At 39.7% G+C, this 282,636-nt stretch overlaps 6 protein-coding genes across 25 annotated transcripts; 4 read left to right on the top strand and 2 right to left on the bottom strand.

Moving 5' to 3' along the window:
* Positions 1-686: 686 nt before the first annotated feature.
* On the bottom strand, positions 687-19,632 carry LOC308383765 (cathepsin Z). Its single transcript, XM_080861874.1, has 6 exons — positions 19,493-19,632; positions 16,605-16,762; positions 16,274-16,453; positions 12,933-13,083; positions 7,412-7,577; positions 687-7,222 (listed from the first exon to the last, which is right to left on the bottom strand). Exons 1-6 carry the CDS (start codon positions 19,618-19,620, stop codon positions 7,109-7,111), a joined length of 897 nt encoding a protein of 298 aa, XP_080718000.1. The 5' UTR covers positions 19,621-19,632; the 3' UTR covers positions 687-7,108.
* Positions 19,633-30,861: 11,229 nt separating this feature from the next.
* On the top strand, positions 30,862-43,494 carry LOC308383849 (uncharacterized protein). Of its 2 annotated transcripts, XM_080862007.1 has the most exons (5): positions 30,862-31,396; positions 31,713-31,853; positions 34,749-34,906; positions 36,980-37,082; positions 43,419-43,494. In XM_080862007.1, the coding sequence occupies exons 2-5, from the start codon at positions 31,837-31,839 to the stop codon at positions 43,447-43,449; spliced, it is 309 nt and encodes a 102-aa protein (XP_080718133.1). In that variant the 5' UTR covers positions 30,862-31,396; positions 31,713-31,836; the 3' UTR covers positions 43,450-43,494. The 2 variants fall into 2 exon arrangements, 1 of the variants encoding a protein (XP_080718133.1); XR_013969232.1 differs by lacking the exon at positions 43,419-43,494 and having other exon boundaries at positions 34,769-37,072.
* Positions 43,495-65,286: 21,792 nt separating this feature from the next.
* Positions 65,287-158,282, top strand: piezo2b (piezo-type mechanosensitive ion channel component 2b; the record flags this gene model as incomplete). 11 transcript variants are annotated; one of them, XM_080861968.1, is made up of 56 exons in its annotated part: positions 65,287-65,873; positions 71,976-72,071; positions 77,308-77,433; positions 84,787-84,829; positions 88,181-88,343; positions 91,519-91,786; positions 93,261-93,474; positions 98,200-98,374; positions 103,253-103,366; positions 104,049-104,084; positions 105,827-105,944; positions 106,970-107,139; positions 109,676-109,912; positions 110,608-110,728; positions 111,095-111,288; positions 112,594-112,742; positions 113,933-114,106; positions 115,048-115,089; positions 115,650-115,682; positions 117,032-117,318; positions 119,331-119,491; positions 121,062-121,238; positions 121,986-122,108; positions 123,443-123,643; positions 124,041-124,245; positions 125,306-125,392; positions 125,849-126,014; positions 129,390-129,633; positions 129,832-129,934; positions 130,433-130,589; positions 130,766-130,855; positions 132,998-133,119; positions 133,344-133,412; positions 134,572-134,678; positions 136,862-136,960; positions 137,725-137,845; positions 137,932-138,009; positions 138,622-138,788; positions 138,915-139,108; positions 139,476-139,649; positions 141,731-142,393; positions 142,980-143,238; positions 143,553-143,729; positions 147,133-147,460; positions 147,719-147,851; positions 148,823-148,970; positions 149,091-149,302; positions 149,496-149,654; positions 151,038-151,185; positions 151,726-151,914; positions 152,223-152,315; positions 152,822-152,991; positions 154,223-154,351; positions 155,072-155,151; positions 155,482-155,683; positions 156,675-158,282. In XM_080861968.1, exons 1-56 carry the CDS (start codon positions 65,810-65,812, stop codon positions 156,925-156,927), a joined length of 9,012 nt encoding a protein of 3,003 aa, XP_080718094.1. In that variant the 5' UTR covers positions 65,287-65,809. The 11 variants fall into 11 exon arrangements, with proteins under 11 accessions (XP_080718094.1, XP_080718091.1, XP_080718096.1 ...); XM_080861965.1 differs by having other exon boundaries at positions 137,929-138,009; XM_080861970.1 differs by lacking the exon at positions 104,049-104,084 and having other exon boundaries at positions 137,929-138,009.
* A 3,107-nt stretch (positions 158,283-161,389) lies between these two features.
* Positions 161,390-168,271, bottom strand: napgb (N-ethylmaleimide-sensitive factor attachment protein, gamma b). Its single transcript, XM_080861789.1, has 12 exons — positions 168,112-168,271; positions 167,870-167,937; positions 167,678-167,762; positions 166,857-166,874; positions 166,741-166,771; positions 166,526-166,635; positions 165,335-165,401; positions 165,178-165,248; positions 164,889-164,967; positions 164,490-164,569; positions 164,123-164,252; positions 161,390-162,478 (listed from the first exon to the last, which is right to left on the bottom strand). The coding sequence occupies exons 1-12, from the start codon at positions 168,165-168,167 to the stop codon at positions 162,335-162,337; spliced, it is 939 nt and encodes a 312-aa protein (XP_080717915.1). The 5' UTR covers positions 168,168-168,271; the 3' UTR covers positions 161,390-162,334.
* Positions 168,272-171,319: 3,048 nt separating this feature from the next.
* Positions 171,320-181,967, top strand: rab12 (RAB12, member RAS oncogene family). 4 transcript variants are annotated; one of them, XM_080861462.1, is made up of 8 exons: positions 171,320-171,711; positions 172,782-172,842; positions 175,466-175,526; positions 175,636-175,682; positions 176,243-176,381; positions 176,787-176,876; positions 177,393-177,497; positions 178,881-181,967. In XM_080861462.1, the coding sequence occupies exons 1-8, from the start codon at positions 171,483-171,485 to the stop codon at positions 178,986-178,988; spliced, it is 840 nt and encodes a 279-aa protein (XP_080717588.1). In that variant the 5' UTR covers positions 171,320-171,482; the 3' UTR covers positions 178,989-181,967. The 4 variants fall into 4 exon arrangements, with proteins under 4 accessions (XP_080717588.1, XP_080717587.1, XP_080717589.1 ...); XM_080861461.1 differs by having other exon boundaries at positions 175,636-175,700; XM_080861464.1 differs by lacking the exon at positions 171,320-171,711 and adding an exon at positions 172,323-172,685 and having other exon boundaries at positions 175,636-175,700.
* Positions 181,968-182,259: 292 nt separating this feature from the next.
* On the top strand, positions 182,260-265,003 carry mtcl1 (microtubule crosslinking factor 1). Of its 6 annotated transcripts, none has more exons than XM_080861234.1 (16): positions 182,260-183,598; positions 188,316-188,540; positions 189,247-189,405; positions 225,298-225,357; positions 225,993-227,381; positions 233,056-233,196; positions 235,758-235,859; positions 236,811-237,035; positions 239,971-240,141; positions 243,918-244,085; positions 249,449-249,721; positions 252,593-252,934; positions 253,449-253,528; positions 253,965-255,540; positions 255,745-255,769; positions 264,139-264,276. In XM_080861234.1, the coding sequence occupies exons 1-15, from the start codon at positions 182,765-182,767 to the stop codon at positions 255,760-255,762; spliced, it is 5,763 nt and encodes a 1,920-aa protein (XP_080717360.1). In that variant the 5' UTR covers positions 182,260-182,764; the 3' UTR covers positions 255,763-255,769; positions 264,139-264,276. The 6 variants fall into 6 exon arrangements, with proteins under 6 accessions (XP_080717360.1, XP_080717359.1, XP_080717356.1 ...); XM_080861233.1 differs by lacking the exon at positions 255,745-255,769 and adding an exon at positions 258,568-258,625 and having other exon boundaries at positions 264,139-264,265; XM_080861230.1 differs by lacking the exon at positions 255,745-255,769 and having other exon boundaries at positions 236,814-237,035; positions 264,139-265,003.
* Positions 265,004-282,636: the final 17,633 nt, after the last annotated feature.

Genomic DNA, 282,636 nt, shown 5'->3' with positions numbered 1-282,636 from the left:
AGGATGCAGTTACAGTACTGTGACCAATCAGATTTGATTCATGTTAGTCTGGCTGGTCAGGCTCCAGACACTAATTAGAAGCCATTTATGCAGATGTTAGGTGGTGTATCAGAGGAAAAAATGTAATTGTAAACTAACCTCTCCACAGACCTGCCAATTCAGCTTCACTAAAAGTGAATTTAAATGCGAGTGACTCACCTCGCCTGCTGTTTGAGGGAATAAATAATTTCCTTAGAAATGTATGATAATATTTCTAAAGTGTAAAAAAAAAACCCCACCAGCTTTTTGCAGACTGAGATGTTTCAAGCTGACTTCGGGAGAAGGTCATCTGTCTAGGATAAAACTATTCAATTTATTTAATTGAAAAGGTCTGAATGCGGTTAAGCTCAAAGGTCACGATATGCAAACTGTACCACATATCGACTTAAATGTCTACAGTGAAAAGGTTTTACATTAAGCTTTCTCTAAAATGTGAAAAACGAATGAATAAAAGGAACAATAATGAGCTGAGTTAGATTAAAAGACTGATAGCATTGCATGGTAACAAAATCCAACAACCAGTGCGCGCGCACACACACACACACACACACACACACACACACACACACACACACACACACACACATGTAAGTACTCTCCAATATGACAATGCCAGCTCTCAGAAAGGAGACTGTGTAACATGTTAATAAAAACTGAATGCAAATCTCCTAAACCCACATTTTATTCATAATAGAACATGGAAAACATGTCAAATGTTTAAACACAGTCATTTTACAATTTCATGAAAAATGTCGGATCATTTTGAAACTGATGACAGAATCAATGTTTGGGTCAGGACAGCAAAAGGCTGGAAAAGTAAGTGGTACTAAACAGAAACAGCTGACTGAACATTTTGCAACTAGCAGGTCAGTAACATGATCGGGTGTAAAAAGGTTATCTTAGTGAGGCGGAGTTTCTCAGAAGTAAAGATGGGCAGAGGTTCACCAATCTGCAAAAATCTACCGTTGCAGAATAATGTTCCTGAACGTAAACTTGCAAAGACTTTGAATATCTATCATTAACAGTGCATAATATCAACAAATGATTCAGAGAATCTGGAGAAACCATCATGAGAACCACATGTGAACATGTGAATACTGCCATGTTCACTGAATCAAAGCTTTTTTTAAAAAGTGGACTGAGACAAGGTGGAAAACTGTTCTGTGGTCAGATGGATCAACTATTAGCAAGCACATTGTCATCAGTGGGGAGGAAGAGCCTCCTTTCAACAGGAAGTGATCTCCAGCAGAAGCAGGCTCAGTTTAGGGCAGCTTGGTGGCCCTATCAAGAGTGAAAGGAGGGGAGCTCCTTAAAGTAACACCAAAAGCTACACATTTAAATCACACACTGATCCTGCTCATGTCATAATGTAGCTCAGTAGTGTGTATAGTCCCCATGATCCTGTATGCTAACATCTGGGCATGCTCCTGATGCAGGTGGATGCTGTTTTGAAGGATCTCCTCCCAAACCTGGATCAGTGAACTTCTGGACAGTCTGTGGTGCTATTTGGTTGCATCAGATGTATAGATACTGTTAAGGTTCAAAATTGAGGAAGGAGAGTACACACCACCCATGGTCCAGAGGATCTTGGTCCAACAATGATTTTAATGAACACACGTGTGGGAAGACACTCTGTACGCAGACAGCCAGTAGTCCTCGACTTAATCAAAGCATGAACAGATATTTTATAGCATCAGGGTTTGATTTACTGACGCCCCTTCATGCGTCACAGATACATTTTATACATAGATCAGACTTTTAACCCAGAAGATCATCTTCTATTTTCATGGCTAGCCCTTCCTGTCTACCTTTCAGTTCTTGTCTTGTTCCTCTTTCTTTTGTTTCAAATATTTTTATTGAGAGCAAGTATCATGATTGTAGTTTTTACAAATTGACATAACATAGCTTATGCTCCTTTTTTTCTCTAAACTAACAAAGCAAATAATTAAACAACACCAACAACAACAACAACAAAAAAACAAAAAAAGAAAAAAAAAAACAAAAAAAAAAACAAAAACCCGCAGTCACCCATAAGGGGTCCCAATACCCCGGCTGTCGGCAAAAGGGAAGAGAAACAAGTAAACAAAGTTTTATATTTTCCCAAGGTAAATAAGTAAAGGGTGCCAGATTAATTCAAACTCTTTTACATTGTCATTCATACTATATCTTATTTTTTCAAGGTGAAGAGTGTTTATAAGTTCAGTAAGCCACATTTTTAATACAGGAGTCTCATTGCCTTTCCAAAGCTGCAGGATCAATTTCTTTGCAATAATCAAAGCATATGCCATAAACCTTTTTTGAGAGTGTTGTAAATTTTGTGTTTCGTTGGAAATCCCAAAGATGATTACTGTCGGATTTGGTTCAATCTTACTTTTAAAAATATTAGACATATAAGTAAAAATATCATACCAAAAACCCTGAAGCCTTGGACATAATGCAAAACAGTGTAACAGATTTCCATAGTGTATCTTGCATTTTTCACAGAGGGGGGAACACTCTGGATACATTTTATGAAGTTTTTCCCTTGAATAGTGTAGTCTGTGTATAATTTTGTACTGAATTAAACAGTGACGGGAATTAATAAAAAGCGTATTTATATTGTGTAAGGCCTCCTGCCAGAAATCTTCTGATAGGAGAGTCCCAAAATCTTTTTCCCACTCCTCTTTGATTGAAGTAGTTGAAGGTATACTCATCTCCTGTATTGAATTATAAAATAATGAAATTCTCTGTTCAAACCCCCTTCCATCACTAAGACATCTGTCCAAAGGATCGGACGATATGTTTTCAAATTGTGGCAGGTATGTACGGATATAGTCTCTTAGTTGAAGATATCTAAAAAAATGACTGTGAGGCAATCCAAATCTATCTTTTAAATGTTGGAATGACATAAAAGTATCATTTAGGTATAAATCTTTTAGTTTACAAATTCCCAATTCCTGCCATATATTGAAAGCTCCGTCTACACATGATGGAAGGAAAGAGGGGTTAGCTGTAATAGATGTACACATTGATAGTTTTTTCAATTTGAAGTGCTTAATTATTTGTCTCCAAATTTGTACGGTATTATAAATCCTTGTTTCTCTCTCTGGGTGCTCACTCGTCACCTTATATGGGCATGCAAACTTCCTGTCACCCACACCATTTCCTGTTACACACACACAGCACGCAGCTGCTCTGCTGTTTCTCCAGGCTAATCAAACTTATTTTGTATTTACAATCTACAAACCCTCTGTAATTCTACTAACTTTTGATCTAAAATGTAGCATCATTCACACAATGATTTCATAATCCTCTCACACACACACCTTTTAAATAAACTAAACTCTTATAACATCACTCATGCATCTCTTAAGTTAAAAACACTTTCAAACTTTAAAACATCCTACTTTACATCACCAAAGAAATACCTCTCACACCTTTATTCATCATTCAAAACCTTCTAGTCACCGCATTCACACAAGAAATTGAAAAAATAAAACACACCAGCAACTATTGCTGGAGAGAAGTTACTACTGAAAGTAATATGTTAATCTTAAGTATACACAGTGCACTCAATATATTTATATATCTACATCCAACTTCAGTCAATTACTATACATCCCCTACGGCAACTCAAAACTTTATTTATAGTCCTCTAATAAACATAAATGGCATTTTAAACACACACTCAACAATGTTTGCAGCAGTATTTGTAAAACCAACGGTGGCTTAAACAGTTCACTGCTTACTCATTTGCATTTTCACTCACACACACACCGTCTAAAAATAGCTCCAGCATTGCCTCAGACTCCTTTCACACAGAGATCTCTTATTTTATATTACAAAGACATCTTATATTTACAACCACTGTCAGATCTGTCAGCTTTAGCGCCTACACAATTTAGACAAATTTAAAATAACCGCCCAGCGGATAAACTCCCTGAGTTTTTTGCGACCAATTAACCAGTATCAAGACTTTAACTATTTCTGGCCTCATTTCTAAAATCCCTAACTCAATTTAAAAGCGTCAACCAACCCAAACTTTGCCTGAAGCTCTATTTTTGGCATTTCACAGCCAAGGCTTACCTCGAAGTGTTAAGTTAAAGTTACACGCCCGAAGTCCAACTTCTCCTGTCCAAAAAAAGCGCAGACTACCGTTCCAAACGGTAAGGAGACTCTAACTCCTAGCTATTTTGGAGGTTCCCAAGTTCTCCCCGGTTGCCAACCGTACTAACCCTATTCGCCGATAGGTCAGGGCCAAGCGTCCTTGGCCGGGAGGGAGCATTACCTCCGAGAACTGCGCTTCCTACCAGTCCAACTGGCGTTCTTGAGTAATTTATAATACTTTGAAACAACAGTCAACACCCGAAACAAGTGTATAACTGAGGCAGGTGCAACCTAGTGGTCAATGGAGACTCCAACTCACAAAATGACCGCTCAGGTCCACTCTTATGACCAAATTTGGACTCTAACCAACACAATAACCAATTCCCTACCAAACTACTTGAGACTCTAACTCAATTTCCTTGGGACTTCAACCCAGTATTTAAACTTTTCCTGGCAGACTCTAACTGCTTTAGCAGACTTTACTGCTTTCATTTCTTCTTAGCAGAACTCTAACTGCTTCAACTCATGAAATTTTCATCAAAATCAAAACAGACATCCACCAGTAACTTCAGTGAGTAGACTTAAATTTTATCATGTCCAATTTGGCACACTTTGGAAATAATTCAACAGGTAGTGCCTTACCTTTTGGATAAGCCGGCTTATGCCCACTCACTTCGACCACTGGAATTCATGTCTGCCCGTCAGACCACCTCAGAGACCACCAAATTTCTCCATCTAAACCTCCAATTCTCCCTCCTCAACCACCGGACGAAGCCCCCAAATGTTAAGGTTCAAAATTGAGGAAGGAGAGTACACACCACCCATGGTCCAGAGGATCTTGGTCCAACAATGATTTTAATGAACACACGTGTGGGAAGACACTCTGTACGCAGACAGCCAGTAGTCCTCGACTTAATCAAAGCATGAACAGATATTTTATAGCATCAGGGTTTGATTTACTGACGCCCCTTCATGCGTCACAGATACATTTTATACATAGATCAGACTTTTAACCCAGAAGATCATCTTCTATTTTCATGGCTAGCCCTTCCTGTCTACCTTTCAGTTCTTGTCTTGTTCCTCTTTCTTGCCGAGACAACAAGGAACGGTTCCTCTTTTACCGAGACACTTTTGCAGTTACAACCAGACATGAGTAATCTCTCCTCTAAATAAATTTAACTCTATGTGTGTGTGTGTCACGACCTCACATGCTCTTTGTGTCACCTCTTCACCTACTGTCTGTGTCTCGTCCTCAAATGCTCTTTCTCAATTCACCTGTTGCACTTCTGACCTTTTACCAGACCAGAAGCTCACTGAGACTATGTGTATGTCTTCTACTAAATAAATGTTTTAACCAAGAACCTCTACTAAAACCTTAATATAAAATGATCTGATATATAAGTGTTTTGTAAGCATGTATTGCAATTCCTTCTATGTTCTAGTTTTCCCTCAGCATGGATCATCTAGACACTCTCACTAGATGAAGCTTAAGACCTTTAAAGAACCTGAACATCAACTCAAATAAGCACAGATATGCAATATGTATAAAATAGTTATAACTGCACCTGGAATACAAAGTTAATTTAATACCTGTATGCATAAAACCTTAAAGCCTTCTTAAAGCTATCTGTTACATTGTTAAAGCCTCGTCTTAGCCTGCTGCTCAAAATAACTTCCTGCTTTCACTTCTGCATACAACTTCCTGTCAGCCTGCAACTCAGTCTTTCTGAAAGAGACACTGTTTAACCCCTGAATGCAATATAAACTCCAGATTATATTATTAATGCAATGGTAATGATGACAATTATTTAACAATAGCAGTAAAATAATTTCCCTGCTCCACAATACCTAACATCAGGTTCTCAACTGGATTTAGGTCTGGGGAAGGCAAGTCAACGGCATCAGTGCCTTTATCCGAGATCTGCATACTCTGACCACACAGACAGGGTACAGTTCTGCACCAGTGTAACGTCTGGACCTGGAACGCAACAGCACCTGCCTGGAAAGCACTTTGGCTCAACTTCTGTTGTTGTAAAATTTGCTGTACAAATAAAAGTGACTCGACTTGATAATGACTGATGGTACTGCTAGCAAAGACATTTTACAATTCAGTTGAGTTTTCCTATGCTATTATCAGCCCATTTGGGCATTTTAAGAAGTAGACCACAAATTTGGTTCTATAAGAAAGAGTCCATCTTTAACTTTGAACTTTCTTCCAATCCCCTCACAATTTAAATATGTTTGAGGAGGTCCGAAGCAATCAGCGTCGACCACTTTACCACTCAGATTTTTGGCCCATTTATTTGCAAAGATCTGTGAATCTTTGATCAAACAGCTTAAATAAAATGTGCCAATGTTTAATGATACACTTTGTCATTTTTTTAATGGAAACATGTTTAAGAGATTTTCAAGTCTCTCTAAGAGGGAAGCTTAGGGGTTAATATTCCTTTATATGTTTTTAGCTGTATCTAAACCATCGACAAATATCTTGTTGCTACCGACCGTGTCTGAGCTTGATCCTCAGACAACCTGTAAAGGCTGAAAATCCTAAATGGAAGAGTTTCTTTAAGCTGGTAGTGCTGATGACAGATAAGAGCTCAAAATGCGTTCTTCCTGCTCTTAAATAAACAATAAGAAGTATACTTAGTGAGAGCCGGTATTGTCTGTACATGTTTAAGATTCTGAGCTGAGTGCACTGCGACTTTGTAATACTGTTTATTTTATGCAGAAACCAAAGTACATAAATAACATGTTGTGATTGAGGTTTTTTTACAGGAAGATGTTACCAAACAATTTCTTGGATTGAACTAGCTTCAGGACATTACTGCTTTCAGCCAAGAAGCACTTTCAAAAAATAAACCCACATTAAACAGCAAATTGTTGTTTGCACATGTTGATTTTAGTACACAGAAGGAAAGCGTTCCCTAAAGTTTCCAAACTATCCACAGTTATTTCAGTAAGATTGATCACCTTAATTAAGCACCTATGTTACAATAGGGTCTCCATATGCACAGTTTTTCTCAATACCCAGGTTGAACCAGTTGCCTTTTCCTCCTTTAAATGCACTGGTGACAATTCTCGCCCAGCCGTGTTCTCCCTAAAAGGAAGAAAACAAAACAGCATTATTTACTCTGACTGCAAGTCTGAGAAATTAAAAAGTCTTGAAAAAATCAAACAAACATTTTCTGCTTCAGCTCAGCCAAAACAAAATTAATAAGAACTTGTGAATTTAGTTTACAGAGCTCATTAAGCTCGGAGTAAGCACAAGCTGTCGTGAAATACCAACCCAGAACTCTCCCCAGGAGTTCCTGACGATCCAGTACTCGATCCCATCTTCGCCCACGCCCCACCCAGCCACAGACACGATGTGATTTGGCAGAGAGAGAGGGTGAAACTCGGAGAAAATCCCTCCAGAGTATCGCTCCAGGCCTTCAGTCGCCATCAATGCACAGCTGAAAGACAAGAATTCATGCCTTTTATGTTGCCATTTTCTTTCATTACTGAAATGTAATGCTAAATCTTAGATGGAACCGTTACGTGGTCATTTTTAGCTATGCGTCGGCTTTTAAAGCGGGCTCAAAATTTGTACTTGCATCTTAAGTGTGTATTATGCATTGTGAGAACTTTAAGTGCAAAGTTTTGTTCGCAGTCTTCTGCTTTGAATCTGCAGTCAAATGTTAATAAATACAGTTTTTCTCGATGGACCTTTCCTTGCATAGATATTATTACATCCTTTGACACATTAAAGGTGAGACATTATGCTTATTTTCAGCTCCATATTTTTCCTTGTTGCAGCTCCCCAGGTCATGCACTGTTTGAAATAAACACTTTTTGCGGCATTTGAGTTTTGGATTTTTGTTTTCATTTCATTTCATTTGTTGTCATCTTGACCTTCAGCTCTTGGATTTTTGAATTTTAGCTCCTGTCTGGATTTCAATGCTTTTCTAGTTTTGACTCTTGTGTGTGTGTGTGTGAGTTTTTGGGTTCCTGTTTCGACTTTTTTCTGATACTACTGTATTTCAGTTCTTCCCCTTATTTTATTCTTATTCTGTGTTCCTCTAGTTTTATTTATGTGCTGTGCTTTCTGTGTATCCCTGACTTCGTGTTTATTGGCTATCATTCATGTCTGGTTGTTCGTTGCCTTCGATTATTGCCTGTTTTCCTGTGAAGTCTAGTTTTCCGTGGTGTATAGTTTTACTTCATGCCTTTTCTCTCCTTTGTGATGGTCTACTCTGCTCCGGTTACTTTCACCTGCAGTTAATTGGGCTTTATTTACTAATATGTGTTTGGGAACGTTCTCAGCCTCTGCAAAAAATCAAGAGTGTATGCAAAATTACAGCTGGATTAGTAAAACATGCACACTGACGTATTTTGTTGTTAACACCATGCATTCATTTTCAAATATATATATATATTTATATTTGCATATATTTACATTAATGTATATTTGCATATATAAAATTTAACTCGTCTTCTTCTACTTTTAGTTGCTGATTTGTAAGTTAAGTTTAAGTTATTCACGAAAATTTAAATCACACTGTATCTAATTCTGACATTACACATGAGCCTTAGTTTAACTGATTTATAATTTCCTTCTTTGTTTTCTAACCCTGGTTTCTGGAAAGCACTTTGTAAAGCTGGTTTTGAAAAGTGCTACACCTAATTGTTATTATATGAAAGATTTGCTTCTACTTGTTTGTACAGAGAAACATGTTTACTTCCAAGTGAAGCAGAAAATGTTGGTGATGTCAGAGCGTATCCTGCACCGCTAAAGCAAGAAAGCAGGAAAAAGCCTGAGTAATAATTAGGGCTGAATGATATATCGCATTTGCGATAATATCGCGACATGATCAAGTGCAATTTTCTAACCGCAAAGGCTGCGATTATACTCTGGACATGTCCAAATTCATGGGCTGCATCCTCCTGAGGCCGCATTTGTAGACCGATTACGTCACAGCGACGTGCCGAAGGCTGTCCAAATTACTACCATATCCCAGAATTCATAGCGCGGCCCAGCCAAACTCCAGTTTCCAGCAATGGCGGCCGCTACTAAGTTTTAAAATTACTCATACTAATCTTTCAGGGTCACAAAATAAACTTTTAATATATTTTCAGGCGAGAAAGTAGTTGTGTAAACATCAAATATCTGCTCGGTTTATCAAGATATCCCATATTTGCAAAAGTGCTTCGACGTTTTCAGAGGCGTCTGCTACCCACCAGCTCGACAGCTAGCCGGGAGCTCGAGGGTTACTGATGCGGCCGAGAACGGCACAACTCCCGGCACATCATTTTCAGATCACCGCGGAGTTTCGCTGCTCGGGTTAAACGTAATATATAAGTCACTTAGACAACCTAAAAATGTTATTGTTGGGCTTTTTTCAGTGTTTTGTTTGTTCGTGAGTAAATCGGTTTGGCTGAGATTAAAGTTATTAGATTAGATAAAATAAAACTTTATTAATCCCCCGGGTGGGTTCCTCCTTGGTTTTCACACAGCTGACTAAACGTCAAACAGAAAACTTATTAAACAGAAGTATGAGACAGTCGAGAATTTACGCCAGTGTCTGGTTATATTTTAGATAGCAAGAAGCAGACGGCCGAGTTTATTAAACTCCACCGAGACAGCGGTGACGCTAATCAGAACTAGCCTTCTGATTCAGAAGGCTAGACCGTCCAATTTCACGCCTTTAAATTTTAAAGGCGTGTTTGTGTGTGTGTTTATACAATTGCTATTATGTTTGCACTTTATGTGTAATGTTACTGACTGCAAAGATCAGTAAGATGTGTGTATTTTTTATTTATTAGTTTTATTTATTTAATATTATTTTTTAATTGAATGACTGTCTAGTAGTTCACAGATGTCGAAAAACTGAGTGTGGTAAAGCCACTGATTTTGTTTATGTATATTTCTGCAATCTGCACATTGTACTGACTTTCATTTTAATGTTTACACCAGGGTTCCTTGTCAGCACTTTATGCTCAGATGTTTGTAAGCTAAAAATAAACTATTGTGTATGTTCAAATATACTGTTGTGATTGAAGAAGTTAAATAAAAATGTCAGTCATCAATTCATGCATCACCTCATGTCATCATAACAGAGGTCTGTCTTCCAGGAAAGAACAGTTTAAAATTAATGTAATATAGTATTGGCCATGCTATATGATGTATTGCTTGTCTTTGTTTAATAATACAGAAGACAAAGACCTTAAAAAATAATCGCATATCGCATCGCAATCGCAATATTGGGGCAAAAAATCGCAATTAGATTATTTTCCATAATCGTTCAGCCCTAGTAATAATGTCTGAGTAGTTAGAAATGGCACAGCTTTCCAAAATGTTTCCACCAGAGTTATGACACTATAAAAAAATGCGAGGACTGTCCGAAATAACGGACGTTGAGAATATCATCTATATTCTCCAGAATTCTCTGGAATATGTGGGACAGTGCCAAGAAATTAGACTGTATTTTGGGGTTTACTGTGTTTAACTGTATATAATAATAAGTAATTATTTAAATAACTAAATAATGACCAAAAAATTGTAGTATTCAATTCAAATTATAGACATGTGTTACATTTTATAAGACAGCCAGGCCTTCATCATTTATTCATTTGCTTGGTCAGAGGGACTTTTAAATTTGCTCACGGAGTACGAACAAATTCAGGCCCTAAAATATTAATGACTAGCATCCACACACTGTGTGAATAAGGCACAATGTTTCCTCCTGCGTGCTGCACACACCTGTGTGCTATTGTTCAGTTATTTCTGTGCGCATATATAGACACTTAATGGTCACTTAATTAGGTACACTTTGCGAGTGCTGGCTTGGATCCCCTTTTGCCTTCAGGACTGCTTTAATTCTCTGAGGCACAGATTCAACAACATTTCTCAGTGATTTTGGTTCATATTGACGTATTGACAGTATTGACATATTGAATAGCATCACACTGTTATTGCAGATTTGTTGGCTCCACATTCATTACATAATCTCTTCTGGGATTAATAAAGTATTCTGATTCTGATGATGTGACTCTCTCTTTCCATCACATCCCAAATGTGCTCTTTTGCATTGAGATCTGGTGACTGTGGAGATCATTTGAATACAAATGTTACGTCATGTTCAAGAAACCAGTTTGAGATGATTTCATGGCTTGTTATCCTGCTGGACACAGTCATCTTCAGTGTTTCTAAATACCACAGCCTTCAGCAGGTCATCTTGACCATGTCAGTGTCCCTAAATGGATTGAGCGGCTGATTAGATATTGCGGCCTAAAGTAATCCTACTGTTGATCTGTATATTCTAGCTTTTAAAATTTTTGCTTCAGTTTGACTTTTTCCCCCAATGTTCCAACATGTCCTGTTCCTTTGGGTTGTATCCATATCACCACTCACAACAGTAAAAAGCACATTCATAATTTTAACAGTATATGCATGACATAAAATAAAGAAAGGCATAATAAGTCTCCTTTAATTAACTTGAAATTCTCTTGCAATGTTTTCACAGTTTTCCCAGCCCCTGTAGTTTAATCATTTGAGCCTTTTCATCATATGCAGATCCAACTGCGCCTGTGATTCGAGTACCAATCACCCTGCTGTCTTAATGGACAGGCGCCCAGTCTGGATGACCATTTAGCAAACGCACCTTGTTGCTGTCACCTTATTTAAATGCAGTATAGATGCTACTCAGTGCTTTTAATATGAGCAGTCTGCCTCTTGGATCACAGTTGTAAGCCAGTACTTTTAATTTGAAATTATTTTAACAGCCTTAAGCAAGTACTGTTTGTTCTGAGGCACTTGTTCTGGTTCCTGGAAACTTTGCCAGGCGTCGCTTACCCCGCTGCTCACTCACACCCCCACAGTTAGTTAAGTTATTCTGTTAAGACACAGGGTACTATTTGGACGGGGAGCACAGTTCGTTAGCTGTTAGCAGCAGTCAGCAGAGATACTCAGACCTCCAGTCATAGGCTCCAACTCATTCAGGGGAGACATAATCTCTCCAAATTATGCCTCAAGATCTCCTCCCAGTCCTGCTGTGACACTTGAACCAGAAGACATCCTAGCTAGATTTCCATGTTAGATTATTTGATGACTCTAAACTAAGTCCTGTACGTCTACATGAATGGGTAGATGGGTAAAAGACCTGTATGAATCCATTTACATATTAACTTGTTACTGTAACCATTTTGCTGGTTAATAAATACCTTTACTGAACTTCACACTCTTTGCCTTAGCTGAGCAGGGACGTGACAGTGATACACACCTACATGCCCAAAATCTTGTTTTAATTTTATTAAGGCTCTTAGGTATCAACTATTTAAAAAAAACGTTGAATAGTTCTTATCTGCAGATATTACAACAGCACAATGGAAACTCTTAAAGACCCTGTTAATACTGCATGATTTAATTTAAAGATAATGTAAAGCTGTCAGAGCCAAACCACTAAAAGACTAACAGCTGATGTAAGATGTAAACTCTAAAGGGACACAAAACGCTCAGCTGAGTTTATCAAAGTGGATTCAAGGTGAAATTTAATATACTGTATATATACACATACAGGTCTGATTTTTTTTCAATACTTAATGGCATTCAATTTGACTTTAAGATTTCTCTGAGTGTAAAAAAGAATGACACTCGTTGCTGTTATCTTTCTCCAAGGTTTTAAGAATCATTAAATAGTCATTCACTGAAAAAAAAAACTTCCCTAAGAGAACAGCTTCTCTGTGAAAATCTCAGGCAGTGTATCCTCCCTCATACAGGAGAAGTAGGTGGATGAAAAGTGAGAAATGACTTTGAGGATGACTTACTCTACCTGATGGGTCCGCCGGTGAAAATTTCAGCTTTCATCTCATCTCTTCCAGAAACTTCTCCGTAGTCTCCGACTTTCCACGCGGTGTAGTTCTTCACAACAGCGCACGACTCAAAGAAGGAGCACGTGCCGCACTGGTTAAACAGCTCGCACTCTACAACAAATGAAGAAGATGATTTAAAGTTCAGTGAGCGCTCAGTTTGCTCCTGATTCAACTGCTTGTTAATGCTACTGTCTAATCAGCCGGTCACATAGCAGCAACTCAATGCATTTAGGCGTGTAGACATGGTCAAAACGACCTGCTAAATGCCAAACTGAGCATTACAAAAAGGTGATTTAAGTGACTCTGAATGTGGCGTGGCTTCGATGCCAGACTGCTGATCTCTAATTTTACTAAGTTGAGAATTATGTCAGTTACATTTTTCCTCAAAACAGCGAACATGTCAAGACTTACCATGTTAAAACTAGTGATTTAAAATATGCTAGGACTTCACTAGAATTGCATCTCAAAACTAGACAGATAGCTACTCTAAAGGCCCAGAATTGTGGACACCAAGCCGTTGCATTCATATATGAAAGCAGAATATCTCCTTACAATAATCTGCTGCTTTAATCGCCTCCACTCTCTCTCTCTCCATATTTTGGAGTCTGGTTGTACAGATTTTTGTTCCTGTTCAGCTACAAGAGCATCAGTAAGATCGGCCACGCACAGTAAGCTGGCAGTAAGAATTGGCTCCCAGTCCGTATTACAGTGAAGAGCCCATCTCGCTTTCTTCATCACTGATTGCTTTCCATCTTTGTCACTTCTTGTCTTCCCGACCGAGTTCACCTGATCGTGCCGTCTGCTCCCCGCCATGTGGCAGCAGTTCCAGAAAGAGGAGTTTATGCTTCTTTTTCACAGGAACTTTACTCATCCTCATCGCTTTATGATGGAAAACTGAAACTAACATCACTTGTTGAGATGTAATCTTGCTTTTGCTGTTTCGCAGCGCTGTTTAAAATCTCTATTACAATACCACCACTAAAAAAAAATAGTGCACTGAAACTGTATACTACATCCACTGACTGAGAACACGGCGAACTGGCCTGTCAATGTATTATCATAAGGAGTCGTTAGACTTTGAGCTAATGTGAATTTCTTTAAGAGTTACGGTACTGCTGGTGAGCATAACGCCTCTGAGATGTCTCTCCATGCAGTGGCTGCTCAAGCTGCAGGACTTACCACCAGAATCACATACGTGTCTAACTATAGTATTACAGAGAATGGTCGCAATACCATGGCAGCAATACTCTAAGTAGCTCAATATTTTAAGATGAGCTTTTAACACAATGGGGCAGCTGTTTTAAAAACATTTGTATATGATATCATAGTTTCAGTGTAAAACAGAATATGTCCTGTGTGTACAATGCACAAAAATAGGCACTGAGGTTTCCAAACCCTCAAACTGGGATGATGTTCTGCTGTGCATTAAGACATAATTGTGAATACTGCTACATAATTATGTGCTGGGTAACACATCTATGCAGTGTCCAAAATGTACCAGCAGTTTGGGGGGATGGTACTAGTTTAATGGTTTCATTAATTCTCTGTGTTCCTGAATAAATGCCCAGCATGCCAGTCAACCTTTTCCTCTGAACCGTTTATTTAAGAGGCTTCATGTCAGAGCGCCGTGCAGGCGGGTCAGGACAAGCATTTCTTCAGAGGCACAGGTGCAGCACCATTGTGCTTGAACAACAAAGAGAGAGTGAGATCATTTCAACAGGCCCTTTTAGGACACAGAGGTGGGTCGAAGCTTTGCACTTTTTCCATTTGCCTCTTTTTTCCCAGTATTTTTGAACCCTCATAACGTCAAGAATAAAGACAATTTCAGGGCTGACACCTCATATTTAAGCTCTGTTATAAACTGCAACCAACTCAATTTTACACCCAATCCAAACGATCCAAACTCCAAACCATCAATATCATGATATATGTCACAGTCACAGTTTCTGGAGAAAGCTACCAAAGCTGAATTCTGGGTAAACTTTCAAAGTCACACTTACAAATCAACACGTGGGATATTTTGTGTCAGTCAGGTAAGCTGGCATGGTCACAGAGAAAAGAATTTACTTTGCTCAAGTACTTGCTTTATTCTGTGGCAGTGTGATGGGTCTCTTATCAACTGCTTCATATTTTGTAGAGCCACCTGCGAGCTAATTTTAGCCCAGCGATGGTGATGAGGCCAGTTGCTGGAGCTCAGAAAGGTTTTCTGCTGGTTTTGCAGTGCAGTGTTGAGCTTCTACTTTCTCCATTTCCTCCTGCCTCTGCCTCCTGTTGCTCTTTCTCTGCAGTCACGTTAGCATCACTCTTTACCTCTCAGAGATAGTTATTGTCTTTTGTTACTTTCAGCTTAACTTTGAAGTTTATTTTGGCATGTGTCTTGTTTTAGTTTTGCTTCCTGTTCCTTTGTGATTGTCTGCTCTGCCCTCATCACCTTCACCTGTGTCTAGCCACCACTCATCCCTCTGTGAATGCTGTCAACGCCCTCCTTTGTCAGCACTTCTTCAGTCTGTAGGTTTCTTTTTGTTTTTACAATAGCTTAACAACAGCTTTTTTTATTTATTTACCTGCTTCTGCATCATGAATTTGGAAGCTCCTCTCTAATGTGTTGCTGACAACAGAGAGCATGTAAATTGGACAAAGCCATCACTCAAAGGGGAATTTAACACGTTTGTTCCCGGTCATGTGGTGGAAAACATTTTATCACTGTCAACTAGCTATGCAAAAAATTCAGGGGACTCCTAATATACAGTAGGCTACAGACCAACATCATGAGGCTTTGTTGAGATGGGTCTGGAACCTACGCTCAGATTTTAGATATCACCCTGGGTCAACACACCTGAATCAAATGATTAGTTCATTACCAGGTTTCTGGAGAACTTCAAGACATGTTGATGAGGTCATTTAGTCATTTAAATCAGTTATGTTGGATCAAGAACACATCTAAAACCTGCAGGAAACCGGCCCTTGAGGCCTGGAGTTCGACACCTGTGCTCTAGCCCCACCCCCACAACCCTGAATTTAATAAGTTGATCAGATCTAGCTGACATTGAGTGAAAGGTGGGTTATGACCAGGTTAGATTGCCAGTCTATCACAGCGTAACACAGAGAGACAACTGCAGCCTCACCTAAAGTGTAATTTACAATCAGACCTCAGCAGTTAATGCAATAATAGATTACTTTTAAATGCCAGTAATCTTAAGTAACATCATCCAATTCTGATTGGAGCTAATCAAAAGGAAATATGGCCTTTGATGAAAAACAAACAAACAAACAAACAAAATATAACTCAGTATTTCTTTACTTTGGTTTTTGGCTTGGTAGTTGTTGCAGGTTTCATCAGGAATGCCACTTTCGTGCGCGTAGGCGTAGACTCTCAGGTGATCGCCTCCGTAACAGGAACCTGCCCTCCCGCAGTCTATCACGTTCTGCACGGAGAGGTACGCCGATGGCCACGCTCCTCCACGCTTGACGTTGATGCGGTCTTAGACAAAAAGAACGACACACATTAGCAGGAGCCGGTGGATGCTTCTCCACTTACCACTAAATTTAGTCATTTTCATTTCACATGACAATATGCCCTCTAGCCGTATCGCTATTATCATTTTCCTCCATCCCGCTGTTGTCATGGTTACCAGCTAGCGCACTGGTGGCTCCCATGGCCCAGCAGGAGCCACAGTACTGGGGGATGTGTTGGTTCCTCGTGACGCTCACATAATTCTTCCCATCGATGTTCCTCCAGTCCCATGACGGAGGAAGCTTCAACACCTCTACATGCGGCCGGGCCTGCGTCCTAAACAAAGGGGAGTGATGAGCAGCTGTAATTACTGTTATTAAAGCGAGCACAGATGTTTTCACTTGTCTGACTAATATCATCCCCTCTCGGGAGTGTGTGGGTAGTGTAACTGCTGTGACTGACTGACATTTCCTGTGGGTGCTAATAGCCGGACAGGACATTTGCATGTCTGTGCGGTGATATCCGTCCCTGCTGAGCACAAAGTTCAGCAAGCATGTTATCTCACTTCAGATGATTTTGCACCAGTTGTCAAATTTTGTGCAATTACAGATAATCAGACGTGGCTTTGTATTATCCATCCATCCATCCATTCGCTTCCGCTTATCCTTTTCAGGGTCGCGGGGGGCGCTGGAGCCTATCCCAGCTGTCATAGGGCGAGAGGCGGGGTACACCCTGGACAGGTCGCCAGTCTGTCGCAGGGCTAACACATAGGGACAGACAACCATTCACGCTGACATTCACTCGCACATTCACACCTAGTGACAATTTGGATTAATCAATTAACCTATCCCCACAAGCTGCATGTCTTTGGACGGTGGGAGGAAGCCGGAGTACCCGGAGAGAACCCACGCAAACACGGGGAGAACATGCAAACTCCACACAGAAAGACCCCGGCCTGATGGAGGAATTGAACTCAGGACCTTCTTGCTGTGCGGCAACAGTGCTAACCACCGTGCCACCGTGCTGCCCCTTTGTATTAATTTAATGGAATTTTATGTTTTTTTGACCAAAAAAATGTTAGTTTGTTCCCTCTGCATATCAAGAAATGTATTTGAACTCTCAATGATACTTCTCAGTTTGCAATGTTGTGGTTTTTTTTTTTTTTTTATCAAGCCCTGCTGTTTAATGGAGAACTTAATGGAAATGGGTATCTCACTGCTACTTTGTTTATTATAATAAAGCCTGTGGTGAAAAGTACTAAAGTGCAGTTTTAAGGTGCAATTTTAACTGTTTATACTGGCAAAGGAAGTATTGTACATCTCCTATTATGTCTCAAATTAAACCTTGACATAATACTCTAGTAAAACAAGAAATTGGTAAAGAGTAAACGTTCTATTCATTTTTGCTTGCACACTCCCTAAAAATTTGCTTCTGTTTTTTTAATAACTATGTGAAGTTAATTAAGTTACCATTTTTTCCATGTAACGACACACAAAGCTCCACATTTATCAGCTACAGCAGTAAAGTAAATCTCTAAATGATGCAACAACATTGTAAGAAATGTCTCATAACATTTCCAATCATAAGATTTCAATTCTTCTTCTTCTGCTGCTGTCTTTAGGAGTCAGCACAGCAGATCACCGGCCTCTGTCTCACCCTATCTGTAACACCCTCCTCTGTGGCACCAACCCTCTGTATGTCCTCCTTCACTACATTCATGAATCTTCTCTGCGGTCTTCTTGTCCACCTGCCTGGAAGATCCCTTTTCAACATCCTTTAAACAATTCATAACTCTTCTGCACACGTTCAAACCATCTCAGCCTTGTACTCATGTCTAATCCTGCCCATTCTGGTCACTCACAGTGAAACTCATAACATTTTCCATTCCTCCACCTTGAGATTTTTTGACAGTGACATGCGAATTGTGTATGTATTTTAAATTAAAAATTAAACACATGCAATCTGTGTAGATTACAGGTGTCGGACTGATCATGTGAGGACCAAACAGGACTTAGTTACACTTTCCCATCTCCCTCATTAGGTAAAGATTATTTCACAGTCTTGTAATAGTCACTATTCTTTGCATGTGTGTATTCCCTTTTTCTGCTGTAACAACTCTTCAAACCTTTAGCCTTTGTTCACCTGCTGTTCTGCATATTTGTAGTGATGAATCCTTCGATCATCTTTTTGAGGTTTCTTGTGAGCGTATGTTGAGTTAACCAGACACTGGTGGCCCAGTTTTAATTTCTGTGTGATTTGGTAATAAAAAAACACAGAAACTGGAACACAGGCCACCCCTGTTATGATTTATGATTTAACTACATTTAACTACAAATAGTTTTATATTTTCTAATTAGCTTTTTTATGACTGGGTTCAGAGTGTTTGTTTCAGTGTTGCAGTCTTTATTATGTGGAGTGTATTTGTTAGAAGAATAAATCCATAATAGGAACCACAACACTTTGTGGAAGCAGCCATTCAGACATCCTAGCTCTCGACACATTCACAGACGCCTCGTCAGGCAGGCTGTGCTGATAAATCCAACCAAATGAACAAAAAATACTAAATAATTTCCCCCAAAAAAACTACATTTAAAATGTTATGTTAGTTGTGAAATTTTTCCGAAGTCTACTCCTATTTCTACTTTAGTGACTAAAGTGGGTTTTTTTAAACATATACCTTTTAGTGTAGCTTTAGTGATAATATTGCTATATCTAAATATATAAGCTTAGTTTCAAGGAAAACCCTAGTACTGTACACGTAAAACAATACACGTCATTGGGAGAAAACATATTTTTGAGATTGCACCAAAGTACTGAAGTACAGAAAAGTATCCCGGAACTCACTTTGATACTCATGTTAATACGTTTTTATTTAATTAATACGTTAACGTTATATTACTACACTAAGGACACTAAGACGAGTAATTACCATATTATTAAGAGACGCTGCAGCCAACTTTTAGGATAAGGAAGGCTGCCAGAGTTCCTATTTCTGAGCTAGTTTAGCTCCTCTCTGAGCTCACGTGAGTACCTGTGTGACTGCTGGAGGTCGAAATCTTCACCTACCTGACAAAGTCCGGCCTGTGGTCTCTAATGGGTTTATAACACGGTTCGGTGAGAAGCCTGGAGGCGCTAAACTGCTGTGAAAAAGATGCTAAACAAAACAGCAGACATGCAAAATTTGTAGCCGCCATGTTGGCCCCGCCCCTTTCCTCTGACGCAGTGACGCGATCACAGACAGCCCCCTGTCGGCTCGAGAGAGCACTGTTCACTCCCTGTGAACACAATAGATGGATATATACATATAATATATATACATATACACATACACATATAATATATATATATATATATATATATATATATATATATATATATATATATATATATATATATATATATATATATATATATATATATATATACATATACACATATAATATAAAAATGTACATATATTGTGTCATTGTTGCATTTTAGAAGACATGTTTGTGTAACTGACTTTTAACTGTATGGTTATCAGTCAGTTCTTTTCTTAAGACATGTGACAACACACTGAAGCAGGCTTTTAAGTGGATCACTACCTAACAAAAATCACAAATGACTGCTCTCTTTTCAGGCAATAACAATAAACCAACAAGCATTTCTGCAGTGGCATAATTAGCATCATTAAGCTATTATAGGGACCTGTTCTGTTCATTTCAGCACCACTTCTTTATTCTTTGACACCACAGAGTAGCTTGTTTTAACAGTTCACTACTCTTTTTCAGGTTAAAGTGAGCCTTGGGTGCAGTCCTCTTAATCTGTCCTCCATCAAAAACAAAGCTGCTCTCCCTTCTTCTGATAGATTTCCAGCAGAAGTCTAAATCAAACTCAACAGTATAACAGAAAATAAAGGCAACAATAATGGGTTTAATACTGTTAATTTTTATACTATAATAAATAGAACCAAGTATTGGGGGACAGTGTGGATTTTTTATGATCAACTGGAAACTTTTAAATAACACACTCAGCTCCCACTTACACTTACATTACACCTAATGGAGTGCAGAGGACTGGTTGGGGAATATGAACCTCTTAACAAACATATTATGCTACAGGATGATGCTGAAATTCAGTGATGTCTCATTCTGTGAGATGTCAGCAGTTGTTTGCACGTGATTAAAGAATATATGTGCATTAGGCCATAATTCAGTCAAGAATTCAGTCTGTTTGCTGCATGATCCATTTTCGGCTCACGTGATAGGTGCTCAGGCTAACTTGCAGTGTTAAAAGTAGGAGATGGGCTCTAGAAATGAGTTACATAATTGCTGTTGGGTCCCAACCAAGGTTGGACTGATATAAAGGCAAACATCAAAGAGGGAAATCAGATTGGGAATATGCTTTCACATCTCTGTTTACAGAGCGGTTCCCTGCTACATGATTTAGGTTACATTTTCTGCTTTAATTTCATTTCTGGATGATGTGTTCCCTGATGTTTTATTTATTATCCAAATATTTGATTGAAAAAAGATAGAAGTGCACATTGACAGAATGACATATACAGTGTTCCCGTAATTGACACCAATCTGTCCAAAGTGTTGCGCGTCACTGCTGTCACAGAGCCCCATCTTGATTCTAAATCTAAAAACTCTTAAGAAAATGGAGGGATGGATGATGATGCTCATGGCAGCTGACCCATATAATATTGCCATGGAGACCGATAGGTCCTCCCTGTTTTTAAATACTGAAGAGTTAATGTCTTTAGCCCTATAACTTCTAACTTTTTGTCTGCTTAAAGTTATATGTCCTGGTACAAAACGTTAAATGGTTAAATGATATTACTCGTGATTATCAGGCAAGAATGACAAAAGGTGGAAAAAGAAAATTTCTTGGTGTTTCCTCAACACTGTGAAAAAATTCTCAACTATTTTGTTTATAAGACTGTAGAGCAAACATCTCGTCTCCTTCCTCCTTCAGTATTTTTCAGAGGAAGATGTGATTCTTAAGGTGTTCCAGTCTGGCTTTAAACCACTTCACAGCACAGAATCTGCTCTTTTAAGGTTTTTTAAGGATCTTTTATTACCTGGTGACTCTGGAGACTCAGTTATTTTAATGCTTTTAGATCTTACAGCAGTTTGCCAGCCATCAACAGTTTCAGAGTAATTTAGATCGTACTTGTCAGAGAGAAGTTTTAGGGACAGTTTTGGAGGCTCAACAGCTCCCTCTGGACCGCTCCTACGTGGAGTTCCGCAAGGTTCTGTTCTGGGGCCATTTTCTTTTGTATTCACTCCCTCTAACATCAATTATGAAAAGATATAACATCTCCTTCCACTTCTGTGCTGATTATTCCCAGATCTAGCTGTGGGTTTGACAGGAAACAATGGCAGCTTGTTATTAGAATGTTACAGCAACATCAAAACCTGGATGACCATAATATCTTTAAAAATCAGTGAGAGCAAGATTGAGGTCAAGATACTCAGACCCATGAGTTCAAGTGGAGCTCTAATATTAGACACGGAGTCACTAGATCCTTACATTAAGCCCTTTGTAAATAATCTTGGCATGAAAATGAAAATTGTGCCTTAAAATTGGATTACCAGATTCATTCTGTTTATCCAGCTAATTCATGTTTTCAATTTAAGGTTGCGGGACTGTAGCATTCACAGGGTGAGAAGCAGGGTCCCCCTTGGAAGTTTGCCAGTTTGTTACAGATGTGGATGTAAATTTCACATTCTGTCAGTTAAACTGCTTTTCTACTGCAGACACCTAGGCTTCACTTTAAATACTTTAACATAAATTATTCCTAAAAATAATGTGTTAGCTGGCGAGCCAGACTACGCTGTATTTTGGACCCAACTTGTCCAACATCAGTAGTTGTCCAATTGCTTCTGTTGTCACATACAGTAAAACTTACAGCTGTTTCGAGGGAAGCTGAGAACATTACTTTTTTGAATCCGATTGTAAACTTTGTTTAATTATAAATCCTAGAAAAAGGAAGAGAAAACTTTTTTATGTTTCTTCCTTCTTAGCAGCTGGATTTCAGTCACCAGGAAGTTTATTGACAACATTAAAATATGAACAAAATCCATATTGGAGTTACCATTCCTGAAGAGACTATCCACAGCTACCACAGAAATATGGTAAAAAGCCCACTTAAGCTGAGCCACCTTTAAAGTGCCTGCAAAGTGCCTTCGTGTAAATATTGAACTTGTTCACAGTTTGGATTTCACATATTGAAGCAATCTGGACTTTAATCTTATTTCCCTTTGTCTTGTCTTCTTGGCAAATGGTGCTATAAACTGGCAGTGGGGAATCTCCAGTGAAATCAAAAGATATGAGGATTTAGATGGATTTCCTCGTGAATATTTTTTTACTGTGTGGGATTTCTATGTAATTACATTTTAGAAAAGGTAATTGACTCTCTGTTTATCCACGCAATTCTCTATTTTCACACACATCCTTCTGAAATACTGAGCTAAATTGTATTGTTTTTGGATGTAAAATAGTTGCATTTGACCACTTTCATTTCATTTCCCTCATTTTGAAGACACAAAGTCAACATAAATACAAATTTGCTGACAGTTTCTGAACATTTAAACAGGAGACGTGGACAGCTGAAAACTGTCTTGAAATAAAGGACTCTAGTGATTGTATAGTGTTTCACATACTTCTGGCTTTATGTTTATGTATCCCAAAGCTTTCCCCTTAAAATGAACCCCTATACAATGCAATTTTGTCATATTTTACATTCAGACATTCATTGATGCTCCATCAGTCGGGGCCTTTGGTTTGAAAACAACAGCAACATTCTGTAATTGGCAAAACATTAATACACTGGGGTAAAAAATTCTAGTAGCAAAACATCAGCTGAAGAAGATTTGCCATCTGTGTCATCCTTTTCCCTCATCTGACGTTGAGTTGCAATTTTGAGTTGGACAACTTTAAAACTATTGGATGCATAAAACTGCCATAAAACTTTTAAACAGCAGTTTTTGGTTCCCAGAGGATGAACTAGTCCCTTTAATTTTACTTTGTAACACAAATGATTTAGTGTCAAGTTACTTGAAACTACTGGATGGATCAAATCCTGCTGATGTTAATGTCTCTCTTAAGCTAAATTATATTACCAAAACAACATTTTATTATAAGACTAACATTCGCCATTATAAGTTTTACTGTATACACTGCAAACTACATACAAAACTAAGATAGTGAATATGATAAACATTACAGCTGCTAAGCATTATATTCAAAGCATCAGCATGTTGAAGTGCAGCTTTGTAGAATTATTGGAATGGCTGGAAGTGTTTCATTTTTAGTCTAGCTGAAGAGAATTATCTCACATTCACTGCCTTTAAGCTAAATGGTGCCAATTTAGAGGTCTCAAAAGCTCAGGGCTTCTGTGTAAGGCAACAGAACAATCTTGACTTAAAAATTGAGGCGAGTGACTCAAGAACAACTTGACCCAGAGCGCCACAGCGTAAAACTGTTGAATCCATTTTAACCAAGAGTTTATCAATAAGTCCCTCTCAAGAATCCGGTAAATAATGGATCAAAGACAAATGTTGCTTAAGATTCACATCCATCTGAGGGATTAGATCAGCAGGACCAGACTTCAAACGGCAGAAAGAAATCAAGGGATCGCTGACATGTTTTGAGGTTGGTTATTGATTGTTGCTGGCTGCAGCTTAGGGGCATCGTGGGTCACTGTCTGCAGACCTTCCAGCCGCTCTGGATCTCCAGTGAAAAGTGGAGCTTCTGGGCAGCTTTTCCCTCAGCAGTGCTCAGCTGTTTGTTTTTCTTATTTTCATAAACCGAATTTATTTTGGTTATCAGGCCAAATGATGATTCATTACATCATAAGCAGAAAAGCTACTTTTTTTAAGTGCTCTGCTTTTTCCAGGTGGAGGGCCACTTGGTTCAGAAACGACTCCCATCATACCTTGCTCTTCTCCTGCATAATGCACTTCAGGGGGAACAGCAGCATTAAGCATTTGTCTTGTTAATAGTGGCATTAAATTTAAAGTCATAGTAAAAAGAAAACTTATTCGAGTGTAATATCAGAACCTATAAAAAAATTAGCAGGTTCTAAAATTATTTAAATACAACCTAATGCAAACAACAGCACAATGACATATTACGCCATGTTAATATTAATTTAAGAACAACTGAGGGAAAACGCAGAAGCAGACAAGTGAAAACTTCTAAAGGACATAAAGGGTAAGTAGCAGAACCTGGCTTCTTGATTAACTGACCATTAGTAATTATGAATGCCTCTAAAAAGTAGGTGTTTTTGCACTTAGCTGAGTTGGAGCATTTGGCTGTGTGTTGACACAATACCTAAAAGAAAGGACATCAGCAATGATCTTAGAGAAGCAACTGTAGCTGCCGGACGATCTGATATCCTCGTGTTGGTGTTGTTCCCTCGTCATCAAGGATATCAGATCATCCGTAGCGGCCCATCAATCTGGGGAAGGTTATAAGGCCATTTATGAACAATCCATCATTCTACAGTGAGAAAGATTATGTGAAAAACATCCAAGACAGCTGCCAATCTTCTGGCAGTGGATGTCCCAGCAAATTCATCTGGGACACTCCGAGCCCCACTCCTGCAGTTTGAGTTAACATGTGCTAGACTGCATGTTAATGTTTAACATGCAGTCTGAGCACAGCACAAGCCAGTCTATGCAGTGCTGAGAGAAACTGCAAAAAACCTTAGAGCTACTCCACAAGCTTCATTTAGCTTGTGTGGCGGGGCGTGGCCTGCGGTGCCGTGCAGAGGAGGCGGACGCACCTGCACGGCATCCGCAATCACGCCCCGCCGAATTAAATATTGTACTGGGTCCTGTGGTTGGGTTGTTGGTGTTATGTTGAGCTGGAAGCGGGAGAGCTGCAGCTCTGAGTGCGAATGTACAGCAACTGTGTAGGGATTAATAAAAGCAGCAAAATGCCACTGGGTCTGCCGTGGTCGTTTACAGTGGTGCCGAAACCCAGGACGGGAGGCACGGCAGATCCAGGAGTGGGCCAGCAGAGGGAGGAGCTGGCGAGAATGGTGGCCGAGCTGGCGGCCACGCAGCAGGAGCAGGCGGCGGTGTGGCGCCGCAGGCAGGAAGAGCTGCAGGACCAGACCGAACGCCACCTGCAGAGGATGGAGAATCTGGCGGCGCTGATCCGGTCCTGCCCGACACCACCGCCACCCCCACCGGCGCTTCCCAAAGGCGCTGGAGTGGAGGAGATCCAGTCCGTGCAGGCGCCCGTGCCGGCCCCCGGGTTGCGACCAACTAGCACGCAGCCTGCCACAGCGCCTGTCCCCACACCTCGCGTGGGAGCCGCTGGGGCTCTGCAGGGCCCGGTGCCCGTTCCTGCGCCCCGGAAGAAGGCGGCGGAGCTGGCAGCGGTGGAGGCGGCGCCCGAGGAGCCGCTCCAGCCGGGAGAGACAGCGGCGATGGCGGCGCCCGAGGAGCCGCTCCAGCCGGGAGAGACAGCGGCGATGGCGGCGCCCGAGGAGCCGCTCCAGCCGGGAGAGACAACAGTGGAGGCGGCGCCCGAGGAGCCGCTCCAGCCGGTAGAGGGAGCGCCGGAGGCGCAGCGAGGGGAGCTGCTCCCACCGGGAGGGGCGGAGAAGCCGCGGGATAAGTCGGTGGTGCCCGTGCTAGGGGAGTCCGCGCCACCGAAGCCCGAGGTTAGCGGGGTGAGCAGAGCGGCCTCACCTCCACCAGAGGCCGGTGCCTGCCGGACATCTGCCCAGCCGCCTGCGAGCTGGGGCGCACGACCGTACCAACAGCGCTGCGTCCACCTGCCACGCGGCCGACCTCCGGACCAGCTTCGCCGACGCTGCTGGGTTCGCAGGCGGCCACCTGAACTCACAACTCCCCGTCGCTTGGCCAGGGCCCGGGGGCGCCGACGGTCCGGGCTGATCCCCTCTCCCGCTCGCGGTGGGGGGGAGTACGTTCGGCCGGATGGTTCCCCGGCCTCAGTCGGGCGATGGGGGTATGTGGCGGGGCGTGGCCTGCGGTGCCGTGCAGAGGAGGCGGACGCACCTGCACGGCATCCGCAATCACGCCCCGCCGAATTAAATATTGTACTGGGTCCTGTGGTTGGGTTGTTGGTGTTATGTTGAGCTGGAAGCGGGAGAGCTGCAGCTCTGAGTGCGAATGTACAGCAACCGTGTAGGGATTAATAAAAGCAGCAAAATGCCACTGGGTCTGCCGTGGTCGTTTACAGCTTGTTAAATGTTGAAGTTCATAGCATTACAATTGAACATTTTTTTTTTGTCTTTAATCTCCAACGTGGAGATGTTTGGCACAGCACAATGTTTTGCAAAAAAAACCAAAAAAACAAGCAGCATATCAACACAAGTACCTCATACCAACTGTCAAACACAACAGTAGTGAGGTGGTGATTTGGGCTTGTTTTGCACCTTGCCGGACAGCTAAAGCTTGACTGAAACTGGGTATGCAACAGGACAGCGTATCAATGTTCCAGTTAAAGTCCAGACCTCAACCCAACTTAAATACTGTGGCAGGATCTTAAGAGAGCTGTGGATAAAGGAATGCCTGCAAATGTCAATGAACTGAAACATTTACAACACTGTTTTGTTGTAAGGATCAGTGGCCCAACATTCCTCCATGCAAGGGACTGATAAAGTCATAAAGAAAGTTATAATTCCAAGCTATTTTTATTATTGTTTCATTATTTTCAGTCTAAATTAGTACTTTTCACAGTATTCAGGGCTATCAAACCATTTCTCATTTGTATTTGGAATATATTTGTTCCACAGCTATAGCATTTTGGAAGCGAGAAGATTCATTTGTGTTTCAGTAGAAAAATTATTACACAAAATTTGTCTGTGGTGTCATGCTAACAAATAGCTCTAACATCAAAGATCAGAGTCTCAGAAATTTCCCAGTATGCTGGTGCAAAATTCTAGCTTTTATTTTAAAATTATGTTCAAGAAAATGAGTCAACACCAGCTTTCAGTACACCGTGCTCAGAGTGCTGGAGAAGCTCCAGGCAGCTTTCTTAATGACATTTTGCCATCCATGGAGATTTTATGACTCACTTAAAACCGAATAAATGAATGGAGAAACATGATGAATGCAGGTATCTCCATTAAAAACACATTAAATCGAATGAACATGTTTTCCATACATGATGACAACATTTAGGGAGCCGATAAAGGATTTCAGCCTGGATAGGAGTCCTCCATGACGACAGTGTCCACATCTACAGGATGGTTCACCAAGTGACTGCAGGAGTGGGGCTAGGAGTGTCCCAGATGAATTTGCTGGGACATCCACTGCCAGAAGATTGGCAGCTGTCTTGGATGTTTTTCACATAATCTTTCTCACTGTAGAATGATGGATTGTTCATAAATGGCCTTATAACCTTCCCCAAGTGAACTGTTGCCCTCAGGCAGACGGTACAGGGCAATCAGAGCAAGGACTAATAGACTCAAACACAGCTGTTATCCAACTGCAATAACACATCTGAATACTACAAAAAAATGTCCATCACGCCACTCTTGTGTTAATCTATGCACGGTCTGAAGCATGTGTGTGGGAATGTATGTGAATGTTTTACTGTTATATCTTATTAGTATTTTAAGTATTCTATCTATTTTATTTATTGAATTTTATTGTTTTATTTATATTTTGATATTGCTAGGGATGATGCAATGATCGGGGACCATTCTTAATTTCGTTGTTCTCATGACAATGACAATAAAGTTTCTGATTCTGATTCTGATTCTGATTTGACAACACAGACATATGGCCAACAGACTCCTGGAAAAGTAACATTTTGTTTCTTCTATGTCATTCCTGCTGACTGTTACTTTATCTGTGCAAAAATTGTGATTCTTAGCGACGACACTAAATGGCCTTGTACAGATCTTCTTGCAATATGTACATATGGCAGTAATCTTTTCATAAAAATTCATTTATAATCTGTGAAAAATGTTGTCATAATGATATCTGGTTACTATAAAGTGAACAGATGCAACTACAATGATTGTTAAATAAATAAATAACCAATATCTCTTGTCTTAGAAGACTGGTTTTCATCTTTTTCAGCACAGATTTTCCTCTAAACTGTTCTATTTTCTTTGTTAAATTTTTACCACTCTTGTGTCTGTGTGGTATAGATGAAGAAGGACCTTAAATATTGGAAACCAGCCAAATGTGTTAATTAGTTAGAATATTACAAAATCTCTTCAGTTGAATGGGATTCATGTTTTCAAAATGTTAATACTATGTATAAAGAAACAGGCAGTAGATTTATTCAACTTAAGATATTCCATAGGTGGCATCCAACACCGCAACAATAGTATAAATGGAACCTGGCCTCTACGGACGAATGTTGGAGATGTGATGGTCAAAATGCTTTGATTTTACATATCTTATGGAGCTGTTCGGCACTTTGGGATTGGTGGGAAAATATAATGGAGGTAATTTTCAGTGTTTTAAAAAGGAGATTTGGTATCTCACCAAAACTGTCCATACTTGGTATAACCACAGAACTTTCTGATGGAGATTTTTCCAGTTATACAAAAAGATGGATTATTTTGGCTCTCACTACGGCCAAACGGGTCCTGCTAAGACATTGGCGGAAAAAGAACCCCCCTCCCTATGAAGAGTGGCTAAAGACAATGGCTAAGTTGGCATCTTACGAAAAAGTGACTTATGGTTTATTAGACAAATTGCATCAATATGATTGTATTTGGTCCCCCTTTACAAGCTGGCTTTCTGTAACTTGAAGACCAGAGGAGTAATGACAGGGTGGTGGTGTGGGTGGTGTGCGAAGAAAGAATAGGATAACTTCTCTTTGTTTGGGTTTTTGTTTTTTTGTTGTTATTGTTGTGTTGTGTTTTTGTTTTTTTTGTTGTTTGTTTGTTTTTTAAACTATTTATTTATGTATTTATCCTTAAGTTCTGTTATTGAAGTTTAAAATGAAATAAATAAAAATTGTTGATGATAAAAAAGAATATTACAAAATCTGCTAACGAATTTGTAACGGTGGACCCAAGAAATACCAGCCGGAGCGACTTTGACAATGCAGAAACCTTTTATTAAACTCGGGGTAACGTGGACACATATACTCCGCGCTCTCTTTCTCTGCTGTCACCTCCGTCTCCGTCTGTCACTGCCAACACATAAAGAGACACAATCACTGTCAGATCCCAGCACACCTGTTCACCCCGCCCCTGCGCCGCCCCGGGAGCTCACTGCGTCACGCCTCCTCTGCAGCTGGCCAAGGACCACACCCACGCCACAGAATTACCACAGTTATTTATTCTGCACACAAACAGAAATGTTAAATGTCAGAGCATTTTTCCTGATGAACAACAGTTTATCCATCTGCGTATCCTCCCACACTGAATCACTGAGAGAAGTCTGACTTTCAACATTTCGGTTTCTGCACATATTTAAGAAATGAGATATAAAAAGTTAATTCCTGACCTTTGGAGATGCTGACAAATGGTGAATTTTAGGCTGAATGTTTCCCTGAAAATAAACAAGTGTTTCCACAAATGACAAAAGAAATAAAAAAATATAAAAGTAATTTTTATATGTCAAATTACTCAACATTCAGTTACAATTTAAATTTCAAACAGTGTATTAAAATAATAACTCTATGACCAAAAACAAAAATTTAAGTTGACCAGTTCGCCAGTGTAAAAATATAAAAAAGACTCCATGTGTTTTCCTCCTTTATAAAAAGGTAACATTTATTATGTTTTGACGGGGTAATTCTGACCCGTTGTAACAGTCCACTTCATGCACATTGACCAGTACGCTTTTCATCATCCTCTACTGAGCAACCTCTGAACCATGAAGAAACTTTCCTTAACTTTAATGAATGATCAGTGGCATTTTTGTTTGAATATTTGGAAATTTAAAAAAGCATCCTGGGGCTCTGAACTGAGCTGTAGATCATGTTTGTTTACCTGCTCAACAATTAAATTACGTGTTACTAGAGAAGATGTTTTCTTACATTGTTTAGAATTTGCCCGAGAACTGAAAACATTTTGGCAAAATTAATTTTCCTGCAAGCAGAAACAGCCAAGGCCTGTTTTTGTGGTCAACTGGATTAGACTGGAGTGGTTATACTGCACCGGTAGGCGTCGCTGTTTCTCTCTGATATAGCTGTACCAAAAGGTATCAGGTCATAAGGAAAAGTCTCCTCTTGAAATTCATAAAATCTTCGTCTTGGGGGTCCTGCTTGTTTGGTGTTTATAAATTTGATGATGGTGATTAAATAGCAAACTATACAATTATACAATTATAAGATTAAAGCAGCTGTTTATATTGCACGCCCCACGTTTTGCTTCCAATTATCGCAGGAAGCTGGCTCAGCAACCAGTCGCACTTCTGATTGGCTGAATCCGAAGTCAATCCCAGGCTTGTCCTGGAGCCTCCTGTTGGCGACCAGTCAGTCAAATGTAACCAAAAGAATAGAGGGACTTAAGGCCTCAACCCCCCTTGCTTGCTTTTAACGAAACTCAAAAACTGCAATGAGACCATGTAATAACCTAGTTATAGTTCCTCGTTAATGTGGTTTAGTATTGAAAGTGGGTTTAATTGGACTTGAGGACTTGTTGGCTCCTTTGTCCGGTTTTTTTACGCTCCGTGCCAGCGCAGCTGTTTGCGCATCTGAGTCGCGCTCAGCTTGTGCAGGGTCAACATGATTTTACAGCATCTGAGCCACTAAACTACCATGGTGATACTGTTTTCTGGCGATGGAGCTGGTGGGGCGAACCTTGGTGAATGCGCAGTGTCCCACTGTGGAATAATCGGAGTCCAGGTGTCACCAGCGGAGAGCCGATGTGTCTGTCTGGAGCAGCCAGCTGGGAGCGCATGAGTTTGGGATGCAACAGAACCCTTAGAGAGACAGTTCTCGGTGTCTTTTACCTGGATTCATCACGGCCTGCCCAGACCCATGGCCTCTGAAGTGGTGTGCGGGCTGGTCTTCTGGTTACTGCAGCTGGTGAGTTTTCCCTCTAATACCCACTTTTTTTTTTTTTTACATCTTTGTTGGCCTTTTGTGTTATTGACAGTGCGCAAAGTAAGAGTGGGTAATTAATATGTATAAATGTTTATACATATTATTATCAATCCCATCTTGTTCTGTCCTTGTACTTTAAATGTGATTTTAAATAATAACTGTACTCTCGTTTGTGTTTTCCCGCCTTCCTACACTGATAAATAAGCTGTGACATTAATTCAAAGCCTCATATATATTAGAGCGCAGTTCCAGTATATTTGTTCAGGACATTAAGAGCAGCTTTCATATTTATTAACAGAGCCGTCAGCGCTGTCCTCCACCTGTCAGCGTTTATTGGAGTTAATGAAGGAAACACAGCCGGCAGCAGTGACTGCAGAGTCACACCAAAGGCATGGTGTCTGTGTTTCAGGTACAAACGTCTGATGGTGAAAATGAACTGGTATGTACTTCTTATTTTTAGTTATTTGTAATTACAGACAGAACAACAAACTTAGAGTTTACTATTTTCCTAGTAATCCCTTTATTCTGAATTAAACATTTATGGCTTTCATTAACTGTGCTATAGCAGCTTTCACAGTATTGGTTGTTAGTTTTCATACTCAGTGGCTATTAATGAATCATCAGTGTTGTTATTGAACTGTTCGGCTTCTGACAGTGTGATTGTTATTCATTATCATTTACATTACAATGACATTGTTTGAGCTGCACGTCTTCAGCTGTTTCACTGCTCTGTGTTGCAGTCAGCTGTGTTTTGGTCTGTTTACTGAATTTGTTACTCTGTTAACAAAAGTCGTTCTGTGAGAAGGAAGAATCTGTTGGTCTCTTATTAGAAGTTAGTGCTTGATTTACTTCTTTCTCGTGCAGATTATAATTTAAAATACTAAATGAAAATCCTCTAGAACCTGTGGATTTCATCTGATGCTACATGCAGCTCCAGTTGCTTCTTGTTTGTTGGTCGCTTTGCCTTCAGCTTTGTCTCCTGTAACTAAAGTGCTTGCTCTGTTGAGCTGAAATCAATTGACTGATCTTGCTATTGAAGAATGACCAATTTCTTTGACTTCAGAAACTTGCTTTTCCAGCTTTGCTAAGAGCAGGCTTTTAATCAATAGGCCTCATTCAGTAATACTATAATGGATCATCTGACAGCACAGACCCCTTTAATTTCTCACAGCAGTTGTGAGTCTATGCATTTTGTCCATTAATTTGTGGGAAGACATTTTAACAGTATGAATTAATAATACAATTCAGAGGATAAAATTAAATGCTTCAAGGTTCAATGCGTTGCACATTGAGCATTTCTTTTTCAAAGTGCAGCTGAGCGTTCACTACAGCTGCACACACGAGTAACTGTCAAAATGGAAGAAATGTAACGTAGAAAGAAGGGAACATGCATTCAGTGGGCACGTTATTAGGTACACCTTGCTAGTAAAGGGTTGGAGTCTTCAGAGCTGCTTTAATCCTTAATTGCACAGATTCAACAAGGTGCTGGAAACATTTCTCAGAGATTTTGGTTAATATTGACATGATCGTGTCACACAGCTGCTGCACGTTTTGTTGGCTGCACATCCATGATGTGAGTCATGCTCATTGGCTGCATTGAGAACTGACTGTGGAGATCATTTGAGAACAGTGAATTAATTTCCATGTTCAAGAAACCAGTTTGAAATTATTCGATTTTGTGGCATGACGTATTATCCTGCTGAAGGCAACATTCTTAAGGTGTGTACACTGTGGTCATGATGGATGGACAGGATCAGCTTCAATTACCTTTTTAGAAAAGTTTATGAAATGATGACATCACACATTCCTTATAGCTGATAGCTGCAGGAAGGAAAAGAAAGGCTCTGTGTGGTATAGTCAATAAATAGACCTAGTAGACACAAGGTTGGTTCCAAAATTAATATGGTTTATCTTCGAAATTTGCTGTCAGGATCTGCGGCTGCATATCGTGTGTGGCAAGACAAGGACCCAAGCGCAGACGGCACAGGAAAACAGATACTTAATTACAAAAGGCGAGCCATTTATTTTGGCTGAACACAAATGTACAAAAAAAGGAGAAACCAACAAGTAACCTAAACTGGGAAAATACAAAATAACCATGAAACCTGGAAGACATAAGGAAAGGTGAGCAGAGACTGGGACAAGGGGCAACTGAGTGATAAGGAAACTGGAAACACACGGGAGCACAGCAGGCACAAATTAAACATGATGAGACAGGGGAAACAAACTGAACAGAATGCACATGAGACAAGGGATCATCAAAATGAAACAGGAAGTGGCACGCAGACTGAGACCCAAACAAGGACATGTAAACTTGTACAGTAGAACAGAAGAAAGACAGACAGAGAGCAAGGGACATGGCTGGGGAGACAGACTGACAAAACAACATGAAGACGAGACTGACTAAACTGGAAGACCCTGAGGAAAGTGCACAGAGATGAAAGAAGGACATAAAAGAAGACCATATAGCAAACAAGACAACCTAAACTAGAAATACCAGCAAATGACTCAACAAACAAGGCAGGATGGTAACAGGTCTCACACCAACAATGACACCGCCACGTTCATATTCACTTAAATCACCTTTCTTCCTCATTCTGATCCTCAGTTTAAACTTAGGCAGATCGCCTTGACCACGTCTCCATGTCTAAACGCAGTGACCCGCTGCAATGTGATTGGTTGATTTGCATTAGCAAAGCAATTGAACAAGTGTACCTAAAACGTGTAGAATCAGCATCACGGATGACACATGCAATGCATGTAATCAAATGCAAAATATCACGATGCTGTGCCGTATAGATTGTCACTTTTGTTGTGTTGTAGTAAAAGAGTTTTTCTGTTGTTTTAACTGGAAGAGGCAGAAGCTGGATTCAACCATGTATGTGCACTTTTGCAGTAACTGTATTAAAACAAGACCAGTTTATTTTTATTCCCTGTCTAAACTTCTTCAGATGGTGGGTCATACAGCAAAGACAAAGGATCAGGAAGACTAGCAGTATGAACATCACAGATCAATACATCAATTAATGGATTTTGGAAGTATATACATATATATAGCAGCTGCATAGTTTTGTAAAAAGTTCTACTTTTAAAAATGAGTCCATTAATTATCACTAGTTGTCCATTATTTACTGTTAAAACACTAAGTGAATTGAAACTAAGAAACTATTTTAAATGTCTTTATTTTACTGCCACACTGAACTGAAGAAAACTGAGTCCAATTCTTTCCTTTGACTCATTTAATTCTAGTAAAAGATGCATGAAACAAAATTGCAATTGCAACTGCAACAATGTCAGGAAGTTTTCTCTGTCTTTTCTCTTTCATCTCCTACAGTAACTTTCCTTTGCTCTCAGGTGGAGGTGGAGGTGGAGGTCCGAGGTCCCGCCTTGGACTGTTTGTCAGCGGAGCCACGTGTTCCTCATCGGTCCATTACCTGCAAATACTTAAGGACCAAGTTGGTCTGTTCCTGGGAAATGTGATTTTGCTTTCTTGTGAGTAAATTCAGTGGCGTTACCATCTTTGCTCCCTGCTTTGTAAGGAAATCCAAGTAAGAATCCTAAGATAACATTAACTCACAAATCTCCAATTTGACACTGGTAACATCGGCTAATCTATTTCTCCTCCTTCACAGAAGCCCATCGCAGCTCAGTGAACTGAAACTCATGTGTGGATCTCTCTGTTGCAAATTCCTTTGCTTAGACCGGTGCACTTGTACAAAATAAACATTGGAAAGTTGCATGTTTTGCATGCCTTAGAAAACTCAGAATTCATCGTCTTCTGTGGTTGTGATAATTAAACTTTATTTTAATGCTTATTTGAAATCAGACACTTCATGCTCCTGTATTTTAAGGGCATCTGGCTCTTGCACTGCTGCATTCAGTGATTTTTTTGTGGCATTTCATTCTAAAAATGATGATATTTTATAATCCCTGAAAATTTTTTAGGTTCTTGCAAAAATGAAATCTGCACTTGTGATCTAAAACTATGCTTAGTGAGGTATTTTACAGCATGCACGCAGATATAACCGCAGGCTGTCCCTTTTAACATCCGAGGACTATCAGGTCTTTACTGTTCTTCAAAACAAAAGCCGGTTCATTGAATGATTTTAGCACCGGCTGTTTTAGTGATGCGGGCCAGATGAACAGATAATGAGGTTTGTGAGTTTGAAGTTTAGTTAGAGTAATGTTTGATGTTTTACTACTATGAGCCAGCAGGAACATTTAAATGAAAGAAACTAGAAAGAGAGCAAATTATTTGCCCATACTGACTTCATTGGCTCACTGTTAAATCCATAATCAAGTTTAAAATCCTTTTAATCACATACAAGGTCTTGAATAATCAGGTCTCACCTTTTCATCCTACCTCATAGCCCTGTATCACTGTGTGGTAAGACTTGACCTAATCGGCCAAAGAATGGCAGGAGACAGATGCTGTCCAGTGTAGCGAGTGATTTAATCACCATCTTTGGTGAAACAATATTTACAAAAATAAATAAGAAACAACTCCATAGTTAACTCAGTTCAAATAAACATAACTGAATTTAAATCAACAGAAATTAAGGTCACATCGACACACCGCTACACTGACCTGGTCCTTTCTCTTCAAACACCTGCATCCTTCTGCTTAAATCGTCCACTTAACCAAACAATCTCACCCCTGGACTATTCCATTATGTAGGTAAAACAAACATTTCCCTACGCAATCCTATACTGTTACTCTTTCCTAGCAATAAAAACTCTAAACATACTCTAAAATCAACTTTATTCAATTACAAAGATTTTCCCCCTTCTTCAGCTGGTCTCTTGCTGTGACCTCAGACTAACCAGGTAACTATAAATACAGGAAGTGAAGCGACATTTTCCCTTTTTTTTATCCTGGAACACAGGTAGGTGAGGTGAGTTCAAACTACACAAATTAACATGTGAAATAAATAACATGTTAACTTAACAAACTTGTCAGAATTGATTTAAACCAAGATGTTACATTACATAGTCTGTGAAAGTGCAAAACATAAACAAACCTGGGATAGTACATGTTTGCCTATTACAGAATACATATGAGATATGGCTAAATCAAAACAAGAATGTTAACTAAGAATATGGACAAATGGTGTTCTCACCCACTTTGTCACACACTGCGTTAGAGCACTTTGAGCTAAGACTGCTGGTTTACTTGTGGTTCATAGGATATTTAAAAGAAGAAGCAGAGCCTGCAGCTCTGGCCCTTCTTCTTTGGAACCAGCCCCCAGTTTGGAGTCAGGAAACAGACACCCACTCTACTTTTAAGATTAGGTTTATGTATATATATATTTTACTCCTGCACAGTTGGCATGGAGCATATAATTCCATTGCACATGTACATTGACAATAAAGGGCTATTCTGTTCTATTCTAAAACTGCCCTTTTTGATCAAGCATATAGTAAGTGCTGGATCAGGTTAGGCTGCTGGGGGATTCCCATGATGCACTGAATGTTTCTTTTTCACTCACCTTTTTTCACCCTCTGTGTGTTTATACACCTCTCTCCATTTAATCATTAGTTAATAATCTCTGTCATTTTTCACAGCATGTCTTTGGTCCTGTCTTCCTCCCCTCCCTGCTTTTCTTCTACCTCATCCATCTCCTGCTGATCCCACTCTTCCCAGAGCCTACAAGCACAACAGTGCAAGGTAAACTCTACAATCCCATTCTGTTTGAAGCTGTGCACTTTCATTGGTTTTGTGCATTTCCTTGCAGATATTGACTGTTTCCCAAAAGCCTCCAGTTTGAACTGCATTGTTCTCTGTAAAACAAACCACCCCTTCTGCAGGAGAGCTGAGTTTCCTTGAGATTAACGTGGATTTGGAACATCTGTCTTTAGAAGATTTTTGTTTACTCCACTCATCTTCTGCTAGAAGCCTACAAGCTAAAACATAAACCTGATAAATCCCCCAGAATATAAAATATTTATGTGAACTTATGTAAGAAGGCTGAAAGACTCCCCTAAGGAACCGATTCAGTCAGTACTGATTTAAGAATGCAGCACGTACTGTTAGTATGCTTGTTGGTCTTATGAGAGCAACAGCTTAGATTTTGTTCACCTCCACTGATACTACAGTTACGACATCTGAAAGTAAAAAAAACAAGTTGTCTCTGAGCGCATGAATGCTCGGGTGCTGCTCTGCAGCTTTTTAAAGCAAAACACACCGAATGAATTATTCATGTCAAACATTTGTGTTAAATTAACATCACAGATTTAATGGAGCGCTGCAACAGACTGCGGCCTGTCCAGAGTCTTTTGCCCTGTTGTAGCTGAGATAAGGTTCATCCTTTCCCCTCGCCCTGGGATCCTGAATTAGACGAGTAGTAAAGCTAATGAATGGATTTAACTGCTGCAGAAAAAATGAGAAAGAAAGACAAAAAGATAAAAATGAAACAAACCATCACAACAAAGCAGGGGATTTATGTCGATTGCCTTCTAAATCTATCCCGAATAATTTTAAAAGAGTAGCATTTGTGAGTTTTATTCATAAAATACTTACAATGTGTTGTAAGTCTAATATCTACAGTAAGATTGAAAAAGAAATACTTTAGAGGAATGTTTTGCTGACTGCAGCGAATGACAAAGTATTCAGCTGGTTGTAAGAAAATGAATTATCAGTGTTTAAGTTCAATGAGGTGATGAGAGTCTGTAACCATAATTATAAAAAAGTATCCAAAAAAACAAAAACAGTTTTTACAATATGGTCATGTATCCATTATTGATAGAATATTAATGTATTCATTATAAATATTCTGTTCATCATTATACCTGATGTATGACTCTTGAAGTCAGCAGCTATCAGCTTCATGAGCGTTCAGCTTTACTAGAAGTCTCTTTAAGTATTGATGAGACTGTAAGTGGTCCACTTTCTCCTCTCTTTCTCTTCCTCCTTTACTTTGTTAATGCTATTTCAGCTGGAGACGAGCAGAGACGAATCTCGGACTGGACGTCGCTCCCTCAGACAAAATAGGTTTATGTATTATTAAACACTACATGTGGTCTCCTGCAGAAGCCTGTATTATTAGAGGTCTGGGAGGTGTGCTGTTTAGTGTTTTGTGGTGGATGAAGTGCATAAAAGCGAGGCTTAAATCCCACATTCATCACCCGTAAGGAGAACAGTCACCTCAGTCACTCCTCATAAACCGCAGAGGTCCACCGTGATTCATATTTCTTCAGAGGATGAATGGATTCTAAATAGCTGTCAAAAAATGATAGTTAAGCTCTTTTCTAAACCAAAACAGCAGAAAGGTTAAAGGTCACCTCCACCTTCAAATTGGATGGATTAATGAATAGCAAAGACGCACACAGATTGTTGTATTATGGCCTGGAAAGAGCAACTTTCTCACTTTCCCTTTCAGCAAGGTAATAGTTAGCTGTTATCAAAAATGGTCCTTTTTTCTCTCTTGTCTATGTGTTATGGTTTGACCGGGTTAGCTTTGGAGCCTGTATGGAGTGAAACCAGCTGCAATGTCCCACGCCGAGCCTCAGTACCAGTGTGGATCTAGAACTGGCTAAATTCATGCCATTCTGGGAAATCGGCACACATCATTTATACTTCAGCATTTATTAAGGCCATTGTGTTGTGGTGTTGCACACATTTGATACAATTAGCTCTCAGCGACCTGAGGCCAGGATATTACCCCACTGTAGTAAAACTGTTGTGATTAAATTTAATGAGATGGAGATGTTGCCCAGTGAAGAACCAAACTGTGCAGATAAGTAAAACTATTTGTTAAAACATTACAGTAAGACATTGCTGTTGTTTATTAATCAAAGAACCAGAGCCGGATCCCGCTTCATTCACCTTCCCTTGAGGATGAAAATTTTCATTTTCATAATTAGTGGGAAACCTGCTGCTGAGAATTTTGACCATAACAGCTCCTGAAATTATCCCAAATACCTGTAGGTGCACCATAAAGTGGCCATGTGTTGAACAGCTGTGGCAGCTCCCCTGCCCGATCTCTTCCATCCTCCCAGGATCAGTCATCCACTGACAGCTGTATTCTTCACAGTCAACGCCTTCATGTCCATGGCCTCCAACAGCCAAGTCCTTAACTGTGAACACCAACAGACACTGAAGCTGAAGAACAGAATCAGGTTCAGAAACTTAGACGATAAGTTAAAGACTTGGAGGTCTTGTGGTCCACCAGAATGTTTATTTGACCTGTCAGTGAAAATTTGCTTTGCTCAATAGAAATGTTACCAGCTCTTGGCCAGGATATGTATTGTGATCCACTGAAAATCGTCTTTAGGTGCTGTCCCAGTCACCCTCACTTTCTTTAATAATTACAATGGCAGAAAGAACTTGTAGGAATCCGTAAGCTGAATGATGTTGAAGTCACTGTAGCTCCTCTTCTGTTTGAGGCCACACAGGGTGTTTACTGCTGTCCTTCTTCCTGCTTCACAACACCTATCAGATTACTTCCACATCCACAGCTTTGTGGCCACGAACTTTAACTGTGAGCATGTTGTAGCCCTGATTATACTTTCTGTGTCTGTGAATCTGCTAGAGTCCATGTGATGTTAATTTTATCATCAGACACAGGGAGTGTGAGGATTTGTTAGGACATCTGCGTGCCTGCCTGTTTCATTGTGACCACCCTGAGTCATCCACTGAGAATTTACATCATGCACCAAAGACACATTTACACCAGCCCAGCAGACATGCCCTCTTGGGGCCCATGTGAGGTACACCCATACAGTCCAGACAACCTCCAAAAAATGTATGCCTTCTCCCAAGCTCGAACCAGGAATCTTTGTCTTAGTAATCAAACATGTAAACAAAACTACAAACTTAGTCATACTGAGAAAATGGAATATGTCCTTGCACATTTTGACTTCTCTTGCAGTGTATCAATAAAATCCAATTTAGTTTAGAATCAGTCGTCTTATTCCAGGCTCATATTTCAGACGATGTAATAAAACATTTTCTATGATTTCATCTTCTCTGTAATAGTTCACTGTACGGTGTGCCAACAAATATACCCATGCGTGCCCACAGCAGGTACGTGTGGGTGAATCGTGGAGTGGTTCTCTTCTGGCAAAGCAAACACACACCTATCCCATGTGAGCCCCAGGTGGGTGTGCTTGGGCAGGGATGGGCCCCATATCAGTTTTTGAGCCAATCAGATGTGGGCAGTGCTATTTGTTTAACCAGCTGCTGTTTGTTTTTTAAAGACTATGACACAATTATTATTATTGAAGGTCAATTTTGTTGCCAAATAATATCTGTTTCTGTACAGCTCTCTAATGGGAGAAATTAATAACAACTCTGCATATATATAAGATAAACAATAATGATACTGTGGGCCGTTATATTTTGACAACACGTTCAACGTTTGGCAACCTCAGTGATCTTCATGAGTCACAGTTCTCTGGTTGCTTCTAAATGACCTCTCCCCCAATGATCAAGTACGGATTTTATGTAACCCAGATTTTGCTTTCCAGTTTTGGTGAATCAGATGCTTTTGGCTGGTGAAATGAAGGTTTTTGAATATGAAAGCTTAGACATGTGCACATCGTCTAAAGTGCAAAAACACATTTAGATAGATGTTTACTTAAATTTTCAGTTAAACATAATAAAGTGGCTGGTATGTACAATGCTTATAACTGTATTTTACTGCCTTTATTGATCATAAGTCAGGTATACAGGAGTCAAAAGAGGTTTTGTAAGACTTTTCACTCAGACTGCTCCTTCACTTTAGTCAGGGCTGACCTTTGCAAGCTGTTTACAAATACCAAAGATTTATATGTGGGCATATTTGCTGTGGTCTGTATTCATGGTTTTTCACTGATTCTGCATGACTGAACCACAGAATGGCCAGTGTGTTGTGTTTGTTTTAAACTGTGTAATTACACATAGAGCCCAGCATGAAGTGTGCAACACTTTAGTGACTAAACTCATATAAAAAAGGTTGGATGATTTTTTTAAGAAGTTTTTTTTTAAGGTTTTAATGAAAAACAAAGGTTTGTAGACCACAAATGGACTAATGTGATGTGTTTATTAAATGTCAGGTGAATTTTTAACAGACCTCACAAAATCGGAACAATGTCTTCTTTTATTTGTTTACTTTTTAAACTAGATGGAAGAGGAGAAATGGGGCTAATTGTGCCACCTCGTTAGAAACAAAGGATGCAATTTTGAAGGAGTAAACATGTTTTTCAGAGTTTAGTTAAAAACAGAAAACAACACTGCCTCTCTTGTGGCCTTTATAGTGGAATATAATTTAACTCCCTTGCTATCAGCAATATGTTTAAAGCCTCAGTTTATTAGAGAGGGTGTTGCTGCTCATACAAGCTGAATACATAAACAAACTGGTTGCAATAATTACTGCCGTGATTTCTGTTCTCATACAGTTTCAGTCTTCTTGAACAAACATCAGACAATTTGTGTGTTTACCCACATTTTCTCTCCAAAAGTCAGAGATAATGAGGGACCTGTGAGCATCAACCACAGGACAGGACCTTCATTTACGGGCCAAAGTAACTCTAACAAGTCCCTCGATTCCTCAGAAAAAACTGTTTCCTATTAGACTTCATTGTTATTAGTCTCATCCCAATTTCAATCATTTGGTTGTGATACTACCCTCCAAGATTGCTCCAAATCACAGTTTTGGCATTTATTTCTATTTTGTGGAACCAGGCGTCTGCTTTCTATCAACATGTCGGTCCTCTTTTCTTTTTCTTTTTTCTCCTCCAGACTGAGTGAGTGCATATGCAGGAAATGGCATCCCAGAGATCTTCATGTTTGTTGTCTATTTGGCCATCTGTTGCGGTCTGGTCCAGAAGAGGGCGCCATTTATTTTTTGTTTGTGTGTTTGTTTGGGGTTTTTCCATCTTTAAATGCAGCCCCCCTTTTTCAGAGGCTCAAAACTTTACAATATGGTGATATATCCATTATTGACAGGATATATGTCAATATAACTTTAAATATAAGTTTTTAATACTTGGAAATCATTTCTAGTAAAAGACTAACTGAAATCTAAAAATCTTGGAAACATCACCAAATGCTGTGTTTATTCCCCTGAGATCTGAGCTCTGCTCGGCCTGGAGCCAAGATGTCTCTCGACTGTAAAGTTGGAAAATGATTCTCCTGTGTTGGTTTGATGTTCAGAAACAGTTTTTGTCAACCATGGAAATAATTCTGTCATCCACATTTTCGTTTGAGGTCTTTCAGGCCTTTAAGTGTTTGGACAAGACATCCTGTCCATCCTTGTCCTGAGTTGGACAAGACATTTATTCTTTTCAGGGATGAACCAGAGTGTTGATTCGGTCCCTCCTAATGTTCTTTGCTGCCTCTGTTAGGTTTATCTTGTTTTGCTCAGACTAGTGATGGCTTTCCTTATGCATAGATTTAAAGTAACACTAAAGTTAATATACGTCAGTTACTTTTCAGTAGCTCCATTAACTTATAATAACAATAATGCAGTTTTCCAGACCGATTGTGTAACACTGCAGAGCCCTTGGCGTTGGCCCCATCATTTGTGAGCTGTGAGTCAGGAGCGAGGCTGTTTACAGCCATGTAGCTGAAACTGCCTTGATCAAGCTCTGTGTTCTCTCGCATGTAAACTCCACACAGAAATGGCCCCAGACTGGATTCAAACCCAGAAAGCAGCATTGTTTGAATAGTTACTTTAAAATGAACTTAACGGCTCTTTTACATACAGACAACTTTAATGCGATTAAGTTGATGTGTTATTCCTTCAAATTTACACATTACTAACCCTACATCTCATCTGTTTCTTTGGGTGTGTTGTAGCCTTGAATGATAGAAACTGGCATATAAAAAGGCAGTCTGTTTCCATTTTGTCTTAAATCAATTTAATCTAAAATTTGGAAATAACTGTTTTATTATATTTTTTTACTTGTGCTATTCCTGCTGTCCAAACATTTTCCAGGCTATTGTTTATGTTTATTCTTCATTAGTCACTCATCCCCAGCAGAGCTGCAGCATTTTTTTTTTTAACATTTCCCATCTCTTCAGGCCTGGAGCGTCACATACATCAGTTGGCTAATGTTCATCTTACTCATCTGGTCCTGCCTGCTGTGCCTGAAGCTAGACCGGAGACCGGCTGCCTTGTGGCCTATGGCAGCACACTGATAGTTCTGGACTACATTCGGAGTTTGGACATGAACATGAACACGTTCATCTAATTTTTGGGAGCTAAAATTCATAGCCAAATACTTTGAAACTTTCCAACTAAATATCAAAGCAGTCACTAAACCTGATATTTAGCTTGGCAACCTGCAATCTGAAAACACAGCGTGGTTTAAATACGTGCAAGGCTATTTAATAAAATAAGACTGTAGTTATCCATTGTGCTCCTGAAGATGGTCAAGTTTTAGTGTTTTGACATGTGTTGGAATAACTCTGAGGCTTTCATGTTTCCAGTTTCTCAATTATGTCTCACAAACCTGAAACTGCCTGAAAATGGTTCTTTTTCTTTTGGTTCACCTAGATTTCTGCTTCCCCCCAAATGGTTTATATGTGTTTATTAATTTTAGGAATATAGATGCAACTGTATTTTACACCTTTGTTAAACTGTTTTATGTTTATTTGATGGCCAGATAAATGCAATACATGTACACAAGTATGGATAATTAGTTAAGCAATAATTTGACAAACTCAATTCTCATTTCCTACGTATAAAGAATATCTCCTCATATTATTCTGACCATCAGCATTTTGCTTCCACAGAGTTAAAGTAAACTATGTCTCATCTCTTTTTAAACATATTTATTGTGCGTAGGTCCTTTGCATGAGGGCCTTCTGGTTACTGCTGAGACAGACGCTTACAGAGAGACAGAAGAAAAACAAAAGGAGACAGCACTGGTCTCTCAGACGTTCATGTGAAGCCAGGCTGGACCACATACAGCCCGCTTTGATCTTGGGTGTGCCAGACCAGTGAAACTTCTCTTTCTGTCCATGTAAAGAAGTTTAACTACACATTTAATCTCTGAGGTATCTTTAAATGAGAAAAAAAGTGCATATTCAACAGTACGTCTCAGTTTTTCTACATGATAAAGAAAACGAGTAAATTAGAGAATTCTGTAGACACAGCTCTTTGGGTTTAAATTGTAAGAAATTAATGTGCAAAACAATAGAAAGATTCTGCTAGCTCACTGTCCAGACTGTCCTGTAATTATAAAACAGAAATCTTCTGTTTGTTTGTTTTAATAATGTGGATCTACTTAATCTACTTAAAAACAAAACAAAGCAATTTTTACAGAACAAAAAAATGTCATCTGATGTCTTTATTAGAAGAAAAAACTATAAAAGTCCAAAATGTATTTTCCAAAGCTGCCCAGTGGACCAGATTGTCATCTATGGTGTGCTGATTGTGGTCCCCGGGCCTTATATTTGTCACCCCTGATGTAGAGGATCAGAAGAAGGAGCAGGGTAAGCCCTGTGCTCTTTTTTTAAAACTTACAATAAGATATAAACTGTTCAATATGGGTTACAGGCAAAGTTAATAAACTAATTATGTTAAAGACAATGAAAGATATGGACAAATATTATATTACATGCAGGTATCAGAACTAGAACATAATGGGGCTGAAAGATTTACTCCATCTATTTATTTTATTTGTGTCTGATCATAACAGGACAGGCTGTGCTTTCCAAAACAAAAAGAAAAAGGGGATGAAAAAGAGATAAAAAGTAAATGAGTAAAAACGAATCCACTGAGATCTTCTACGTGATGATGTTCCTGTTTTGTGTGGTACCAGGTACCAAAAATACCGGACAATGATCAGACTTTCTTTGTTTTTTTGGATTTAGCATATGCACCAAAAACCCAGCAGACCTTGAATGTGACACAACTCATCCCATTTTTGTCACACCCTGTTAACTGCCTCTTTTGATCGTCTGTTCTCATCGGTGATTGCGTGCTGTATTGTTCAGCTGTGTGTCATAACATCCTCACTTCACAGTCTGTGGCATGGGCCTTTTAACTTTATTATTGTTTTTGTGGATTCCCCGTTGTTCTGCTGCCACTTGCCCAGCTCAACTTCCTGTTGCTTCTCACTGTGAGCTGTTGCCGTCTTTCCTCTATCATCTGTTTCATTCACGGTAAATTGATTCATGGGTTCTATTTAATCGTTGGGTATCTGCTCGCTTTCTGTGCCATGCACCATCCCAGTTCATCTCTGAATTTCAGCGTCTTCCTCCTTTACCTCCCACTCTGACTTGTTCCTGATGCTTTGTTTTTGGTGGTGCTTTACATTAAGAATTTAACTAACCTTGCTTCTAAAGTTCAGGTATTCTGCATGGCAAGTTCGTTTTGTCTTTCTTTTTGTTTTGCCCGTAGCCAAATTCTTACCCTCTTTTAATCCTTTTTCAAATAAAATCTCTCTACTTCTGACAGACAACCTCTTTCTCATGCATGTTTGGAATCTGCAAGAATTTCTTCAACCAGTGGCTTTCTGATGATCCACACCCTGATCTGTCCACTGAACCCCAGAAAATTACCCCCTTCCTGAAAAAGCTCCCTTCCCCCAAAACCACTGGAGTCCTGCAGCCAGTTTGTGTGGATCTTGACAAATCTCCATGGATCTATTCTAGTTTCTCTCCTCACTGTGTATAATGACTTCTGTGTAACTATACTGGCCTGAGAAGCATCAAAGGGAAAAAAAATTCCACTCAAATAAGTAAGTGTGACCACAAAATGGCAAAATGTTCGCCTTGACATGCAGCCAGTGCGTGCAGCCAAGCCTGAACTTTGACATGGCTCCATTATTGCCTGAGAACACATTAAAGTTTTAATGTCTTAATGCGATTATTTATCTGCTGCTCAAAGATCAGACACCATGAAATCAACACAGATTGTTTTAAGGAATGCAGCAGAAACGATTACAGCTTTTTGTTCAAAATGTTGGGTGAAACGCTGCTCTGCTGATGATTCCCACTCTGCATTGGAGTCATTGATACTACATATGAACGTGTGTAGCATTTATGTACTTATGAGGACAGAATACCTGTAGGAAATTTACTGAAAATATACATTAAACACAGTACGAAAAAGTTAAAAAGCCTGCCAAATGTTAGAAAGTTACTCAGAATTATATTGGCTTAAGTCAGGCTTACGTGATCCAGTGACTCCAGCCCTCGAGGGTCGGTGTCCACGTGTCCCTGCTGCTACTTTATATTTTCTAACATAAAGTCAGAAAGGCAAGAACCAAAATTAAACACAAAAAAAGAAAATCAGCATCTATCTATCCATCCATCTATCCATGTTATGTCTATCCAGATAGACATAACATTAGACAACAATATAATGTATTAAAGTATGAAACAACATGAATGCTAAAAGTGTCACTTTATTGAACCATTTTAGGTGAAATAAAGAGTACAGGGCTCTTTGGTCTTCAGTTTTTTGTGTGAATTGTTTTGCTTTTCCCTTCTTTTTTGTCTGTTTGTGTCTGGATTGCTTGGATTTGTGAAGTGTTCAACAATTTAGTAGACCACCTGTCATAAAACAAGAAAGCACAAACATTTCTAATTCTTTTACTTGTTTAAAACTAAAACAAATTATATTGTTGTTATTGTGTATTAGGCAAATAATAAACTGATTCACATTTTTATTCCCAAATTTGACTTCTGGAGAAGTCTGAAATTAATCAAGCACAACATTCAACCACTGAAACATCTTTTTTTCTGTTCAGGGATGTAACATGTAGTGTAATTTGAAATCTTAATCAAAAAATAATAACGGGCTCTACTCGTTTTTTCTGTTTTTCATAACAACAATAATAATAATATTTTAGCTTTAAAATTATAATTTTAGTGAAAGATCGCATACTGGTGGATTAACCACGACAGAAACAAAAACAATGACTTTGGTAATTACCAGTACTGTTAATTAAATGTTTCTTGAGTAATAATAAAAAAAATAATTATGGGGGAAAACGGAAAAAAGTTGCCAGCTCCAGTATATATATATTCTTAAATACTGTAATGACAAAGTTGCCAAAAGTTACAAAATTTCAGTGTGATAGTGGGTGAAAAACGCAACCACTACATAACATTTCATAAGCAACGCATAAACCAGAAGAAGAAGGACAAATTACATCAACACTCTGCTGATCAGCAGCACCGGGGGCGATTATTAACCGGGTCACAGAGCCTCGATCTTGATGATCTTCATGTTGGATTTGACGTCAGATCTTCGCTGTTGTAATTTGGGACGCGCTCTCCTTTAGTCTGCGTGACAAGAATAAAGGATTGACCCCGACGTGATTTGAACACGCAACCTTCTGATCTGGAGTCAGACGCGCTACCGTTGCGCCACGAGGTCGTCCGTTCTGACTGTCCCCCCACCAAACAACAACAACGGGAAATTTTTTTTTTTAAAAAGTGTGTGCGTGCGTGTGACGAACGTGATCATTTATAGAAGTTCACCACAGATCTGTCTGCTTTCCTGAGGAACGTTAGTCCTTAGCTCAACACAGAGCCCACGTGGAGCTCTGCAGCTGAAGCAACAAGAAGTGTCATAAAAACAACAATCGTGAAAGAGAACAGTCCAAAGACTGTCCGTGGTTCTAAATTGCTCATATTGTGAATGTGAGTATGAGTGGGTCTCTGTTAGTCCACTGGCCCTATTGAAGGTGGGATAACTGGGATCTGCTAAAGAACTGCAAGGTGCAGGTGGCCGCCACTCCCTGAGCCTGGCTCTGCTGGAAGTTTCTTCCTGTTAAAAGGGAGGGTTGTTTTCTTCCCACTGTCGCCAATTTGCTTGCTCATAGGGTGGTCATATGATTGTTGGAGTTTTTTCTGCTTTCTTTTTATTATTGTAGGACCTTGTGTCAGGGTCCTGGGACTGGGCGACCCAGGACCCCTGGGCAGTCATGGGTCCTCCTTTCCCACATTCCCCCACGGTCTGCCGTCGCAGCCCGTGACACCTTGACCTTATAATAGAAAGCATCTTGAGGCAACTGTTGTTATAATTTGGCATCAGAAAAATCAAATGGAATTGCACTGAATTGAAGCGTGTAGGTGAGTGGACTCGAAACTCTACTTTCCTTGTTTGTTTATTTACATTTCCTGTACAGCATGGTGAGATATTCTATTCAGTCTTATCAAAAACAATCTAAATTAAAAGCCCTGTTTGGATTTCATTGTTTGCTGCTTGTTGTTATATTGAACCCTAAAATGTTTGTTTTTTCCAGTGTAAATCAGCGTGGTCTTTATTTTCACCCCACAGACAAATCACAGTGAACTGAAAATGTAGAATTATTGTGCATACACAGAAATCAAAATTACTGAAAGACTTTACAATTTGCATTCACAGATTTCATCAGTTTCACCTGTAACTAGAATACCTTTCAAACTGACTCCTTAAAGTAACTTAATTTTAACAAAAAAATGACATCAGTTCCACACATATAACATAGTTACACTCTGGCATAAGGTAATATTTAAAAAAGCCAAAACATCTTCGTCTTACAAACTAACATTCCACAAAACTGGCCTAAAGATAACCTCAAGTGTTGACCATAAAACTGAAAAACTCCTCCGTGTAGAGAGCAATCTGTCAAAGTTGAATTTTTTGGGAATTTGGGAGGTCAGCAACTATCTTACTGATGACTGTAGTTTAATTTCAAGACCCAAAAAGAACTAAGAAAACGTCTTCTTTGTAATCTGGTGCCAGAACGATCGACTCAAGAACAGGACGGAGTCTGCTGTGTTGTTGCCACAGTTGTTCAGAACATCCTAAAGGACATTTTCTTACGTGTGACACACACAGACACACAAACTTAGACAAACATCCGAGTCATTACATTCCTTTCCCCCTGAAAACATCTCCTGAGGTCTCCAACCTTACACCTCCTTAATGGTCACACAATGCCAAGCATTTGCTGGAAAAACAAACAATGATGGTATCATCCTCACATCATATTAATGTGCTTTGTCAAAGAGTTGTGTTTCACTTTTAATTTTTAAAGAATGGTTATGTAATGCATCAAGTAAATGTGAAACTTGCTTTTCTATGTGTTCTTGAGCTTTTTTCCTATTTAAATGCTTCTCTATGTAAGCAGTGCTGGTCACTGATTTCATGCCGCAGCAAATAAAGTAACTCAACAGGCCCGTATGACTTCACCATGGTAACAATGGAGTATATAATCATACATTTCTCACTCACTGTCATGCTTCCCGCTTTGACTGGCAGTCCAATTATGAGCCGAGACAAGGTGCAGATGAGGACAGTAAAGTAGTGTCTAAGTGCATGAACACCTTGCTGATGGATTCAAGGACGATCAAAGACTCCCTCATCTTGACCTTGCACCTATAACTGCAGAGGCAGGCCTTAACGTCCCCCGCGCTCTAAGGAGAGTGGCCCAAAGACTGCCCCCAGCCTGAAGAAGAGAAATACCTTATTGCTGAGGTACTTGAAGGCCTCTGCTCTTAGATCCAAATCCAAGTGACAAACTAGAGGCCTCACCCTGCAGGAAAGACATTGTTCCCCCTTCTTGGGAGACCTGACAGGGGTTTGTGAGTAGAGTTGTGGGGATACGATAAACGCGGGTTAGACTAAATTCGGACGACACTACAGTGGTGGGTCTTATCACCAACGGTGATGAGACAGCTTACAGGGAGGAGGTCAGCGCCCTGACCCACTGGTGTCAAGACAACCATCTCACCCTCAACGTCGCAAAGACAAAGGAGTTGATAGTGGACTTCCGGAGGTGCAGAGAAGTACACACCCCCATCACCATCAACGGCGCTGCTGTGGAGAGAGTGAGCAGCTTCCGGTTCCTTGGAGTACATCTGGCTGAGGATCTTACGTGGTCAGTACACACAAACAAAACAGTGAAGAAGGCGCAGCAGCGCCTCTTCTTTCTCAGGAGACTGAAAAGATTCGGCATGAGCCCCCGCATCCTCAGGACCTTCACTGGATGCATCACCACCTGGTATGGCAACAGCACCGCCTACAACTGCAAAGCTCTCCAGCGAGTAGTGCGGTGCTCTGAACGGATAATTGGAGGTGAGCTTCCCTCCCTCCAAGACATCTACAGGAAGCGGTGCCTGAGGAAAGCGGGGAGGATCATCAAGGACTCCAGTCACCCCAGCCATAAACTGTTCAGACTGCTTCCATCAGGAAGGAGGTTCTGCAGCATCCGGTCCCGTACCAGCAGACTGAGAGACAGCTTCTTCCATCAGGCCATCAGACTGCTGAACACGTCATAGACACCTCAGCTTCACTACTGGAACTTCAACATTATGCACTCCATACTGTATATAAATGCCACTTGTTTTGCACATATTCAACTCTGTATATTTTATATATTTTATTATTATTATTATTATTATTTTATTTTATTTTTTTACTATTTAATTTGTAAAAATGTGTATACACACACACACACACACACACACACACACACACACACACACACACACACACACACACACACACACACACACACGTAGGAAAATATTTAGTATACACATCCAGAAATGCATACACTATTATATATTGTACATATATTTATTAGTTTCAGGTTGGCCATTCTTGTATTTTGCTCGTTTGTGTTGTTGTGTTTGCACATCTCTGTTGCTTGTGGGGCTCGCACACAAGAATTTCACTCGCATGTGCTGTGCCAGTGTGCCTGCACATGTGATGTGACAATAAAAAGTGATTTGATTTGATTTGATTTAAATTAATGGTTAAATTTACATTCAATAGCTGATTCATGTTCATTTATTGCATTTATAACTGTTGAGCTGATTTTCACTGACCTCTGCAACTTTTGCAAGCATCGGCATCCTCTCCTCAATAATATGAAAGATTTCAGATTAGAGAGACGCAATAATGAACCAAAGTGCTTTCATGTGGTTGGCTAATAGGAGTGCTTATGACAAGGTTGCAGGAGAAGCTTTGGGAAGAAGATTAATCTGAATATTTCACCCTTGATTAGACAGGAAAGCTAATGACACGGCTTTAATGTAAACGGGGGCCTCTGTACTGAGGTAACAACAGTCCCACCTGAGATCCTAAAATACAGTTATAATGAAAAAAATTATGCCATAACAAACATATTTAACTGGCATCACTTTAAAATGAGTCTGCAAATCAAGATGAAGGATCAAAAACTGAGAATGAACAATCTGGGAAATGAGAAAGTGCTTATGTGTTTTCCCTTGTTTCTGGTCCTCCTGGGTGCTCGCCAGCATTCCTGTGGATGACTTGCTTGTAGTTTGACTAATCTGTCCTTTCAAGGGAAACTGACAAGTTTGTCACTGGTTATCTGGTGGAAAACATGCTATCAGAAGGAACTAGCTATGCAATGAAATGAAGTCAGAACACTCAGCAGTAATTGTGCAACAGGCTACCTATCTTTGGATGAATAACCAACAGTAATCCATGTTTTTTGCTCTTACAAATGTCAACCATTCTTATGCTTCAATCACATTTTGTCTGTGTGCGGCGGTGTACAAAGCCTACAAAAACTCTGTTGCTCTCCAACAAATTATAGACCTTAGTGTAAATGCCAGTCATGACTATTAAACATTTCTATGGCTGGAGTTTGCTAAAGCTAACATTGATGAATGATACAGCCTGGATAGACAGTTACTCTGTCACACCAACACATACAGTCTAATTTAGAGAGAAGTAAAGAAAGCTGTTTGTGAATATAACTTAAAGACATAAAAACAACAATCAGCCCTCTTATAACAGTAGTCTCGTAGGAAGTACGAAAACATGTAAAGTTGTATGTCAGTGTCTTAAATTTAATTTTTATTTAAAGTTTTTTTCTTCTAAGCTCACATGTCGAAAAACACAAAGTAAGATAAAAGCACATTAGCTTATTTTAGCTGATTACGATCAACTATTAAATTTGGTTCAATTACAGATAACCAGACACGAGTCATTAAGGAGGCTTTTGCTCAGTTAAATGTTTCTCCACATTAAAGTTTTTCCTCAATCGATTTGGCTCACAGCAGAAAAATCATTCTCACCACTTTATTTGAAATTCTAAAAAACAGTTAAGACATTTTTCACAACACAGACTCACCTGTGTAAAAGACACCAAAACAATCAAAACCTTTTTCACATTTGTCAAAACATGACCCGTCACTAAATCACACAAAACCATTCACGACTGAGTCATCAATTTTGTTTCTCAAAACTTTACTGACTTTGGAAAGACTGCAGTAAAAATGTCAGTATTGTAAAATGAAATGTGAAGGATTTTTTTTTTGAAGCATTACAAAATTGTTGAAATTGAGAAAAAACAAAAATAGCATCAGAAAACAAAGAAAATATACAATCTGACCCAATGTGGGACATATCATTACAGCTTAATTTCAAAAACATCTTACCAGCATGAATGGAAGCTTAAGTTTTCTTTCGTACTTTTCTTGGCTGCGTAGTTTTTTGCACACATGTGTATTCACAGTTTTTCTGTCAAGACATCTGTCTCTTATTTGGGGTTTCAGAAAGCATGCTTGCAACCATTGTTCAGTTTTGATTTGAGACAGTTTCACTTTTCTTAACTGGAGCAAATCAAATTAGTATGTATAATAATTCAAATTATTTCAATTAAATTCAAAATGCTAAACTTTCATGTTTTAAATTTGTTTTTAACACACATTTCGTGTAAAGTGTAAAGAAAAAAAATGTCGAGCTTTTTTGTTTTATTTTGAAATTTTGAAAAGCGTCTTTGGGCAGACTAACACGCTCCTATCTCATAGCATATATATTTGGACTTGTCATTTTTAAACAACAACAACAACAACAACAACAACAACAACAACAACAATAATAATAATAATAATAATAAAGGCTGTTCTCTTTTCAATTGTCCCAGCAAGCACAGTACCACAAGAGCTTAATGGAGCTGAGGCACCATTAAAGGAGACTTATTCCACTCTTTTCAGCTCCATATTTTAGTATTAGTATTTAGTATTTAGTATTTATTTATTTATTGTCATTGTCAAGAACAATGAAATTGCATTTGGGGCTTCCATACAACCCCAAAAAAAGAAGAAAATAATAAATACCCCTTAAAACCCAAGTGTACATATTTAACCCAGTGTGACTCCAATGCAATAAGACAATCCTTAGCAATAATGTTCGTAGAAATTCAGACAAAGACCTGAGAAACATGACAAAATACAACAATGCAACCCATTCAATATTATTGTACTGTGAGATATGATATCAGATATGATAGTTATCTATTTAAGAAAGGGGGGGGGGGGGGGGGCAGGAGGGGGAAGAGAATAAAGATATGATGCACCAATGCAGACCAGTTCATTGCTATTAAGAAGTTGGATATGGTTATTGTCCGTGAGAGGGGGGCAGAGAGTTCAGGAGCCTCACAGCCTGTGGATACAGGCTGTTGGCCAGTCTGGATGTTCTGGCCTGTATAGACCTGTACCTTCTCCCTGAGGGCAGCAGATGGAAAAGGTGGCGCGCAGGGTGATGTTGGTCCCGCAGGATACTGTGCACCCTCCTCAGACAGCGAGTGGGGAAGATATTACTGATCTCTGGCAGACTTGTTCCAATAATTCTGCCAGCTTCTTTCACCACCCGCTGGAGTGCTTGCTGATCGGCCTTGGTGCAGCTGGGGAACCACACTAGAAATCCATACGTCAGAACGCTGCTGATGGCACAGTTGTAGAAGTTCAACATCAGAGATCTGGGAATGTGTGCGCTCCGCAGTCTCCTCAGGTAGTAGAGGCGCTGTTGGGCCTTCCGTACAACTGAGGTGATATGGTTGCCCCAGGACAGGTCCTCGGTCACAGTTACCCCCAAGAATTTAAAACTGCTCACCCTCTCCACCGCCTCACTGCCAATGAAGAGAGGCAGATGGTTGTTATGGCCCCTCTTCCGGAAATCTACAATGATCTCCTTGGTCTTTTTGGTGTTTAAGACCAAGTTATTGTCGTGGCACCATGACTCTAGTTGTTGCACCTCTGTCCTATAGTTTGTCTCATCATTGTTGGATATAAGTCCGAGCACTGTAGTGTCATCTGCAAACTTAACAATGAGATTGGACGCGCAGGAGGAAATACAGTCATGGGTGAAGAGAGTGTATAGCAGAGGGCTCAGAACACACCCCTGAGGGGCACCGGTGTTGACCACAAGGGTGGAAGAGGTGTTCTTACCCACTCTGACACTCTGTCTACGGTTAGTGAGGAAGTCCACAATCCAGTTGCACAGAGAGGAGTTAAGTCCCAGTTGGTGGAGTTTGGGACGGAGTTTGTATGGCTGGATGGTATTAAAAGCCGAGCTGTAGTCTACAAAGAGGAGCCGTGCATAGGTGTTCCTGTGTTCCAAGTGCTTCAGTAATGTGTGCAGCACTGTGGCGATCGCATCCTCGGTTGACCGGTTCTCCCTGTATGCAAACTGGTGCGAGTCCAGGGATGGTGGAAAAGCAGCTCTGATGTGTTTAATGACCAGTCTCTCCAGGCATTTGGCGGGAATGGGGGTGAGTGCCACAGGTCTGAAATCGTTCAGACATGTGACATTTGACTGTTTTGGGATGGGAACGATGGTTGCTGCTTTGAAACAGGATGGTACCAGTGAACAGGACAACGAGGTGTTATATATAGAGGTGAAGACGTCCGCCAGGTCCGCAGCACAGTCTTTTAGCACCCGGCCCAGCACTCCATCCGGCCCGGCCGCCTTCCTGGTGTTAATGCTCCGGAACACACGCCTCAGCTCATGAGTGCTCAGGACCGGAGCAGGGTCGGTTGAGGGGAGAGGGGACAGGACAGGGTCGGTGTTCTCCCTGTCAAAACGGGCATAAAAGAGATTTAGATCCTCAGCCAGAGTAGAACTGTCGGCTGAGGGTGATGGTGTTCTTCTTTTGTAGTCCGTGATAGCCCTGATGCCCTCCCAGACCTGCCTTGGGTTTGTGTTGTTCTCAAACCTGGCCTCGATACGCCTCCTGTGCTGCTGCTTGGCAGTCTTGATGCCTCTTCTCAGGTTGGCCCTGGCAGCACTGTATGCCTCCTGGTCCCCGGAGTTCTTGGATGCCAGTAGAGGAGCTTTCCATGTGTAAATAGTTCATAATTATCTTATTATTTTCATGTTATACTGAGCCTTTGTGCAAACCCCCATCATTTATTTTAGCTTGGCTGCCTTCAAGCCAGCTTTCTTCTGATTTTCTGCTTGTTTTAAAGAAATGATTTGAACAGCAGGTGGGCGGGGCTCGTGTGCTTGCAATGACTGCTTGAAGAAAATGTTCTTGAAGGGACGATAAACAGACGCAAGAGTAGAAAGAAAACTGTCTGAAACAGCGTTCAAAGCAGCCTGGTGAAACAGCTTTGTGGTCACAGGCATAATTTGGAGTTGCACTGTTAAAAAATGTGTCCATTCTAGCAGAAAAGAAGGAAAATCACAAGATCTTTCATTTAAGGACAGTTGTAAGAGAATCTATTTTGTGTTTTCATGTTGCATATTTGTAGGAATATGAAACAAGGCCAGCTCTGTCCAAATGCCACTGGGTAATTTGAGATAGTCCCAACTCTTTGAGTGTGCGATGAATACAGCTTTGCTTTATTGATATAAAAAGCACATAAAGTTGTGCCACCTTAAATCACAGGACAAGTAAAGTTGTTCAGCAGCATTTTGGAGGCCTTCTTTTCCAGAGTACAAATCTAATGTTGTGAGTTAAAATAATTTTATTATGTTAATATATAATGAAATATAGAAAAGGGGATTCCTATGTTGGTCAAGTATTAAAATCCTTTCATCAGTTTTCTGCTTTCATTATGAAATTCTTTGTTTTACTTTTAACTCAGTCGTCAACAATTGAACATCTTTGAAATAGAAACCAGTACTGGGGCCAGTGTGCATTTTGTATGCTCAGCAGGAAACTTTTAAATAACACACTCAGCTCCCAGTTACAATTACATTACACTTAATGGAGTGCAGATGATTGGTTGGGTTATATTGGAGAATATGAAGCTCTCAACAAGATTATTATGTTACAGGATGATGCTGAACTTCAGTGAGATCTATTTTTTTGTGTGGGGAATGGGTGTACACAATTGTTTGTACTTTAAATGATTAAAGATTGGATGTGCATTAGGCACCTGATAAACTCTGAACAGGAAGTCTATAATTCAGCATGCTATTTGCCACATGATCCATCTTTAGATTGTGGTTGTTCTGATTATGCTGAGCAGCTCATGTTCAGCAGTAAGAGTAGAAAGAGGCACTTGTGGTGTTAAATATAGGAGATGGGTTCTAGAAATTACTTTCATAATTGCTGCTGGATCCCAACCGTGGCTGGAGTGATATAAACGCAAACATCAAAGCGGAATATCAAAATGAGAATAAGACTCTGTTTACAGAAAAATTTACTTCTATGTGTTTCAAATGGCAATTTCCAAATTAAGTACGCATCTGGGTCAACTGTTATTTTTATTTTATTTTATTTTTTGAAAAAGATATAAATATACAGTGATAAGCTTTAATGTAGATTCTTCCTGCGCTGGACTGAGGACCTGTTCAGAATGAATCCTAATCAATCACAGAAATAAAGAATAAGTGAATAAAAATATATTAAAAGTAAAAAAAATAAAACGTGATCCCTAGAAAACATTTATATAATAAATAGGGGAAATGTGCACCGGGAGCTTCGTGGCGGGGGTCCAAAATCTCCTGTAGATGTTATATTTGTTTATGATAGCCATACCTATGACTTACATCACATGCAGTTTCATGGAACAATTAAGTTAGCCCTTTACCCTGATGCATGAGCCATTCTGATCCCAGAATTGAAAGACAAAAATGTTTTCAATCATTTCAGCAGCATCGCACTGATTAGCATGAACTCTTCTAATGGACCCAAATTTGACAGTAAACTGGCGACACATCGTGACACGGTCTGGGGTTATGATACACCTAGGAAACAGATTTAACAAGTATAAAACTACTGTATCTGTAGGGGTCAAGTTTCAGGGATCCCTGGTTTAACATACACAAATAAACAAATACGTTTGCTAAAAGAAAAAAAAAAATGTTCAAAAAAATGAATGACAGCCAAAGGAAAATATTCTACTTACACTCCACTAAATTGGTTTCAGAACTGGTCTATAGGTGTTTTTTAATGAAGTTTACATATTAAGATTTTACATGATCAGTTTAGAAAACACAGAGATGATGGTCACATGCATATCAATTAAAAATTTATGCTAAAAACAGTAATGTACAATCTGACTATGGGACAAATTAAAAAACTGTAATATTTATCAAATATAATGATTAATCATGAAAATGCCCATTAAGACATTAAGGAAGTGGGTGGTAGGACATCTGGGAACATATGGCAGACCTGCTATGGCTGCCAGATTATAAGATAAGGCCTTTTTAAATAAATACTTCTTACTTAGCAGATCTCAAGGATGCTCCACTGAACTGAGATCTGGTGACTTACTTACTTACTCGAATATTTAAGTAAATACGTAAATGTTTTTATTGATTCTTGGAAATGGGGGCAAACACTAAACGTCTTTGAGAGAGGCTAGGATAGAGCTGGTAACATACAACTGTAAACAGCACTTTATCACTAACTCCTGACTCTGTGTGCACACGTGACCGTCGGCACAGGAAGGTTGTGTGTTGCTAGAAGGAGTCACTGACCTCAAGTGAGTTACTGCTGCGGGTTTGAAGGTTGTGAAACATCCACCAAATCATTTAACTTTGGTCGTTAGACGCAAAGTAAACTAATCAAATCAGTCAGAACTACACATCTCCCACTTTTCCTAATACTATCGAGCATTGAAGGAGTAAAGCCAGCCACACACTCACAGTTGTAGTAGAGAAATTTCCCTTTATTTGAAGTAAATAGAAAGAGATGCTCTTGGCCTGGTATCACAGATGCACTGCTAATTACACACAAGCACTTTTATGTAGTGTGACTGTACTCTACCACACAGTGCTTGGTGCAAGGTTCTAATTTTATATTCTTTTGGTCTTTTTTTCTGATATATTTGTTGTCCGGAGTGATTTGTGACAGAAGGACAGCAGCAACTTCACTACCAATAATTCTAGATGCTTTGAGTTGCTGACATGTGAAAGGCTGATCAGATATTTGGATTAATAAGCAGTTGAACAGTGCACCTAATAAAGTGACCAGTGTATACAGTCATTGGTGCTATGTTCTCAGATTGTATACATGTTCTTTGCTTGTTTCTGACACATACTGCACAGTTTCAAAAGTATCATATTACTTTTCACCATTTCAGCTTTTGTAAAGTCTCAAATAAATCCATCACGTCACAAAGTTGCAGTGAGTGGAAAAAAACATTTTGATTGTTTTAGTGTCTTTTGCACAGGCGAGTCTGTATAGTGAAAAATGCCCTAGCTTTTTTGAGAACAGAATGACATTCCTGCTGTGAGAATTGCATCAAAGCAATTGAGAAAAACTGTAAAAGCAGGCACATTCAGCACTCCTCCTCCTCATGAAGCAACTTTCTCCATGTTTTTCAGACACTCCACCCTTCCAAAGAAGTCCATTGTGTTACGAAACACAGACACTGTTGTGTGCAGCAGGGCCAGAGGAATGAAGTCCCAGTGACCTTCGACCTCTTAGGTCATGGTTGTTAAAAGCTGAACTCTTCCCCGCTTTGGGATTCCTGTAAAAGCACACACAGTCCTCAATAATGCATAGCCTTACAGCATATCTTTCATCATGCCACTTGCTGTTTCAGTGTGAAGGATGTAAATATTTCAGGATGTAAAGTGATGTTCGGTCAACACGTAAGTTCTTTCCAATGACTCCGACATCCTGTGTATGTGCATTAACACGAGCATCTTCCTGCTTTCAAATGCTGAGGCCATAGAAGCTTTATTACACACAAAACAGGCCTGCAATCGCCCGTTAATGAATGCCATTACCCTGAGTCAATTCGCACTAATAACATGGATAAAGAGTCGGTCTCCTACACTACAGACAAATGGGAACATAGTCAGGGAGTTAAATAACGTTAGATCTTCCGATTTGCCTTGTCAGGTGCCGCATCTGTAATTAAGACAGTTTAATAATGAAATCAGAAGCTTGACTTTTCAGAAGGATGCTCTGCTGCTCTGTCCTTCAGTTAAATCAACTTGATTTCCAAGCTATCTATAGATACTTGCAGCTAAATTGGCAGATTACGACATATTTTAATATAAAATACTGCAAAAGGTATGAAATGTGATGCTTACTGTCGTAACCCCGAAGGTTTTGTGCATTAAAGCCTGCTCTGAGGGAGAACAACACCCCACCTATCCCTGAATCACTGGATGAGCTCAGATGGCCTCAGTCTGATACAAGGGCAACCAGTGACTCCTAACCAAAGATGGCGCCTCTTCTCAATCACTGGGGCTCCAGCTGATTTTCTCCAAGTCTTTGTCCCTTGTGCCAGTTCCTCCAGAGACTGTTTTCAGTGCCTACACCACCTCACAGAGTGCCTGTTTTATGTGCCAGATCGGACACCGAGGTACATGAGTCTACCTGTTTTTCCTTATCAGCCTCCAGACAAGTCAAGTGGCTCCTCCACTTCTGTCGTTGGCTTCCTGCACAGCTTCTAATGAGATTTTGTCTCCATGAGTGACCACATGTTCAATCTTCAGAGATCCCTCCGCTCTGTTTTGACTCTGTGCTGTTCCTCTCCACTCTTGGGTGACCCCCCCCAAACACACCACCTATATTTTATCTGACCTCAAATTGCAGTTTTTGTTCTGTGACTGTTCTAATCGTCTTTACCGGACATGCGTCCATGTGTTTATCCACCTTTGTCTTTGTCTCATTCCCCAGTCAGCCTTACTTGACAATCAAATCCATAGAAAAGTAAAGACCTTCCCAGCAGAATGAGTTATAGTTTGCTTTTACTTTCAGAATGGCTGTAAACTTGATTTTATTACATAACCACAGACAAAGAAAATCACATGTATTAAACATATTTTTCATCTTTAAATTTAGCAGCCTGATTACAATGATTGTCAAATCATCAGGAAATTAACTGACAGCATTAAAATATGGACAGAATCCAAACTGGACTTATCTGGTTTTCATATGAGTCTTAATTCCCGAAGAGACTATCTGCCCTCAGCCACCACAGAAAGACAGTGAAAAGCCCACTTAAGCTGGGGCACCTTTAAAGTGCATGGAAAGTGCATCCATGTAAATATTGAACATGCTCACAGTTTGAATTTCACTGGTGGATCAATACTGAAGCAATCTGGGCCCTAATTTCATTTTCACTTGTGTTTTCGTCTTGGCAAATGCTGCTGCAGACTGGCAATAAAATCCAAAGATATTCAGGATTTAGAACAGTGCGGTGGCTTTCTGTGTTCTTAGATTTTACTTCTGATAATCGATATTTGTCCATCTAATTCTATGCTCATGCAGGCATTTTTCTGAAAGGCTGACCTGAAAGGACCGTTTTTGGTTGTGAAACTGTTAAAATCTGCAAACTAAAATCTGCATATTCTCCTTTTTCTGGCTTAACCTACTTCAGAATTTAAAAAAGAATAATTTTTTTGGTTTGTTTCTTTTACTTAAACCTTGAAATTACAATGATTAAAATTAAAGTTATTTAAATAGAGGTGAAAATGTCATCAAGAATCTCATCTTTAATTTAACTACAAAAATCTTTCACTCCCTATGTTTCCCACCTGTTGTAGCCCCACGTCCCACCAGTCAGCACTGTTTTAGAGCAACATTTTGAAATCGACTATCTTCTCTATTTTATTCCTAGAAGTAGATCATCTCCTGGACATGTACAAATATAGAGGAATGCGGGAGGAAAAGGATAAATATAAATTCTCCAGTTTCAAATACCAGGAGCTCAAATACTCAGTGTTGAGATCTAAATTTGACCAGAGGGCTGTACAATACTTTTTCCCCTTTTTTTTGTCAGACTCATGTATAAATCTCGCTGTTATCTGAGGAACTCTGTCTGTCAGACAACTAAAAATCATTGCAGCGATACAAAAACAGGAATGTTTCAGTATCTTACCCTGACATCAGGCTCAGACCAGAGGAGGGCTGCTTCTCATGAGCTAAACTGAAATATATGGACAAAATTGTAAAAGACTGTTTTAATGTTGAGGTCAGCCAGTTTAGGACAGATAAGCTAGATGAAGAAATGCTGGCTTCACTGTCCTCATTGTCATTCATGCTTCTTTGTTTTACTTTTACTTTTTTTCTTGTATTTTTCAGCCTCGGGCTTCTTTCTGTGCTTTGTTTATCTTCTTGGTTTTTGTAACCTTGAACCCACATTTTGTGAGTAAAGCTCAAGTTTTAGCTTTTTAAAATCTGCCTTCTCAGTCACTGTCTTGGCTCAGCTTGTCTAAATAAATAAAGCAAATAAAACCTTACATTAACATGTCTCTGATATGAAAATAATCCATATTTACATTTTTTTTTAACTTATTCTGACTTGCATTCATTGTATTCCTGACCTTTAATTTGGAAACAGTCTTATTTACTTTGGTTTATTTGAGAATTTTTAGTGTACATTCGATGTTGATTTAGTGACTGTTGCATATAATGTATATTTTGTTACACCTGTAAAACACTTTGGTCAGCTGAGGTTGTTTTAAATATGCTGTAGCCATAACATTTGACTCTACTTGTCATTTTTATGTTTATATGTTTGTTATTTCTGAATCCTCATATGTCAGTGTTTTGCCATGTGGTGACATTTTATGTCCCATGAAGAGGGCGAACGATGTGATGCAGAGATGAAGTCATTTTGCACAAAAAAGTGCAAAATTGGCTCCGAGCAAAACTAAGATGACAATATATTTAAAGCATCACTGTGCTAAAGTGCAGTCTTGTAGGACTGCTAGAACTGCCATAAGTGTTTAGTTTTTAGTCTAGACTAAAAAATATTCTGGATTTGAGACTCACTTTCACTGTCTTTAAGCTAAACGGTGCCCATTTAGAGGTCTCATGAGCTCCAGGCTCCTGATAAACAAAAATTATCCCTGTTGCTCTTGAAACAATCTTGACCTAAAAATTGAGGTGAGTGACTCAAGAACAACTTGACCCAGAGCGCCACAGCGTAAAACTGTTGAGTCCATTTTAACCAAGAGTTTATCAATAAGTCCCTCTCAAGAATCCGGTAAATAATGGATCAAAGACAAATGTTACTTAAGATTCGCATCCATCTGAGGGATTAGATCAGCAGGTCCAGACTTCAAACGGCAGAAACAAATCAAGGGCTCGCTGACATGTTTTGAGGTTGGTTATTGATTGTTGATGGCTGCAGCTTAGGGGCATCGTGGGTCACTCTGACTGCAGACCTTCCAGCCGCTCTGGATCTCCAGTGAAAAGTGAAGCTTCTGGGCAGAGGTTGGCAGCGAGCAGCTTTTCCCTCAGCAGTGCTCAGCTGTTTGTTTTTCTTATTTTCATAAACCGAATCCATTTCGGTTATTAGGCCAAATGACGATTCATCACATCATAAGCAGAAACTTTGCTTCTTTAATTGCTCTGCCTTTTCCAGTTAAAGGGTCAGTTGGCTCAGCATTGACTCCCATCATACCTTGCTCTCATTCTGTATAATGCACTTCAGCGGGAACAGCATCGTTGATCATTTCCTTGTCAATAAAGTTGTTAAACATATCAAAGCATGCTTTATTGATTGGTTTTATTCTTAAGTTAATGCACTTCAGAGTTTAAACTTGGATGCTCTTCCCTGTTTAACACACAGGTAAACATTATGTCAGCACTCTTTGCCTTAAAGGCCTTTGCTTTACTGTGGTGATAAGTAACCATAAATGAATTTTGATATCTTTCAAATGAAGGAAAAACCAATACAAGAAACAGTTTCCTACATGTTTTTTTTTTATTATTGTTATTTTTAGTCCACATTAGTGCTTTTCACAGTGTCCAGGTCTATCAAACCAGTTCTAATTGGTCTTTTGAGTATATTTGTTCCACAGTTACAGTGTCCTCTAATATTAAACATCTGACTCAGAAAATTATGTTCAAGCAAATGAGTCAACACCAGCTTTCAGTGCATCATGCTCAGAGTGCTGGAGAAGCTCCAGGCAGCTTTCCTAATGACATTTTGCCATCCATGGAGATTTGATGACTCATTAATGACTTAAACCTGAATAAATGAATGGAGAATCATGATGAATGCAGGTATCTCCATTAAAAACACATTAAACCAAAAAAACTTGTTTTGTGAGCTGGCAGAGAACATTTAGGGGGCTGATGAAACATTTCAGCCTCCATGATGACAGTGCCCACATCTACACCATGGGTCACTGACTGATTTGACAGCACTAACAGTTAGCGGATATCAACCCAATGGATGAAAGTTCAGTCAGGAAAACAGCTTTCTGTTTCTTTTCGGGCTCTTTCAGCTGACTGGGAAGTTAGAAATGGCATCCCGTCACCTGCAAACTTTTAAAAATGCTTCTTTTCTTTCTCCTGCGAACTGTCAATTCAGTGTCACATCAATGCACACCATTCACTTTACCATCATTTTAATCAGAAGCAGCATCCATGTGGTTTTCAGTTGAACTCACCAGAACTCAAACTCTACATTACATCCATATAGATCAGCTTTTCACACTTTTCCCAAAACCAGACTAGTAAAATGCCTTTACGGCCTTTGTAGTGAGTGTCCCAGCAATGAATGCTGTCACAACAACATCACTTGTGGAGGATCCTTGGTGGGACACTTTATTATTTTTTTTTCTTTCATTAGTCACTTGTGTAATTAGAAAATATTCTCAGTTGCACGCTTTCTTTTGATTAGATGACGCCACGCTTTTGCCTCTGTGTTATAAATTAAGATAGAACTTAAATACTGGAGACTAAACAGACACTGTAGCTTGGCTCTTTTCTGGGTTAAAACATCTGTTAACACCTCTCGCAAATGTATTCTGTATACAAACAGAAACTTTAATGGAAGAAGTGTATTTTGTGCATCTTCCTACACTCACTCACACTTTTTAGTTTCTGTACAGATGCAACAAATGACACACAAAAAGCAAATTCTTGGATTTAGTTTCCAGTCTATGTGCCATTTTAACTTCACTTCACGGGTCTTTGTATTTCAAAAGTAAATTAAAAATAAATTTCCTCAAATTATTAGGCCTTTGTTTAAAATGTTTAGTTTAATCTTTAAAAATTGTGCCATAAAATGTATTTTAAGATGATGAGTTTAGGTGAAGAACAGGGGTCACCCATCTGACAGGGCGACCTCTGCAGCTGCCTCAGCACAAAATCCTATTTAAACAGCAAATATGCTTCCAACCTTTTGTTTGAATATTTGGAAATTCAAAAAAGCATCCTGAGGCTTCAAACTGAGCTTTAAATCATGTTTGTTTACCCGCTCAGCAATTAAATTACGTGTTACTAGAGAAGATGTTTTCTTACATTGTTTAGAATTTGTCCGAGAACTGAAAACATTTCGGTAAAATTAATTTTCCTGCCTGCAAGCACAAACAGCGCAGGCCTGTTTTTGTGGTTAACTGGATTAGACTGGAGTGGTTATACTGCACCGGTAGGCGTCGCTGTTTCTCTCCGATAAACAGTTGGACCTGAAGAGATCAGGTCATAATGAAAAGTCTCCCCCCTGAAATTCATAAAATCTTCCTCGACGTGGCCGTGGTTATCTGGTGTTTATTACTTTAAAAATGGTGATTAAATAGCAAAATATGCACTAATATAATTAAATTATAGAATTAGTAAAAGGCTGCGTGTGTTTCACGTTATCGTTTCATTCTTGTGGTATTTTCATCCATCTCCGCGTCCCACCTCTTGCTTCCAATTATCGCAGGGGGCTGGATCAGCTACCAATGGCGCACTTCTGATTGGCTGAACACGACGCCAATCTCAGGCTTGTCCCGTAGCCTCCTGTTGGCGAACACAATCCGGACCAGAAGTCAGAAAGTCAAATTTCACCACGGGGGCTAAGGAAGAAGGGTAGCGTTATCCGGTTATACTTTGGTCTTCTTTCATTCCTCCTCTGTTAAGAAGTATACACAGACTATGTAATCCGTTAAGGATTAAAGTGGTTTAGCATTGAAAGGGGTTTAATTGGACTTGAGGACTTGTTGGCTCCTTTGTCCGGCTTTTTTACGCGCCGTGCCAGCGCAGCTGTTTGCGCACCTGAGTCCGCTGCTCAGCTTGTGCAGCGTCAACATGACTTTACAGCATTTGAGCCACTAAACTATCATGGTGATACTATTTTCTGGCGACGGAGCTGATGAGGCGAACCTTGGTGAATGCGCAGTGTTTCACTGTGGAATAACCAGAGTCCAGGTGTCACCAGGGGAGAGCCGATGTGGCCGTCTGGAGCAGCCAGCTGGGATTTGACAGAGCGCAGGAGTTTGGGATGCAAGAGAACCCTTAGAGAGACAGTTCTCGGCTTCTTTTACCTGGATTCAACACGGCCTGCCCCGAGCCATGGCCTCTGAAGTAGTGTGCGGGTTGGTCTTCAGGTTACTGCTCCCAGTATGTCTTGCAGCTGGTGAGTTTTCTCTCTAATACCCAATTTTTACATCTTTGTTGGCCTTTTGTGTTATTGGCTATGGTAAGTAAGGATGTGTAATTAAACTAATAATATCTATAAAGCTTATTTACTGATCCCACCCTGTGCTGTGCTTGTACCTTTAAATTTAATGTTAATTAATAACTGTACTCTAGTCTGCGTTGTCTCGGCTTCCTACACTGATATAAATCAGTTGTGACATTAATTCAAAGCCTCATATATATTAGAGCGCAGTTCCAGTATATTTGTTCAGGACATTGAGAGCAGCTTTCATATTTATGTTTGTGGGAAAATGTCATTGATTTTTTTTATATGATTTGTGATTGACCTCACAGTGATGGAGGTCACAGATCACCTTTCATCACTGCCGAGGTCTTTTCCTCTAAAAGTGAATCCAAACGAAAAACGACAGACTGCACAGAGTCATGCACCAGCTATTAAACACAGATTACAAAGCAGAGCCGTCATTTACCAGCAATGTCCTCCACCTGTCACCTTTTATTGGAGGTAATGAAGGAAACACAGCCGGCAGCAGTGACTGCAGAGTCACACCAAAGGCATGGTGTCTGTGTTTCAGGTACAAAAGTCTGATGGTGAAAATGAACTGATGTGAATTAAATGGTGTATGTTTATTTATATCTAAATACAGAATCACAGCATCAAAGTTTTAGTTTATTATTTCCTTTCAATCGGATTTTTTTCGTGTCTGGAAATGAAACATGTATTGCAACACTAAATACACAGACTTTGCATTATTGGTAATTCGTATCTTTGGTTTTCACTGTGGTTTCGGAGTTTTCCTTTAATATTAGTGAATCATCAGTGTTGTAATTGAACTGTTTGGCGGCTGACAGTGTGATTGTTATTCATTATCATTTACATTTCGATGACAGTGTTTGAGCTGCACGTCTTCAGCTGTTCCACATTCCTCAGAGTTGTAGTCAGCTGTGCTTCCTCGTTTTGTTGTTTACTGAATTTGTTACTTTGTTGAGAAAAGTGTTCTGTTCCAAGGAAGAAGCTGTGGCCGTGTTGATTCACTCCTTTGCTATGCAGATGTGGACGATGATTCATGCCGTCAAACTTTGGAGTTTTTTATTTTGTGACTTTTTGCAGGACTAATCTGCCTAGAAAAGCTGATGAATTTCACTGAAGGTGACACATTGTTCGATGGTTATTTGCATTTTGTGGAGAAGATTTGGAGGCATAGTCTCACCTTGGATGCAGACTCCTTGAATTAAATGCACTTTACTTTGCGTTTTCAGTTGTAATCCTGTGGTAGGCCACAAGCGAAAAGTGATTAGTGTCTAACTGCCTTTGAGGTTCCAATGTGGTGTCTGTGTAAGACTTATGAGGGCGGGGTACTTTTAAAGCTAACAGCATGCTTTCTATAGATAAGCCCCACTCAGTACCACTATAATGCATCATTTGACAGCCTGATGCCCCTTTTATTTCCAAAAGCAATCATGAGTCCATGCATTGTCTCCATTAATTCGTGGAAAGTCGTTTTAACAGTATGAATTAATAATGCGGTTCTGAGGGAGAGAATATTTGCCTTCCCTTTTATCGTAAACATACCTTTAATATTTTATGTTTTTTCAAAGTGCAAATGAGCGTTCGCTACGCCTGTACACATCATTAACTGTCAGGATGGAGGAAATGTAAAGTGGAAAGAAGGGAACATATAGAAACAGACAGCATCAGCGATGACAGATGCTGTTTTTGGTCATCAGAGTCACCTGATCAGCTGATTTTCTTTCCTTTTTGAGAACTAAAGCCCTTGCCATAAATAAGCCATGAAACCAAATGCTATCAGCAGACAGACAGTATTGGTTTTTGTCTTTGGGATATAAAATATAAAAGTAAATTTTCTGGCTTCTCACTGCCAAATAAACTGAGAGGAAGTGAACTGCACCGCAGCAGATGTTATCTTACCCCAAACACCTACATAACAGTCGCACTATATGTTTAGTTGTGCGTTATATGCAGAGACTGACACTTTTCTCATGTCCTAGTGAAAGACTTGCCTACTGACGTTGAATAGTCTGTGTTTCCTGTTGGCCATCTGACAGCACCTCTATTGAATCCGGCAGAACTGCTGGGCCCATGTGTACACAATCCCCTAAACCACCACCACCACCACACACACACACACACATACACAAACAAACACACACATCTGCACACAGCTCGAGTTTTGCTGATCAAACAGGCTGCTGTTTATGTGTTTACTGGCAGAGTTTGGAGTGCGGACTTAATTGTGAGCACGCACTTTTCCAAATGTCTGATCTGATATCGAACCTGCGGTGTGACCGTAAAGAGGGAGCAGCTAGTCAGCTGGGTTGTGCAGTTTGCAGATGCTGCAGTGGCCATCGCTAGAACACAATGCTTTAGGTGGTATTTTGATATGAAGATGCTCTGCTGTTTCATCAGATATGTTGACTAAGAATCTTTGACAAGGTGGCAAAAAGTGTTCTGTTTAGGCTAAACATCAATTTCAAAACTATAATATTCTTAAAAATAAAATGTTTAGTTAGAAGATTGCCCAAATAAGGTGAAATCCCAGATACAGAGCAAATTCTTTGTGGAAAGCAAAGACAGATTAATGCTTTCTCTCATGGGTAAAAACAGGCTGGAGAGAATTAAGCAATAATTTTATTATTATCAGAAACCATTAAAGAGAAAGGAATCAGACATCAGGCAAATTCTTCTGCAATTGAACTCTGCACGATAGTTCAGTGTATGAATGTTTGAGTTTAAAATAGTTTTTAAATTGATCACCCAAATAAAAAATATCAGATATGATAGAAAAAAAAGCTGACTGCATGAAGTTCAGATGTTCTTGGTGCTTTGCTCAAAGTCTGAAGCAGTTAAATTTATATTAAAAGAGGGCAGCAATACGCAGGTAAAACTCTAACATTGCAGCAACCTGTGTGTTTGTGTTCGTCCAGTCACTTAAATCATTTTTAAATGACAAAACCTTCTCTGCTTCTCATATGAGAATATCTGACACTAAACTAAACAGATGATATCCTTATTTTCTCTGATAGTAAATGGAACATATTTGGGTTTGAGCTGAGAAAAAAAGAATCCATCTACAGTAAAGTTATCACTTTAAACTGTTAAAGCTTTGACCCATCACAATTTGCCAACAGGTCAAACAAATAGTGAAGGAAATAAAATGTTGTTTAATAATAAAGATCGCTGTTAGTTTGAAGCCCAGATTAATCGTTTGTTCTCTGAACATATTTTATCTGGAAAGTAGTACAAGGACATTGTGGATATCTTTCATGGTATCATAATAGACACAAGTTCTTAGTTTCATGCTCAGATGAAAACAGCTGATGTGGTATCTCGTTCATGACTTTCTTCTGAACGGTTTCATTTTACTCCTTTATCTCCCAGTGCTTGGCTTCGCTTGGCACTGCGCAGTCTTATCTCCTGCCACATTTCATCATTTATGAGGCCTAAAACTGTGAAATTAGTTGGTTGCAAAATTCTGGTTTGGCTCGCCTGTGTCTAGGCTTTGTGTGTTTGTAATAGTAGGTTTAACTGGAAGAGACAAAAGCCCGATTCAACCGTGAATGGGGATTTTTGCAGTAACCGGTTTATCTTAAAAGAAGGTCAGTTTATTTTCATTCCCTGTGTTAAAATCTTCTGATGGTGAGTCATGCAGCAAAGGCAAATGGTCAGGAAGGCTGCGGTCAAGTGTCTGCAGGCTAGCAGTGGGAGCAGAGCCATATAGATACATTTGGATTATCTGTACATCAAATATGGTTAGAGACCAATTTAGACTTAAAGCTCAGAGCAGACGATTAATGGGGTTAGCATGAAAATTTGCAGGTTTAGAAAGTGTTTAATGCCACATTTAATGTGGATAAAAATTCAAGTGGGTGGATTAAAACAGTGTAAGATGAAAAATGATAGATTGTGAGTCATTCCCTCCTCAATCACCTGAGAGGCTTAGGCTGAAAAACCCTCGCCTACTTGCTAAAAAGCTTTGAAAAAGAAAAGAAAAAAGATCAATAATGATAGTGCTCTATTTATGTCATTATATTTGTGATTTTGGCATGTGGCAGGCCAAGCATTCATGCGTACTTGAAACTAATCCCAGATGTTTGCAATTTGCCCAAAGATGACAGCCCCAACAACTTTTATTAACTTTTGTTAGTTTTCGCTGGTCTGCATCTGAGAACTGAGAAAACCTGAAGGTGCTCTTACTTCACAGCTTCAGCAAGGGAAAAGTCAGAGCCAAGTCAAATGTCGATGAATGGGTCCATTGAGCGTGCAAAGATAAATAAAAGCACCATTTTCAGCATTTAAATGTAATTTTTCAGTAGTTCAAGAGCAGTAGCTGCCGATGTCTGTGACTGAGACGATAATTCGTGCGGCCGACCAGGTTGTAAACTCTGAGCTTGTTGATATAACCGCAATGAGAAACTTAGGAGGTCAGACTGTGTGTCCACATTTTATACTAAGTCACTGTGTACTTTCTTCCCTGACTCCCTTCCCCTGACCTAAAAAGGTTCAACAAAATATAAGCAGCTATGCAGTTTATTACATTCGTTTTGCACAAACTAAGAAAAACTTGAAATATTAAGCAGATGTCACAGAGCAGAGTAACCGAGCAGCGAGTATACACATCTGGGAGTGTGAGTCACTTTATTTAGACAGCAGAGCTGCTTAAATAGTTAAAAAATGAACTTGTCAGTGCAGATGGTCAGCCTGCTTCAGGAAATGAGGAGCATCATGGATCAATACATCAATTAATGGTTTTTGGAAGTCATGTTTGCACTCAAGCTTTTTAAGACATCATGAAACCAAAAGGACCTTCTTCATGTGCCTGGATGGGGCGTGAGTATGTGTTTGTGTGTGTAATGCTGGGAAGGTGTTACATAAGCCAGTGTCATGTGTGGTTTTACATCCTAAATACTGAAACAGTGTTCTGAGGTTTGACTAAATTCATAGTGGAAGCGTGACTGCAGGTTGTATTTTTTATCGTAAATTAATTCATATTATTGTGAAAGGGAAAATGTGTAAGCCAGTGATAAACACCTTATTTCTTTGGTAGGTGAAAAATGGGGAAAATCTGAATATTTGAGAAACTGCAACCAGTGAACGTTTCGCCAAAACAGTCGATTCATTTTCAGTAGTTGCCAAGTAATTACTGTTGAAGCGCTAAAGGGCTAAAAAGTAGCTAACAGCTTCACATTTATTGTTTTACTGACACAATAAACTGAACAAAAGCCAGCCCTGGTCTTTCATTCTGTCCTGATGTAAACTTTTGTTAAAAGATAAATGACATGAAATTGGAGCTGGAATAAAAAAAAAAAAAACTGTAATAATTTTACAGCAGAATTAATTAACCTTCATTTTGTGTTTTGGTTAAAAATCAAACACTGTACTTTCAGACTTTTGTCATGGGATTACACACTCTTCATGCTCCAGCCACATGGCTGTGATTCATTTAAAGTTTTGGCAACCAGACGTTATTTTCCTGTTTTGAAATCTCTGAGGTACATCGAGTATTTTAAGGGCATCTGGTGCATGACGCTCGCCGCACTGCTGCAAAACATTCAAAGATTTCATTTTGTAGAGTTTAATCCTAAAAAATGATCTGGTTTCAATAACGTCCCTGCAAAACTCTGAAATCTGCACATGTGATATGAAGCTGCGCTTAGTGAGGCATTTTACGGCATGGAGGCAGATATAACCGCAGGCTGCTCAGTCAGCTAATTGTCCCTCTTCACATCCGAGGACTATCAGGTCTTTACTGTTCTTCAAAACAAACGGCAGTTCACTGACTGACTTAAGCACAGGCTGGTTTAGTGATGCGGGCCAGATGAACAGATAATGAGGTTTGTGAGTGTGAAGTTTAGTTAGAGGAATGTTTGATGTTTTACTACTTTGAGCCAGCAGGAACATTTTAATGATTTTCACCACATGTTTGTCTCAAGTATCTGTTCAGTGACGATCTGACTGCTGCCAGTGTCTGCACGTTATTTACTCCTACACATTATGTAATGCAAACGAAGCTGTAAACACATTACTGAGCTGGTCAATTTTCTGTCTTTGTCTCTGCAGCTTGCCTGTTCAGGTACAATGTCCTGTCCTTCGTCTACCTCATCTATCTCCTGCTTATTCCACTCTTCCCAGAGCCTACAAGCACAACAATGCAAGGTAAGCTCTACAGTGCCCCTCTGAAGCTGTGTAGTTTCAGTGGCTTTGCCATCACCCTAAGAATCTTGACTGTTTCCCAGAGTTTGAATTGACTTGTTGTTCTCTATAATACAAACCAGCCCTTCTGCAGGAGAGTTGAATTTCCTTAAGATGAGCATGGATTTAGCACATAGCTCAGTCCATGAAAGGTAATATTGGTTAGCGCAGGCATGAGTCCATCTGTAATAATAAAAATGATCTGCAACCGGCCAGCTCTGAGATAGAAAGATGTGATCCATTAGGACCACATCTAAGGAGCTCTTCATGAAAATTGCCATTTTAGGCTCAGGTTTAGTTTATTTGCTCATATAATACCCATATAAATGATACAAAACTAAATACATGAGTTGTTCTGTCGAGAAGACAAACACAAAAGAGCTTGTAAAATATCTCTTAGAGAAGAAAAGAAAAAGAAACTTGGGATGAGGACTGGTTTTGACAATGGCTAACCATTTTATTTGAAGAACAGAAACTGAGAAGTTTCTCTCCCCAGGCCATAACATCACGATCTGCGTGCGTCTGTGATGTTCATTAATTCATCCGATTTGAAGGTGGAGGTGACCTTTAACCTTTCTGGTGTTTTGGTTTAGATAAAAATGCAGGAAGTTTACAGCCGGTAAACAAGCTTCCATATGACAGCTGACAGCTATTTAGAATCCATTCATCCTCTGAAGAAATATGAATCACGGTGGACCTCTGCGGTTTATGAGAAGTGACTGAGGTGACTGTTCTCCTTACGGGTGATGAATGTGGGATTTAAGCCTCGCTTTTATGCACTTCATCCACCACAAAACACTAAACAGCACACCTCCCAGACCTCTAATAATACAGGCTTCTGCAGGAGACCACATGTAGTGTTTAATAATACATAAACCTATTTTGTCTGAGGGAGCGACGTCCAGTCCGAGATTCGTCTCTGCTCGTCTCCAGCTGAAATAACAATCAGGAAGTAAAGGAGGAAGAGAAAGAGAGGAGGTGCGGGAGAGGAGAAAGTGGACCACTTACAGTCTCATCAATAGTTAAAGAGACTTCTAGTAAAGCTGAACGCTCATGAAGCTGATAGCTGCTGATTTCAAGAGTCGTTCAACAGTCATGACAGGATATACATTAAGGATAATAATAATGATATTTAAAAAATAATATATCGATAATGTGTCAACAATACTCACAATAATGCTGTTACTATTTGTGTAACTGATTTTTTTTGTCTAGCTTTTGCAAACACTGGCCAAAGTAAAATTGCCCCCAAAAATCACATAAACACTGTTATAGGTGAATTAGACTGACGGACATTATTGTTGTTACGTTTTTATTTTCCTGCCTTAATGGGTGTTTTAATATCTATATTCTATATAAATATTCTTAAACTGCATGCTTCAAAAAACAAAAAAATATACAAAGTATTCCTGTTACTAATAAGGCTGAAATTAAGATTTAATTTTACATCTGATTATTCACATTTAATGTCTAAACAACTCACTTTTGTCAAAAGTACCAAACCCAAAAGACTAATCTTCACCCAGGTAATTTCCCAATTGAGGGATGGAACTGGCCAGTTCATTAGGTACAACTCACCAAGTGCTCATTAACACAAATCTGATTAGCCAGTCACATGGCAGCAACCCGGAGAGGATGCATTTCGCACGTGCTCACCAAAATTATACAATAAAAGCTTGGAAAACTGTTGCCTTGTCTGATGAGTCAGTCTTTCTGCTTCGACTGTCAGAATTTGGTGCGAACACCATTAAAGCGTTGCTCCACCCTGCCTCGTATCAGCAGTTCAGGCTGCTGCTGGTGGTGTAATGGTGCGGGGAGTATTTCCTTGGCGCGCAGTACCAACTGAGGATCATTTAAGCTGTAGGATTGTTGCTGCCATTGGTTAACTTCTCAAATTCAGATTTTATGAACTTCAGAACATATTCAACAGGTTTAGAGTGCAAACAACTTCACTCTGGTATAAAAAAAAATACTAATAATAAGCACTGAAAAAGAAATAAATACTAGAATAAATGTAAATGTATTTTATTGTTGTTTGATTTGATTATTAACAATAATTGGTATGTTTTCTTTTCTTATAATCAATCAATGTTAATTATTTCTGCAGTCCTGAGCAGTAAGTTCGAGTTTCCCTAGAGAGGCATTTCCAGGCATAATTACCAGCTGCTAAAAAATCTGTCGCTTATAAAAAGCTCTTATATAACTTAAAATAAAAAAGTCTTCAGACCCATTGAAACAATTCAGTTTTTCTTACTTTGTAGTAGAAATTTTTTGTAGCTGCAAACTAAAAGAACCAATCCACAAAAACGTATAGATGTCACAACGTCACACCTATGTGACAAGGGGCGATGACGTGCTGATTAAAAGGTCATTCAAACTACTATTAAAAAATGTTGGTAGGCCGCCACCCTGACAAAATGCCAGTTCTTTTGTTTACCCTTAAAGGAAAGTGGATTAAATTTTTAGTAGCTTATGTTTATGTGACCTTTCACCGCGCATTGTCAGAGTATCCAAAACAGGAGAGGAGTGAAGTCATCGGCGTCAGAAAGTAGGAGATATCCTTCCAGTGCAACCTGCCAGGACATGCGTCCCATCTGTCTGCCTCAGCTGTCTGTCATCAGGGAGGGGGCTGCAGGCTGACAGGCTCACTATGAGGAAGTTATGGCAGGAGGACTTTAATAACAGGATAATATACAGTGTACAAAACAGCTGGAACAATTACGATGTTGTCATTGCACAAACAGCTGATTGTAGGTAGATATTGTTTAGAGAGTTGAAGGGGAAAGGCGTCTCATATTTCTACCATGTACAGTCCAATTCAGTACCTTTAAGATGCACATTGGCTTAAAATAATCACCATGGAAACACTGAATCAAATTCATTTGATCTCTGTTTATATTGTTACCAGATAATCCTAATTTCTAGTAACATTCCTGTTAATTCATATGTTAAAAATCAGCTTTTGACACTAAGCGCCAATTAGACACAGGCAGCACAAACTTATAAAAACCATCTTATTTTGCAGTAAAGACTCACATGTTCAAAATCATTTTAGAGGGAATTAGGTAAATAGATTGAGCTAAATTCACTGCTTTGTTTTGATGGTCTGTTTCATTCAGTCTTTTCATCTTCGAGGACATGCAGCAGTTAAATCTGTTAAGTTAATTTAAAACGAATGTTTGACATGAATAATTCATTAGGTGCGTTTTGCTTTGAAAAGCTGCAGCGCAGCTGTGTGCCCGCGGATACGTGAGCACAGAGACAATATTTTATGCAACTTGTTGTTGTTGTTTTTGTGTTTTACTCTCTAATGCCATAATTGCAGTATTTAGCTCAATGTACCTTTGAAGGCATTCCCAGTGGAGGTGAACAAAATCTAAGCTGTTGCTTTTAAAAGAGCAACAAGCATTGCGAGAGCTTTAGCAGTAGGTGTTACAAGCTTTGTGAAATCTGTAGTCTTTTAGCCGTCTTACATGACTTCACATAAATATTTGATGTTATGGGTTATATGGTTATCAGGTTTATGTTTTAGCTTGCAGACTTCTAATTTGGCTTTTTTTCTTTTTAGTCTTTGTCATGCTTTCATGCTTTTTAACGACCTGAGATGCTTTTTCTCTTATTGTTAAGTCGGACAGCAGGCTTCCCCATAAATTGAACTGGTCTTTAAAAGACTTAATTAGGCTTTTCTGAAACTGTGATTTGGCAGGACAGCGTGTTTTGTCAGGTCTTAACGCTGTCAGATGGATGAAGTTCTTTGACTGTTTATTAAAAAGAAGGAACCGTTAAAACCAAACAATGGCCTCTGTTTTGAAAGGGGGGGGAAAAGTGCTCTTGGGACAGAATTTTGAAACTGAAAAAGTGACGCAGATTACTTTTTCAAGATGAGCATTGGCAAACAAGTCAGATGGCCGTCAGGCAGCAAAAATGTTCTATTACAAATAGGAAAAACAGGGGGTAAAGCCAAACAAGTTGCAATGTCCCGAGCCTTAGTACCAGTTTGGATGCAGAAGCTCGCAAAAACTCCTCATACCTCGCATTTACAAGCATTCTTTTCCCCCATTGTGAAAGCATTGGGAATTGCAAAGGGAAATTAACACAAATTGTTTTTACTTCAACATTTACTGCAAGAAGTCCAACGTGATGTGTTGTTGCACACGTTTGATAAGGTTAGCCCTCAGCGGCCCGAGGCTCAGCAGTAGCGCCTCACCTCAGCCAGGATATTACCCCACTGTAGTAAAACTGCTGTGCATTCCCCCACAAGGATGCAGTAAATTTAATGAGATGGGGATGTTGTCCAGTGAAGAACCAAACTGTGCAGATAAGCAAAACTATTTAATGAAACATTGTTGATAGCCCAGCACAAGACATTACTGTTATTTATTAATCAAAGAACGAGAGCCTGATCCAGCTTCATTTGCCTTCTCTCGATCAAGATTTTCATTTTCATAATTAGTGGGAAACCTGCTGCTGAGAAATTTGACCATAACAGCTCCTGAAATTATCCCAAATACCTGTAGGTGCACCATAAAGTGGCCATGTGTTGAACAGCTGTGGCAGCTCCCCTGCCCGATCTCTTCCACCCTCCCAGGATCAGTCATCCACTGACAGCTGTATTCTTCACAGTCAACACCTTCATGTTCATGGCCTCCAACAGCCAAGTCCTTAACTGTGAACACCAACAGACACTGAAGCTGAAGAGCAGAATTAAGTTCAAAATCTTATAGATGGTAACTTATCGACTTAGAGGTCCTGTGGTCCACCAAAACGTTTATTTGACTTGTCAGTAGAAATCAGCTTTGCTCAATAGTAACGTTACCAGCTCTTGACCAGGATATGTATTGTGATCCACTGAAAATCCCTCCTGGGTGCTGTCCCAATCACCCTCACCTTCTTTACCAATTTATTCAAAACAGCTCCAGACTCCAGGCACTGACTTTTTCTATGAGAAACAGCTGTCTGTTTTCAAATCCATTCAGTCCTAAACTGAAGTCCTAAGAAAACTACACGAAATGGCACTTTTTAAATATGTCACTCAAACTCAAAAAGAAGCAAAATTTCACTTTTGTGTTTGATAAAGTTCTCAGTATCTACACAAGCAAACCAGCGCATAGACTTTTCTGTGTTTCAGTGGATGAATGAACATGTGGGAATCTTTAAACTGAGCCGTGTTGAACTCACTGTAGCTGTTCTCCTCTGTTAGGCCACACAGGGCGTCTCCTCCAGTCGCTCTGCTTCACCAGTATGTCCTTCCTGCTACTCCACATCATCTATCAGATTACCATCCACAGCCTCGTGGCCGGGAACTCCATCGCCTCCAACTTCAACTGTGAGTACACTGTAGCCATTGTAGTAAACGCTCTAAGAGTAGCGACGTTTGTTCTGTATACAGAAATAAAATAAAATCCCTCACGGGTCAAGAATCCAAGAAGCAGGAATGGAGTTTATTGATTGAGTGGTCTTCTGTTGTTCTTGCCTTCTGGAAACATTTAAAAAAGACATGCAGGAAGCACCTTATTCGTTTTTAGAAAAGGGGATAGACTAATAAAGATGAATTAAACCCTTTAAAATCATTTTCTGCCAAAGTGTGAGTCAAGGCAGAGGTATGTGACCGTTGCAGTTTGTTTCTTTGCACGATTACATGAAAACTAGCAAGGTGGAGTTTATGAAACTTGGTAGAGCGGTGGAGTATGGGTAAAAGTAGAGCTCATTAATTTCTGGTGTAGATCTGGATAGGGCAGAGGTCGGCAGCTTACCTCTGGGTTAAGACGTTGGCACTGGCAGAGCATTTAAGGGTATTTTTCTATAAAATCATATTTTTATTGGATCAAATGTCTTTTGCAGGGAACTTATTGCTTTGGTTGTATTCACTGGGAAATCAAATATGGTAAACAAAAACACCATCTTTTTCTAACCTGTAAGAGCTTAACCCTGGTTTACACTTGTGTGGGTAACCTAATGGTAGATTTGGCTTAATTTGGTCATGTTGCACTTTGATTATTTACCCTGTAAATATTTCTTTTCTGAGAAAATACCGTGTTTTAAATCATGCGCGTTGAAAAAATGTCCAGCCTGCTTTAAAAATGCAAATTACCTGCATTACTTTCAAATAATTTGAATTTAATAAGCCTAAGATGTCAAGTTGAATCAAATGTTTGTATCTGAAGAGTTTTTAGGGCCTCAGTCGCAGGCCTAGAGAACATAAAGCCGTTCTCTCTGATCAATCATAGACTTTTTTCATTCCCACATAGCCAAAATAGCTCCAGTGTCTGATTACACCTTTTAAAGAGGTGTACACATACGAGCTGTGATGTAGCCTCTGTGCTCCTGCAGCTGCACGTAGCTGCTGGAGTTATTGCGTACAGCAGAAATATAAATGAGGCTAAACCTGACTGTAAAGACATTAACCATGATTTACTTGCACAGAACGGATGTTTTTTGGGGGGTGGGAAAGACCAGATAAGGCGGATTCTCTTCCTGTTCATGACCGACTATGTGCACACGTGTGTCCCATCAGTCTCACGTGCCCTTGTATACCTGCACTCTGACCAGCCCCTGATGCAAGGTCACAAAGTTGTATATCGCCAGAGAAAGTTGTAGCTTTTTCACAGCCTGAGGCAAGATTTCCATCCAAAACACTAAGTGAAGACATGCACCATTTGCAGGAGAGAGCACACTTCGCTCTGAATAGTAATTCAGGTTTTTTTTTTTTAGATACCTTCATTCTTATTGCATTTTGTCACATCATGAAGATTTATGGATCCGACACATTCCTCAGTGTAATTAGCTTCTTTGTGCCATATGGCAATGCAGAGAAAAAGGATACTTGGTGCCAGTAAAGCAAACATTGTAAGTTCCTGACTCAGTGTTGGGAAGGTGTTAATAGCTGGCTTTGGGTTTCTCATGAAACTCTGTATCAAACTGTAAAATATGAACGTGTCTAGACGGGACAGACCCTGACCTTATGTTATAATGACTTGTTCTCTCTAATGGAAGCGGCTCGGTTTTCTCCGCCGAGAAACGGCCAACTCACAAGGTAGAACGAACCTTATCGCCTCAGGCAAAAACACACGACACCTCTCAGAGAGGGTAGACTAAATATTCTGTCAAGGAAGTCCTTATTCCTAAAGTCTCCGGGGCTCCAGTTTTTTGGCAGATCAAACCCTGGAGTGACACCATAAATTCTGTCCAGTTATTTTATATAAATTTGTATTTTTCATTCAGTGGAAGCACTTTGAAACGCATGCTTTGAAAGTGCTATACAAATAAGCTTTCATTATTATTATTTTGTGTAAAAAATGAAACAATCCAGTAAAAACAGTGAAAACAGCAACTTTCTCTCTAGCCAGAGCAAGTTGTGTGACAGTAAATGTCAAGGATTTTCTGTGTAAAAGGCAGATTGTGTGCTAGGACTTGAGAAACAGGAGTGAACTTAAAAATCAGCTTTAATGCTGTTAGCTCACAATAATACAAAAGTCCAAACATCTGCATAGCAGAAGCTGGGTATCTGAATGCCAGGGATCTTTAGGAAAACAGGCTAGGGAGACACACAGCCATGAGGGACGACAATACAAAGGACAAGAGAAAACTCAGACGATATATGCATACAACAGATAATGTGGGGAGAGATAACAGGTGGGAGGACAGCTGTAACTAATCCAGAACCTGAGACAAAGGAAGTAAAACATCACACAAGACACAGAGAAAAACAATAACTAAAATAAAACAGGAAGAGATAACGGCAACAGAGATTAAGCATGACACGGAAATAGAAGGGAGGCGGGAATACCAGGAAATTCAAGGAATTAAATATGAAACAAATTCTAACCAAGAACAACCTAAATTTGAAACTGAAATCTGAGAATATGAATAAACAGACACCAACCAGGAAATGTTGTTATAAGAAAAATACAAAACTCAAAACACATGATTCGTATCTCCAAAAGAATCAAGAACCCATAAACCCAAAACCCTGCGGCCAAGACCCAGAGTCCATGATACAAAAAACTGTAGCGTAACCAGCCAGATGTTAAAGTTTCTGTAGCCCAAACCTTCTGCTGTAGGGCAAGAAATACAGATTATTGCAGTAAAGAACACAAATTGCATTTTAACTGACAACCTATTCACTCACATAAGCAGATTAACTCAAGACAAATCAGATACACTTTAGCTTTGACATCCAGAGTTAGCGTGACTAAAATCTGGAAGAGATGTATGAATCACAAGAGAAAGAAAAGAGTCCAGTGAAAAACATTTTACTGAATGAATATCAAATTGGTAGCACGATGTAAAAACCCACAGATATGTAACATGCAGAAAAGCACAATGACCAGCTTTAAATAATAAGTCTGTTTATATTTTTTTTTATATATTTTTGATTATAATAAATCAAGTCAAAGTGAACTTCCGTCGATTTATTAATTTAATTCCGCTTATCCAGCTCGGATTCACGGGATCTTGAGTCTGTCCCAGCTTCTAAAAAAGGACACGAGGCTGGGTATCCCCTAGACAGGTCGCCAATCTGTCGTAGGGCCAACAGAGAGACAGAAAACCATTCACGTTTTAGCCAGTTAACCTAACGTGATAGTTTTTGTGGGAGGAAGCTGGAGTACCCGGAGAGACGGGCAAATTACACAGATAGACCTCAGCCGACCCACGACCTTCTTGGTGGTTAGTTGAACTGGTTCTGCTATCAAATATTGTGTGTGCAGCTTAGCATGTTCTAGTTTTTATCTGTTTGCTAGCCCATTGTTACTCAGACACTATTAATAACACATTAGTGAAACACTGCTATTCTAGTTGACATGTTCCTTAATGAGTGCTCGGACTGTTTTATTCTGACTCGGTCCATATCCTGTCTCCAAATGCTCGTGCGTTGCCGTCGGACATTGTGGAGCCTTTTTAAAAAAGAAATTAAAATAAATATTTGTCAGTGGGTTTTAAGAATCCTGCTTTCAGAAGTAGTGGATGTTGACACACTGAGGAAGTCAGAAAGTGCTTGGACTGGGCAGCACATTGTTTGTTTTGTAGATCTTGAGATTAGCTGAAAGTAAGAAAGTAAAGTATATCAGACTTAATTGTTAAGACTGATTTAAATCAATAGAGGCTGTCAATTCAAATAGATACCCTTGATAATTGTTTGAGCAGGAACAGTAAATATATTAAAACAAAAAGCCCCCCCCGTTTTGTTCCTCCAGCAGTGCAAAAAATAATAAAAGATAAATAAATAATTTGGTGTACATGACTTACTGTCCTCCCTTGAATGCACACCACTCCTGGTATTTTAAACATGCTTAGTATGGATTCTTGCTATCTAAAGTCAGGCTATTTATGCTTTGCCTTATCTCACACTGGAATTTCAGTAAAAACCACACTGAGTAGATCAAAAACATCCTTGTATCGTGTCAAAACAACATTTCGCAGCACACTTCTTTTAAACAATCTGCACCCAATCTTGCACAATATGCAAACCGATGATTTTGATTCACTGTGATGATTTGTATACATGTTGTTGGCTTTTCCACTTCCTGAAGTTAATGTCAGCCTGTTGATATTGATATTTTAATGTTATTTCTATACAACAGGAAGTTAGGCATTACTCTTTGTCTTCTCATTCTGCCGCCTGAGAAATAGCCTTATCTCAGATTTTCTATATCTGGCATTTAGTCTCCTTGACACCCTTTTCCTTTTGGCAGTCGAGTATAAACAAGGAGTCCTCCTTCGCAGTTAGGTGGTTATCCTCTCCCCGGATAACTTCATATAATTTCCTCCGTTCACCGCAGCCAAATACGCCATTAGAGCAGTAAGCTGAGTATGAGTATGAATGAGAAAACCTTTCCAAAAAAGCTGACACCTCCAGCTGTTGGAGCAGGTCAGCGACTGGTCACCAGATGAGTCCGGGGACGCCTTCCTTTGGAGTCATCCGTCATTCCTGCATGCTGACTCGACATTGCATTTACAAACAGTTGAAAACATTTGTATTCCAGATGGGTGGAGTTCAATACATTGCAGATCTAAATTGCCAGTTTGTGACTAAAAAAAACAAGCTCCACTCACTTCCATATACTTTCCTTTGATTGTTTAAACTTTATGGTAGTTTTTAGCAGCAATCTGGTCACTAAGGAGCTTTTTTAAGTATAATAAAGGATTTGTGCATTCAATTTGTCTGATGGCAGTAGACATTTGTCCAGTCTGTAAGGGCTAAGCAGCCTAAAAAAACACGGCTGTGCAGCGGTGGTCTTTGTAAAGCCCCATTGTTATTCCCTTTTGTATCCACACATGTCTTTCCTGCTGTTTCCTTAATGTGCAACACTTACTAAACTCTCAGATTGTCTGATATAATTATGATGTGCTGAAATGTCGATTGTGCTTATCACCATCCTCTGTGGAAAAGGGGCAGCTGGCATTAGGTCCCAGAGATAGAAGCGAGAGTGCAAAGAAATGCAGCACTGAGAGGTTAACAGCCCAGCAAGTACAAAGGGTGTTTTATGGTGTTCGCATAAAGTGTGAGGACAGGTATTTTTGGTGCCCAGCTGGGGTGAAATGTGGCCTCGCCTCGGCAGGCAGAAAGTCTCTCTTCTAGAAGTCTCCGTGCTGAGTTCAGTCTGCACTAGAAAGTATTCCTAAGACATCCTATGCATCAGACTGGCCTTGCTTTACCTCTGACATTCCTCGAGCATGATCTCACACACAGGATGGATTTCCTCTTACATCTGTAGGTTTGGTTTTGGGGGTGGGTTGAAGTTGCATGTTGCAAACTGACTGCATTTGCTTAATGCATCACTGGGTTTTTATTTTAAGATTTAAACAGGGCATTAAGTAATCTATGAACTCTATCAAGCTCTGTGGGTGATTTTTAGGAATTAGGACAACATGAGTGGAGCTTATCTCCTACTGTGCAAGTTTCTGGCACTCCCCTCTTTCCTGACCACTTAAGCTACTTGTAAATGACACAAACAGCAAAGCAGCGAGCAAAAGCAAAAGAACAAAAGGTGCATAGAAGAGCTGGTGCTAGAGATGTTTTAATATTCACTGAAACTGCTGCTCAAAATCTCTAAAGTCTAATTTTGCTTATGTCATTTTGATTGGAGTTTTCACTGTTGTTTAATCTCATGATTAAAGCTGGCGTGAGTAATTTTGGACCTTTGGAGGAAAAAAAAGATTCCAAAGGAAAACACAGCCACGATAAACCGTTGGCTTGTAGGTTTGTTATGGTTACTAACAAATCCAGTGGACACAGACCAACAAGTTGTTGGATTCATGTTTCAGGTCAGTGGAATTTGCAGATTTTAAACTCAGGTTTGGTGCTTTTACTCCAAATAAAGACATGTGTGTCTTTAGCTTTTAACGTTGATGTTTGGCTCTCTGCTTTCTGCTCTTCTGAGCTTGTGTGGCACAGTTTTATGCAAGTTACTGAGAATCAGAGCCGTACTGCTGTGTGGAAACGTGGCTGAAAGCTGATGAGAGCTACACAGAATCTTTTTTTACATCAAATTGAACAAATACTATGTTTAGCTTTGCTCTCAGCGTGCAAATAGATTGTTTGGTGTTTCAATTCTCTGCTCCACACATGATAAAATGGTTGCTAGTCACTGGTAAATTGCAGTGTTGCTTAGTACCACAGAGACAATAATTACTAATTTCCTTTTGTTCTTTTGGGTGTTTAGCTATTACTGAATGAGTCGTTCACACAACCTAGTTTGTTTCCTCCATCAGTGAGCTCTTTTAGATGGGAGTAACTGAGTGGAAGTGGACTGATGAGTCTCAAACAGCGTTTGATGTCAGGGTATGTCATGTAGCCCCCTCCTTTCACAGATGTGTGTATGTTTGTTTTCTTTCTTTCCTTTTTACTTTGTAAAATTCTTAATAACTGTGGTGATTTTTTTTTGATTAACAGGAAGACATTTTATTTAAAGAAAAATATATATTTATATATGCCTCTCGCCCTAAGACAACTGGGATAGGCTACAGCCCAGTTTGATCACTGATGAAAGATAATTGTACTTACTTGTTTTGCTCAATGTAGTAAATGTGTAACAAGAATTGCTGTGAAAAAATGTCTGTTTTCAGTTTTTTTAGCTTGACAAGCTGGCAGTAGCTGGCTTGCACAGCGGAGACACGGCAGATAAGATGAAGATGAAGTGTTTTATCTGCTTTATCTGTGTTGAGCTAAATTCAGTTCAGCATATAATTACTACCAATAGACAAAACAGATGGACTACTGATACGTCATTTAGTTGAGTCACACTGACGTTGTGTTTTCTGTGGCAGTAGAACAAAGGCTGAATGAGTGCTGTTCTTTCGTTCTCCCGAGCTCATGAATTGAATACCTGGAAATCTCCTTGTGGGTGTTGGAGTGATGGTCAGGAACACTTCAACCAATGCAAAGTGTGGAAACGAGGCTTTGGTTTTTATTTTCTCGTTTATACATGAAGGTTACACGAGCACCGCGAACGATCCTCTGTATGAAATTAAAAGATGAGCTGATGCTATTACTGGATACATTAATAGAAATGGTTTCTTTCTAATTATTCAGTTTTATTTTTGTTTAATTTGTTTCTTGATCAACCAACTTCCTAATTGTTTCTAATGACTGTGATCTAACAATTATTAACTTTAAAGGTGCTTTTCTTTGCCACACCTCACCTGTACTCACTAAATTACTTCATATATTTGTGTGCAGGTTCCTCATGGGAGAAATCCATAAGACAAATTGGCTTTGAAAGGTAAGATAAGATTTAAACTAATAATGAGTTATAAATAATAATGATGCTAATAATAATAATAATTCCACTCATCGGTTCTGCCTGCACTTGTGCTACAAAATGATTTCAGTTCATGTGCTGAAGGTGGAAAACAGTGGCACAGTCTACAGAGTGGATATGGATACTTTATTTATATTTTATAGCACAAAAACACGAGTGAGCGAGAGCGAAAATCAAAATTAATGTAAAGAGTAGTGTAACAAATTACTTTCTCTGGGAGTAATTAAGTAGCGCACTGCATTACTTTTAAGAAAAGTGTTCTGTGTTCTATGTGTAATAATTACTGAATTACTTACTAAAATTATTTATGTAGCAAATAAAAAATAACAATAAAGAGAGAAACAAGACAAAACCAAGGTGCTGTCCACATTATGTGGCTGACAAAATTAAAAATATTTATGAAAAAGTCAGGATAACAGAATGTTAATGTATGATCAGTTAGTTTGGACATGCAGGGACGTAAAGCAGAGTCGAGTCTGAGCAGGGAATCAAGCAGTCTGCACCAACTAAAGATGAGACACTATGGACTGAGCGGTCTGCAGACACAGTGTGTGCAGTCAAAACTTTATAATTTTGTGTGGAAAAAAATTAGGTGAAATAAGATTTTTTAAAAAGTAGAATTTAGAAAATAAACTATTGTATAATGTGATAAACTAAATAACAAAATATACCTTATAAAATAACTATACAAAAAAAGGGGTCACCTGAAAATCATTAAAAACAAACTAAAACTAAATATTTGTACGAAATGAAAACAAAATCAAAATAAACTAATTCAGTTTTGAAATTGAAACCCTGCTGAGCGATGATAACACATAAATAGTACAACTGGGGTTGCAATAATAATGCAGTTTTAAGGAAATATCTTAAAAAATAAATTATTTTAAAATTCACATTTTCGCTTCACCTTTTTGTATCACCGCTCTGTTTGCAGGAGGTGGCACCGACCGTGCAAAGTGTCTTAAATATAGCAGCCCCACAATAACATTAAACATCACTTATTACTGTAGCTGCAGTGGCTCGTCATGTGCCCAGCTTCATAAAAGCTCCAAACCTGTCCCTGTGTGGATTCTTGTTGAACGCTAAACCCACTTATGTTTGACAGTGGGTTGACAGGCCTATTTTTCAAAGCTTTTGCTGTTGTGTCTGCCTCCCCCCCACACACACATGATCATATTAGATGTGGTTTCCTGAGTACGGGAATGTCCTAACTCAGCCACGTCCTTTTTTCCAGTACTCAACATCCTTCATACTGTAAGTGGCGGAAGTAGAGCCATAAACATTTCATCCCATATGCATTTACCTGTTTGTGTCGAGGGTCATATACAGTATATGAGCAGTGATTACAGTTGGCTTTGGTGCATTTTAATGCCTAAATGGACCTGAGCTCAGATGTATCCAAGCCTGAAAACGATTCACAGCTGTTGTGTGACTTTTTCAGTCATGCTGAGTGTTCAGTTTACTCAGGATTGACCTTTGCAGATCCTTCATAAATACCAAATATTTATATACAGGGCATATTTTTATTTGCTCTATATTTAAAGTTTTTCACTGAGGTGGCGTGACTAATTCCAGCTGTAGCTTGGACCAGTGAGGACAGGTCCGAACACTACTGATGTTTTTGTGATTCCCTCATACGATAACTATGGGAAAAGTGGGAGTCACTGAAGTTACTGGCTCAGCCCCGTTTGGCTCTGATGGTTTCCATCTCTTTCATCCATGTGAGGATGCGCGAAGCTTCACAACAATGAAGCAAATGGAAACAGGCGTCCTTGAGCAGATTAAACTCCACAACAGAAGCCAGAGGCGCATCTATTTATCGGTGTGTGCGTTTTTCCATCAAGATGATTAGCACTCTGGTTTCAACTTGTTAACTTTTATAAGCTTTATATAAGCTCAAGACCAGAATCCAGAATGACACTGGCTGTTTTTTTTCTCTTTTTTTTAAAATTACAAGTATTTGGTCTGCTTTTTCTCTGCAGCCTGAGCCGCAGAATCACCAGTATGGTGTGTTTATTGTAAACTGTTTAATTACTCTTGGAGCCCAGCATGAAATGTAAAGAAAACACTTTAGTGGCCAAAGACAGGATGGAGCGCTATTGCTGTAAAACCAAAATAGAAATTGGTTTGGATGATAAAAGAGAGTTTTAAAGCTTTTGAAACCTGTTAGCCATTTCAGGGACAATTTTTATTTGATTTAATAGAACATGCAATCATGACACCTCATAAAATGCGTCCTCGGGCAGCATAAATGCATCTCTCTGGATTATTTGAAGTCTGAGATTACTGCAGCAGTCATGGCAACTGTCCGCCACCAGTGTTTAGCTTCCTGTTTGAACAAACCTTTTTGTATTTAATTAGACGTGAGCGGACTAATCAAATAACAAATGTTGCAAAGGCAGTGTTTGTTCACAGCGCTATAACTACAAGAGTTTAAACAGCGTCATGTTTTAATATATCAGTAATAAAAACCCCGAGCTGTCTTCGTGTAAATATGATTTGTTTATTAAGTGTTGTCAAGAGAATTCAGACAGATGGACAAACATCTCAAAATGATCCCTTTATTTAGTCCTTACTTTTCTTACTCCATGCAGATGAAAGAGAAAAGAAATAGGGCTAATTATGCCAGCTGCCTCCGTACGAACAAAGGATGCAGTTTTTAGGGAAGTAAACATGTTTTTCACAGTTTAGTTAAAAACAGAAAATAACGCTCTCCCTCTCTCATGGCCTTTTTGTTTGAATGGAATTTAACTCGTTAACAGCAATATGTTTAAAGCCCGATTTCATTAAAGAGGGTGGTACTGCATATAAAATCTGAGCACAACACATATTAAAAGAGCACTTGAGTAAGGGAAAAATACAGATTCCCATGCGTTCATGTGAACAGGTGGTGTTTTGCTTCAGTAATACCTGTTCTCGTGATTCTCAGTGCAGCTCCTGTCTGCCTGAAACGGATTAGAATGAATTAATAACTTTTCTTTATTTTAGTTTTAAAAAGTCAGAGATACAGAGGGACATGTGACGTGAACTCAGCCAGGTTCAAACACAGGGCAGCACCTGTTTATGGGCCAAAGTAAACTAAACAATCGACCAGGAGTCCCTGGATTTCTCAGAAAAACTGCTTCATATTAGACCTCATTGTCCACGGGCAGTTAAGCCTGTTTTATCTTGTCCCAATTTCAATCCTTTATGTGTTATTGGCCTGCAAGATTCCTCCAAATCACGATTTTTGGGATTCATCTGCACTTTGAGGAACCGAGCGTCTGCTTTCTGTCAGCATCTGTGTCCCATCTTTTGTCTGTTTGTCCCCAGCGTGAGAGGTGCAGATGCGGGGAATGGCATCCGAGTGTTCATCCCCGATATCGGCATGTTTATGGTCGGCTTGGGCATCTGGCTGCTGTGTCGCAGTCTGGTCCAGAAGAGGCCGCCTGAGGACATGGCACAGTACAATGAAGACTTCCAATCAGAGGAACAGGTAGGTTTCATTTGAGCTGAAATGAAGTCCGTCTGTCTGGATGGTTTGAAAAGTTCTTTTAATTTTGTTGTTGTTCATTGTAATATTTTCTTACTCCATGAAAACTCCACACAATTAAGATATTCACGGTGGGTGGAAAAACAAAGTATTGGTCGGTTTCACGCAGAAAGAGAAAGGAATGGAGAGCAGTCTACTAATTGACTTATTGTTTCCTTTCCTGTTTGAAATAAAAAGTGAAGGGAGGTGTGGGTTAAAGTGTGGATTTCATAAAAAAACAATAAATCATTTAGGAAGCTGAGTACAAGCAGATTTTTGTGCCTAAAACAAAGAATAAAAGTGTCTTGAAGAGAATAATGTCTCAGTCTAGTCAGAGGAACTTTCAGTTGGCCGTAAACTCCTATGTAAACAATTTCACACAAACTGATTACAGACTTCAGCGCTGAGGAAAGAAAAAGTTGTTCATTGTATGCTGTCAAAATTATTGCTATAAGTATATGAAAGGAGACTAAAAAGTTCACAAATCTGTTCATTATAAATACAAAAACCTGAGCTTGTTTAAATCGCACAGCTACTGGCATCCCCTCTCTGAAAACCTGTGTGCGCATTCGTGATTTCACCATGGACCTCCAACTCATACAGAGAGCAAATCTCAAATTCAAAGTGACCTGACATTTATGTTGAGAAACATAGCTGCTGAAGAGAACTGCATCTTTTCTAGACCTTAAAAAAAGAACCACATTTAAAACAAAATAATAATAAAATATTTGTGTTTTTAATGACCGTGTAAACTAAATTCACCTTGTTACAAACAATCAAATTCAATTTCACTTCAGTTCAGTTTTATTTATGTGGCACCAAATTAAAATGATAGTTCCTTGAAGGCGCTAAAATAGCCTCTTGTATAGGGCTCTTCAAGTCCTAACCTGAGCTCTATAAGCTGTAAGCAGCAGAACTCAAGTAAACTTCCCCGTGAGCGTTGGTGACTTGGACAACATCCCCCGTCTCCTGGCAAGTCCTCCCTTCTCTTTATGACTTGTGTTAATTAAATCCACATTCACTTTCACTTCCACTGTGCTGCTCTGGTTGGCACAGATGGCATGGCCGCTTTATTACTGAGAAACACCAGAATTAATCTACAGCGCCTGTATTGCGTTCTGTTATAAGAGGATTTTCCGCCTGCTTCTTTCTTTGCCTAGCACTTTATGTGTTGAAGTGAGTGGCCTGCTTGCTATGATGTTTCTCTTTTACAGAGTCTTAGGGAAGTCAGGGACACATAATTACTTAGATTCAGCAGCCAAGGAAGATCTGACTGGATTAGATGTCAAGCCAACATGTAGTTCCAGAGGAAAACATCTGCTAAGGCTTTCAAGCATACAGTGGGGCAAAAAAGTATTTAGTCAGCCACCGATTGTGCAAGTTCCCCCACTTAAAATGATGACAGAGGTCAGTAATTTGCACCAGAGGTACACTTCAACTGTGAGAGACAGAATGTGAAAAAAAAAATCCATGAATCCACATGGTAGGATTTGTAAAGAATTTATTCGTAAATCAGGGTGGAAAATAAGTATTTGGTCAATAACAAAAATACAACTCAATACTTTGTAACATAACCTTTGTTGGCAATAACAGAGGTCAAACGTTTACTATAGGTCTTTACCAGGTTTGCACACACAGTAGCTGGTATTTTGGCCCATTCCTCCATGCAGATCTTCTCGAGAGCAGTGATGTTTTGGGGCTGTCGCCGAGCAACACGGACTTTCAACTCCCGCCACAGATTTTCTATGGGGTTGAGGTCTGGAGACTGGCTAGGCCACTCCAGGACTTTCAAATGCTTCTTACGGAGCCACTCCTTTGTTGCCCGGGCGGTGTGTTTTGGATCATTGTCATGTTGGAAGACCCCAGCCTCGTTTCATCTTCAAAGTTCTCACTGATGGAAGGAGGTTTTGGCTCAAAATCTCACGATACATGGCCCCATTCATTCTGTCCTTAACACGGATCAGTCGTCCTGTCCCCTTGGCAGAAAAACAGCCCCATAGCATGATGTTTCCACCCCCATGCTTCACAGTAGGTATGGTGTTCTTGGGATGCAACTCAGTATTCTTCTTCCTCCAAACACGACGAGTTGAGTTTATACCAAAAAGTTCTACTTTGGTTTCATCTGACCACATGACATTGTCCCAATCCTCTGCTGTATCATCCATGTGCTCTCTGGCAAACTTCAGACGGGCCTGGACATGCACTGGCTTCAGCAGCGGAACACGTCTGGCACTGCGGGATTTGATTCCCTGCCGTTGTAGTGTGTTACTGATGGTGACCTTTGTTACTTTGGTCCCTGCTCTCTGCAGGTCATTCACCAGGTCCCCCCGTGTGGTTCTGGGATCTTTGCTCACCGTTCTCATGATCATTTTGACCCCACGGGATGAGATCTTGCGTGGAGCCCCAGATCGAGGGAGATTATCAGTGGTCTTGTATGTCTTCCATTTTCTGATGATTGCTCCCACAGTTGATTTTTTCACACCAAGCTGCTTGCCTATTGTAGATTCACTCTTCCCAGTCTGGTGCAGGTCTACAATACTTTTCCTGGTGTCCTTCGAAAGCTCTTTGGTCTTGGCCATGGCGGAGTTTGGAGTCTGACTGTTTGAGGCTGTGGACAGGTGTCTTTTATACAGATGATGAGTTCAAACAGGTGCCATTCATACAGGTAACGAGTGGGGGACAGAAAAGCTTCTTACAGAAGACGTTACAGGTCTGTGAGATCCAGAGATTTTCCTTGTTTGAGGTGACCAAATACTTATTTTCCACCCTGATTTACGAATAAATTCTTTACAAATCCTACCATGTGAATTCATGGATTTTTTTTTCACATTCTGTCTCTCACAGTTGAAGTGTACCTCTGGTGCAAATTACTGACCTCTGTCATCATTTTAAGTGGGGGAACTTGCACAATCGGTGGCTGACTAAATACTTTTTTGCCCCACTGTATATGCTCTGATATGTTGTGTTACATGCTAACCGTGCTGACAGACCCTCGCAGGAACACACGTGACACACTTTACTTTTTTAGTATTAGTAGAGATTACCTGTAAGAAAATGTTTTCAGCACCATGGAGAGCTCTGACCTCCGAGCTGCACCCGTATGTGCACCTTAAATGTGTCGCTGTTATCTCCTCCCAAGGAGGAAGACGAGAAGCTAAGCCTGGAGGACAACGTCCTGTTGGAGGAAGACTATGAAGCAGGGTACGAGGCTGAGGAGGACGAGGAAGATGATGTGCTGGAGGATGAAGAGGAGGAGGAAGAGGAGGAGGAAGAGGAAGCAAAAGAGAGCACAAAGATGAAGATTCTGCGGATGGTGGCAGAAGTTGCTTCCAAAGTGAAGGAGATCATCGGGAATTTGATAACCACTGCAGGAAAAGTGGTGATCACCATCTTGTTGTGCGTAACAGGTGAGGAAATCTTTTCTGTTTGTGGGGCAAATAAATAGTTTCAGATTATCATGAAACATACAGTCTGTTTGCTTATGTGTTCAAGTTGGGCACCATACATTAACTTGAATGATGTTTGCTTTACAATTTCACCAGTTTTTGCTCCTCCAGCTAAGAGCAGCCGGGGTTTTTGAACACTTTTGAGTTTAAAACATTTTTCTGTTTAAACTTGTCTCAGTGGCTTTTAATCAGGGCCGCTTTATAGACATTTAAATGGGGGGATTTGTGACAATCAGAAAATTCTACTCTGATTTTTTTTAATGATTTTGACTGTAAACACCAGTCTTTTTTGTGGAGGAGATGCAGTTCCCAAGCTGTGAAGAAAACTGTATGAGATATATCAGAGGGAGTCAGTTTTTTTCTATAAGTAGCATAAGATCTCCCAGCGCATATACTCTGATTTAATCTTAAGTAGTTATGTTTACAGTGATTGAGGATTGCCAGGAAAGGGGGGGGGGGGGGGGGGGTTCTTAATCTGTCCTAATATACTGAAAACAGATTTTCAATGATGATTTATAATTATTTTTTTTGTTCTGTTGAAGTATGAGGGGTAGGTGCTGAAAAATATCTTAATGAGAAAGAAAGAAAGAAAGAAATGACCTACTTCCAGTCATCATATTAGCAACGTGTATTTAGCGTGAGTCTGCTGGCTTTAATTTCAGACCGGTGCTCATAAAACCTGTTTTTCCACAGTTTCCCATGTGTTGTTGAACTCACCTTGAATAAAGTGTTTTTAAAACAGTAACTACATAGCTATGACGTTGTGATAACGAAAACAAGTGTGGTGCAAGGAATTTAGAGGAATTTAGATTTAAAATCTCATAATCCCTGAAAAAACAAGGCAGAAAAACCCCTCACCTTCATTCAAGACTTTAGAGAAAAGAAAACACTGAATAAATGATTCATTAATTCTCATATAAAAGAAATATTGCGACTCTAGACCACTTTAACTACTGCTCAGTCATGCCTAATTTAAAATCACTAGTTAACCTGACATACATGTCTCTGGACTGTGAGAGGAAGTTGGAGGAAGCCCACACGTGTACAGGGAGGATATCCAAACTCCACACACAAAGGCCCCAGCTGAGGCTCAAACCAAGAACCTTCTTGCCAACAATGCTAGCCACTGCACTGCACTTTATCACTATTCAGATTTATCTGGTGACAGTATATAATATAAAGTGTATTTGAACTGTAGTTTGACAGCCAAGACGTAAAACTGCATAAATAACTATGTTAAACCATATTTGGAATTATTTCTCAGTCAATATTTAACAGCATTAATGATGTGAAAGTTTTGCCACATTCAACATATTAAAACATTATAAAATTACGGGAACACAATCTGAGGCTCCATGTGGGTTAAGAAAAGGCTTGTATTTATATACCACTCTGGCAGATGTCTGACTGGTTTTCACTGGTTTTATGTTTGCAGGAATCACGCTGCCCTCGCTGACCTCAGCTGTTTACTTCTTCACCTTCCTCTTCCTGTGCACCTGGTGGTCCCTGCGCCGGACCTTGAGCACGCTGATGTTCAGCTGCATGTGTGTTCTGATGGCCATCTTCAGCGCCGGACATCTGATCGTCCTCTACCTCTACCAGTTCCAGTTCTTTCAGGAGTCCGTCTTGACCAATGACGGCTACATCAGGTCAGAAATGTGAAGCTCAGAATTCAGACATTATACTGCTTTAAATGTTTGGCTTTACATCAGACAAACAAGACTTTATATTATTATTGTTTTATTATTTTCCACAATTTAACTCTGTTGGGCAAAACAGATCGCGGATCATTACAAATAATATGCTAACTCTATGTTGTTTGTATTTGTCATTCTCAAAAAATCAACAAAAACCAACAGGCTTTAAAAACTTTTTAAAAAGTCTTTTTTTATTCTCAGATAGGTTAGCGAAAGCAGAGTAATCAGACCTCAGAGGGTTAAACTTGGTCGGTGCACTTGACTTTCACTCGGCACACAAAAGGAAAGGAAACCAACTCAGGAACAAACACAAACTGTTGTCCCAACGACACAGTGAAAGTCAAACTGTGGCATTACAATTTGTCTCTCTCCTGTCATTTTGATGAATTGCTGAAATGTATTTCCATAGTTAAAAACATCACAATCTGATACTAACGCTCTTTTATCATGTGAATATAAATGACATGTTGACAGGGCTCAGGAGCCAGAGCTCCTTCGACTCAACAAGATTTATTGCGCCCGAGGCAAGTTTGTTTAAACAACAAATATTTACTGTTGTTTCAACCTAGAAAGCAATGAAAAGAAAAACTTAGCTGGAGGGTAGCTTCATCAGACTCCTACTCATAGCACATCAGTGTCAAATGCAGAGCTTTTAAGCTCTTCACTACAACCAGTGCTGTTTTATTATGCATGAAAAAGGAGGCAATTAGCTGTCTGTGGCTGCTGCGGTGAAGCGCTGTGGTTGGACTAAAGCCACACTGTTGAACGTCTTGCCAATATATGTTAGTCACAGTTGTTCAGTGAGCTGACTTCATAGCAGGCAGTCTGTCAGCTCATTGTTTCTATTCTGACAGCTTGGGATGAGAATGATGCTGTTTATTTAATAACAAATGTAGACTTTTAAAATATCTGCTATAATTCTCTCTAAACATGTCCTCTATCGACTTCTGCTATTAATTTGACTTTGTTTTCTTCACTGGTTTTAATCAGTCATCTGATTTTAATTGTTTAATTTGGCTAACGAAGACATTCCCTGCTTCTGTTCACTTATCACGGACATTGGAGTTGGGGGTGAAGTTAGGCTCAAAGTGGAGGAGTTTAAGTATCTCTGGATCTTGGAACGGAGAAAGAAAGATTGACAGATGAACCGGTGCAGATGCTGAACCAATCAATCTGAGATGGTTGAGCCATCTGATTAGGATGCATCCTGGATACCTCCTCAGTGAGATGTTTTGGACATATACAACCGGGAGGAGGCCCCTGGACAGATCCGGGACATGTGGGAGAGATAATCTTTCTCAGATGGCTTTGAAATACACCAACATCCTCTCAGAAGAGCTGGAGGAGGTGACTACGCCTTAGAATGCTAACTGGACCTCGAGAAGCGAGGGTGGATGAATGGATGCCAATATCATTTTAGTGGAGTAGTGCAGCTCAAAAAAAAAACTGGAATATCAAAAAAAGTGAATGATTTTACAGTTTGATTTAAAAGCTTTCTTATTTAATACACATGAAGAGAAATATTTCAAACTAATCTTTGGTTTAATTTTGATGAATGATGATTAGAGAATTATGTACAACATTAATTTTGTATTAAAGATAAAAACAATTGGAGTCCAGCAGCCACAGTAAAGGTAATTTATCACACTAAACTAAAACTAAAACAATGCAAATATGATGCTTAAATTCACTAGTAACTCAGAAAGATCAATTAAAAAATGGCTTTGAATGTAAACTAGAAAAGCTCTCTAAAGTTGATGTACGCCCACTGCTGCACAGCAGGTCCTTTAACTTATAGTAATGATGCGGTGTCTCACCAGTAGCACTGCAGCTGTCTCTGTGTAGCTGATATCTCAGTGCCCTTGGTGTTGCTGTGTTTTATTGATCTCAGACTTTCTCATTTGAAAGCTGTGCTGCTGTTACAGCTATGTATAGCTGAAACTGCCTCGATAAAGCCCGTGTCCTCTCCGTCCCGCTCCGGCCTCAGATGGCAGATAAGGAAGCGATTACAGTGTCCCACTGACAGGTTTTTCATTAGGAAACAAAGTCATTAGAATGAATGAACCGCTCACCCTCACACCATCTACACAGGGTAATCTCTTTAAATCGTCCAGCTTTAGTGACCGCGCAGTCTGAGTGTGTGATAAATTTGAGGGGTCATCACATCCCTCTACTATGCTTTAGTTTACCTTTACTTCTTAGGTTGTCTAAAAATCCTTAAATTTAAGAGAATACTTGTTGTTATTGGTCCCCTGAAATACTTAATTAAATGCTGGATATTGGAAAGTAAAATACTCAAAGGTGAGTGTAGGCTCTCGCCTCCAGAAATCTTTTAAATGAGACATAAAAGGAAAAGAATCACTGCCGTTAACACGTCACTGAGGAAGTAATGTTGTGAAGGCCAAAATTAGACACACATTTTAAGGGTGATTGGCATAAAACTGTGGAGAACTCGATGCCCTATGTACAAAGCATAAAAAAGCACTCTTTACTTTATAAATCCCCTATTTTATATTTAGTTAGTGTTTTATGGGGGGAGGGTTCCCAAACTGTGGTCTTCTCATTTCGGAAATAAAGAAGGACCTAATTTGTCTGTCTGAGGGCCAGCATTTGGAAAGGTTGTCACTTTTCCGATTCTTATTTCACAAACAGACTGTCTGTTTCATCATTTGCCGTCTACTCACACGTTCATGTTGACTTTCCACATCACTGAAGTATTTCTGTCTGCTGCTGTGTAAAAACTGAGGCATGATCTCCTCTGCTCTGGCCTGTTTAGTTCGCACTTCAGGTCGTCAGAGGGAAACTATTGGCCCATATATACGTGTAGCCTCGATTTGACAATAGGCCACCTCAGTGCCTGTCCTAATTGTCCCTGCTGACAATGACTCGGCCTTGCTGTGGACCTGGTGCTGAGTGAGACTGTTGAGAGTCCTGGCTTCCACTTCACTTCCTGCCTCACCGCCTTAAAGTGGAAGTCCCCTGTCATGTGACTAACCGGCCTTCCCCAGTTGTAACAAGAAACTGTTCAGGAAATGTGCTGGATTCTGGGGGTCGTTCGCTCCTCGACATGGCATGAAAGACAAGACTCTGGAGGCTTCTAAATCTGAGTGTTTGTCACTGGAATACGTCAGTGCAGTTCCTGAGTAGATGACCTTTATTCTGCTCAGAAGGAAAAGGAGTGAAACATATGACATCCTTTGTTTTATGAACACATTTTTAGCCTGGCTGCATTGTACAGAATCCAGGGTTAGAGAGTTTCTTGCCAAAATGACCACTAGAAGAGAGTTGCTACCAAAATCAGAAAGTATATTTAGTTTTTTAAAGTTCATTACAGAAGTCGACTGGAAGAAACTGTAACACTGGTTTTATTAAAGTGGATTTATGATGATGTTACAGTGGCCACTTCATCCACTGTCAGAAACAAACTCCTTTAACTCCTCTCCCTTAATCCCACTTTCTTCTGATTGGCTGCTTTTCATCAAAATGTTTGGACAGTGTGTGCGTTTGGCTTCCGTGCTCATAGTGAAACCTGTATACCTGAAGTGAGGAGCAATATTTGCCTTCTGTGAGATCACCATAAGCTAGTTTGATCATCATTGTTTATGTAGTGTCAAATCACAAAAAAACTTGCATAAACCATAAATAACTTGCAGTGTTATAGAAACCCCAACAATCCAGAAATCCCCTGTGAGCAACTTAAAGTGACTGTGAGGAGAGAAAAAACAACAGGCAGCAACAGGCTCAGGAAGGGAGCCCTCTGCCGCAGCAAGTTGGGGGTTAAGGGGAAACAGATGACAGAAAAGGCGATGAACAGGATCAGGATGATCAACAAACAGGATAAATCACTACCTATGGAAGGGCTTGGACGCAGGTTAATAACAAGCAGTAGAGGGAAATAAATGCACTGAGAGTCACAGAGAGAAAGAGAGCATAGAGGAGAAGAGCTCGGTGCATCATTTTACAAGTCCCCCAACAGCCCCAGTCTATGGCAGCATAACTAAGGGCTGTTTCAGGGTCGACTGATCCAGCTCTAAGAACAAGCTTTCAAGTTTTTAGCTTGCGTCTGTCTCCCTGACTCAAACTGAGAGCAGTTTTGACAGTAGTCAGACAGTAGATGAAGGCCCTGCCATAAGTAAGCCTGCACAGAGCGAAATGCTCTGCTGCGATCACATGGCACCATTTATTTTAAATTTCTTTCTGTACTGCCATTCTCCATAATTACCAAGCCTCCAATTAGATTTACCTAAATACTGTTCCTTTAAATCATTAAACTCTCAACACTGAACTGAACTGGATTTACTCGGAGCATCTGAGCAAAACAGTCCAGGCATCCGTCTCCCCAGCAACACATTCCCACACCTTGCGGGAAATCTCCAGGTGAAGCCCGATGAGTTACATAGTCTCTCTCATGTCATGTGTTCTGTGCAGTCATCAGAAGATTTAAGCTGTTAAGACCTTTCGTACATTTTTGCTCTCCAGGATACGACTAAAGGAAGCCAGTATACTGTTTGATTTGAATTTGTTTAGTAAAATGTTTCTTTTCATGTATAAACTAAAGAAATTTACAAAGTAAAACATTAGGAGACAAAAAAGCATTATAAAATCTTATTTGTCTGCTGTTTTTACTGCTTAAAAACCCTTTTTTCCATCCTCATAAGCCTTTCTGTCTCTTCTCAGTGTGTTTGGCATCTCCCCCATTGTCCAGAGCAACTGCTCCTGCACGTGGAAGCTCACTGTGCACCCGCGGCGTAAGTGGTACCACTTTGTCAGTCCCATCATGCTGCTGATCCTCTATTACACCCTGGCTACTCTCATCCGCCTCTGGCTGCAGGAGCCCATCGACCAGCTGATGGTGAGGACAGAGAGAGCGCACACACGCCTTTTTTTTTTTTAGTCAAAACGTTGTGACATGTTTTGTAAAGCACATCAATAATTTATTGATTTTCATTTATATCGGGTGTTTTTGATTTGAAAGCAGCTCCACAATTGTATTTATGATCTGGCTAAATTTAGATGTTGTGGATCAGATTTAGTAACAGTCTCCATCAGTCTTCTGTTCTTGAAACTGTACTGCAGGATTTACTAAATCACACTGCCTGTATGACATGTACATTTGTATGAGTTTAATATAATAATCCAAATCGCCAAGACAGCATATCTGCTGTTACAGACAGAGCTAAGTTTAGGTTTTAGTCACGTTCATATACAGAGATTCATGCATGAAAAAAAATTTCAGGGAACATAGAAGCTGCTGCATGTCGTTTCTCAAGACTGTGCACACACAGAACTCTGCAACATCACAACTCAGCTTTCACAGAGTTTGATCCTTTTCCTGTTTCTGTAGCGTTGGATCTGTTACATAAATATTTCAAACAGCTTTTAATGGAACTGAGACAGATGTTCAGTTTTGAATCTTAGCTTTGCAGAACAATATGAGCTACCTGTGCGTTTACTCACTTGTACAGTAACAGTAACTTCATTAGCACATGTTTGGGGCAGAATTTGGCGATCAATAATAAACAGATTTTAGGTTTATATGGCAGGGTGTTTGTGATAAAGCTGCCCCTCTCTGAGTAAACCCTACATCAAATCCTACTACCTGCAGATCGATTTTTTTCAGCTACATCTCATTGATCTGAATTGCTGTGGGGTTTAAGGAGACACGTGTGTCAAAGAGATCCTCATACTGAGATTTTTTTGGTTAATAGATGACTCACTCCCTGTTTTGGTATGCTCACTTTTGACCTGCTAATTTGGGTCAGTTTGTTGCTGTTGCTCTGCAGTACTCGAATTAAACTGGTGGACAATATCGAAAAAAATCATTATTTCACCAAAAAGCCATCATCAGTGTGATTTTATGTGAAATAACAATCACAGTACATGAAAGTTAGATGAGATTTCTGTACTAATCAAATAAAAGACATCTGCAGCCAAAAATTACTTTTTCAAGAATTGTATCATCACATTACCACTATACACAAATACACATGGGATATGGGAGGGTCAGTGTTAAAACTTGAACTTTCCTTAATGTTTAAAGGGGCACTGTGGGTTCTTTCTTCTGTTTCCTCTGTGTCTGGAAATCACAATTTTTTTTAAATTACTTTTTCATTTTTACCTATTAGCTCACAAGGGCATTTCAACAACTGGAGCACAAATTTGGTTATACAAGAAAATTTGTTTTTAATTTCTCATTTTTGACAAAAGAAAAATTATGCATTTTGGCTTTACATTGTGACACTTTAAATTTGTTGATTTTTTATTTTTATTTTTTTGCTTTATCAGAGCGTAAATGTGTTTTTCAAGCTCCCTGACAATTTCGACTGACTAGTTCCTGTATTTGAAGTTATGAGGGATAAACTAAAAAAAACAAAAAACATAAAAAGAACCCAATTTCCAACCACCCCAGTTTGAAAGCCGGTGACAGTTATTAGGTATAATGTTGCATGGATTAGGTTAATTTGCAAAAGATTTGGTTCTGAAGGATTCAGCAATGAACTTTTCTCAGATGTGACTGCTTTTGAGTAAACACAGCGAGAGAAATACACTGGGTTACAGAGACCAGCTCAATAGAAAGGTTACTTTTTAAAAACGCCTGATGACATTTAGCTATGACTGCCTGATTTCACTCTGTCCAATCAATCCAATATCACGCAAAGCTTGATGTATGAACTCAGTTCATACAATTCTTGACTTCTAGCAACTTCACACAAACTCATAAATCTGTGACTATTAACACAAAGTTAGACCTAATAAATTATATCTAACTGAACAATAACAGTGTAGAGAAGAAACCTTGGTGGACAAACAGCATGTGCATATTTATGCTGCCCAATTTAAATTAGCTCCTCCTTTGGAAAGTGTGGATTCTGGATTAAAAGCAGATGCAAAAACTGGGTGGGTGTCAGAGACACGGTTTGAATGCAGTACACACAGCCTCCATGACAGCTCCACAGTAAATTCCAGACAGTGAACTGAAATAGATCCAGATTGAATTAAATGGGCAACCAGGTGGCCTTGTGATCAGAGAAACCGTACTGATGGAAGATTTCAGGGCAATCGATCACTGGTGGAATCTGTACACAGCTTAGGTGTTATCTGAGACACTGCTGGTCTAATTTTGACAAAGCATAAAGGGAGGACCGGTTTTGGCGCTACGTTCCTGTTTTACAGAGCTCTGTACAAGAGAAAAATGCAGCTCTTACATAATAACAGAATCCACTGCTCCAAAAATGTTGAATGAATGAAAGATCAGTGTTAAAATCTTTTCTATAGAGTCTGTAATTTCACACTTTTTCTCTTTATCAAGTTTATTCCTCACCTCTGTGAAATTATTTAGTATATTTTAAATGATTGCTTTGGGTTTTTATTGCTAATAATATTTTACAATTTTGTTTCTAACGTCTGGCCACAATAAGCAGCTCTTTAAAACACAAAAGTATCAAATGCACCCAGCACTTAGGTGTCACAGATTTGTTTTTAAGTGTAATCTTTGATTGCGTTGTGAGTTTCACTGCCACTGTACTATCCACTGTACTAGTGGGGAGACAAATCACAGATATGGAAGGAAAAAAGGAAAGGAAGGAAGGAAAAACCCACACTTCACTGACGGAGTATTTTATTTTAACAGTTTTGGTGAACTGACCCTGACTGTATTTTTGCTCTGCTCCCACCACTGAGTTGAAACTAAAGTCCTGAGTGAAATGTTGTGCAATCATATTCAAGAAGACCGCCCCTCCTGAATTCATCCTGCCTTCCTTAACCTCAGAGCTCGAGCTCAGCTCCGTTGTCCTGTAATGGAGTTATAGATGAGTGTTTTTATAGAGAGATCAATACCAGCCTGTAAACTGGTGGGGCTGTATGCATTATTGATCGCTTCATAGAGCGGTTTGTGTGTGTGTGTTTACGTGTACGCGTGCGTGGGTCTGTGTGTTTTCACCCACTCTTACACTTTAGATAATAAAAAAATGATTGTGGCTTAAATCAGCAGCGGACAGGTTTGTTCGATGGTGGAGATGCCAGATTATGATGGACTTCATGTTTGCCAGAAAAATAAGGCGGATTATAAATCACTTTACAGGTTGATTTATAGTTTGTCATCTGTGTTTATTCAGCAGCAGTTCATCAAATTCTGAAAGCAGAGTAATGATCCAAAGAAGTGAGACATAAGGAATCTGCTTCAGATGAATTTATAAGGTTTCACACTTAAAAAAAATATCTTTAAGATCTGTATGATGTCAGACACAAAGTTCAATACACATTGTTTTCTGAGGGGCAGCCAATCAGAAGAAAGTTGTGTTAAAATGAGAGAAGCTAAAACAGCTTGTTCCGGGGAGCAGGAAAGGACCCAGATGCAAGACTTCTAAACTTAAAAAATAACAAAACAAGCCATTTATTAAGGTCAAAAGCAAATAGTGTCAAAATTCAAACAGCTAAAGCCAAAAGCACACAGGACAATAAGCAAAAACACACAAGGATGAAGTAAACAGAAAAAGAACATGATGAAATACACAAAAGAGGTAATTAGAAATTAGAGACACCTTGAGAACTAGACACATGTAAAACCAGTTAAGCTAAGAAGAAACAAAGAAAGAAAAATGGCTACCAAAATAAGGGATTAACATGACAGGGATAAACTGAAACTCAAGGAATTAAATATAATCTATGATCCTAACTACAAACAAAAACTACATTTCAAAGGTAGAATAAACTAAGACTGGGACTATTATCATAAAGAAGCCAGCCAGTAAATATCTGCTACATAAAAAAACTTAAACAGAAGTCCAACACCATAAACACAAAGTCACGTGATGACTCGCCTGATCAGTAGTGGGCTAAGGACCTTTAGGACCACCTCCAGAGGGGACAGCCCTCCTAGCCTAGTGGGCTAGGCGTGTCTTACCTAAGACTCTGCCAGTTGCTTTAGAACTAATGAGTCCTTTTGGATAAGATTAAAACGCTTCAAAAACAATTTAAAAAGTGCAGTTGCCTTTTTTTTCATCATTTAAGACTAACCTGGATGACTGAGAATCCGCACAGACAATTAAGTCTCTTATTTTACCAGCAGTCTTAATAAACTTGGATCTCACTTTCTAGACCTGCTTACAAAACCCCAATGCATCAACACCTACAGAGAGATAATAGAAAGAAATGCATGAAACGTTTTCAGAATTAAAAAGTCAAGTGCAAGAATGAATGTTGTTACATAAATATAACAATTTAAAATGTTTCAGTAACAAAATGTAGCTCCTTAAATTTGTATACTGCAAACTAACTGAATAAAGTAACTGGTAATATATAAATGAACATCACGCAGTACTGCTTCCTCGTGATGCAGTAAATGATGAGTGGAGAAATAATCAGCTGTGCAAGACAAAATCAAGTCCAGACAAAAAAATATAGACTGTACAATAGTCTTACCTTCTTTATTATTGATTTATTACAAAAATGCAATTGATTTTTGTCTTTAGTGTTCATGGTAGGTGCTGAAAATGAGCTTAACAGCTCCTCTTTAAATAACTTCTTGTGCATTTTTACTTCGTGGTGACACTCTCGTCAGGGACGCTAACTCGGTTCATCCAAGTCCTCCTCAGTTTCTTCCCTCACAGACCGTAAAACAGTGTTTTCTAGAAGCAGATTGAAACCATAACTCTTGAGAGTATCATCTCCGTTGCACAACAGCGGAAAGATTCACATCAAACACGAAACTTCTCTATCTGTGTTTTTTCAGGATGACAAGGACGATGATGTGTGCGAGGAGGAGGAGCTGGGCAAATCATTTATCTCAGCCAACAGGAAGCGGCTGCTGTGGTGGGGATCACGCCAGGGCACAGACGAGAAAAACGTACGTCAGGGTTAAGACACACGCGGACACAAGCCACTCAAAGTATTGATTATTATCATTATTTTTCTACGATGCCGTCCTTTTAAAACAAACCGGATAAAGGTTCAGAAACAGAGAAAAAATAATAATATTTTTTTAACTTTGTAAGCGAGAAAAAAACACTTGTTTCTTTTTAACGTTGTCAGAACTGATAACAAATGTTGTCCTGAAACACTTTGATTCAGTTTTACGATTCAACAATAACAGGCAGTCTTAATAAAGCAGAATGGAACAAATCAGTAATATTAAAGTTTCAAATAACAATAAAAACAACTCTATTAAACTCTAACGTCAAGCTGCAGCTGTTGATTGTTTCCTTAAACTTCCATTTGCTTCATCTTCATGATAATCGACTCATCCCTGGAAAGATTTCAGACCAAGACACTTTGCCTCTCTTGCACACGCACGCTTATTGTGACCTTGTTCCTACATCAAGGCCCGTACGCTGTCTCCACCGTTGACCTCCTGAGGTTTAAAAGCTTTCAGGGTGTGCAGACGCAGATGAGTGATGGTCTCGATTTACAGATTAGCAGCACTCGGCTTTGTTCTTGCTTATCAACCACTATAAAGAACACGGAGGCCTTTGACTTCAGCAACTCATCGATAACACACCTTGCCTTGTATGCTCTTTTTCTCCTCTTAGCTCCTCTCCACCCAGGATGGAATCAGTACAACAGAGGTGCGGGTTGTTCTGGATGTGTCTTAAATCTGTGCATTTTCACCCCTTTTAGTCTTGCTGCAAGAAAGGAAATCGCTGCAAAGTGCTTTTCACACTGCATCCTCATTGAACGGGGTTCCTATAATTTTTACATCCTGATTGGTTCTGTTAATCGAGGGCTTAAGTAAACATTATATATACATATGTTGGTAACCTGATCTACCTTTATCTTCTCAGTTGAAAAGCTGTGCAAGTATTTCTTAGTTGGAAATGTTGGAAGAGGGAGTACCTGTACAGCTTTTACAATACAAAAGTCACAGGAATTATATCTGATGAATATTGATGATATTTAAAGGTTTGGTTCTTATTTTTAGACTCTCTTGAACACCCATTGGTTAAAATTTAGATTGAGGGTACTATTGCCTCCACTTTGAACTGTCCTCCTGTTCATATCAACATTGAATAAACATCTCTCAAATCTTTCAGCATTTATAACAGTGGAACATGAATTAAATTTTGAAAGTCAGAGTGCAAGCGAGTACATTAACAATTATAAATAACAAATGTTTTATGTTGCGTGGTTTGTTTTGTTATATTAGTATCAGTATTGGTCTAAATCTGTTCAAGGTTGAAGACGTCTTAGTACAAAAATGACTTCTTTATGTGCAACATTTGAGCAAGAGAAACATTGTTTGCAGGAGCACAGAAAAGTCATTTTGCACCAAACTCTCAACTTACAGCATTGTCAGTCTGCTGAGGCCTCACATTGTTTTAGGTAGTGATTTTTTTAGACATTGTTTCTGCACAGGAAAAACTTACAGCTAGCATTATGAGGGGAAATTATTACACTAGTACATACGTGCATTTGGCTATTTTTTAAAGAATTTACAGGCCTGTCTGTAGAAAGCACAATTTCTCAGATAGAGGACTGATGTTTTGTTTCTAGCTTCTCATATACAGAGGACATAATAACATTTTAAACTTAACAGTAGGCACCTGAAATTTTTGCCTAATTCTATTTAAGAAGTTTTTCTTTCCCATGAAACCTTTTTCAGGCAGATCTGTGATTGTCGGATGGGAATTTTTTTGTTTGTTTGTTTTTTAATTTTAATAAAAGGCCTACAGCCCACATTGTATTTCAAAAACTACAAATGAGTAGAGATCAAACTAATGACATCACAATGTGAGAATGCTGTCACCTATCCACCACCAGCACACCTTCTAGGTTATCACAGCTCTATTTTCTCTTGATAACTACTTTAGTGCGGCAACAGCTTATTTAAACAATGTATAGCTAACAAAAATTGAGTTAATGAAGTTTAACAAATAAAAATAAATGGATTTTAATGTATATCACATCAAATTTGACATTCTACAGATACAAATATAATATGGATGTTATTCATATATTTTGATGAGGATAATCATCCATTGAAAAAATATGAAAGCCCTCGATCAAAGTAATTTTAATTTGATTTCATTTCATTACATTTTTTTTTTTTAGAAAAGGGGTTGTATCGACTTCAAAAACCATGCAGTGTGAAAAGTAGAAATCGTGCCTCTATTGCCCAACAAAGCCAAAGTGTGGTAACTAAATGGCTAAAGTTTCCTGTGGAAAAAAACAGTGTCCAGTATCAAACAACATTAGTTACTCCTCTTTGCCTTTGTGAGGCATGCTAAACTGTTGTGTGAGCTCATAACAAAAAAAAAAAGTTCGGCATCTACTGAAGTTTATTTGTTATTTATTTAAAAATGATCTGCAGGCTGTGCCCACTTCAAACGGGACCTCCTTTGAGTTTGCCGTGACTGAGAATGGACCAGTCTGTCGGGACTTGTACTCAACCCCTCAGTACAAAATGGACCAGCCCAGTGATGGCACAGGTGAGCTGTTTATTCATTCTATTATGAACATTTCTAGTCTGCAGTGAATCTGTAAAATAGTGCTGCTACCACATAAAACATTCAAAATTGTCATTTTGATATTAATCATAAACACCTCTATTCAAAACTGCATGTTTTATTTAAATTTGTTTGATCATGTGAAACGTTTCAGTGTGACAAAGATATAGAAAAGGAGAAATCAGGAAGGTGGTTGAATTCCACATTTGTTTGTAAGGGTTTAATTAAGTTTCATATGCTTAGTTACAAACGCTAAATAAAATATAGAGTGTAACAGTAAATATTTTTTCTGATTAAATTAACTTTTTTAGGTTTAAAAGTTTTTTAAGTTAACTGTGTGAGGAATAAATTGTCATAATCATAAAGTGATTGGAAGTAATTAAGTACCTTTGATGAAGTTTTTACCAAATATGGTAAAAACTTATGTATGGTGTATTTCCACCATAACTTTTACAAATAGACGATGCATGTTATGCAGTGAATTCAAATGTGCACAGTTAACAGTACATAAAAGCAGCAAAGATGGCTTCAAGATAAAGTAAATTATCTTTCACATTAAGTGTTAAATACATCTGCTACTTCACCCTTCCCGCCTTCATTTTGGTTTTATGTTTCACTTATTTGCAGCCGAGTTCACTGAATTGTTTTAAAGGTTTCCTTCACTTATTTTAGTTAATATAGTAGTTATGAGGTGAGATACTTAATAGCCTGTGAATATGGTTGTTTAATGTACTGAGGAACTTGTAAAGTCTTAAAAAACTTTTCAAGGGACATGAAAAGGAAAGATAGGGAAAGTCTTATTTGGGTTTCTGCCGAGTTACTTTAATGTGTAAAATCTGAGGTGTTTAGAGCTTTTTGCAAACTAAGAATCGAAAGTCAGAATCTGTCTTCTGTGCTTTGTGAAGTTAAACTCTCACAGTTGCCCCCAACTTTATGGAAGTGCAGTAATAGATCCACACAGTTCCACAGTAGAAGTGTTGTAATGAGCTGTTTGTTTGTCCAAACAGAGAAGAAAGAAGAGTGTGTGTATGAAGTGTGTTTGCCCCCGGAGGAGTCATCTGTGAAGGAGACCGAGAGTGAAGAGAATATAATAAAGAAAAAAGGAGTCGGTGCGATGGTCAAAATCTTCCACTTCATCATGAAACAAAGCTACATCGGTGCTCTCATATCCATGATGGTGAGCAATGTTGAAAGTCAGTGCTTAGTTTTGCTTAATAATATGAATGAAATTTTAAAAATATACATCTTACTTACTTTGTCGTTCCTACTTGTTCTCTTAAAATGCGCTTGCTGTTTATATGAACAGATTAATTTGACATTCAAGTTTTATATCCAGAGAGTAACAGGCCCAAACCCACAAACCTGGTGGAAAAATGTCGTTTGCAAAACACTCCTGCCTGCTCGATCAACATCAATGCCCTTGAGCAAGGCACTGAACCTCTTTCTGCTCCAGTGGAACTACTGGCTGGCTAGCAGTAGGAAACTGTGGCTTTACTGGGCAGCGTCTATGGTTGCGTGTGTGGCAGAATGCAACCAAAAATGAGCATCTGTTCTCAGTTTAGACATTCCTGGAGTAATTTTTTTTTTTTCTTTTACAGAAATACAAGTAGCGCTACTGTTTGTTAAATTGTTGTCATGTCACGACAGCATATGTTGCTCCAAAATATCAGCGTACTTGTCAGAGCTAATGGCGCCTTCACAGAACTGCAAGTTAGCGTTCCCAAAGGCACTGACGCAACTCCAAACGTTGCTGGTAACAATCTGTCCTTTGCTCTGGAGTGCACAGCCTGATTTTACTAAAAGAGACCAGAAATATTGATTTGTCTAACCACACTGAAAGTTACCACTATGTGACAGTCCATCGCACCGAGCCTGAGAAGCGGACAGCTGTGTTTTGCACGATGACATTTGCAAATTTTAGCCTAACTGGCACTGGCACTTCTGTTATATCGCCTATAGATAAAGATTTGTGATGAGAAATGAAGAGTGGGTGGACAGTCAATCGGAAAGCGGCTGAATGTAATCTGGACAAGATCAGCATTAGCCAAATAATACCACCATGGATATGTGGTGGTAAATCTACTACACCACTGTCCCCTGATGCTATAGTAGATTCAACACTATTGGACAAAAAGTTTAATTCCAAACTCACAGACAGGCATATATTGATCAGTATTACGGTTATGTCAAAATCTATATAGATGCATCTACCAACACAGCCAACCACAGCGGGATAGTATCAAAGCAAGGAAAAGGCTCAGTGATGGATTATCAGTTTACAGTAGAGTAGAATACGGCAGACAATTGAAGAAAGGTGGCAAAAGCAACGGGAGGAAGAGAGGAAAGGGCGATGGGTTTACAAAATCCAAAGCAAAACAGGAGAAATGAGAAGCGCAGAAAGGAACAGGAGAGAGGAGACAGACATGTTATTTTTAACAGGAAAAAAAACATGAAAATATATGAAAATCTGGCTGCAATAGAGAAGATGAAACCATAGAAAATGTTTTAGTGCATTGTCAGAAATATGATGCTGAAAATGAATCGCTGATTCAAAAGCTCAGAGATATGAAAGTGAGACTGGACTTGGTTGATTTATTTCACAAGAACTCGAAAATTGAAAGTTATCCAGCCATATTTTGTTTTTTAGGACAGATTCATTTGTTTGGGAGGATATTTTTTTGTATTTCAGTCCACACCAGTTGTTGGTGGTAATGCACCATTTCTCTGTTTGCCAACTCCCAATAAATAATAAAAAGGAAACACAAGAAGAAAAAAAAAAAAAAAAAAAAAAAAAAGATTTGTGATGTAGCACAGACAGATTGTGTCTTTGATCTCTATGTAAATAAATTCCTTCAGAATCCTGAATTCCTGAAATCATTGAATTATGTTTTTCACTACGAAAAATTAATTATTCAAAAGTCTTCCTACTTTTCTTTGAAGAATATTGTTTAAAAACCTTTTTCTCATCCATTCATGGGAAAATGTCAGTGCTGAAAGGACTAAATGCTGCTTTTATAACAAATCATAGTTACCATCTTCTAAATACATCAGCAGTCTCAAGTTGCATAGTTACCATACTTTTTGTTTTGTTGCCATTACTGTTTTTTTTAATTTGCGTTATTTATTTTAATCAGTTAGTTTAGCAATAAATTTGTTCAAATACCTGTTAAATAATTTAAATGTTACTGTTTTTATTGTTATTTAACAGTAAGTTAACAATCTGTAATTCCAAACTTGACACATGCTGATACACCAGTGCAAATCTCAATTTTTGGGAAGCCATAGACAAGATCGTTGCAAAATTTTTACCAAAATGTTTGAGCATTAAATTGAAAATTAAAAAAGTTATTGATGCTGTTGCTTCATTACTTTGTCATGTTATGCATTATAACAAACGTACACATTTTTAGTCATCTGTGTTTGGATCTCAGTCGTCTTTGCGGGTCTGAATAGTAGAAACTGATTTATATTTAAAAATAAAATTAAGCCAAAGTAACGAATCATTGTTGTATTAATTCTGTCAGAAGTGAAAAACGGTTTGATGATCATCTGGAAATCTGCTTCTCTTTGTGTTTGTGTATATATGTGTGTTTGTGCGTGTGGTTTCTGCGCCAACGCACTATTTCCGAGCAGTAGTCATATTTGGCCTTCCTTAGTCATTCATGACTGCAGCATTTGTTGTAAATTTTTCTCTCCAATTTGTTTGTCTCCAGGCGTGGAGCATCACATACGTCAGCTGGCTGACGTTCGTCTTCCTCATCTGGTCCTGCCTGCTGTGGATGGTCCGTGATCGGAGGCGCTACGCCATGCTGTCGTCTCCCTTCATGGTGGCCTACGGCAACCTGCTGATAGTTCTGCAGTACATTTGGACTTTTCCGGACATGGATTACAGCAAAGTCAAAGGCTTCTTTGTTGAGAAGAGAAACCCATTCCACTCACTTTCATCTAAGGTTTGGGAGTTCACATTAGCCAAACAACTAAACCTGACATTTAGCTTGACAGCCTGCAATCTTGACCACGTAATATGGTTTAATATGTGCAGGGATTTAACATGTACTCTGCATATGCTGCACCAAGCTTTATTTTTTAAGATTCTGAAACAATCTCGCTAACAAATTGTGTCTCTCCACTACTCGGTTAATAATATAAGACAGTGTAGTTATGCAATGTGCTCCTGAAGAAGGTCAGGTTTTAGTGTTTTGACATGTGTTGGAATAACTCTAAGGCGTTCAGGTTTCCAGCTACTGTACTTGACCTGATTATGTCTGGAATGAGATTTTATGATTTTATGCAACACACAAACTTGGAATTACCGTAACATATTTTTTAAATTACTCACATTTCTGTTGTAGTGCAGAGCGTATGTGTTTATTAATTTAAAGAGTGAAGATGCATTGCACTGTATTTCACACCTGGGTGAAAAATGATGGCTAATGATGTTTATTTAAAGAGTTGATGCAGACAAATTTAGACAATCCAAGTATAGTTTACAAACTCATGTCTGATTTACTACATGCAGTATACAGAATATCCTCTTGTGTTATTTTGACCATCAGTATTTTTGGTCCCACACAGTTAAAGTAAACTCTGTGTGATTTGTTGTTTCATCTTTTTGTTTTTTTTGCTCCTCGTCTTTTTTAAAAAGGTCCTTTGTATGCTGACCTTCTGGTTACTGCTGAGACAGACGCTTACAGAGAGACAAGAAAAACAAAAGGAAGACAGCACTGGTCTCTTAGACGTTCATGTAGAGGATCAGAAGAAGCAGGGTAAGCTCTATGCTATTATTTTGTTGTCTTACAGTAGTATATACGTAAAGAGTTTATAAACTCTTTACGTATGTTACAATAAACTTAAACTTATTTTAAAAAATGCTTAGGAAATATACAAACTTTGTTAACAACAATGAAAAACATGAACAAATATCTCTTACAAGTATTAGAATTAGCACATAATGGCATTGGAAAACTTATGATAGAGACTTTTAACACTGATCAGCAATGTCACTGGAGATCTTGGGTGGGCCCAAAGAATTTTAAAGAAGAAGAAAATATGCCTTTATTCATTCATTAGAAATGAAAATCCAGAAACAAATATGGTCTACTAGACTGAAAAATGCAAAACTGCTTTTACAGAGGAAGAGGAGTCTGAGGAGGGAGGGGAACAGGACCTCATGCACGTCCTTGGTAACATGGTGATGGCTCTGATGGTCAAATATTGGATCTACATCTGCGGTAGCATGTTCTTCATCGTCACCTTTGAGGGACGTATCGTCATGTACAAGATCATCTACATGATGATGTTCCTCTCCTGTGTGGCGCTATACCAGGTACGCACCGAAAGGACGCCAAGTGATTGACAATAAACATGCTGACGTTTCTATTTGAGATGTACAAGTGCATCCCAAAAAAATGGAATATTGTGATACATTTATTTATTTTTTGTTTTTTGTAATTTAATTCAAAAGGTGAACAATGACAGTGTGTATTCATAGCACGTAAGGTGAAATATTTCAAGCCTTTAATATTAAAATTTTTATGATTACGGCTTTAAAAATCAGAAATTCAGTATCTTAAATTATTAAATACGAAATTTCAAGTTTGAGTAAATGACTATCCAAAAAGTTAATATCTTGGTCTACTACGGTAGAGGCAGCCTAGATCATGTGGAAGCTAACTTGACAGTTTTCCATATGGGTCTTCGACACCCTTCTTAATGGAAAGTTGACTGGAAGATAAAGGTGCGACAAGAAAAGGTGCTCAAGGCGCAAGGATGTTTGTGCAGACATCAGAAGCATCTTACTTGGGTTAAGGAGAGGAAGAAATGGACTGGTCGTCTGGTTACTTTCAGATGAAAGTACATTTCTCATCATGTTTTCAATTTCCACTCTTCCCCTACTCGTAAACAAAACTCTGAGACACTTAAACTCCTCCATCTTCAAGGTCACAGCAGCTTTGACAAAACATCAGTATTTTGGGAATAAGGATCAGTAATGACTTTTAAATGTTTTTGGCATTTATTAAACAACCATGAGACACATAATTCACAACAAAGGATTAATATAAACTGTAAAGTGAAATGTATTGTCATTGTATTTGATGGAAATGATGCAGTTTAACATTCTTCCAATTTAGGGAATGTAATTGATTTTCATTCTGCTAAAAGGTCAATGGACTAAAGATATAAAACCATAATACATATGCATTTAACAGGGGGGAAATATACAAGGCCAAGCATACTAACAGTGCTTATTATAAAGAATTGCCTTCTGTTTATGTGTATAAACACATATTTATTATTAACATTTGGGGAATATGTGGGATGTTTAAAATCGTGATCTGTATAATTGTTTTCGAAGCCTTCCAAATGTGGCGACCTGTGAAATAAGGATATTTAATGTTTTGTTATAATTTTTGGAGTATATATTTGAAGTGTAGATATGAATATGATGCCATAAACGTCCCAAATTCAATTTCCCAAACACAGAATTTGCTGTCATTTGTTAAGTGAGTTCATAAAGTATGTGCTTTCCAGGTTCGTAGCACATTTTGTATTCCTAACTCCCAGCAACAGCCAGAGGCAGACTGAGAAGTCACATAAATCCAGATGTCCTCTTCTAATTCTTGTCATGAAGGTGCACTACGAGTGGTGGCGAAGGATCCTGAAGTACTTCTGGATGTCGGTGGTTATGTACACCATGCTGGTTCTTACAGTTGTCTACACCTTCCAGTTTCCAGAGTCAATACACACCTGGGGTAACATGACAGGCCTGGATAAAAAAGGGTGAGCGCCACTGAGCAACTGCCGGTCTGAGCGGCAGGATACAGATTCACTGCCTACGTTTCCCAGAGAGGCACAGCTTATGGCTTAGTCATCAAACCAACTGTTTGTCTTGAGCTTTTTTGTTTTGTTTTGTTTATTTTAGTAGCTTTGCCCTGCTAGCGTAGCAAAGCATATGTATAGTGGCTTTAGTTGGGGATGGAGGAGAATTTTAGAACTGAATTCACAGATGTCTTATTTTCTTTGATTTCTTTTAAGTAGATATATAGGTAGATATTCATGATGTTACCTAAAAAATCTATTACAAATTGTAGTAGTTCAGTTCTAGTAAAACTACTTTAGTATGTATCTGTTCTTCCAATTTATAGAGCATAGTTGCCTCACAGCTCTTGAAGATGAACCTGCATATTTTAGTAATGAAAAAAGCTACAGGAAAGACTGAAACTATTGTTTCTTGTTTAAAGAAATATACCTACACACTACCTCAAGTAGTATACTTAATTATGTTAATATACTCAGCCATACAAATATAATCAACTATAGTTGATATGTGGTTGTTAAAAGCCAATAAACAGAAAATGATATTGTTACAGTGTGCCTGATTAGTCGTGACAGCTGTGTCCAGGGGCACTATGATATACTGTTTTTCTGTAACAAAACCATTTTAGTGGTTATGTATATATTTATTTATTTATTTATTTATTTATTTATTTATTTATTTATTTTCATTTTTATTTTGAGTTTGGTTTGAGTAAGTTCAGATTTAGTTTTCAGACCTCCCAGTCTCAAACATAGGTGCCAGTGCCTCGTCACGCTTGCTGTGTTGGCAAATTTGACTAAATTACCTTAAGTACTTTAACTATAATTACAGTGATTTAAAGGGTAAGGGTCACATTTATGTGAGAATTTCTTTACATTTTCACGTAAACGGAATAAAGTCTTTTGGTTTAAGGTCATACTGTAGATTGCTATGATGTCACAATAAACCCCCAACATATAATTATTACAAAATGTTATATAAACACCTGGTAGTATTAGATGATGAATAGATTAGATTTTATCTACAGAGTCAATATTCAGCTTCGCTGTGCTCAGTCTTCCAAACTTCAGCAGTTCTTCACACAGTAACCTTGGGAGTGATTTAAGCTTAATCTCACAGTTTTCTGTTTCCTTTGAAATGTTTGTGAATGCAGTCTGGAAGCCCTGGGCTTGAAGCAGTTCGAGCTGGGCGAGCTGTTCATCAGGATTTTCATTCCCACGTCCTTCTTGCTGGCGTGTATTCTCCACCTGCACTATTTCCATGACCGCTTTCTCCAGCTCACTGACCTCCAGGCTGTAGTGGCTAAAGAAGAGAGCACTATCTACAGGTGAGACACATGCTGCTTTTTTTCAATTCATACTTATAACAACAGTAAAGTGATGGGAAGTTGTTTAGATATAGAAATGGTAGAAAATTTGGTTTTATGGGGTTATCGTGATTCAGAATCATTGTAAGTACATTTTCTTTGCTTTGAAACTAAGTGTCTTTTCTCCTTGTAACTTGGAAGCTTTTGGTTTGCTGTAGAGCCCGACCGACACCAATACCGATATTTGGTGATCTAAAAATCCGAAATATCGGTCAGTATTTTGCTTTGTTTCATGCACACAAACAGATTTCCCTAACATTTATTATGTGTAGTTTTTTACAATTTCATACCAAGATAGTGCAGAATAAAAATAAACTTGTTTTATTGTGGATTAATTGTGGAGAATAGTGCCCTCTGTTGCACTCATAACATCGCTGAAGGGTGTTTCCCCTTTTTCCTCTTTGCTTTTTTAAATTTTCATTTATCAGCCAGTAAATGAAAATGATATGCCTGATATATCGGAAAATATTGGCCCATGCGGTCATGCAGTAATGCAGTATATTGGTCATCTGATATATCAGTCAGTCTTTAGTTTGCTGTGCCGCCCCACCCCGACTTCTGCTTGTTACATTTTGTACTTCACAACTCCAGTGCAAATTGATTAGTAGATAATTATTGCAATAAATTTCCACTACTCACGAAGTATGCATGTAAAACCCAGTTCATCCGCTTTTATGTCACACCTTGTTATACGGCCGCTGTAACCTCATCGGTCATTGCGTGCTGTGTCGTGCAGCTGTGTGTCATAACATGCACATTTCACAGTCTGCGGCATGGGTCATTTAACTTTAGCTTTGTTTTTGTGGATTTTGTTGTTCTGCTACCACTTGCTCAGCTCTTCTTCCCTCTGCTTCTCTCCGTCACCTGCTGCTTTCTATCTTCTCCGCCTGTTTCACTCACAGCCACGCCAAAGTCAATGGGCGTGTCTATTTAATCATGAATAGGTGGGTATTTGCTCGCTTTCTGTAGCATCAATCACCATCCCATGTCACCTCTGAATCTTAGCGTTTTCTTCCTTTTGCAATACATCCTCAGCACCCACAGTGACTTACCCCTCTTACCTTGTTTTTGATGGTATTTTATTGAGAATCTGAAATATCTTGCACCTGAAGATCAGGTATTTTTCATGACATGACTGGTTTTCTTTTTTGGGGTTTTGGGGTTTCTTTATTTTGCCTGTAGCCTCCTCTTATTTGGATTTTCTATGTTTTGTTTTTTAATAAAAAATGTTCTACTTCTGACAGGCAACAAACTTACTCATGCATGTTTAAAACTGCAAAAAGTTCTTGCTCCCCTCCACTAGCTTTACACTGATCCACACCCTGATCTATGCACTGAACCCCAGAAAATTACCCCCTTCCTATAAAAGCTCGCCTCCCCCAAACCACTGGAGTCCTGCAGCCAGTTTTCGTGCATTTTAAAATGACGTTTCAGCCTGTTTTTGTGTCAGTTTCTCTTCTCACTGTTTATGATGACTTCTGTGTAACTATATTGTTCTGAGCAGCATCAAAGAAAAAATTCCCACTCCACAGAGCAAGTAAGTGTGACTACCAAACACCAAAATGCTCGTCTTGACATGCAGCCAGTCCGTGCAAGCCAAACCTGAACCTTGACATGGCTCCATTATTGCCTGAAAAGACATTGAAGGATTAAAGCCTCCCCTTAGTTGTTTATCTGCTGCTCAAAGATCAGACACCATGAATACAACACGGATTATTTTAAAGAATGCAGCAGGAATGTGCACTGCTTTTAGTTTGAAATGCCTGATGAAACACTGCTCTGTTGTTCAGTTAGCAGAACAAGCAGATTCCCATCCTGCATCGGAGTCATTTGACAGTCATCTTGACCTTGTGTATAATTTTTCAAGTATTTATATACTTATGAGGACAGAATACCTTAGAAAATAATAAAAGAGATTTCTTTTTTTGTTTGTTTTTAGGGATTTGGTTTTTGTTCACTGTGCTGATGTCTTGGTCGAGTTTAAGATCAGATGCAGATAAATTTATGGAATATTAGGACGAAAAACTTACGAGGAACACCTCTTCTTATCTTACAATATTGATCGTAGCATATCCTTGTAGATATGTCTGTATGTATCCCATCGCCTCCTTTTTAAACAGTTATCATAACTATTTATTAATAATCTTCAAATGTACATATATGACCCAATGGTCACCAAAATTTGTATCCACTAAATACCAACTATGAAGATTTTTATCACAAGAAATGCTGGTTGGATTGTATCGATAAAGGATTGAGAATTAAATATATTTTTTTTATATCTCTACTACCAAACAGTTTCTAGTCTTTTTTTTGTGTATAATTTTGTTTATTTTTATATATTTCGTTTTGGGTTTTATATGTCTTCACTTCCCATTTGTCCTTTACCTAAAGGAAATATGGGTACAAACATTATCAAATCTAGGAGCGTATTCATGCTCGAACCAATAATGCCTTTATTGGAAGTTTTGAATTTAGTTGCCACATGATCCACAATTACAATTTACAACATATAATTTGACGTTTTTTAATGGATTATTTGGACATAAAAACAGACCAGCAACAGCAGTGAGTGCTGGCATGAAGATAGCAAGTGGAAATAAAAACAAAAAAAGACACATTAGTCCTGAACCTGTACAAACACAACCATTACTGCTGTCCTGTCAGGTTCACACCATTCACACTCTATGGTTAACACACAAAATATGGAAATTGTACAGTTCCATAACAACATGATAAATAATAAAATGTTTAACAACAACAGGAGCAATCATATTTAAAATCCGTAAGTCACAGAAGGTCCTCATATGTATATTAATACAGATCTGTGCCCAGGGTTGCGTGTTCGTGTGTGTTTTTGTGTAATAACTTCTGCCGTGTCTTCAGACTGGTGGACCCGGATGGCAGCCTGCCAGACCTCAGCATGCTCAGTGCCAGCTCGGTGGACGCGATGCTTCTCAGAGAGGAATGTGAAACACATGTAAAGCAGAACATGCAGGAGGGTTGGGATATGGAGAAAGAGAAGGAGCAGGCCCTGGTGGTGGTGATGGATGACACTGACATGACTAATGAGAAGCCCAGGAGCTTGTCTGACCCACGGCAGTCCAGCACAGAGGAGAGCCAACAGTGCAGTGCGAAGACCGAGCCGGAGCCGAGCACAGAGCAGAGCTCAGGTACCGAGCAGCACGGCGGGTCCATGACCTTAAATGTGATTTCAAAAATACTGTGAAATATTTCACTTGATCTAATTCATTTTTGTCTAATCAAGCATAACATTCAACTACTAAAATATTTTTTTCTGTATAGAAACACTAATAAACATTTAGAATTTATTGTCTTAAAAAATTTTCTATGTAAAACGATTAATTTAGAAGTTCATGGTTAACGACAACAATTATGCTTTAGTATTAAAAATACAATTTTGATTAAAGAGCAAATTCATATTGGTGGATTAACCATTACAGAAAACAAAAATGATTTTTAGTAATCACCAATCCTGTTAAATTAGGGCATCTTACATTGGCTGGTGGTCTAATAAACTATTGCATTGTGGGTGAAAGCTTTAAAGTTTTTGGAAATATCTAAGTCAGACATTAATCAAGTGTAAACATTAAGCCACTGAAACAAATTTTTCTATTCAAGAATGAAAGTAAATAATTTTAATTTCACATCTTAATCAAAATAACACTCTGTTTGTATGTCAGTAAATTAGAAATTTGATTTAAAACTGCAATAATTATGTTTTAGCATTAGTTTCCACATAAACTTTAATGTCAAAACTGTGTTTGTGACGGAACATTTCTGTCAAAGCAGCATGTTTCTTTTTTTATAAAAGGAAATGGCACATTAATATCATGCTGATTGCAAGTAGCTGTCATAGACATACGTGCGATGGTAATAAAAACCTAGCCAGCGCACGAGTCATGCATCATGCATTTAGTGCTAAGCCGCTAGTTTTTCAGTTTGCTCTCAAGTTCATTGTGGTCTTTAAAGGTCAAAGCTCTGTGCTGCCGCCCTGGTATCTTCTGCCTGCGCTCACACCAGCCAGCCACTGCTGCAGAATTTGTAAAAGCGGTTGTACTGCAGGTTTTTTGTTTTCAGCCGATTTATCTTGCATTACGACACAGCACATAGCTCAAGCGCCTGCTTTTACCCTCCTGCTAAGGCCGACCAAAGCTGCATTACTAGCATATTTACACAGACAGTCTTGAATGAAAATGTTGTTTGCATGCACAGAAAATAAAATGGGTGATAAAACACAACCCTGCGGCCCTGCAGGGCCTCTTAGTTTATAATGAGTTGTGGGCTGTACGAGGTATATTCTCTCAGAGTTTCTTAGCCAAACAATGGGGCCTCTATTAAAGCCTGAGATAATATGGATTTTGTAAACGTATACACGCTCTACCACAATATAGTGGTTTTTATGGGAATATGAAACAAATTATAAAGTCCTGTTTCTCAGCTAAATAAAACAGCAGTTTGGAATTTGCTTGTTAATACATTTTTTAAGCTCATTCTCATCAAACTTCAAAACTTTAATATTGGAAAAAATGATGTTAACAATCCTGTAGCAGCTTCAGAATTAATATGAAACACGTGTTTGCTACCATAAAGTAACCAAAAAATTGAAATTACATTTCTTGAATTTAGTTTCTAATAGTTTACTCTTCGTCTGTAAACAGACTAATGAAGTGGAGGAGTAATTGTTTTAGGCTTAATTAAATATTTACAGCAAGGTATTAGTGAGTAAAAGCTCTATTTTCTTTACTTTTTTACTTTGATATCAAACATTCTTTAAATTTGTTAGATTAATATGCATTATTAGCTTCATATTAATCTAACATGAATCTGTATTGATTGATTTATTTTTAATCAATAGAGGGGTTGACTCTAAAAATACCACAGCTGCATCAATTACATATATATATATAAAGGGCTATAAAGAAGGAACTGTATATCTGCCTTTCATTTCTGAATGAACTGTAGAAAATTACAAACATGTGGAATGGCAGCTAACGTTGTCCTGAAGTGAAGCTTGTGCAATCTCCCAGCTTAAGTTGACAAACTTGCAGGTGAAAAATAGAAGTAACAGGGATATTCGTTTTTAAACACTTTCCGTTTGCACCTCTTCAGTCTTGTCACTTTCCCATTTAAACGTGTCTGGTTTTTGTCTCTTTTTCCTCAGACCTGAAGAATAAATGGCACCTTGTGGTTGACCGTCTGACAGTGCTCTTCCTCAAGTTCCTGGAGTATTTCCACAAACTGCAGTTGTTCATTTGGTGGTTACTGGAGATCCATATCATCAAGATCGTTTCCTGCTACGTTGTCATGGTTGCTATCAAAGAGGTATGAAAGCTGAAGAATTGACTTACTTTTGTACCTGCAGCAAGACAAACTTAAACCTGCCTGAAAGTCATATTTTATTTTATTTGGTCAGCTTTCATATCAAACACCACAGGTGGTAATGTGTTTCCCTTCCTGTTGGTGCTAAAACTGAGTACTGTTTATAACTGCTTTTACTTGGGTCCCATCTTCTCTTTCCTGCCTTTGTTAGCACTCCGCAGTATATCCTGGAGAGGCGCTGCTATTTTAGTGTGATTACTTCTCAGATACACAAATAAAGCTGATGTCGTTCAGCACTAATCTAAATTGAACTGTTTACTATATCGCATACAAGCCAAATAATAGTGTGGGGGATTCTGGAGAATTGTAACAGCTTCTACACTTTGGAGATGTAAAGAAGAGTCTGAGATTTTTTGAGTTTACACATGAACCATACCAGTCTTATGAAAACTCATTTGACAGTCTTTACAGTCATAGTAAAAAGATAAGCTAAAAAATAGTGTCATTATTAATTTAACAAAAGTTAATCCAAAATAAAAAACCGTGTATTAAAACAGTACACCCCATTATTCAGTAGCTTAGAGAGCCTCCTGAATAACTTAAAGTACAGTAATCATTTTCTATCTGGCTTCATCAGCTTCCCACGTCATTGTGGAGGAATTTTAGCCCACTCATAGGAATTCATGTAGGTCAGGTTTTTACTGGGTCACTGCTTTTTAGATTAGTTTTTGATAAATAAATGATGACACAGTATAGTGTCAGTGTCAGGACTGGGTATCGATCGGTTTCTTTTATCGATTCGATTCCAATTCCCAAGGTCCCAATTTTGACTGAGACAGTCAGAAATATTATAATTCTGATAAATTATCAGTACATATGCTTATTTTTATATCTATGTATACAAAGCTGACACTTGTGAGACTTAATAAGAGGTGGGAGCATCACAGCAGATGTCTTTGTGTCGAAGTAACTGAAAAATATGAAGGAGATTTTCCTGGCCTGACTTTTTATATCAAATAAATTATTCTGCAGTAGATCAAAAACGGAAGAAAACCATGAATCAACATATGAACATTACCTGATGCTGCTGAAGTGAAACAGAGCAATGTTAAAGAGGTTTTATTGGAGACACAGCTAAGCGTTTTGCAATTTGTCATACTTTTAAAAAGTTTGCATTTCTTCGGTATTGAACAGCAGAAATGAGCCTTTCTTGTCGGAGGCGAAACAGCGAGCGACAACGCTGTGCACAATTGTGTTGGCAGCAAAAGTAAGAGGGAATTAATGACGATGTTTATCAAACATGAAGCGTAGTTTTGATCTTCTTTTGCTGCTGGTTCAGTGAATTTTTCAATCATCACTGATTTACACCTGTTTTCTTTTCAGTGTACAATGTGTGTGTGTGTGTGTGTGTGTGTGTGTGTGTGTGTGTGTGTGTGTGTGTGTGTGTGTGTGTGTGTGTGTGTGTGTGTGTGTGTGTGTGTGTATTGTTAAAAATTTATAGCCGTAGCTGTGGAAAAGAGGTATGAATGACAAAGTTTTTTTGTCCTCATCACATCTATTGTCTTTTGTCCAGGTGTCTTTGTTCAACTATGTGTTCCTTGCATCCTGGGCGTTTGCACTGCCGTACAGCCAGTACCGGCCCCTTGCCTCTAGTGTTTGCACTGTCTGGACGTGTGTCATCATTGTATGTAAAATGTTGTACCAGCTGGACTTAATAGATCCCAGCAAGTACTCCAAGAACTGCACTTTGGTAAATATTAATGCTTCTCAACCAAAGTTGTATAGAATACATGCTGTTCTTTAGCATTGTCCCTATTATCCTTAATTAAAGCCAGATTTTTTGTAGATTCTCTTGATTTTGATTGATGTGCGCCTGCTTTATGTCATGACTTTTGTTGGCGTTGGGCATAAAAACTCTGGAATAAAATGTTTGCATTCCAAAAGAGACAAAAAGCCTTACTGCTAGTTTCCAAGATTTGAATTAAAGTACTATGGTTCTTTGAAGCTCCATATTTTTTATTCTTGGATTCTTCTAGTAAAGCTTTGGATGATTTACAGATCAAATAAGCCTTGTTTATCGTATACTCACCTTAGATGAGCTACTAACTTCATCCATTCCAGGAGATCTGAAACAACAAGTTGTTTTAGATCCTCTGCCTTTGAGCTAGGTGTCTTCCCATTGTCTGACCCTTATAAAAAGAAAGTTTAAATTACAGGTTGGTGGGACTTCTATGGTTACAACCAAAGCAGTGTGTCTGAAATGACCAAAATAGGCTATATCTGCTCTCTCTGACATCATTCAGAGCCAAGGGTAGAAAAAGTCTTTCTTAAAATTAGCGTTTAGAGCAGCCTGAAATTTTGCCTCATAGCGACTTACTCTTACGGAACTCGATATTTGAAACTTTGACCATGTTTGATGAAAACATAATTCCTACTTTAGGCCTAGTTTTTAATTCTACTAGACTGGAAAACTGACCCATTGTGTTTTTGTCCACAGTTATGCAGAAACTCAACAAATAAGAGTTTAATGTTACCAGAATCTTTGTTGTATGACGGAAGAGTGGATCCAGCCAACTGGGTGGGCCTCAGGAAGTATGACGACCTGCTGGGCTACCTGAGGGTAAGGTCGAAATGAACCACAGTTCTTTTATCGTTGTTATACACTGCCTATTAGACTCTTTATTCTTTATTATTTATAGAGCAATTATGAATTTAGAACTACCGTGTTTACAGGAAAATTGTAATGCGTTTTTTTTTAAAATTATTATTAACTTTTATGTCAGCAGTAATCTCTATTTCATGTTTAATTCATGCAGATTTGGGTAATTCAGTCAAATATGAGATGTTTAACACATCACCGACCTAGTGCTATTTGGCTGTTTAAAGTCAGTATTTAATTTGAAATAATATCAAAATTCCACAAAATGCAGTCAACTGAAAAAAGAACAAATAAATATTCCACTGCAATACATTCCTAAGAAAACAGACTGTGTAATTATTTTTCTTTACTTTCCTGTGTCACCTGCCGAGTGTCACTCTGTTTCACCCACACCTCCAAATCTCTGTACAGGGAAGGAGGTGATCTGTGTTTTATTCAGTGAGATGAACACAAGATTTTTGGATTTTTAAAATAAACAAAATGTATAAAAAATGTATTTAAAAAAAGCTAATATTGAGTGATAACAGTTCATAGCAAAGGTTTTCAACTACAGGCTGCCACAGACAGCAGGCCTGGTGCTTAACTGTAATTCAACGGGTTGTAGAGCTCACCTTTGTACGGAAGTCTTATGTAGATGATGAGTTATATGTTTGACAGTTAGGAGGAATATTTGTAAGATTCTTTTGTGAGTATCTTTCCCCATCCCCTGGACCTTTTAGGGGAACTTAATACTTGTGAGATCTCAGACTCTGAATACTTAGAATTTCTATTTTATTTAGTTAGCAGTGGTTTTCATATTGAAACATCTCATTATGTGTTTGCTGGCATAATGAAAAGCCAGACTGGGATTCAGATCATCCCTACGTGTGGTTTCATCTCCACTGGCTAAGAGCAAAAGGGAATTTCTTATTAGATTTTCTTTGTAATTGTTTCAATGTGCAGTACTGAAATCAGTCACTAGGGATACAGCAAATCACATCTTGATTGCAGTCTTGTAAGTCGGGTTTGTGTTTTTGTTTTCTTCACACTTTTAGTAGTTTAATGTAATTCACTTGACCTTGTGAAAATATGAAGTGCCAATCAAATGTTGCCAATAACTGGGACTATTCTGCAGTTTTTGTCCTTTAAATGAGTAAAACCAGCAATGTTAAAGTTGCTCTCTGGATACTCCCCAACCCGTCGTAATCCTCAGCCCATTTAATCACATTTAAATATTTTTTAAAACTATATTATAAAAACACAGTTTATAAAAACTAAGCATTTTGGGGAATTTTCTCTTCCGACCATCTGAGCAGAACAACTTCTGGATGCTGGCTCTGTTAGCATTGGAGGTAACCATCTACCGCCATCAGAAATACTTCAGACTGAGGAACAAATTGTCACCTCCCGCTGCCAGGATTATCTTTCATGACATCACACGACAGCACCTGGACATCAACATTGTCTGCTTCATCAAATACTTCATCAACTATTTCTTCTACAAGTTTGGACTTGAGGTAGGTGGCATAATGAAGTAGAAATAGTTAAATTGGGGCGATCGTGGCTCAAGAGTTGGCAGTTCGTCTTGTAATCGGAAGGTTGCCGGTTCGAGCTCCAGCTTGGACAGTCTCGGTCGTTGTGTCCTTGGGCAAGACACTTCACCCACCACCTACTGGTGATGGCCAGAGGGGCCAATGGCGCGATATAGCAGCCTCACTTCTGTCAGTCTGCCCCAGGGCAGCTCTGGCTACAACTGTAGCTTGCCTCCACCAGTGTGTGAATGTGAGAGTGAATGAATAATGGAATTGTACAGCGCTTTAAGGTTCTCGAAAAGCGCTCTATAAATGCAACCCATTATTAAAATGTGTACTGTGCTACACTGCTTCATGTACACTCCTCTTGTGTTTCCCTTAGACTTGCCTGCTGTTGGTCGTCAACGTCATAGGGCAGCGTATGGACTTCTATGCCATGCTTCATGCTTTTGCCTTAATAGCGGTGCTGTACAGACGTAGAAGGAAAGCCATTGCTGAGATTTGGCCCAAGTACTGCTGCTTTCTGGCATGCATGCTTACTGTTCAGTACTTCGTCTGCATCGGGATCCCACCTGCAGCCTGTAAAGGTTTGTGTAATCAAATGTGCCAGATTGCACTCACAATAAACAGACACTTGGTGAGTCAAAAGCTGATTAATTTCCTCGTAGAAGCCATTCTTAACAATGTGTCTGGTCCAGATAACTGACTGATTCTCCAAGATGCTTATCTATCTCATCACCATATCACCATGGTGAAGTAGGTGAGCAAAATTTTTCAGGCACCAGGAAGACAGGAAATTTTTACTGTGCAGATTTGTCTTTGCTTGTATTCAGGAGTTAAAGTGGAATTTGCGAAGTAGTGAAGTGTGGGGAAGAGAATCGCTTAGAAATTTGAAGTAGATTTGTTTTCTTTGCATACAGGCTGTGATCAGATAACATTTTCTGCTGCTGCTCTGAGAATTACTGCTGTTTGTGGATTTAGGAATCCAACTGAACTCAACAAGAATAAACAAACTTTACATGAGCTATAAAGCTTAAAAACTGTATAAAGATCGTATAAAGTTTATACGCTAATGAGTGAATCTAATCAGGATCATCAGCTTATTTTAAATTGATACACTAAACCTAATGTAACCTAGCACTGACAATGAGCACCACAGTGTAATGCAGTTACCCTGCATTAAACTGTAAAAATGTCTATTATTTTCATGCAAACTGTAAAACAAAACCATAGCGAGTTGGGATATTTTTATTTTATTACTGAGTAAGTCTCTCCATCCCATCAGCTGGAAGCAATGCCAGGCTGCAGCACAAAAAGAAATAAATAAATAAACAAAATCACTCTGTAGAATAAAGCGTTACCATCGGATTTAATTACTCATTAAATGAAGGGTATGTAATGATTTAAATAATGTAAGTTAAAAGTCAGTTCATTATTGTTTCAGAGATAAATTAAGGCTGTTTTTCATGTAATTACAAAAACTGTCCACACGTAAAAGGTGTTCTCTTCATGTTTATGATGCACTTTTTTTTTCTTTTTTTAATCCGTTAACACGTCATGGCTCCATTCTTTTGCGGTTCTTCAAAGCGAAGCGTGATATTTTTATGATGTTCTTACATATGTCTGATGATAATGTTTTCTTTTCAGGTTATCCCTGGACAGAAAATGACAATGTGGTCAAGTGGCTCTATATTCCAGATTTCCGCAGCAGGCCCAATCCTTTATTCCTCATCTGTGAGTTTTATAGTTAAAGAGAAAATTTCTTTGAAGAATAAATGAAAATCCTTCATTAGAAGTTAGAAACATGCATGTAAATCTTCATGCGATTAATCATATTAGTGGATTATTCTTACTAATATATTAGTATATCAGAAGCATTTTGTTATTACAATAGTTCGTGGTTTAAACTCCAACATGACATAATTTTGTGTTAAAATTATAATGTATAAAGTAACTAGTAAATAAAGCACTCAAACACATCTAGTGGTGTTTAAAAAAGTGCAAACAAACTTTCGACTTCGACCGTCTGTCTGCAGTCTCTAAATAACTAAGCTAACTTTTAAAATTTGAGAGTTGAATACAGTAAAGCAAATGTACCGTCACAGGCAAAATCAAATAATTGTTTTATCTTATGAAGATTTAACACTGATTCCACAAATAGAAACGCTTTCATCTCCTCTTCTCTTTTAGATGACTTCATGTTGCTCCTCTGCGCCTCCCTCCAGAGGCAGGTCTTTGACGATGAGAACAAGGCAGCTGTCCGCCTCATGGCCGGTGACAATGTAGAGATCTGCAGAGACCTGGATGCAGCTTCCTTCAGCGTCCACAACCCTGTGCCCGACTTTATCCACTGCAGGTACCACAGATAACACTCCAAATTAGATATACTTTCATTTTGCTTTCAGTAAGAACTGCTGCAGTAGTACTTACTGAAAGTAGTATGCCTTAAAATGTTCTGTACATGTAGCTGAGGCAGAGAATTGTGGCCAGAAAACATGCTGTATTGTATACTACAAAATGCAGCTAAGTGCTGGTGCAACTCTTAGTATTGTTTTGATACATTTATTTCAACATACTGTGTATTAGGACATTTTTTTGCCATGTGAGTTAGTGTGGCAGCACTGGTGCTGGATCCTTGATTCAAAGCTTTGTTCACTACAGTGGTTGGCCTTGTGGCCTTGTGTATTTCTATTAGTCCTACATGGATAAAGTGTATTGCTGTATGTACCTTTTTAAATGATTTCCAGTTTCTGAAATATATTTTACATTAGATTCTCTTTTCATCATTTTGTGGCTATTGCATGGCTCAGCCGCCATTAAGACAGAGGTCAACATGCTGAAATGGAAAGGAAGTGAAGTAGCCAGTCTAATTGATGCTTAATGATGTTGGGTGCCTATCTATGATGTCAGATACAAAACTGAAATGTGCTCCACACAAGTGGAGCTGTTAAAAGCTAAGTATATGTATTTAAAGCTTTTTGAAAGTATTTTACAGTCAAAAATTGGTTTTAGAAATGTATAACAGGCTTCAACATTAAAGAAAAACCCATTTGGTTATTTTAGTATCCATAATTTATTTCTACTCAGGACCCTCTGTCTTTGTCCCTAATTTCCTTTCTGTCTCCCTGTTGTCTCTATCTTTATAAAGCCTAATATATATCTCTCAGCTAAACATTAAACTCAAATTGCTTGTAGTGAATAGTCCAGCACAACACATGTGTACTTGCAGTTATGTATGTACATGTGTGTGATTGACGGATTAATTGTAATTATTTCTTTAATGCATTTTCAGTGTTTTTTTTCCATGTCTCCAATTCTCTTTGCTTTTTTGTGTGTGACCCACTCTCGTGACATCTCAAGTTGGTTCTTGTTTTACTTTGTTACCTTGTTTGTCTCACTCTGCAATTATTGCCCCAGAAGTATATGACTTGAGACAACTTTGGAATTACTAATTTATGGATACTAAACAATCTGCAGATTGAAGTTTTCACATTCCCATTGCAATAACACAATTGCATCTCTTACAGCACTGGTTTTCAGACTTTTTCTGGCATGTCCTGCTTCACAAGCTGACAAAATAGATCAACAAACAGGCTGAACACCCCCCTTTTCCTCCATTTGCGTTGTCAGAGGTGTGCTCTGAAGAAAACTGTTGTTGTGCTTGGCTGCAAACTGTGTAACTGCAGAAATCTTAAGTGGGATGGTGCTGAATAAGAACGTTCTCAGTCAGCAAATACTTTATCCCAGAAAAATAAAGGTAAGAAAAAAATGACAGCTGACAGTAGCTCACGTCAGAGGTTTAGTGAGGGATGTTATTAAATACATGCTGTATACATAATTTAGAAACTCGCCTGATCTGGATACTGACTTTGCACATAAAGAGTGAACGCAGGATGTTGAGGGGAAGAGGGCGCGAGTTAAAAAGACAGCAAGAGCATCCTGACCTGTCCACACTCATTGATTATGTGCTCTTCAGATTCCACTGTTTTGGTGTGCAAAGTGGACAAGTCTTTTATTAACGCACTCTGTGTCCATCAACAAGCACTAGTAGTGCAAGAGAGAGAGCTGTACAGCCCGTCTGTCCATGCCACAGCAGCTCTGCACTTATTCCATCGTTTCCCTCCAGAATCGAATTACGGATACGGGGTGGGGGGAGAAATCCATAATCCACAAAAACACTCTGTCCGTCACTCCCCGACTCAGACGCTTTTTCCTTGTACTCTAACTCAATAAATAGCTTTTAAGTATGGAAAAGGTATTTTCTCCCCCTGATGAAGAAGGACACTCACTCAGCTGTTCCGGCCCTTCAACGCATCGTCCCATCCAAACCCACTTCATCAGAACTGCTTTCTAAAGAGTTGAAGCTGTTACTGTGGCCCCATGTATCTGAAATTAATGCACGCTACATCTCATGTTTCCACTCTGCGCATCATATCGTCAGCCTTTCACATGGAGCCATAGACATGCGCCTAGCATGTTAGAGACGCGCAAGACATGCAGCAGTGTACCTGTGCTGAGCGAAAGGATCGGGTTACAGCTCTCATTCCTATTCATTGATCAGATTCTAAGTGACATTAAGTGATACCCTAATTGTGAATGATGAGCAGATAATTCTCTTTTGACTTTTGCTATGTGGTAAACATGTACCCTAACCTGTAATAGCAGCTAGCTGGGGTCCATGGGGATTAAAATCAGCTCATCAACTACATCCACCTCCCTCATTGCTTTTTCATGACAGCAACAGGCCTTGTGTAAATATACGTCTTACTCTATGGATTTATTTGAGAATTAAAGTGCTCAAATAAGTCCACACAAGATGACATTTTGAGACGTGATTGAAAATTGTTGAAAAACGCTAGTTGTTGAACACAGAGTAACGACTGTTTTGCTAATTACATTTAATTGCCCAGGATTTTATTTTTTTAACTTTTTTTTCCAAGCAGAATTCTAATGATTTCAGAATATAAATAAAAGCAGTCCAAGACTTTATACGCCCACCTGCACTGAAAATGAGTTCCAAAACAACTATGAATCGAGTCCCTGGATCTAGAAAAATATATGTAACTAGATTAATTTGGGAGGTTCAATATTATGTCACTCAATCTCAAAGGGAGAGACCAGCTACTCTTTGGAGAAAGCTCATTTCTGCTGTTTGTATCTATGACAGCTTCACTCTTTGTGCTCATCATCAGCAAGTAGTGTGATCCCCTCTAAAGCTGGAGCAAGATGGGACCCACTACCTCAGTCTAGCAATCCAGAGGCATCACCCCAGGTCTCTATGCGACGTTGCAGAGGCATGTCAACCAAGACGGCTGTTTTTGGGGTCATTGTTCACATGCTCGACCCAATTTCAGCCAACCTTTAGCTGGTGGACAGAGTCAGTTTTCTAATTATAATGTTATAAACATTTAACATGCTAAAGCTCTTGTTATATAAATAATAATGACACTGTGATATGTCATGTGTTGCTGTTCATTTGAGGTTGTATTTGCCTAATGTTAGAACCTGATAGTCACCAGATGAAAGAGGATGCACTTTCATTTTCACATGACTCCATGTTGGGATGTCATATTTGATCTCTCTGTTTATTTATTTGTTTTTGCGGAGGTTAGGAATTTTCATTCACATTTGGAGCTGCCACTGTGCTGCTTTTGAAAGGATCCTTATTCTCAAAACTACCAGACACTTGTTTGTCTTTTCATTTACAAAAACTGTTTTTCTCTATTTCTAGGTCCTACCTGGACATGCTAAAAGTTATCATGTTCAGCTACCTTTTCTGGTTTGTCCTCACTATCATCTTCATCACTGGAACCACACGTATCAGCGTCTTCTGTATGGGTTACTTGGTGGCCTGCTTCTACTTCCTGCTCTTTGGTGGAGACCTGTTGCTGAAGCCAATCAGAAAGATCCTCCACTACTGGGACTTCCTGATTGCCTACAATATCTTTGTGATTACTATGAAAAACATTTTATCTGTAAGTAATCTATGACAAACTGATTATAATACCATTATCATCATCTATATATTCAACATAAAAAGAGATAAACCGCTGAGATTTGAAAACATTATCTGCATAGTATTTACAAAGCAATACAAATGTGAAGTTTTAACTGATATGTTGACAGTTAAAATGCAATATTTATAGTGTGTAATAAAGCAACATTGTTTTTAGATCCTGGCTTGTGGGTACATCAACCAACTGCTACAGGACCACTGCTGGTTAATCCAGGTGTTCAGTCTGGCATGCACCATCAAGGGCTACGACATAAATACAAGTAAGCAGAGGGTGAATTGACTCAAATTTCTACTTTCATTACTAAAACATTCCTTTAACTTTCATGAACAACTTGCAGGTATAATCCTATAACTTAGTTAATAATAATTTAAAAACCCAAGTCCCATCCAAGCCTCCACGGATGGCACTTGTTTGTCCAACACATCCCAAAAATACTGTATTGGATTGAGATGTGGGAATTTTGGAAGCCAAGTCAAAACCTTAAACTTGTTGTGCTCATCAATCCATTCCTGAACCATTTTTTGCTTCATGGTAGGGTGAATTATCCTGCTGAAACAGGTTTCCATGAAAGGGTGTACACTGTCTGCATTTTTCCCACTTCTAACAAATTAACTTTGATGTCACTTGCTCCCTGATGTAGCTCACCCACTAACAGGTGCCATGACGAGGAGATAATCAGTGTTAATCACGCCACCTGTCAGTTGTTGTAATGTTGTGCCTGATTAATAAATATGGCTGTGTTGTATGTGAATTCCAGATGCTAAGGATATTTGTGAGGTGCCAAGCAATGAGGCCGGCATCATCTGGGACAGTATCTGCTTTGCTTTCCTGCTCTTGCAGAGACGAGTCTTCATGAGTTACTACTTTCTACATGTGGTGGCAGATATCAGAGCATCACAGATCCTCGCTTCCAGGTATTTAACTGAGTGAGACAGCTACATGGAGTCAATTTAATTAGAAATACAGGTTTGATTTATTCAAGACCAGTGCTCGTGTATTAAAATTTCTTCTCAAAGCATTAACTTTTCTACCTGACAAATACAGGCGTACCAAACAAAATGTTTTCCTAATGTCTTTCTGTGTTTTTCAGAGGTGCAGAGCTTTTCCAAGCAACTATAGTGAAGGCAGTGAGAGCCAGACTGGAGGAGGAGCGCAAGTCCGTGGAGCAGCTGAAGAGACAGTGAGACTCCAAACATTTAACCTTCCTCTGATGAAATGATGTGTCTGTGATGTCACTGTCTTTTGAGCCAACGCTGAATGGAAAAGTGATTATTTTCCTAAGACACGTAACTGCTCTGCAGTTGTCTGCACAAGAAAAAAGCAAAACCAGTGACAAGTGAAGGATTTTTTTTTTAATCATGAAATTTAATTTTCTTTTAATTTTCTTTAAATTAAATCAGAATTTCTACCCAGTAGTTGCTATAATTAGCTGCTTTTCTTTCCTCTTATCTGAAATCTATCCTTACATTCCTTGAAAAAAAATTTAATTTTACTACTTCCTGCCTTGCTTCATCGTGGCACTTGGGTGCAAATATATACCCACTGGTCATTTTACTAGATACACCTGTTCGTTAACTCAACAGTAACTGAATTACTCCACATTATAATTAAGGTATGCAGAAGAACATCTCAGAATGCATAACAGGTCAAATCTTGAAGCGACTTGGTTACAGAAGGCCAAATGTGGTGCCACTTTGGGAAGCTAAGAACAGGAAACTGAGGTTATAATTTGCCCAGGCTCACCAAAATTGGATAACAGAAGGTTGGAGAAACATCTTCACTTCTGCTGTGATGAATTGTCTCAGGGGCCTCTATGCACAGCTTGCACCTGGGGTCTTCTCTGGTGTGATAGATCCCATTCTCTAATGAACTTGTACCTAGAGCTTGTTCCTGTGTTTCCATGATTTGTGCCTTTATGCTGTCTTTCTGTCGGGCTTTTTCCAGCCATTGGTGGGATTTTTCTATATCAGTTACTTCTTCTATCTGTTGGTGGTACATGCGTTTTCTGGTTTCTGCTGACTGACGTATTCACCAAGCACATGATGAGTTGTGGCCATCTCCCTGAAGTACTCATGGATCTGTGTTGTTTCATCCTGGATAGTAGTTCTGACACTCACTAGTCTTCAGCCGTCTTCCTTCCACTTAGCGTCCAGTCTCAGGATGCTGGTCTTTGGGTGAAACCCTCTATGCATGGTAAGGAGCTTCCTTGACTTGATGTCAGTAGCTTCTATCTCCTCCTTTGACTAGCTTATTAACCCAGCAGGGTATCTGACAACCGGCAGGCCGTAGGTGTTGATTGCCCGGATCTTGCTCTTCCCATTCAGCTGACTCCTCGGGACTTGCCTTACTCTGTGCAGGTATTAAGTGGTTGCAGTTTTTCTTGTGAGCGCTTCTTGGTTCCCATTTGCCTGTGGGATTCCAAGGTACTTGTAGCTGTCTTTGATGCCTTCAATCAGAATCAGAATCTTACTTTGTGGTAGTACAATCCCCTGAGTTCTAGCTCCCTTCCCTCTCTTTGTTACTTGTTAACCATCTGGCTCAGCAGGTTCAGGCCTATGAACCCCCTCAGAAGCTCAGATTCCATTGGACTTCCACATACAGATGGACAAACTGGTGATAGCTAACCAACCGGACATAGATGAAGAAGGTTGCAGTGATATATGTAGCTACACCAAATGATAGCAACATCAGAAAGAAGGAACACAAAAAGCTTGAGAAATATCAAGAGCTGAGAGAGGAGGCAGAGTAGATGTGGAAGGTGAGGGTGTCAGTCGGAGCACTCAGGGTAATGATGAAAAGCGTGTCTTGCAGTGCAACATAGCGACTCAAATATGTGTGTTTAATTCGTTTTATATGAGAATTAAGTTTAGTTGAGTGACTTTAGCGGCACCAGGTCTTTTATTGTTTTTGCCGACAATACATAAATGCAAAATATCACTAAACACTGAGTTAAACTAAAACACAGTTATGTCTGTTTCATGATTTTGAGCGTCTTTTATTAGGCCCCCTCTAATTTATCTCACACCAAGGTAAACATGATGCAGAAAAACTTGACTCAAAGTGTCTCCTGGCTCAGTTTCATCATTGTTTCCCAGAAACCTGCTCTACTTCATCAAGCCAATGTATTTCCACCACTCATAGTAACTCAGGGGTTACTCACAAGCTCTGATGATGTCCACTCGCCCTCTCTAATGAGCACTCCATTGTTACGTAACGTACAGTAATTTCCACATGAAGCCCGGAGGTGTTTATGGTCAGTCTGTTACGCTGTTCCTCTGTGTCGATTCTTTGTGTCTCGTCACCTTCTCTTTGATCTAATCAGGATGGAGCGCATTAAGTTGAGGCAGCAAAAGTTTAAGCGGGGCAAGGAGAAGATGCTGAGCCTGGCTCAACATTCTGGAGATGGACAGACGATAGTCCCGCCCGAAGAGGATGATGATGATGGTATGACAAAGCCTGCTGGGTGTAGAAATACTATGAGTTTTGGTATTACTCAAGGAGGGTGGGCGTTCATGATCGTTTATAAGAAGAACAGAATGTCTATAATAGTGTCATTTCTATTAGCATTGGAACTAAATAAAAAGCTTCACATACTAGATTTGTGTCTTGAAGTTTACAGAACTGAATTTCTTATTAAATGTTGCACTGATGTATTTGTGAAATTTTAGGAGCACAGCCAACGAAAGCCAAGACCAAAAAAAAGCAGTGGTGGAGGCCGTGGGTTGACCATGCTTCCAGTAGGTTGACCCCCCCAAAACCTCTTTTTTCTCTTCCTCCACTCTGATTGGCCCTTGTGTCCTTGACCAGAATGCTGAGGATTCCCATACTGCCCATGGGCTCTAAAGGCAACATCATATAGTATCTGCCTTCTCCCTCCGGACTTTAATCTTTTTCTGTCTCTATTTAAGGATCCCCGTTACCTGTAGCTCTTGCGTAACTTTACAAAGCAAGTGTGGCGAGACTCTTAGGTTTATAAAAGCGTAACAGTCTCAGCAAGAGTGCAGCACAGGGTTGCCTTAAATAGAAGCAATGAAGAAAGGGAAAATGACTAACGTCTGGAGGTTTTATACTTGACGTTGTTTAAAACATAAACTTCATCGCTGGTCTCACCTAAAGAGCCTACAGTAGAGAATCACTCCATTGCAAAAATATTTTCAAGCAAAGAAATGAAGCTGACAAGCCTTCATTCTCAGTACTGGAATAAAGGCTGAAGGTTTAGTTCATTCTTTGCCTGCAGACATGATCACCAAACAGGCATTACCTAGGAGAAAATAGAACAGCAATCAGACCAGTGATTAAATATGTAAAATTATGGCTTTTACAGTCGGTTTGTGGTAAATAAAAAAAAAAAAATGCCAGCATTTCCCTGAGTCAATACAGCGGTTGCCTGTTTGTTTTGAACTCATGTCTCATATCATACTCCACCCCCACATGACATTTTCAAATTATTTCTCCATTTTATCTCTTTGTCATTTGATGTTTCATCTCCATTTCCCAGCATCCTCCCCTCATCTCCTGCCCACTGCGGTTCTGTTCAAGGACATAAGTCAGCCTTGTCTATCCCATTGCTTCTAACACTTAACTACTGTAGACTGGAGTCACTCCAGGGCGACTGAAATATGAGAATAACAGACATTCCTCATTGTGTTTTCTGCTCATACTTTCGTTAATTTTACTAACGTGTGGTTTCATCCTCTTAAAAGTGCGTCTATATCATAACGAGCCATAGATATATGCAAATGTTTGATAGAGAAATATGTAGAGTTTAATGTGGTTGTGTTTCTTCCTTACAGCAAGAGAACCTTCTGTTGCTTTTTTTTTAATGTCATAAAAGCAATAAATGACTTCAGCCTGTGTTTGAGTGAATGTAACAGTGCTTTGCGCTCTGCCCCTCAGTGGTTAGAAGTGGAGACTACTACTTGTTTGAAACTGACAGTGAAGAAGAAGCAGAGGAGGAAGAAGAGAAAAAAGATGACGATCCACCAAAGAAGTCAGCATTTCAGGTGGTTATATTTTGGCTTCAGAGTGGGAAATGCTGTGATTCTCCCAAAGAGATTTTAAGGAGAAGAACATGGTTATGGATGTCCTTTTTCACAAAATAGTTTTTAATTGGCTTCTCTAAGCTATTACTTTTCTTTACAACTATAGTAAACTATATGTAAAAGGTGGACGTTGCCTTGGATCGTAAAAGCAAAGCGAATGCAGGTTGCATTGTTTCAAATGGCCAGTAGGGGGCAGCTCCTCGCATTGTAAAAACAAATCTGATTATACAGAAGTCTATGGGAAAATTACCCTATTTCTCCCATGATTTATAGACACAGTAACACTTTCCTAAAGAGTTTATGATGTCAGTCACTATTTTCAAAGTCTTGCTGAATACAATGTGATGCTCTTTTTAAAAATTTATAAATTAGATGATAAACCAGCATATACTTTCTGATTGACAACTTGTTACTCCATGAGTTTGCAGGTTCCTCGGTTTCTCAAGCACATCCACCCATCACTTCTGATGTTTGCTTTTTAAAAAAACAGAATAGCAACAGCCAAAATAGTGAATGATGTCATATTGGCTCATTTACTATGTTTAAAGCAGAAGTGGAGAAGCAAATGAAGTTTAAAACACAAAGGTGTCATTCTGGAAAGAGGAAATACAGCAGTATTTGTAGTACTGCGTACCTCTGTGTATGAGTGAGCAATGTTTTTTTTCTGTCCTCACATCCACAGGTAGACATAACACTTCATAACATTTCATTTGTGTATACAATGTAACACAATGGAAGACTACTTCATCATGTTGTAACCACAACTATAGCCTGTTTTTCTGGCCTCTTTCTCAACTCATGTCTGTAACCCTCCCACTATCACAAACACACCAACTGATGAATGAAAATTAAGTATATAAAGTATAAGTATATATAATATAATAAGTATATATAAAGATATCACCTAGAAAGAGTTTTACACTTACAGTACTGTTCATTCCTGTTTTCCTGGGTTAAATGTAGAAGTTGGGATGTATGATACTGTGCAAAAGTCTTAAGCCACCCTTTATTTCTTTATATTTTGTTTCCAAGCAGCCAGAGCTGTCATTTTTAAAGTGGATTTGAACAATAAGTGCCCAGGCTTTCTGAAGGTTTCCCAAAGGTTTTCTTCGGACATTGACTTCTTTTTCGCTCATTTTCAGTCCAGTCTGTCTACCTGACTATTTTTATTAGAGGAATGCTTTTTCATTTGTTAAACCACTTAACACTGGCCTATGAGTCATCCAACCATTAAAAGGCTCCTAACTTAAGGGGTGAACAAGTATAGAACCAGTGTCTATACATTTTTGTACAGAAGAAAAACACCATCTACTGTAGATGAACAGTATCTTAAAGTCATGTCCTTGAGAAACAGGGCACTGGTGTACAAGGTACATCAAATTAACAAACACAAGAACTGGAATAAAAATTTTAAATTTTTGGTTCAAATTCTCATCAGGTCAAGAAGAGATGAGTGCAGTCATCTGTAAAACACGGTGTAGTTTCTGTTACGGTTTGGGACTGCATGTCAGCTAGCAATGGAAAGCATCTTATTGAGAGCAGCTTCATTTAACAGCTTGACAATGATCCCAAACCTTTACTGCCAATGCAGTAAAAGTGTACCTGGATAGAAAAACCACACAGTGAGACACTGACAGTGATGGATTGGTCTCCCCAGAGCCTGCACATCAACATCATTGAAGCAGTATGGGATCATCTTGATAGAGAACAGACCAAAAGACCACCAACATACAAAGTAGAGCTTTGAATGTCCTTCAAAAAGCCTGGAGAACTATTCCTGAAGACTGCTCAGGCTGTGTTTAAGAATAATGGTGATAATACCAAATATTGACTGTCAAGCTCATTAAATTTTAAACTCTGTATCTTAATTTACATACTGTACACTTTCCATGCATGTTTGCACATGTTTAAATAAATAACTGGACCTATAGCCCATTTTCTTAGAAAAATATAAAGAAGAGTTTTGCGCAGTACAATATGTGATTTGTGATACAGTAGGCACTAACCTTTCAATAAACACCTATAATTTTGCTTTGAAGTCCTCCTCTTGTTTACTGCCTCCTAACATAATTAACCTCTGTTGTTTCTAACAGTATGAAATTGTTTTCTACTAACCCTCTCCCCACTCTGTTTCCTCTCTTCAGAGAGCTATTGGGAAGTTTGTCTCCGCTCTTCTGGCTTTACCCAAATCTGTCATTAAGCTGCCTAAAACTGTGCTGCAGTATGTAGTGAAGGCAGGCAAGGTATTCACCCTCATCTAACACAGCTGGCTCTCTCTGTGAACATCTGCCAGTTCAAATAACAACTAACACCACAGACAACTGCCTTTCCAGCTCGTGTTTGGTGAACATGCTGTAAATTAATAGATGTGTTTATTCATCCAGTTCCAAAACACTAAACTTACATAGATCACCAAATTCGACTTGGAATGAGAATGTTTTTGTACCATGTATTGTTACTGTCTGACTGATTGGTGTTTGCATGTGTGTCATGGCCATTTTATGTGGCCCGCTGCTCTGACGATCTATCACATATGTAACGTACAACATAATTCAAATTTGATCTGTGGTCCCTATTCCTGGTAAAGATTTTTTTTGGGGTGTAAAATAGATATTATAGGTTGTTACACAAGTTTTAGAAATCAAAGTCAGAGTTAAAAAACTGTTTTGAAAATTATCTCCCTCGCTTTTCTTTCCTTTTTTGTAAAGATTTGGTGTAAAGTAAGGTGATGGTGGTCTTGCGTTAAAGAAATCTCAAGCATATTTTGTTTAAAAGGCAAATAAAAGATGTAATTGGTATTTTAATCATATGAACGTTCACTATGATGAATTGCTGATTTTATTTCTAGGCTAGTTTTAAGAAATACTAAAATAGAGCAGCATAACATTTACATGACTTTTAATGATTAGATATAAACTTTGTAATATTTTTTTTTTCTGTTGTGGCTTTGGCATAATTCCCCTCAGTGACGTTCATTAAAACTTAACTGCTACCCTCCTTTCTCCAGTATATGTATCAAACCTGGATCACAGACCCCAAAGCTGCTCTCAGGGCGCGAGGCAAAGCGAAGCGCAAATTTTGGAAGAGATACACGAAAGGAGTTAGACACAGAAAAAGCAAGAAAGATGGTAAGTCAGCTCTAGAAAGGAAATTTTTTCCTGACTTGAAACAGACTTTAAATTTATACTAAATTGTCTGTACTGTACATCAGCAGGTCGCGTGACCATCGACCTTGGCGAGCTGTCTGATGGGCAAGAAAAAGACGATGAGAACAAGAAATCTGGTGGCCCAGGTTGGTTTTATGACACTCAGTTTTACAAATTACAGCTCTCCAATTTACACTGACCAAATTCTCCATCATGAGAAAAACTGGTATACATATTAAAATGTATTTTTGAGTGGGAATCTTTATGCTATCATTATTTTCAGTGATTAAATCAGATTAATATTTATTAGATTGCTGGTTCATGAACCTGCTGTTTCAGCAAATAAAACAACCAGAAATAATGTCATACTTTTTGGGCTTGATACTGTAATTGATTAACGTGTATGTGTTTAGAAAACGGTGCAACTTTTGTAAATCCCCTGTAAAACCAAACAGATTTATGGGTGCAATAACCTTAGTTCAATAAGGAGCGATAATTAGTAGGAATTAAATGTGATATATTAATATAAAAAATCAATCTAGCTATTTGGCGATTAGACTCCCATGGACAATCACAGCAAATCAGGATCCCAACGGTTATAGGAACTAAGGCAGGAATTACTGAAATCATTATTTCAAGGAATTTTACTGGCATTCGGACATACAACACTGTCAATTATTTAATGAAAAGGTTTATTTAAGTATGAGTTTTTAATTCGACCACGTTTAATGCATTTTCTGTTGTGTGCTCTTCCTCAGATAACATCATCAAACGAGTGTTCAACATCATCAAGGTCACTTGGATGCTCTTCCAGACGACGGTGGAAAGCTTCACTAAATGGATGAATGAAATGTGCAGAGAGTACATTGACATCTCCACTGTGCTGCGTTTAGAGCGCTGCATGCTGACTCGAGAGGTCAAGAAGGTATGCAGCTCTCTGCAGTGACCTTAAACATGTAGAAGTAGGGTTAGTTTAAATGTGCTTTCACTGAATCATTTATAAAATCACTCAGTGGAATACGTATGATCAGATCTCTTCTCCTCCCACCAGGGTAACGTGCCATCCAGAGAGAGCATCCATGTTTATTACCACAAGGCCATGAGGCTTAACATGTCCAGACAGGCAAGCATGGATGTGCTGAGCGAGGACGACTCAGTCTCGGGCTCCATCGGGGTCCGCAGAAGGCGAGGAGGTTACCGGATGGAGAGCCAGGAGTCCACGGCCTCCAGAGAGAGCATGTCCAGGTAGATTAGCAGTGCAATGTGAAGACTAAACGAGATGCCATCATGAACGGTTTCAGGTTGTCTTTATGTGCAGTATTGTGCAAATGTGAATGTAAAAACCTGTATACGTTTACTGCTTCAATGCATTAAAAACAAACAAGAAAAAAACTTCCTACTTATCATAGTTTTCTATCAGCACATTATCATCACACTGAGCCATTTCACCAAAATGCTTTACTGTATCTTTGTGTTAATCATCACATGATCTATGATCTTTACAGATGCTTTTTATTTGCAGAATATCATCTCTTTTGTTTAACATAACATAGATTTCATGTCATCCTTCTTACCACTGATCATCCCATTTGTCACTCTCACAACCTATCAGTGGCTGCACTGACGCCACCACACTGTTTTCTCGTCAATCCACCTTGGAAGACTTGGATGCAATGCCAGAGTGCATTCCCAAAACCAGTGAGCGTGCCAGGCCCAAACTTAAAAGATCACCTAGGCTGGATATGTCCAGCTCATCAGTGGACAGCGGCAGCAGCTTCATATCCAGGTGCTGGGCCTTTGCATGTACACACAGAAAATATCATTGCATCTCTTCTGTCTTTTTTGTGTTTTCATCAGTCTTGCATTGATTATTAACGTCTGCTGAATCACTGCATGATTTCTATTTCAAACTTTTTTACTTTTGTATTTCATTCTGTCACAAATCCATTTTTAACCTTAAACACAAGTTGTTGTTCAGTAATAGTATTGTTACAAGAAGGGGTTTTGTAAATTGTGACCTGCTTCTTTTAAACAACTGCCTCTTTCTTTTTTTGGGTTGGACCGAACAGTAGTTTTACTTTGACAGGGAGAGTTCCTTTCTAATGGTTTGCTGTTCCAACTGTCCCAAATGATGTCTGCTTGATTTCTTTCATGGTCACAAGATGAACTTTAACAGCATATTTGTTAAAGTGCATCTTAGCCTTCTGCGCTAACCAGCTATTATTCTTCTGTTATGGTTATCGTTATACTGAAAAGGCAGAAGGACCATTATTTGGAATTGTGATTGTCCAGAGGCTCTGCCAGTCATGCAACACTGAGATGATCAATCCAGAATGTGATACATACAGCAGTGTGAAATAGTGTTTGACCCCTTCCTGATTTCCTATTTTTTTCACTCCATAGTCTTCATTTTTGTTTTCTAAAGCCATTCAGAGTTGGACTTGCTGGTGCGTTGTGGATCGTTGTCCTGCTGCAGAACCAATGTGTGTTTCAGCTTGAGGTCAGGAACTGATGGCTGGACATTCTCCTATAGGATGTTTTGCTAGACAACAGAATTCCTGGTTCCATTTATCACAGCAAATCTTCCTGGTCCTGAGTCAACAAAACAGCCCCAGACCATCACACTACCACCACCATATTTTATTCTTGGTATGAGGTTCCTTTTGTGAAATGCTGTTTTACTTTTACGCCAGATGTAACACGACTAAAATCTTGAGAGTTCAGCCTTTGTTTGCCGGTCCCCAGAGTATTTTCCCCAAAGTCTTGAGGATCATCCAGATGTTTCTTGGCAAATGTAAGACAGACCTTTGTTTTCTTTTTGGTCAGCACTGGTTTTCCCCTTGAACTCTCCCATGGATGACTTTTCCCCCCAGTCTCTTTCTTATTGTTGAATCATGATCTCTGACCTTAACTGAGACATGTGAAGCCTGTGGTTCTTTAATGTTGTTCTGGGGTCTTTTGTTACCTCCTGGATGAGTCATCAGTGTACTCTTGGAGTAGTTTTGGCTGGCCCGTCACTCCTGGGAAGCTTCACCATTGTTCCAAGTTTTCTCCATTTGTATATAATGGCTCTCATTGTGGTTCAATGGAGTCCCAAAACCTTGGAAATGGTTTTGTAAGCTTTTCCAGATGAAAGATGTCAGTGTCTTTGTTTCTCAGGTGTTTCATTAGATCGTGACATGATGTGTTGCTTTTTGAGAACTTTTTGCCTGCTTCTCAGACAGATTCTATTTAAGTGATTTCTTGATTCAACAGGTCTGCCAGGCGTGAGTGTGTTTAGTCAAACTGAACTCAATTTTCCAAAAAATGTGGTTAATCACCGTTAATTCATGATTTAACAAAAGGGGCAATTACTTTTTCACACAGGACCAGGTAGGCTTGGATAACTTTTCTCCCTTAATCAATAAAAACATTATTTAAAAACTGCATTTTGTATTTACTCGGGTTTGATGGTCTGAAACATGTAAATGTGACAAATATGCAAGACACTAGGAAATCAGGATGGGGGCAAACACTTTTTTTGAAGCACTGTAAAAAAACAACTCCTGTTGTGTTAACCCATAATTTGTGAATAACTTGCCAATAAGTTAAAACAGGCTAAACAGGTGGATTAAAGTAATATATTTTTTAATGCAGAAATTTGCCCTTAAACATTTTTAGGTCCTGTCAGTGCTTACAAGTAAAACTCCATAATACGGGTTAATGTAGTCTAAAAATGTATTAGTGTGTCTACACGCTTGCTTTCTGCTTGATGCCAGTTTTTTATTTATTCCAGATATAGTGAGAACCCAAATCAATATTTAGAAAGTACAAATAAATTGATACATCTGACACAATCCCTGTTTTGTTTTGTCTTCTCGTTCACAGTGAGCCAACCCAGTGTGTCATAATTTACTCTAGACAGGGAACTACTGATACCATAGAAGAAGTGGAGGATGAGCACGATCAAGTGGAAGACAAGCAGCAAGTTCCCTGGGAATCTCAACAGTTTGATGAGATTGGGGAGGCTGAGGGTGTGGCATTGAGTGATGGAGAGCCCAGGGAGAAAGAAAAAAAAGAAGAGGAAGAAGAGGTGGTCGAGGAAGGGCAGAAGGGATTAGAGGGTGAAGAAGGACTACAGGAACAGCAGGACCAGGAGAGAGAGGAGGCTCCCTGGGAGTCTTTTGGTCCAGATGAGGGCCCCTCCTTAAGAGTGGAAGAGTTACACGCTTCTCCTTCTGCCCAGGAGAAAGAGTTCATCACTGAGAGTGAAGATGGTGCAGGACAGCAGGACCTCATGCCTACGGAGGGTCAAACAGAGCTGCTCTACACTCCAGATACAGATACCTCTAAAACATCTGATGCGGATGTGCCTCCCAGCTACAGCAAGGCAGTCAGCTTTGACCGCTTGGAAGTTAGTGACGATGAGAGTGACACAGATAGGAAGAGGTGCATGGTCATGACCTCAGACAGCCGCTCAGACAGCAGGTCGGACATCATGTTGCCCTCTATGACTACTGAACTGACGGCCAGTGAACTGTTGCTCAACAAGTAAGTTAAAAAAAATATATTGATTAAAGTTTTAGACCTTAAAGCAGGGATGTCAAACTCATTTTACATGCTGAGCCACACATAGAGCTCACTATGATCTTAAGTAGGGCAGAGCAGTGAAATCATGTGATAAATGTGTAAAATGTCTGCAAAAGTTATGGGAATTCATTAAGCAGAGTGTCCTGTAATTATAAGATATGAAGGTTTTGTTCATTTACCGTGGAAAAACAGGAACTTTCCTGTTATTTAATTGTTTTTCTGTTAATTACTTTGGTCTATTATGAACGGCAGCCCTTATAAATAGAAAAAGCTGTAAAACCTATGATATTACAGTTAAGAGTTCAAATCTATTCACTCCTTGACATTTTCTAAAGCTGTCTAATGGGCCCGATTCAATTCCTTGCTGTGACAATATTGGCCCCCAGGCCTTATGTTTGATACCCCCGACTTAAAGCCTTCTGAGAGTAAACTATCTGTCTCTAGAGTCATTCAGTTGTGATATAATTTCTGTCTTTAAAAAAAAAAATCAAACATAAATAGTTTTTCACTGTTACGACCTCCATTAATGCCTCCTCTGTCTGTCCAGGATGTTTTATGACGAGGAGCTGGAGCAGTCAGATAAATTCTACCAAAACCAGCCTCTGTTCCTCCAGCTTTGCTACGCCCTCTACAACATGCTGGTGGCTCACTCAGAGTTGGTGTGCTACTTGGTCATCATCATAAACCACTTGGTGTCAGCATCTTGTGTTACGCTGGTCCTTCCCATTACCATCTTTCTCTGGGCAATGTTGTCTGTTCCACGGCCCAGCAAGCGCTACTGGATGACTGTCATCATCTATACTGAGGTGCAGACAAACATGATGATGATGTTGCAAAATAAATAACTAAGATTTTCAAGAAATTGTTAAGTAACTGTGTGTTTCTATCATTAATTTTCAAATTTCAGATGTCTTTTTTGGGGGGAAATGAAGTAGATAAAGGATCTAAACATAAAGGAAAAGATTGTTGGTTTTGTCCACAGTGAATACTACAAAGTTAAGATGAAAAAAAGGCAACAGGGAACATAACAGCATTTAGTCTAGCAGATGATCATCAGGTTCCAGAGTAAAAGTCGGACTTGGTGTGTATTTCAAATTGATTGATGATGTTTTCCTTCCAGGTCACCATCGTCATCAAATACTTCTTCCAGTTTGGCTTCTTCCCGTTCCACTCGAGTGTAGACAAGAACAAACCTCTTCACCCTCCCAACATCATTGGTGTGGAGAAGAAAGATGGTTACGTCCACTACGACCTGGTCCAGTTACTGGCTCTCTTCTTTCACAGGTCCATCCTGAAGGTGTGGGCAAACACAGAAATATATAGACGTCTCCCTCACATGAAAACAAAGACCATAAAAAACTATCGCCGCATACTGTTTTTAGAGTTGATTCTCCTGAAGTACACTCGTTATATGTGTCTTGTTATTCATGACATCACTGACTTGATATTTCATCATGAATTAATTTTCAGAGAGACAGAAAATATATTTCAAATATCTGCAGACAAAATAAAATTCCTTTGCACATTTTATGGACTGATTTATGCATCTGAGAAGGCCAGTATTAATAAGTACCAGCTTTTGGCAGCACAGGCTGGCTGATACACAAAACTGAATGAAAAGCCAGTATTTGAGCAATTTAGATGTCCCTGCTGGATTGTTCTGCACAGTTTATTATCAACAAATGAAACAAAAGCAGTTTAAGACTGCATATCTCCAAAGCTGTAAACATGAAATGAGATATCCTTCTGGATACACAATGACACTTGGAGCTAGCTAGTCTGTGATATTTTCTTAAAAATGAAGATAGTGTCTTTTAGAATCAGACTTAGATTTATTGACCAAGTATGTGTGCACTGACAAGGAATTGGGCTCGAGATCATTCTTTGCTCTCAGTGTAGAGAAAAGAGTAAACGACAGACTATACTATCAACATGACACAGACATACATAGCATATTATGGTGCAATGGTACACATGATGGACTAAAATTATCGAATAAATAAGGGATGGATGACTAGTTACTGTATATACTATAGGTGAGGACACTATAAATTTACAGTACAGAGCAAAACAGTACAGCAGCAGGTATGATAGTATAATGTTTAAGTACAGAGAGTGCTGAGTATTCATGAGAGTGACGCCCTATGGAAAGAAACTGTGCAGATGTCTGCTTTTTTTGGCATATTGGCACATTTTGTAATGGTTTAAATTGATTTGGATTTGTGAAAATATGTCCAATGTTGCCTCCTAATTCTAGTCTAAGGATCTTTGCCAAAAATTCCAAACCCCACCTCTTGTATCATTTTCTCCCAAATCCATCCAGAACAAACTAATCCCTTCTGTTAGTGAGGGGGGAAAGCAAAATATGAAGAGTCAATGTTAGGCCTCTTCTGAGAGAGTTTTTCTCCCATGTGGTTTGATTTTTCTTTTCCACTTATTCCCTATAGTTTACTTTAAAATGTTTACTGTATTAAAGGAAAAAAATTAAATTTCTTAGTATTTCTGTGTGAAACAAGGACTGTATTACACCCTGATATCCAAAAATGTTGTGATTCTGTGTAAAATGTAAAGGATTTGCAAATCTCATAAGCCCATATATTCGCATCAGGTCATAGAAAACACATCAGATGTTTAAACTGAGACATTTTACTATTTCATGAAGAATGGCAGTGTTGGTCAAGTTACTTGAAAAAAGTAATCAGTAACTAATTACTGAAAAAAGTAATCCCGTTACTTTACTGATTACTTATTTTCAAGAGCAATTAATTACTTATTTACTTGGTTACTTAGTTACTTTTTAAAAACACGATTTACAACCTGAATAGGTGATAAAGTGATAGATCTTTCAGCCCAATTCTACTTTTTCTGCATAATCCATCATACACAATGTAATCAAATGAAAAAGTCTCTTTTTAAAACTTGTTTTATTAGTTTTAATCTTTTAACTTTATGCATGAAGCAAAAATCTAATTATATGCAACATTCTCTGACTGGAAGAAATTTGTTTAATATTTAAACCTATTTTCTGCACATTCCAGCACATAAAATATTTTTTTGTGTTTACACTCACTCTTTCAAATAGATGCAAGTAAAACACAGCAGAAAATAAATAAAGTCAAAGACTCAGCGGTCCTGTTCCTGTATTTTCACCTGTAAAGCAGGAGTAGGGTAGGCGGAGGTTTGCCCTGGTGCAGGTGTGCCGCAGCGGTCAGTGGAAGAATCCGCGAGTTTCTCTGTGAATTTCTCATTACGTCGTTGCGCACTCGGGTGCTTGCTTGGAAGTTTAGGGGTTTTTTTCACTGTAAAAAGACGTTTTCTTCCCACGCACAGCGGAAACTAATGTTTTTGTCACTTTTTATGGAATCAAACCCAAAGTAAGGTCAGTACTTCCACGCTTTAAACGCTGCATGCTCATGCTCTTTCCGTACTCGATATATGATCCACTGTTGATCTGCACACAGCTGTTGTCACGAACGTCGCACTCGCTTACGTCACTGTCATGAGACAGTCTCGCAAAAAAATCACGGTTTTAGTAACGCAGTAACGCAGCGTTCCTACGGGAAAGTAACGGTAATCTAATTACCGTTTTTGCAATAGTAATCCCTTACTTTACTTGTTACTTGAAAAAAGTAATCGGATTACAGTAACACGTTACTTGTAACTATGTTTACCACTGTGTAGGAGCCCCTCTTCTTTTAACAACAGTCTGTAAACATGTAGCAACTAATGAAACCAGTTGTTGGACTTTTGAGAGAGGAATGTTGTCCATTCTTGTCTGATATAAGATTTAAGAACAAGGCAACAAAGGATTTTTTAAATTGATACCACATGTGTATCTACTAGGCTGAGGCTGAGGGGTTACGCTAGTTGCTGCCAATATTTTTATGTCATATAATGACTAAAATGCGGGTTGTCATTGCTTTCTGATATTTTCCTTTTTTTTTTTTACAGAAGACCAGCTTTTTTATGAAGCCTTGCATTTGATTTTTTGGTCACTTATACTTAGTTTACAGATTATACTGCATAGAATCAACCCATATAACTATAACAACAACAACAACAATAATAATAATAATAATAATAATAATAATAATAATAATAATAATAATAATAATAATAATAATAATAATAGCAAAACTGCTCAATTAAATATTACAAAAAAGAGCCAAATAAAAGTTCCATTATGCTCGATGCGTCACTTTCGTTGTGGGTGTCACGTAGCGATTTTAACGTTGTATTGTCAGCTGGTCGTGCACCTCTCAATATTTGAAAGGCCGATTACTGTGATCACTCTCATCTTCTATTTCTAATGAGTCCTGTTATAAAACCTAATGATCAGTCACATTTACTCCCTAAACCGTTATGGGAAAACATGTTATTTTCAGTGTAGCAGAGATAATATAAACTTAGGTTTTTTTTTATTTTACCTGTAGAAATTGTAAAAGGAACCAAAGAAGATGTATTTATGTTGTTGGGAATTTGAAGTATTTGAAGTAACGCTGAGATAAAAATTAAAGATTTGTTACCACGATGAGGGTTTGTGGCTTCATTGGTTACATGTATCAGGGATTTTAGTGATATTTTTATGTTTTTCTTTTCTTTTTGGAGGGTAGGACAGCTTTATGACTGGGGAAAAAAACCTGTTCACTTTCATCTTATTTGGATATGGAAATAACAGTCCTTCCACCTTTCATTACCAGTGCCATGGTCTATGGGATGAGGATGACCCCAAGGTAAAGAAAGAGGCACCTTGTCAGTCTGAAGAAGTCAGAAGTCAGTCTGAGTCTGAAGACGAGAGAAAAGACGAGGAGAGTGAGAAGGAGTCGGAACCGGGCTCGTCACTAAACAGTGAAAGGAGAGGCTCCAATCAGACCCTGAGGTCCATAAACTTCGGGACCTCCATAGATTCAGGACACGTTCAGGTGCCCTACTCGCAGCAGCAGCAGACCTACCAGCGGCGCAAGAGCTCCAGTGGAGGCTCACACATTTCTCATCCATCTCTTCACTCTTCTGCAAGATCTAAGAGAGGTGAAGGCTTTTTTTCCCTTTTGGCTATTTCCTGCTACTAAATTGTTGTTGGATGGTGGATTTAAGAAATCCCCTGCTGCAGTATTTCTGTAAAACAAACACCTGGAAGAAATATGATATTTTGTGGTAACCGTAAACTTTGTTCTTTACAGTAAAAATAACGATAAATAGAAAGTCTTGCATTGGTATTGCGTTTGTCAGTAACTCAGAGCTTTGACACGGGTCATTTAAAACTGAAAATGTAAATTGTTTCCACAGGAAGTACAGCTTCTCGCAACAGCAGCCGCAAGAGCAGCAGCGAGGCCAGCGTCCATCAGAAGACCCGCAAACAGATGATCATAGAGAAACTGAGGGAGCAGCTCTTCAAAGCAAAAGCTTTCATCATAAAGCGGTAGCACAAAACATAGCTGCTTTGTAAAAGTTGAAGTGGCTGTGTTTCTTTTTTCTCTCTCTTTAATTCCACCCACAGCTTCTTACTGACTATAAAGTGTGTTTGTAATGTTTTGAGAGCATTGCTGAGAAGTGTGCTCAGCAAGTATTCTTGATGAATGATGTAAGATGCACTGTGGAAAACCACCGTGGTGATACAGCAGCTTAAACCTTTCAAAGGTCTAAATTTGGATCTTTAATTACAGCATTCCCGTTAGACCGTTCACTGTCATTTTTGTAAGTGCTGCAACAGACACTCCAAACATGTTATTGTTCTAAATTTAATTGCAATGCAATGAGCGGTTTCCCAGATATAATGTGTAAGACAGTAACCGAAACCCAATGTTTTGCTCAAAATAAGTTCAGCTCTTCATATGAAATAAGTGCTGTTATATAGACTTGTTTGAAGTGATTTTGTTTGAACGCACAGAAAAAAACCTATAAGCGGTTTTTAAATGTAAAGCAGATTTACTATCTTTATTTCCAACTACATATTTTTATTCTTGGACTTAGAGTAGCTTTGTATGATTAATGGTTAAAAACAATCCCATTTTATCTTATCCTTTTGTAAGACCCCCAGTTCATCATTAAACTAAGTTAAACTGCACAGGACACTTTAAGCTCTTGTTCTTCTGATTGGCTTCCCTCAACAAACTGAGGGTTTGATTAGCAGGCAGATGCTCACACAGGAGGCTGTAGATGCAATATCAGATTCTCACTGACATCATTAAAACCCAACAACTGAAAAATTCCTCCATCCTAGTGTTTAGAGTAGTCTGAAGGCTGATTATTCTCTTCTGCGCAGACCTCAGTATGTGAAACTTTGTAAAAGATTCCTTACAAAATGACACAGTCTCAGAAAGGTCACAAACACAAAAAGCTTCAGGCGTCTGTTTGATCGCTTTCTAATAACACTGATTCTGCTCCCTGTAGGGTTTTGGGTATCTATCTTCCCATGAGGCAGTTTTTCTATAACTTGATTCATCCAGAGTACAGCGCAGTCACCGACGTCTATGTGCTGATGTTCCTCGCTGACACGGTTGACTTCATCATCATTGTGTTTGGATTCTGGGCATTTGGTGTAAGTTTTGAATTTATCTGCAGAAGAAAATGACAGTGTTCACCTCAAGTGACAACAACAATTAGAATTTTGTTACGTGACTTAATAAAACTGACTTTTATGTTTACCTTTTCCTTGTAGAAACACTCAGCGGCGGACATCACATCATCGCTGTCAGAGGATCAGGTCCCGGGAGCTTTTCTCGTCATGGTGTTGATCCAGTTTGGCACCATGGTGGTGGACCGGGCCCTCTACCTCCGAAAGTCTGTTATGGGCAAGGTTATCTTCCAGGTCATTCTGGTCTTTGGCATCCACTTCTGGATGTTCTTCATCCTGCCAAAGGTCACAGACAAGTAAGCGCTTCATCTTAGCTCACGTGAGAGCTGAGATGAATCATCCTAATTAATTTAAATGATAAAATACATCTGACAGCATGGCGTCCAATATATTTGTGCATTTTTTTTTTTATTTTGCTCTTCAAAGTTAGAAAACCAGCTGCATTCTTTTTTCAGTTCAACAGCTGTCTTTGTTTTCTTCCTTTCATAGACGTTTCAGTGAGAACACAGTCGCTCAGATGTGGTATTTTGTCAAGTGCATCTACTTCGGGCTGTCAGCCTATCAGATCCGCTGTGGTTATCCCACCCGTGTTCTGGGAAACTTCCTCACAAAGAGCTACAATTATGTCAACCTCTTCCTGTTCCAGGGGTGAGTTATGCAGAGAGAGTTTCATTTCTTCCAGCTGGACAAACATGTCCAAGGCCCTGCTAGCTGCTGCTGCTGGTGCTGGTGAAGCAGAATTGCAAGGAGAATTGTATAGAAACATAAGCATTGGTTTTCGCTCTAGTTATGTTATATTTGATCAGTTTAGCATTTAGAATTTAATTCATTAATGCAGCTGAAACGGTAAGCACTAACATTAAATTTATAATAGATTCATAACAGATCTCTAAAATATGCTGTTTGGATACTTCGATTTATGAGCTTATTACTATATGCATTATTATTACTTATTTGACTGCACAGCTAGATCCAAAGATGTATTAGCTTGTGTTTTAGACTGACCTATTGCTAGCTGGTACTTTCAGCTGCTTCTGTATTTCATCGTCTCTCACCCTTCTGCTTTTTCTTTATTTATCTGATCAACGTGTCTAACATTACATGGTTCACACTGCCTGCCTTGCTGACAGAAACAGAGAGAGGGAGAGAGTTTGCATGTGGAGCCTGCGTGCATGGAAGCTGCAGAGAGAAAGAGAGAGAGCTTGCATATGAGAAAGTTGTGCCTGATGTGTAGATTTTGCACAGCTCTGTTTGCTGATTGAGTTCACCGTTTACCAGCAACAAGAAAATCACCATCAGGCCACTGGGAAGGCCTCCAGATCATGTGTGAACTAAAAAATATGAAAGTCAAGCTATGCATAAAAGGGTGTGAAATTAATAAACACAATACTTTTTCTACCTAATCTATATCCACTTTTCCGCACATCTATAATTGATAACAAAAAATTCATTATTTTTTGGCTAAACTGAATGAAAGAGGAATCTTTGGTGTTATTTCTTCATCATAAAAAAGCCACAAAAATGGGTTTTATTCACTTAATAGCAATTTAATATGTGTTTTAAAATACATGGCGGGTTACCAGCAAAGAGAAGGGATGTCTCGAAGGAGAGGATGAGCCCAGCAGTGTGAAAACAAATACAGTGCACTGCTGTTTCTTGTATGGTCATGCCGACTTTAATACAAAGGACTGAAACCACACAAAACTATGACTACTATTTAAAATAAAAAATGTATTTAAAATTACAAAAAAATATTTCTAAATCTTTGCATATTGTTTAAAAGTAAGTTATTTAGTGAATTGAAGCAACAGTTGTTGTAATTTGATGCTATATAAATAAAATTGAATTAAATTAAATTGAGTAGTTCCAAAATACTCTACATGTGAAGGCTATGCGCTATGGTATAAAATCAGGAAGCTAAATAAGTTTGGCATGTATGCTGTAGACTAAAGGAGTATCTTGTTATATAGGCAATAATATCATGAGCTTTCACATTATGCCAGATTAATAAAGAAGATATGTGGTTTTCAGTTTCCGTCTAGTACCTTTCCTGACGGAGCTCCGAGCCGTGATGGACTGGGTTTGGACCGACACTTCGCTGTCTCTGTCCAGCTGGATCTGTGTGGAGGACATCTACGCTCACATCTTTATCCTGAAATGCTGGAGAGAGTCAGAGAAGGTGTTTATCATCGTGGCACTAGTGTAGTGTAAAAAAATCTGTTTCAGGGCCAGTGTCTGTCATGTTGGAATTTAAATTGAAATTGACTTTTGTGATTTATGGAGGTAAATCTTATATATATATATATATATATATATATATATATATATATATATATATATATATATATATATATATATATATATATATATATATATATATATATATATATATATAGTGAAAAATTTGTGCAGAGAGAAAGAGAGAGAGAGCTTGCATATGAGAAAGTTGTGCCTGATGTGTAGATTTTGCACAGCTCTCTGCATTTGTAATAACAAAAGTGAAAATATCTTTATTCACTGCTCTCTCGTAGTTGTTACCCAGTCAGTCTGAAATATATCCCTCCATGAAACTTTTTGCACATTTTTACTTTTACAAATTTGTCAAAAAAAATTGCGTTGACTTTGTTGTTAAAGCAAAGGATCAGGGGGAATTCTGTGTTACGTTCTCCATCTAATACCAGTAACTTATTTCAGTGTCCTCTCTGTCATCCTTCTGCAGAGGTATCCCCAGCCACGAGGCCAGAAGAAGAAGAAAGTGGTGAAGTATGGGATGGGAGGAATGATTGTGGTGCTGCTGATCTGTATAGTATGGTTTCCGCTGCTCTTCATGTCCCTCGTGAAATCTGTAGCTGGAGTCGTCAACACTCCGCTGGATGTCTCGTTTGAAATCACACTGGCAGGCTTTCAGGTGTGGACACAATTTCTTATATAAAATCATTGGCACCTCTTTTCACAGGTCCTTTGTCAAATGTCTAGAGGTAACATTTATGGTTATGTGGTACCTGTGGACTGAGGGAGATATTTTAGTGTATTTAGGGTGGAGGATTTAATGTAGTGTGTTTGTATGTGTGTGTATCAGGCATAGTTTCACAACAGTTACTGCACATTAATCTGTATGAATAAATTAAGTTCACCAGAAACAAGTGCTTGGTTTAAAATCATTAGAGGTGTATTCACCTTTAACTAGACTTTTTTCAAAACGTTGTCTTTCCACAGCCCATCTTCACCATGAGCGCGCAGCAAAAGCAACTGCGGAATGTGACGGAAAAGGAATTTCGCAACTTTGTAGAATATTATAAGAAGAAAGATGTAAGTATACGAAATCAAATACAAATAGAAGATCATAATTTACAAACCATAATGTGTTTTCAATTTGAGAAATAAATACTTTTTTATCTCTGATGTAAAGTAGTTCCCATATAATGCGAGTAGTTCTTTCTCTACTAAAGTACCATAGACAGTAAAAAGGATCGACGTAACAACGATGATGTCATCAACTGGTTTTGGAAGCTTATTTTATGTATTGACTGAGAAGGTCAAGGCTAGCAAATTTGGTTAGCAAGATCCATCCATACCCTTAAATCAGGGGATAAATTTTTCCTGAAGGAAACAAAAAGATATGTACTAATATTCAGTGGAAGATTATAGTTAGATAGTTGAATTATAGTTGAATCTGAAACAGTTTTAACAATCAACAGTCCATTTGTGTATGTGTGCATGTTGACCTTAATTTAAACTTGCTTAGCTGACAGATTATTGGTTTAGTGCGACTGAATTATATTTATTCCAATTGTTTGATTTTGTGTTTGGATTAGGACGCCATGCAGTGGCTGGAGAGCTACATTTATAAGGACCTGATCATTGCTCAATTGAAAGGCAGCTCCAACTCTCTGTGGACCATCAGTCCGCCCAGCAGAGCTAGCTTGATAGAGATGTTGAACGCTACTGATGATTTCTCCATCACTGTGTCCTGGTCTGTGCAAAGGTACGCAGGGACAAATGTGTTTCCAGATAGCTAAAACTTTATAATAACTGTTAGTAAAGGGTTAATTAATAAGTAATAAAATTTAAGTTATTTATTTTATCATCATGAAACAAAAAAGATAATTATTAAAGAGCATCGACATCACATTACAAGTAGTGTATGACCAAAGACGTAAGATCAATGACATTCTGGCAAAAGTGCAATAATCACCTCAACTGGCGCCTATCAATGTGGAAGAGTAGCTGCTCTACTCGGAGTCCCTTCCAAAATACTACAGTCCTCACCCCATCTCTAAGGGAAAGGCCAGCCTTCAGAGCACATGTTCCCCTATAGAACTGCCGGGCTTTTACCTGACACCTTTCACCTCAGAGGAGCAACCTTGTGTCCAGTCTATGCTCTGTCTGTTTATATGGACAGAACCCAGGGTGACCAGCTTTTTGTGTGCTGGGCTAAAGCACAAACTGTGCCTCTCCCACTGGATAGTAGGAGCAATTGCCGTGGCCTATACTAACAGGGGTCTTCAGCCTCCTGCTGGCCTGGGGCACGTTAGGGGTCCCCACTACAACCTCATGGGCTCTTTTTAAATCAATTTCCATCCAGGAGGTGTGTTCAGCTGGATGCTGGCCCTCACCTCACACATCTGCACATCTGTTTTACAAGCTAGATGTGACAGCACTTAACCTGGTGCATTCAGCCCTCAGTGTAGGTTCTTCCCAGGTGGGAGCGTCTCCTCTGTGAAATGTTATTGGGGGACAGTTGTCTTCTTAACAGGCATGTCTCGGAATCAGGGAGTCAGTATTTCTCCCACAGTGAGAGATGAAATAAATGCTGTGAAAGAGAACATAAGGTTATGCTCATGCTACTCAAGAGAACCGGGGACCACCCTCCTTGCTATGGAAGTGAGGAAGAAGTGGACTTGTTTTGAATAACATATGACAATGTCAGCCTATTATATAGGGAGGGCCAAGCCACTCCTGACACTGGAGTCACTCAGCCATACATACACATTCATCATACCTTGTTGTCAAAGTTTTTGACCCATAGACATCAGCAAGGGCTAGTTAAATTGTCCCTCATTCACAAGACTTCTCCTCAGTCTACCAGCTTTGTTGCAAATCTGCTTTTTCATAATAACCCCAATTGCCTTGCTTCGCATCGAACAACATTTTAATTTTAAATGTAAAGATACAAATTCCTTAAGCATAATTTAAGTATGTTTTTTCTCCTTTAGAAACGCCAGCCTGGGAGCCAAGGCAGAAACAGCATCTGGAAAAAAAACAAGGTTGCTTACAACCGAAGACAAAAACATAAGACAGGACCTTATAGATCTGTTAAAAGATGAACGTAACATAACAGAAGTGTGAGTATAGTATCAGCCACACATTTTCTCTTTACTCTTTGCCAGTTTGTGTTCTCTAGTAACCAGGAGCTGCTAAATGTTCCCCCTCAGCTAAATAATTTTCCCTCTTATTTTCGAAAGTGCCAATTAAAATTTTATGGCTGTACATAAATTAAGTATGGAGAGTATTAGTAAAGCAAGTCCACAGTGACATGTGAAGACAGGTGTCACTTATATGCATTTATTTAACATAATGACTGGAAACAGGGGCAAAACTAACCTAGCAAACAATAAAACCTAACAGCACTTAGTGGTAGCATATTTTTCAACTGACTGGTGTGTTTTGGAGCGAGACAAGGTCTTTTTAAATATAACATAATCTGTATATAAAAGATGGACGAAGCCATGCTGACATCATCCGTTGGTTGTGAAGCATCAATGGATGTTTGTTTTTGTCAGAAAATGTATTAAAATGTGCAAAAAGACAACTTCTTTAATCGATAAACAGTTTGGTGTGATTTGGTTATAAGTGACGAATTCTGGGAAAAATATGTGAATATGTGATGTTTGCTTTGTTAGACTGAAGTGGATTTACAAATCTGTTAAAAAGTAAACATTTTTACAATTAGTAAGGCACGCCTCTATAACATACAAAACCATAATATAATATAATCATTAGAATTGTTATAATATTTATAAAATATTAACTTGCAAGCACTTACAGCTTTTCTTTTCCTGCAGGACACTAACAAATGTTTTCCCTCGCTATGTTCGAGCACCCAGCGATGTGGAGTCCAAACCCGTTGAAAGCCTTTACAGAGGTGACCGAGTATTTGTCACTGTGTACAGAGTGTTAGAGTGATGTGAATTTTTCATCCTTGTTATTTGATTTGGTAACAGTAAAGAAAAAAAATAGTAAAGATGCTCCATCTCAATAGGAGATGTAGTAGATTAGAATTTCTGACTATTAAATATCAAAACATATTCATGCTTTTCAAAAAGTACATAAGCCATTTTATTTAATGGGTGAGTAAATTTCTTTAACATCAATTTATATACTTACTTTTGATGGACAAAGCTTTTGTATATTTTTTTCCAAAATAAATCTGATTTAAATTTTCTGACAAAACTTCTTTATTTCTTTATCGTAGAAACGGACGGTCGCCCAGAATATTATGACATTAAGGTGAAATTGAAGAGAGCTAATGACAGCAATGATAAAGAATGGTGGATCGTCCATCAGACAGAGCCTAGCAAGACCAATCTAACCAATCTAAAGTCTGCAGGCCTGGAACTGTTCGTATTCAGCGACCAAGTCAGCCCGCCCAGTTTGGGCTTTCTAGCTGGATATGGGTACGTGGTTTGTGATATTCTGTTGTGTATTTCAGTGAAATGTTTGTGTTTATATGTAAAAAATTATATTATGAAAGTTACTGAAAATTGTACAGCCAGTGGGTTAATAGCAGTTATAGCAGAAATAAAGAATAATGAGAGGAGTCACAAGATAAGTAAGGATAGGAACTGATGCTTACTGATTGAAACTAATCTGACTGATTAATTTCATTTCATATCAGACTATTTTAATGTATTTAAAACCAGTTTGAATGTTTAGTTAAAGACACTGACACAGAATAGGCAGACTGTGTTGGTGGACTATATTTGCTTCACTGAGCTTTTGTTACCAAATTGTCACATTTCCCTTTTTTCATGCGAGACACACCCTTATCAGCAATAAATGAAATATTACATGTTTTACATTCATTTCTACTATGCGAGATTTGTGAATGTTACTTTGACATGTATAAAATACCTAATGTTGTTCATAACTGGAGGCGGTCTCTTATTCGAAAGTGAAAAACATTTTTTAAAGATATCTAACAAAAAGGTAACTAGAATTGTTCTTGGTTCGTTTGATTTCTCATCCAAGAACCTTCTTGAGTGAAGTTGAAGCAGTGCATCATGGGAAGCCCCCAGCAGCCTAGGCTTATTGCAGCATAACTAAGGGAGGATTCGCCTGAGTTCTTTTTTATGTGTATATGATACAAAATCAAAATGTAAAGACAAATGACCAAAAATGGGGTTACGGCTGGATGCTGATGAGACAGCGTGGGATCGATTCATATACTTTTTCTTCACAAAAATTAACCGAATCCTTTGGCAGTTGGGATACAGAACAATCAAATTATTTTCTTAGAATATCATAGAGAAGTACAGCGTTCACAGCTTTTGTCAAATATCATATGTTTTACCTTTTTGATACATTATATTTGGATTTCTAGTCAGGGAAATAAGAATTTAAAAGAATCCAAAATCTGAATGTTTTCTTCTTCTCCTTCCTGTTTAGTATCATGGGCCTGTACGCCTCTGTGGTTTTGGTCATCGGCAAGTTTGTGCGCGAGTTCTTCAGTGGCATTTCCCACACCATCATGTTCGAGGAGCTGCCCAACGTGGACCGCATCCTCAAGCTGTGCACCGATATCTTCCTGGTGCGAGAGACGGGGGAGCTGGACCTGGAGGAGGACATGTACTCTAAACTCATCTTCCTTTACCGCTCGCCAGAGACTATGATCAAGTGGACTCGGGAGAAAACTCAGTGAGGGAAACTTTAATGAATTAAGTTGAATCAGATCTTTTCAGAGACACTGGATAGTCGCTCTGTTGGTGTGAGCAGCTATTTTAGCCTCCAAAGCAAATGAAGGCCAACTTTATCCTCGTCAGCTGAGCTCGGGCGGCAGTGATACAGTGTTAGCTCCAAAGGGAAACACCTTTTTATTTGGACTTATAAACTGGGGTATTTTTTACTCATTAATGACAACCTTGACTGTCACAATTAATAAATTTGAGCACAGATTTCCAGGTGCTGTATTTATCTTGCAAAGGTTTTGCCTCCAGTGGATAAAATAAGCAGGCGGTTTTCAGTTCGAGGTGTTTAGGCGCAATTTTCCTGAAATTAAAAGACAAAAAGTCCCTAATTTCTCTTCACATCTGTCCCTAATATTTTCAAAATCGCATGGTAGGTGGAGAGAAACAGTAACTGGCTGCAGCATTACTCTTTAAGGGCTTCCCACTGACAAATAAGTGGACAACAACGACCACACAAGCACAATCACATATTTTACCAACTGGAACGTTTGGATTTTGAGACTGTGCAATGCTGAGCTGCCGTTCCTATAAGATTTTTAAGAATGTGGAGCAAGGGAAATTTGACTTTCAGACATCACGATTACTTTTTTTTTGTTTTTTTAAAGAAATGTCAGAGGCCACTCTGGAAACAAAATGCAAAACAAAAGATTACCAGACAATCTTTACTTGCCTTATTTTGTTTGTATGAGAAGAACTGAAACTCTTACGAACTACATACCTTTCTCAGGAAGAGCTGTTTTCACAGATAATCATTGTATGTTACGGTAATATGTAGGCTTTTGTGGATCTTAAAAAACATGATATTGTAGAAAAGACGAGAACTATTTAAATGGCATGAAATAAAATGTGGAAACTGTTCGGAGTTTTACTGCACAGTGACACAGTTAAAAGCTGTATTAAAGAAGGACTTTTTTCCTGCAGAGATTGACATTTTTTTGTCATTCATCAACATTTTGAATCATCTGCAAGCCGGTTTGAGTCGAGAGCAGCAGAGGTCTGGTTTTCTACATCAGGGTAATGTGCTTCGGGCGGTAGACTCTTTGACTTGTGGACCTCGCTGGCACCCACAGCTGTGCATCCAGTCATCAAAGAAGAAACACACAAAGGGCTGAGACTTGGAGCCCTTTGGTCCAAACTATGCATTAGAGGACATTTAGCATGAGTGAAAACCTTAATTATTGCCATGACTAATTTGCAATACTTGTACATAGGGGTTACATTAAAGGGAAAGGTCGCAGGGGAATGAAATGTGAAAATTGAACTTGTATGTTAAGGCAATGTCCAAAAATCTTCAAATAAAACATGTGGAAAGGTGTGGCGTTTTTTGCACTCGGCTGTTGTGTGTGTGTGAAGATGGTCTGTAAGTCTGGGGGTCACATTAGTGGGTTTTAACAGGATTGTGATGGAAAAGAGCTGCAACATGCGTGGCTTGGACCCCCCCCCCCCTTAAATTGTAGCTTCTCTTGCTTAATTTCATTTTAGCATATCAGTTTCTCTCTTTTGATTTGTGATAATTTATTTTTTTATTGTGTGTCATGACAATTCTCCAAAGTTACAGTCCTGTAGTTCATGGTAAAAATGGTTAGTGGAAGATAAAAGAAAAGAGATAATAATGGGACAGATGACTAAATAATAGGATATTTTATGAAACGTGTGTTAGAGGTAAGTATACAGTGCACTCACGATGTTTGAAACAAAGACAATTTTTTGTAGTGTAATTTTGCAACTGGAGGCCGCAGTTAAGGTGTAGCAAAGCAACTCCAGGGTGGAGACTTCTGGCAGATATCGGCTGTAAAGAGTTTGTTTTCAAACATTAAAAAATACTCTTTAAATTTATGTTAGTTTGTCCCATTATTTTAATGGGAAAAAGTGTGTAAAAATGACTGCAATTCTTAAACAGCTCGTGCAAAATTGTTGTATAATCCCTTGAATTAGAGCTGGAAGTCTCCACTTTAATCATATTGATTGATTTACAATTAACTGTAATGGTGGGCAAAGGCAAAACTGCAAAAGGGCACTGTACATGTGTTCTGTATCTATGCACACTGTCCTGCAGAGTTACAGTGAGAAGATATGGAGATACAGAGAAGAGTTAGTCCTTCTCCTGATTTCCTTTTTGTGTGTGTATGTGTTTATCGCAGTTAAATTTTTCAGATCATCAAACAAATGTAAATATTAGAGAAAGACAACACAAGTCTTGCCTACTGCACCCCCAGTTAGAGATACACCAGAGTTCATTTCTGCTCTAACCACACCCAGGCCTGATTACTGCCACACCTGTGCTCAATCAAAAAATCAAATGGAGCAGACTCAAAAGCCAGAAATCATGCTGCATTCCAAAGAAAACTCAGGAACTGAGAATGAGAAACAACATAATTAAGATCTTTCAGTCGTAAAATGTTATAAAGCCATTTCTAAAGCTGTGGGACTCTAGTGAACCTCAGTGAGCGCCATTATCCACAAATGGCAAAAAATCTGAACAGTGGTGATGCTTCGCGGGAGTGGCCGGCCGACCAAAGTTAACCCAATAGTATAGCGAAGACTCATCCAAGAGTTCACAAAAGACCCCAGAACAACATCCAAAGAACTGCAGGCCTCACTAGCCTCAGTTAAGGTCAGAGTTTATGACTCCACCATAAGAAAGACACTGGATGAAAATGACCTGCATGGCAGAGCTCCAAGACAAAACCCCCCACTGCTGAGCAAAAGGAACATAAACCTCGTCTCAGTTTTCCCAGAAAACATCTCGATGATCCGCAAGACTGAAGGGATCTTCCGAAGCTGAACTCTTTTGAAGATTTGAGTCCCGTTACGTCTGGCGTAAAACTAACACAGCATTCAAAAAAGAAACATCATGCCAACAGTAAAATACGGTGGAGGTAGCGTGATGGTGTGGGGCTGTTTTGATGTCTCAGGACCTGGAAGACTTGCTGTGGTAAATGGAACCATGAATTCTGCTGTCTACTAAAACATCCTGAAGGAGAATGTCCAGCCATCTGTCCATGACCTCAATCTGGAGTGCATTTAAGTTCTTCCGACATCCACTCTCAGTAAACACAACTTGTTGCTGAATCCAAGAATGCTAGCTACAGCTCTGTGAAGAAACCTATATATAAACAAGATTGAGAAACACTGCTTACTTCTCAGGGTCATGAATGTTGCAATGATGTCGTCTGACCACACACGGCATACAGCAGGCACAGGGGGAGAGGAGCCATCCAGCTTGTTATCAGCAGACAGTTGCTAGGGAAACGGCATTCATGATTTGGGGTACATTAGTGTACACTATGAGTAATTAGAACATCTGTTAATGATATAAACAGGTTATGGAGTAACATATACTGCCTTTCAGGAAAACGTTTCTCACTAAACAAGACAATGCCAAACTACATTCTGCACGTTCTACATTAGGACAACAGTAGAGCTCCATAGTAAGAGTCTGGATGCTAAACCCCTCAGACTTGTCACTCATTGAAAGCAGTTGGCATATTGTGGAATGAAAACAAGAACTAAACACAGATGAAATCTGATATCAAGAATGCAAAAAATATTTTATACTGAAACCATGGGGAACAGTTCCTGAAAAGTTAACGCGATTCTTTTGTTGAACCTCTTGAATTAAAGCTGAAAGTTCATATTTCAGTTGCATATTGATTGTTTATGCTTGTATGCACATTCTATGCATGTGGTGCTGTGCAGAGAAAAACAGAAGTTTGATGAGGAGAAAAACAAAATCTAGCTAATAGAAAATGTGTCATGCGTAAGTGGTTTGAGTGTGGAAATATTAGGTTTGCATTTGTGGGAAGATTCCTTGAGTCTCTTATCTTTTTAAATTTGAAGTTTTGCTTCATCATGTTTTAACACCTGTAGAATCCATAATTTGGGGGAAGGAGGGTGAATGCGATTGAAAATATAAAGACCTAGAAACTAAAAAGGACTAAGCCCTAGAAAAAAAGATTTGTCAGCGGTATTTAATTATTAAATTGGGAATCTGTATATCAGCTCAAAACTAAGTCATATCGTGATGAAAGTTCAATTTAATTAAGAATATTTTTCAAGTCCGATGCACAAGACTCTGTTCTAATAACCCACACATGAAACAACTTCTTATTTTTGTCTGCTAATTTGTTTTCCACTCAAGTCCAGCTTTGATCCACCTAATGCACAGATGCACTGGAGTCATTCAGTATGAGAGGCATCACAAAAAGAGCATGAATGGGTATACATTAAATATCGCTTAACAGAGAGAAAGCATTAGCCTCATCAAAGATAAATAGGTCTTAGGAAGCTACACAGTCATTACATGTCTGTGAGCCATTTTGGTGCAGACATCTGCAGCCGCTGTTAGACTCGCTGATATGGAAAATCTGTTTGCTAACTCATTTAAGAAAATGTACAGAGACCATAAAATGCCACACAACGGAAATGTTTATTGATGCATGTGCAAAGTTTGAAGATATGACTTTGAGGAATATACAATAAGTCAGCAACAACACAGATTTAAAAATGTAAACAATCCCTTTAGTAGTGATATTGTTTTATATTATTGGCATTTAGGTGATATTGTACTTATTGTGGGCTTTTCACATTTACAGCCCTGAAATCTTCACTGAATGGTCCCCTTTTTATTAGTATACTATCTTTAATTTTAGAGGAAATTAAGAAATAAAGACACAGCCATGACTATTTTATTATAAGGTAACACAGAGCTGGAGGTAGACAGGAAAACAGTCTACAGCTGGCTACAAGCTGCATTATGTCTTATTTTTAAAATACTCACAAAAAAGTAGAGAGAGCTGATGCTGAAGATGACAGCGTGACCCATTCTTAAGCTTTAATATCGACAGATTTATCATAGATTTTATTTTATTTAATCGTTCCGTTATTGCAAACATGCATTATAACAATCTGATTGCATATTGCTCCAGTAACATTTTCAGGCTATAGTCATGAATACTGAATAAATTAACTCTGTACAAATAAACACCTATACACTGATCAAGTCTTTGTGTGATTTGAATATACCTATAGTAATTTTACACTCTACCCGCAAACAATAACAGCAAAATTTACAGCTTCACAAGAGACGAGAAATAATAGAACATGTACATACAACAGGCTGAGGATCCACCTCGAGAGATTACACAAAATAAAAGGCTGTTCAAACTCAGGTTGACGCCAACACCTACTGAACTGTTTGGGGTTTTAAAATTTGTTTTTTTCTTATTCTTTTTTTTTTTTGCACATTTAAGATCAGAAAGCCACCCATCAGGATATCAGAGCTCAGAGGTTGTTTAACTCATACAGAGAGGGTGTACTGGTGGCAGCAGATGGTAGAGTCGGTGCTCTGGAGGCTGAAGGCTAACACAGCCCGCCTTCATAGTCATCCTCCTCTTCCTCTGGAGCTGGTGCCCCACTAGCACCACCCTGTGGAGCAGCAGCAGTCTTCTTCTTCTTTCCTCCTCCTCCTCCAGGTACCCTCAGGGAAATAGCCAGTTTGGCATACTGTGAGGGGGAGGGGGAGTGTCATTAGCCGTCAGATTTAAAGCCCCTCAATATTTATGCTTTAATCAACTATTTTAAAACGAATAACAAAACCCATAAACACATTTCCTCCTTTGGCAGTGTTGAAATATGGCATCGTTTAAATCAAAATCTAATGACAGCTGTTAATCTAATCCATCCACAACAAATCAACACAGTCCTAATGAAGTTGTCAGTATATAACATCTAAGTCCACACAGGATTTATTTTCATCTTTCATCTTAGGTGATTTTAACATCACCTAAGACAGATAATAATGTCAATCCCACCTGGACCATGACAGCTGTTCCTGCTGCATCTTTAATCTTCTAAAATACAGAAGTTTAATTAGAAATATTTCAGACCTGTTCAGATTTGAGTAGAAAGGTTCATTAAAAGTAAGAGATGGATGGTTAGAATGTAGAAACAGACTACATTTCAAACAGATAGCTAACAATCAAAAAAGGTGAATAACCGAATACTTTAAACAACTAAACTAAAGCCTAACATACTACAAAGACAGCTAAAATGTCTGCCTTACAGAATGAGTGGAAATATATCTTGAAACACTGAGTAGCTGTTGGAGTATGAAGGAGCAACCAAAAGTATTGGACTAAAGGTAACAGCAGTGAGCTAGAAGTTGGTTTGAAGTTGTTAATTAAAGCTGATAAAGTATTAAGTGTGTTAAATGAAGCATTAATATAATCAACTCCTCCAAGGAGGTGAGAGCATTTATACTTGTGTGCTGCTTGGCTCCCCTATTCTGCAATTTCACCACCAAAACACCACCTGGTGGCGGGGTTTCTCTCTTCTTGCTGATTCAAACAATGGCAGCTGAAGTAGCTTGAATCATTCAAACTGAGTGGTTCAATCACAGCTGCTGCAGTCTGCGTTGATCCAGTGTGTAGTTACAGTACATTTCAAGGGAGGTGCACTTCCAGTCATGGCATAGGTTTTCAGAAAGATTTGGGGGTAACCCTGTATCTACAGAGTAGATGAGACACAGTAGTAATAGCCCTGGATCTGGTAGAAGGAATTATTTGAAGCACCCGTCACAGTAGCACATAGGTCAAAATTTGACATTTTGTGTCATCTTTTCAAAAAAACATGTTAAATTGAAATAAGAAAAACTGGACACCATCTTGATGTTCTCAAAGAAACTTTCTCCAACTCATCTGGAACCAGGGCACCAACTCATGTGTGGTGTGGGGGAAATTTTCAGCCTTAAGACAGGTATTAAGCCTCGGATTGCTTTACAGATGGTTAAAACACTGTGTGGAACAGTGATAGCTGAGGACATTCATTATTTTCCACCTTACTCTGTAAAGGCTATTAATTATATATCTAAGGTAACAGAGAAAAACCTGCAATCATGAATACAATGGCTAAAATTCATTTTTATTGTTTGGATTATCTTGACGTTATTTTGGCATTCAGCAAAAAAAAAAAAAAAAAAAAAAAAAAAAAATTAAATAAAATATATAGACAGACAGGCGGACGGACGGACGAATGATAAGCCTAATGTTCTGGAAACTTAGCTAACACGTCAGACGTCGCTGCATTATCACAACGGGGCCAGAAGTCTACCATAATCACAAACCACAACAATGAAACCTTAGTACTCACATCATTGTCCATGTACTTCAGCAGAGGTGAGTTACACACGCGATAGACCTGGTCCTCATCCTGCTCATCATAGCCCTGAAGTAACGTCTCCATGGCAACACAATCTTCGCTTCCACTATAGCCAGGCAGGCTGGAGGAGATCAAGCAGTACATCATGTAACCATTTTTAAAGTAAGTGGCAGCAGCGTTACACCATGAATGTGACATCAAGGGTCAAACAAAGTAAGAAGCGAGCCGGTTCTTTCTCTGGTCTTTGATGTTTTGATGAGGATGCGGAATATTTTCCTGTCAGGCTGGCTCGAGGAGACTTTAGTCTCTTCTAACTTCATAATACAGATGGCAATGAAGTGTAGGTGAATTGGCTTACCTGTAACTTTCTCTGACACATTTATCAGCTGCTACGTAGTCGCCTCTGTGAAGATGAACCAGTACTTGAGCAGTTGTTTTCTAAGGAAGAAAAAAAAAAACATGATTTAAATGATATGAAAAAATTAAAAAAGGAAATCTCTTATATGATCGTTTCAGGTGCACAGTGCTGGCTATGAGCATGGCTGTCCCACCCGCCTGCTCTTCAAACCACTGCTTTATGAGGAGCAGACAATGAAAAGAAAGTTGTCTTAAAAACGTGATTGACTTAAAGGCAGAGAAGATAAACCAGATTAAGAGAAACACCACAACATTGCCTACAATGGAAACCTGATTGTTGCACTGCTGATAAACTGTGCAAAAAAGATGTACATGATATAAAAACAAACAGCTGAGCCACCTTGAAGCACATCGGGAAGTTCTCGATCTCTTTGTACATATTCTTTTCTTTCTGCAGGGCGACTGCCGCTTCGTCCAGCCTGGTTAGAAAGGCCAGAAAAAGGCTGATGAGGAGCAGGTTTACAAACACATCACTGACATGAAATATATCAAACAGGCAAGAAGAGAAATCAAAGGAAATTCATTTACCAAGCCCAGCCTTCAAGGTTACCATATCTGATCCTTGGTAATATATATGTGTAAAACCAAAGATGAGTGTTAACATCCCATCCACCATTATTTCCCTTTACCTTTTTAACCTGACCAGAAGTCTGGAGGCTTTTCCCAGCAGTTCTACTGCCTGACGTAGGCGATCCTCATTCTACAAAACACAAAAAAAAGGATAAAACAGCTGACTGAACCCCCCCCAAAAAAGCTAAATTATTAAATCTTTGTTGATATCCATACCTCAAATACACCTGCTGCCTTCTGATACAAGTCCACAGCTTTCTCCAGGTTTATAGGCTCTATCAGTCTGAGGAGGAAAAATGTGTTTTAGGAAACACTCTTTTTCAGTCGGAGTATTTTTTGTTAGAATTGAAAGTCAGTTTCTGAGAATAAAAAGTTAACGTAAGTATAATAAACAGCACGTAAATATGCATAATGGCAGTAACAATGCAAGCATTAATTCTCATCACAATAAAGCGATCAGACTTGTGCCATAACCAGCAGCTGGCAGCTTATAATGTTAATAGTTAAAATGATCTTCAGCCTATCTAACATTGCTCCATTGTGAGGTGACAAAATGGATCGAATAAAAAAAAAAATTAAAATTCTGCATATTAGCTATACCAGTGATTCCCAAAATGTGGGTCGTAGCTCCCAGGTGGGCTGCAAAGGAGCTGCAGGTGGGCCATGAAGTGATTTACAAGAAATCGGTTTTATATTATTTACTTTAAAACTGCCATTAGATATTTAGAAATCATTTTTAAAAAGATATAGAATGAATAAATCAATGTTGTGAAATTTCAAAATTAGATGATTAATTTTCTGATCTATTTTGATCCTGAAAAATCAATAGTAGAAAAAACTAACATGAAGATGGTGCCAGAAATAAAGCTGCTAATGCAGAAGCTCAAATTAATAATTTAAAACACACACACAAAAAAACCCTTTAAATTCTTGTGTTAGCCTTGTGTGATGTGATAGTGTGTTTAAAGGTTTGGGAGATCCATAGAAAATGTTCATATTTTAAAATGGTAAGGCTCTGTCTTAAGTCTGGGGACGGCTGCACTACAGAATTAGAATTAAGAGTTTCCTTAAATTTCTGCAGCACTTTATCACAGTCAAAATTTAGCTTTTAGTTAGCTGTGGGCATAAATATAATGCTACAATTATCCTGTTCTTAATTATATTCTCATTGCATCTTTTTAATTACTAAAGAACCCAACAAACCTATTCATCCAATAGCTAAAACACTTGTACTTTGGCAGTGAATGTATGGTGCATATAAATTAAGATGAACTTTCTCATTAATCAGTTATCAGGCAGACTTCTGAAAGGTGTTTATCAAATACATTCATATCGCCATTCCAATGAAAAAAATATGCTTAACTGGTCAGCACTGATCAGCAGAGTAAATTAAGGTATTATTTTTACTTTCCAGCCCGGTCCAGAGCCATGGCAGCAGTGTCCGGTGTCCCGTTCTCCATGTACATCATGCAGGCTTTCTCTATGTACTGGATGGCCTCTGGCATTTTCTTTTGTTCCTGATGCAGTGCAAACACAGCAGAGTTACAATTGTGCTACTGAATCATTATCTCCATCTGTTTTATTATGACTTCACTGTGTGGTTTTAGAGTGGTTACACTCACCTTCATCATCATACCAGCCTGTTCAATAGCCCTGAGGAAATAAGAGTTTGAATCAAACAGGTGTTTCCAAGTTTGCAGCTGCTTCAATATTACAGGTTATTAAGCATTATACTTACTTTGCAGCATGAAAAAGCCTGAAGGACAAGCTAAGGAAATAGCCAAACAAGAGTGAAACTGTGTCATGCTAACAAATATATGGCAAAAATCAACAAGTTGCTAGAAATCTTCCTCAGAGGTTTGGGTCCTTGAAGACACAGCAGGATTACAGTTGTTACAAATTTCTGGGCAGCACCTTACAAATGCAATTCTACTGTTCAAACTTTGTCCCAGAGGTGCTCTGTTGGATTAAGACCTCCTTCGATTTTTGACACAAGGCAAAATGAATCCATGCCAACGTATAAAGTGCTCATGAAATGAAAACCCATCAGAATCAGGGGTGTAACAATTCTTCGAAGCCAGATTTGTTTTACCAGGGTTTGATGGCAGGGTTTTAGCTCAAATCTTAGTTTTCCTTGAGAGGTTGAATAACAAAATACATATGGGAAAATAATCAGTTTGCCACAAATCTTGTCACTTAATTATTTCATTATAAACTGATGACATTTCAATATTTCTACGCAATATCTCCACGTGGGTCTCACAGTATGGAATGACAGAATTATAATATATTGTGTATATTTTTGCCAGAGTTTTGCTGGTCTTGGTTTTAGAGTTGTTACACCCCTAGTGAGAATAACTATGGTACGCTGTTAAATCTGCGATAAGCAGGCACCCTGAACCCAGCTAAAACAGGACCCAGGGTGCAGGGTTAAAAACGGTTACACCCTACACTGCCTGCACGCTTTGTGTTTCTGTTGTCTGAGCCGCTAACAAAGTGGCTAGCGATTGCACAGAATATATGCAGACTTGTGCCTTTCCTTTGATCAGGAAAGGATACGTTTTGTTTTCTGTGTGGTACTCAGCTTCCTTCAGATAAGCATCCTTTGCTTGTTCATACTGCTTGGCATTCTTGAAGCACACAGCTAGAAACAAAGCACAGAGGTTAGCTCACTGTGAAATTATATATTTGTAATATAATGATAAGAAAAAACACTCCAGTTTTAAGCAATAGTGTCGTTTCGTGTTTTACCTGCTTTGGCGTATTCTGATGCAGCACTGTCAAAGTCAGGCTTCCACTTTGTCAGACTCGTTTTTAAGCTGTAAACACACCACGAGGAACAAATAATACAATTATAATTCGATGGATAAATAACCATAAAGTCACTTTATGTCGCATAACCTTTCAACAGAAAATACACAGTGGCCTTACAGCTAGCTAACGTGAGTAGTAAAACTACAGAGCAGGAAATAATCGTTTTTGTCCTGGCTCACCATTTCTCCGCTTTGGCTATGTGCTCGTGCGCTTCGTTTATCTTCTGAGCAGCCATTATGTTGATCGATCAACTCGGTTATGAGGAATATGTTATTGATAAACGACTATGGATGTCGCTTCGTCGATGTTTGGATTACCAGGAACTCCTCCTCGGCCGCAACGTCACTAACTGTCGCAGGTTACGGATGCCGCATTGGACCAAAAAACAGCAACAACAGGGAATGCGAAAATCTGGCTCTAGTACTGTAATGCAGCTAGAAAATTTGCTTTTTGTTTTTTTTTTAATGAAAAACTATACAATCAGATCCACAATAGCACATTTTTGGGGGGCAATATCCCCTCTGTTCACCACCACAGTGGATTTTTAAATGTAATTTCCACGCCCTCGCTTTAAAACCAAGTCATTTATAAGTATTAAAACAACAATAGCCTTTGCTCAAAGTCTGGATTATGAATTTGGAAGCAATTACAAGAAAGTCTGGTGACGTGGGAGCCTACAGTGTGGTTTCAAATTCCAGGAGTTTCACAAAGCTTCAGTCCAATGTTTGCTGATAATATGTTTTGTAAATATAAAGAAAAATAGAGTGCTAAATTAATGCAGGATTAAAAGGGCCTTAACTTAACCCTCCATGACTAACAGGTCTAACAGAACACCATGACACTACCAGTGTTTGGTAAGGTTGCAGGCACAACAAAAGAACCATCCACAGATAATTCTTTAACTTTCCATCAGGGAGCGAATAGGCACTGTTAAGTCAGGGCATTGGCCCATTGATTATCTTCAGTTCGCAGTGTATTTATTTAAGTCTCTTGTTTTCATTCAGAAATTTCCAATCACATACTGGTTCTGTACTTTTTTTTTTGTTATTTTTTCGTAGCTGAGGACAAGTGAAGGCGCAGGAGGCTATAGCAACTTGACATAGTGGGCCTCTTTAACATTTTCCAGATGTGTGCGGAGTGAATGTATGGAACCCATACATGTTAATACCATTGGCAAAGCACCAGATAGTCAGTCTGCCATGCTTATGAGAACTACGTCAAACTTTATAGGACAGTGCTCCTTTGTTCTCTTTGTCAAACTGCACTTTCCCTTGTGGTCTTTACATTTTTTTCCTTGCCAAACATTAAATGAAACATACTTGAACAGAATTCCTGAGAGTTTTATATCACTCTGAGAAAACAGAACATCTTGCATTGATTCTCCACACTTACATTGGATATTCACAGTCCTGTTTGTTGGACTGCAACCTCAGGTCAAATAAAACTTGTACATATCACAAATTTACCTAAAGGGGCTTTAAAAGGGATCAAGAATCTCAGTTGTGATACAAAAAGAAAACGTTTTTTTTCATGGTGAAAAGAAAGTATATCCGCCCCCTTTTCTAAGGTTTTACATCTCAGGATATTGCAAAAAAGCAATTAGTCATTTGTAGGTCTTAAATTTAAATGAATACAGCTTGATTCCATGTTTTGGCACTGATCACCACCTGCACTCATGTATATATCTTTCTACGTAGCACTTTTAATTCTTATTCTCATGTATATATCTCATGTATATCTCATGCATATATCTTTCTACGTAGCACTTTTAATTCTTATTCTTACTTTTATTTTTTCATGTCTATTTAAGCGCAATTTATGACAGCATGTTTGCACTGAAGCACCGCAGCAATTTCCTAATGTTGTAAACCTGCTCAACATTTGGCAATAAAACCCATTCTGATTCTGATTCTGATTCTGATTGAATTGAACAACAAAACATGATGTATTACATTGTGCCATTATTTAAGTAAATGTAGAAACTGTGTGTGAAAAACTGAATGCACCCCATGATTCAGTAGCACCTTTTATAGGGATAGTTTGAAGCAATAATAAAGGTTTGCGGGGCATCATTTTATTCACAGCTCTCTTAAGGTCTCATTGGAAAACTGTGATCAGATTGAATTCCAGACTTTGACTGTGACATTGCAACACCTTTATTATTTTCTTTTGTCAGCCATTGTGTTATATGTTGGGCTCACTCTCCAGTTGTATGACCAATTTCAGTCAGACAGATGGCTTCACAATTGACTTCAGAAAACTTTGGTATACAGAGTTCATGATCAACTCAATGACTGCAAGGAGTCCAGATCCTGTGGTTATGAAACAAGCCCAATCTGCAGCCGTGCTAACATTTGGTGTGAGGTGTTTGTGCTGATATGCTGTGTTTGGTTCTGCCAGACATGCCACAAGACGTCTGGTGGTTTATTCTGAGGCAGTTTTCCAAACCAATGCCGTGCTGTCTTCCTTTTAGAGAAAAGATGCTTTTTCCTGGCAAACTTTCCAAACAAGCCATACTGGTTCACTCTGTTTCTAATTGTACTGTCATGAACTTTTAACATTTAACATGCTTACTGAGGTCTGTGGAATTTGTAGTTCTTGTTTTTTTTCCCTGAGAGTCCCTGAGCCTGTGCTTAATTTGCTTAATTTGCTTAGACATCCACTCTGGATACAAACTGACAGCTGATATCAATGTTTTCCACTTGTTAATAATCTTTCTCGGTGTAGAATGATGGAATTCAGTGAAATTCATATGGACTTAGAACCTTTTCAAGACTGATGGGAAGCAACAATTGTTTCTGTAAGATCAGTGTTGATGTATTTCCTTCTTGGCATTGTGTTAACACACACCCGAATGCTCCAGACTAGCAAACTGCCAAAACGTCTGCTTTTATAGAAATCCTCAAAGTTGCTGGTGATTAAATAATCAAGGGCATTCAATTATCAGGATCTGACCTCTACTTACCCTCTTAATTCTTTTGGGAGAAGGGAGGGTGTACTTATTTTTACCATGTAACCTCTACATTTTGACTTAATTTTTGTTAAATAAATAATTACATGGTATAATATGTCATGTTTTGTAATTCTTCTGAGGCTGTATTTACCCAATTGTAAGACCTAATAAGGACCAGATTATGCACTGAAATCTTATAATTGATATAACTGACATCCTCTTATAATTGACATTATCAATTATAAGAGGATGTCTCTCTACATGCAGGCCTAATATTTGGTGCCTTTTTAATGAAAACGTTTAATAAATCAAAATAACATGTAAAAGTAATACAGTCTGATTACAAGTGATTAAGCGGTCTCTGGTTATAATTTTATAAAATTTATAAAAATAGAAATCATAGCCACCGGAAGCGGAAATGACATCACGATGGCCCCGGTCTCTAATGGCTGAACAACAACAACTGTCGGCGACTGACAAACTTTCGCAAACTTCATCAGAGACAAAAGAAAGTTGGAGATATCGGCTTGTGTTGTTTCTGTAACCGGTTAGGGTTATTTGTCTGTTCGTCTTATAGTCACAAATGTGGGATTACTGATGGATCCGAGGTATGATATTCCACGGAGGGCCGCCGGCGGTGGCGGCGGGGGCTCCGCGAACTCGTCCCCCGCTCTGGGGGCTCAGTCACGCCGCAGGAAGATGCCTCCCAGACCCGCTGATTTCAAACTTCAGATTATCATTATTGGCTCTCGTGGTGTTGGTAAAACAAGTCTCATGGAAAGATTTACCGACGACACTTTCTGCGAAGCTTGCAAGTCAACCGTAGGTGAGGACAGAAGGCATTAAAAGATTTAGTTTTTTCGACTACTTTTCATTTAATCAGCTACAACATGTAGAAGGGCTCTGGCTAAATACTCGAGGAGAAATGCGTAAACTACTGTGGGGTGCGCCCAGTGACCATAAATCCTCCAAGTTCACTTGCATAGCGACTAAACTTTATTTCCAATGCTAGCTGTAGCTCGCTAGGTATGTTGATAACAGTATCTTAGCCAGTTGACTATGGTGACTGAAGTAACAATAGCATTTCCTTTGACTTCAATCACATGAACTAGGCTTCCTTAAGCTTTTTTAACGTTTGCATGTAGAGATTTTAGACTTCTGCTAAAGGACAGCGTTTTTATTAATTAAATACAAATGAATAATTGTACTTTATTACTGTTCTGATAATATTTGCAGAATATTATATTATAGGTATTATGGGTCTGAATTACTGTTTACTTCTAGTAACCCTGTTTTGGTTATGTTAACCAGGAAGTAGTCTTATCCAATACCACCTTGATTTTACTGATATATCTCTACACAGAGAACTAAGATGTTGCATATTTCTACATAAAAACACATTCTTTAATTATTTGATTATTTGACCCCTGGTATGTTTACTTACTAAACACGAGATTGCCATGTGACAAATTGCCAGTCATGTTTGCAGATTAAAAATACACATGAGATCTGTTTATACATACAGCTGGGTAAACAGTCCTATGACCAGTCCGGCAGCCAGCCATAGTGTCCAGTCCCAAAATAGTCTAAAAGAAGCAGCTGCTAAAGCAGAGCTCCATTTTGTGCCCTGTCACTCCCTGACACAGCTCATAAGTTGTGTGAGATGTGTCACTAATAACATGCTTCTTTGATTAGGTACCACAGAGGGAATAGTTTTACAGTCTCCCAGCCTGTCTGAAAAAGTTGCCTCAGACGAGCTGGGTGATGCAATGTGGCTTGTATTGTTTTGTGGATGGCTCAGTGAGTGCTCCACATCTATTAAATCTACTAACACTAGAACTTATGGGCAAAGTCTTGAACTTGTGCCTTTGTTCACATGTTTTGGTTCCCTCATAGGAGTTGACTTCAAAATCAAGACGGTTGAGCTGAGAGGGAAGAAGATTAGACTACAGATATGGTAAGTGAGGAGTTCCTTTACTTTCCTGCCTGTTGCATGTCCTCTGTCTCTCTGTCCGTCCTATCAGCATGCAGGCTTCACTAACAAAAGCTGCTGTTTGGCTTACTGGGTGTATTCCAGCTGTGTTTCTTGCATGTTTCTCCATGTCAACATGTTTTTGTACAGATTCCCAGTGTCTCCTGTGGGAATCTCACTAGTAAACATCATCATGCAAACCACATCATCATTGCTCACCATGTTGTCTGAGGTTTCAGATTGCTTGTTTATATCAGGTACTGCTGTTGTTACTAGGAATATCTCGTCACTATTTCTTTACTGATATCTTGAGTATCTGCAGGTGCTGGTGTGCTCTTTTCGCCTAACAACTAAGCTGTTACTACTAGATTTGTGTGAATGCATTTGACCTACCTCGGCTGTCTAAAAACATAAATGGTTCTACTTTCCTAAAGGTTGTACCTATGAGCTGTGAAATTATGTAGTCAAGACTCGGTGGATTCGTGTCTGAATCTGTCAGATCTGACCTAGGAGAACTGAGAGACCATGTGAGAATAAAGCAGGAAATTGTCTTGTGAAGTTACACTGAGTGGGTGTCATTTGTCAAAGCTCCTGCATGATCTGTTCCTGCACTCCCCCACAAAACAACCAGCCATGCATCCCTGTTTTAACTTATCCTGTTTAGAGGGTTAGAGCCTATACCAGCTATCATAGGGTGAGAGGCGGGGTACACCGGTTGGACAGGTTGGAAATCCATCAACAGAAACAAATAAAGTATTTTCCAGTACCGACAATCTTCTTTTCTCAAGTTATTTCAGTTTTATTTATGTAGCACCAACTAAGAACCACAGTTGTTTCAATGTTATATAGTAAGGTAGTGAGACTATCTTTTAAATGATCCCCTATTAACCAAGCACTTGTTGATGGTGGGAGGGAAAAACCTCCCTTTTAACAGGAGCTCAGAGTCATCTACTATCACCAATCTAGGGGTAAAGGGTAAAAGAAGGCAAAAAAAAAGGAAAGCAAAGAAAGACCATGCACAATAGTTAATGACATGCACTAGTGGCCTATAAACACATGGGGGGTGAAAAAATGCTTAGAACCTTAGTACCCCGACCTCCTCCTAATTAAAATATTATAATAGTTGTGTGGTTAAAATGGTAAAACCAAAACAGAGAAAATGCTATTCTTAGCATAGTAGTGATTCTATCCAGACCCCATCAGTGGGTTGCAATGAGTGTACTTTATTATCAGTGGTTGAGAGTGACGTCAGTGAAGTCTCACCTTGGCCAGTCCACCAGCAGCTCTTTGTGGTTAGTAAGGACAGCATGACCTAATGTGTTCAAAATATTTTCTGATGAAGGTCCTTGGTGGCATGCCCAGATTGAAATAGTTATATCCACAGATCCTGGTACTAATAAATATAAGAAATGTAATGCAGACTACACTTCATTAGGTTTTTCTAATAGTTGGGCTTACTGTAGCAGAAGACTTTATTTTCCTCACGTAATGCAAATGCCTGCAAAATTGTATCGTACCCTAACACAGGCAATCCACCAGGGTTGTTATCAACTTGACAAGTCAGCTCTGGGTTTTCCAGTCAAACTGACTGTATTCACAAGGAAAAAACAAATTTGGCTTCACATGGCCAACCCAGAGAATGAGAGTAATACTATATTCCAATGTATTTAAAAAAAACAAACAGAAGACCAAGTCATATTAGGGGAAAATGCAAATTGCATGTAAAGTTAATATTAGGCTTCAGGCTTATAAGAAAGGTAAATGGAAGCAAGCAAACGAGCGAGGACTAAAAGTGTCTGTAAGGATCTGTGTGTTCTGAATAAAAACTGTAGATCCTCTTAGTATCTGCACACTGAGGTGCAAGGGCTTTTCCAGACAATTGCTTGGTCGCTAGGTCTTATGCTGACCTTTTGTCTTGGACGTGATCTACTATGGCGCAGGTTACGTGTGCGTACGTGTATTAGTTACCATGGCGATGTAAAACTGGAAACCCAGGGTTAAGCCTGAAGTCACTTAAGCACCAAATCCTGCTTCGTGGTGGAGTTCTGAGGTTGGTGGTTATTCCAGCTTTTTGTTGTTTATCTGCTCTAAAGGAAAACTGAAGCATGAACCAAAACTATAGATTTGGAGGTTTGTTACATCCCTGTTTGTTAATAAAATAATTAGTAATAGCATTATCAGTCAGTTAATGGTACATATTAGACTGTGTTTAGTGTCATTGAGTAATTAGCGTTAACCATACAGTGACTTTACAAACATTACATACTGTGCTGTTGCAGCTTAATACTCGCACTAAATAGCTAAATGTAATGTGCTCTTTGCAGAAATCACAGATGTATGCAGTGAAATCTTAAATCAGTCTCATATTGTCTCATATCTCAGTCAATTAGTGACAAGATGTTATTTGATACTGTTATCCTGTTGCCGTCTTGTGATCTCAGTTAGGCTCTGATTTCATTTTGAAAACATTTGGTGTCCAACAACTGAAGAGCTGCTTCAGCTACAGACTTATTACATGCAAGTGTGTGACGATGCTTGGTTAAAATGTGGGAGCGCTATCTCTTATTTCCATACATATCTGTCTTGCTCCCATCCACCATCACCGCAGCACATCCTCCCTTCACACCTCTGCCTGTCCTCCACCTGTCAGACGAGGAGTATCACTGTGTGTATGTTTCTCATGTTGCACTGCTCACATCAAGCTCCAACACTGCCGCGCCCAACCTTACCTAACCCTGCCATTGTGCTGCTGTCTCTGTCTGCTCTTCTGCTCATAAGCCTGACTGTGACTCACAGGGGGAAAGGGAGAGACTATCTGGCTGGAGGTACAGTAACACTGCACTGTGAGTGTGGCTCAAACTGCTTGTCATGCTGCCAGTCCAGACTCGGATGATCAGCCGAGTGTGGTCATATTTCAAATTAAATATGAAACTGAAGAGTTACCTTCCGAAAATGCAACATTATAAAGTGCATGCGTATTTAATAACCCGTAATAGCTAATATTGCTACAGTTATATTGCTAATATCGACTTTATCTCGTCTTCTTTCAAAGTCTAAAAGTGACATTTTGGAACAAAACTCTTCAGTGGTGTGTTTTTCTGTTTAGTTTTAATAGATGACGATGTGAAGCTTTAGACAGTGATTCAGTGTTTTAAAACCAATAGCATGTCTACTATCTCAATAAATGACAAATTCTTACACTAATTTATGATGTAACATTTCTGCTAAATTACCACAGAAATTACATGTTCATACACTTTTATGTATTGTCTTTAAAAACCAGTTACCTATTAATCAAATTTAATTAATGGAAAACACAATCAAAAAACTATGGGTTAATCTGTTCTCACATGATTGAGTTTTTATAATGTGTGATCTCTTTCAGGGACACCGCAGGCCAGGAGAGGTTCAACAGCATCACATCAGCATACTACAGAGGAGCCAAGGGAATTGTGCTTGTGTATGATATCACAAAACAGGAGACCTTTGAGGACCTTCCCAAGTGGATGAAAATGATTGACAAGGTAAACTAAAGTCCAGCGTGTCAGAGAGTGTGTATTATGTTTTTGTTTCTTTTTATTACAACTCCTCCCTTTTCTCTTATAAAATGAAACATGAATTTAGTTTATCTATTTATTCCATGATATTTATCCTACAGTTCTGCCTTTTTCTATAAAGGGGACCAATTCCAACTGGGACTGATCAAAAACTAGACCTTGGTGTTGCCCCTCAGTTCAAATGATTTGTGCTGAATAATACTATAAGTATTTGAAAATCCATGTGTGGGAATATGTGTCTTTTTACTGTAGATTTTCCTGTCTGTGATATGATATGATGAAGATTTAACTGCAGTAATCTGATTTGACTTTTGTGAGACGGTAGGCCGGTGATTTCCTGACTTGTGTCTGCTGTGGTCTGTTTTCCATCAGTACGCCTCAGAGGAAGCAGAGCTTCTGCTGGTCGGGAACAAGCTGGACTGTGAGACTGATCGCATCATCTCCAGGCAACAAGGAGAGAGGGTGGGTTCAACAGCAAAGTCCTTCACCGTCTTATTACTGCACCGCACCTTCAGGTTTTACCTGTCAGCCGCAAAAGGTTAATGGGGTTGCTGCCATTGTCCAGCCGGGCAGGCAGGCTGGACACACAAATTTGTGAGTCCAATAACTTGAGAAAAAGATGACATAAGATTTTGAAATTGATACCATTGGTGGAACTACCAGGACGCTGAGGGGTTGTACTGGCAGCCACCAGTATTTTACAAATCTGAATAATCTAAACATCTAAGATTAGATAAAACAGGCCAAACAGTAGATTATTTGACAGCAAAAAACCCAAACAAAAAAATCTGTAATGCAAATAGTTTGACAGGTATGTACTTCATACTAAAAACTGAGTTAATAATATGCCAGTGAATCAACTGTGCACTTGAAGAGTGTTTGGAGCTTTCTTCAATTTAATTTGTGCTCCTGAGGATTGAGTTTGGGTTTCCATGCCGACTCTAACTCCGAGCTCGTTTTGTTTCACTTGTTTTATAGTTTGCCTCTCGAATAAGTGGAATGCGCTTCTGCGAAGCTAGTGCGAAGGATAATTTTAATGTGGATGAAATCTTCCTGAAGCTTGTGGACGACATTCTTAGCAAGGTGAGGTTAAGTGCGCCTGAAATACATTTTACACAATGTTTGGTTCATTTTGGTTCACTTTGAGTTTTTATGAATGAAAGTAGACGGGTAAACATGAAGTCATGTAGATCAACACATAAAACATTTACTATACATTTTTGGTGATGTCATCGTATAGCGCAACCAAACTCATGTAGAGGGGCTCAGATTCTAGTGACTGATAGCAATAAATACTTATTTCTTTTCTATCATATAGAAGTAATTTATCAGCTGAGTCAAGTAGTGTAAAAATGATACATATATTTTGATGGTGAAGTGATTAACTCACTATCTTGACAGTGGACATCATCACACTGATTTTATTGTTTTTCAGCTCTTCCATTCATACTAATATTATATCTGATTTGTCAGTTGTGCATTAATACACCAAAAAGGCTACACTGGAGTGTGCTTGGAACCAAAGTGCATGGAACACGTCCGAAATTTGTTTGGTCTGAACCAAACCGACTGTTTTCACACATGAACTCCAGATAGTGTCCATAAAATCATGCCTTCATGTCTTAATGTTTGCAAAGGTGCCCTTTTTCAATTGTAGCACACAGCAGGAGATGATTTGCTTCAAATGCAATCTCTCTGCTGGAAGTATTCTTTGAGGTTCAGGAGAGGATGCTGCCTGGAGTCATTACATGTGACGTCCACTCCAAACCACCGGTTTATTATCTGTGCTGTTCTCATTATTGATTCAACTGGGCATCATGTAGACTTTGTATTGGGATACGGGAACGTTGAAGACTGACTGCGCTTGATATATGTGTTCTCATTTTTATGCGGGTGTGATATTTTCCACTTATGTACATATGTGGGAGTCCACTCGGGTCCAAATTACAAAATCAGATCCAGGCTCTGCACACATCTGCATGTCTGCCAGTTTTTTTTGTTTTGTTTTTTTTGTAACACACTACATATACTCTGCTGCAGAGATGCTACAAAGCACCAAATATGCATTTGCATATTACCTCTACTTCAGAGAACTGTAACATGAGTGATCACTTGTCTGTGTTTGCAGCTGTTCAGTGTCCATTAAAGCTCGGTGCTGCAGGACATGTGTGGGAATGACTTGTGTAAACGCACCATTCATTTAGTGGCCTATTAAATTTGAATTGACATTTGTCTTGTCATGTGTTTGCTTTTTGCCTTGTTTCGCTTACTTAGATGATGGAAGAGCTATTTAAAAACTTGCCTAATACACTCACAGGAAAATTGTTAAAGGAATCTGATTCTTTTCCATCATATTGTTTTATTACTTTAGTCTTTTGTTTGTTTGTTTTAATCTATCTGTCGATGGTGTTGCTTGTCACACTCTGTTTGGCGGCTGCTGATGTCACTTTGTCTGTGATCCAACAGATGCCTCTGGAAGTTCCCAACAAGGAGCTTTCCAACAGTGTCCTGTCTCTGCAGCCTGAACCGGAAGTGCCACCGGAGTTGCCCCCTCCTCGCATGCGCTGTTGCTGAGAGTCGGAGTGGTCCCCCACCCTACCTATGCGCGCGCGCACACACACACACACACACACACACACACACACACACACACACACACACACAGCTCACACATGCAGAGTACCAATCTGGCCACTGGGGGGCAGCACACAGCAGCACTTTGGAATCAGTGACTGCTGAAATGCATGGACTCTTTAAACAAGCAGTGTTATCTTCCTTTGATTATTCTCCTGTTTTGTAACTGTACACTATGACCTGCTTCACACTAACACTTAGGCCTGAATCACCCACTTCCTTCCACCTTTTTGTCAACACTTGACCCAGACTACCTCATTGCTCAGACGGTTAGGCTAGTTGTGCCCCGCAGGTGCCTTCCAGGTAGAGAGTCCTCTGGTAGCAGTTGCGCTTTTTTTTTTTTTGCTTTGTTTTTGAGGAGGGCGATTACTGAGGGCCTTACAACTTGTTTGCTTCCGGTAGTCCTTTATCATCACGCCAAGTTTAACATTGTCTGAGTTGGGTCTGTTATCTCTGCATTTACTAGCTCACAGAAAAGGGATGACAACATCTCACGGCTTCCCTGCTTAGTTTAAACTCTTGAGGCTGCAGGTACATAGTTTTAGTGTACTTTTGTGTGCTCGTTAATATGTATGATTTCAAAGGGGCTCAAGGTAAACAAAAGCACACGGTGTAAATATAGTGTGTTTCTGTAATGACTGGACATGGTGCAGGTGGTTGTGGCCAGCAGCAGGGGTTGTGTGGTGGTGATATCATATCAGTTTATATTGCTTTGCCTTAATAGTATTAAAATGGCTGCTTGTTTCAAATGTGTATAAATTGTAATGTTTTGCACTACAATCCATCTTCGCTAGTTAAGCTGACATGCAGAAAAGGAAAGTACACGACTTGTAGCTTAGCACTAATAAAGATGGATCTGGCCTCGGCACTGCCGCTCAGAACGCTTCCACACCCGATCGGGCTGCAAGGAGAGATGGGTAGTGTAGTCTTTGAGGGATTTGTCTTTGTACAAGGGAATTCTCCCTGTGTTTGTGGCGGGTATATCAGAGCAGATAGTACACTGGCATATGTGGGTCAGCCTTTGTTGTGTTTTTGTTACTAATATTTGTGCTTTGTCTTTTCCTTTGAATTCAGATACAGGTTAGAGACAAAAACATGTGTTTCCCTTTTGGAGGGAAAAATGCAGGAAGGTTTGATTAGTATTTCAATGACTCAGGAATCTTTGGTCGGTTCCTATCTGTTGTGCTAGTGGCTCGATTGGCTTTGAGTTCTTTAAAAAAATGCTTAAAATGGTCATTTGCATTTTTTTTCTTTTGATTTTTATTTGGCAGTTTGTTACGGACCAGTGTGTGGATTATCTGTTACGTTCACATTTTCAGAAATACTAGGCAGTGCATATAATCTAAGCCTTCCTGTGTATGATTAAATCCTTTAAAGGGGACCTATTATGCTTTCATGTTTGTATTCTTGGATTCTACTAGAGTAGCTTTGCATGATTCACTTATACTGGGCTTCAGTGAAGACCCTCGGTTAATCCATCGTCTGAAACAAGTCGTTTAAGCTCCCATACCCCTCACTTTGAGCCCGGGATGTCAAACTAATTTTACATGGTGGGCCACATACTGCCCAAATTGGTTTGAAGTGTGCCTGACCAGCAAAACTCCCCTCTCAATCAGTGTGAAGATGTTTAACTACACCTTTAATCCCATTTAATCTAAGAAAAACAAGTGTCAACAGTACATCACAGAGTTTCTACACGATGAAGACATTTTGCAGTAAGTGAATGAAATCTGTCAGCATAAATAAATAAATATGTAAAATTACAGAATAAACATATTTTATTCATTCAAATCATACAAACCTTTATAGGAACCTTAAGATGTTCCAAAGCCGTCCATTGGGCTGGATGGAAGTCTTTGCCTGGCCAATTCTGGGCCTCAGGCTTCATGTTTGACACCCCTGCTTTAATCCAAAAATATTCTGATTGGTTGCCCATCACATTCACAACACTTGAATGGCAGATGGGTGAAGTTTCTGTGTAATATCTCAAAAACAAGATATTGCACTTCATTGGTCCGGTCACATTCAAATCTCAGCAATAAAACCGTGTTTTTTTTGTTTGTTTTTTTAAACGGTCTGAAAGTGAATATTCAGAGCAGTCTGAAGCCTAAACTTGACTCATTGCACATACACTGATTTAAAATTTTGAGTCAGTTCAATTTCTGAGCAAGCATCACCACAATGTGACTGGTTGAGATGTGGAGAAGCATAATAGGTCCACTTTAATTCTTCCGTCTTTGTTTCCTTATATGACTTCAAGTGTAGCGCTGTGTTTGTGTTTCGTTAGATGTTGCAGTAAAAGCTCGAGTCTGAGGGTGAGGAAAACTGCTCAAATGAACCGATTCAAAAGGAATGACTTTAGTTAATATTTTCTTGCTTTGTTGTTGTTTTTAGATTGAATTTTTATGTTAAAGTCGAGCTATTGTGGTAATAAAATGGCACATTATGTATTCTAACAAATGAAAACGTTCATCCCAAAACGGAGATGTTGAAAATGCGATGCCGTCTCCGTCATCCAAGCACATCTCGCAATAAGACCATCAGCCAGCAAAACAACCTTTGAATACAAATTATCAGAAAATTTGGGGTTTTAAAGGTTGTGTTTTGAAATGTTAGCTGAGGATTTCTTGAGTTTTTTGGAAGGAAACATTTGATTTGTCCCTCTTCCTTTGACTTTTTGCATTTCGCACTAACCCTGTGGTCTCTGTTTTAATAGCCCAAGCCTTACTTTACTACTCAGTGTTTAAAATATACATTAAAAAAGTGCTTTTGTTTGAAATGTATCTTTTAAGATGGAAGACTGTACTTTGTATTAAACCTGTTTTTGAGAGGTTTTGGCATGTTTAAAGCAGATTTATGGTATTTATAACTTGTGGCATTCTTGAACTAATGAAATACAATTAAAGATGTCTATATTTATTACCAGATTATGGTCTTGATTTATTTGACTGTCTCTGTTCTGTTAAATTTTGGGTCTGGGAACTTCCAAATGTCGTCCAAGATGCTATAAAAAGTGATGTTTTACTTAATACTAAGGATTATAAACGTGGAGACTTATTGGTCATCTTTGCTCCTCGCGTGAAGGTGTTCAATAGCCAATAGTGTGCGTGCAATTAGGACATGCGCACCAGAGCGTGTCAGACCTGGTCCCGCCTGGTCCCGGAGAAAACAAGGGGTGTGCTTGGGTGCTTGTGAAGCAGCAGCAGCGGCGCATGCGCCCAGGAGAAAATCACGGGCGTCGTGCCTCGCCGCAGCGATTGCAGATTTTTGATGTCAGATTGGAAGGAGTGAGAAGGGGTGAGAGACACTGGGGTCTAACATACCGAGCCCGGTGGAAAAGAGGAGTGGAAACCCGGAGTGTGTAAGAAGAGAAGAGGCGTGTGTGACTCCGACTTAATCCTTTCTTTCCAACTTGAGTCTTACAAGCCTGTCTGCAGATGCAACCTGTCTGTCATCCCATCCGTCCCAGTAATCCCTGTTTATTGCAGCGTTTCCTCCAAAGGGGACTACAATGACACCCTGGTGAACACGCTCAGGATGGAGTAATCATACAAGCACCCAGCGCAGCGCAGGATGCGCATCTCCAACCCGACGACGGAGAAGAAGAAGGTAGAGAAACCTGGCTGTTATTCTGCTTTCACATGTCAGAGATTTTCCGCGGCGCTGTGGATTGATCGTTTCCGTCATCAGCCTTCTGCTGCCGGTGTCGGTGTATAATGGAGAGCTCCAATGGCTCTGGCAGCGACACCAAACCGCAGAACCACCAGTTGGAGAAGAAGCGACTGAACCGAGCGCCTTCACCGGCCAGACCTTTCCTCAAAGACGTGCACACCCGCGGTGCCAAACCACCTGCCATCGTACCGAAATCCCCCAAACTAAGCAAGCAGCAGCAGTCTGCCACAGTGCCCTTAGCCCACCTGAACCGCAGCTCCAGACGCACCCCGGCCGGAGCCAAGGAGAAAGCAGCCACGGCAAAAAGTAACACCAAGTCTGCCGTCGCGAAAAAACCCACCAAGGTGCCACAGCATGCCGCAGCTGAGCCCAAACCCGCCAGCATCAAGCCGGACTGCACCAGCAGTCCGATCTTCGCCAAAGGCAAGAAGGGAAAACTAGCCTCCGGTTCTCCGGGCCCTCTCAGCCATGGATCCCCGATCCGGGTACCGACCGGAGCGCCTCTCGGCCGAGTCAGCCAGACCGACAGCAGTTCAGACCTGTCAGACTGCCCGTCCGAGCCGCTATCGGATGAGCAGAGGCTGGCACCAGCCGCTAGTAGCGACGCCGAGTCTGGTACCGGCTCCAGTGACCGGGATCAGCTGGGAGCAGAAGCTACCGCATCCACAGCTGCTGCCCCGCCGCGCACAACCGAGGCTTCCGCCGCCAAGGGAAGCAAGTCTCAGGCTCAGCTCGCTCCGGGCTCGCACGGAGAGAAACACAAGCAGGAGAAACCCTCCGCAAGCGCACAATCCAAACTGCCAAGCACCAAGCAAGCAACCGAGGAGGACCTGCAACGGGAAATTGAGGACTTGAGATCGGAAAACGACTACCTCAAGGTATGACAGCCTGATTTCAACAAGTTACAGAAAAATCACTGTTTTTGTGTGTGCATTTTTCCACATTCCATCCAGAGCAGCTATCCAATCAAAATCGGTCCCGTCACAGGACATCTATGGGTTCTTTTTAAGTGTCCTTGAACTTCCACCTGCTCACTAATTGGAAGCATAATTACAATCCTAAGACATTTCCCCATGATGCACAGCTGTCATCCCCACGAAATCCCCGCTCTCCATTCATCATGTCATCACTCGTATTTTTTTAACCTTCCCGGGATTCCCTGCTGGTTTGACCTTTATCAATAGGATTACATTGATAGTGGTTTTTATCCTAGTATGCCCTTTAAAATTTAGGTGTTTCATATTGTTGCTGTCAAATCACCAAAGTCTGTTTTGATAGAAGGTCTCAACATCCATTTTCCACTCTGTTGCATTTGGGGCATACATAAGTACATCTGTGTGTGCGCGTAATGATGCGAACACACTGTAATCAGATGCGGTGCAGATCTTATTTCTGCTATTTCTTAACTTTTTGGAGTTGTGTTCAGAACATAAGTGGATGACAAACGAATGCATGTGTCTGCGGATCTAACCAAGAGTTAGATCTCAGAAACCTCTGTTTTTAAGAGGGTGCAGCTTCAGTGGACCTGATTATACGCAGAATTCCCCCCCCCCCCCCCCCCCCCCCCCCCCCCCCCCTTAAGTAGGTTATCCACATAATTTGGGGAGGGGGAGGCAAACAGTTAATGCGGCATACACTCTTGCAGCCTTTTTTTTTTTTTTTTTTATTCAATGTTTATTTGCATGTTACTGATGAGAGTATTATTTCAAAGTTGATCACGCATGTCTGCGTCTCTCTCTGGCTCGGTGGAGACACAAGAGAGTTAATCAGCTTTACTGGCTCCCGCTGTAATGGCTTTATCCCACAGGACTTGATAACAGTCAGATGTCCCATGTGTGCAGGGTTCAAACACCCTCCTGCTTGGCTGTCAGCCTGCCAGCTGGGTCTCTGAGGTCCTTTACCACGCCCCAGCCCCCATGGCCCAAAAATGTATGGGAGCCCTCATCTCTGCTGCATCTTATCCTCATGGAAAAAATGTTCAACATATTTATTTTTCTTGGGAATTTATTATTTCTGATGGTTTGGCAGTTTTGATTGGGGTGAAGGGAGACAGGGGAGATATAGGGGAGCGATATTTGATAAAAATCTGTCTGTTTATACGGTATTTATATACATGACAACATTACATTACTACCAAAAGACAAAAGAGTTTTGTTTTTTTAATTAGAGCTGCAGTGATTAATTGTTAATTAAGAGCAAATTAATCAGCGAGCGATCTGATTGTTGTTTTTCAAGCATAAATGTGGCGGTTTGCTGTTTTTCTACCCCGTTCAATATTATTTGATTTTGGAAAGTTGACAAGATTAAAAAAAAATGTTTTTTAAAACCTTTTTATGAGCTTTTTAAAAAAATAAAAATAAATTCAAAGTTAATTATAAAATATATCTGTTTGAGAAGAAGAATAGCTGGAACCTTTTACAGATTATCTTATTATTATTTAATTATCTGACTGACACTTCCGGAAAGATTACTTGTTTGGTCTGTTATTAGTCTATCAAAATTACTTTCAGCCCCATCCATAAGTATTTCAAATGTTTATAAGCATATAAAATGTACCTTTTTATATAGTATAAAAATATAGTTATTTTACTTTAAAAATGTACTAAAATTTCAACTTTAAGATCATGAAAAATCAGTGTTGTTGCTGTTTGTTTGGTCTGTCAATCAATTGGTTGTCTTATTGTTTTAGTTCCACTGGCTTTTTAAAACTTATAGAATGAAATTATATATTCATTAATGATCATAAAATTTTCCATCTATTTCGCTTCATGTTAACCTTTATGTAAATCGATAACATTAGTGTTCTGGATTACTGATTTGACAAAGCATGCTAAAAATGATGGTAGTCAATGTTTAAATATGTCTCCAGCTTTCTGGATTGAACAATAAATCAATTACAAATAAAATAACTGTCAGGTAAACTGATACGTAAAATCATCTGTTCCAGGTCTTCACTGATCGTGAATACAAGTCCAAACAAACATCTCCAGCTTTCTTAAAGCAGCTGGTAATTCAAAATATCCACCCTTCCAAGAGAGGAAGAAGTAGTGCCGGTGACCCAGCATGCACACCCTTCATAAACATCAGCGATTATACACATGCTCCCAGGATGTTGCCTTGCCTCTGACTCTTTTAACCTGGCCATCGATTGGCTCGACCCCGTACGAGGTCATTAGCTGCTTCCTCCGGGGCCCTCCTCGTATAACAATGGACTGTGTGCTTTTCCAATCCAAATGAGGATAGATTTAGTTTTCATTAATTGACATACTCATCCCCTCCCTCTCTTTTTTCTCCGTCCAATTGTCTTTTCATCTAGTGGCGCTTAAGTCCTAGGACGAATCGTCTCGGGGGAAATCTACAGAACAAACTGATTCGTCGAGATGGGAGGCAAACTCAGTGGTCACCAAACAAACCTCAGTAGTGCCTCGGTACTGCAGATAAATCTCCCTTTTTCCAGACTGCGATGTTACGTTGATAGGAGCTGGAGAATATGAATGCATCCAATCCGAAGATAAGATGCTTAGAACCAACTAGTAATGTTACATCATCAGCCCTAATAGTACCTGCATTACTGGAACTCATGTAATCATATAAAAGTATTAGTGTAATCTACCAACGTATATTACCGCAGACTGTATCGCCTTTCTTATATTTTTGTATCACACACCATTTAAAATTGATAGTTTAGGACTAAAATACGTGTAGCTGTAAAACGTCATCTTTTTTAGAGTAATGAGAAGAACCAACAATTTCCGTTTTCATTGATGGTTTTGTCAAGTGTTCCACTTACGTTTTTATTACTCCGAGACTCTGGTCAACAGAAAAATAAACCAAACTATTTTTTGTGACTATTTTCTAATTGGATATTTCAGCTGTCTTGTCTGAACTTTCTTTTTTTTTTTTTTTTAAGTCCAAGAAGATGAAATCTCTTATTTTGTTCTGAGATGCCGTCTGAGGGAAAAATGACTTATTATTAAAATCTAGCTTAAAGTATGCTTTGAAATTTAATAGTATTTTCTTGCTCATCTGAGGCTGAATATTTTGCAATTTTCTTACATGTTGGTGGTTAATTTATAGTCAACAAAAATACAATATTTTGAGACGATTAAAAAAATAATCCCCCATAGTCTTCTGTTTGCCACTGTGTAGGATAAATCTTAAACTCTAGTCCCTCCCCTGGATAATACAATACTGTCAGCATATTGCAGGTTTAATGTGTGTTATATAATGTAGAGGAGCTTAGATCTGTAGTTTTACATTTCAGCGTCATAACTTGTGCCAGATTTATGTATTTATTGCTGTATCGCAGATGTACTCCTATTGGCGTGCATGTTGTCTGGTACTGGTTTAACAAAATGATGCAGGAAAAGAGTTTTAGGTTGGTTTCGAAAGGGTTTGATCATATTGTTTGTCTGCTGGAGTCGCTCTAACTGGTTTTCTTGGCACTGTCTGCAGCACATGTAGCAGAGCAGCATCACAGCTGATCAGACAGTCATGCAGAGTCAAGCTGGGTCTTTACAGCAGGCTGCTCACATGCATGCTAAACTGGAAGTTATTGTGTTCCTTGCATCATGGAAATCCTGGGTCCATACACATCTTTTAGGTGAGGACTTTGTATGTTCTCACTCTGCCTGTGTGGGCTCTCTCCAGCTTCTTCCCAAAGACATGCATGCTAGGTTCAGCTAATTAGTTATTCTAAAGTGGTCGTATTTGTGAATATGAGTGCAAATCGTTGTCTGTCTTGATGTGTTAGTCTTGCAATACAATGACAATCTGTCCAGGAGCCCCATCACAGGTGGGATAGCTCCACTCCGACCCTGAATAGGATAAGTGATTAAGAAAATAATGGATACAATTTGGAATCAGTGTAAGAGGATTTTTGAGGAATTGGAATTATCTGCAAAAACGTTTTCACCAATAAAAACATCGATATAACTGTAGAACATCTGAAACAGATTATTTTGTCTGTCAGAATTTTTTTTTTTTTTTTTTTAGAAACTCAGGAGTACGTCTAACTTTCCAATTCAGCATTGCAGTTGTGCTGGAGCCTGTTCCAGCTGTCACAGGGTGTGAGACGGGCTACACCCTGGATACATCACCAGCCTGTACGCATAGAGACAAACAAACATTCACATGCATGGCCAATTTAGAATCACCATGCATGTCTTTGGATTGTGGGAGGAAGTGGGAGTACCCAGGGAGAACATGCATGCTCCACACAAGAAGCCCCAGCTGGCCTGAGCTGGATCCTAACTCAGGACCTTCTTGCTGTGAGGTGTTGGTGCTAGCCACCAAACCACCATGCCAGTCCCATAACAAACCATGAGAGGCATTTTTGTTTTTGTTTTTTTCTCTTAAGTAACCAGATTATAATTTCTGGAAAGAAACAGCAAGGCTATTTTTTTTCTTTCAAAGTGATTTTTGGTGCTTTTTGGCATTTTAATTCAGTAAAAGCAAGCATCTGGTAAATGGTGAATGGATCGGTATTCATATAGCGTTTTTCTGCTTTTCTACTCTAAATGAACACTCAAATCATATCAGTATTATTAATGTGCATTATTAACATAGTCGGCCTCTGTTTTCCGTCTTTCTCAGGATGAAGTGGACGAGCTGCGGGCTGAGATGGAGGAGGTGCGCGACAGCTATCTGGAGGAGGAGGTTTACCAGGTACAGGAGCTGCGGAGGGAACTGGACCGCTCTAATAAAAACTGCCGAATCCTGCAATACCGCCTGCGAAAGGCAGAGCAGAAGAGCCTACGGGTTGCTCAGACCGGACACGTGGACGGAGAGCTGCTGCGTAGTCTGGAGCAGGATCTGAAGGTCTGCGAGCTTGTCTGTGTATTTGTCAGTGACCGCAGTAACACCTGTCATCACTCAACACTTTTACACTGACATTTTGTCATGCCAAAGTATTGCATGTGTTCACACATAACGCCAAAGTTATGAAGAAGGATTTTTATCTTTAGGATAATTAATAATCTGAGCTGTAAGTTTATTCACAGCATCTTTTCAGTGTGGCAACATTATGACTCTCAGCCAGTCTTTCTTTTTCTGGCATTTTAAAATTTGGGAAACTGAAAAAAAGTTCAATCCTCAAGCTCTATATTTTTAATCAATCAATAGCAATAAAAAAGCACAACATTTAATTTTACTTAAAGGTCAGTGTTTGCTTTACCAAAAAACCCCATATACCTTAGCTTAGCTTCCCTTCATTATTTTCACAGTGGACCTGCACCTCCCTAGAGGGTGAGATTTAAGTCCAAGAAGTCCAAGTGGAAACTGAAATAGTTCAATGACTGATAGTGTCACAAGATTGATTTAAGAGAGAAACTAATAATCATTGTCATTATCAACTAATCTGTCAGTTTAATAGTAGTAATGATAAAGAAAGTTTTTCCTATAGGGCAGCAAATTATATAATAAAACGTGTGTGGATGTGTTAGGATGTAAGTCAGTAGAGGAGTACCTTAATCAACATATTAACACGTGCATTATGTTTGAACCTTTTGGGACCGTGTGACCTTAGGTGGCCAAAGATGTATCGGTACGTTTGCACAACGAGCTGGAGATCGTGGAGGACAAACGCAGCAGAGCTGAGGACGAGAACGAGCTGCTCAGACAAAAGATCATCGAGGTGGAGATCGCCAAACAGGCACTGGCCAACGAGCTGGAGAGGACCAAAGAGGTCAGAGAATAACAATGCAGTAGTTGAGAGTTTAGTTTGTGGCTTTGCTGTAAATGAACAGCCTGTAAATATGGATTTCCACATATAAACAAGGAGGAATTTTGGTTAATGTGACCATGTTTCAGATGAATGGTGATCACTGACCTGATCAGCAGGAGGGTCACTGCAGTCAAATTTTGCCTTTAAGTGCAGCATCTTTTCTCAAACACTCGCATCAGGATGTGTGAACACGTTACTTTCACTGTATTATTCAAAAATAAGGCCAAAAAACCCCTCCCACTCACAGCTCAGGTGTGTGAACAAGTTGTTCCCCATAAATGTGCGTTAGGAAAGAGGTTCAGCAACTTCTTTTAGCCAACATTCATAACAATAAACAATGAAAGAGCTCGTCAAAACCAGATGTCTTGCTTCTCGTGCTTCTCTTAGTTTAGACATTTTGACCTCGATGGCATTTCCCACTACACGGTTTGGCACATAATGAATGGCTACATCCCAAGAAGCAGTACATAACATTTTGTTCTAGATGTTATGAGCTTCAGACTAACTAAACTGAAGGTATGTGATAGCTACGAAGTCAGAGAGGAAATTCCAAGTAATGTCTGAGCTCTATTTTTCTAGTTTAGTGGTGAATCTGAATCATGGAAAGTCATGCTTCTTTAGGTGCTAGGAAGTACACTCCCACTTTAACTGCAGTGTACCCACACTCCCAATTTACCCATGTTCTTTAAATATTTTAATTTTGTATTTTTGCTGCTGTATCAGTATAATTTAGGCTTTTGTTATACTTCAATATCACTGTTTACTGCATCTGTGAAGTAAGGCCGTCTCACAGGTAACGAGATGAGCAGAAGCTATTCTCAGTGCTGCTCAGCTTCAGTTGCTTAGACTAATCGATTCTGACAACGGGAGGTAACATGCCATCTGCCAACAAAGAAAAAACTAGGCTAATACCAGACCGGTCAGTCTGGAGATGTGGCTTTCTTTTGGCAGCAGGATGACACTGTTACTTGTTTCCTGTCGTTATGTGCACTGCTGAAGATGCTTTGATTTTAAGCTCATGCCACATTGTCTCCGTGAGACTTTGCATGCTTCTGCGTACCCTTCAGAAAGGTCTACCACTGGTTCAGAATCTATATTCTAAAGATGTTTCTGACCTTAACTGTCAGTGCTCGCAACATCGCTGTTTTCAAAGACAGCTTATCAGGAACTGACTGAGAGGCAGAATTCATGTCTACTATGGATGTGCTAATGCAGTCAACGCAACTCTTGTTGCTGTAATCCTGATAACCTTTTAAAAGAAAGTTATTGGGAAAGAGCGAGAGTGCAGTGTGAGGAAGCTGCACATTGTTCTTTTGACATTTTTCAGATATCTGTAATGCGGGGCGTGCTGTGTAACTCTGTAACTGTGGCTCGGTGCAGTTTTATGCAGCTCGGTGGTGGTGGGACGATGCATACATTTATGAGCATAAGATGACACAGACTGTCTTGTTCAAAGAGGAGGAGTGGAGGGAGTAGTAAGTAGAAAGGCTGAGACAGCGGCTGCTCCAAATGATTTTTTTGTGTTTTCCTCCGAGCTTTGTCCCAGAAAAACATAAACCGTCTCTGGCTCTTTTATAATACAGCACCCCCAAATGTGTTCAGAGTTGGTCCACATTTCTTTTTCCGTGGGCTCGCATAAAGTCTTTTGATTGCTTTAAAATTCAGGATAACCATTTCAGGAAATTATTAGAGTGTTTACACGCAATTTATTTGGCGATCAGCTTCAGCAACTGAATCTAAGAAACTGCCCTTTGCTCTCAGAGCTGCTCAGTCATAGAGATAACATCAGTCATAGACAGGAAAGGAGCAACACACTTACTGATAAGAATGCAGCTCAACTGGATTGAGGAGTACTTCATTTCCTTTTCAAATTTAATTACACCTCGTAAACCATGACTCAGGTGTACCGTGACGCAATTTACAGAAGAAAAGGGAAGCACATAATCCAGCACTGCTTTGAGTTTTGTTCTAGTTTGTATGAGTCAGCCCCATTACTTTTCTTAGGATATCTTTTCAGCTCCTTTATCACTAGTGTTGAATGCTAACATACACTTTAAATGCAGACGAGCACCACTGCATGAACAAAGCACCTTAACGTGGGCTTCTCAAATAAAATCATACTGTCGATCAAAAAAAACCCAGTTCAGCTCAAGTTCATTATAACCATCTATTCAAAAGAACTCTTCAGAAATAAAGAATTAGATTAAAAATTTTATACACATAAAATTTACTTTAAATAAGAGCAGAGATGGCTAATCCAAAGAGCATTGGTTGGATCCCTGCCTCCTCCAGCCTGTGTATTTAAGTATCCTTGGTAAAGATAGTGAACCGCAAGTTGCCTCTGATGTGTCCATTGGTGTGTGAGTCTGTGTGAATGTTATATAAGTACCGGTCCCTTTACCGTTTCTATCAATACATTGATCTGTTACATTAAGCATCTTTTAGTAACCATACAAGTATTTATGAAAGCAGGAGTTGCTGCACTGATCCTAAAACACCAAAGTTACACAATAGTACAAACAAACCAACCAGTCGAGACTAACAACTACCATTTTTTGTGGGACCTACAAAATCAAATCGCATTTTATATTAATTGATCTACTTTAATTAAAGTTTTTGTGCTTGCGTAAAAGATACTGAGATGTATTGTGTAATCTGAGAGTAAACATCTTTGTCTCTGTACCTGAATTTGGCTTTTATACAAGGCGATCTAAAGAGCCGTGCTACAAACCTCATGTTTGACACGTTTCCCTAAAAACCTCTAGTGAAACACAAACATTGATATAATATTCTGTGTGTAAAAAACAAAATCAACTGTTTTCTTCCTCATTCTGTGTGTGTACATTTAACAGCTTAAAATCCAGCCATCAGTAAATGTTGTCGTATTTGCCAATAGTTATTCTGATGTTGGGCATATGTTATATTTATACACATTAATCCTCAATTTGTTTTGAAAAAGTATTATGAAAAAAAAATCAGTTTGAATTTTTTCACTGCATTGCTAAAGGTCGGCTAATCTCCAACAGTTTGTGCATCTCTGCCCTTTAAAACCCAAGTCCTCATGTCCCTGCGCCTGTTCTTGGCTATTGGAGGCTGCACAATGTGACGCTGGCCCAGAGATTGGCACCCCAGCATGGATTAATCCAACAAGAAGGGCTGTTATAAAACAGCCTGGCGTTTTTCCGTACGCTCAGATGGGAGGGGAGAGCGAGGGAGAAAAAGACAGAGAGGTATGGGATGGCTGTAAGCAGACGGCCATAGGCCACGTGTGCGTGCGCTATAACAACAGCTTTCGGCCCTGATATCAAACAGTTTAGCAGAGCTGCCTGACGGGATCTTCTTCACTTTAAATTATGGTCTCGTTGCTGGTCAGCACGAAGGCAAACTGTGATCAGTTGGGAGATTTTTCATTCTGACATTTGAAGAAAGGCCCACTGATGTGTGTAATGAACTGGAACTAATGAAATGCCAACACGCAGAACACGAGCATCAGGTGATTTATCTGCAGTTCCTGCTTCGCTGTGATAAACTCATCTTTCATTAGGCCAAAGGATAATCCTTTGTGCGGTGGTTTCCCCCTCAGTGACTCCCAGGTATGTTGCACGTCAGATATTTTCATATTGAAGCATTAACTTGACATCAGATGTCATGAAAGCAGTGATCAATAAAGTCTCATTGAGGGTTATGCTGGTAAGATGAGGCTTCTTTTGGAGTAGGCAGAGAGCATTTAAGTGTGATTTTGTAGCGTTTGTTCTGCTGAAGGAGTTCTAATAAAAGCCGTTCACAGCAGTATCTGTGGATTATTCATCTTCTTAATGAATTTGAGTGGAGGACATATCTAAAAAGGAAGGTGACCAAATAAAGGCACTATTAGTGGGTCCTACTATATTCATTTTGATTTAATCGAGTCATAGCGAAGCCCTAAAAAAGAGAATATATCTGGAACTAAGAATCTCTAATCACTTGATCCCAGACCCTGATGTGATGTTTCAAGAAAGCCTTTCTGGTCTGTCAGACAGCCCAAATTAATTTCACACTGGCCACTTTCTTTTCAAATCAAATCAAATCACTTTTTATTGTCACATCACATGTGCAGGTACACTGGTACAGTACATGTGAGTGAAATTCCTGTGTGCGAGCTTCACAAGCAACAGAGTTGTGCAAAAATACAATAACGTAAAACAAGCAAAATATAAGAATGGCTAAATCTGAGACTAATAAATATATGTACAATATATAATAGTATATGCATTACTGGATGTGTATACTAATATGTTTTTCTATATATGTGTGTGTGTATACATATTTTACAAATTAAATAGATTAAACAATAAAATAAAATATATAAAAAATATACAGAGTTGGTTGAGACATGTGCAAAACAGTGGCATTAATGTACAGTATGTAGTGCATAATGGTTTTTTTTTTTCAGTCTAATTGATTATTAAATAAATAAAGAAAAACATCTGCTGAGGATCATTTGAGATTGAAAGCTGCCATTTTTGGGAAGTGGAAAAGGGTATGTCACCTGAAATATACATTAAAATGAAGAGCATGTGCAGGCAGAATGTATTCGAGTGAAATTGTTTACACGATGCAATCTGTTCGATAAGGGTTGTATTCCAAAGGCTGATTTGCTTCAAGTGCTTGTGGATGCATAGAGTCGTCACCTGTGCTCATTAGCAAGCTTCTGTTTTGTGTGTTTTTGGGGGGTTTGTTTAATCTTTGCAAAGCGATGGTGTGTTTTTCCTTTTATTGCCTTGTTTCATGTGCAGGTTGCAGTGGAGACGAATCAAAAATTTGCAAATGATGAACTGATTTGATGTGCATTATCAGTTTAACTACTAACTAAATGCAACACAACTCTGCTGGTTTTTAACTATGAAAGAGCCACAATAACTGGGTTCACTTATGCAGAACCAAAAATAAAGACTGAAGGTGTCTACGAGAGAAGTTCCAACCTTTCAGTTGTTTTGTTGCTGTGTTTTCCCCACTACAAAGATTTCAGAGGGAAATGCCTGCATTCTTAATAAGTCACATCAACAGTATCTGAGCGAGAGTCACCACAGACATTTGTTTCATGTCAGAGCTGCTGCATCGTTCCCCCCCTTCCTTGGCGGAAAAAGCGTTGGCTTTGAAGAAGCATCTCCTGATCCTTCTGTTCTCCTTGCTTCTCCACACCTCTCTCTTTCACATCTTCCCCCTCTCCTCTCCTCTGCTGTGGTTCCCCTGTTGGAGGAGTGTAAATGAATCTCATTGACCTAGTTAGTATCTTGTGTCTGACTCCACCAATAGGAAGGAGAACAGGCGTGAGGAGAGGAGCAGCGTAGGGACTCAAAATTTGCTGCAGTGACACACATCCATATAAAGCTTATCATCGCGCAGCCACTGTGCAGTTTGCTCAATGTGCAGAAATTCTTCGTAGACGTGATTGAGAGGAGGACGCCATTACTTGCACATTTCTGCTGTTTTCAGGTGGAAACCACATCTTCAGCTCCGATTTAATGAGAACGGCATTAGAATAACACCATAAACGCACGTCTGAAATCAAGGCTGTGCTTGACACATAGCTTTTTATTTTACAACAGTAATGTGTATCATGAATGCCTAAACTGTGGAGTAGTAAATCATTTTAGAGGAGACAATATTGTTACCCTATAGGCAAGCTATCGGAGACCCAAAGCAAGTAATGGAAAATCGACAAGTGCATGAAACCCTGGAGTCATGTGTTACAACTCTGAGGCATTTGGCCTTTGAAGTTAAAACCCTTGCAAGATGGAATTTCTCCTTTTCTATTTATTTATTTATTTTTCATGCACGCCGTCGTGTTGCTCAAACGTTTCAATTTGCAGTCGTATCCAAGCCGTCGTTTTATAATCAGAAAACATCCCGAAGCATTCGCCGTTCCAGCATGAAAGTGTGTCTTTAAATGTCTTCAGACACATGAAGGGGCATTTGAAAGAAATTCAAAAACATATTTGTCGCCATCCTAAGTGCAGTCTTCAGAAATCGTGAGCCTTGGCATGTAGTTCACATCTGATTTGCATTTAAAGTGCTCTTACAGGCATCAAAGCTGGTAAAATACTTTATCTAAAACAGTTGATATTTGATGATGAAATTAAACTAAATGTATCCTGAGTTTTTCGTAATGTCTATAAAATTTAATCTGTATTTATGGAAGCTACCTGGCAACTAGCCATGGCTGGTTGAAAATTCAGATGTTTCCACCTTTTTTGGGTGCCATCATTTGATGTTTATAGTTGAAAATGGGGAAAAATCTCTATAAAGGCAAAGCTAATCTTGCATCTGTGCTTTGAGCTGGTAGGTTAACCCTGGCCCAGTTGGGTGTTTTTGGAGAATGAATATTTAATGTGCTGCGAGATGATTAAGTAAATTAACTATACAAGGGGGAAAAAAGAAATGAAAACAACAAGTCCAAGACAGAGCAGTGGTGCAACAGAAACGTGGCTGAGATACAGGTGCAGTGGTTTAATACAGTTTAAATATAACAAAACATCTGAAAATGCAAATAAAGCTGGTGTCCTGAAAACATCACCTCATTGTCTCACAGTATTTTGTTCAGCTTAACCCAGATCTGAAAGCAGGAGAAATCCAAGGTTGGTATCATGGATGCTTTTCTTCTTCACTGTAACAAATGGTATTAGCAGTTATATTTAGGGTGTTTGACAGCAGCTTGGCAGGCTGTAACTCAGGCTGATTCATTGTGTTGCTCACCTCTCCTCCAAACACAAGGAACAGACAAGCCATCAGGAAAATAGAGCTCCCACTAGTATGTTGGGGGCCATCGCCTTGAGTGAAATATAGTCAGAAAAAACTGTTCTGGCCTCCAGTAATCCATATTTTCACAATAACAAATAATATATATTGACTACGTGTAATGCAAAGTGGGTCACTGGTAACTAAATTCAGACATTTTCGTACTAAGTTTGACTCTTGTAATCCTGTAAGGATCATGTGAGAACGTTTTAACTTTGTTTTGATTCTGCAAACAATTCTCCCACCCACAGCCTGAATAAAACAATAAATACAACTGTAGTGTATCACAAGCCTATTTCATGTATAAATAAAAAATTATCCCTCGACACCCATCTGCCGTTTTCTAACAGCTCTGTTGTCTGGAAGAGCAAACGGGTAAATTTCTTCTGGTGCGTAGTGACCAAAACAATGAGCTAATGCAGCTTAAAGTTATATGGAGAAGAGCTAATATTCTTACTAGGTCTAAAAATTTCCAGATGTTTGAGCTTGAGAGCAGAAAAAGGCATATAGAGTGATCCTGATGAAGCAGGAACTCTTGCCATAAGGCATTACAAGGAGATGATCTATGGTGGCCCAGTGTTACATCTTATCAGGATGCTTACAGCAACTCTGTGCTGGCCAGTTTCCATTTCTTTTACTCCAAAAATAAGCCCAGTTACATGTTCCGTGCACACCTGCAGTCCTACTGTCAAAAGCTGCTTGTAGCCATGTTTATAGATCAGGCTACAGGGACTTTGTGGTGTCAGTGAGCTTCGCTGTAGTCTAAAAAAGTTCATTTGATGAGGCAGCGGTCAGAGATCGCCTGAGTCACAGAGCGCTGTCACCATGTCCTCACCGACAGCAGCAACAGGGCGAGACAAGGCTGCATCAACATAAATGTAAACTACAAGAGACTAAAGTGACTTATGGGAGGATTGTGCAGCCCTCCTGTTGCAGAAGAACACGTCTACTGTCAGGGAAAAGACGAGTATATTATTTAGCACGACTCTTGTGCAAGACATTAAGCTCTGTTCTGGCCTTTAACTAGAATCTGTTTCCAGAATGAGTACAAAGGCACATAGAGATGCAATCATATCCAAAAAAATGTTTTCCTTATTTTCCTTGTTGTTATATAACATGTAACATTTCGAAGAATGTGTTGGCTTTTAACATTTCCAGTAAAGCCAGAGAAGCATTATCACTCATTAGGAGTCCTATTTCTGGCACTGGATGAATATAAGTTCAATAATAACACATCTTTTAACTTGTCCAGGTCTCTGTAAACTCCTTGGGGAAATACCTGGCTGAAATATCTAGTTGATAAATGCTTCAATATGTACTTTATACAGTGAGTCTTTCATAGTGTTTTTCACAGAAAACAGCTGCCTGCCACAGCTGAGAGCACTGAAAGTGACCAGAACAGTAAAGCTAGGAGTTTTATAACTAACATGATCATTTAAGGTTCCTGATTATTCTGTGTGCTCATCACTCCCTGCAAAATCTTAATTATTCTACATGAAAGGCTTAGTGTTTTTTAAAAAAAATATGGCACTATGAATATTAAAAATGCAACTCAGGATATTGCATATGCACAGAAAATATACGGCTACTTTCATAAATAGAATAGCTTGTTTCTTTCCAAAAAGAGTTCGATGCACATTTTGATGTACACATTTTTCATCAAGATGGACTCCAATAGAATCACAAAGCTGTTTATGTTTTTACAGTCCAGGAGTGTATAACCTTCCTGAGAAAATAAAGAGCTGTGCCTGGTCAAGCTTGCAGTATCCAAGTGAGTTCTCTATCATATTTAAAGTGGTCTATTTCAGGCAATGTATTAGTCTGGGGGGGACTGTGTGGTCTCTCACTTGAAGTAGATGGGGCTGCATGTGTCTGAGAACTGTGGGAGCCTATAGATCTGTTTGTGCTTTAATCCACAGTGCTTGTTACAGAAGAAACTATGAGACTGGGAAAGAAAACAGAGGCTGTCACTGCTTCCTCTCCGAGGTTATATGTTGCACGCAAACAGTCATAAGCAAATAATGACTTCGGTGATATGGACAGAGACCTGCTGCATAGCTTGTTAAGACTGAGGGAGACTAAATCAGAAAGCTGTGAAATCTTGGTGACTTATCCCTCCTTTAATTACCTCTTCTATTTGCTTTCAATCCCCTCTTTGTTAAGTACCTAGGGGGTTTTAGTGTAGCTTCCTCGCCCTCCTTTGCTGGCCTTGAATTTCGCTGCACTAATGATGACCTGGAGAAGAACATCATCACCGTTTGACTATACCAACACATAACGAAGGTCGAGGTATTGTAGTTTCTAGAGAGCTACTGCAAGCCTGTCGTTTCCATGTCATGCTGTGATATTCAGTACTAGATGAAGTTGTTTTTTTTTTTTTTTTTTGAAGCTTCAAACTGCTCTTTAAGCTATCAGCAGTTCACATGATAATGCACATTGCCTGTGAACAACCATCTGAGATAGAGCCATTCTTTTTATGCTTAATTAAGTGTGATTCAGACATAGATGTTTATAGTGATAGGAACGGATATACTGACCGCTAGGCTTTTAATTTTAAGTGAACTTTAAAATACCAATTTTAGGGAGTTTGTACTGTGTTGATGCTTAGATAACATGGATAACATTAGTTTTGTGAGACTTAAAGTTAGACATATACCCCAATTACCAATATATCTCCAATAACCTAATATTGGCTGATGAATTAGCTGGCTCACGTGGTTGGTTTTAAAATACAGCCCTGGAGTTGCAAAATGTTACAGGTTATGAGTGTAAACTACAGTGTTTAGAAATCAAACACTGGTTAACCTTTAATTAAATAAGCGTATCAATGCCTTAGACCCCCTCTAAGGAAACTGAGAAAAGGCAAAGCTCCAGCCCAGCTGAGGGAGGAAGGCGGTCATCCCAGAAGAATCAGTTAAAAGCTCCACTTCAGGAGCTGTGACATGACACAAACAAACACTACCCCCCGACTTAAGCCATCATCTGGGCTAATAACAAGTCCGGGTAACAACTCTGTAGATTACTGCACTCCTTGGCCGCCACCTGAGCTCAGACTTCGTTATCTTGTACAACGTCCTGTGGCAGCTTGGTAGTCTGCTGGGATTTCATAATAGTTCAGTATTTCACCTCTCACTTTGCTCCTTTATTGGTTCCCCTCCTAACATTTTCTGGCCACGAAGCTCCCATGTGTGCAGAGGCGAAAGCCCCTCCTTCTTATTACCAACCTTTTGTGAACCTTTTGATGCACACAAGGGCACAGTGAAGTGCTGGGTGGTGGAAAAGTGGCGCGGGGGTGAGGCCGACCTCATTATCAGCCAGCTGGACACTCGTACGCATCGTTTTGACCCTCATCCCCCCCTAACCTACACCCCCCTCCAACTGTGCGCTCATTCAGGCTCCTTCCATAGATTATAATAGTGCTCTGTTGTATGCTGTGTGTATGGTTCCTATTAGTGAGCAGAGGAGACATGGCTGATGCCTGAGGGAAAGCTCCAGATAAACAGACACAAGTTTATGATCATGGGGTTGTAAGGTTTTTATTTATCCTTGCTTTGTTACCATAGACACATGCTTGATGGTAACAGAACGAGGAGTCAGAATCTTGAAAAATAACTTGGTTCCTGCTAATTATGAATTGCAGATGATGTGAGAAGAGGCTGCCGTTCCTAACTACATGATAATCATGGGCTAAAGGATAATAAGCCGCTGATAAGGGCTTAATTGGGCCTGGAAGCTATCTTGAGAAGTCTGTTTACAGAAACAATCAGATGCACCAAAGTCTAAATGGGCTTATTTCTTTTTGCACTGTTGCATTGGAGTAAGATTTGAGGGAAGTATCTGATCTTTTGATTGCACCAAATCTCAAAGAAAGGGATTTTTAGTAACAGGAAATTATATATCGACTGATCTTTTAAAATGCCAATTTAAAAGATTTTTTGTTTTTACTGGTTTTTGAGACTTAACGTTAGACATATATCCCAATACCAATATGTCTCCAATACTCTAATATTGGCTGATGAATTGGCTTGGCTTGGTTGGTTGATTTTACAGGACAGCTGTAACTGGAACAAAGTTTAAATGTCCATCACACAATATCATTGCTGCTATAGCCTAAGTTTGGAAACCCATTGACTAGTCTGCTGGCAAAGTCTCTGAAGACAAGGAGCAATTTTTCAGGGCTCCTGATAGAGCTGATGCGTGTCTGAGCAATGACTTCCTGTTGTATTCAGTGATAGTTGTTTCCAAATACTCAGTTTTGGGCACAACTTTTTTTCTATGCTAAATAGTCAATGTTTTCAAGATTGCATTTCAGCAAATACTCCCCCAGTCTCTCCTTGCTCTTTACACAGAGTGTTTACCTGCACACAATCAAAGGTTGCTTAAATGTGTTTGGTCAGCAGAACTCAAGCTGACTGCATAATGACACCAGAAAACCTTTGCCTGCAGGTTCTACATATTCATAGGCAGATATCTGTTTATGGAGATTACTGTGACCTACTTCCACCATTGTAACCAACCCATTAGGAATGCAGCATGAACTGGTGTGATGATCAGCAAGACACTGGTGGCATTGTGGAAAAACAAAGCAAGCCTGAATGTTTGGACTTTTAACAAAGAGGAAAAACCAGTTCCTTGTTTCTATGATGTTTCCTCAAACTGTGACCTCACTAAGGAGGATGGCCATAAACAAAACCAGTACACGAGTTGTAGCTGTACATTATATTCAATGAGTTAGTAGTTATTAGTAGGTATCTACATAAGTCAACCTTGAAGTTGTGTCCAAGTGTGTTAGAGCTACCTCTCACGATGAAGTAAACGTAATCCTCATCTCCCTCAGAGATTTTGGTTCATGTTGACACAATAGCCTCACACAGTTGGTGCAGAATTGGGCAAAAAATGTGCCAAGAAAATGTCCCTCACCCCACTATATCCCCAGCCTGAGTGGTTGGTTTTATGCTCTCTTGTTGTTCAGTTCTGACCCTACCATCTGAATGTTGGAGAAGAAATTGTGACTCATCAGACCAGGCAATGTGTTTCCAGTCTTTGATGAGCCTGTATGAATTGTAGCTTCAGTTTCCTGTTTCTGGTTGACAGGAGTGGCAGCCAGTCTGAAGATGTTCTTCTGCATACCTTGGCTGTAATGAGTGTTTATTTGAGTTACTGTCTTCCTGTCACATTGAAGCAATCCAACCATTCTCTTCAGACCTCTGATGTCAACAAGGCATTTTTAGTCAGAGAGCTGCCGCTCGTTGGATATTTCTCTTTTTTTTTTGGACCATTCTCTACAAACCTTAGAGCTGGTTGTGTGGAAAATCACAGTAGATCAGCAGTTTCTAAAATACTCAGACTAGACCATCTGGCACCATTTCACTACATTGGTGGACCATGTAGTGGAAAGGGATGACTCAGAGATTCTGTTCCCACTAAATGTATGCTGTATGCATGTACACATGAGTAAACTGCACAAGTGAGCAGGTCGTGGATGACTTCAGTTCTGAGATGCTAGAGTTGGGAAGTTGTGAGTGATCTCCAGAGTAGTTCTTTACTTTTCAAGAGTTTTGATGTATTTTTTTATGTCAGTACAACTTTCTGTTTTTCTCTGTTTTCCATTAAGAAAGACAACAATGACCCAGTTTGTTAATTTATCAACATAAAACACCCACTAATGATATTCAGACAAGTGAAGACTTCCTACTTTTTCTTCTTTTTATATATTCGATCAAAGGAATCCCCCTCTCTGTTCGGCTTGCGTGGGAGTGGGAATGTAATTTTGAGCGGCATCCGTCTAGGTCACGCGTATAATCACTTTTGACTCAAGTAAAGGAGATTTACATGCCAAATTGAAGCAAAGGTTTGGAATCAATGTAATGAATGGTGCTGAAGTGGGTCAGCTATGAGAAATACTGCAACGGGCTACATTTGTTTGAGTTTTTGGTCTTTTCATCATATTTGTTGATAATAACAGAGATTCATCTGTGCGCTGCTTTGGACAAAAGCATCTGCCAAATACATATGAAGGTAAAATATCACCAGCTTTATCCCTTATCCTCCCTTCAAAGATGAATTCTTAATCTCAGCTGCACCAACTGGTTCAAGATGGGTTGCACAAAAAAATAAGAGAGGATCTTTGTGTTCTGCATGTCTGTGCTGGAGAAATTTGTTCTGGCAGGAACAGCATGGGAAATGTAGTATCTCTTTCCATTTCTGATTTGTCAGCATTAATTTGCCCGAGGGCGGGGTCGCCTCCAGTTGAGTGTAACTCGCTGATCTTATCCGTCTTCTCTGTATATCTTGATGAGTGCAGAGCGACATTCGCCTCCCTTGCCTTCTCCACATGGCTCGCTTTCTTTGTACTGCACACTGCACAGCACTGGCACGCAGCCAGTCTGCTTTCCCAGAATACTCGCTGGACCTGCTGAAGAGTTTGGAGGCAGCTGACATGGCAGCTCTTCCCTCCTCCTGGCCTGTCTGAGCCACAGTGTCACTAATAGCTGTTAGTGGGTTGACTCCTAGTGACGCTTTAAATTATTATTTTATATATGTATCCATACAGTAGCTTCACTTAGACTCTGGGATGTTTGGGAGTTCAGGCTTTTTAGGCTGGATGTGCACTGGATGACCTCCAGACAGAGCAGTAGTATGCAGCGCCAATGCCTTTCAGGTGTATTGTGTATTTTTCACTTGTCTCTAGGGAAGAGTTTTGCTGTGTCTGCAGGCTTTTTAAAGCACTGTCCTGCAGCTCATTTTAAGTTACACACATTCCCACCTGGGAGCTGCCCTGTACAGTCTCATGACTTCACCGAGGGCTTTGTTATAAAGGGGTACAAGGGTGTCCATTCATTTTTCTTTGATTCACAGGTGATCTCAAACAAACAGTCATCTAATATTTGTGGGATTGCTGCTGTTGTCCTCAAGCTTTTGTAGACTTCGGCAGTAAGACCTCACAGCAAGAAAGTTGTGGGTTCGAATCTGGACTGGGGCCTTCTTTGCATGTTCTCCCCGTGTCTGTACGGGCTTCTCTATGGTTTCCTCTCACAGTCCAAAGAGATGTATGGGGATGGTTTAAGTGGTGGTTCTAAAGTAGCTGTTGGTGTGAATGTGAGTGTAAATATCTGTCTCTGTGCATTAGCCAAAAGCCACAGCATGTCTTTTATCCTGCCGTCCTTCTCTCACACGTGGTCGTGGCAGATGGCCCCGCCCCTCCCTGAGCCTGGTTCTGCCGGAGGTTTCTTCCTGTTAAAAGGGAGTTTTTCCTTCTCACTGTCAAAATAAACTATCACAGCTATGCAGATGACACACAAATATATATCACAATGTCACCAGGAGACCGAGGCCCTGTACAGGCTCTTGGTAAATGCATTGAGGAAACTAATGACTGGTTGTGCCACAATTTTCTCCAGCTAAACAAAAACAAAACTGAGGTAATAGTCTTTGGCGCCAAAGAAAAACGATTACAGGTCACCAGAGAACTTCAATCTATACATCTAAAAACCACAAACCAGGCGAGAAATTTGGGTGTAGTGATGGATGCAGACCTAAACTTAGAAAAACACATTAAGACAATAACAAAATCAGCTTACTATCACCTCAAGAATATTTCAAGGATAAAAGATCTGATGTCTCAACAGGACCTGGAAAAACTAGTCCATGCATTCATCTTTAGTAGGCTTGATTACTGTAACAGCATCTTTACAGGTCTACCTAAAAAATCAGTCAGACAACTACAGCTCATTCAGAACTCTGCTGCTCGAGTCCTCACTAAGACCAAAAAAGTGGACCACATCAGTCCAGCTCTGAGGTCTTTACACTGGCTGCCTGTCCATCAGAGGATAGACTTTAAAGTTCTGATGCTGGTCTATAAAGCTCTGAATGGTTTAGGACCAAAATACATCAGTGACCTCCTGACCCAGTATGAACCTTCCAGATCCCTCAGGTCATCTGGATCCGGTCTTTTATCAGTTCTCAGAGTCAGAACCAGACACGGAGAAGCTGCATTCAGCTTTTATGCTCCTTATATCTGGAACAAACTCCCAGAAAGCCTCAGATCAGCTGAAACACTCAGTTTATTTAAATCCAGGTTGAAGACTCACCTGTTCTCAGCTGCATTTGAATAAAGCACCAAATCCAAACTTTTAAGCTTAAATTTCAAAACTAACATTTTAACTACTGATTTTATCTGTGTTGATTTTATATACTGTTTTGTTTGTTTGTTAATTAGTTTGTTTGCTTGTTTTAATCAATTTTAAATCATGCTTTGTATTGGTTTTTGTTTCTAATGTCTCTGTAAAGCACTTTGAATCACCTTGTTGTTGAATTGTGCTATACAAATAAACTTGCCTTGCCTTGCCTTACCAATGTGCTTGCTCATAAGGGGTCATATGATCCTGTATGTATTATTGCAGGATCTACCTTACAATATAAAGCGCCTTGAGGTGACTGTTGTTGTGATTTGGCGCTGTATAAATAGATTGAATTGAAACAGATTGGCGATCCATCATGGGGTGCCCAGCCTTAGAGTCACAGGGCAGAAGAAAATAGATGGATGCCCACACTGCACAGTTTAGTTTAGTTTAGTTTTTTGTTTTGTTTTGTTTAGCTGAAAGTTCAGAATAATGACGAATAAAGACGAGTGATGAGTTATGCAGTTAGAGCTAGGAGGCGATTAGGTGCATTTTAAATGTTACTGTAAGGTTATAGAGAATTTTCAAGAGTGTTTATTTTGTTATCTGGTTAATTCATGCTGACATTTCATTGAATGCTAATCATTTTTGTAAATAGACACTTTAAAAGATACTAATTCAGTGCAGGGCAGCCTGTGGTATCTACAGTTACTGTTAAGTTAGGTCAAGGATAGCTACCCATACGGAAAAGAAATAGTAAAAACTTATATGTGATTACTCATGAAAGTGGCCACTTTCTCATTACTTTCATATATTGTTTTAGTAAGTATCCAAAACATACAAGTTTCATTATATAATTTTTCAAGGGATCTTATATCTGTTTTCACTCTTATATGCTTTTCATACAAGTTTCACACAAGACAGATACAAACTTTATAAGATTTATATATATCTTTTCCATATGGGTAGCATTGGTTTGAAATTAAGCTCATGATGCTCTTTAGCACCATTTGCCATGCATTTTTATGACTTTATGGGGACTGGACATCAGCCATGGCAGCATAATAGTTCACATCACATCTGCATATATAACGCATTAGACTCAGAGCTGCAGTAGAGCAGGTTAAGTTGATCATATTAGGAAGTTCATAGTGAGTCATTAATGTTTCTCCACCTGCCTAATCCTGTCATGTAACATGTCAGTTGTACCATCATAGTGTCAGCACAAACAAGGACATTAAATAATTTCTAAATTATAAAATCAGGTATTAGGCTTGGTAGCTGAGTCTTACAGCAAACAAATGCAGCTACAGCTATGTAGTTTTAGTTCAGATCATTTGTACCTTACTCAAAATGCAGTGTTGACATAGTCAGGCAAACTATAAGAAGCCCTACCTTTGCAGCAGACTTTACAAGAAAGAAAATAACGAGTTGTTTGGACTTGGCACTCCTCTCCAGGCTGGAAATGTGTTCAGAACAAAATTCACTTGTTCTCTGAAGCTGGTTCACTTTGCCAGACTGTGTGCCTTTCATAGCAGAAATATCAATCACCACTTCCCTCCTCTCGCCTTTAGCGGTCGGGTGCAGTCTCCCCGTTCGACTCCACCACCAGCTCTCTCACCGAGCCACAGGGGGAGGTTGCCAGTTCTGCACTTGTCATCCTTCCATAGCAGCGAGGGGGCTAAATCAGGCCCGCAGTCGCTCAGAGTTTATCATTAGTTGGATCCAGTCTGTCAGCTCGCTCTTTTAGAGTCGCAGTGTTTGATGAAATTTTAAGGCAACTCACAGATACAAATTTTGTGGGACAGCGTGATGCACTCTGTCAAAAAAATGTATTTACCAAAAAATAAACTCAGATTCTTTAGAGCGCTCGTGGCAAAATAAATAAGTAAAACAAAACTTGGCTTATTTAAGATGTCCTTTGCAAATATGTTGGTTTTAAAATGTATGAAAATATTCATATTTACCTAACTAACGTACCTTCTTATACCACACTAACTATGAACATTTTTCCATGAGATATAACAAAGAACTACAAATCATGGCACCAAGAGCTTTACAAATAGAGCCAAAAGTGACAGAATGGGAGCAATATCGCTTGAAGTTTTTACACTGAGCCCCTCTGCTTGTGAGAAATACTGTTCGAATAGCAATGTTTAAAACAATATTTTAGATTTGGATAGCTCATTGCTGGAGGAGATGTCTATGGGGTTTTTGTTTTGTGTGTATAATATTATTTTTTTTCTTTTATGTTGATTTTCTTTTGTGCCAGTGATGATATTCATTGTTGATGTCCTACTACTTAATTTGTGTGTTTCTCAAACTCATGTTTTATATCACAGTAAAATTAACAGATAAACCAGAACATTTCATTCACTAAATGTACCTATTAATGTGTCAGTCATTCATGCACAGACTAGTTTTTTGTGGATAGACTCTTATCCACCCCAGATGTTTAAGTCTGATGGCAGTGCGGCTTCACCTGTGGACCCTTTTTTATTACTTGTTTACTTCATTTCAAAAGTAGAGAAGTTTATAATAGTTATAATAAACAACAAAAAACTAAATAAAAGTTAATGCACATGCTCACTCTATGGGATGGTATTTATGTCAATATGTACGCGCGAGCAAAAACATAACCTGAGCAAATAGTTTCATTTCATGGGTGGAATTAAATTCCTCGCACATAAATGCAACATCCACGCCCAGAACTCGGCAGCAGCATGCACAAATACGCCATCCCACACGCCAGAGCGTCTTCTTTTCACATGCCGCTGCTGTTTCACAACTCTCTACGCTCGGACATAAATTCTGCTCGCGCGAATCGACTCACTTTTGACGTGTGACTGGTCGCTTTGATGGACTCTTCAGGTTACTGCATTAAATCGAGTTACAATGTGGCAGCAACAGAAGCCACTGTGTTTTTTCAAAAGTATTTCTTTACAAAAGCAACCCTGTATCCACAGCTACCAGATAACGATAAGCGGAAGCGAACGGATGGATGGATATTTGAACTTCAGCCTCCACACGGAGTCTCTTCAGCATACATTAGAACTTCTTACTTTACCACCAACCTTAAAAAAAAGCTTCATCGCGTAGAGTTTCCTTTTAATGTTCCACTCAGCCACTGATCTGTTTAGAGACTAAACTGAAGATGTGCTTAATAAGGTGGATGGAAAAGTGCTCACGGAGATAAAACAATAACACAAAACTGCGCTTCTTTTTAAAAGCGCACATTATCGGTTGAAAAACACCTGATCAGAACATTGAGAGCAGGTGCTGTTAGTGTAATTATAACATCCGTCTGTGTTCAGAAGCTCCCGCTCCTTGTCTCACTTCTTCTATTTCCAGGTCAGATTTTTCGATTTGGCTGTCTAGAGCTATCCGTTACCGTGGCAACCAGTGATGGATAGCACAGCCAGCCACGGGTCATTAATTACTGTGAGAAGATTTTCTTGCTTTACTAGCTACTGTTCACAGGGCAACCAGGCGGTGTGTCCTTTGACTGTGAGCCAGCTGAGACATCTTTACCGTGAGTTAGTGGAAGCATTTTTGTTTGATGCTTTGAGGACTTGAATTCTACATTTCCTTATTATCTGCTTAGTATTATGATGATGGATGCTCTTATTACAAATGGTCAAAGCTTCAGACAGTGAGTTCAGTTATGTGCCATTAGTGTGTGAAGATCGAGCTTCAGACTGTTTCAGGCGCTGTTTCTTTTTTCTTCATACTCTTGAACGTGTAAATCAGAGGCCATCTTAGACACAGAGCTCTGAATATGAGATCATAGAGGCTCCGCTGACCTGCTGTTTGACCCTACCAAGGGGCAGCCAGTTAGGAGAAAGCTCTCTTAAAGCTGGTGGTCTTAAAGACAGAGGAGCTACTGTGTCTAGTGTCAGACAGCTGATGATGCTAAGGCTCAAAATTAGATAATCAGGTGATATTTTGAACTGTGAAACATGCAAAGCTACTTTAGTAAAGTCAAGGAATAGAAAATGTGGAGGTGAAAATGAGGAAAATTCGCCCACTTTGAGGAAAAAGTAAAAAATAATGTAAATATTCAATAATCTCAATGTCAACCGCCTCATGTAGATCCGCTAGTTCCTGACCTGGAGATCTGGATCCCATCACTTGGCCACAAGATGAACCAGAGTGTCTCAAACTTTTCATCGCATTTCTAATTGTTACTGAGATGTTTGTTGAATTTGTAATCCTTCAACATTTCCCATTTTAAAGAATGTGTCATGTCTGACGTTGGACATCTTTATGTTATTACCTCAAACTTCCAAAGCTCATGACACAGCAGGTTTTTTTAATCCTTAGAGTAAAATACTAAACAGTTGGTAGACAACGTGATCTCTTTGGTAACTTGACCATTTTGAAGCTGAATTTACACTGAAATTAAACATCAGTGTCTACAGAAGCAGCTACTTGTCCCGCTTCTGGTTTCATTATCAGTCTCATCAGTTATGTGTACATGCTGCAGACTCCTCGATGTTGACAATAAGGAGACTACCTTCCTTTTCTCACTCTTATCTTTCTTTACCTGCTCTTATATCCTCATGACAAAGATAACAGGGGATCATTGCTGCCTGTCTTTGCTATATTAAATATCTTTTCCCCTACTATACTGCTTATAAATCAGCATTGTGCAACACAGTACTCTTCTGCGCCCTATAAGTTTTCATGCTTGGTCTCTGAAGCTTAATAAAGTACTCAAATGAATGTGGCCTGTCTGTGTTTCATGATGGCACCTTGAGGTGAAGCTGATTGTAATTATACGTTTGAGAGAAGCTTCTGATGCTAATGGGAGCACTCACTGAAGTGAAGCCTCTCCTCTCTCTTGTTTCCTCTTACCGTGGGATCTGCAGTGTCAGCACTGCACCTCAGCCATTCGAGAGCCAGCGTGCATGTTAATGTATGACACGTGCAACACAAATGCACACACATAATGACTAATGCATGTCTTACATTGCGAAATCTGATCTGCTTGAGGAAAACCCTCTCTTGCACAGTTATTTTGTTTTGCTAAATAGTTTCAGCACTCGCGCAGTGATTGACATAATTTGGTAATTATTAGCAGTTAATTGCAGTTTTCTGTTGATTTATTTTGAAGCAGCATGAAATGACAACACTCCTCTGTTCTGTAAAAGAGATTAGCAGGAGTGTTTCTGCTAAACTTCTGCCGAATTTCTTAATGCCCCCGTAGGTTGTGTCGAACTTGTGTCTTTGGATCGTGCCAGCTGGCAGAGTGGCATCGTGTTTTCCACGAGCAGCATGCCAGGCCGTCGGGTTGTTCAGGGAGATTTGTAAAGCGTGAGCGAGAGCGGTAGTGACATGCCCCATAAAAGCTCTTTTGTGCTTCTCTTTATTGCATGTTGGGTCTCAGACAGAGGTCAGGGACGGCTTAGTGGAGAGCAATATGGGAGTGACCTATGAGGTGCCGTAAGGGACATTATTACTGAAACGCTCTCACACACACAACTGAAACGCTCTCACACACACAACTGAAACGCTCTCACACACACAACTGAAACGCTCTCACACACACAACTGAAATTTTAGCTCTCACACACACTACTGAAATTTTAGCTCTCACACACACTACTGAAACGCTCTCACACACACTACTGAAACGCTCTCACACACACTACTGAAATTTTAGCTCTCACACACACTACTGAAACGCTCTCACACACACTACTGAAATTTTAGCTCTCACACACACTACTGAAATGCTCAGCTCTCACACACACTACTGAAACGCTCTCACACACACAACTGAAACACTCTCACACACACAACTGAAACGCTCTCACACACACTACTGAAACACTCTCACACACACTACTGAAACGCTCTCACACACACTACTGAAATTTTAGCTCTCACGCACACTACTGAAACGCTCAGCTCTCACACACACTACTGAAACGCTCTCACACACACTACTGAAACACTCTCACACACACTACTGAAACGCTCTCACACACACTACTGAAATTTTAGCTCTCACGCACACTACTGAAATTTTAGCTCTCACGCACACTACTGAAACGCTCTCACACACACAACTGAAACGCTCTCACACACACCACTGAAACCAGAGGCATTTCTGCTGAACAGGAAGTTGTTTCCTGACAAGGAAACTGATGGAAAAAGTGGTATATTTCAAAACACTACAAGGATTTCTACTCAGCAACCTGCTAGTACAGCAGTCCCCAACCTTTTTTGCGCCACGTAAACAATATAAAAAAAACAAAAACGATAAATACCATGAAAACCATAAATAGAAATGTGTTCGAATTTTTGTGGAGGAATAAAACCCATTACATAGAAAGATCTCAGCTTGTGAAGGGATACAATAAAGGTGGTATCAAAACTCCAGAATTGGAATTTATGGTTGGCACCCTTAGAATTAAATGGTTAAAATCTTGTCTGTCACAGCCAGACTCTACTTAGCCCCACATCCCATGATTCTTGTTTAATAAAATAGTATACAGGATTAGACTTTATTTTGAAATGTGATTTTGCGGCAAATAAAATCCCCATAAAGATATCAAACTTTCCAAAACAGACGTTGCATTTTTGGGAAAATGAGATTTACCCACAACTTCTCCCCATAATTCAACCTTATGGAATAATAGGGTAATAACACTTAATCAAAAATCAATTTTCAAGAGTGACTGGTTTGAACAAAAATATTATATTCATAACAGATTTGTTGGATGATAACGGTGTCATTCTAAGTTACACAGACTTTTCAGAAAAATATTGTCTAAACTGTTCTCAAAGAGAATATAACAAATTTTGTGAACTGGTCCCACTGCCTCTGCTTCATTTGATTAAAATTTTTATGATATACAATAATTTCTCATCAGTGCTCCCAAATTTATTGCTAGGGCAATGTCAGCTGTTTGATAAAAATGCAATAAGAAATTTGTTAGTAGTTTCTTCAAAGACAAAATATTTCATAGTTACAACAGAATGGTTACATGGCATGGTTCTAATTTAGTTATTTCATATACACTGGATAAAGCATACTAAAAATTTATGAAATAGCCTATTCTACCTAAAGTTAAAGAAACACACTTTAAACAAAACTAATACTGTGGCAGAATTTCTAAAAAAAAGAGATTTGGCTTTGAGGTGGATCAGTGTTCTTTTTGTACTGATGAAAATGAAACCCTAGAACATCTTTTTTTTTCCTATGCCCTATCACACAATGTATTTGGTGCAACTTAAAAAATTGGATTTCCCTAAATATTAATGATGTGCCACTGTTTGAATTACATCATAATTTTTTTTATATGGATCATCTAGCATTGGATGTCTCAGACATTATTAACATCATCATACTTGTTGAGTATTGCAGCATCGACAGCGATCAACTCGAAGGAAAATGACGACGGAGGCAAAAATGTCCTTAATATTTTTGGGAACTTTATTCCTCATCAACATGCGGCAAAACTTTTCTCATGGGTGCCATTTTCGTTGTGGTATACTTTTTTTTTTTCTTAGGGGCGTGATGACGCAGCATCCGTGCTCTTACAATGAAACAGTGCCTCCTTGTGGTGGCAACTAAAATACTGTCTCTGTTAAACCACAGTAACCATAATGCAGTTAAACACTGTACAACATGAGTACACACAATGAATATCTTAACAATACTTTTGAGTAAATATCATATCCATTGTGCTAAATGGAGGAACGCTAAGCCTTCTCTCCCTGGTTTTTTTGATGATTTTAAGATATTTTTCTTTGCTAAAAAAAAAAGACAAAAAGCACATATGCCAAAAAAATAACCAGGATAATGCACGTCTCCCGTTATTCTAAATTTTGACTTATGCTGAGGCTAATATATTGTTAAGTAATGCAGCTGTCTCACTAAGGTCCAGAATCGATTTGTTCCACGATTCGATTCAATTCAATTCGATTTGATTATGGGGAATTTTGACAGTCAGAAATATTATAATTCAGATCAGTACATTTACATATTTTTGTATTTAAAAAAAGGAAGCTGACACACGCAAGACTTTATCAAAGGTGTGAGCATCACAGCAGATGCCTTTGTGTCAAAGTAGCTGAAGATAAAACACATAAAAACATGAAGGTGGTTTTCCTGGCCTGGGATTTTATAAAAAATATTCTGCAGTACATCAAAAACGAAAGAAAACCATTAACATATGAACGTTACCTCTGACGTTACAGCGGTTTTATTAGAGACACGGCTAACGTTTTGCATTTTGCATAATTTTAAAAAGTTTAAATTTATTCAGTATTGAACGGCAGAAATTAGGTTTTCTTTTCGGAAGTATGTAAAATGAAACAAAAAAAAAAAAACAGCGGCCGACTGCGCTGTAAACAATAGTAGACTTGTGCATAACAAGCAAGCGAATAATACAGAAAACAGATTTTTAGACGGGAAACTGTTCTTGAAGTACAGAGAGAGAGAAAGAGAGAGAGAGGGGGCTGTGCATGACGTGCGATTTTATCGTGGTGGAAGCAAAACAGTGAGGGAATTCATGACGATGTTTATGTGAAGCGCAGTTTGGATCTTCTTTTGCTGCTGGTTCAGTCAATATTGTTTGGAGAGAGATCAAACTAACAGCTTTAGAATCGGCGCAAAAACGGCGTGAAAACAAAGCGCGGACCTGCCGACAGATCAGAGTCAGCGAGCTGTCGGCTTTCAGCCCCGACCGTGTCCGTGCTGTCGGGTGAGAAAGGCGACATCTCACTGATTCTGATCCGCGCTGTGTGTTTACGTCTTTGTGCAGAAGCCGTGTACCTGCTCTCATTTACTGTCTTAGCTGTTTGGTGGTTGTTGAAATTTTGTGAGGTTTCACCAGAGATTCTGGCATTTCGGGTAAAATAAATTTATATTAAAAAATCGATTCAGGATTTTAATGAATCGATTTCACGTTATCCAAGCCAGAATCGATTTTAATCAATAAATCGATTATAAAAACCCACCCCTAACTAACAGGTTGCTGAGTAGACATCTGTGTGGTGGTTTGTTTGAAATCTAACACTTTTTCCTTCAGTTTCCTTGTCAAGAATTAACTTCCTGTTTAACTGAAATGCCTTCCTGTTTAACTGAAATGCCTTCCTGTTTAACTGAAACGCCTTCCTGTTCGACTGAAACGCCTTCCTGTTCAACTGAAATGCCTTCCTGTTCAACTGAAATGCCTTGGTTTTTCAGTAGTGTGTGTGAGAGCGTTTCAGTAGTGTGTGTGAGAGCGTTTCAGTTGTGTGTGTGAGAGCTAAAATTTCAGTAGTGTGTGTGAGAGCGTTTCAGTAGTGTGTGTGAGAGCTAAAATTTCAGTAGTGTGTGTGAGAGCTAAAATTTCAGTAGTGTGTGTGAGAGCGTTTCAGTAGTGTGTGTGAGAGCTAAAATTTCAGTAGTGTGTGTGAGAGCGTTTCAGTAGTGTGTGTGAGAGCGTTTCAGTAGTGTGTGTGAGAGCGTTTCAGTAATAATGTCCCTTACGGCACCTCATAGTGACCCTTCGCTGCTCACGCGCGACCTCCTGCAGACACTCATCCACAAACATTTACTCACACACACACTCAGGTAGGCATATTGTATTCCTGCTGCCTTGCAGGATTTTGCAGGATATATATATATATATATATATATATATATATATATATAAAGCTCAGCGATTCTCTGCGCGATCAACCTCTCACATGTTTAAGCTGGGGGAGATTTCACTTGTCATGTTTGCATAGTAAGCTAACGATTAATAAGACGATGTCAGAGGAATTGGTGCACAAATTATCATCACTCACAGATCAGTGCTGTCGCTCTCTATACATAGTTCGCACGATTGCAAAGTGAAAGCAAAAAAACAAGCGCAAATTCAAACGCGACTTCAATATGTCACATATTGACAGTGGATCACCGATGCCAATGACATAATTACCCAGCTACATTTCTGAAAGAATGCAAAAGCATTGACATATATTTTTCCTACAATAGCCCGACGGGCAGGGAAGAGATAGATTTTGGTAGCCCGACTGAAAAAATCGCTAGCTCCGGGACGTCGGGCTAGCGATATTGCAAGCCCTGTATCTGATTGAGGAATCACTCATCTTTGGAAAAGAGAGTTTATTACAGAGAAATGGCTCTTTCCAAAATAAAAGCTATACTATCCGCTTCTTCTGGGCTATATTCTCAGCAGCATAAGGAGAATCATGTGCTAACAGCTGTCTAAATGACTCGGCTAAAGTTAGTAGCATGCTTGCTTTTTTTGTCTGCTTCCACTTGTCTTTGCACTAGGATGATGTCGGCGTAAATGTGCAGTCATATTCGTCGTGTTCCCACTAGTGCTTTCAGGTTAATCTCGTTGAAATGACCTTAACGCCACAACACGGCAAATCTCTGTTAACGAGCTACCGCCGATCGCTCCGTGCATGGAGCTAGACGGCCAACACGTTAACGAGCTAACTGCGCTAACACACTAGTTCACACACGTGTAATTGAGCATTGCATGGCACATCCAACATACTGTTTTACTTTAGTCCATGACTAGGTCTATGTTGCAAGGAGACCTTAACTTCTGTCTTGCTAGCTTGCCCTGCGCTCTTCCTTCTGACTATGCTGTTTGTGTTGAGCGCTCAGTGGATCTGCGCAGGACAGTGCAGCCTAGGCGGAGTAGTCGAACACAGATTCACTGAGCGCTCAACACAGACAGCATCGTCAGAAGGAAAATTGATAAAATAAATTACAAATGTTGTATTGTTCGATACATATGCGTACGGAACCGAAAGCACTGTATCGAACGGTTCAATATCGATACGAATATCGTTGCACCCCTTATATATATATATATATATATATATATATATATATATATATATATACTCTGCAAGTCAGCATAGGTTGCTACAGCTACCGGTGGTTACTCCTTTGAGAATTCCTGGCCTGTTCTTTCTTTTCCCGTCTACATGCTGCTGTAGGACCTGGAAATCTCTGGTGGGCATCCAGGAATAGCAGCACTGTTGATGCTTCATGCAGATCGCCTGATCTTTTCTTTTTTATATATTTTAATTTGTCTGCAACATTGAAAGTCCTGTGTTTTTGCTGGAACATGCATCAGAGAATTCCAGTCATTTTAATGGTCTATCCATCCAAATTCTTCCACTTGTCTAATTCAGGGTCGCAGGGGGGCAGGAGCCTATTCCAGCTGCCATAGGGTGCAGGGTACACCCTACAGAGGTTTCATCTCCATCCCGGGGCTAACACATTCACAGTTGCAGGGGTTTGAACCTAGGACCTTCTTGTCATAGTGCTAACCACTACACCACTGTGTCCCCCCCAGGTTACTGTTACTAAAAAATTGATTTCTAGTTTGTAAAATGAACCACAATAGAAATATTTTTAATTCCTTCTGTAGGTGCTCTATTTGGTGTTTTTGTTGGGTGTTGGAATCTATTAACTTCTCTAAATATATAACTTTACATACTGTGTAAAGCAAACAAACCAACATCCTGACAAAGATTGGAAATACTCTGAACACTTTGCCACTGAAAAATATTAGAAAAAGACGACCGAAATCACACAGAGCTGGTTTCAAGTGTTTTGAGCTGAAGAAGATTGGGTAATGCTGCAAAATAAAATAATAATGTGTGTGTGTGTGGGGGGGGGGGGGGTCATTAAGACTCAGATACAATGAGTCTATCATATTTCTTATAGAAAGAATAAATAGAAATGAATATATGTCGTAAGTTTGCAACAAAAATAAAAATTCTGTACAAAAATCACACAAGAGGGACGTGATGGTAACAACAAGTCAGAGGAAGAAGCTGTTAGTTCTCCTTTTACCTCTCTCTCAAAGAAAACATCTGACTGTACCTGTGAAAAGCGAGAGTGCATTCACCAGAAATGCTGCCTATTTTTTTTGTCTGGTTTGTTTGATAATGGGCAAGTTACAGTTTATCAGCGTTTTGACTGAAAACATCTGTGTCTGTGGCCAAACATGGTACTGAGTAAAGAACAAACCAAACAGTAAGATGCAAAACCTGAACGTTAAGCCTCCAAAATGCTAAAAAGCTTTGCAGGGCTGAGGGGACCCATATGGAAAAGAAATAGTAAAAACTTATATGTGATTACTCATGAAAGTGGCCACTTTCTCATTACTTTCATATATTGTTTTAGTAAGTATCCAAAACATACAAGTTTCATTATATAATTTTTCAAGGGATCTTATATCTGTTTTCACTCTTATATGCTTTTCATACAAGTTTCACACAAGACAGATACAAACTTTATAAGATTTATATATATCTTTTCCATATGGGGAACCGCAGGGTTTGATGATACTTTTCAGTGAATTTGTCACCGTGAAGTGGCAACCTCTGAGGATGCAACAATAAAGGCAACACAGAAGGTGGCATTAACTGGCAGCTCCCCGAATGGCAGTTTGCTTGAAAAATGAGTCAGTGCCCACAGACTTCTCCAAATTTAGAGCAGAAATTTCAAAACTAGCTTGTTCTCTGCAGATAATTTCGTCCTTTGTGACAATTGTACATGGGGTGAATTTTTATATGACTCACCCATTTAAAGCATTTGAAATTATACATGATTACGGATTTAATGCTTTGAGAGACAAGTGGATGGTGTCACTGCAGCTTACCAGAGCATTGCCAGGTCTCAGCTAACCTGAGTCACTGAACTGGACCTCTGCACTGTGTTTGTAGTTTTGGCACCTTCTGGAGAAATGTTCATCATTTAATAGTCCCAAAAATGGCTAACCAAGTTAGCCTATAACTTGGCACACCACCCTGAAACTCAAGGTTCACTCTTGCTACACCTGTTTCGTATAGTCAATCTAGTTCACTACAAGCAATTACTTTAATAACACACAAATAAATTTGTTTCATTGCTTTAAAAAGCATCACTGAGTACAGTTTTAAAGTCTTAGCTGATGGTTTTACTTACACCAGCGCCATCCTTTGGCCCAAAACATGCCCACTTGGAATTTTACCAGCTTTATAACGGCAGTTGTGTGCATTTTCTTCCACCTGCCTCTCCTAAGCTCTGCTCCTGCATTCAGGCTATAAAGACCTCTGAGGTGGATCAAAATCTCTGGACAGCTACTGATGTTAAGACAAAGGGGAGATGGAGATGCTTGAAGCTGTTTACAAGATCACATCCGCTGGGGGTGCCCTGACATTGGAACGACCTCAGAGTGCTGCATGAAGCCTGTCTTACTGCCGATTATACGGACAGACCAGCAACCGCCACAAACGCAGTCGCAGCCACAGACGCACCAGGATGCCCAGACAAAAAGCACAAAAACAGGCACCCACACAATAACACGCTGTATGGATGTCTCGACAACGCATGCGTGTGCAGACGAGCACACACGTGCATCATATTGGAAGCCCACTCTGCTAGATTGCTTTAATTCATTTAGCTTTGATTGGTGAAAGGTTTTTTTTTTTTTCCTCAAAATATCACCGCTGCTCCTGTTTGCAGCAACTTCACTGTAGCCTCGAGGAGGAATGGGTGGCGGTGCACCATTTTCAGCAGCAAATTGAATTTCAGTGGGTTGCATGGTGCGTATTTGGCTGATGGAGCATATCTAGAAGCTGTATATTTAGACTAATGCAGGTGCTGCAAGTCACAGATTGATTACCGGTTTAAAAATAAAACAGCTGTGTGCATCATGAAGTAGCAGGAGCAGCAACAGAAAACACTTGTGCATCAGAATAATGTCCTTGGATGGGGTGAAAAAAATTAAATCAAGTGACAAAAAGAGAGGGCGTCTGACACTTAAATATATTCAGACAAGTGTGTGTGCGTGTGCTGTATTAATTAATTTATTGAAACGGATTACAGTCCAGATTGAGGGCTCATTCATCCAGATCTCCGTAATATAATCTGCCTCTAAACATTTCATAGCGACTTATCTCTCTGAGCTCTCCCGCCGGGTGAGCGATATTTATTCTGTTGTGTCGGAGTCTTAGCTGCCTCTGTCAGGGCTGAGAAGGGGTTTATCTGCATCCAGCGGCAGTCGCAGCTGCGTTTGTGCTCCGTTACCACCCCCTTCCCTGCCAGCCCCTCCATCCCGCCCCCCTCTTTCGCTGGTCACACCACACTTCCTGTTAAATCCCATTACCAGAGCCAGACGCCCCTCTCTGCAATGTGTTACGGTCTTTGAGCTAAATCATAAATAGGCCAAGCTGTTGAGTACAGATGCTGCTGAAAATACTCTCGCTGTGTTCCCATTTTTACTCATCCTCCACCCCCAAAATGTTTTTCTGTTTTTTTTCCCCCTTCCCACATTGGGATGTTTGGGGTGATGTCACTGTGTATGTCAGTCTGCACTTGTTCCAAAAATGCCCGAGTGTATTACGCAAACAGGCGTGTCAGAATACTCCATATTGTTGTGCTCCAACACTTGTTCCAAGACTGTAGTGAGACTGCAGCAGCAACATGAAAAATGAAATTTTCTCAGGGAAATTGAGTTGTCAGGATTTTGCCCCACATCTAAAAAAAAAATTAAATAAGATATCGCCAACTTGTGATGCATTTTTAATTCTAAACAAATGCTATAAACACTTGTTGAACATAAACACTGTCGCACACAACTTCTGGGATACAACACAGACGGTAGCAGTTGATCGTTTCTTTATTTTCGAGGGTTATCGTTAGTTCCCAGTGTGATACCATTTTTCATTTTTAATGAGAGAGGAGCATAGACTGTGTAAAAGAACTGCCTTAGCCACAGTGATGCAACTCATTGGTTTTCAGCCTCTTGACCCTCAGCTGAAGAAAGTTTAGTAAACTGTAGGCATTAACTATACATTCAAGGACACAAATAAATGTGAGATACAAGTAAAACACCAGGATTTCACTCATTAAAACTGAAAATACAACTTCTTGGATGGTCTGTACCACACAACAAGCTAAAATATTCATATTACACCGATGATTTGACATGTTAGTTTGGAGCCAGCTCTATGTAAGCATTCGCTAATTGTGAAACCAGTTAGAACGAGTGGTTGTTGTTAAATTTGCAAGTTCAAAGTTGTGGAAGCCTGTTTCTCCACCTGCAAAAAACCAGGGGTCAGTCCTGGGAGGATATTTATGGAATAACTTCAACACTATTCTTATAATGTTAATGCCAGACATCATCTGGCTAATAAGAATTTGGTGAAATGTGAACATACTAACCCGTCCAACCACCAATTTAACATATCAAACTGAAACACTCAAACCCTACATAACTGTTTATCATAGTTTTATTAATTTTTTTATACTGTTTTAATTTGGTTGTACCTACATGGGCATTGTAAAGCACCGTGTGTACTTTGTTCTCGAAAAACACTATATTAATGAACCTTACTTAGTTACTTAATCCAGCAGACTAGTGCGCTGTCTCAGCTGGGGCTATCAAAAAAGCCACAGATAAAGATGGCTGCATCCCAAGACGACTCTATTCACCAATCAAAACATTCCAGAGCAAATTCTGATGATGGGAATTTTTAGAATTTGTCGACTAAAATTTAAAGAAATGTCTCGGGACTTGCTGGATTGTACAGTCCAGTGTACCGACTCACTGAGGGTTTATAAGAGTGGAGATGTTATTTTTCAAAAATCAGCTTTTTGTGTCTTCTCTTTTTAAGAACCTGTCGCCCAAACTCCTCCCTGACATCCTTAAAGTGTCACCTCTAAATTCCTGCCCCTCATATCTTGTGCTAAACCTTATCCTAACTCTGTCATCTTCAAATAAATCAAATCAAAGTTTTATCTGACCTCAAACTGCCAAAACAAATCCTAAATCTCATCTTAGTGCTCATTTATAATCCTTACCCAAGTGAAGCCTTTAAAAGAGATTGAGAGGCTACATTGACCTCACTTTGATGATCTAAACTCAAGGTGCTTCTCAAAGATAGAACGGCCCACTATGAGCACACACATATATAACTTTAGTTGCCACATACATTTCAGATGTCATTCAGGGGTGATTTATGTGGAGGGAGGGAGGTACATGAGAAGGCCAGTGAAATACAGACTGGCAGTCAGTCAGTCAGGGCCTGCAGCGACTGCTTCACTCGGTCCCACCAGAGTAACGACTGTGTAACTACAATCTGCTAATCCTGCAGGCTGGCAGAGGTCCAAGTAAAAACCAGCAGCACCAGTAATGCAGCCAGTTCTCACACCAGCTGGATCTGCCTGCCAGACTGCATGCTGCTCCTGCGTGACTGCATGACTGACTCTCACTAACCCGAGCTAACCGGCTGTTCAGAGCACCACACGTGGATGATGATGATGATGATGATGGGGGAACCTGTGTGCATGTTTGTGCTTTTGAGCGTGCAGGAGGACGAATGTGTGTTGAAGTGGAAGAAAAGCAATCACACAGAGGATGTGAAAATGTGGCAGAGCTTTCAGGAGGCACAATTAATCTCAGTGGTTGAATCAAATTTTAAAAAGTAGAGCAACAGTCATTCACACTATCAGGGAGCAGTAAAAGGTCTTTTAGAGGTGCAGATAATTATTTCCATTATGGAATAACGTGGTGATTATTGGAGCTAAATATTTGGTCTTTGCCGGTCCACGTATCCCACACCAGGTGGGGAATGATTACTGCCTCAGGTGGAGGAGTTTAACTATCTTGGAGAAGTATTGTTGTTCATTTCATGTTATTGATCCTTAATAACTGGAAAATTTCAGCAGGGAACTTTGAGTTAGCGTGATGCTGTAGTGTGGTCGGGATATTGTCTGGTGACGGGTTGTGATTAAAGTTTGAAATCAGCAGGTGTGGAGAAAGAAGTGTTTGCCAGATCTCCGCAGCTTGAAGCTTTATTAGTGATTATTTGCATAACACACCTGAATCTCAGTTCAAAAGGTCTCCACACACCATAAAATTGCCCTGTCCACGTACAGATCTGTGATATGAGTTTTAACACGATTTTTATTTTTATTTTTTAACACAGTTTTTGCACACTCGAATTTTAAAGTGACTACAAAAACATATCAATAGCTGCACTGGCGTTATTTTGAGGATTTGGTAATTTCAGAAGAAGCAACATCAATTTGTCAATTGTAGCGTCGGATTTATGGAACCATGTGTGGAGTGCCAAGTTATCAGTTAAAGTTAGAAATGGGATTGAAAATGGCCTTCATTTATAGGACACTTGGTTAACAAACTGCTCCTATAAACTATACAGGTGCAATGCATTGATACTGATACCTGCTGATGGCTTTGAAGCAACATATAAATAAAATATTACAATTTAATTCACCAAACTTCTGTGTCTATGAGCATGGCTCGCAGTGTCAGATAACTACAATAAAACAACAGTTATAGCCAAGAGGTCAGCTACCTGCCTAGTGGGAACCTACTTGCCAGTAAAAACAGCCATGCCTTTAATAATTCAAAATTTAAGCTGTAATAAAATTCAAATGGGTATTTTATTAGAAGGAAATCAACCTTTATAGTTTTCATGAAGGAAAGAATTAACGAAAAATGTTTATTTATGCTCTAAAGTTGTACTTCAGTGTTGTCTTCTTTCAGCCCTGAAGTTTCCCGCTTCTATGACCCACTTGAAGCCAAAAAACTAACAGCTCAAAAAAAACCAAACCCTGTTACTTCAGTTTTCGTCATTAGATTAGAAGAATAACAATGCCATACAGATATCTGACGTTTAAATGACTACTCACTGTTAATGTATGTAATATAAGGTCTGTTTGTGCAGTTATATTTGCAAGCGAATCGCAGATGAGTGTCTTTGAGTTACTTGATCACGTTGTTGTTTCTCTGACTCTCACATTGGCTTGTGTGTAGAATAAACGGGGATCCCTGACAATGGCAGTCTGAGGAGCTTTGTACAAGATGCTGTCTAATCCGCTGTCTCCCCAGAGAGATTAGCCCCGTCACCAGGGTGGGGAATTAAACCACGGCTGGTGTTGGAGAGACCCTGAAAACAAAGCTGAAGTGAGACCCGAGGGGCTGTGGGGGTGCAGATGCACAATTTTGATGCAGCTGATCAATAAATAAAGTAAACTATGAATCTGTCAGTAATTGTTGTATTTAAAGAAAATGGATTTCTGAGAAACATTGAGGTCTGGTTGTAGGGAAAGATCAGAAGAGGTGTAGTTTCCTTCAAGGGCAAACTGTCATCTTCAGTCATTTTGACATTTAGCTTTTTCCAGTGTCTAAAAAAATCAGTTTGACAAATTAAATTTAGGGACATATTTAAGAAATCTGTCTTTTTTCCGAGGGAAACCCAGACAGTTGGTGCCACAGTTCGATCAAACAATCAGATCTTGTAAAGGCAGCAGGCCAAGGTTACTCAGCCTATAGAGAAAATGTTGTTTTTTTTTTGGAGAACAGCAGCTCGGAGGTCAAAATGGACTGAGACTGTGGAGAGAGCAACGGGAGCAGATAAAGAAACATGTTGATAAAGGGAATCGTACAGCAGTTAGGAAATGAAACAAAACTATAAAGCTCTTTTGAGCAGCAACAGAGAAATGTGTCTCATCTGTGCCCTGCTTGAACTTCTCTGCACGCAAACCTTATAAAATAAAATAAAGTTTCAAATCAAAACAGTATTTTCATTCAAATTTGTCACGGAAAGCAGCAGACACAGACGTCTCTCTGTAACCATTGCCGCCTGCAGTTTGGTTATGCTCATTTTTGCGCCACCGTTTCTAAGCGGGCGCTCCCTTCCTGTCGCCGAGCCAGCGACTGAGTCAAGGTCCGTTCTTGCTCTGGGCAAAACAGGTTCTCCCTCACACTTTCCATCCGTCTGGCCATGAATGATTCACACTGTCCTTCTGGTCTGTTTAGGATGGCAACAGAGCTTCTGCAGGGAAGAATCTGCTGTATGCCAAGTGAAATGAGAGTGAGTGAGTGTGTGCTGAAAGAGGAGTAGCCAACACTGATTCTGCTCATTGAGCTATTGCACATCTTTGGTGGGCAGGACAAAAAAATCAGTTTCGTTCAATTCAAATGACATGTTCATCCCACCAGTGAACATCCCTCGTGCACCTTTCAATCTCTGCTACGTGATTCGACATGAATATGCGATTGGTTAATTTTAGGTTAATGCAATGGTTTGCAAGCTTTGGTGCTTCAAACCACTAAAGGTTGGATTTTGATCAGCAGTGGATGAGTGGAGCTAACAGACCATCTCACTCAAGCTTGCAATCAGAGTAAAGCAAAAACAGTTTTCCCAAAAAATGAATAAGAGGAAGCAATATGCTTAAAAACTCTTGTTGCAGTCGACTGCAGTGAGTGACTGTGCTGCTGCTTAGCTCGACCCCAGTGCAGTATTTTTCATCAGTGACCTGCAGTGGTTTATATCAGACAATTGGCACTATATAATGTATATATACAATATGTGCCTTTCTGAAGACTAAGGAGTATTAAAATTGTTGTGACAACATGTCACATTTACAGTTGTGGTCAAAAGGTCAAAAATCTGGAGCATGACTATCGTGGGCTTTAATCGTCTTTTAAACACCTTTAATTACTTTAAAATTAAAGATGTTTAGCACTTCAGCACTTTGCGAGACACTTGATGTCTTTTAAATGTGCTAAATAAAGATGACTTGAAAACAAGATACGGGTGCACAACTTTTGAATTTATTTTGGATTTTCTCTAATCCGCACACGGTTAAAAGTATACATACAGGCTCAAATATACACATACGTACACCTCCGCTGACACAATAGTCCTGGAACATATTCGAAATATGTAATAATCTATTTGATGAGAGACTTTAAGATGCTCGAGTTGGTTTAAAAAAACCCATGAAGACGTTTCACCTCTCATCCGAGAAATCGCTTTCTTTCCGAGCTCCTTAGACTACCATGACCTGGATGACAAGAACCTACACAGAGATGTGTGATTATGACTGTGACATCAGAAATATTAATATCAAGTTATGCTTCCTAGAAAGGAAGCCATCCGTAGCCCAACTGATCATCAAACCTTTAAATAACCCTGCCGGGGCAGCAGTCTGCTCCCGGAAAAGGCTCTGCATTTATAGACGGGGATTTCTTCCTCCCTTTCTCTCTCTCGCTTCTCCTCCTCCTCTCCCTTTCCCCCTCTCTGTGATAATTTATCTTGCCCCAGTCTGATAGAGCTGTAGCTGATGTAAGAAAGTGACTTGATAAAAAATGAATGATTTTATTAGTCAGTAAGACTAAGCTGGCGTGTAGAAGGCCCTGTTTTATCCAGGCTTTGCGTGCGATGCCTACTGTTGTATTAGCTACAGGACAGATTTCCCCACTGGACGGGCAGATGCTTTCCCCTCCGAGCGTCGTGGATGCACCATGTGTCACTTAATCTGAGCCGGGATAAGACGTCTGTCACACTGAGCTATGAATGGGATCTAAAGCACCCTGGTGCATCATACATGACAGACATTAAACCGCCTTTATCTGAATTCTCAAGTTTTCTGAGTTGAATAAAAAGCAGAATCGTCTCAAGGGGCATTTTAGTTTATTCATATAAATCATATATATTGTCTGTTCAATCTGCCGCTCCATTCAACCACAGAAAGAGTGACATGCTAGCCAGATGTTAGCCTTGGATGCAGGCTATTACCAGGACAGTCTCTGACAGTAATTATGTCATGATGTGCAATGTGATCTAAAGTAAACACTTCCTTATTAGATCTAGCTTTGACCTGATGATGCCAATGTTATATAACACATGCAGGTAGATTAATGCGCTTCTTTTTTCCAGAGTCTTCTTCACATTAGGGAGTTGGCATACACATTAGCAAACGCCATCATCATGATTGTCTATATAAACACTGGCATCGTGATTTATGGAAATATCAATAGAGCTGCAGAGATCCTCCCTAATAGCCTTCTTATGTCTTTATCACTCTGCTTTAATGTTGGCATGTTTTAAAAATTTCTTTCCTTTTGTGCAGCAGTGAAGAAGTTTGTTTCTGATGAGGCGTTTCTTCTGTTTTGCTCTTTTACAGACTGCACTGAGGCGACGAGGTAGCAGGGAAACATTTAAAGACAAAAAATCCACAAGTCAGGTAAATAAGAAAAAGATGTCAGTGTTACTCACTCTGCAGAAAGAGAATAAGGCACTTTTTTCAACCCTTTACAGGCGTGGATTAGCAGATTTAAAGAGAAAAGCAGCTTTGATAAAATTAAAGAAAAAAACACATCCTGAAGGTGGAAACAAAGAAATCACAACAAGAGGAAAGAAAATAGAAAAATAAGTGTGAAGTCAAAAGTTTAAAATGAGAAACCGTAAGTGAAGATAACAGGAAAACAATCAGGCTGCAACATTTAAGCTGAGCCTTCGGCAGAACATTTACTGTAGCCCACTTACTGCTTTTATCCAGTTCAATAAATGTACTGTTGCCTTCTGGGCTAAATTATGTATCGCAGTGATTTCCAACCTTTTTTTCAGTCTGTGTTTAGTCATTTTGGTACATTTTGTAGTCATACGTCCATTTGAAGGCAGTAAAAGTTACGAAAACCGCAATAGAATAGAATAAGATAAAATAGAATAACATACTATACAACACGAATAAAAATAAAATGCTCTGTTATAGTAGGAAAAAATTGCTCTTGGACTGGATTGGAACTTTTATTGGATGTTTTTAGACAATAACAAAAGTATGAGACGACAGCAGCTTTACTGTCATTTTTATTTCATTAGGAGGACAGTGCGGACCTCAGGTGCCAGCTGCAGTTTGCCAAAGAGGAGTCCGGCCTCATGAGGAAAAAGATGGCCAAGCTCGGCCGTGAAAAGGATGAACTTGAGCAGGAGCTGCAAAAGTACAAATCAGTTTACGGGGACGTGGACAGTCCCCTTCCCCTGGCGGAGTGCTCTGGCGGCGGCCCTCACACCACTCGAGAAGCCGAGCTACGATTGCGTCTCAAGCTGGTGGAGGAGGAGGCTAACATTCTGGGCAGAAAGATTGTGGAGCTGGAGGTGGAGAACCGCAGCTTAAGAGCGGAGAATGAAGACATTCGCTGTCAGTATGAAAGAGACTGCTTTGGGCGCGAGCCTTTCTCCAGCATGCCCTCGTCTCCATATGGCGGCGATGCGCTGGAGTCGGCCAGTGAGCTTCGTCGCCATCTCCAGTTTGTCGAGGAGGAGGCTGAGCTGTTGCGCCGCTCCATCTCAGAGATTGAGGACCACAATAGGCAGCTTACGTCTGAACTCAATCGCTTCAAATTTGGTCCAAGCAGCACCTCTGGGGCCGTTGGTGAAGAAGGCAGTGAGGGGGTACTGTTTAAACCCGGGAACGGGGGCACGGGTAATGGCTCCAGTAGTGGGATGTTGATGGAGGAGCTTAAATCAGCCAGGATGCAGATCAACGAGCTGAGCGGAAAGGTGATGAAGCTGCAATATGAGAACCGTGTCCTCATGTCTAATGTCCAGCGCTGTGACCTGGCTGCACACTTGGGCCTGCGAACCGGCAGCCCTCGAGACAGCGATGCGGAGAGTGATGCGGGCCGGCGAGAAGCTGCGGAGGATGAGGAAGCAGGGCGACTTCTCCTCCTCCAACCGAAGAGAGAAGGACCTATTGGAGGTGAGAGTGACTCTGAAGATCTGTTTGAGAAAACAGCGACCACCTCGGGGTTTGGAAGCATCAAACCATCAGATGGCAGCGAGCTCAGTGCCACTGAACTGGCCAATCGTAGAAGGGAAGAGCGGGAGTCATTCGCTAATGTGAAGCGAGAGGCAGAAAGGCTCGGGAAGACAGTGGACCGTTTGATCACGGACACTGACAGCCTGATCTTTGAGGGCAGGCTCCTGGTGACGACAGGAGAGAGCCTCGAAGGCGGGGCAGCCTCTGGATCCAAACCAGACACTCAAGTCCTGGACACCATTAACACCCGCATGAAGGCTTTCCGCACTGAGCTGCACATCTTTATGGAGAAGCTGGACCACATAGGGGAGGGGCTGAGAGAAAGGACAGATGATCTGTCACCCATGCCAAACCTCACAGAGTCCAGCAGCTTCCTGTCCACCGTCACCTCCATGTCTCGTGACTCTCCCATTGGCACGTTTGGCAGAGACCTGGTGACCGACTTCCAGGTAAGTTCAATGGATAGCCTTCTTCTGACCTTTTCAATGCCTTTCTGTACTGTAAGGTGACATGTTTTGGTACACAGAGATGTTCTTTTCACTTTTGTTTGTCCAAAAAGAAAAATGTCTCGTGTTCTATAAAAATTGTGAATAAGAACATCAATTAGCATTAAATCTCCTGATTATTCCAGACAATCTTAAGCTTATGAGAAGCAGATATCAAGGCTTCGTTAACTTGAAAAGCAGTAGGAAACATTAAATTGTCCAAAAAATGACTTTAACTAGCAGGCAAAATTAAGATGGGTACGAGTATACCCAGTGGTATATTGTAAATGTGAGAATTCATTTAGGTTTGAGTTAAATGTCCCTAAGTGTGCATTCATTAGTACACATTTATGGACAAAATAAACTAAATGAGAGTCCAAGTCAGCAGAAAAAGCATCTCTAATTAAAGGTGCAGCTCTAATTGGCGGCTCATCTTTAGCAGGACACACACTGCACAGCCGTGCCTGTCAAAAGGAATCTCATTAAAGAAAAACGGCGTGAAGGATGGGTTCGGACTTTTTCATTGTCTATCTTCATATAATGCTCGTATGTTGAGTTATGAGAGTGAAGGCCCAATATAATCTTTCAACTCCAATGTAAGAAATGAGGGGTAAAATGTAGGAAAAGTTCCTGTTCTGTGTAAAAATCTGCTTATGAAACTGCGCATGAAAACTTTGGGGAGTTCTGCTGCCGCTGTGGCTGCTTCATATTCTCGGCTCAAGGCTAAATGAGCTGCCACCAGCGTACCACACAGGATGGGTCGTAGAGAAGACACTTTTACATTCACTATCTTGGGTGCATAAGTATGTTCATACTGACAAGTGAGACTGCATGAAGTGCTCTAAAAGTACGTGGCTAGTACTCATGACCGGCATAAAGCTTTGTGTGGAACTCTCGCGTTGGTCGCCACGGTTGCATATTTGGAAAAAGAGAGAATCTTCAAATATTTATCAGACAAACCGAGGACATGTGGGGTTTCAGAAAGGAGATGACAGTGCCAGCTAGTCATTGTTTAATATTTGTGTGTCAAATTGTTTCCTTCACCATAGAAGAATTTAATATTAATTCTTATGTGAAGCTCGACAAGTTGCAAACATTCACAAGACATGACGCTAGACGACAGTTGTGGTCAGAGTTCTCTCTTGTCATTTCCAGTAAGTGCAGAACTTTGTTAAACCCTGTCAACATTCATACAGTGCATCACGTGTCTGCCTAGTAAACTATGCACAGTGTATATATAGTTTATATACTAACTAGGGGAACTATAGTGTCCAATTTGGGGAAACAGTGTCTCTCTCTAATTGCATTAAAGTACTATTTGAGTACTTTTAACTGGTTGAAAAAATGTCTTACGAAGACCCAGTACAGACTAAATTTGATAACGTTGATTCCTGAAGCTTTTTGCATAGAGTGAGTAATGGATGTTATATTTTTGTAGTGTGGTTTGGGTTAGTGCAGGTTTAAAATGGTAGTAAACGGGAGGTAGGGAAAGCAAAAGCCTTCATCTGCTATCTTTGGGTATTTATCTTGTTGATTTTCAGTATCATTGAATCCTCCGGCCTGTTTACATTTAGTTTTGAAATATGTCTTGGAAGGTCAGATCATAAGTGGGCAGTGGTTAGTACCAGTGTAGATGTAGATGAGACGCTTTGTGATATGATAGCTTTTGTGTTTTGGCTAGGCCACAAATCTATTGGCGTATTAATTCTAATGCGTCCTTCAACATTTTCCAAGGCAGAAATTAGGTTCCCCGCTAATTTCAATAGTTGGAACAGTTCGTTTAGCATTTTATTTTCTATGCTAGGACTTGCAACACAAATTGGGCACCTGATTGGTGTACAGGGACCTTTAACCTCTAGTGCCAGTATTCACAAAGTGTAGGCCAATTACAGCCTTTGCTTGGTGCATCAAGATAGGAAATAATGAGCTTCGTGTCATACTACACCAATTCAAAACAAGATTAAGAGAATTTGAACTGTTCTGTTTTATATGTCATAGCACTCTAATCCTTGGTACCTGAATACAGTTGATGTAAATAAATGCCATAGGTAATGAATAAAAAATATAAAACTGTAAAAGAATTGTAATTACAACCATAAACCACCACTCTGGAATGATTTGTTACAAGTAGAGTGAGGGGAGTTTTCGCAAATGTTAGGCAAATATGTAAACCACTACACTGCAGCTCTTGGCTCCCTAAATTGGACCTCCGTCCTTGACAACCTGTTTATGACTTGGACAGTAATAAAACACCTGAGAGGCACATGATAAACAAATGCCCAAGATGGATTTTAAAACAAAGTGTAAACAGGCTCTCTGATTCTTTAGATTAAACACGAGATATCAAAAGTTACCTAAGAGACAATGAGCTTGTTGCAGACAGACGTTTGGCAGTTAAATGCTTTGAAGCATCTCAACTGGTCAACCAGCAACAAGGAAACTGAGCTAAGGGTTAGATAAACTGGAAAAGATCCGAACCGTAAGCTTTAAAGGAAGATTGAGATTGAGGGCCTTAATAAACCTCCAGGGCTTTAGTAACACACAGCGTCAGGCCCCACACTCACCCCAGCTCGACCACACTGGCACCACCGCCACCCCTCCCCAGACCCACTGCCACCACCATTGCTTCCTGCTGCTGCTGTTGCTGCTGCTTTCACATCTGCATCTTCATGCACATCCTCATAGCCAGAAGCCCTGCCTGCCTGCCTGCCTCCCTCTCCGTGCACTCACTGTCTGCAGCTGCCCTGCTTTCAGTCAGCCAAGGCCAAAGGAGAGTGGCTGGCTTAAGAGGGTGCTTGAAAGGGTGCTTGGTGTGAATGGAGTAAGTACTAAAGGAGTTTAGCAGCTTCTTCCACTTGGCCCGACTTTCTTGACACTACAAATTGCCGCATGAAGTTCAGTTGGTATTTTTCTCTTTATAGCTCCGCTGCACGATACTATCATTACTGTGACTCATTATGACACAAAAATGGTGTAGCTGTTATGTTTGCACAACATATCATCACGCATACACAGACACACGTGGGATTGGATACTCCATGGTGTTGTCAAGGAGACGAACCATAAAAATGTGTGCACTCACTAAAATAACCTGTGCTAGACCAAAAAAAGAGTCTGAAACGTTGTTGCATGGCAGTGTGAGTTGCCTGTGGAAGAACCTCGCTGGCTGGCATCCTGCTTTCTGTCCTTGTTTTATCGCGTCCTTGTTTTATAGTGTAAATCAACATGTCAACATACAGTGTACTCTACCAAAGCAGGTTCATTATTCCTGTGCTGCATGATCAGGCCGACATCTTGGATGTCATTTCTAATTAGCCAGACTGTCGTATGGAATAAAACAATCAGCTCTTTAAACATCTCTCCCTTGAAGAACCCAGTGTGCTTTGTAGAGATAATAGAGTGAAGCTGCCTCCATACTCATTCTGTCCAAGGACTTGTTTCTGCTTTGCTCCTCTGCCTGTAGGATTCACTTGTTAGTCTGGGTGAAGCTGGGTGGGTTAGTTAAAGCTAACCGCTGAACTAACAACCTTGACTTGTTCCAAAAAAAGAAAAGAAAAAAGCCTTCAAGCACTGAGAGCTGCTGAAGGTGGATTAAGCTTGAGAATGTAATTAATGTAGTTAATGTGTGTGTAATAAATTTAAATATGAAGCTCTTTATAAAAGTGCATTCAGAAAGGAGTAAAAATAGGCATTTTCATGTAATTATTTTGTAATTTTTTTTGTAATTCTACCTGAAAATTATCATTAAAACGTCTCTTTATGACTAAGTATGTTGTGTCAATAAGAAGCATATTTAATGAATTATACAATTTAAGACGTGTTCTCAATTAAAACATTCATATGTATAAATTCACCCTTAAAAACACTGATTTTTTTTTCCTACATTTAAACTAACCATCTCGGTATTTTCTCATTCTCAGATTTCTCTCAGTTATAATTATGACAATTTATCTATTTGAAAATATTTTTATCAACGTGATTTCCAAATTCCAAAAATGGCTCGGCAGTACTGAAATTTTGTAATAACATTGTGATAATGAAACCTCAATTATATTGAGAGCAAAACACTTAAAATGAAAAATGCAGGTTTTGTGATTATGGGAGTTTTATGATATTAAAATGTTATAATAAAAACAACAGCTTAGTTTGAATATATTCTTGTAATAATGACAAAAACCTCATATACTTATTTATGAGGCTCTGAAGAAGTTGTTCTTAACTTAGAAGATAGTTTCTGAATGATTCTCAAACACTCATGGAAAATATTGTCAACATTGCAAGATATAGAAAGAAAAACTATAAGAAATTAGAGCACATCCTGCATTAGGATCGCAACAGCTGTAACACCAATTATATCTCACACTGCAGCCATTTAAAATATTAAATGTTAAATATTCTCTAAACTTATTTGATATATAGAATAAAATGCATTAAAAGAGAGAGACTCTGTGACAGAGGCGTAAAGAGGGAAAAGGACCATGGGCCCCCTGGTGCCCCTTATTCAGTAATCATAAGATGGATCCCATCTATCTTTTGACCCCAGCTACCTATTTATTAAACTTTTGGGAACAACAATTTACAATGTTGCTGCATTTTTGCATTGACAAAACCCAAACAGACAAACACACATGACAAAATTCCCAAAGCTGCATTCGGGGGATTTCCTGCTAAAGTTTCGTTGGCAACGCTAAATTTTCGAAAGACGACACAGACTCACAAGGTGGAAACAAAAGTCGCTCTGTTGTAGCATATAAACTTACCATTGTTTTTTTTTCTTTGATAAATACCTTACCTCTTTGGTATGATGACTTAACTGCTTGCTAGTAGCAATATTACACTCAAAGAAATGTGTGAGCACTGCTACAAAGGAGGCAACTAGCATGTTGCTTCAAAAGCTTGACCGAAGCCTCCAATGACTTCAGTGTATTTTCAATGCTGTACTGTCTGAAAACAATGTGCATCATACAGGCTCAAGATGCAACTTCCCTTTAGTTTACTGCTTCTACGACACACACGGCTGTGCACGGGCATGTGTTGAAAACCTTTAGCGTGCTAGCTCTGCAGTTTGGCGCGGTATCTCTCAGCTGTTGGTTTGGACTCATGTATCCCTCATTGCATGCGCTTCATAACAAGTGTTTTGCATTCTTTTCCTCCCCGATTCCCTCTCTTTGTTCCTCTTTGTGTTCCCGCCAGATGTTTCAGCCCATGATTTTGTTCATCCTCATTCTCGTTCTCTTCTCATCTCTCTCATACGCCGTCATCTTTAAGTTGGTCTTCCTCTTTGCGCTCTTCTTCGTACTGTAGTCCGTTTGTTCTTCTCCACATCGTGTAGTCTGTTAGTTGATTATTACCCCCCCCCCCCTCGGCTTATCTTCTTTACCCATTTTCTGTTTTTGTTTTTCTCTGCCTGCTTTCTCGTCCCCCTCACACTGTTTGGTGTCTTCTGTCTTTGTTGTCCACAACCCACCTCACACATCTTTCCCTCTCCAATACCACCATCACCACCACCACCTGCACCCCGTATCCCGCACCTGTCACCCATCTCCCTAATCCCTTACACCCACCATCCACACTACCCCCCACCCCCTTTCCCCTCCCTTCCCTCTCCTTCCCTCTCCCCACCCCACGACACTCACAGTCCGGTCAGAGGGATGAGCTGGAGTGGCGTCTAGGACAGGAGCGAGGCGTGGAGCCCCAGAGCCAGGGTGGGGGCCAGGCCCAGAGCAGGGGAGCCACTGGACTCACTAGGTACCACAGGCCCCTGGCTTTAAAAGTAGAGGTCAGTGCCTCCTCCATCTCCCTTCTGCTAAGTCTGAACCATAAATCTGGACAGTTTTTCTTTTTCTTTTTTTTTTTGACCTGAACACTGTTTTTATATTACTCCATTCCCAACTGATTCAAATGCTCCGCAGGGTGAATAACTGTCAAGTGCAGCTCTGCAGGATGAATGTAAACTCCAAACAGCAACTCCAAAACTAACTCAAACATTTAGATCTCAACATATTGATATGTGCAAAGCTTTGAGACATCCTATTTACATATTTTATTTCCTCTCCTGAGAGTTGCAGCTCTCTATCTCCAGATTTTTCTAGCGCTAACCTGACACAGGTATTTAAGATACAATGAGTGCGGAGCTTACCTTTGAAATGGAAGTGATCTGTGCATGCCAGCTGATGATATCTGTTCTGTTACACCTGTGACATTGTTTGGTGATAGTCAGGGGTTTACAGTTTGGAGTTGATTTTTGGAGTTGACTCAAGTTGAACACTTAGGTACAGGTACAGGTCAAATGTAACGTTCGATTTCACAGATTACTTATAAATTAAAGAAAAAAAGCATAAGTTATGTTGATCCCTAACAAAGGCATCTTACATTACATCCAAATACACTCCAAATTTGGCTGATTGTAAATGACAGTGGGTTAAATTTGAACTGTCCAGAAGGCCTCTAAGTCCAGCATGTCTAGTGACACTCCAGCCACGGTCACTTCTTGATGAACACGATGTCACTTCATCCACTCGCTCTACTTCCACACTAAAATCCACTCCCACGGCTACTGATGTTCAATTTATTTTATTTCTCCTTTGGTTTCACATTTTCGTCTTTCTTTGAAAATTTGTATCACCCCTGGAAGTAGGTTTGATTACCGATAAAAGTTCAAAGGAGCTTGAAAACATTTTGCTCATTCATTGCAGCAGATTTGCTGATCCTGTATGCATCTGCGGGTGGGCGGGCAGTTTGTTGCTCTTTTAAACAGCAGCCGTGTACAACTGCAGTACATTAGGATGACTTGTTAGGCCTGTGTGTGTATTTAGTGTATTATAGCTGAATCTGCAGGCAGTGCACTCTGCAACGATGCCCTCTGGCTCTGGTTCATCACTACCAGTATTACTTTCGTGATTCAGCATATTTAATGTATGTAAAAGTGCAGCTGACACAGGGGAACCACAATACCCACACCCCTCCCCTCACACACACAGAAGATCAAAGACCTGAGCGCTACCAGCACACATCATCTCAGATCTGGTAGCTCGTTCGGTGACTCGGCTGATTAATAAACTGGCTGTGTAATCGCAGGACACCGTGATTCATAATCGCTGCCTCATGTTTGTGCTCATAGAGAAATTGCCGGTTGTTATGTAATGCAGAGCACTGGCAGCAGCGACAGCGATGTGACACACAACTATTACAGTTACAGTTATAGCACATTCGTGTGGATTTCTTTTTATCCCCGCGCTCTCTGCTGCAGTATAATCTGCGAGCTGCAGTGAATGAATGGGGAAAGCAGCTTGGATATGGCAGGATTAGCAGTGCACTGTTGGCCTGTGTGATTTGCATTTGACATTGGGCTGACAGGGAGGCGATCCAGGGTCAGTACACGCTGAACAGCTCAACTCGCTGTTGGAGGGTACAGTATAGTCCCAGCAAAGGATAGAGAAGAGAAATCGCATTATAAATTGCTGGAATTTCCAAATTGTCAGTCTGCAGTTTGGGGTATTTTTAGAGGGAAAGATGCGGATGTCTTATGAAAGAGCTGAAGACCGAAGACAAATCATCACATTCAAAACCATAAACATGGACATATCATTTCCCTAAGAGCATTTTTATCTCACTTGTAGTTAAACAAATTTTGCCAATTCCTTTTGCAGTTGGCATGTAATATTTTAGCTTTAATTTTTTTAGCACCACATTTTTTTCCAGCATTTTAATTATTTTAATGCACTTTATCACTTGGTAATTTTTGCAAGTTAGTTAATATTTAATTGGATATTAACTCATTTTCATATTTAAAGATGCGCTTTCAGAAAACTTTTACACAAAAGAATCAGTTCAACTGCAAATTCTCCATTTATTAGTGCATTAACAATTTTCGCATGTTTAGAAAGATTTATTTTGGAGATAGAAATCATTCTACACCTGCCCGATTAGACGTGAAGCAACTCTTTGGTAATTCACAAAAAAATGAAAAAGTCCAGTGCTTGAAATTTGATCATAAAGCTTTGATGCTGCTAAATAAAGAAACAGTCCAGCCTGAAATGAGCAGCATTAAATCCTAATCATTTCTCGAGATGCTGCTGAAGAAGCTTTAATGGGGTTTTTGCTTGCACAAAACTCGGATCTCATTTGAGGGTTTTTTTTTTCCCCCTCATCTTCCTTGGCGAGTTTTTATTTTGCAGTGGATTGAAAATTATAAATATGATCAAGTAGAATAATCTCGCCCACAAATCCCTGTTTGACTTTCAATTATAGCTTCAAGACCGATCGTGAGACATCGGTATGTGTGTAAATTTATCCAGGGATATGGTTAAATAATTGTTTGCTGTGCTGTTGTGGGTTCAGCTCCGGGACACGCCTGCTTCTGACATCCAGTTTCGTCTGGATCACGAGCGAAGGATGAGGGCGACAACGGAGGAACGGGAGGCCGTCGCTTCTCTGCCTCAGGTACGGTTATTCAGTCTGAACGCCTTCAGAGAATGAGTGCAGGAGCAGCGGCATCACTCTTTGCTGGGTTTTCTATCTTTGCTGGCTGAGCAGAATTTTAAGTGCATGACACCATCTGATGGGAAAGAAAGTTTCAGTATTTTTATTGATTGATTGAATAGTTTTAGACCAACACTGATGTGATACAGTCTTCAGTATGCGTTATCAATGAAACTGCTCTTCATTTGATTCAAGTTTGAGTTTAATTCTACTTAGCTTTGCAACAAAATTTGTTTTTGTTCATAACTTTGTCTTTTTTTCCCTTATGTTTTGTATTCTGGTACTTTATGATTCATCCCCAACTGTCTCTTGGGTAATTTGATTCCAAATCATCAAATTTCTGACCATTTTCTGCTCAACTGTCACCAATTTACATATAAACTTCATGGTCCAGAGTTTGATGATATGTACTGATTGGTGTGAAATTTTGGCTTTATATATCAGATACTTTTTAAGATATAGTTTTTGAAAAATTTCCAACACACACACACAGATCTCAAAAACTATTGAACATAAAAACTTGAAGTTTTCACTGGCCTCTTTATTACCATCAAAATGAATCAGGATCCATAATCTGGCACATAATACATTTTCTTTTAAAAACAAGTTTGTGGATTGGCTGGTTAAAATGTGAAAAATTATTCCGATTTTTCAGTGCTGTAAAGCATTCTTGCAAAGCCTCATATTTGACGACACACTAAAGAAAAACTTCACACTGGAAAAGACGACTAGTGACAGTTTCTCAGGTGTATTTTACAATACCATAAAATAAAACATACGTTTTAGCATGCTGGAGTACAAAAACAAAGATATTAGTGGAAGGTCGAATCCAAATAAACAAAGATTTTATATGTATGTATGTATTTGATCTGTTTTGTTTATTTCACTATATGAATGGAGGTTTTTTTGCAGCAGGATGATGAGCGTTTACGTCTGGAGGCCCAGCGTGAGGGTCTGGAGCTGCAGGGCCTTCAGACTCACGAGGTGCCCTGGGCTCAGGAGAGAGCCATGCTGCAACAAGAGGTCCGCCTCTATAGACGCAACATCATCATCATCTACATGAAGCTCAGGTGGATCCTTATGCACTGGAGGCTCGGACGCAAGGAAGACTCTGGAGACGACGCGGTGCACCCAGAGGTGAGTCCGACAGGGGTTTTGTGGACTTACTTTTTACTTAAGCTTTTATCGATGAAATGATTCTCTTCATTTTTTGAGCGCTTTGACTCTTCATTGCACCAGAAACCAGACACAAGTGATGATGAAGCAAAGAAATAATTGTTAAAAAAAATAATAATTAGGGAATGAAAGGGAAAGGATCAAAGAGTTAAAGCAGGGAAAAAAAGTTTTTCTTCTTTTTTTTTACTTTTGCCCCGCAGCCAGCTGAGTCTGATGAATTTTTCAGTATTTTTCGCTTCACTCTCTTGTGGGGGACTTTGCACAGAATCCAGAAACAGTTGTTGGCCTTTTGCATCATCCATGAAGATGATCTGGTGCACAGAAGTCAGCATTTTGGATTCATTCCATTACTCTCATCATCCAGTGAGAATTAAAGGTAACCGTGGATATACTGAATAATAAATAAAGTTCCAGGAAGCTGTAGTTCAGTGCAGATATGCTGTCGGAGTAACCCAAATCTCTTAAAAATGCTGCAGATAAGGTGGGTTGTGGTTTAAGTCAATCATTAGGAACAACACGAGGAAAACGACAACAAACAAGTGACTCATCCTGATTCACTTCCAGCCCCGTGCCTCTTACTGGTGTGTACGTCCCACCTGCGATGGTTAATTGGTTGGCCGGCTGATTGAGCGACTCCATTAGTTGCTCACCTTGTTGATTCAGCGGTCGATGTTTTCCTTGTTATCTTCTCCTGCCCCTGGTTGATTAAACTCCTAATTTATAAGATTCATGTGTTTAGTTTTGTTTTTCTTAGATGAATACACTCACTGGATTACTCTATGCACCGCAGCCAGCAGCGATAACTTCTTTTCCTTTAATTTTCTCCTGATGGACAATTTATTTTCTTTCTTCGAATGAGCTGTTTTTGCATAATTCTGTGCTGCTGTTTCTAAATCCCTCGTTTTTTCTATCCTGACTCATCGAAGCCTAATTTGTGTACAGATGGTGGAGCAGCGAGTTACCAGCAGGTTTCTTTCTGTGTGTTTACATCGTCCTTATCTTACCTTGACCTTAAATCTTAATTAAACTTGATTTTTTTATATCCTTTAATCATCATAATACCCTCAAAGAGCTTTACAGTCCTTAGATTCAGAAACCGTAAAGCAAATTGATGCTTCTCACCTTTAAAAAACAAAAAAAGGTTGAAAAAAGAAAGAGCTGCTGAACTTATTTTGGTGTTTAGTCTGCAAAGGCTCAAGGCTGCTGAGACCATGTGTTTGAGATTGCGCTGGCTTTGTTGTTAGAATAACTTCAGTTTATTGACGCTAAACATGATCGGAGAGGAAAACTCTCCAATCACGTGGAGAGAATAATTAATCTACTCAAATTCAAGTAACTTCATTTATTCACAATTCTGTATTGAGAACATCTCATTTGCACATTGTCCTGTGTCAGGACACTTGAAACAAAAGCCATCCTAGTAAGAATAATAAATACACTCAAATTTACACCACCAATAGAAGATGGTGTAGTTGTGAATAAGTTTACTTTACTTTGAGCAAGTTTTACACAACTGTAAATCCTGGATGGGGTCAGCCTTCAATCAGAACATCCACCTGCAGGCTGGATAAGCCAAGGAATGAGTGTCCTCTAGCAAGACGGTGAACCTCAGATTGCCCTGATTGGTGAATGCAGGGTGTAGTGTGAACCATAAAAGGTTTAAATAGCATTAAAGAGCATTAAATATAATTTAAAAAGCATTAATATGGTATAAGTATAACACATGAAGAAATCAAATGAGTCAGCTTCAGTTGCTTCTGCTGTGTTTTTTCTGTCAGAGTGTCGAGAAACATTTGAAATATTTTGGATTTCTTTTGCTTGTTTCTTTTGGGTTTTTTGAGGATCTTCTGATTGATGCACTCCATAGACCTCAATGAATGATTTTTGCCTCTAGGCTGTTTCCCTGGAACAGAAAGCATAAAGAGCACTGAGCTCCTCTAACTGACAGGGAAGGCCATACTACACTTCTGTACAAGTCACACTGAGAAGGCTGTGATATGTAACATCTAAAGCACAAAGCAGCAAGCACTCTATCCGCCTCTTAATCGTGCAGGGGCATTGTCATTTTAAGTGTGTACAGTCCAATGCCTCAAATACGGAAAGATCTGTAAGTGCACGCTGTTCCTTCTGCAAATGTTCTCCATGATTCCCTTCACTGCTGACCTCGGTCAGACGTATGTCTTTGCTGACATGCATGCAACGATATAGGACGAGCATTACACCACGCTCGATCATTTGTTTTGCTTTCTATCTGTTGCATCAAATTTATTAGAGTTACAGCCGAGACTTTTTGGAACAAGTTCAATAACATCAGTATCTGCGGCGTTACAAAGCTCCCATTTATTAAAAATGCCTTTTTTCCTTTTTTCGTTGGAGTTTTGCCTCACTGTCACCTGGTGATAAGGAGACGGCGACTTATTGTGTTTCAAAATTCTCCCAAGTGTCTCTTATCCTTGGAGCCCAGAGATTTTCATTTGAGGGCTTAGAGTTGTGGAGCTTTGACTGACTGAATTTCGAGGATGTTTTTCAGGTGGAAAATTAAGGAATTAAATGGGTGAAGGAGCAGATTATCCAGCTGTCAAAAAAGGGAAAAAATAATAATAATTTTTGCATAACTTAAGTGTGAGTTCATTTCCTCCAAAATAACCCAGACTGAATACGTGTGTGGTTTAAACTCACGGGTATGGATTTTGAGCAGGACTTGTTGTTCGTATTAGATAGCTCAGATGTGTTGGTGAAAGACTTGGGTGTGTCACTAGCTTCTGTCTGTTGCATGCTGGGAAAGGCTCAGCGATTGTGAGCCTGAAACAGAATGTGTTGGTACACAACAAAAAAAACCACAAACTAAGCGCACGAATGAAAACATGGCTTTTTGTTGCTCTATCATCTGTTCCAGTTTGAGAAGTTGGAGGGCTTCCCAGAGTTGGGAGTGATCATGGAGCAGGCGGAGGGGGAGTCAGACCGAGACGACAGACTGTGTTTACCACAGACTCCAGGGGACGTCCCCGACACCACACCCATCATCCCTCTGCCGTCACCTGACCGTCACCTGCAGCATCAAAGACAGGTACAGCGCCTCTTACAGCAGCTCCACTGTCACACACGCTTTATGAAATGTAAAAAGGCAAACACCGTTTTAGAGACACCTGTTCAGCTGCTCATTAACACGATTAGTTGATTAGCCAATCATATGGCAGCGACTTGGTCTTTCGTGTCATGTAGGCATGGTCAAGACAACCTGGTTTAGAAATCGACGAGTCTCGACTTCTGCTGCAACATTCAGATGGTGGAGTCAGAATTTACTGTAAACATGATGAAACCATCCTGGCTTGTATGAATAGATCAGGTTGCAAGTAGGGCTGTAAGGGTGTGGGGAATTTCTTTTGGCACACTTTGGACCCCAAAGTACCAACTGACCGTCATTTACCTGCCAGAGTTGACCTGAGTATCATGTCCATCCCTTCATGACCACAGTGTGCCCTGATCTCTATCCAGTTAGAGCCTCTTCCCATCTTGAATCCGACACTCATTGCAAATTCTCCCAAACTGAGCCCCAATAATGTTTTAATTTATTGCCATTTTAATCCGTGTGGATAAGATCGTCTTTTTCTGTTGCACGTTTAGGGCAAAGATCTGAAATTGAGTCATTCGTCTGGTGGAGTCTTTCTGGGCACTTTAAAGAGCAAAAGCTTGTTAATGCTCCCTCACATAATGACTCTCACTTACTGTGTTCAAAAGCATGAATTTGGCAACCTTATGAGTATAATATGAGCACAGTGTGCGTCAGAAATGTAATAAACTTGGATAGGATGTCAAGTTTGAGGCACGATGACTGTACGATGGTATTACTGAATGAAAAAAGGGCTTTGGCTGCAGTTCTACTACTATTTGTTTCAAGCTCCATCATCCTTAGTGCAGTTATGATAACACGGTTTCTTTGTTCTTTCTTCAGCACAGTTTTCTGGATGAATGAATTTATATTTTCAGAATGACCGTGAGCTCTAACACAAACAAAAAGGTTCAAAGCTGTGTTTAGTAAAACAGAGTGGAATACAGTAAGATGTAATGGAGACTTCAGTAACTGTAAAAAGAAAACACATCAAAAGTTATACCCTTTTTTTTTTTTACTCTTTCATTGTGTGCAAATGAGTGTTTGGCAGATATTCATTGGAGCTGCTTGGCACAGTATGCAGATGGGAATTTTGACCTACATAACTGGTTAGAGACGGTAATTATTTTGGGTAAACCCAGTTTTATGCTTCTTGTTTATGCAAACATCAGGAGACAAAAGGAGCTTCCTTTTTTTGAGTTTCTAGATCTTTCATGTGATGAAATCTCCTTTCAGTACCTCAGCTGACCCCCCTTAAAGTAAAGAAAGCAGCTAGACATTTTGGGTCGAATGCATTATTAAGCAGCACTAAGTGCTCTACTTTGTCGTGTTTTGATTTTTCCCAGCATCTCAAAAATGGTGTGTACAATGATCTGACATTGTAGCTTCAGTATATGAACAAGCGTGCATAGTAGGTTAACGTGAGGGCAGAAATGCAGACTTGATATAGTAAGCATTTGCACACGTGCAGCAGAACAAGCACAGATCATAGGTCCTGCAGCCAGAGTGAGATATTAGTGACATAAGATTATTTTAAGATGTGAAAGGGTCATTCTCAGTTCTCAGTGACAACCGGAGAAGAAAGTAGGCAGATTGGTGATGAAGAAATCCTTCATTCCTTCGGGTACTGCAGTTGGCTGATATGATTGAAGTGCTTAAGCATATATGAATAGCCTACATACGGCAGATAAGTTCTGCAGTCGTTGTGAACTTTCATCACATTTCTGGTAGGGAGAGCTCCTCCTTTAATTAGACTAAGCAGTCTGTGAACGTGGTGTTTTTCCAGCAGCTGAATGTTGACGTCTAACCGTTGACTTCACAGCACTCAGATACTGACGTCACCGGTTTTGGCAACGACGTTTGAACCAGATTGTGGTTTTTGTGTTGCTGCTTAAACATGGGCAGGATCTTCCATTCTCTCCACTTTCCTCAGTCATTCATACGAGGTTTAATCGCTGTTTCTGGTTGTTGATGCTGAGATTGATGCTAGAAATTCACTGCTGTTGCTAGCATAATACTAGCTTTAAATCACAATGGTAGATGATGTTGTAAAGTGGCTCATTGTGCTGTGACAACCTACATATTTAAGGGAAAGTAAAGAAATGCTTCATAGGAGCCGATTCATTTCTTTAAAACTTGGCCCGTGGTCCTCATTCTTTATATTAAACTCACTTGTAGAATTTGTTGTGTTTTATAGCGACTTCTGAGTGAAGGTGATTGCTCACTCTTGTAGTTATAGAAATGTGAGACCTGTGAAACCTTGATTGTTTTTATCCTGTGGCCTTACAAGCACAACAGGAGGCAGGCTGTAAAGGCAGAAAGGGAGTTTTACTTCAATAGTACAGGTTCAAGGTTACAAAAACAGGCAGACGGGGAGCACAGGGAGGATCAGGCTGAGGCAGAACCCAAAGTATGAGGAAAGGTTAAGAAAACAGAATGCTTGAAAGGTCAGGCATCAAGATAATCTACCAAAGGTGGAGGTGTATGTACTGAGGACTGGTGGGAGTGGCTGGTCTGAAGAAGCATAGGAGCAGGTCATAAGAAAACAAAACCCAGGCTGAATGATTTTTGCGACTGTGACGTCTGCTAGATATGAGCTCTTCTGGTGAAAGTGATATAAATGGTCAAATGGCCCCTTTGTTTTTAATCTTGTACGGGTGAAAATGTACTACTATGAAAACTGTAACAGCTGTGAAGGATATGAACACACAGGGAGTTAAAAGAGGGGAATAGAAAATAAATGATCGATGAATCTGAATCACAGGAAATCCACCAGCAGGCTAAGCCAATAGCAGCATAACTAAAAGCTGATCAGCCTTGATTAAATCAGACTCAGAATCAGTTCCAGGACTAACTTTACGTGTTATCAGAAAGGAAACTTTTATGTCTCATCCTAAAAGTAGAGAGGGATATCTGTGTCCTAAATCCAAACTGGGAGTTTGTTCCTGATAGCTGAAGGCTCTTCCTCCCATTCTACTTTTAGAAACTCCAGAAACCACAAGTAAGCCTGCAGTCTGAGAGGGAAGAGCCCTATTGGGAAAATATGATACTAGTAAGTCTTAACAATATGATGGAGTCGAGATCAAGATTTTAAATTCAGTTCTGGGGCTAATATGGGAAAAACATGTCAGGTTCTTTTCTCAGATCATTCATCATGTACTCCGTAGATGGGTTCTTCATTAAATTTGAACATTTTTTATTGTTTTACACTAAAAGCAATGGGAAAATTATGAGTTTACTGTGCAAGAAATTCTCTGACATGGCCCACTTAGGATCATATTGGGCTGCCTGTGGCTCATTAATTAAAATGAGTTTGACTTCTGTTATATAGAGTATGCTAGAAAGGTAAAAGCACAGCTATTTATATTCCTTTTATAATGAGAGCCTCAGTCTTTGGATACTTTTTTCATCTTATCTTTGTTTTGGTATTATTTACCCTAAAAACATAAATAAAAAAATGAACTATAGAAGACTCAAGCAAACAATAGTTTGCAACTATTGCGCTCATGTTATGTTCTCAGATCCGGCAGCGCTGTATTGACACCTCAAGAAGAAAAGTAAAAATGATTTTATAAAACGCTCACAAAGCAGGTTCATCCCGAGGTGATTCAGAGAAAAAAGGACGCGGGTTGAACGAATCACAGTTTTCAAGATAAGGATTCTGAGTGTGTTCGTTCACAGTTTGCCCAATGTGTGTTTCTGATGATTGTTTTGTCTACATCCTGTTCGTGCAGTTCGGCGAGACACGTCGAGTGCTGCAGGTCTTGCGGACGCTGCTGGAGGAGTTTCGAGAGGAGCTGCGGGAGGAGGAGGCGCGGCGATGCCAACTGCAGCAATCCTACGCCAATGACAAAGCCGCCTGGGAGGTCAAGTGGGCAGAGATGAAGTGCCATGTCGCCCAGGTACAGATGGCGTCTCAGCACCCACCTTTAAAGGGACAGGACACAATCTGCTTTTTTTTTTTTTGCCTTTTTGCACTCAGAGAAAACCTGTTTTGTTTTCCCTTTTTTCTACCTGTGAGCTCACTGCTCCTCTTTGGCCAGTTTTCTGATTTGAAAGTAAAGCGCTGGAATGAATAATAACTCTAAATAGTGTCTTAAACCATATCACATCTGACAAACAAACGAACATTCATAATCTCTCCTCACCGATTAAATTTAAAAAAAGAACCGCATCCAAGGAAATAATGATGAATCACACTCTTGGCACTGCACAATGGATATAATCTGTCTTTGCGCAAACTAATTAATTCAGCTTTGAGCCTAATTGTTCAGTGTGACTCTGTGCACATCTTACAGAACTGAAAACAGCTGTTAAAGCACTCATTCATATTCCTAATGAGATAGAAGTGCTTTGTACTTTGAAAGTATACCATCCTCATCTAAAAATGACATGGCTGTGTGTAACCTGATGTTTGTGTTGGTGTCATAAATGCTGAAGTCTGCTGATATAACAAACACATCTAGTTTTATTTGCTAAAGCATGCTTTCCTGCATCAACTATTAACTATTAAAAAGACCAGTTTTAGTAACGGATCGACGTATCTGATTAGTTTTGGCTAATCAAATGGCTCAAAAAAGAAAACTGTTGTTGGCAAAGCCCTGTGTGATAGCATGGCTGCTGTCTGGCAGAGCAATAAATAAAATGATGAGGAAGCCGTTTACACAGTGCTGTATGCTGTCTGAAACCGACTGTCTGACAATTTTAATGCCAGATTGTGGTGGATTAGCGAATCTGTAAGTGTAAATCTAGTGTGGATTATAGCAAAGACGCATGTGGCTCAGGTCTGCTAATGTCACAAGCCTCCTCAGTCTGCATGTCGGAGTACCTTGGGCCGAGATATTGAAGGGATCGTGTGTGTTAGCGTGTGAATGGGTGGATAAGGCTCGTAGTAAGAAAGCACTTGGACTGCTTTCTCACAAACTAATTGAGTAGAAAAGCATCATGTCAGTACCAGTCCATTTATCATTTTATATTTGCTGAATAATGAGACATCCCAATAGAAAATAAAATCTGCACCTCGCTAATAAAGTAATAAATAATTCTTCCAAAATTAAATTAGATTGTTTCCAGAAGTTAATCTTCGATAAAAGTCTTTGTAAATCTGTCTGTTAGGAGGATTATAGATGGTTAACACTCCTGGTTTAGCTCGAGGGCTAGAATCTGCCCAGCAACAACTCCAAATTTGGCCCATTGGACAGCTTTAAAAAACATATGGAGTGCATAGATTTTGAACTTTTAACTGTATTTTCATATTTTTTAACAGCTTTTTGCATTAGTAAAGACCCCCATCTTATAGTGGAATCCATACTACCCAAAAATACAAGGACATTTTCTGTTACCTTTACACGTTTATCATGTAGCTTCACTGATATGACCCACTTCACATCAAAGTGGCCCGTATGTAGCCCACGATGTAAAACGAGTTTGGCAACCCTGATCTAAACCAGTCACTTCCTTAGAGGAGGTAATTAGTGTTTTATAAAAATGTAAAGGTTTGTTATAAAAGCACTTTTAAAACCAGCTGATTGGTGAGCCACATATTTTCTTTATGACTTGGTGGAGGGCAGAAGCTAAAAGAGCGAGTAATGGACCTACCCCTCTAAAGCAGGGGTCCCCAATCCCAGTCTACGGGGGCCGGTGCCCCTGCAGGTTTTAGATCTCACCCTGGGTCAACACACCTGAATCACATGATTAGTTCATTACCAGGCCTCTGGAGAACTTCAAGACATGTTAAGAAGGTTATTTATCCATTGACATCAGCTGTGGTGGGACAAGGACACATCTAAAACCTGCAGGGACACCGGCCCTCGTGGACTGGGATTGGGGACCCCTGCTCTAAAGCCACGAGTATCGTTTTAATCCGTGTGTTTTTGTGAGGTTTTGAGACCCCTATAGCATCAGTGTCATTTTCTTTTCCTTGGAAAACCTGAACAAATTGCACAACAAATTTTTAAGCAATAAATTACACAAAACTGCTGGCTGTAGCAAAAAAAGATCTAAATTAAAACTCATATTTGCAAACTGATATTTTTTTTCTTTTTCATTTGTCAGAAGATTCAGTAAAAACTCAAGTTTCAAGAAATTATAATTTTTTGGGTATTATTTCATGGTTCAAACTTTATAGGGTTTAAAAAGGGAAACGTTTGAGGTATACGTATCTAGATCGATGGCTTACTCTTCTGATGTCATTTTTCAAAACTCCCCTCACAGTCTGGCGGTCTAATTAAGATACCTGTTGTTTGATTCCCTCCCAGCTCCCATCTGTAGGCTCAGAGGAGATAATTAGTCATCAATCACTCCTAAATTTTGTTGTAACAGATTCAAAGGAAGCGGGGAACTCTGCTGCAACAAATCTGTCATTTTGAAAAGCAGTTCTCTGACTGAAGTGTCGGGATTGTGTTCACAGCGTGTTTCTAAGAAAAACTGTTATTAAAGGTCAAACATAATTAAATCGTTTAAATCTCACATGAGGCGAAATAAACAGCAACTTTATTCTGAGAAGCAGCACATTTGTTTGGCAGCGTTTGCTGAGTGTGTTTTCTTTGCGTGCGTCTCTGTGGGTACCTCGCTGTCGCCGCGCGGGAAATCTAAAACTTTCTTTCCCGTTGAGAATCGAACCGGGTCCTGAATGTCCTCTCTGACCACTTTGCTGAGAGCTAAAAATTTGAAACCCTTGGTGGGTGGAGAAGTGTCTCTTATCAGCCTGAGCTGATTTTTTTTTTTAAAGGAAACTGCAGCTTTGGGAACCAATTAAGAGGCTCGAGTCAAAGGAGGAAGATTATCTTTTTAACTCTTGTGCTTTTAATCTGTAAATCTCTTACACGGTTCAATCCTTCCACAGAGGAGAGGTCGCTGAAGGCCACAGTGGGAACTAATGTACTTATTTGCTCTGATAACTGTGCAGAGTTCTTTACTTGCTTCACTTATTAGGACTTTAGAAATATACTTCTCATTCAGGATTATTATACAGCCCAGTAGACCAGAGTCGAATTGGAAATTGCTCTCACCTGTGGACATAACCAGTGATTATGTTATTGCTTACGCTGCCTCCTGTTTCATGCTCCGGTCTGGCCACCTGCTCGCCCCTACAGAGCTGCCTGTATTAATAGACTTATAGAATTATAGAATCTGACTTATAGAATTCATTCAGCAGCTCTAAGTGTACTCATCGTCTCCTCCGGTGTCAAATTAGGCAGGTTTAAAACAGATAAAAAGCCTACAAGGCAAATATTTGTGAATGAGAGAACGGAAGCTCGTGTTTGAGGAGGTCCGTGTGCACGACTCTCCTGCTGCAGACTCTTTGTACCATTATGTCTTGGAATGAAAGCATGTCTGAAGACTACAAAGCTCCGCTCTGCAGAAAGAGAAGCTTCCCTCTCGTTGTTCTGCAGCTTTGAAGAATCTGCAGAATGCCTGATTCCCTTCTTCTTCCTCCCCCCCCTCCCCGCTATTGTGTGGTTAGACATATAAATTCAGGTTTGAACTGTCTCTGCCTGCTGCAGAATAACCGCTTCGTCATCCTCTCTTGTCATTTCTCTGTGTACAGCAGAGATTCAATTCATTTTAATTAATTTGAACTGGTTTTAAGTTGGGAAAAAGTCACCTAGCAGCAAGAAGGTCCTTGGTTCAGATCCAGGTGTGGTGTTTGCTTGTTCCACCTTGTTCCTATGTGGGTTTTCTCCGGCTACTTTAGGTTAGATAGCAATTCTAAATTGAAATTAAGTGTGAAGGTGAGAGTGACTGATTGATTGGACCCCCCTCAGACCTGTGACCTGTCCGGGGGATACCCCCACCTCTCGATCCGTGACAGCTGGGTTAGGCTCCAGCCTCACCTGGGCAATAAAGTGGATGGTTTTTATCGCTTATCGTGCCATTTTACCCTTTTATTTGGCCCTTAAGTTATAAAAGAAGATCATTCTCACCTGCATGTCTGCACAGTAATTGTGTAACGATAAAGAGTTCAGCGTGAAAAGTGGGAAGAGTTGGACCGGCACAAGAACCGTGCTGCTTTGTTGTGTTGATTAGGTGAGTGAGCAGCAATGCTTTGGAGAAGGACCCAGAGCCGCAGTGCAGTGAGAGAAAAGTGAAAAGCCTTCTGCTACTTTTAATTTTCTCTCTGCCTCGTCCTTTTTTTTAACTTCTGTGTTTGGTGACTTTCACCCTCAGTTCAGCAGAACTTTGATAACAGGCTGTTGAATACTGCTACAGCCCGAGTAAACGGACAAAACACAAGGAATATAAAGTTAGAGAAGACTGTCGTCAGTTTTTTTTGATACATACAAGAGTAAAATGTTTCTAGGAAGCACTGAAAATATGATAATATAGTTGTTTTGTTTAATTTTATTTATTTTTGTCCTGTAGGAAGATGTGGTAAAGAGTTCTTAATTAGCTTTTGTTTCGTTTTTTTTTTTTTTTTCAATTTGAAATGCACTGAGCTCTGAGCTCTCAGGATCAACCTACATTCCCTATCTTTTCAGTTTTATTCTAAGCTAAGCAAACCGTCTTCTGGCTACAAGTATGTATAATAGAAGCCTGAAAGTGATATTGATTCTCTTAAATTTCCCAAAGGTTTTTATCGACTACTCTTTTATTTCTTCAAGCTGCTCTTTGAACCAATGTCATGCCTAAAATCTTCCTTTGTTGATTAGGATTCAAACAAAAATTTGCATTGTAAAAGTTTTCTCTTACTTATTAAAGACTACAGCGTCTGTTTACATCTTCATCTAACACGTATGCTGCTGCTGGCATAACACTGTGATTTTCAGCATTGCAAAATGACACCGATCAGTCCCAGTGAGCCGTTTAATTGTTGGCTCGTCCGCACGTGTCGATCATTCGTAGTGTGAGAGTGAGCGTTTGTTTCAGCCAACGCCTTTTCATTCGTTTTTCTGTTCTGTTTTGACATTGATTTATTATTTTGTGGTTTGGTGACCTGCTTGGCTGCACTCACGTTTGTATGTTACTGAACTGACAGAAAGTTTGGAAGAAGATCTTTTAATTGTCTGAAAACTTTCTATTTACAAATGTTGTGCTCTAAAATTAAAGCAGTCTTTCACAGAAATTACAAAACAGTAGGATGGTTTTGTAATAAGTGTTTTGCCTTCATGTTAATAACGTTAAAGCCAAATTAAACAGAAATGCTATCAAAAATTTAACAGCAAACTGCCACTGCAGAGACTTTTACTATTCTCTGGTATTTTCTCTTTTTCTGTGTTTTTTATTTATCGTCTCTTTTCAATATTTGTGTCTCATCTTCGACCAGCTGGAGGAGGAGGAGCAAGGTAAGGTGCGAGGTGAAGCGCAGGGAGGCGAAGGGGAGCCAGCTGCAGACACCGAGTGGGCCCTGAAGCTGGAGCGCGAGGAGCATCGTCGTCTGCTTGCCGAGAGCCACAACACGTCGCTGGATCTGCGCTGGAAGCTGCAGCACGGAGAGAAGAGGTGGAACCAGGAGAGGGTCGATCTCCTGGAGCACTTCGACAGGGAGCGGCAGGAGTGGGACAGCAGTATGCGGGAGCTCCACCGGAAGATGGAGAGGGTGAGAGAAGGGCGGGAGTAAAAATAGACAGAATAGTAGTGGTAATAATGGCAAAGAAGGAAAGATTTGACTCAATCTGAGGTCTTTGCTGTAATGTAATCATTGGAATCATCTGTTTACGAGGTTTGAAATTAACTTTAAACTGGACTACAATTTCCCAAAATAAATGTGAAGATTTACAGCTCCATGACAACTTCAGCAGCTCCTCCTGCTGAACGTTATCAAGAAACAACAGTAGAAGTTGCAGGTTTCATTCTGGGATCGAACTTTCCTGATAACTGATCAGCAGTTCAGTTTATTGACCAGTAAGTAAGTTAAAAGAAAACTCAGACATTTCAATTCTTAACTCTTACAAATAGCCAAAACATTTTTCACAGTTAATGCCATTTTATAGACGTGTTTTCTCTTGTTCACAGGCAAAAAAACAAAATATTCCTTTTATACATTGATATAAAACAGAGAAAAGCTTTAAATCTTCATATTTGAGAGACGGTCTTGTATCATTTTTTTTGTAGCACGTCGTCACGTTACTGCTTTCTGTGCTTTGACATAGAAAACATGAAGCAATTTTTTTTTTTTATAATTTTGCCATATTTTTATATTATGATCATTGCATTCATCCGAGTCCTGGCATTTCTGCTAGACAGAAGTTCTTAAAGTTTATCTGAGTTGCCTAATATCCCTCTTTTGTGAGGGAGACTAGGCAAAGATGGCAGCGTATAATCTTTATTTAATCTCTGTGAGCTCTGAATGTCTTTTGCATGAGTCTTAGACCTGAGACATCGGAGATAAAGAGGGAAAAACTAAAGCTATTTAAAACTTTTTAGAAATAAAGTTTTAAGGGGAGACAATCAACAAAATTATAGCTAATAGATTTTTTTTATGCATTTCTTTTGCTGCATCAGTGTTTTAATAAAGGAATGAGAGAAAGAAACCCAGACAAAGGACTCAGGGCGATTATAGTAGATGCAATAATTGAGCATAACTGAATAATTTATGTCCTTTGTGCGATTTAATTAGACGAGCTGTAGCATTGCACTTTTTGCGTTTTGATGTTCAGGGCAGGAAGTAGAACTACACACTGATTAATATGATGTGTGTGTGAGCGTATTATCATTCAGACCAGGGGACAGGAATATACCTCTCTGAATATAGTTTACGCTTTCCAGCTCAGAGAGGGGGAAAAAACTGCTGATGCACCTCTGAATGGAGATGCAGAGCAGGAGGTGGAAATGCATTATTCAGCAATGTTGCAGGAAACTATAAAGCACAGGACATCCACTTAACTGCTCAGACTGGCAGGCTGAAAGTGAATGAGTAATGTGGCTGTTCTTCCTTAAACTTCAAGCCAGGAACAAGGTGCTTAACCTCAAGTGCTGCAGGTGGATTACTGTGCAAGTGACATTGGAGTAACAGAGCACAAGAATATAGCGCGTGTGTGGTAAAAGCCTCCTCTGCTTAACAGAAATGGATAATAAAATAAAAAAAAGAGAGAGGTGGAGATATGTTCTGGAAAGAAGAGGAGTGATCAGAGAATACATGGTTGTGAATGAGAAGAACAGATGGAGATGTACATGTGCAAGGAGCAGAGGTAGTGAAGGCGGTAAGGAGCGTTGGTGTGACAGAGGGATGCTAGGGACAGGGTGAGAGGGAAGTGACCCCTAAAAGGAGCAGAAGAAGCTAAATTAAAGGATAGATACACTTTAATGGGAATTCCCATTTTGGAGCCTCGATTTAGGCATCATAGCATCACCAGGTTGGCTTATTTCTGTTTTTTATTTTTGTTTTGTTTTGTTTTGTTTTTTGAGCTAGATTTAATGAGAGAGTTGAGTGCTGTGTACTATCAACTAATAATGACAGACAAGCTGCATCCATGTACAGATGTAGCCTTTCTGATGAAACCCTCCCTTGTATCCAGGCACGGGTCCAGCACTCCGAGTGCACTAACATGTGATCGGACAACTTTCTGCACTAAAGTTGTGCATTTTAAAATGGGAGCTTTTTTTGCACACTTCCCTTGACTGCAGGACCACATGAGAGGTTTTGCATGCTTTATAGTGCTAAACCTGTGAAGGAGCCAGTAGGGTGAATGGATGAGCTTGGTTAAAACCACGCAGTGGCAATGTTTCATGTCTCAGAGAGGTGTGTCTAAAGATCACTCTTCAAAATTAATTTTAAGGGAACTTGATGTCAAATAAAAATCTGTTTGCTGCTCATGAAAAGAAAAAAACTTGTATATTATCTGATATAAAGCTGTAGAGCTTTTAAAATTCTTAATCATCGACCTCAAGATTCATTATGGCAAATGTGCCACTTTCACTAGCAGCTGATTAGCTTAGCATACATAGAGTAAAAAGTCAGATTGCTTTTTTTATACCTTTGTACAAACTTAGGCCGGCTGGTCTCTGTGGTTCTGCCAGTCTGTGTTACTGTTTGGCACCTCAGTTGGTTTAAACTTGGCATGCACACATGAGATCTGTGTCATTCTTCATTGAACACTCAGCACATGCCAGTGTTTTCCAAAATATCAAGCTGTTCTTTTAGTTTAGCTTCTTAATTGGATTTTATTATCCCATAAATAAAATATGTCACGTGGTAAAAATTTAATTTTTGCATAAAAAAAGAAAATAAAAATTAATGAGATCAGCACATCATGAATATACGCTTAACACTGTGCGTCTGAAAAAGGAGCATCAGGAAAGAGACACAACTCAAACCTTTTTCGCATATTTATTCCGCTTATATTTGTTTAAAATTGTCCTGACACATTTAGTAATTACAGTTTTATTATGTTTGATGACTGCGCTCGCTGCATTTACAGGTAATAAGCTCCCAGACTCTTATCCAGCACATGTGTCGTACTTCATGCAGATGCAGAGGGAACTTAACTCTCGGCGAGGTGAGGGCTCTGACGTTAAAGATGGCAGCACATCCTACAGAGGCATGTTTTCACCTCAGGACAGTCCCTGCCAGGCTCCCCGGTCGCCTCACACCCCCCGCTCCCCCTGTACGGCTACACCTGTCCTGATGCCCCCCACACGTTCCCACTCTGACTCCGAGGCCATTCTGGAGGAGCAGGGGGCTGCGATGGGGCTCAAAGGCTCAGCAGACAACCTGTTCCTGGACGCACTGTCTCTGGACCCCATGAGTGGACCGGAGGTCCCTCCACCCTCCAGACTGGAGAGTGAGAAGAGGTTTCCCTGTATGAAGGAGGTAACGCACATCTGTATGAGTTCAATATGACCTTTGAAGAGACAAAGGAAAATTTGTGCATGTGTGTGATAGCGACACTATGTGAAAAAACATCTTCCTTAGATTTTGAGCTGTTACTAATGAAAATTCATCTTAATGTAAATTTGAATCTAAAATAAAGGTAAAAACAAGTTATGTTATGTTTTCATTTTAGTTGATAGCGTAATCTTCATTAATACGTGTGTTTCATTTCTTCTTTCATTGTTTTATATTTATTAGTTCATTTAGCTATGAAGTGTGAAACATTATTCACAAACACCAGTTTAGATTTTAAGAGGTTATATTTAAAAGTATATTAAAATCTAAGAAGCACAAATTTATCATTCAGTGTCTGTTTCCAGGAGAAGATGCACTTACTTCTCTAAACTGTGTTGCACAAGTGAGCCAAAATTCCACAATATTTAGATTAAATAGGGTTATGCACTGAACCCCCTTCCCTCAACATGTTTTAACTGTTGTGTCTGTTGCCTTTCAGGCCCTAAATGAGATTTCGGAGAGAGAAGATGCTGCTGCTTACTCAGAAGACAAGATGAGGGAGGGTGGGAGTCTGCTCAGGTAACCACCAGAGACAGAATTATGTTAAACTGAGTTCAAAAAGCTGGAGTATTGTAAAGTCTGCTGTAAATTTTTAACCAATAACTAACTGGCTGCAGATTATCCGGCCTCCTGCAGTACTTTCTTGCTCGTACGTACTGATCGGCCCTGCTGATTCTGTTCTAGTGACGGGGAGACTGGTGATTGTTCTTTTATGGCAGCGATGAGATCCAGCTCACTACGCTGTTAAATAATTCACAAAGTTTTAAAACACCGACCGAGTTCCTTTGTAAAAAAAAAAAAAAAAAAAAAAAAAAGCAGCCACAGATTTTTGGGGGTTTTTTGTGGGAAAATAAAGGAGATGTTATGAAGATCAGTTTGAGACATTTGACTTTAGCTGTAGTTAATGATCTCTGTGTGTGTGTGTGTGCGTGTGTGTGTGTGCGCGTGTGTCCAGAGCCAAGTCGGTGTGCTCCATGAGCGACTTCCAGCGGTTAATGGACAGCTCACCGTTCCTCCCTGACAAGACGCGTCATGGCGATCAGGGCCAAGACGACGTCACCCCGCCTCTGTCTCCAGATGATCTCAAGTACATCGAGGAGTTCAACAATAAGGGCTGGGACTTCCCGTCAGCCACCTCTGGTCCGGGACTGTTGCGGGAAGTGTGGACAGACAAATCAACAGAGGCCCGGGAAGGAGAGGCCGTTCCTGGTCCATTCCAACCCGCTTCCTGGTTCCTCACCACCAGCGCCACCCTGACCACCAGCACCCTGAGCAGCCCTGAGCACTGCCACAAGTCCCCACTGAGAGGCAATGGAGCAGCAGCAGCAGGGGTGGGAGTGGAGCACTACGGGGTGCACATCCTCCACAGCCCCACCAGACCCGGGGCAGCTGAGCACACCACTGCCCAGGATCCCGATTTCCTGTATGCAAAGGGGACCAAAGCAAGGGGAGGAGTGGAGGCTGGGGTGGGTGCCAGTGGGCCGGATGAAGTGTTCAGCAGTGCAAGGTGGCCTTGCCTTCTGGAGGGTGGAGGACTACGGACTTCTCCTAGTCAGTCTCCTATCTGCCCCACAGTGGGCTATGCATCCTCTCTGGATCTTCAGCTCTCCAGAAACATGAGTGACGACATGAAGGAGGTGGCCATCTCTGTGAGGAACGCCATCCGCTCTCCACCGGGGCCTGTTGTCCGGGACACCGCCTGCCAGACCAACGGATTCACCACAAGAGGGACTCAGACCACCCAAACCATCAGCGTGGGTCTGCAGACAGACCTGCTGAGGAACCTGACCAGCAGCCCCCACCGCTGCCTCACCCCGAAAGGTGGCAACACGCCCATCTCGTCCCCATCACGCAACACAAGGAAAGTTCAGTACTCTCCTGTGGTCCAGAGCAAGTTCGAGCGACCCTGCTGCTCCCCAAAGTACGGCTCACCGAAACTTCAGCGCAAACCATCCACGTCCAGTAAAACCGAGCTACCCAATAACAGCCGCGCCCCCATGCCCACAACGCCCCAGAAAGGGAACAACGAGTCGGCATGGGCCCGCTCCACCACCACTCGCGACAGCCCTGTGCACACTACCATCAACGATGGGCTGTCCAGCCTCTTCAACATAATCGACCACACCCCTGTGGTCTATGACACCATTCAGAAATTTAATAAGTCCCCAAGTCGCTCCCGCCCCACGCCACCCTCCACCACTGAGCCGAGCCCCGCTCACGGGCCTCTGTCTGCAGACCCCAGGAACGCGCAGGAATGCCTGCGGCCTGCTCGCGGGCGCTCACCAAGCCCTGTGCAGCTAATAGTGGAGACGCAGGGCGACAAGAACCCAGAGGTGGTGAGCATTCGGCAGGATCTATCGGCCCCGCCGGGCTACACGCTGGCTGAAAACGCAGCCCGCATCCTCAACAAGAAGCTGCAGGAGCAGAACTTTAGGGAGGAGAGGAGGCTGCAGGCGGGAGGACCGAGCAGCCACGGCAGAGACAACAGCAGGCAGACCGAGTCAGACAGAGGACAGTCAGGATGCATGGAGGTAAATACACAGATGCACTGGATTCATCGCTTCATCATTCATGTGATGTGGGGCCCATGTTTTATGACACGGTGATACTTATGGTACCGCCTTGGAGTTCCCGTGTAATGTCTGAAGACATCTGTGTTTAATCAGACAAACGATGATCAAGAATTCACCTTTAAAATGTGCACAATCACTAAAATGTTCATGCTCTTTCCTCAGATCAAAAGCACTGACTGATGCAATGGTAATGTTATAAAACATTTAACCCTCCTCTGCAACACACTGAACTTTCTCTTATCGCTGCATGTAGAAACTCTTGAAGGTTTCTTCTTCTGTACTTTCATCTCTGCTGCAGTGGCTTCCTTGTAGTGTGGCTTTTACCTCTGTGCTTAAACCATCACTGAGGCCCGACTGAAGTCTGATTTATGTCTCTGATAAGTGGAGAAGTGAAATAAATGGTCTAACAACTGCGATCTGAGTGGGATCACTATTACACAGTTCCTTAATTAATCATTAGCAGCGCCTTCCAATCAAGTGTTCAAGCAGAATTTTAAGTGGCTCCGGTTTTTAAAGGAGTTGGATCCCCGCCCCCGCGTACCAAAATAAACCTGGGAAAGCGCTAACTTCACTCGATGAAATCAGTTCAGGCTGTTTTCACCACCCATTTCTCTGACCCGTGCAAAAAATGTGACAGACTTTTAATTAATTAATATATGTCCTGAATGAAATAATTACAGTATCTGCCGGCACGCCTCATATTTGACTCTCCATAAACCGATTAAAACCTATGAAAAGCAGGTCATGCTGCATTACAGCTGTAAAAAAAAAAATCTGTGTTCCCCAGACCAGTTGTATATTTGAAATTGTGTACATGTACAGGGAGCAATATAATCGCACATATGCTGGTTAATAACATCAAGAGTTCACCTGCTGCTGTTCACTGATGTGCAGGAGCAAGATTACAGTCTGATATGTGACTTTATGAATGGCACTGGAGCGTGCGATCATTCATGAAACAAAACTGTGACTCTGTGGATAATGATTACAGCATGATAATAGCACGAAAGTAATGGATTGCGATGGCGCGTAACCACGCGTTATGTCAATTTTTTAGAAGAGGTATGAATGTGGATTTCGTTTTGGTGTCTCTGTTTGCTTTGTAAGAACAAACTCACAGAAAATACTTTTTATTTCTTGAAGTGGCAGGCAGTATGGAGCAAACCTCGTCTTAATGCAGCCTTTGTCTTATAATTCAGAAATTAATAAAAGGTAGCAGTAAATAAGCTGATATGAATGAGCTGCTGGTGACTGTTGCACAAATGTGGCCATTTCGATCAATTACCTGAGGAGCTTATGAGTTTGAAAGGGACCTTTTATGCTTTTCCTTATTTTCAGCCATGTACTGGTAGATGCTCATTTTAATTATACCCAAAGTTTTGACTGTTAAGGACAGTTTGGAAGTAATCCAGGCTGCTCTTTAATGCTCAATTTCACACATTTCTTTTCTATTCCTCTTTCTTTATTTTGAATAAATATATTTTGTGAGGTTTTTTTAAAGATGTAAGCTTTTAATATCTATTCTAGTCACAGTTAGCAATAAAACTGACTCTCTGGGCTGCGAGTGGTGAAGCTGGACCGTAACCATGACATTGCCAAACTAACAAGGTGCTCCCAGCCTAAATGTTGCCGTGCATTCTTGTGCTTTCCAGATTTGCTGCTTGCAGTAGGTAGGTTAAACTGGTCACAAAGAGGGTGCCGCACCAAAAACCTTGTGATTCCTTTGCTTGTCAGATTGCCATGACTCACCCACAATGTGCACTAAAGACACCAACTTGCTAGGTAACCATCAAGTTTCAATGAACCCTGAAAAGTTGTGGAGACCTTTCACCTTCAAAGTAAAACTTGTGCCTCGCTGCTGAAAAAGGTGCAACCTTTACTTTGAAAGTAAATGGTCTCAGTTTCTAGTTCTAACTTTGCACTCTTGCTTTGATGTTCACTCTTCATGAGCACTTAGTGAGTAGTTTGTGAGTGGGGACTTTCTTAGCAACTAAAGAAATCCGGTTGTTCAGTGATGACGCGACGAATCCTACTTCCGGGTCTAAAGTATTCTACGTTTAATATGGCTTTTGTGTTGTTAACATGTTTAATGTTATGTATTTTCTTCTATTTGATCTCAAAAAGCTCCTAAAACAGTCAGTGATCACTGTTGACCTCCCTCGGCTTTTATTACCGCTAATCATTTATTTAAGCTCAGTTTTTAAAACCTTAGGATGTAACTACAGCCCAGCCCATGCAGCAGTATACAGTATGAATGACTAACCTCGTATTGTGGATGGATTATCTCAGTTGTTCTCCTGGCTGAAGTTTGGTCCTTTTACAGCATCCTGCCATGTGATTACATTTGTTTCTGACCACTGACAGCACTCACGGTAACTTTTATCGAGTGGGAAAAAAGTTAGCTTGTTTATATTATGCTAACATAGCTGTGTCGCTAGCGGTCACGTAGCACATCATTATATACCAGCTAGCCCAACTTCAGTAACCCTACAAACGTCACTGCTGTTTAGTTTTCTGTCTTCATTTATGCTGGAAGTGATAGCAGAGCTGTACGTTTTAATTTGTTTCCAAAACCCCACAGTCAGGACATGCTATATTGTATTTAGATAGAAGCTAGCGAGCTAAGAAACCAGGTTTTTGATGTATACCACTTTGCAACCGACTTCACCTAACAACAGCAGGCAACCACTCCCTAGCAACCAGTGGTTGCCAGGTGGTTGCCAACCAGTCTCTAGGCCTGCCCCCCTCCTCCCCTTTCAGAAGTTCCAGGTTTTAAGTGAAGCTGTGTGCGTGTGTTTATTGGGTGGTCCGCCTTATTTCTGCCTTCTGCCTTCGACATACCTGACTTTTCTTTGATCTCTTCCCCTTTGCTTGATTTTTACCAATTAACATTTCCCGCTCTATCTTTCCTCCTTCTCCTCCCCTCCCTCTTTCCTCCCCTCTGGGCTTTATCTCCTCCTCCCTGTCCTCTGTGCTCTGATCCAGAACCACACTGTCATACTAACAACTCCTTGGGGACTCTAAATCTGCTAGTCTCCGTGATGTAAGTTCCTCTTCCTCCTCCTACTTTGCCTCTATGACCTTTGGCGGTGGGTTCACCAACCACAGGAACCTCACGCCCCGCAGACCTCAGCCCCCCCCCCCACCTCCTCCCTCTTCATTAATGCATGCTTCACAGGATAGCACAGTGACAGTGTGTGAAGCCATTGGAGTGGTGTCAAAAGTCGTGCGACGGCCATGCATCTGTTTCTCCCAGTTAATGAGTGCATGCTCATATTTTTTGGTGGATCATCAGTTTTTTGTAAAGGGCCATGCCGGTGTTTTTGCATGCTGCAGAACATTACCCATGATTCCCATCCACTATTGTAACTAACACCATACTATATGTTCTTGGCTTATCAAAATTTTAATAAAAATGTCTCTTTGTACTGTAAAAAAAAAACACGTTTAAGTGACTTGCATAAAGTGAGAGATGGGGTTTATTAAGCAGCACAAATCAGTGAGTTCCACTGCAGCAAAAGCAGCCAGAGCAGCAACTTCATACAAGTGACCTTACAGGTTCTTACCTGTATATTTAGCACTTAAAGAATAATCTTTTGCAGAGAATCCTTCTGTGTGTGTATAATCTGTGTGTCTTCTTTTTATGTTTTGGTAGCCATTCGGGCAGTTTGTGCATTTTGGTACACATAACTTCCTCAGTTTGAAACTATTAGCCCTCCCGTTTTGTTTATAAAGACAATTTCAGACATACACTACAGCCCTAAACTTTTCTAGACACTATTCGGTTGAGGTGCATGTGAGAAAATGCATTTCTGATGCATTTGAATCGGACATTAGTTGGGAGGTTGGATTACACAGTAATGTCCAATTGAGCCCATGTCTGAAAAGCACAGCTAATAGTCCTGGAGTAATTTTCATGCCCATTTTTGCCTCAGAATAGTAAAGAATCCTTCCAGAAAAACTTCCTGGATCAACACAGGTGTAAAAATGAGTGCTTGCAAATCTATTCATTACCTTTTGAGTAATCCTGCTGTAAACACATTTCATAAAACCTTTGCAGACATAAAAATTAGATTAGATTTATTACACAGTTTCTGCTCTCTGTGCTGGATTTTTACTGCAGTATGTATCTAAAGAAAAATTCAAGCTTCAGCGAGTAGCTCGTCACACTTAAATATAAAAGCTAAATAGTTTTGTGGTAACATAAAATATCTGCTATTTGCCACTGATTGGGGGGAAAAGAAGTCATGCAAAAACACTGGTATGGTCCTTAAATTCATGTAACCCAAAGAGTCTTCGGTCTTGATCACTGGTGGATTTTAATAATTCTGCCAAAGTGTTTGCCAGTGAACATGACATAAAAGACGACTCTTGGACATTTCACACATTCACAGGTCGATTGTTGTCTGTTCGGGCTTCATAAGGCATTGCTGGATTATTCTAACACTGTGTTTCTACCAGGTCCTCCTTTTTACGTGCACCGCTAGACGGACTGTGATGTTTTCTTGTAATATTGTACTTTTTTTCTCACGTGTTTGTCCACACAGCGCTTTCTTACGTCTTCTTACCATTTCCTCTCAGACTAACAAAGATTAACCAATGAAGACGGGCTGCTGCTAACACTCGCCATTTCCTCTGCACTGTCTTGGTTTTGTGTCATTTCTGGTAGAAATGAACTAAATATTCTGGTACACTGTGCATGCTTAAGGAAAAAATCCACTGTTAGAAACTGCAGGGAAGTGTGTCTATTCTCACCATGTCATATTGGTCATTTCAGATGTCGTGTTGGAACGAAGTGTTAGCAGGTCGTAACTTCTGATATTTCTCAAATGCTTTTGAAAGAACAGTGGCCATCGGTAAGCCTGGCTTATAGTCACTGCGTTCGTTGTGACAACCGCCGCTTATATCGCCACTTGAGGGTACATCAGACTCACTACAGTCCTGTCACCACTCGTATAGGAACAGAAGAGGTGAAAAATACCTTCAGAAGTTTCCAAATCAACATTCTTAAAAAGACAAATAAACTAATGATCACAGAATTCTTTCCGTGGTGAAAAATCTCCTTCACAACATCCAACAAAGTGGAGAACACTCTGAGTGATGTCGGTGAACAAGATGCCTTCATGGATATAAATACAGATCCTTTACAGCAGGCCTGGCACAAAGGGAGGAAATGCAGCATTTGGTTAAATTTAGAGGGGTGTTAAGACATTTCTCCATTTCTCAGTAAGAATAACAAATAATCATCATATTTTTACACAAGTCCCAACAGCTGATATCATCAGTGACAAATGTATACGAACCTTTGTGGGCTCCCAGACTGCTGTATTGCTCCTTGAGTAATACCGTTGGTCGGCCTCTCCTGTGGAGGGAAACGATGCTCCTCACATTCCTCCATTTGTACACAATCTGTCTGAATAACTTCAAAATCCTTAGAGATGTTGAGCAGCAAAAACTTTTCTAAAGTCCTCAGGAATCTTTTGCTCGTACCACGATTCTCGTCCACAAATGAGTTGTAAAAACCAGATTCCTTAGATAACACAGGATGTGAGTACCTGATTACGGTAGTATTCCACTGAGCTTTAACTACTGATTATTTTCAAGGTTGACATAATTTTCCCCCTCACATATATTAAATACTTGACTGTTTTCCTCAGTAAATAAATGACAGACTTTAAGATTTTTATTTAATTGTTTTATCTGGGCTCTTTTTTTATCAACTTGTGTGAAAATCTGATGATATTTTAGGTCATACTGTAACTTCAGGCTAATTAATGGACATACATTTGATCTAAAACGGATTTTTATTTATTCTTGCACTAGAGGGTTTTAAGGTGGATCTTTTTTTAAGGTCAAAAACTTAGAAGCTGTGGTCCATGTACAGGTGTTGACTTTGCTGTTTTTTAATATCCGCTCATGTATACTGACTTCCTGTATACAGGTGCCTGACTTGTGGGATTGTTTGATCTGATGCTTTGGCGTCACATGGGAAATCTTGCACAAGCAGTATCGTCTGTATTCCCATCAGCTGTATTCATAAACTAATGATTTATTGATGGTTTGGCGCAGACGCCTCCTGTCAAACTCTGCGACCTGTTTTTCTGCAGGACTTGCTGCAGATTGTGTAGCACATCTGTTCATCCTCCATCCACGTGTCCATCCATCCGGTTATTTTTCCTCCAGTTCATCTTCTCACACCACCGCAGCCTGACTGTCATGTATTTTTAGCCGAACTAGATTGTTGCTTTTTGGTCTTCTTGTCCTCCATCCTTCAAGTGAAATCTAACGCCTGGAGATGAGCTATTAATATTTTAGGCCAGTGGTGTGATCGTTCACTCGATTCATGCTCTGACTTCACTCGAAGGGGGGAAAACAAACTCACTCATAGTTTTAGTTTTTTGTGGCCTTTTTTTCTACACTTTCTGTTTTCATCCAGGGGACAGATGCATAAAGCTTTGTTGCCAATTAAGCACTTAACAGGTTTAAATATTTAGACGTTACAATCAATGCAAAATTGCACAAATGGACTGCATGTATTTATGGACTTCTATCACCTGATGCCTGCAGTGACCTCTGATAGCAGATTTGTGGCACGCAAGTGATTCATCTGCAGTTTAGGACTTCTTTAAACACTGAGATGACTTCAGAGTCAGGGTTTAAAATTCTGAATTAAATCTAATAAACTTCTAATTGTGGTCTAATTATGCCACAGTCATACTCAGGAAAACAGTGGTCTGAGCAGTGCCACCGTAACATTGCCAGCTCTGTGGAATGAACTTGTGTGATCTTGTTCCCTTTGAAATGGTTGCTTTGAAGATTGGGACCAGGTATCCAACCACTCGCAGTCAGCTGCCATTTTCAAAGCAGTTTTTGTATGTCAAGATGAAAGAAGATTATAAGTTTCTGTTTTTTTTAATGTGGAAAATGATAAATCTTTTGCCATCTGTTGGACAATCCAGTGATTTAATGCTCTGATTATATTATAGGAATATGACCAGAACACAACCAGTTGGCAACCAGCTGAGTTCCTCATGAGACCTGTCACAGAATTAGAGTGACTGCAATATGTTGGCAATCTGTCTACATTTATAAATTAGACAGCAATTATTTGCTAACCTTTGCTAAGTCTGTGAGCGACTATAGTCAGTCCAAGTAGGATTATTTGGACAAATGTATTATTTGAAGACAGCTTGCCTCCTACCAGGCAACCTGTGTGCAGTTACCTCGTAACTGAAAGTGGTCACCTACAAGAATTGTCAACCTCTAGGTAACCAGTTGGTTTTGTTTTCTTGTTTTTTTCCACGTGGAGGTTGGCATCTGATTTTTACTCTAGTGTACCTGAGACATTTCTTTGAACCGTGGATTTGGCTTTTTCAGTGTTTCTGTATATGTTTTCTGCATTATAAAGCCTGTCAGTCTTAAGCCTGTATTCTCTCTAATGGCCAGCAGGGGGTGGCTTCTCCAGTTGCAAAAAGTAGTTACATTGAATAGGAGTCTATGGGAAAATAGACCTTCACTTCCTGTACTCTAAGACCCCAGTAAATGCTTCTCTGATAAGTTTAGATTTGCTGGTTTTAAGTTTTACTGAATATAATATAATGTTCAGTTTGGAAAGTAAAGCCCTCATTAGACTGGAAATAGACTGGGCAGTAAGGTGGCCTTACTTTCCCCTTAATGAGTCTCTACCGTACTGTGTCTGTCAGTTTCTCAGTCGGTTTTTAAAACACCAAGAGACTCAAACGTTATGATGCTTGATTGCGGAGAATTCTTAAATTATATCTGTCATACCATTTGTGTTTTGCCAGTGTACCAGCCAAATATAACAAATCACTGAACAGAAGCTTCTTTAAAATGTGTCAAATGAAGTGATGTTAGGCGCTTGCACTGCTCGCTCAACCAGTGATGGTGGTAGCAGGTGTGGGTCATTAGCTGCTGTGTCCCCTGAGTAACTGAGTGCTATTAAGTGGCAGAGGGAAGGTTGAAACAGCTGCTCAAATTGACTCTTGTCTGCTTCCGTAGCTAAATGTCTGCAGTAACTATGTAACCTTTTTTTCTTTCTTGGTTTGTTTGCCTTTTTCACCAGATTGCACATTCCTGTTAGGTGAGAAGGTTAAACGTCTGTCACTTATTTAAGTTATTTAAAGGCTGACCTGCTGGTTTTTGCTCCAGCTTCAAGCAAACAAAATGAGTTTTAAGTTAAATCCTTTCAGATAAGGCAGGCAGAACAGGTCAGACTAAAAACTGCATTAGGAGCAGTATGTTAGGGGTTGAAGTTCTTATATCCACTGAAAGAAAACTGCAACAAGAATAAAGTAAGAAACAAGTGAAAACATAAAAGTTCCTCATGAAATGGCTTTCATTTAAAATTCTTTCATTACATTGCTCCTTATTTTTGTTTCATGTGCACGTCACTTCTACATCAGCACCTTTGCTCGCTTTCTTTCACTCGCTCCCCTTCATCTTTCTGTATGAATCTCCTCACTTCCTGTTTTCCTCGGTGGCAAATGGCTGCAGGCGCCCCGTTGCTCCTCTCTGACAGCTCCTTGTCGTTGGCAGGACCTGCCTCGCTCTCCGGTGGCTCCGCCTCTGGATTCCTGCTTCCTGAGACCGGCGCGCCCGGCCAACCGCCGACCCCCCTCGCGCTGGGCCGCACGCTCCCCCTCCTCCTCCCCAAAGTGGAGCGAGGGCTCGAAGAGGAGGTTCACCTTCCCGCCGCCGGGACACCGGAAGACCATCCTGGAGGGTGAGGAGCCGCCGTAAAGCCGTCCTCTACCTCCTCCTCCACCTCTGCCTAAACAGACCCAGTACCTCAGAAAACCCCCTCCAAACATATGGACTCCCTCTAGAGGAGCCTGAGAGAGGGGTTGGGATCTAACCAGTAGCACCAGCTGACCATCAAGGAACCAGAACCTTTTTTTTTTAAGAACCTGGAATGTACTGTATTTAAAGACAACATACAGAAAAATAGGTTTCCATAAGAGGTGCCTGTATACTTGAGTTAACCATCACCCACGTGTGTGTGTGTGTGTGTGTGTGTGTGTGTGTGTGTGTGTGTGTGTGTGTGTGTGTGTGTGTGTGTGTGTGTGTGTGTGTGTGAACCTATTTTTCAGGTAAAAACTCCTCCTGTGTTTACATTTTTATTTTTCTTCATCGCTGTCCCATAAACATTCATGCAAACTTTTTTTAAATCCTTTTTTTATTTATTTTTATTTTGCCAGCCTTTAAAGCTTCACTTTACTTTTCTGTTTACCTTCAAGGAGAGGAAAGACAACAAAAACAAGGAAGCAAACAAACAAACAAACAAAAAAACAACTTCTGCTTCACCGGGTCTGAAGCGGAGACACATGATGTCATTTCTGATGCTCGTGTCCGTCTTTATTTTTACGTTGAGATGAATGTTTGACTCTATAGACATGTAGAAGATGGGTGACAACAAACATAATAACCTTATGCATATTTGGAAGGCAGTTGTATAAATATGGGTCAAATATTTGCATGAATACTAGCACTTTAGTGCATGTACATAAAGAGCTATAGTCATTTGTGATTGCTCAGCTCAGCTGTTTGGGGGAGGGGACTGTTTTGTTGTCACATGATTTGCATTGATGAAAATAAGATGTTTTTAAGTAAATTATTGTACTTATCAGGCTGGCTTTGTACAGTTGTTACTATTGGATAGGAAAAACCTTTTCTTTTGACAAGAAAAAGGGATTGTGGAAAACATGAATGTTTTAAATGAAAAGTCTATGTCAAAAAAAGTCTTAACGAGCTATAGTCCTATGTAAATACTAAATGGTAATAAATATGAATGTGTATTTCCAAGACCGCCTCTTTTCTTGTATCTCTCCATGACATACGTTAGCTGTAGCACATGATGGATTGTGCGCTGTTTCGTTAGACCCAAGTTTGCGTTCTTGGCAAACACGCCATCCTGAACCGTGTGCGTGTGGATTATGGTGCAGACCACAGGGTTACAGCGGGTCGGGGTGGGACGCACACAAGAGAGAATGCGAATAAGAAGATTGTGTCCTCCCAGAAGTCAAATCCTCTTGCATCACGTTGTGCCATCTTACTCTTGTTTCCCAGGTTATTGTGCAAGTCAGAGACCATTACTACTACCCCCACTAGTTTATTTAAAGGTCTGCAGGACCGAATCTGCTGTTTTACCTACCCCTGGCAGAGTCAGTCACTGTAAAGAGATTATTTTTTGGACATTTTGCCCTTATTTAGATAGAACAGTAAAGGTCAAGCTCACTGGAGTCACACTGGGGATTCAAGCTGCTACACACCATATCTGACCCAAGTGGTGACCTCAAGAACTTGAAAAAAAGAAGAAGAAAAACAACAACAACAACACCAGCATACCAGTTTCTTGTATGAATACTTCAGACTGACTGCAAAAGGGAGTTTCCGGCAGGACAGGATTAGAAGAGTGTTTCAGAAGGACGGCTCAGGTTGATTAGTTTGGAGACTAAGTTAAAGTTAAAGTTAAAGAGGCAAGGCTAAGATGGTTTAGACATGTGCAGAGCAGGGATTGCGGTAATATTGGACAAACAATGATGAAGGTGGACCTTCCAGGCAGGAGGAAAAGAAGCCCACAAAGAAGATTCATGGAAGTAGTGAAGGGGGGCATTGAGAGGGTCGGTGTGGCAGAGGAGGATGCTGGGGATAGGGTGAGATTGAGGCAGATGATTTACTCTGGTGAGTTGGAAAGGAAGGAGCTGAGAGAAGAAGAAGAAGACTAAGAGCAGTTCAGGCCTTAAGATAGTTTCCTTGTGTGTGTGTAACCCATCCTTATGGGCAAAAAACTCAAGTCAGGGGTGTAGACACTCTGAGGGAGAGGAGTGCCAGCAGAGGCCACTAGTATTTAGCACTAGTTTACAGATATGTGTTTCTACACCATTATAACTTATGGATGTAATTGACTCATCAGGTTAGTTAGAGTTAGCAGACAGCAGTAGCTTCAGGTTTAAACAAAGCATGAGGCTGAATTCACCAACCTATAGCCTGTATTATTAAAGCAGGAGTTCACCAACACACCGACCCCTCTGAAAGCAGCTGACTTCCTTTTATGCTCTACCTGCCTCAGGTGAGTATCTGGATAACCAAATGAGAAACTAAATATCTACATTAACCAGGTCCAACTAAAAAATAAAGAATAAACACAAAGAACTGATATTTACATATATTTCTAAAAAGAATTGAGCAGCACATATGGTTACTAGAAATACCCTGACTAAACTCACCTAACCTGTAAATTCAGTTTTGCTAAAGGGGCTCTTAAGTAATTTATTTTGCTCCACATCCTGCTATGGAAGCAAACAGGAAGCCAGGATAACAATTATATTAAAACACAAGCAGAATTTATGTTGTGAACAGTCCTAATTAAGGTTTTCTTTTCAACACAGGCCTGTGCTTTTCCCTCACATTCCATAGACGGGATGGATAATACTCCCAAAATTCTCTCGATGTAACATCCCTAAATAATAAATGTACGTTTTTTCATTAAGTGTCCAGTATCACCTATTCATAAACTGGTGAAATGTTGGTAGATGTAAGGGGGAGCTCTGGTTTCTCATTATATTTATATACTCCACATCCAAATATGCTGACCTCCGGGTCCGGTCCACATTTGTCTGGGGCATCCATTTACAGTTTAAACAAGCAGAACCAAAGCGCAAATGACCTAAATGAGAGTGAGAAGGAAGAAAATGTTTGTGTTAATTGAACTGAATACTCAGTTTTCTCAGTTTTGATGGGTCTGCGCTCCATCAAGTCAAATTGTTTGGTTATTATTGTCATGGTCCGGGTGTGTGCCAGTGTGTCTCCCTCCGAGCCGGCGTCTCCACCCCGGGGAGGGGCCTCAGTGTTTTTGCTGATCGCTTACACCTGTGGGTAATTTAGCCGGGGACTCATAAGGCCAGCGTACTCAATCTCTCTTCGCCAGATTCTCTGCTAACATCACTACACCCAACTGTCAACCCCTGTCGAAGAGCTCCTACTTGGATGCTGGACCATCTGGCAGTCCCACAGGCTATTACCCGAATTACCTACCTGCCTCTCTGCCTCCACGCCAGGAGTTTTTTGGATTTCACACCCGGACTACTCACCCCTCTACGTCATCTCCGACCTCCTTTGGCAAGTACGCAGTACGAAGGAGGATTCTGAACCAGCAACATATTCATATGTCTCCTAATCCGTATCTGAACATCTGCACTCTCTGACCCGGACCAGATCATTACTTAGTTTCAGTGGTGGAACGTCGTATTTGTTTACTCTCACCTTTTTGTTTATGAATATTTGTGGAAACATTAAACATTATTCTTAAAATCTACTTAAGAGCTGTTCGGCGTCCTGCGTTTGAGTCCTGTCACTCGTCCAAAACGGTCTCGGCCGTAACAGTTATATTAAAATTACATGTTGGGTACCTGAAAATAATTGTTACTAACTAAAACTTTAACATTAAGATAACCTGAAATTTTCACCTATGGATGGCAGAAAATTGTTTTTATTTTTGTTATTTTCAGTGACAGAAACAAGCTTCCATACATTAAAGACACAGGACCTAACCCCATTTAACAAAATATATAAATGAGAAAAAAAAGTATTATAATTTCAGGAATGTTTAACAAACAGGGTAAAAATAGCTTTGGGTCTTTGTGGCTCTAGTAATCTTCTCAAATGTCACTCTGGCTTATTCCTAAAATTTTGTTAATTAGCCTGGTAGTTTGTTTTTTTAGTTTGCTATCATCTTATGAAAAGTGATCAGGAAACGTGTTTATTGTCAGCGATAAAACATCTCTGCATGATGTCATAGGGACCCTAATGTGGTCTGCTGAGGCACACAGCTCTGGCTTGGAACCAAGAAGCCCCACCCACCTGCTATTCAAGCCTTTTACCTGCTCACGAGGGGGAGCCAATCAGTAATAAGACCCTTTAAGTGGTGTTAAAGGGAGAGGACTTAAAACAGCTACTTTTAAACATTGGGGGGGCTGCACTGAGAATCATGCAAAGCTACCCTAGAGTCCTACAATACAAACATGGAGCTGGAAATGTGCCTAATAGTTCCCTGTACAGTGCAACAGGCTCTTTAAAGTACTTGACTGGCAGCTAATACAGACAAAGGTCCTATTTCTTCTCTTGTTTATTTGACTACTTTTCAATGTTTTAATTCCAAACAAACAAAGTTCAAGAATTTAATCTCTAAACTGAATTTTATTTATTTATTTTTTTAAACTGGAAAACACTGGGCTTTTATTGGCTCAGAGGGACAGCGTGTGATGGTGGCAGAGAGGGGAAAGAGAGAGTGATGAAGAGGCAGAAGCAGAGAGCTGAAGGCCTCCGTATACCTTTCACTGAGTTATAAGAATGAATAATTAAAGCGTCCCGGCTGCACGCTGGGAGCTGCTGATGGCACTGAGTGGGTCAGCGGCTGGAAGGAGAAGATGCTCTTCTTTTACTTCCATCCACCTGAGAGGAATCCACCACAGCTGAATAATTTACTCCAGCCCTGAAGTCCCTGCTGAAACACACAGACACGCTGCTAAACACCGGCCACGGCAAGAAGGGTGTGACCTCTGCAAAATACAAGTAACACCCAAATACAGTACATATCCTGAAGCAGACACTGACATATGATGAATTTTATATCACTTGAAGGTCAATGTGATATAAATGGATGGTAATTTTACTAAATATTCAAGCCATTACAAGCTGAAGAGGAAGTTTTTAGCTTTTTACCATCGTGGTGGTGAGCTGAAAGTCTGTGTTTGATTGTTTTTCATACATTTTTATGATTTCAGTTAGATTTTTTGCCATTACCTTATTTTCCTTTCATTTAAACGATTTGTGTAGAGTAGGGTGAGATTTTCATCATCCTCAGTGTAGATCAGGGCTGATAATTTCAGATGAGAGATCAGCATTTCTCTGAAGTAGGCAGGACGATTTCCAGTATTATGCACATTACTGCTGAAATGAGCTGAAGGGGACAAGATGGTCTGTTTGGCATTTTTCTTTCCGCCCTAGTTTAATGTCTATGAGCAGAACGATCATAACACTAACCAATATACAGGTGAGAAATGTAAAATATACAAAGAGGATTTCTTTCCTACTGTCGCGCATTTGTTTGGTTAGGGCCATATAGTGCATTTCATCCAGGTGACGTGCACTGGCTGAAAAACACCTCAAAACATTCCCTTTCAATACAGACTCAATAAATGAAACACCTGGACTCAAACCAGGAGAATATTTATTTCTTGGGAGCAGTATTAAAAGGCAGATCAACACATGCAGTGTCTGATTTTAAGTGCTTTTGAGTATGTAGGGGAGCAGGAATTAAATGTGTGGCGGGACTGAACCAAAGTGCCTTGTATCCAAAGATCAAAGATAGAAATAACCTGTCTGTGTGTCTTTGTGTGTGATTTAACATGTGGATATTGTGTGTATATACACGATAGTCTATTTATTAATAGATAGTAAAAGTAATAAAAATTCAGGCTTTTATTTATTCCACATTAACTGTTCAGAACTATAGATACTGGGCTTGATTTCAGAATTAACATATACTAGTTATGGCAGGATCAGACAACCAACTTGTCCTCTCCCTTGTCTGCTCCACTGACATCAGGCTGTAATGGCAAACACGTGCCTGCTAGCTGACCTAATAGCTGATCAGTGTTGTGTTTTTAGTGCTTTTAGTGTAGTGAAGTGTTTTTTATGGATTTCTGTTTCTGTGTTGCTAGGTCAGGTTGTGGTTGGCATGAATCAAACCTCCTGACATGTACTTCCTGTGCCTGGTAGGATTCTCTCTGGTTACTTTCCCCCCCCCACAGACTAAAAACATGATTGTTCATTTCATATATAATAGAGATTCTAAGATTGAGAGTGCAGGGTTGTTTGTCTCTCTAGTTTAGCTCTGTGATGCACTAACACAGAAAGACTGGTGGCCTGTGAAGGGTATGTCCTGCCTCACTCTTTAAGGTATATGAGATGGCTACAAACTCCTCTATTTCCCTGTAAAATAACCTCAGTGCCAGCATTCACACCGACATGTTCACCTTCAGCCATCTTTACGCTGCCAGATTGTTCCAGTCTCATCATTTATGCATTTCACGTTTGGCTTGAATTCTGCCTGTTTGTGTCCCTTGTGTATCCTGACTCATCCTCTACTACATGTAAACAACTCTTTTCTTGTTTTACTGAGCTGCACGGTGCACAAAGCTAAAAAAAAAAAAAAAAAAAAAAAAGTTTGACTGATGGACGATCGCTTGATTAGACTCATCGCATCCTGTGTGATGGGTTTTCCAGGAAAAGATTTACCAGAAATCCTGTGTTTGGAACTGCTAATGTACTTAATGTGCAGATACCAACAGAGCATACTGCAGGAAACAAAGGCTGCGATGGGCATTCATTGGCTTTTTCATCATCCGAAAACTCATTTTGTGTTGTAACTCATTTATGCCTCATTCTCTGGTGCATTTGCCACATGTGTTGATCAGTTTACATGTGTTAATTTATAGCCTCTGCGAATGCTGTCTGGGTAAGTAACGTGAGCTGCAAGTGAGACGTGTGAAAATTTGCTCATTTTTTTTATTGTTCTATGGTCATTTTGCTGTAGATGTTGTTTATTTTGGGGAGATTTCTCCTCTGAAAAAACAAAAAAGCAATCACCGCTTGAACAAAGAAATTAAATATAAAGCATTCTTTGCTAAATTTCTAAGATTTGCATTTTAATGCCACCACCTCCTAAGATATTATGCTCCAGAAATGCAATATTTAGCAGACGTTAGTGTAAAAACAGGATTTTATGCTTTTGTTTGTATCTCTCTTTGCCCTCGCTTTCTTAAATGACACTCTGCTTTACAAAGTCACTCGAAAATGTTCCAATTAACTGATAAGAAAAATAAATCAGTCATCAAAGAGGTCACTGGATGTGTTTTAGGATTTTCAGTGACAAACATCTGCTAATGTGATTTTATCACTGAGATGGCACAGCACCAAAAAAGTAACTGTTCCAGCCGGATTCTTATTGCAAACAAATACTGTAAAGAAACCTCTCTCTCTTTCTTTCCAGCCAGCAGCTGTGATATTAGTTCAGGTTATTCTATGAAGTCTGCTAAGTAAAACTGTGTATGTTTATTAAACCACTTCTATAAATGACACTGCCTTTCAATGTTTGCTCTGACATTTGGCTGTGATTGAAAAAGATAAAAAGATCCACGTTTTCCATTCGGGCTGTGATGAATAATGCAGCGGCGGCTGTCTGGCCGTCTCTGAAAGATTGTCTAGAGCCATTTCCCCCTTGAGTTCTCAAATCTCCGTGCATCTCACTGAACAGATGAGACGAGCTTCGTGCTCTCTCTCCTTTGTGGAGTCTTGCAGCTGATGTCTGAGGACTCAGCTGACAGCTTATAGAAGTCTGAGCACTGGGGATCGACGTGCAGGGCTGAAGCAATGATACTGATTTTATGCCACTGGAAGATAGACAGATGTGCTGATTATGCGAAGGCTCCTGAGGATGGCTGAGCGTTTGTGTAGTAAATGAACAGTCTGAGTAACAACAAAGTACGATGCAGGAGAGACATGTTTCCAGTGACTTTCTATTTCTTCCTCAAGGAGCCCCTTGATGCTGAGTCCTTCTCTGTGCTTGTGTATATGTGTGTGTGTGGGTGGCTGAGCACTTGTTTATAGGCGGCGTCAGGCCTGGAGGGTGTGGCCCTGCAAGGGGACTGGCCACACCCGAAGCCACACACCTGCTGCTGATCAGGCCTCGTCGGGGGAGCTACTTAAGAGAGTCTTGGAGCTCCCACCGACGTGGGATCATTGCTTGGGACTCCACGTTAGTTACCCAGTTTAGGTTTTGGTCGTGTAGTGTATGCCTGCCATTGTTCAGTGTCCTGACTGCTGCCGCTATTGTTTCCCGCAGGAGGAGCGTGGAAGGCTTAAGGAGCAGCGAGCACCGGGAGTGCAGACACGGGAGCAGAGAGCACTTGGAGGACATGACACGGGAGTCTGGGGAAAAACACGGGGATTTATTGTTGTTTGATATCACCCTCTGTAAATAAACGCACTGCTTGAACTTTGAGCTCCGCGCCTGGGTCCTCCTTCCCCACATCCCCACGGTCTGCCAGCCAGACCGTGACAATAAGTGTCACAATCCCCAGTGTTTAAGAGACTGTAGACAGCAGAGACGCTGTGCTGCCGGATGTAAACATTTTATTAGACCAACAAATTTCTAAAGTAATTTTTTGAATGCAGGTGAGACAAAGCCTTAAAAATGTGTTGCTGAAGACGTGAAGGATGGAGGTGTATGCACAGTAGTCTTGCTATGTGCTAAGTGATTTCTACAATCCCATCAGCTGAATTTCTTCAATCTCACTGGATAGATTTCTTTATGTTTGCATCTGTTGAGTATGGTGTGCCACAGGGGTCATTTATGGGACCCTTTTTATTTTTTTTTAATGTACACTCTGTTCAGGCATGTAATTCAGAGACAGAGTGTTTCTTTTCATTTTTATGCTGATGAAATGCAGGTACTCCTGACCATTAGATCATCTAACCTTTGTTTAGATGAACCCTAAGTTATTATCATTTGATCACGGCTCATAGATAAACAAATTCTTCCATCAGCTGGTTCCCCATTGCAAAGAACACTCTTTTTACTTGCATTAACAGAAAATCATTGAACAGTGCACAGATGCAACGGTTTAAAGCAGAACTAAAAAAAAACAGGATCACACCACTTAGGTTTTAGCCCTTTTACATTGGCTTCCATTATGTTTAAGAATACCCTTAAAGGTTTTTATTGATCCTTCATGGGCTTGCTCCTCCTTACTCACATTTGTGACCTCTTAGCACTAGTGCATGTCTTGCCTCTGTAGGTGAAGGTCTTTTACATGTTCCAGGCAAGTTGCTGCAACATAAACAGTATGTTAATGACTTTGGTCTGTTTCTAGATTGAAGCTTTGGATTGTGGGTTTTACTCAACCTCCTGGATTTGGGTATTCTTCTGTTCGGTGACTGTTACACCATATGTTACGGTGCTATTATATCACAGAGCTGTGCCGGAATCATGCACAATTTACTTATGATCAAATATTCAGATTTGTTGTGGGCATTCTGCCATCCTTCCTGTGCCATCCTACTGGGGTGGTTGGGAACTACTTTTTTTACTGTGTTAATCTCCTGTTTTCAGGTTAGAGGACTTTGTTTCTTCCTTAGTACTACTGTTTCATAAGAATCTGTTACATTCGGGGGGCTTTAAATGACTGGGATTGTTTTAAAATAAACCAGTTGCATTGCTGAAAACTGAAAATTGAAACTTAGTGATGCATCCACATTTAATGCACCAAAGACTACAATCTGCCACTTTTTAAATTAAATATGTTACCCTAAAAACAAAGAATATATTCATCTTCAGTGTTAAGCAACTCCCTGTCTTTGTTCACATTTTAAACCTGTTAACAATAAAATGAAATGCTCTCTAGAAACTTAAGACAGCATGTACAATCTTTAAAAAAGACATGTTTTATTCACTTTTACTTAACTACCTTCATTTTCCATGTGTCCTGCTGACAGCATTAACCTTTCTGAGGGCTCCACGCTGCGTTGTTCAGCATGCAATCTGTCAAAAAATTGGACCCTAAATTGCACAAGCTTGCAGCTGTGCGCAAAGGCCTTGAACAGACAATGAGTGACACAATGGGCCTGGCTGTGCCATTAGCTGAGAGGTTGTCATGCCAACAGTACAAAAAGCCCCACACTCGGTGCAAGCGAGAGGTTTGGCCCCAAGGAGAATTCATGGAGAGCGAGAGCTTTGCTTAAAGGCCCTCCCCTTCTCCTCCCTCCCTCAGTTACATCGTTATTCATCCTGAGGTTCCCGTCTACAGCCGCAGACCCGTAGTGCCCATACTGGGGAAGCAGCATGGCTGAGGCTGGGTGTCAAGTTTTTGGGGGTATTTGCGCCACAAGAAACACACCATTGTACGAGTAAACAGGCAGACCCTTTGTGTGGAGGAGTGTGACAACCGTTTGAACCCTGAACTGAAGCAGCAGGGCTGGCGCTCAGGCTGGCGCAGAATCAAAAACACAATGTCCACCAAAGAAAACATCTACAGGAAATGTGAAAGAGTACAGCTGCATTATGTTTACAAACGTAAACATAATCTAAAAGTGAAAGTGTTTACAAAGTATTATTCCTAAAACATAAAATATCAATCGTTCTCTTGTTGTTCTTTTAAACCTTTAATCAGAAACATGCTAAAATGCCTTAATCCTGTATTCCTTCTAATACTAAGAGGCAGGCGACTCCTTTGCTTTCAAAAACAAGTACAGAGAAATTAGTGTCCCATCAAATAAACAGTACATATATTATGTTTTTACTGGCACATTTCAACAGCTTCGGGTTGTCTAAATACAAAGACGTTATGTAGGTCTTTCAAAGTTGGCTACTTTTGGCTACTTTTCTCCTACAAGCAATCTATGTATGTTGTGCAGTGTGTCCTCAAAAAATCTGAGGAAACTGGACAAGTGTAAAAAAACATCTTTAGCAGATGAACAGTATCTGAAAATCATCACTGAGGAAAAACTTGAGAGATGCACCTGTACCTTCATGTACTGTTGATCCATCTATTGTTCACTGAAGCCTAATCGGAAATGCTCTCAGTGGAAGGGCAGCTGTAAAGAAGCCTTGAGGATGGGGAGGTATGCAAAATGTTTTAAGTCATCATAATATGTACGGTGGAGGTCAGGAGAGAGGTAAAACAGTCAGTGTCTACAGCCACCTGTCAAACACAGTGGAGGCTCCGTTGTGGTTTGCGGTTGACTTTTAGTTGGTGGTTTTGGGGATCTTATCAAATTTGTGGAATTTCGAACCCAGAAGACAGCGTTCAGATTTTGATCCACCTGAAAAGTGTCCTACTGGCAAAGGCTTAACTTTTTAGCATGACAGTGATTCCATACACACTGCCAATGCAGTAAAAGTATACCTGGATGGAAAAAACACACAATGGAATAATATAGGTCATGAAAAGAATCCAAAACATTACTGAAGCAGTGTGGGATTATCTCGGCAAACAACAGGCAGCCAACATCCAAATAAAACCTGTGAATGTCCCTCAAGAAGCCTGGAGAGCTATTCCTGAAGACAACTTTATTAGAAGAGAGCTTTTCTAAGAGATTTCAGGCTGTGTTGAAGAATAAAGGTGGTCATGCTACAGTAAATGCTGACAAACTTTGACTTTTATACTGTATTGTTGTGTTTGTGCGTTTTAGTAAAACACTGCACCTGTTTTCCATTTTCCTTGCAAAATGTAAAGAAATGAGGGGTGACTTAGGATTTTTGCACAGTACTGTAACTTTAAGCAGTTTATCTGATTTTTCTATGCCATTCAGCTCTTTTCACATGCGTACAGATATCGCATCTGCTGCGCGTCACACAAGACTGCTGCTGATCCCAATCAGGTTATCTCAAAGTTTCCTCGCAAACACAAACTGAGAAGAAAAAAAAGTCCAACAGCCTTCAAGTTCAGTTAGACCATCTGTCCGTCTTTTGAGGAGCAAAAACAAAAAGAGGCCATTCATTTGGTGCCTCCTTGATTCTTCCTTTGTCTGTGTAATTTGCTTTGGATGTGCCCAGTCTTCTTCATGGCACTGGCACAAACACACATACACACACAGTTCAATTCAATTCAATTCAATTCAATGTTATTTATATAGCGCCAAATCACAACAAAAGTCGCCTCAAGGCGCTTCATAGATACAGAGAAAAACCCAACAATCATATGACCCCCTATGAGCAAGCACTTTGGCGACAGTGGGAAGGAAAAACTCCCTTTTAACAGGAAGAAACCTCCGGCAGAACCAGGCTCAGGGAGGGGCGGCCATCTGCTGTGACTGGTTGGGGTGAGAGAAGGAAGACAGGATAAAAGACATGCTGTGGAAGAGAGACAGAGGTTAATAACAGATATGATTCAATGCAGAGAGGTCTGTTAATACATAGTGAGTGAGAAAGGTGACTGGAAAGGAAAAACTCAATGCATCATGGGAATCCCCCGGCAGCCTACGTCTATTGCAGCATAACTAAGGGAGGATTCAGGATCACCTGGTCCAGCCCTAACTATATGCTTTAGCAAAAAGGAAAGTTTTAAGCCTAATCTTGAAAGTAGAGATAATGTCTGTCTCCCGAATCCAAACTGGAAGCTGGTTCCACAGAAGAGGGGCCTGAAAACTGAAGGCTCTGCCTCCCATTCTACTTTTAAATACTCTAGGAACAACAAGTAGGCCTGCAGAGCGAGAGCGAAGTGCTCTAATAGGGTGATATGGTACTACAAGGTCATTAAGATAAGATGGGGCCTGATTATTTAAGACCTTGTATGTGAGGAGCAGGATTTTGAATTCAATTCTGGATTTAACAGGAAGCCAATGAAGGGAAGCCAAAACAGGAGAAATATGCTCTCTCTTTCTAGTCCCTGTCAGTACTCTTGCTGCAGCATTTTGGATTAGCTGAAGGCTTTTCAGCGAGTTGTTTGGACATCCTGATAATAATGAATTACAGTAGTCCAGCCTGGAAGTAATAAATGCATGAACTAGTTTTTCAGCGTCACTCTGAGACAGGATAATTCTAATTTTAGAGATGTTGCGCAAATGGAAGAAAGCAGTCTTACATATTTGTTTAATATGTGCTTTGAAGGACATGTCCTGGTCAAAAATGACTCCAAGGTTCCTCACAGTGTTACTGGAGGCCAAGGTAATGCCATCCAGAGTAAGAATCTGGTTAGATACCATATTTCCAAGATTTTCAGGGACGAGTACAATAACCTCAGTTTTATATGAATTAAGAAGCAGAAAGTTAGCGGCCATCCAGGTCTTTATGTCTTTAAGACATTCCTGCAGTTTAACTAATTGGTGTGTGTTATCTGGCTTCATGGACAGATAGAGCTGGGTGTCATCGGCATAGCAGTGAAAATGTATGCTATGTCTTCTAATGATGCTGCCTAAGGGAAGCATGTATAATGTAAACAGAATTGGTCCTAGCACTGAACCCTGTGGAACTCCATAATTAACCTCAGTGTGTGAAGAGGACTCTCCATTTACATGCACAAATTGGAGTCTATTAGATAGATATGATACAAACCACTGCAGTGCAGTACCTGTAATACCTACAGCATGCTCTAATCGCTCTAATAGGATATTATGGTCGACAGTATCGAACGCTGCACTGAGGTCTAGCAGGACAAGCACAGAGATGAGTCCACTGTCAGAGGCCATAAGAAGATCATTTGTAACCTTCACTAAAGCTGTTTCTGTGCTGTGATGAGCTCTGAAACCTGACTGAAACTCTTCAAATAAACCATTCCTCTGCAGATGATCTGTTAGCTGTTTGACAACTACTCTTTCAAGGATTTTTGATATGAAAGGAAGGTTGGAGATTGGCCTATAATTAGCTAAGACTGCTGGGTCTAGAGATGGCTTTTTGAGTAAAGGTTTAACTACAGCCAGCTTGAAGGCCTGTGGTACATAGCCGATCATTAGAGATAGGTTGATCATATTTAAGATCGAAGAATTAATTAATGGCAGGACTTCTTTGAGCAGTTTTGTAGGAATGGGGTCTAAAAGACACGTTGAAGGTGTTCACATCTTTGTGTCTCCCCCAGCAGGCCTCTGTCTCTACACGGACTGAAATGTATGGTGATGAAATCTTTGGGTCACATGGCATCTAATCCCACTTTGAGGATAGCTGAATCCCTGTCTGAGTAAAAGAACATGAAACAATGATGCCAGATTTTTGGACCATAATCCTTAAAGGAATAAACAATCCTGCATATTCTAGATGTTAAAATATCTTTGCGATGTTTAGCATTTTACCATATTAATATGTTTCGTGTTTAATATGAGCTCCAATTCTTTTCATGCTGATATTAAATGAAGAAAATGTTGCGTGGAGATCAGGGGAGGTACCTCAGGATTGGCAGACCGGGGTGGTGGTTCCCATTTTTAAGAAGGGGGAGTATGGGGTGTCTGGCCTATGCTACGGGCCATTCGATCCTTATACAACCGTTGCAAGCGCTTGGGCCGCATAGCTGGCAATAAGTCGGACTCGTTCCTGGTGGGTGATGGGCTCCGCCAGGGCTGCCTTTTGTCACCACTTCTGTTCATAATTTTTATGGACAGAATTTCTAGGCTTAGCCAAGTGGCAGAAGACAGAAAAGGGTGGAGTGCCCACTCTGGGCCAGGTACGAGTTCTTGCCCCAAGTGGAAGAGTTTAAGTATCTCGGGTCTTGTTCACGAGTGAGGGGAGAAGGGAGATCGACAGTCGGATTGGTGCTGTGGCTGCAGTGATGCAGACGCTGTACCAGAGCGTCGTGGTGAAGAGAGAGCTGAGTGTAAAAGCAAAGCTCTCAATTTACCAGTTGATCTATGTCCCTATGCTCACCTATGGTCACGAGTTTAGTTTAGTGTAGTGTAGTTTATTTATTTATATAGCACATTTAGTTAAACACAAGATCGCCTCTAAGAACCAGCCTTGACCTTGGTGTGGCCAAGAGAAAAAGATCGCCCAATCTAAGCGCTCTAGCTGTGGGTAGTGACCGAAAGAACAAGATCACGGATACAAGCGGCAGAAATGAGCTTCCTCCGAAGAGATAGGGTGAGAAGTTTGGCCATCCGGGAGGGGCTCAGAGTAGAGCTGTTGCTCCTCCACATTGAAAGGAGGCAGTGGAGGTGGTTCGGGAACCTGACAAGAATGCCTCCTGGCAACTCCTGCATGAGGTGTCCCGGGCATGTGCCACCAGGAGGAGGCCCTTGGACAGACCCAGGACACGCTGCAGAGATTATATCTGGCCTGGGAACGCCTTGGTGGAGAGGGAGGTCTGGGAGTCTCTGCTTAGACTGCTGCCCCTACGACCCGGAGAAGATGGATAAATGGATATATGAAGAAAACACAAATGCATAATAACTACACATTTGCTATTTATTCTTTTTATTTAACAAAAGGTGATGTTGAAAAAGAAGCTGCACACAAATGCAATAGATTAAAAAAAGATGTTGCTAAAACAATTTGAATTTATTCTTCATCTTTTTGAATTGATCATTGTGGTGGTGTCACTTCTACAAACATTTGAGAAACAACTACAGTTACAGTGATAGGATGCCACCTGTGCAACAGGTAATGCTCCCAACTTTATGGGAACACTTTGGGAACGGTTGCTTCCTGTTCCAACTTGACTGGAAGGTCCATAAAGACACGGTGTTCGGTGTGGAAGAACTTGACTGGCCTGCACAGAGTTCTGACCTCAACCCAACATAGCGCCTTTGAGATGAATTAGAGGTGGGACTGTGAGGAAGGCCTTCTCGTCCAACATCAGTGTCTGACATCGGAACAACAGTCAAACATTCCCATAAAGACACTCCTTGTTGTGAGGTGGAGACTTTAAAATATTTAAAAGATAAACTCACTGATAAACCAGCTCTTGAAAACATAGCAAAAACTGTTGCATTCTACTTTATACTGTAAGTACTCCACTTGTTTTCTCTTTGTTTTTATTGTTTTCCTGCTCTTCTCCACAAAAGGACGGAGTTTATTTGGATTGTGCCACAGGCAAAAATATAATTTAACTAACATGAAAAAAAAGTCTGTGCTTTTTAAATGATGGAAGAACACAAAAAATCTAAGCCTTTTAAAATGTAAACCAGAGAATAAGAAAAAAAAACACAGTAATCAGGAAAATTAAGGAAAAAAAACATAGAATTGAGATATTTGATTAAATAAAACCATCCATTTTGTTCCACTTATCCAATTCAGGGTTGTGGGGCTGTTGGAGCCTATCTCAGTTGTCCTTGGGCGAAGTAAACACTGGAGAGGTCACCAATCTATCACAGGGTTAACACGGCGACACAAGCAACCATTCACACAGCCAACCTAGAACCCACGCAGGCACGGGGAGAACATGAAAGCTCCACTCAAAAAGACTCCCAGGACCTCCTTGCTGTGAGGCCATATTGCTAACACACCAACATACTCCCATGAATACATAATTAAATAAAATGAGCACATTTGTTCATAATATTAGAACATTTGCCTGAAGTAGAAAGAACAGTGGTCACTGAGAGATGCAACCATGTGTCTTTAAGCTAATAATAGTAAAATATAAGAAGGGGTAGCATAAAGAATAATACAATAGTGTAATAATACAATGCACAGCTTCTGAAGGTTAGAAATCATAATTAGTATGGAGAGACAGATGGTGTTTGGAGCAATGCAGATATCCTACATCACAACATTTGGATGACGAGCGGCTCATTAATAATTCATTGCCTGTTGTTTGGAGGCTGGATGGCTTCTGCCTGTTGCTGCCACGCTGACTACAGCTTTGTCAGAGTGCTCTGTCAGCACTGACAGCTCGCCTTTTAAAGATACAGTTTGTGCAATTTAATCATTTTAAATGACAGCGTTTGAGAGTGTTTTTTGTGTGCGCAGATTGCGTATGTCACTCAGTGCTGCTGGTTTGGAGGCTGTGGAGAGCTGGACGGGATATTACCTTCTGCCTGATTGTTATATTTGAATTTTATATGTGAAGGTCAAATCAAATTGTTTCCACATAAAGAATACACATAAAGACTTTCTAAGCTTGTTATGAACAGAACAGCGTGCTGCAATAATACAAGACCTCAGTAAGCCATGGAGAATTAAATAAAATGTAATCTTTCTTATTGCAGTCACAATCTTTTTTTTTTTTGTTATTAAAATGTTTTTTTAATCTAATGATGCATATATTTTTGATTTATTTTATATATTTTATATATTATATATTTATTATATATATTTAGTCATGTCACATTAGAGTCAGAGTTTTTCCTGATGTTGACCATGACTCAAAAATCTCAGTATGAACCAGATCAGGGATTTAGAGACATGTTACACCCCTGTTAGTGTATGATTCTGAGCTCGAGTTACAAATCACCATCATCACTCCAACAGCTAAATCCTGCATCACCGGCATTGCAGTTAATACTGTTTTAACAACTTTATTTACTCAAAAGAAGGACACTTTATTCCCCTAAAATGCACAGCTATCTGTCTAAGGGGCTGGGATAGATCAGTAGGTAAAGTGGTTGCCCCATGATCGGAAGGTTGGGGGTTCAAATCCATTGAACGGCTACCGTGAGGTACCCCTGAGCAAGATACTGTCTCTACACACTGCTCCCTGGGTGCTGCACTATTGATTAGTAATAATACACATTATTATTAATAAAGCAACACGTGTTCGTTACCTTTATAATGTGCGGCCCAATCATGGTTAGTACTATCACCGTCCATAGTTTTATCCCAGGTAAAATCCTCAGGCTGTTCGTTCCTTAACCCTTTAAACCCTGAACCATGAAATAATTTACAGAATATTATTATTATTATTTATTTAAATGGACTCTTTAGTGAATCTTCTGATGGAATAGAAATTTGCATATACGAGTTTTAATTTCATTTAATCTTGTAATATATTTATTTAAAATGTATCATGCAATTTATTTATATTTATTTATCATTCTTTTTTTGAGGGGGAGGGGGAGAGGGGTCACTGACGATGTAGACAACTCAAAAAGTCACAAAAACTCATTTATCAAATATGACACACTTGACTGGTTATTTTGAGAAGTTGGACTCAGCTAATTTGGACTCAATAACTACTGGTGTAATGTACAGTAAACCTGTAAACCTGTATTTGAATTATTGATATATTTTGTTTCTTTTCTTTTTTGTGAAATCATAAAAAAATACATCTGAAATTGCTTGATTGCGTTACTAATCCTCTAAAATGTCAGGTTACAAAACATCTGCAGACTGCTGATGGGACCAAATGAGGGGGAAGAAAAGGAGGGTGAGCCGGAGAGAGTTGAAGATGTGGGGCGGTGGTGGTGATGGTGGCGAAGAGGTTGTCATGGTAACCACTTCTCCTGCTGCTGGGGGTGATGATGTAACACTGCCCATAGCTGGGTCTCTTTTCTTGTCCTTGTCCTCCCCACCTACGCTCTCACACATGCCTGCATGTGTGCGACGTGGAG

This window comes from Rhamphochromis sp. 'chilingali' (assembly GCF_963969265.1).
Source record: "Rhamphochromis sp. 'chilingali' genome assembly, chromosome: 16".
NCBI lineage: Eukaryota > Metazoa > Chordata > Actinopteri > Cichliformes > Cichlidae > Rhamphochromis > Rhamphochromis sp. 'chilingali'.
The sequence above is the reverse complement of the archived record's forward strand: the minus strand, read 5'-3'. Positions and strand labels throughout refer to the sequence as shown.

Coding starts and splice junctions, on each gene's coding strand:
- LOC308383849 (XM_080862007.1), top strand. Junction 34,907..36,979: donor AAATGTGATTTTGCTTTCTT/GTGAGTAAATTC, acceptor CATTTTTCACAG/CATGTCTTTGGTCCTGTCTT. Junction 37,083..43,418: donor TACAAGCACAACAGTGCAAG/GTAAACTCTACA, acceptor CCATCTCTTCAG/GCCTGGAGCGTCACATACAT.
- mtcl1 (XM_080861229.1), top strand. CDS start 182,765: ATGGAGAGCTCCAATGGCTCTGGCAGCGACACCAAACCGCAGAACCAC. Junction 244,086..249,448: donor TGAAGTGCCATGTCGCCCAG/GTACAGATGGCG, acceptor ATCTTCGACCAG/CTGGAGGAGGAGGAGCAAGG. Junction 253,529..253,964: donor GAGGGTGGGAGTCTGCTCAG/GTAACCACCAGA, acceptor GCGTGTGTCCAG/AGCCAAGTCGGTGTGCTCCA.
- napgb (XM_080861789.1), bottom strand. CDS start 168,167: ATGGCTGCTCAGAAGATAAACGAAGCGCACGAGCACATAGCCAAAGCG. Junction 166,636..166,740: donor AGGCTGGTATGATGATGAAG/GTGAGTGTAACC, acceptor GCACTGCATCAG/GAACAAAAGAAAATGCCAGA. Junction 162,479..164,122: donor TGAAGTACATGGACAATGAT/GTGAGTACTAAG, acceptor TCCCCCTCACAG/TATGCCAAACTGGCTATTTC.
- rab12 (XM_080861461.1), top strand. CDS start 171,483: ATGGATCCGAGGTATGATATTCCACGGAGGGCCGCCGGCGGTGGCGGC. Junction 171,712..172,781: donor AGCTTGCAAGTCAACCGTAG/GTGAGGACAGAA, acceptor GTTCCCTCATAG/GAGTTGACTTCAAAATCAAG. Junction 175,701..176,242: donor AGGTACAGTAACACTGCACT/GTGAGTGTGGCT, acceptor GATCTCTTTCAG/GGACACCGCAGGCCAGGAGA.
- LOC308383765 (XM_080861874.1), bottom strand. CDS start 19,620: ATGGCGGCTACAAATTTTGCATGTCTGCTGTTTTGTTTAGCATCTTTT. Junction 16,763..19,492: donor CACAGGCCGGACTTTGTCAG/GTAGGTGAAGAT, acceptor CCCTTTGTTTAG/GACGCAGGCCCGGCCGCATG. Junction 7,578..12,932: donor TTCACCGGCGGACCCATCAG/GTAGAGTAAGTC, acceptor CTTGTCTTTCAG/CTGTGCATTGATGGCGACTG.